The sequence below is a fragment of the Neofelis nebulosa genome, chromosome 4 (assembly GCF_028018385.1).
Source record: "Neofelis nebulosa isolate mNeoNeb1 chromosome 4, mNeoNeb1.pri, whole genome shotgun sequence".
Taxonomy (NCBI): domain Eukaryota; kingdom Metazoa; phylum Chordata; class Mammalia; order Carnivora; family Felidae; genus Neofelis; species Neofelis nebulosa.
In genome coordinates this window covers 18,939,931-19,226,616 of record NC_080785.1, presented here as the reverse complement: position 1 = coordinate 19,226,616, position 286,686 = coordinate 18,939,931, and the positions used below count along the sequence as shown (strand labels likewise).

Sequence of the window (286,686 nt, the reverse complement as noted above, 5' to 3'; positions counted from 1 at the left end):
GATCTTCCCTCTCTCTTCCCCCACCGCACTGGATCATTCTGAAATAAACGCCAAACATCAAACAGGATAGATTTCGAAAAGAAAACAGCTTGAATAGTCTTTGAGCAGTTAAAATCGAAGCCATCAATCATCTGTTCTGAACTTTGTCTTTTGTTGGTACTAAAGAGAAACCAAACGTCAGCCATTGCTAAATCGTCAAATTTGAGTCAGGGCTTGTATACAGTCTGTACTGTCTCTGTTTGCTGTCTAGAGACCTGTTAATCTGTTATGTGTGACTTCTGCTGAAGGATGCAGGATGATTTGGTGACTGATGTTAAGAATGAAAATGTTCCTGAGACCCTTTTTAATAATTCTGAAACAATCTCATAAGTTTAAAAAATGAGCAAATCTGTTGATGTTCTTGTAAATCAGGGTGCTTACTACGGAAGAAGGGAGATAAAACATGGAGGCAGATAAAGAGGAATGCTATTTTATTGGTTTTGAACTGGAGATATTTATATGACCGTGTGTGTGTGTGTGTGTGTGTGTGTGTGTGTGTGTGTGTGTGTTTTCCTTTCCCTAACACCCTCCCCTCCCCACCTCTCACCCCCAACTCTGTCCCTGTCCTCTGAAAGGACCTAGAAGCAATAACCTAGTAATAATAAGCACGTCTACCCTTCTGAGTTTGCCTTCTAATTACTATTCCACAGAACCAGGGTGTTTGCAGAAATGGTCAATTCCAGGTTTGGGACAGACAAAATACAAAATGAGCTTCGAACATCTTAAATCAGAAAAGAAGAAATAGCCCGAAGACTACTGGGACACAAAAATTGGCTCCAAGGGCCACATTTGGGACAATCTGAAGTTAAAGGCAAGAGTAATGACAGTGGATTATAGAACATTTGTCTTAGTATACTCTAGCTGCTATAACAATACCACAGACCAGGTGGCTTCAACAACAAACATTTATCACTGTCTTGGAGACTGGGAAGTTGAAGATCAAGGAACTGGCAGATTTGGTGCCTGATGGGGCCCTCGTGGTTTTCAGACAGATGTCTTTTTGCTCTCCTCACATGGTGGAGAGAGGAAAGAGGGCGAGAACACTAATCTCATCACAAGGGATCTATCCTCATGACCTCATGTAAATCTAAGTACTTACCAAAGGCCCCACCTCCAAATACCATCACACTGTGGACTAGGGCTTCAACATTTGAACTTCAATTGGATATTTTTAAGTTAAAAGTCATAAAGGACATTTGGGGTCTGTAGCATTTAAGGGCGAAGTGTCGTGTCTGTAACCCCATTCAAATGATTAGGCCAACACAATTGTCCCTCTATATTTAGAGAGAGAATGCAAACATAGTAAATGTTATAATTGAAGGAAAGAATGTATAATACTGTACTATGGTATTATTCTTCTAGCTTTTCTGTAGGTCTGAAATTTTTCAAAATGAAACCAGGAAAAATAGAGTGACAGGAGGAAAAAAATACTGACAGAGCAGCAACTGAAACAACCTCTGTGTAGTGGCTGGATAAAGGCTACTGCTTTCTGTGCTTTTTTACTCTACTTGAAATCTCAGTCCTTTAGGTAAGTCGCACACTCATTTTATTTCGATTATGTTTGGCACTACAGTTAGGCGTTAGACCAACAATCAGCTTTTCTGTTGATACAGCAAATCAGGAACAGGATTATGGTTGCCATTACCTTGTAGCCGAACAAATAGTAAATGGAATTTCTTTCTCCTGTTGCAAAGCCTTCTTTGTAAATCTCCTTTACTGCCTTAGGGTGGCATCCCTTCTTCCTGTCACCAGTCTGGCTCCTAAACTGTATGTAATCTTTGGGCCTACATTCCCTTGAATTTGAGCTCTGTGCAGCAGCCACCTTGGAAGTATCCCATGGGTCACTCAGTGACATAGCCCAATTGAAAACATGATTCTGAAGCAGCCCGGGTTTCTACTGTTCCTCTATACATCCTTCTACTAAGACTGCTGAGGGTCAATGAATGGTTCTCATTGCCCCAAACTAAAGGTAAATGGGTTGTGTTGGTACCAAAGATATGCCTCTTATTTATGTTGTGATTGGCCACGTCAGCCTTAAGTTTATTCTCACTTAAAAAAGAAAACAAGGGTCATGAAAAAGACCCTGTTTTCATGAAGGAAGCTCTACCCATCAAGACAGCTTTATCACTCAACCTGTTCATTTCATTCTCTGCAAAGCCAAGTTTTTAAAAACTTCAGCATAGCCCAGAATGTGACATGAACATGTCTCCAAAGAGCCAGCACCTGGTTTCCAGTCTGCAGAAGATAGATGCTGACTGACAGTAACTGGAGGAACCATTGGCCAAAACGTCAAATGGTCATTTTCTCACTTTCTCGATAAGGCACCTGCAGCACCTGAAGGAGTTATTTTGCTGCAGAGAGTTTACTCAAGAATTTTTCATGAATTCACTCTAGCCACACGGCTATTGGAAAGGGAACGTTCGCCAACTGTACAGCCTTGCATCCACTTGAAGAGGAAACTTCATTTGACATGATGTTGACCTCGGTGGGGAATCAGAGGTAGAGTTTTTATTAGTGAAATTAGTTACATAAATTTGCCTTTTAGTGAGAAGAGTCTTTGGAGTAATTGAAACTGGACCTTGGAGCAGAGAGGGCAAAGTCCATGCATCCATTGGCCACTTGCATTGAGGCCACTTCATCCATTCTGGCACTTGTCCTGTAGAATATCCATTAGAATTCTCCAGGCAGTCATTAGCCATAGGTTAGCTAGTCGGCATTTTAATTTCTGAAGCACATTAGGATTCTGAATGGCATTGTAGGGAACGTTACTTGTTTTGTAGCTTGAATTCCAGGTCCTCTCTCAGAAGGCTTGGTATCTTATAATCTTTATTTTCTAATCCTTATTTAATGTTTATTTCTGCACCCAGACACTGGGGGTCAGTATTCATTCATAAATGCCTCTAGATTTGACTGCAAACCTAGTTCCATTTATAAAAGGTCATGCCCAAAGAGGCCTGGAATCGATTGTGGGATTTCTTTTTCCAATAATATAACTGGAGAGCTTGGCCTATGTAAACATAAAATGTAAGTATAAACATTATGGATCCCCATGGGATTGTAACCTGGGAAAGAGGCAGACCTAAATAAATATACATTTATAATTTCAATCTAAAATATAAACTAATACTGAGTCCTTGCTGGTTTCTGGAGATTGGTAACACCGGTCCTACCAATGCCCTCTGATGCTTAGCCAGCATCCTGGCTGCCATCCTTGGCTTTCCTTCTGAGCAGTTACAGAGTCCTGGTAATTCTCTTTCCTCATTCCTTTCAAATTCATCTCCCCTCTATCCCCACTACTCAGGCCTTGGGTCACATCCTCAGCTTTTCTCTCTTTAAACGTTTCAAAAACTTATCTCCCTGCTCCTAATTTTACTCTTCTCCAGTCCTCTCCAAAAATCTGTCAGGTGACTGTTCAAAAGCTCTGCCACACAGAGCTTGATGCAGACTTTCAGGGACACCTGCACTTTTTAAAGGCTCTGCCTTTGCCCTCATTCATTGTCTCTGTTCTATCACCCACCCACCTTACCTTCTTTCATTGCCTGCATAGTATCGGCTCATCCTTCAGGATGCTTAGGCTCCCTTAGAGTCCCTGACTTACCTATGCTGGACCTCATGTGTCCCCTTGTCCCTTCTCTTCCCTGGCAAGAGAACTGAATGAATCCTAAATCCTCCACCTCATGAAGTTGGTGCCAGACAAAGTCATGCAAACTTATTCTCCAAAATTCCAAAAATGTATTCCCCTTGAGTCCTGAACTATCCATTTTTATAGATTCTTTAGATTAGGATCAAATATCTGCTAGACAAGAAATAATCTGTACAGCCCTCTGTGGCTGTCTTCCCACTATATCCACAAGAGCAAAAGTAGAAACCCTGCTGCTGGCAGACAGAAAGCCAAGGGAGGCCAAGTGGCCTCACAGCTCAAAGCATTTCTCCATTGGCAGCAGTCATAATAGTGTGGGAACGGGTTAACAATCTGTGTTCTTGCTTTTTATTCAAATTATAGAGCTAAGTGTAGCAGTATAAATAGTTTGAAAATAAGTAGAGAAGATTCCTTAGTCCTACCATCCTGAGAACTATTTCATTTATTTCTTTGCGTATGCATTTTTCATATAGCCTTAATTTACATTCCATTGTGCTTTTTTAATCATAAACATTCCTCCATGGTTCATAGGCTTCAAGCAATCTTATTATATGGATAAATATTGTTCCATCATTTGGATAGAACTTAAATGTCCCACAGGGAAAAGAATTAGGTGCTTTCAACATTCTGCTATAATAAATAATTCTGTTTATATAACTTCCCTACAGGCCCATCTTGAATATGTGTGAGGTTTGATACAAGAGCATAATGGTGGCCCACATGCTACTTGTCTATTTTAAAATACCAATCAAGCTAGCAAACTTACATAAAATATTTTGTATGTTTTATATAACTTGATAAATATACCTTCAAAACAAAAATAAAAAAATAAAAATATGTAAAGCCATTTTACATGATTGAAAGCCACCAAACATCAAGAATGGTTATGGAGGGGCACCTGGGTGGCTCAGTCAGTTGAGCATCCCGACTCTTGATTTTGGCTCAGGTCATGATCCCAGGGTCATGGGATTGAGCCCCACATCAGGTTCCATGCTGAGCTTGGAGCCTGCTTAAGATTTTCTCTCCCTCTCCCTCTCTCCCTCTCCCCTTCTCCCCAATTTGCTCACTCTCCCTTTCTCTAAAATAAAAATAAATCAATAAATAAAAGAATGGTTATGGAAGTCTTCTCTGAAAAGATTTCATATATACTATACCTTGAATGATGCAGTGTGTATATCTATCTGTGTGTGTGTGTGGTGTGTGTGTGTGTGCATGTACACATATGCATGTGTCAGTGCTAAAGCAGAAAAGGTTTTCAAAAAATAATAGCTGAGGTCAGGGTAGCTTTGCACAGTAATGAGTAGTGAAGTCTCATGGGATGGGATTAGAGAGGTAGACAAAAGTCACCTTGGGCCATGGTGAGAGGTATGGGAGATAGAGAAAGTTTTCTAAGCAAAAGAGTGGTCAATGGCCCAAGCTATTCTTGCCATAAAGAGCTTCAGCCAGGGGCATCTGGATGGCTCAGTTGGTTAAGCCTCTGACTCTTGATTTCAGCTTAGGTCTCTTTCTCTCAAAATAAATAAACATTAAAAAAAAAAAAAAGAGCTTCACTCATTTGAGCATATAGTCTCCACAAGGCAGCATTTACATTCCACTCTTGTGAAATATGATCCCTTTGAGAACTGTAAATCCTATCACATTTAAAGAGAGATTAAGGCTTCCAAATATATAATTGTTGAGGAACTGAAGGGAGAAATGGACAGCAATACCACAACAGTAGGAGAATTTAATACCTCCTCTTAAGTTATGATAGAACAACTAGACAGATCAACAAGGAAAAACAGAAGATTTGAACAGCACAATTAAACCAGTTGGATCTAACAGACATATACAAAACACCGCACCCCAAAACAGCAGAATACGCATTCTTCTCAGGTACACATAGAATATTCTTCAAGAAAGACCACATGTTAAGCCACAAAACAAGCCTTAACAAAGTTAAGAATATCGAAATCATATAAAGATCTCCTTTGACCACATGAAATGAAACTAGGAATCAATAGCAGAAAGAAAACAGGAAAATCATCTAAAATATGGAAATAAATAATTCACTTTAAACAATTAGTGATTCAAAGAAGAAATCACAAGGGGATTTAGTAGAAATGAAATCTGGATATAAAATGAAAAAACAACATACCAAAACAGATGGAATATAGTAAAACGCAATACTAAGAAGAAAGTTTATAGTGGCAAACACTTACATTAAAAAGAGGAAGGATCTCAAATCAACATCCTAATTTTGCATCTCAAGGAACTACAAAAGGAAGAAAAATTTAAACCAAGAGTTAGCAGAAAGAAGGAGATAATAAATATTGGAGCACAGATACATGGACTAGAGAATAGAAGCAATAGAAAAATTAACAAAACCAAGATTTTTTTTAATATCAACAAAATTGACAAGTCCTTACCTAGACAAAGAGAAAAAGAGTTGAGACTCAAAAGACAAAATTAATGAAAGAAGGGACATTATAACTGATGTCACAGAAATCAAAAAGATTCTAACAGACCACCATGAACAATTATATGCCAACAAATTGGATAACCTGTAAGAAATGGATACATTCCTAGAAACATACAACCTACCAACACTGAATCATAAGAAATTAAAAGATCAGAATAGACTTATAACTAGTAAGGAAATTGAAGCAGTAATCAAAAGCCTCCCAACAAAAGAAAGTCTAGGACCAGAGGCTTCACTGGAGAATTCTGCCAAACATTTAAATAAGAATTAATACCAATCCTTCTTAAGCTTTTCCAAAGAATTGAAGATGAGGGAATATTTTCAAACTCATTCTATGAGGCCAGCATTACTCTGATGCCAAAAAACAAAACAAAAAACAAACAAACAAAAAAAAAACCCAACAAATTGGAAAGGAAAAAGTAAAATTATATCTTTTTCACAAATGACATAATTTTGTATGTCAAAAACCCTAAAGATTTCACAAAAAAAAATTATTTTAACAAAGTTACAGGATAGAAAATCAGCAAACAAAACTCAGTTGTGGTTCTGTGTACTAACAATGACCAATCTGAAAAGACAAGAAAACAAGCTCATTTAGTGTAACATCAAAAAGAATAAAATACTTAGAAATAAATTTAACCAATGAGATGAAAATCCTGTACACTGAATACTCCAAAACATTGCTAAAAGAAATGAAGAAGATACAAACAGATGGAAAGACATTCTGTGCTCATGGATTAGAAGACTTAATATTGTTAAAATGTTCATACTACCCAAAGTTATCTACAGATTCAGTGCAATCCTTATCAAAATCCCAATGGCATTCTTTTCAGGGATAGAATAAAATATCCTAGAAATGAATCTCAAGAGACTCTGAATAGCCAAAGCAATCTCGAAAAAGAAGAGTGAAGTTGGAGGCCTCACACTGCTTGATTTCAAAACATACTACAAACCAACAGTAATCAAGACTGTGTAGGAGTGGCATAAAAACATGTAGAGACCAATGGAACAGACTAGAGAGTCCATAAATAAACCTTTGCATAATATGGTCAAATGATTTTTGATAAAGATGCCAAGACTACACAATAAGGAAGGGACAGTCTCTTCAAATGGTACTGGGAAAACTGGATATCCATGTACAAATGAATTAAGTTGGATCTTACCTTACACCACATAAAAATTAGCTCAAAATGGATTAAAAACCTAACCATAAAACCAAAACTATAAAACTCTTAAAAGAAAACATAGGGGGAAAGATTTAGGACATTGGACTTGGCAATGATTTCTTTGGTATGATACTAAAGGCACAGGCAACAAAAGCAAAAATAGGCATATGGAGCTATATCGAATATATGCTAAACTTCTATGCATCAAAGGAAACACTCAACAGAGTGAAAAGGCAACCTACAGAATGGGAGAAAATATTTGCAAATCATAGATATAAGAGGTTATATGCAGAATATGCAAGGAACTTCTACAACTCAACAACAAAAAACAACCCAATTTAAAAATGGGCAAAGGTCTTGAATAAACAATTCTCCAAAGATAATATACAAATGCCCAACACATATATGAAAAGATACTCAACATCACGAGTTATAAGAGAAATGAAAATCAAAGCAATCAAAACTACATATCCATTAGAATGGCCACTATCAAAACAGAAAATAACAAGTGTTGGCAAGGATGCACAGAAATTGGAACTCTTAGGCACTGTTGGTGGGGATGTAAAATGGTGCAGCCATTATGAAAAACTAGAAGTTCCTCAAAAAATTAAAAATAGCATTACCATATGATCCAGAAATCCCACTTCTAGATATATATCTCAAAGAATTCAAACCAGGATATTGAAGAGATATTTACACACCTGTCCACTGCAACATTATTCAAAATAGCCAAGAGATGGAAGCAAACCAAATGTCCATTGACAAATGAATGGATAAAGAAAATGTGAAATATACATACAATGGAATATTATGTAGCCTTAAAAAAGAAGAAAGTTCTGTCACATGCTGCAACATAGATGAACCTCAAGGACATTATGCTAAGAGAAATAAGCCAGTCACAAAAAGACAAATATTGGTGATTCCATCATATGAAGTATCTAGTCAAAATCATACAAGCAAGAAATAGAAAAGTCATTGCCAAAGGCAAGGGGGAATTAGTATTTAATGCTTATAGAGTTCCAGGTTTGCAAGTTGAAAAAGTTTTAGGGATCTGCACACCAATGTGAATATACTTCACTGTACACTTAAAAATGGTTACACTGGTAAATTTAATGTCATATTTTTTATCGCAATATAAGAAAGCTTAAGAGGAAGACTTCTATACTTCCAAATGTACCACTTCTGGAAATGATGTCATGACAAGCATCACAATGAAATGAAAATGATGATGACTATTTTTATGACTGTCAAAGTCATGCAAAAGTAGCAAAAGTACCATATTTAAAATCTCAATTTTAAATTTTATCACACAAGTATTCCCAAAGATGATTCTCCAATGCAAATTGAGCCTGGTCATAGATCTTCTTAAGATCTTACAGAGAGGAGCCTGAGAAAAGCTGAGTAACGGGCCCAAAGTCACAAAGCTGGTATATAGCTGCAGCAGGATTCAAATCCAGAACTCTCTATAGCCCATGCTCTTGGTCACTATTCCATATGGTTTGTAGTTTGAAAGAAATTTTAAATTGAGGTGTCCATCTAAAAGTGGCCAAAGAATAAGATCATCCAATGAAGCCACAATGAGCAAATTTTATTTTCATTCTCTTACAAAATACTATGGTGCCGCATAAGTACAACAGAACACTGAGTGGAGCTAGAGAGCTTTGATTTTTTTACACAAAATTTAAGTGTTTGCTTTTCTCAGCGAGAGAAATAGAGTTTTCTTTCCTTCTTTCCTCAGACCATCTGTTCTGATATTTGAGGACTCCAGAGCTTGTGTATCAAAGCCTAACTGGATTATTTGAATACGTACACAGAAATAGGTAAACTAAACATTATATTTGCCAAAAAAATAAAGCAAAATTGTGCCTTCTTCAGTATGGGATATTTAAAGCCACAGCCCTCCAACCTCAGAAAACTATATTGTGTCAGGATCCTCAATCAGAAACAGTAGAAACCACTCTAGCTAGTCTAAACAAAACAGGAATTTGTTAAAGGATATCAAGTGCCCCACAGACTTTTGGGCAAGGCCAGAGAGCTAAGTTTGGAAGTCCACCCAGCTGAGAGTAACACCCCCAAAGCACAGTGTGGGATGGCTCTAGCAAGGTCTCCAATGACCCTGCTATTGGGCACAGACGCTGTAGTTCCCAGCGATGTTGTTGGGCACTGAGTGCTAGAACATCTGCTGCTGTTTACCCCAATTGGCAATAGTCTTATAGATTGTAAAAATGGCCATAAATTCTTCTTGTCTCCTGTATCCATCCATCCATGCTCCTTTACCATGAAACGTTGAATGACCCCCCACCTGATTCTGGGCTCAGCCATTGGGATCCCGGGAAAGTGAAACAAGCAGACACTTGAGAAGCCTGGGCACTATGGAGCTTGTCTTCATTCAGAACCCTGAAGCTGTCACGTGAAGAAACCCAAGCTGACCTCCAGGATGATGAGATATACATGACACAGTCACTTCTGTTACCCAAACCTTCAGCTTGACAACCACTGGACACGTGATTGGAGGTCAGCCTAGGTCTCCCATCTATTAGGCAACTTGCCAGTTCACCACGACACGTGAGTGAGCCCAGCAATGATCAACGAAGCTGACACAGACCACACAGTCTGGCCAACCCACAAAATCACACACTAAATAAATGGCCACTATTATAAGTCACTGTGTTTGGAGTATCAGCAGCGGAAAGGTACCTGATACTAGTTTTCTAAATTCTTTCACATACCTTTTCTCACAACTTACCCTGCTCACAACTTTGTAAGGCAGGAGGAGCAGGTATATTATCCACATGTTTCAAGGAGGAGGAAATTGAGCCCCACAGAAGCTTAATGACTTGCCAAATGTCAAACCACTAATAAATAAAAAAGGTGGATTTAGAATGGAGGTTACCTTGACCCCCTAGTCAAAATATATACGTCACCCATATTGTTTAATTTGGGGCAAAGAAATAGCGCAGTATGACTTCAGCTTAGCCAATGGTTCTGGTAACATCATCTCCTCTGATTATCATCTAAACTCCTAAAATTCAAAAATCTCTTCCATCATTTAGAGGCAACTATCAAGTAGCCAGACTTGGCTGGAGTTTCAGGTGATTGCAGGGAATAAACAGGCAAATATGTCCTGTGAAGAGCGTACTTTGGAAGAAGTCAATATTTCTTAATCTCTGTGCATCTCTGTTATGGTCTCCCACTTGCTGATAAACTCTTACAGGCACCAGTGTCGGCAAAAGGACTCAGCATATTACAGGCAAAGATCTTAGGATGGAGTTTTGTGTCAGTACTAATATGAAGGCAAGCTCTTGGTTCTATGAAGGAGCTTAACTCAAGTTTGTCATTAGTATGGTTCCAGGAGGAATGTGCATAGCGTTATGAAGTGGGAATAATAAAATACTGTTGGTGCTCATTAGCAGGGTTCACAAAAGCTTTCATGAGGGAGGTCGCATCGGAGCTGAGCTCTAGGGATTGCCAACAGAAGGATGGGAGGAAGGGTGGGGGGAAATGAATCTGGCAGGAGGCTGGCTAGAAGGGATCTGAGAAAATGGGAAGATCCAAATAGACTAAGGTAGATTTGAAGCAGGAATGACCTGAATAGCCTTCATTACAGTACAGAAGTGATTCATAAAGGCACCAATTCTAGGATTTGCTAGCGATAAGAAATCAATGAAATAGGTGCTAGCCTATAGTCTAAAGAAGAAAGAAAGGGGCTGGTTTAGGGAAACAGATCATGAGTTTCATTTTGAATATGTCAGGCTTGAGGTATCAGTCGATTGTCTTTATGGGCATGTCTGTGACCAGTTGAAAACATAGCCCCAGACCACAAAAGAGAAGTCGACAGGCTCAGCTCAGCTCAGCTGTGATTCCTACCTTGTAGAGTTTTGTGAGAATAAGTAGGATAATATATCTGCATGTCTAGCAGAGCACTTGGCCACTGAAGAAAGTTTAAATTACCATTCAGTTCCTAGAGTAAACAGTTTCCTTTACTCCACGTTTTTCTTCTCCCTTGGAAATGGGGAAGCCTGACTTTGAATGTTTCCTGGGACCCGCCGAGACTACCTGGAAGACCTTTACCAAGCACCCATTACCAAGAATGGTTTGGGAACCCCATTCTAGAGAAAACAGTATGGTGGTTTTAAAACAATTAAAAACAGGATTGCAATATGATTCTGCAATTCTGCTGAGCACGTGCACAAAATAATTGAAAGTGTGTTCCTGAAAAGGTATTTGCACACCATGTTCTTAGTAGCGTTATTCAAAACACCTAAATCATGGAAACACCCAAATGTCCATTGACACTTGAATGGATAAACCAAATGTCTTATATACATACATTACAATATTATTCAGCTTTAAAAAGGAAGGAAATTTTGACACATGCTACAACACGGATAAACTTTGAAGCTACTCTGCTAAGTGAAATAAGTTACTCACAAAAAGACAAATACTATATGTTTCCACTTAGAATTTGGAGTGGTCAAAATCATTGAGAGAGATGATAGAATAGTGTTTGCCAGGAGTGGGAGGGTGGGGAGGCAGAATGGGGAGTTAATGTTTAATGGGTACAGAGTTTCAGTTTTGCAAGATAAAAAAGAGTTCTGGAGATGGATGGTGGGAGTGGCTGCACAACACCGTGATCTGTACACTTTAAAATGGTTAAAATAATAAATTTGTGTTATATATATCTTACCACTATAGATATATACATTATATATATGTATATAAATACATACATATATATACATATATATGTGTGTGTGTATATATATATACATATATGTATATACATATATATATATACATATGTGTGTGTGTGTATATATATATATATACATTTTTTTTTTTTTTTAAAGAAATCACATCACCTGGAGAGTTTGGTAAGATACAGATTCCTGGGCTTCACCACCAGAGGCACTGGTTCAATAAGCTCTGAAGTGGGGTCTAAAATTTGAAATTTCTACCAAGCTCTCAGGTGATGCTTAAGCTGACCAGCCCCAGACCGCACTTTAAAGAGCACTGCCCTAGGGGAAAGCAGATGAACAACAGGAAAGGAATTGGGGTCACTAAATGATCTTATGTAACAGGGAAGACAGAAATAAACTTTCTTCCTTTCTTTTTTCTCTCTAATGTTTATTTTTGAGAGAGCGCAAGCCTGGGGAGGGGCAGAGGGAAAGGAAGATAGAAGACCCCAAGAGGCCTCTGCGCTGACAGCCGTGAGCCGACCAGCGGGGCTTGAACTCGAGAACGGTGAGATCAGGACCCGAGAGGAAGTCGCACGCTCAACCAACTGAGCCCCCCAGGCCCTCCCGGAAATGAACTTTCTTGAGCCAGTGTCAGTATAGCGCATGCCTCCTTGTGGTAGATTAGCTCCCATCCTAATTCAGTTGGTACTCAATAATTGCCTGTTGGATGACTGAGTAAGTGGACTCTTGTGTTTAGAGGGAAAACAACAACAACAAAGCCTGGGCTGCTTGGTTCTTCTGGGTCTTTTGCTACTTGTGAGAGGCAGACTGATCCTGACTCCTGAAGGAGACTAAGATGGAGACTGGGGCGTGGCCAAGGGCTTCAGGGCTTCTGGGCAGTGAGAAGTTCCTACTGCTCCCCAGCGCCAGGCGTTCAGCTCCGGCTCCAGGAGCTGCTGTGGCTGCTGCCTGCCTGTGTGCAGGTTGGGCCGCTCCCATTCCCCTGGGCCTCCAGCTACCAGCCATTCAGGCCCAGAGAGAGTTAAAGCACCCGTTACTTCGCAGGGCATGATGGGCGCGCAGGCTTGCTGAGAGAGCTTGATTCCAAGTCCATGAGACGAAGAGACTAATAATGGGCAGCGTCAGACCAGGGAGGCGCTGCTGTGGGGGGAAAGAATGCTGGGCTCGACCACTTCCTTCTCTTTATTCTGCAGAGCAGTTAAATGCTGGCCTTGCCCGAATGTCACGCTGAGACCTGGACCTCAGGAACTCCAAAACACACACCCTTTCCAGAAATTTGTAATTTCATCATTTCTTGACCAAATGACTCCAACCGCAGAAAGGCACAGATTTTTCCATTGGGATTTCTTCTGCTGCTCCCTTTTGGTGGGCATACTCTTTCCATCTTGCTTTTGAAACCCCTATTCATTATATGAAGTATAGGTTTTTCAAAACTCATTTTAAAGTAAGCTTGTTATTAAATATACATATCTTGTCTCTGTCTTTCTTGTTCCACTTTATGGGTTTGAGAATGGAGACACAGAGCAGCCTATGGCTTAGAGAAGCTAAATTCGCTTTTCATTTGGACCATGCACCATAATCTGGGCTTTGAAGTCGAACAATCTAGGATTACCGGCCCTCTTCCCTGCCCTCGGTATGGCCAGACCCTGGTGCAAAAAGCCAGGAACCTCATTCCCCAAGTAAAAGCAATCCAAGACTTCCAGTTTCTGGTTGCAATCGAAGGCTAGTAAATTTGGAGAACAGAATGGAACTGTTTCTTGTACAGGCAAACAATTTGTAATCGTTAAGAAGTATGAACCTAATGAAAAGCAATTAGTCCAACGGCAAGCCTCGCCATAAATTTTATTCCCGAGAACACATGATACAGGCATGATTCTTGATTTCAGATAAAGTAGAAAATGTGGAGCTATTATTAAATCCAAAGCAAAACGACATGAAAAAATGCCAGGAGATAGAAGGAATGTAAGCGGGAGCCCTGGGGCAGAGGGAGGGAAGAGCTTGCGAAGGCGGATGCGTGGGGAAGGCGAGGGGTGAGGGGCACTGTGCTGTGGAGCTGTGCCAAGTTGAGTCAGTCTCCAAGTTGGCGATGAGGGGCCAGCGACAGAGCCAGCTCCCTTCCCCCCCACCCCAGCCCAAGGAGTTCTGAGCCTGGATCTCTGCAGCTCTGTCTGAACAACTCAGCCCTCCCCATTCCGCTGCCCCTTCCACAGAGAGTCACATGGTGCCCTCCCCTTATGGAGCAAGAAATAAAGAATGACTCCTCATTTTCCTGGAACACTCCAGACCACAGGGGAGTTGGCAGAGGCAGGGGAAAGTTAAGATGTTTGGTGGAGCAGGGGCAGGGGGAGAGGGCACTAAAGCTACCTATGTATCTCTCCCTCCCAGATGGAATGCTGGCCAAATGCATGTGATGGCTTTTGAGGTGGCCTGTGGTTGAAGAATCAACCAGGATGAGCATAGAGCCAAAATGCCAGGTAGGGATCTCTGCCTTTTAAAGATTAAAATAGAATTTGCTCTTAGGCCACCTTAAGGGTACCTTGAATGAATACCTAATATGATCACAAGATCTTCCTAACCACAAGAAAAAGTGTCTTCCCCTGTTTCCATCCCAGATGCCTGAAATTCCTCCGATACAGGACAAAAAAAAAAAAAAAATCTTTATGAAATCATTCAAGATAACATTCTCAAAGCAAATACCACAGAGGAACAGAGCATACCGAAGACACTCATTTATGATAAAAGGCAGTAAATTAGGCAGTAAATTGAACAATAGGTGACATTTTGGGCAGCAGATTTCCCTGTTTTGATAGAAAGAAGGGGTGCTAAAGAAGAGGAGGGGCTCATATGGAAGAAAGACCTGGAAAGCAAAGTTACTGACTAGCTGACTGTACTAAAGGTTGGCCTTATTTATCTTCAGTTGGGGTGGAGGAGAGACACCAGTGCACTTTCAAGCTGGGCATGAAGATATCTTTGTCTCATGGGGCTGTTGACAATAGATAATCTCATGCACACTTTATGGAGATTTGGCACTTGCTTTCTTAAAGCTTCCTAAAAAGCATTATTTGAGCATTCCACAGCATCATTATTTGAGATCTACATGTCCGAGAGACAGGTGGCGGCCCAGCATTGTGAGATGCTAAGGGCCTGGTATTAGAAGCCCCAGATTTGTGATCTGCCCCGGGCTCTTGCCACCCACTAACTAAATGACCTGTGGCCAGTCATTTCAGTGCTGATGCTCGATTTTCTCAGCGCCGTTGGTCAGGCTTTCCTTCTTTCCAAATTGGGATGCTTTATTTGAAAGCAGGGCTGTCCGTGTGGGAGTAGAGAAGGTCCCAGAACCCTGCCCACCCAGCTCCCTGCTTCCTCCCCCCCCCAGCCTGTGAGGCACTTCATCAGATACCCCGGACAGTTTGAACTGCACTGCCTGAGATGGTGGCTAACGTCTCCAGGAGTTTATTAAAGAGGAACTTCTGCTGGAGAAATGTTACAGACACGCTCTGGAAGTGTAGCAATCCTGTTCATTCCCTGAGCCTTTTGTGCTCAGGGGCTGTGCACGGGTGTCAGAAGAAGCTGCTTGTTCGTGGGCGGTGGGATTCTCCCAAAAGGTAGATCATCTCTTTGTTAGCTGCGTGGGATGCCAGAATATATGGAGGGCGTAGAAGTTTTTATTAATAATTCTTTTGTTGAGAAAAGCTCTGCCCATGACATCTTCTCTTAACAATTATTTACTCTGCCCGCCAGTTCAACTCCTTCTTGTTAGCCTAGGCTTCTTCTTGTCCCTTTTCATCTCTGTCATCCTGTTGGAGCCTGATGATAAATGTTCTACCATGTGTCAAGATGGCTTTCATGGTTAGAATGACTACTTCCTGTCTTACCTGATGAAGTTATCATCCACCTGCCCACCACTCCCACCAGATACAGAGAAAACAGATAGGAGATCTGTGCTCTTGTCCTAAAAATTATTAAGCCCGGGAAGAAAGAAGAAGTGACTTAAAAAATGAGAAGTGAGGGAACTGGCTCTTTAAGTGTCCGTGAAAATCAAAGGCATGTCCAAAGCCACATCACACACAGGACAGAAGCCCTGCAGATTCTTAAAAATTGGAGTGCGGGGAGAGAAAATTGTATTTGGAAAAAAACTACTCTGGCAAAGAGATGGTAAGGGGATCCGAGCAGGGAAAACTCAAAACAGGGAGACCGATGGTTGTATGATTCCAGACTCTGGGTGTGGTGGATGGATCTGTGCTGGGAATGACAGCTCTCCTCTATGAGAGCAGCACCAGGCAGTGGGGAGACCTAGGTCTGGGATGGGAGACTGGGAGACCCAGGGGCTGTCAACTTGTCAGTGAGAGGCTTTGAGAATGAGGGGTGGGTCCCCATAATCTACGAGGACCTCCCTGACCCATATGGCCTATGGCTGTCTCCTTCCTCAGCCTCTGTGATCCAGAAAGGCCACAGTCACTAGGCATGTTTCCCTGTATTCCCTGCCTGTATTCTAGCTTGTCCCTAGAGCCTTCTAGACACCCTCCTCGTTGATGGGTAAAAGTCAATAGAGCAGTCCCCGATGGCTGAAAGTCCTGTCTAGAAACATTATATAATAGTAACTAGGACCTGTGTGGAAGCAAGCCTTGCTTAGTTGCTTAATATATTAGTGTATGAAGCACACACTATTATTCCAATTTTATAGGTAAGGAAATCAAGGAACAGAGCAGTTAAGTACGTTGCTCAAGGTCACACAGCTACAAGCTGGGCTTTAAACCTAGGCAGTTTGGTTCTGGAGCCCATGTGTTAAACAACCACTTTCACCGCCTCCCCATTATAAAACATACAGTAATAGCAGTGATACGATAACATACGTGCGAACTGCTCGACCATTCTGAACAAGGAGAGTTTTGAGCCCTCAGGAGAGAGCCAGTGCAGCAAGGAGTGGGGGCATGGCGGGGGGCGGGGGTCAGGGTATCTCAGGGTGTGCTAAGGGGCTTTGGAGGATGTCACAGCTACTGTATACATCCATTGCTGCCACTGTACCCACTTCTTTCTGAAAATTAACAGCAACAAAGGAACACGATCATTTGCAACTTTAAAAAGGAGCTAGCAGCTATAGGAATCTGGAAATAATATCCCCTTAACTCAGAGGACTGATGCATTGGTTTAAAAGGGGTTGACTTTAAAGCTGGTATGTGAGTTTACTGGGGCCATTGGCAGGGATGCTAACAATTTATGGAACGCATTTTTGGAAAGGATTAGGGGAAAAAACATGTTGTGTCTTACAAACCCAGAGTTAGGAATACAGCTCTAAGGGGTGAGCATTAAATATCAAGCTTTCAGTATGCATAGTTTCTAAGGGAATAGGTTTGCCTTCTTTCTTCTCCTTCTTTTCTTTTTCAGATCTTACCCAAAGGATCAGATTCAGGCCATACCGGATGTGCCCAAATCATTTCCATCTGACGCCCAGGACAGCCTGGGAGGCCTGGTCTTAGGGAGCAACTCCCAGCTAGTGCTATTCATGCAGGGACCCAAATAGAACCACGTCAGTTGTGTCTGTCCAGCCTGGGCCCAGGCTCTGTTTACATTGTCTTGCTAGTTCTCTTCTGTCAGCTGAGTTTTAGAAATGTGTTGCTGTTTGCATTCTGGCCGTGGACTAAAGTAGGGAGGGGTGGGAAGCCTTCATTCCTGGTTTACCTGCCTCCCAACTTCTCCCTCCCCACCATATAAACAACATGCTTCTTATAAAGCAGAGTTTATTTACAAAGGTGGGTAAACTGAGGCACCAAGTGGTAAACTGATGTGCCCCCGGCTCTGCTTCATAATTGTTTAACAAAGAAAGGGACATCTCCCTGTCCAGAACAAAACCTTTGGAAGCTAAGAGATTGTTAAATCAAAAGGAAAACACCAGACTTTGTAAAGAATCCCTTTGTTGCTGTTTCTGGGAATTCTGCTTGGAGCCCACCTGCCTGGCCCCCAGATCTTCACTGCTCCCCAAGACACAGAGAGCCTTTTAGTTCTGTGTTCACCTCTGCATTGTGCAGGCATAATCAGACAAAATACACCTGGCAGAAAGGATTTCCAGCTGCTGCTGAAGGCAGCAGTGTTTGCGTGAAGGATGGAGGTCGAACATGCTAGCATTTAACAGGGAGGTGGTGTCTAACGTGAAATGAGACAGGAAGATGTGACTGACGGCCCAAGGCACTGGGCCAGGTCTGCTCAGGACCTCTGCCTCTGCTGGCTTGTTCCAGCACAGACAGTGGTCCTACCTCAGGAAGGCCCCTTACACATCCTTGCGTTCAGCCCTCTGTTATTTTTCAAAAAGACTTTTTTTAGGGCAGTTTTAGGTTCATAACAAAACTGGGAGGAAGGTACAGAGATTTCCCATACACACCCTGTCCCCACGCACACGCCCCCCCGTTATTTATGTCGCTCGCCAGAGACATACATTTGTTACCAAGGAGGGACCAACATTGACACATCCTGATCACCCAGAGTCCGAGACCTAAATTAGCCTTAGGTTTCACTCTTGGTATGGCGCACTCTGTAGATTGGAACAATGTATAAAGACATGTATCCGTCAGTATAATATCATATGGAGTATTTTCACTGCCCTAAAAATCCTCTGCGCTCTGCCTAATCATCCCTCCTCTCCCCCTCCACCCCAGCCCCTGGCAACCTATTACTATCCTATTACTATCTCCACAGTTTTGCCTTTTCCAAAACGTCATATAGGTGGAATCATATCACGTAGCCTTTTGAAGTTGGCTTCTTTCACTTAGTATGATGTTCCACCATGTCTTTTCTTGGCTTGATAGCTCATTTCTTTTTCGTGCTGAATAATATTCCATAGTCTGGATGTACCACAGTTTATTTATCCATTCACATACTGAAGGATATCTTGGTTGCTACCCAGTCTTGGCAATTATAAGTAGAGCTACTATTAAACATGTGCACAGGGTTTTGTGTGGACGTGTTTGCAACTCCTTTTGGTAAATACCAAGAAGATTGCTTGCTGGCCCATGGAGTAGGAATATATTGAGTTTTATGAGAAACCACCAAACTGTCTTTCAAAGTGGCTGTCCCATTTTGCCTTCCCACCGACAACGAATGGGACTTCCTGGTGCCCCACATTCTCACAAGCGTCTGGTGGCGTGAGTGTTCTGGATTTTGGCCAATCTAATAGGTGTGCAGTGGTATCTCATTTGCATTTCCCTGATGCATATGGTGTGGAGCATCTTTCCATATGCTTATTGTCCATCTGTATATCTCCTTTGGTGAGGTGTCTGTTAAGGTCTTTGGCCCATTTTTGAACTGGGTTGTTTGTTTTCTTGTTTCTGGTTTTTGAGAGTTCTTTGTATATTTTGGATAACAGTCCTTTATCAGATGTGTCTTTTGCAAATATTCCTACCCCCTGCCCCTATCTGTGGCTTGTCTTCTAATTCTCTTGACAGTGTCCTTCCCAGAGTGGTAGTTTTTAATTTTGATGAAATCCAACATATCGTTTATTTCTTTTATGGACTGTGACTTTGATGTTGTGTCTAAAAATGCATCACCATTCCCAAGGTCATCTGGGTTTTCTCCTCTGTTATCTTCTAGGAGTTTTATAGCTTTGCCTTTTACCTGTACTTATATGATCCATTTTGAGTGTAATGAATTTTTGTGAAGGGTGTAAGGTCTGTGTTTAGATTCTTTTTTTTCTTTCTTTCTTTCTTTCTTTCTTTCTTTCTTTCTTTCTTTCTTTCTTTCTTTCTTTCTTTCTTTCTTTCTTTCTTTCTTTCTTTCTTTCTTTCTTTTTTGCATGTGGATGTGTAGTTGTTCCAGGACAATTTGCCAAAGAGACTATCTTTGCTCCATTGTATTGCCTTTGCTCCTCTGTCAAAGATCAGTTGATTATATTCGTGGGGGTCTATTTCTAGACTCTCTATTTGTTCCATTGGTCTATTTGTTTATCCTTTGGCCATTACCACACTTTGGTGGTGACCACTGCAGCTTTACAATAGTCTAGACGATAGGTAGCTTTGGTCCTCCAGCTTTGTTCATCTCCTTCAATATTGTGTTGGCTATTCTGGGTCTTTTACCTCACTATACAAACTTTAAAATCATTAATCATCCTTGCCTTGTATCTGACCTTAGTGGGAAAGCATCAAGTTTTTCACCATTGTGTGTGATGTTAGTCATAGGATTTTTGTAGCTGGTATTTATCAAGTTGAGAAAGTTCCTAGTTTATTGACAGTTTTTATCAGGAATGGGTGTTGAATTTTGTCAAGTATATTTTCTATTGCCAAGTATATTTTGGGAATTTTTTTCTGCACTTATTGATGTGATCACATGATTTTTCTTTTGGAGTCTGTTGAGGTGATAAGGTATTTTTAATATAAAATTTTAATACTATGAAAAATGTTATTTTAAAGATTAAAATATTTGAATCATCTCATTTGAGATGATTCTTTGTTTTAATTAACAAAATTCTTTGTTTTAATTTGAGAGACTTTATACAGAGATGTCTGTTTTTCATGCTATACAGAACAATGTGCTCAGTACTGGTCACATTTAATTTTCTAAAAATAAAAGAAGTCATCTCAAAAAAAAGTTTTGAGCATCACTTATGTGCAAAAGTGATGCTCAAAAATGTTTTGTGCTTGACATCAAGTAGCAAATCCTTATGGTAGTATTTAAACTTCCTGCTTTAATATCATTTTAGAAGTTTTAGAGGAGTTGCAGAATTAGTCCAGAGAGATGCTGTGTATACTTTATCCTGCTTTCTTCAATGATAACATCATACACAACCAGAGTATGTTATTGAAACCATAGTATGTTATGGGTGAGAAAAAATGGAAGCTTGGGAAGGCCGACTTGCCCAAAGATACATAGTGAGTGAGGTGATTTGGTGTCCCCCCAGCAAGCACATTCCACTGGGGCAGGCCAAGGGCAGATGACCATATCAAGGTCCTGTTTGAATCCAGCGTCTGCCACTTGTGAGCTGAATGACTTCAGACAAATTCCTTAAACTCTATAAGCATCAGCTTTCTTATCTGTGCAACTGAGATAATACTCGTACCTAACTTAAGGGATTTTTCTAGGGACTGGGTAAAGGCATATGCAAAATGCTTGGGACAATGTCTGACTTATAATAAGAATCCACTTTCATTGAAGGCCTCTCTGTCCCTGGTACTGTTCTAGTGCTTTCCATGCTAAATTATTTGTTCCTTATAACAACTCTAGAACACCTCATCATCATTATCTTACAAATGAAGAAACTGAGGCACAAAGAGGTCACAGACCTAATAATTGGGACTCCAAATTAGGCAATCTGGGCTGAGATGTCTTGCTTTCAACCTCCTATAGCCAAGACTTAAGGAGCAATTGCTGTTCCAGCACATTGCCGCCCACCTGGGCTCTCTGGCTTGCTGTGCTGGCTTCTCTGAGCCATTCACTGGTGCCACCTGTGTGTGAATTTGAGGACAGGCACAGAAGCATTCCCAATGCACTTATCATTTGGCCATCAGAAACCTAGTGGTTAATGAGCTACTGGACTGACTTCACTAAGTTCATGGGCTTCAAAGGAGCTCAGCAATCATGCAATCCAAGGATCCCTAGATTCCCATTACCAGAAACTCCTTCATTACCTCCTTCCTTTTCTGCACCTCTTGGGCTCCCTTTGTCTCAAAAGATTTTGCCATCAAAATCTTATATTTGTTAATTAGTTTAGCTATTTTTCATTTTTAAGAAATGAATCAAAGATATGTGCAATCACCAAACAGATACTGAGCAGCAAAGGACAACCGATGTCATCATACCAGGCTAATAAAATTCTGTCCCAAAGAAAACAAAATTTGACAATTTAATGAGCCTGTGCAAGCTTAGCAGACAGGGGTAGGACTTCAATGAGATTTTTAAAAATACCGAAAATAGTTTGAGGGCTCCTAAGGGTTTAAGAATACCAGGGACTTAATCCAGTCCCAAAAACTCCTAAAGATTTCAGAAAATCCCCTATAAAACGTAAGTACACTTTGTTATGTGTGCTTTACATTGGCCTCAGTCCCTTTTTCAATACCTTAATCCCATTCTACCTTAAATTTTGATATTTACATGGGAATCTCTAAAATTTAAGGGTATCCAATTGCATTAAAATATTTCTAAGCACATATGGTACCCAGGTGCATAATAAATGTAGAAATAATTATTTCTAAAACAGTGGCATATAATTTTTTTCCCTGGTCATTCAATTTCTGTCTACCTACCCACACATTTTCAGCCATTTCCCTTTTCCCAGACAGCCTTTGGCCCCATCGCCATACTCTTCTCTTTGCTTTTAAGTTGTAGTCCAATAAGCTCTTAAATAAACATGTACTGTATTAGTCAGGGTTGTCCAGAACAACAGAGCCAATAGTGTGTGTACATATATACAGAAACAGAAACAGAGAGAAATAGATTTAAGAAACGAGTTTAGGGGTACATTGGTTAAGCCTCTGACTCTTGATTTCAGCTCAGGTCATGATCTCACAGTTCATGGGATCGAGCTCCACGTTGGACTCTGGGCTGACAGCATGGAGCCTGCTTGGAATTCTCTTTCTCCCTCTCTCTCTGCTCCTTCCCAGCTCTCTCCTCTTTCTCTCTCAAAATAAGTAAACAGAAAGGAAGGAAGGAAGGAAGGAAGGAAGGAAGGAAGGAAGGAAGGAAGGAAGGAAGGAAGGAAGGAAGGAAGGGAAATGAGTTTACATGATTGTGGGGGTGGGCAAGTCCAAATTTGCAGGACAGCCCGGCAGGCTGGAAGTTCCAAGAGCCAATGTTGCAGCCTAAGTGTGAGGGCATTCTGGAGGCAGAATTCCTTTCTCTTCCAGGGACTTTAGCCTTTTCTCTTAAGACCCTCAACTGACTGTATGAGGCCCACCCTCATGTGGAAAAAAAAACTAAAATAAAAACAAGCCAGACACAAAGTATCCCTTCTTCTCCCAAGGTATTAGAAGTGGTGGCTCCTTCATCATGAACTAAAGTTGCTTCCTTCACATCAACGTCAAGTAGGAAGCAATGACATCAAATGAATGGTCGACTACCACAATGAAGGTTTTCAGTCCTGGATAGGGAAATTGACATTTGGGTAAAAATAACAAATATGGTAAATTTTGAAAAAAAAATTTTTTCAGAAAATAATTGAAACATTAGAAAAGCAGAAAAATAGAGATACCCTATCCCAAAAGGTAAGCTTCATAAATAAACAGGGAGAGAAACGTACAGGATCAGAGAGCTGGGAGGACATGAGCAATTATCCAGCCTACAGATGAGGATCCTGGCTCAGAGAGGCTATTTTTTCCCTAAGGTCACCCAGCTAACAGGTAAATTGAAGAGAAAAACTTATTCTCTTGACAAGTGCTTGTTCCTCTACATAATGTTGCCTTTTATTATTATTTTTTAAAGATTTTATTTTTATGTACTCTCTACACCCAGCGTGGGGCTTGATCCTATAATTCTGAGATCAAGAGTTGCACCCTCTACCGACTAGCCAGCCAGGCACCCCCGTAATGTTGCCATTTAGATTTCTGGACACTGTTTATCCATTTGGAAGCTTAATCAACAACATAATGGAATTTTCCAGAATGCTTACAGCAAAAAAAATGAGCCAACTTTATTCAATTTTTTTTTCTTGTTTTGGTGGAATGTACAACCAATTCACCACCAGACCTCATTGCACAGTCTGAATGGAGTGGGGAATGAAAGAGATTTCATGCTCAATCTCTCAGGAAAGGAGGAAAGTACTGTGACACATACACATGGGTGTGGCTGAATTACTTGGGGGTTTATGTGTGTTAGTGGGATTTGGGGCAAGAAAAGTGATAAAGGAGTAATTAAAGGGAATGGATGCCTTCTGGAGACAAGAGCTCTGAGGTCAGGCATACTGCCCTGGACTCTGATCTACTTCTCGTCTTGTAAGGTAAATACTATCAGTTGGTTACTTTCATGAGAAAGAAAAGTTTTCTAGCTAAAAGAGGAACATAATTAGTTTGTTGATCTAAATGACTCTTGCTATAGACTGAGATGTTTGCGTCCCCACCAACTTCACATATTAAATCCTAATCTTCAGTGTGATGGTGTTGGGAGGTAGGACCTTTGGAAGGTGATTAGGTCACGAGGGTGGAGCCTTCAAGAATGGGATCAGTGCCCTTATAAAAGAGGCCTCAGAGACCTTCTCACCCCTTCTGTCATGGGAGGACACAGCAAAAAGACAGCCATCTATGAACAGGAAGTGGGCTCTCACCCGATACTGAATTTGCTGGCACCTTGATCATGGACTTTCCAGCCTCCAGAACTGTGAGGAATAAATTTCTGTTGTTTCCTAGCCACCTCGTCTCTGGCATTTTGTAATTGCAGCCTGAACAGACCAAGACAACTCTTTGGGAAAGCATGTCGCAACAGGTCGACAGAGAACTGCTACACAGGAGATATGAAAACAGCTGGGGTATGCAGAAAGCTTGTGTATTTACAGTGCATTCTACTTCCAACCCTGCCTCCCTTTGCAATTTGAGCACTCAAATTTTATGCATTTTTTATAAAGTGTTGAAACAGAATTTTACCTGGACATGAGCATAATGAAAGCACAGAAGTAGGAACCGTGCTTTCCTTTGGAGCAAATGAGTTAAGGGGTTCCATACGGACTAAGCTTTTGTCACTGACCTTCCTAACTCTTCCCTCACCCATTTCTTTACTGAATCAATATTAGCATTTCAAATTGCATTGGGGTAGTACAATAGCTTGCGAGAGGTTAAGGCACAAACTCTCTTTTTGGTTTTCCTTTTGAATAATTACACTGAAATTCACTGTGTGTTGGAGCCAGTGGCAGGGTTTGGGCCACTGAATTAAACCACGCTCGCTGGCCCATCCAGACATCAAAGCATTTAGCCCACATTCTCACCACGGAATTAGACACCAGAGATCCAAAGTTCTGAGACTGGCTTAGAACAGCCCTGTGCCTCAGCACAGCTTCCAGAACATTCCAGGAGGATGGGTGTTTCACTTTCACAAGGCTGAATATTATGCCATCCACCCAGGAAGATGAAATGTCTGACCACAGTCTCTCCTATGTGGCAATTCGTGCCCATCTGCTCTCACATAGTCATTGCTGAACATCATGGTGGAGACTCTTTGGCAGCTTTATGAAACCAGGATGGAAAAATATGGAAGATGGGAAATATGGACATTAGAGAAGAGATGGAATTGACTACTGTTGGTGCTGAAGGCATTGTTTGTCACCCGTAGGGACAGGGGTGGGGCAGGTACTTTCAAGAAATTGAACACTTTTTGTTTTATCGAGGAAACCCTGAAGTGCCTCAGACAACCCAAGCAAGAAGCAAAATGACCGATACTTTGCCTGCGGCCAGATATCTGTGTGAGCCAGGAGGAGCTGCCTCCCAAGAGTCAGCGAGATAGACTGTCTTCTTGTCTCATCACCGTGAGATGACAGGGTCACAGGGTCACTCAGAACTATTGTTGAATCCTTGAGCCCCCTAACTCTCAGGTGGCTTCCTGGATAGGAGGAGAGAGGGATGAGCTCTGCAGACAGGCAGGCTTATCATGCATCTGGGGGTCCCCAGCTGACTCTGGCCCTGCACACAGCCACTCAGCAATATTTACTAGATACCCGGCATTGGCAAAATGCTGTTCCAGAACCTGAGGAGTCACAAGGGCTGTAAAGGGTCTCCCCATTCATAAGGGTGAAGGTATGAATCAACACAAAACCAGTCAATAGAAATGCCAAGTGACAAAGACATTTACCATCAACCTCAACTGCACAGAGATCTGCACAAATACCCCTACCAGCCCATGAGCAGGACACACATCGAATCTTGGCACTGGGAAGTAGTCTCGGAAACATCTTGAGCAATTCTCTCCCCAATTTACAGGTGAAGGAATGGTGCCCGGAGAAGGGAAGGTCTATGCTCCGCACCCAATACGGTGTTAGGAGGAGACAGACCTCGAAGTGGAACCACGCTGCTGATGCCGCTGGGGCTCCCTGTCCCGCCCATGCTGCCCGCCTCTTCTTGAGAGTAACAGGAAAGAATGAAGGGACAGAAGCCAAATAACCAACAATTTGGGTTTTAATCCCCTCGCCCGTGTAATCGGTGTTCCAAAATTGCCAAGGCAGAAGGTGGCAGGGCCCACAAACTGACAGACGAACAAAACCCCAAGAACGGCAGGAGGATAGCCTCGCCCCCAGACTCTGTGTGGATCTTTCTCAACATAGCTCTACCAACCTGTCTTGCACTCTTAGTACAGTTTCTTATTAAGTCTACGTATTGTAGAACACGCTGGTTTCAGGCACAGGTGCTGGAACCAGACTGCGTGGGTTCACATCCCACTGTTGCCCCTGCTGGCTCTATGACCTTGGGCAAGACCGTTAAACTGTTCGTTACTTTCCTTACCTGGGAAGTAAGGACGTAGAAAATAGGTGCTGCTTAGCCCTCATATGCTTGTGCTTCTATTTATTTAAAAACCTAAGAAATGGCAAATGAGGGGCCCCTGGGTGGCTCAGTCGGTTAAGCGTCCTGCTATTGATTTCAGCTCAGGTCATGATCTCATGGTTGGTGATTTTGAGCCCCACCCCTTGTCGGGCTTTTCTCTGACAGTGCAGAGCCTGCTTAGGGTCTTCTCTCTCTCTCTCTCTCTCTCTCTCTCTCTCTCTCTCTCTCTCTCTGCCCCTCGCCCAGGTGTGCATGTGCTCTCTCTCTCTCAAAAATAATAAATAAATAAACTTTAAAAAAAAAAAAGAAATGGCAAACATGCCAATTGGAGGAGGGGATGGTCATGGGGTGGGGGGAGAGGCATTGGTGGGAGACAGATGGTTCAAAGAGCCTTTTCACTCAGCTGAAAATCAGCTTTTCTTCTTTCTCTTTGCCTTGCCGTTGGGGTGCCCTGGCTGCAGAGGAAGAAACTTTGAGCTGTTGTTACTGAAGAAGACTGTGGTCGGGAACTTGGCCAGGAAGCCGAGGTTACATCTGACAGCAGTGAGGCAGTGATTGGCTAAGGGTTTGATGAACACTGGACGTTTGGCCCCTCGCTGGGAGTAGAGGGCATTGGTGCAGTGTAAGACCTAGCATGTATCGTCTGGGGTGGACAAGGTGATCACCACGGTTACCCCAGTCACCAGTCTGGAAGTCATCCCCAGGGGAATTGGAGCTAATGAACCAGAATCGCTGGGAGTGGGGCCCAGGAGTCTACAGTTTAACCAGCTCTTCAGGCGAGTTTTAACTTAGGTTTTAGAACCGTGGGTGTGGTCCACCCCCTTGCTTACAAGCGAGGATCAGTGATTTCTTTTTGCTATGCTTCCTTCCTTCCTTCCTTCCCTGTTCAATGCAGGGAAGCAGTTGGGTGCCCGCATTGCTTCCTCTGTTAGGTCACTGTGCTCAGGGAGCTAGCGAGGAAGCATGAGGAAGAATGTGGGTGAGAAAGAGCCAGACAGTTCTCAAAGCTTCAGGAAAAGTAGATTTGACTCCCTTTCGCCTACTTCCCCCAGAATGCAGAAACCCTGGGGGACGCGTGGCCTCAGGTGTTACCAGGAAGAGGGGAAAGTCTTCCTGAGAAAGGAGACCCTTACTCTTCTTCTACAGGTACCTTGGATGGGCTTGTTCCAGAAGCAGCTGCCCCTTCACCCCACCCACCTCCCCTTCAGCCTCGGCAGAGCCCTAACCTCTCGCAAAAGCAGTTTCCCTGAGGTCAAGGACTGAGAACAAACTGCACATAAAAATATCAGTCTTCTTTACAGCTGACTCACTCCAGGTCACCCCAGGGAGCAGGCAAACCACTGTATAAGGCAGGAACAGCTCGATTTGGGCCATGTATAAATTAGGAAATGTGAAGTACTGAATGGAAAAATAATAGGTAGTTTTGTTTGCCGAGCCGACAGACAAATTTGGCATTCTGTGTGCTTGGACTTTTAAATATTTACAACCAAGAACCTACCAGAGTAGTGTTTCTGCAGAGACCTTTGTGATGCAGTGTTGCAGACTTCAAGGAGCCATTTGACTTTTTCTGCAAACCCATTCAGCAGCATTTTGTAAATAACAGGTACCTTTTCCTTGGTCACCTCAGTAAATAATGTCTGGTGTTTCTTTGAATGTGGCCAGGGATCTAAGGGCCTTGGGATATACCTGAACTGCAGGGGTAACTACCTAGCAAAGAGGTGCCTGGGTGGCTCAGTCAGTTGAGCGTCCGACTTGGGCTCAGGTCATGATCTCATGGTTTATGGGTTCAGGCCCTGCATCAAGCTCTGTGCTGACACCTTGGAGCCTGGAGCTTGCTTCCCATTCTGTGCCTCCCTCTCTCTTTGCCCCTCCCCCACTCAACGCTCTGTCTCTTTCTCTTTCAAAAATAAACATTAAAAAAATTAAAGAGAAAAGAGATCCTACTGCTAATAAGCAGGCAGAGGTGCTGAACCTATGGCAATTTAACACGGAGGACCCATAGAACCTCCTCTCCAGTGCATTTCAATAGAGGCGGACCCTGGAGACCCATTCCAGAAATGAGTCTTACTACACTGCAGTATATGATCAGTGCCATGGGGACATGTTCAAGTAATTATGAAAGTAATGTCATGCTTTTATTTGTTGAGGAGTGCTTTGTCAAGCATCAGATTTCTTATCTGTGAATCTGGGCAGATAACACCCATTCAGAGAGTTGTAGTGAGTACTGAATGATATAACACGTGTGTGTCGCACACCCAATATTTTTTCTTGAACATGGAAACCTCATAAAATGGGAGAGCTATTTGTTTTTATTGTGTTTGGGGGAGTAGAAACAAGTGAGTTAGTTGAAGCGTGCACATCACTTTCTATGACCCAACACAGAGACCCATCAGTGACCTTTGGGAACTGAAGTGTTGTAAAGTCCAATATGGACTTGGCAAGTCTTTAAACCAACCAATCAATAAAAAAGAGTGATTTTTAGGATGGTTGCAAGAGATTAGATGGGCATGTAGTCAGGAAGTAGATGTTGTGAGGTGGAAAGAACACTTTATGTGAAGCCAGAAGTTCTCCTTTCTTATTGGCCAGCTGTACGTTCTTGGCAAGTAATTTACAGTTCAGGGCCCTGGTTTCTTCATGCCGTGGAAGAAATGTAAAGTACCGAGGATGTTGGGAGGATGAATGGGATAATGTATAAATAGCATGATACGTGGTATAATTACTTAGTATTGTCATGTAAAGGGATATCCACAGTCTATGGAAGTGAGGATTTCCAAAGGTTTCCAAAAATGTTTGGATTCACAGAAATCAGTTGGAATAAGTTTTTGTCTTCCCAAAGTAGACAGTTCTCATTTGCCGCATTAGTCCTGGACTGTTAGTTAAAAATCTAGTCACACTATTATAATTGGAGGGATTAATAAAACGGGTTACAATCTGACAAAGACTTTCACAATCCTGGCTTTTTCTTTGCCATTTGCAAAGCACAGGAATGTTATTGAACCTAAAATGAGAGGGAGGTAGGGATCTAAATGGAAAGTACCATGATGGGCATCCGAAGTTCCTTTTGGATTAGGCTCTGATTAAAGAATGGAAAATACCTTTGCAATGAAAATTCTTGTCATTAGGCCAAACACCTTTCTTGGATTAGGTTCCTCTTGGGAGAGCTGAAGCTCCCTCCTGCGAAAAGCACCTTATCTCTTTAGGGGCTGACACCTTATCTGTAACCAATAATCTCAATATGGATCTGAGCCCAATATTTGTAGGATTTAGTCTTTTAAAAATAGATTTGCAAACGATTAAATTGCCCAGAAAGAGTTAAATATCTAAACGTCTTCATAGTTGCCCTGGTTTTTAATCATAAAAGTATAAGATTTTGTACATCTCTATAAAGTAGGTTTATGTGTAGAAAATTTAGAAAATGCAAGAGAGCCTAAAAGATAAAATAAAAAATCACCAATAATCATCCTTCACTGTCAGCTTATCTTTTTAGTCTTTCTTCTATATATCTACATGCATATATTCACCTACATTTATATATCACATAAGGATAACGTGTGATAAACACTCTGAAGGAGCTCATATTTACAAAATGCTAGGAAGTGGCTTTTCGATTTAGTTTATCATGAACGTTTGCCCATGTCATTTAACATTCTCCTACTGAATGATTGTAAGTGGTTGGAGAATAGCCCATTGCATTGGGCTGGGTATGGTCTGGCCACAGGGTTCAGCGAGCCCTTCGTGGGTCTGGTGAGGGCATCCCATGGAGACACCAGCTGGCATCCTCTGCTCTGCCCACAATCATGCTCCCTGTGCTTTCCATGGGGTTCAGCAGAATAGGCAGCACCAGCCTCTAATTCCTGAGGACCTTGACAATCTGGAAATGCCCCTGGGAGGGTCGGAAGAGGAAAGGTTGCCTTTGGTTGTGGCCATCTTGCATATTAAGAGAGGCAGCCTAGCCAGGAGTTAATGCCATATGCTCTGGTGTCAGGCTGACTGGACTTGAATCCCTGCTTCACAATGCACCAGCCGTAGGACCTTGGGTAAGGTGTCTAGCCTCTGTGGATAAGAGGATTGTTGTGAGAACTAAGTAAGCATTTACGCAAAGCTTGGCACAGTGTGTGTCAAATGGTAAACGCTCAGTAGATGTTAGCCATTCTCATTATTGCCCCAGTGTTCCATGTAGGTGGGGGAACATTTGATGGGAGAACAAGGTGGGATAAGATACAGAGAAGGATCACAAGAAGAAAGAATCTAGGGAGGATCTTGGCGATGGTGGTAGAAAGTGGTATTTGATGGTAAATTTTATGTGTCAAGTAGGTTAGGCCAAAGTAATCAGATACTTGGTCAAACACCAGTCTAGATGGCACTGTGAAGGTATTTTTCAGACGTGATTAGCGTTTGAATCAGTAGACTTTGAGTGGTGGGGTGGGCCTCATCCAATCGGTTGAAGGCCTTAAGAGAAAAAAGACTGACCTCCCCTGAGGAAGGGGGAATTCTGCCTCCAGACAGGAGCTTCAACATTGATTCTTTCCTGGGTCCCCAGTTTGCCTTGCAGATTTTGGACTTAGCAGCCCCTAATCACATGACCCAATTCCTAAAAATCTCACTCTCTCAAAAGGGGGGGGATATATATATATATATATATATATATATATATATATGTATATATATATATATATATACACATATATATATATGTATGTATATGTATGTATGTGTATATATATATATATATATACACATATATATATGTATGTATATGTATGTATGTGTATATACATGCATACACACTTATGTATATATGTGTATATATATTATTGGTTTATTGATAATATATACATGCACATGCACACACATATGTATGCATATGTGTGTGCGTATCCTATTGGTTCTCTGAGGAACCTTAATTAATACAAGCTATTATATAAAGTATACAAAACATAGAGAAAGGTAAAATGGAGGTGGGTGTTCAGGTAAAGTCAGTGAAGGAGGGCAGAGAGAGAGGATTGTCAGACACATTCAGAGCAGGAACCATGGGCTCTTTATCTTTGTATCCTTAACACAGCTCTGGGGTATTACCAGATTCAAAAGGAGAAAGAAGGGAGGGAGGGAGGAAAGAAAGAGGAAGGGAGGAGAGAAAGGAGGGTAGGCAGGAAAAAAAGAGGGAAAATGCAATCTGCAAGGAAGTCTCAAGGCAGGACTGCTCTAATTTCCCTTTCTCTTTTTAATCCTTGACCCACTGCCCAAAGCATTCCTTTCCCGCAGGCTTTAAAATCAAGCAACAAGCACAAATCTCTCACCATTTTCCCCCAAACCTTTTGCTACATCAAACGCCTCTTTCATCTCTGTCACTTGGAGGTCTAGCCAGCAATACCTTCTTTTTAGAATACTGAGTCTGCGATCTGTCTTGGTACAACCGTAACGCTCTTTGGAAGTTCTACTTAATGTCTGCCCAGGACCTACACCGAATTGTCAGTTTCCATTCTAATCCAAACTTACCTGACCTAGGTCTTACTCATTCTCACCTGGAAAACAGCAATAGTAGACAATCCTCCTTTTGGCCGACAATGTGATTGGCATCCCAACATCCAGTTCCCCCGGGACTGTGGAGAGGACTGTGAATGATATACTGTACACGTGCCTGAGAGCAGAGGCCTCCAGGGGATGTGATATTTCTCTGACCGTATTTTGTGGAACAAGAGTTTTGGGAGATATTTGCAGGTCCTCTAGGAAGAATTGTTTCTTTTAATAGAATGAGTGTGGGGAACATGACTTATTTTATCCTCCCTTCGAAATTCTCAAGCAACATTAGCATTGTAAAGGCTTGATATCCTGCAGGAAAGAAACCCCCTGAATTTAGTGTAACTTAATCATAACCCCAGGTGGAATTTTTTTCCACCTACGGAATGATGGTCCACAGAACACTAGTTTGGGAAACACGCACCCAAGCTAATAAAGTGAAGAAAGGAAGTGGGAACAGAGAGATTTCAGATGAGTCCAAAGAGCAGAGAGAAGAAATGTGTTGAACCGGAGAGGGCTGGTTTGGCAGAAGTTCCAGCCCAATTACATGGTACCACACAACCATGGAGATGTGTGGATAGTCAACGTCTTCCTTCCTCTCTCAGCCGACTTTCCCTCCTCTGGCAGGGCCTTTCCAGCCCCTCCTCTTCCAGTCTCTGTCCACTTCTCACTCAGAGAAGATTCTCCAGAGATCTCACTCCGTCCTAGCTGCCCCTTTTCTCAGACCATCTCCTCTTTGCATCTCCACATGCTGGTACCAGCTGTGGTCCCATGCTTGCCTAGTGAGGGGAGGGGGCTGCATTTTTCTGATTGTCTGGCTCAGTTCCATCCTTGCATTGTCACATGTTATATGCCTTGCTGCAAAGATTCCGTAAGTATAGAACTCTAGCTTTGTTCCCGAATATATATACTTCAGCTATTTAAAAAAGAAACTATGATAATAAACACATACTCTAATTTGACATGCACCAGATTTTAACATATTAGAGACCACCACTACAGTGACTTGAACTGCTGGGTGAGCTTGGTTTAGTTTAGAACTGGAAATAGCATTTCTCTTGACATCTCTGTGTGTATATTTGAATGTCTTATAGATGTGCCTTTGAACAGAGTCCGTGGCTCTGCCCTGATCTGTTCCTGAATTCAGGCCTGTGCATGTCCCGTAGGGTAAATTATTGCAAGTGTATACCCCCCCCCATTTACATGGGGGGGATCACGCTCCATTAAATGCTGGGCAAAGTGTGGGTGCATATGCTCAGCACGTGCTCTCCCCATGGGGTAGAAATCAGTTGTGCATTACGATGGTACCATGTTGTGGTAATTTTAGTGAATTAGGCTTTCTGTGCTTCTGACCTTCACATTAATACATGTTATACACATGTATATGTGTGTGAGAAATAATTTATGTTTATATTTACATTTATCTCCTCCCTTCATGGGATGAAATAATATATAAGCACCATACTTATAATAAGAAAAGAATCAAGATGATAAAGACAAGGCTGACCAGATAAGCCACCTGCCCAGAAAACAAAGGCCATGTGTGGAAAACTCTCTCGTAAAGTCTTGCAGGCAAGAAGAATGGTAATAATTATTTGTCACTGGGGTTCACCTTTTATGGTGCTAAAAGTTACTGGACGTACTTCATGCGGTAAAAATTTGCAAAATAGTTCTTTGACTCCTGCCAAGCTACAATGGCATCTTGAAACAGAATATAGTGAGAATAAAAATAAGGCTATTGACATCTTACCTCTTACAGTCTTGAGATTACTGTTCCTAGAAAACTGAATAGGAACTAAAATTAAATCTGACAATGAAAATTCATAGGCGGCATCATTCAAAGAAGATGTGCTCTATGAGAGAGAATGGAATGTTCCACCAGGGAAAACATTGTTAAATGTTCTGTTATTAACAATGCAACTGGCTACTATAAAAATTCAACCACACACACTCCAAAATTTCAACCACTACCATTGTCTGACAAGTGTATGTAGTGTGGAATACAAGAATTATCACCCAGTGTGCTTGACGAAGTGATTCAGAGGCTGAGATTTTATGAAATCTTTATAGATCTGGTGAACGAGAATCTGTTTGTTCGCTTTTGTATTAGAAGTTCATGTAGACAAATATGAAAAAGATTTATTACTTTCTAAAATTTTTGACATGTGCACAGCAGAAGAAATTTTTAGGTGTTTAGATCAGTTTTTAACACACCATCAAATAAATTGGCAAAAATATAAGCTGGTTGTAGGAGCAGTATGAAAACAATGGCAGGGGAAAGAGTCAGAAGGAATAGTTCATTTCAAAACCATGGCCAAAGTTAATTTATGTGTTCATGGTACCCTGAGTGGATGTGCACTAGCTATTGATAAATGCACCAACTATTGAATAGCCCCATGCAAATTGTCGATTTTATTCGTAAATGCTATTTACATTGTGAACTTTCATGTTTTATATGAACCAGATTAATAATAAGTTCTAGAACTTACTTTTTTATACCAAAGACCCATGCCAAAAATCGCTGCTGTTTATTTGTGATTATTGTTGTTGGTTAAGAAACTCTGTTACCATGCTCTCTCTCAAATATGACAAGGTTAGACCACTATAGTTTTTAAAAATATGTACGTATAATAAATTCTATTTTTAAAAGCAACTTTAGGTTCACGGAAAAACTGAGCAGGACTACAGAGTTCCTATATACTCTTTCCTCCACCCTTCAACAATGTCCCCTAATATTAACACATTGCTTTAGTGCGGTGCACATGTTAGAACTGATCAACGGACATCAATACACTACTAGTAAGTAAGGTCCATGGTCTATGTCAGGGGTCACTCCTTGTGTTGTACCTTCTGTGGGTTTTGACAAACATATAACATCATGTATCTACCATTACGGTGTCAAACAGAATAGTTCCACCGCCGTAAGGTCACGGTGGTTTTAATAAGCTGAAAGAGAGCCCAATGGGGAAATGAGAGTAATGCCGTTAACCCCGCTCAAATCTGCAGACAAAGCACTAGCAATTAAAATGAAACTCTTTTCATTTCCGCTCAACGCATCTCATTCAACACACGTCACGCAATACCAACTAAATGTACCTGTTTTGGTCCAAGAATGAAGAAAGAGGAAGTGGATGGAAAGCGGTGAAGCAAAAGGAAAGGTCTGACTGGGAGCATCAGACAGCCCTGGAACCCAGCTTCTAACTTGGCCACTCACTGACTGGAGGATTCTCCTGCCTCAGCTGGCTCGGTTTCTTGGTCCGCAAGGCAAGCGGTTTGATGCCCTGATTGCAAAGGCCCTTCCAGCTCCAAGGGAAAGAGGGCACAGATAATTACAACCAGGGATAGTATGTGTTTAGTGGATTGAAAAACATTTTCTTTGAGCCTCAGGATTTCTTCTGCTGATTGCCTTTGGAGAATTCGAGAATTTTTTTTTTTAAAAAACTAAAAAAAAACAGAGAGAGATTTCTATTTGGGATTCTACCAATTTAGTCATTAAATGGCCTGTTTGGGTGACAGCTAAAACAAAAAGAAAATAAGAACTCAGATTATTTCTAGATAAGAATCTATACGTGTAATTCTCTTCATCTACTCTTTAGTACATGCACAAAGTTAATACAGGAACATTTTTCTTGGAATAAGAAAAAAAAAACCTTGATACTAACTGTATGAATTCTCAGAGAAGGGGGACATTTTATTTGGTGCCAATTTATCTTTCTTCTTATTTACACAGAACCATACTAGAGTTGGTTAGTGGTAAGAAGTAGAAAAGTGGGAGAGTAGTTTTGCTTATAAGTTACTGTGGCTTTATTATGAAATCCTGGGTTCAAGACTGGATACATTGTTAAAAGTCTTCCACTTAGGGAAGAACACTATATCCAAAGGATTAGTGTGAATATTCACCATTAAAAATAGTTAACACTTATTTTAAGCCTGACACTATTCTAAGCACCTTACATGGATTATAGCATTTTATCCACCCATCAGTCTTATGAAGTAAACACTGTTACTATCTCCATTTTGCTGAAGCAGAAATAAAGCACAAAGAAGTTAAATAATTTGCCCAAGGTGACTTTATGGTTATGTTGAGATTTGTACCTTAGGTGGGCTGACTCCTGAGCCTGAGTTCATAAGTCCTATACTGTACTGCTATAAATTATACACTTATATATTATGGGAAAGGAAGGACAATTTAATATAACAATATATTTAAAATAAGAGCTAAGTGGCCAAATACAGTCTGTAACACTTGTCTTGTACTTAAGAAGGTATAAATCTTAAACCATAGTAAATTGCTATTCGAATTTATGTTGCAATTAGACTAATCTTATCCTTTAATATCGATTCTGTTACAATGCAGATGGACCTAACAGACTTAAACTTGCATTCAGATTTCAAGCATTCTGATCATTTGTTGCCAGGATTATGCTAATGCTTGACAAACAATATGGTCTTGTTGGGAGACAATTCTCCAGGTCTCTTGCATTTGTGGATGTCCTGCAAGAGGAGGCACAGGGTTTCTTCTAGACTATCTTTTCAAGGATGTTCATATAGTAAATAGCCTTGGAAGATACTGTATCTTCTCCTGGAGCAAAGAGCAGGCATGCTCTACTTACCACTGTACAATGTCCAGGTGCCCTAAGCTCAGGGCTCTCCTCCTCTAACAACTGATTGTGGGTGCAGGTGTCACCTGGCCCTCTTCATGTTGCTGTGTGGGGACTGTGGTGCAGGAAACTGGTACAAGAAAAATGCCAAAACATTTTGACGACTAATATTGCTGTGAATAACGAAGTCCTTTGTCTCTGACCCAGGAGTCTTATGTCTTCTGCCAGCATTCATGCACCTGCAGCATGTTAACTTGCTAGTTTGCAGGAAGGGTAAAACCTCAGACCTTTCATCGTTCTTGACACCTGTAGCTAGATTTTTTTATGTTATGAAAACATCATCACCATTACATAAATCAATAACACTTACCAAATGAATCTTTAAGTTGAACAAATGAATCACCTTTTAGTGAGAACCTATCAGGAGTTTTCACCCATGCTAGCCTCACAACAGCTCTTAAAGTATAGACTGTTATCCTCATTTTTCAAATGAGGAAACTGAGGTTTCGGGACATTAAGTATTTTCTCCAATATCTTACAACTCGTAAATGTTAGAACTGAAGCTTAAGACTAGTCCAATGTTCTTTCTGCCACTATTGCCTCTTGAAACATTTTAGTTATAGAAATGTTAATTTTGGGGGCGCCTGGGTGGCTCAGTGGGTTAAACATCCGACTTCGGCTCAGGTCATGATCTCACAGTCTGTAAGTTCGAGCCCCGCGTCGGGCTGTGTGCTGACAACTCAGAGCCTGCAGCCTGCTTTGGATTCTGTGTCTCCCTCTCTCTCTGCCCCTCCCCTGCTCATGCTCTGTCTCTCTCTGTCTCAAAAATAAATAAAAACATTAACAAAATTTAAAAAAAGAAATGTTAATTTTAATTTTTTTTTTTTTTCAACATTTTTTATTTATTTTTGGGACAGAGAGAGACAGAGCATGAACGGGGAAGGGGCAGAGAGAGAGGGAGACACAGAATCGGAAACAGGCTCCAGGCTCCGAGCCATCAGCCCAGAGCCTGACGCGGGGCTCGAACTCACGGACCGCGAGATCGTGACCTGGCTGAAGTCGGACGCCTAACCGACTGCGCCACCCAGGCGCCCCAAGAAATGTTAATTTTAAAACTAAATTATAAAGGCCACTGGGAAAGGAAAAATGATTGTTTAAAGAGAAAATGTGAGCTTTAAACTAGAAGGAAGGGGAGAGGTGAAGAAAGAGTGAATATGCAAGAAAATAGAAAGAGAAGTGACAGAAAGGATGAAAAATGTCCAAATACCTTTTAGTGCAAATGTTGGGGTAAGGTCCCTACAACTAGGGTTCAGGTTAGCAGGGGATTATGATTATTCCCCTTCATCAATGAAGGGGAATTGTGAAGATCCACAGAGAATCTCAAAGATAGTACCCAGAGTAAGGCCTGGAAGGAGGCAATAGTCAAGTAAGCATGCAAATGGGGCATTCATCAGAGTCCCCTGAAAAAAGTGAGATGAAGAAGGATATCAAGGCCTTTGTGCTTGCAGAGAGCAGATAGGAGAGATTTCTCAAAGCACTGGATTATTGTGATGTGGGCAGTCTTTTGTCACCATTGGGTGTTTGTCTGCTTAGTTTTGTTTTGGCACCAATGGCCTTCCCGTGTGCAGAAGGAAACTGTTAAGGGCCCCAGTCTGGTTTGGACAGAGCAACAGCAACCACCTGTTACCTTGGCCGGCCTTTAGGGGGGTGAACTCCATAAGGTACTTGTTCAAAGTCCAAGTCATCAAAGATACCTGCAGTGAGTTTTTGTGCCCTTGTTTTTATCTCTTCTCAATTCAGTTGTGCTTTGAGCCACAAACAGCCTTGGAAATAATAAAGGCTGCTGTTTCTTTTAACCCCCACTTTGGGTAGTAGCCAAACAATATGGTTTTAGCATGTGGCCTCATAAGCATTGTCCGCCATATTTTGTTTTGTTCAGACTCACACTTTGCTCACTGATATTCTGCAAACATTTGTCAGTGATGATGGCGGCATGCTGGTGAGCCCCCTGGTTCTTTGTTTCCTTGCAGAGCATGGATAAAATAATTTGGGAAAGTTTCTCTTCTTCAGGGGGCTGGGAAAAAATGATGAATGACTCCCTTGTTCTGATGCATCATTCTGTTTCCTACAAGGGGAAGAACTGACAGCTGCTAATCTCTATATATATTTTCATGAGCCCCACCTTGCTCTCTTATGAGATCACTTACTGTTGTAGAAAACATGTGCCATGGAGGTGAAGCAGAGTTTCATATTATTCATTAGGCTTGAGTTCTCATTAGTAACTCTTTTATAAAATAAACACTAGGCTCTGCAGAAATAGGGACCAAGAGCCCACTTCATACAAAGTACAATGATAAATGTCTCCTGTGGCCCTGGATTCCAACTCTTAACATCTGTGATCTCCCCGTCTCCATGGCAACATAAAGTAAATAATAAAAATAGCCCAAATCCAGGAAAAGCACAGCAGGGAATGTCTGTCCTGAAAGAAAACAAGTGCTTAACGTGCACTCACATACCAGCAAGAGGACCCATGTGAAACCTAACAGTTGATCGATAGGAAAACAACAGTTAGTGGATGTTGCAGAGCATGAAAGCAAGCAGACAAAAAAATGTCACATTGTTTGAAGAAGTGTTGTCTGCTTTCGATAGGAGGCCTGAAGGGAACATTGCTTCTTACATTCATGGGCTTGTACAGTAAGGATTTTACATTTTGTACAAATGTGTTTTGAATTATAAGCCTGTTATGTTACACTGTATTTAAAGGGAGCCATAGATTATAAAAGTAATAGCATCAAGCAAAGAGTTGGGAAGTGCCGATTTAGTTTTTGCCACATAGCTTCTTAGCAAAGTCGTGGTCTGCCAAACAGGCCTCCTGGGTCTCCTCCCTACCTGCACTTCAACAGGGTGCTGTTCCTCCTGCGCCCCCACCACTGGAGGGAGGCAAAATGGCATGCTGGGGAGGCTCTATAGGCCCCACAGTTGGTGTGTGAGCAACAAAGCAGCCCTCTGGGGGAGAAGAACGTGCCCTCAGGGGCACAAGGAAACCCACAGGAATAGGGCATTTTCAAGAATGAAGATTGGGGGTTGATTTAATTTTCTAGTTAACTGTAGCAACTAACGCTGTGACTTAGGACCTTTCAATTCACTGAGCCTGGTGAAGTTCATCTGCAAAAAAAAAAAAAAAGAGGGGGACTTTATGACCCTGGTGTCCCTGCCTGGGATTCTATAATTCTATCAACTGAGCACAAAGCATGATTTTGTTTCAGCTTTTGTGGATAAAAAACTAAAAATTTCTGGGTTTACTGGTCTACTGTAGCAAAAAGTGTGCATTGAATACAACCAGATGGCAGTGCATGACTGTGTGTGTGTGTGTGTGTGTGTGTGTGTGTGTGTGATGAGGTATAGGTGTGGCTTGGGGGAATGACTGAGAGGTCTCCAGCCAATCCCATTGACTAGCTGTGTGAGCTTGGACAAGTTACTCGACCCTCTTGGCCATAATGTCTCTATCCCTAATGGGGTTAATGGTTCTCACCTTACAGCATTGCTGTAGGAACAATTATAAATGATTAATACATGGTAGCTATTATATTTTTATGGATTTTGGATCAATTGTTTAAAGAATTTTTTTGATCATGTAGGTGAGATTTTATAGCTGTGAGGCCACTTGTCTAGTATGATTTATGGAAGGCAGTCTCAGGACCTTGTGATGGGAATCCCATTCGGCACCGAGTACGTGAATCTATACTGAAGATCTACCACGTGGGTTTTTCTTTTGACTTCTTAAAAGCAGCTTTTTATTCTGATTATTTCCATTTTTCTCCCCAAAATAGAGTATAGCTAAACCATTTTGGCTAATGTAATAGTCTAGAATGGTTGCGTTCTGATAGGTAGAAGTTTTTACTGAGTCGTGCACATTTTGCCATTTATTCCAAGGTGGCGTTCAGATTAAAAGCTAACCAGAAGTCAACAGTCACGGAGATGGCCTTGGAGCAGGTTCTATTTATTGTTCCTTTCTTCCAGTTAAGTTTCTCTTTATCTCTTTCTCATCTTTTTGACCTTTTTCTTTCTCTTTGTTTTCTTTCTCCTGATCTTCTGATTTCAGCAGTCTCTTCTTTCCTACTCTGCACTGTGTATTCTGCAGTATTTTTGCTTTTCCTACTCATTTACCACTCTTTATTCCATCTCTGCCCTCTTTTCCTTTTTATTTTCCATACTTTTATTTCCATGGATCCACAGGGCCTGTTGGGTGGCTTTTTCTGTAAGACAAATAATGGAAGGACAGGTGGACTTTTCCTTGAATGTAGGAAATGGGACTCGCAGTTACCTGCTGGGGCTGAATTTCCAGAGAAAGGTTGATGCCAAAGAATCCAGCTGTTGTGGATTTAGAGATAACAGGCTGAGAACTAGCAACTGCCTGGGGTCATAGTGACTTCAGGGGCACCGGGATTCTATCTAACCAAGGGAGGAGGGAATCAGTGACCACGATTGGAGAGGAAGGTGTTGTATTTAATCCAAAAGACTAATCCTGTGTTTGAGCTGCCTGACCTAAAAGGACTGGGAAAATGGCTATACAAAAAAGGCGACATTGATCTCTGTCCCAATTTTGCCATCTACAACCCAAATAATATGTTAAGATAGTTGTATTCAAATCCTTGGTCAAACACGAGCACTGGTTGATCTCTAATATTATCACCCCCTCCCCTGCGAAGTATTGCAGACCTGAGTATTAAGACCATCTCTCCCAGTTATCGGCTGACTGACCTTAGATAATTACTTAACCTGCTCAAGGTTTGGTTCCAGCTGTAAAAAGGAATGACATCCTTACCTTGTCTAGTTGTGCCAGGGGTTAATTAAATGAGATCACATGTGAAGTGCATTTGGGGTACCTTGAGGTTTCTATGCAATTTCTGCATTTTGGCCTGGGACTTTAATATTTTAGAAAAGGTTTGTTCATCTTATGGGTTGTTTAGTGTCAGTTTAGTTCAGCACCCTACCCACGTCATCTTGTCTTGACATTGAGTCAGAAATAAGACGGTGAGCCTCTCAGTATTGGGCTGTACACAACTGTTCGCGGCAGCCTTTAATCTACCCATACTTGGTACCCCCAATATTCCCATTAGATTTACTAATGACTTGAGTTGTCCAGAATGGCAGAAGAAGTTAAGAATTGCAGGCTCAAAATCCATTTGAAATCTCATACTAGATCTGTTTAGAGCGGTAGTTCTCCAGTGGGAGTGATTTTTGTCTCCCAGGGGACGTTTAATAATGTCTGGAGGTATTTTGGATTGTCACAAGTTGGGGAGCGGTGTGGGGCCTGCTACTGGTGTGTAATAGGTGGAGACCAGGGAGGCTGCTGAACATTCCACAATGCAAAGGATTGCCCTATCCAAAATTTCAATAATGCTTAGGTTGAAAAACCCTAGATTGGAGGTAGCCAGTTACACAAAATCGTTTTGCAAATAACGGGATCCTTTTGGCTTTAGCATCTTACTATTCATTAAGTCCGAGAAAAAATCTAGATAGAGGAGGCATTCAATGGGATTTGAAAACCTTTAAACTGAGCTGCTGTTATGAACCAGAGAGGCATGTTTGCCTTTCGGACAAAAAGATCTGTAGCCTTTTGCATGCCAAAAAATTTGCTCAGGGTTTGCTATGCAGCGGCAGGAGAATCTGTCCATAAAAGGGATGGACTTTGCTGCCCAGAGGGATTCCCTTCAAGGGTTTCCCTTGTGAGCCTGAAAAATCACTGGGAAAGGGCAAGACTGGCCAGCCTTCTAGTTCCAGCCCTCCCTGAGGGGTGTTTATACTCCCCAGGAGGTGAGAGTGAAGAAGCTGTGGGGAAGGCATGGGACTCTAGCCCTAAAAAGGGGTTGTTTGGGAACCATCTTCTGCTTCTAAGATATGAAGATCAACCAGCTTAACTGCGAAAAGCCTCCAAAGTGGGAAACTGGGTTTTATGCTCAGGGGAAGCTGAGAGGAAGCCTTCACTGAGGAGAGAGCACTAGGCTTCGAACTTCACCTCCTCCTGCTGCCTACTGACCCTGTGATCTTGAACAAAGAAAGGATAATAACTAAAATTACCACACACCTACCATATGCCAGACTTATGCTAGTCTTGCATATGCAGTAGGATTCCACTGTATTTTTACATTAACATTTTGGAGTCACTTAGCTAAATCAGATAGTCAGTGGCTGGCTAAGTCTCCCCAGATTTGACTCCAAAGTCCATGTTTTTTCCACTGCATCACACTGTTTCCTCAAATCCTTAGCCTCTTTAAGCCTCTGTTTCCTTGCTTGTTAAATGGATGCAGTCAGACCACCTCGAAGGAATGGAAGAATCTTTGATGTCTCTGGCACGTGTTTGGCCCTGGCCTCTAGGGGGAGCTCAACACTCCTCCCCCTCCTCTGCAGTGGTTGGTGTTTTAAGGACATTTATCAGCCATTACACCTGTTGGGGGCATCAGTGTGCTGAGATAAAGGCCCTGTGCCCAACGCGGGGGTGGGGGTGGGGATGGGGGCGGCTTCTGCTTCCTCCTCTTTCACTCTCTGAAACCACAGTCAACTCCCTTTGCCCAGGGGTCGCAGAGGTGGGTGCACTCAACTCCCTCTCCCGGTTTCCCTTCCGCTTCTGGGAAAGATGAGTTAGGTGGCATAGGGTTTGCTCCTCGGAACTGGGAAGACCTGTCGCCTCTTTCTCACCCTTCAGCCTGGCCCGAGTGCTTGTGTAGAAAGCCCAGGCTAGCTCATTTTGTAGGTGTCAAAGCAAAGGCCTCTTTTCTTCTGCTGGATGGAGCCTTTCCTTAATCCAACACTTTTGGACCTCGATGCAGAAACTGACAGAGACAGACCTTCTCAGGCTTCTCTTCTGTGGAATAAAAGGAGGCTTCCATGGATTCATCCTAGTTCCTTGGATTCTACATTGCATATGGAACCCAAACCCAAATACTGTCTCTCTTGGGGAGGCTTTCAAAAGTGGGTGATTTAGGGCAGGATTTAGCTTTTCTTCAGATTCCAGACCACATATGGCATTAACATCACCTCTTAATTCTGGGGTACCCCAGTTGCTAAAAGTTGGTGCTTGAACAAATGTTACCCCTCCCTTAGATGTGAACAGAGCCTGAGAGATCATACAGTTGAGGGATTTTTAACTTAGGGTCCTACTGGAATTGGTACTACAGTGAACAGTTCCTCATTAGTTCACAGCTTTCCAAAAGTTTTGGCCAACGGAATAAAGCATGAGACATAAAAGGAGGTAATTCTCCATGTGAAAGAGAGGGACACATTTATCATTACAGTATGGTTGCATGGTCAATTTGAATTTTGAGGATTTGAAATACTCCAAGGCATTACTTATAAATGAAAAAAAATTTTTAATATAAAGCCCCTCTTTTTTTATGGAGGTAGAGATGAAGGGAAACCTCAAGAATAGTCTAATTCCAAATCTGTTTGGCTGAGTGAGTACAAAACCTTGGTTAGGCTGTGTGCTCCATGGTGATTTGAAATTCCTCATGGTAGGAATAGCCACGCCCACCAGCTGTTGACTGCACTGTGTGAACACTCTGTTGTTTACATGCTCCAGAACTGTAAGCGAGCATGGTGCCTACAGCCCTGTTTTTTTGTTTTGTTTTGTTTTTGTTGTTTGTTTTGTTTTAATCATTTGCCGGCGCTCCAAGTGAAGATTGTCTTTATGTCACATGACAATGGCATCCAAATGCCTATTAAGTGGTAGATCTAGAGTTTTGGGCTAAAATAGGGGTTGTCATACTTTTTCTGCAAGGGTCTGGTAGTAAATGGGTTGGACTTTGCATGTCATACAGTCTCTGTCACAACCATTCATCTCTGCCATTAAAGCATGGAAGCAGCCATAGATAATACATAAATGAATGAGTGTGGCTGTGTTCTAATAAAACTTTACATATGGACACTAAAATATGAACTCTGTAAAATTTTCACTTGTCAAAGAAATTCTTTTGATTTTTTTTTCTACTGTATAAAAATGTAAAGATCAATTTTAGCTGTGGGCTCTACAAAACCAGGGGACGGGCCAGATTTAGCCCACAGGTCATAGTTTTATGGTCCCTGAATTAGATGTCGGTGTCATAAAATGCTACTAAGTAAGTTATTTATTGTGCTTTTATATATATATATAAATATATATATATAATTAAATATAAAATTATTATTAAATATATATAATTATTAAATATATATATTTGAATATGTTTATTACTTAATATATATGCATGTATACTCACTTATTCCCATGGGAAATTAGTTTTGAGGAAGTGACATCAGACTGCTGTTGAGGCCCACTGGCACCATTCAATGAAGAACTGTATCAATTTTCAAATCACTATACCAGAAAGGGCAAAACTAGATGACACTATGATATCTCATAAATGATAGTTGTATTCAATAGGTACCAAACTACAGAACCAAAGGGATCTAAAACTATGATGGCTTGAACAAGATAGAAATGCACATCTCTTTATGTAAGCGTCTGGGTGGGCAGCGAGAGGCTGGCACACACGTCCCTTCTATCTCATGTTTCTGTCACTCTCAGCTCTTACTTCATAGTTCCTGATGGCTGCTCCGCCTCCCACCACCCACATTCTAGTCAGCAAGATGAGAGAAAGGGGAAGGGAAGGTACAGTTGGTTGTAATTTTTAGTTTTAAAAAACATGGCTTTCTACTTCCAGCCAAGATGGAACAACAAACTAGATTTGTAGTCTCTACCCCAAAACAACAAAAACTGACAAAGCACATTAAACAATCATTTTCAAGACATTGGACATCAGGTGACAAAGGACAGGGATCCCTGAGAGACAGGAAACAAATGAGGGGAACCCTAGAGTTGCCCCAGGCCATGGTGCCGGTAGGGGATATCCAGAGTTGAGGATTGGGGTGGGAGTCCCAGAAGCCCAAGTAGTTAGAATCCACAAGGCAGAGTATGGGAGAGGAGGAAGGTGCACAGAGAGACCACTCCGGAGATCCGTGGAGGGTTCTCCTCTCCCTGGGTCTCACCTGAGCATTGATGACTGCATGTATGTGAGGAAAACAGCCAAGGCCTGTGAAAGAATCACCTGAGTGTATTAGCAGGACAACTCTTGAGAGCTCACAGAGTCAGGAATCGCTCCTCTTCCCACTAGCCAGAGTAGAAAACCTTATAATTTGTGGGCCATCAGGTGGAATTCTCATGGGTTTTTGCCTCAGTGGTGAAGCAAACTGAACCCTAGATTAAACACTGCTCTGGTCCTACCAAAGCTTAAAATAAGGCCTAAAAGGCTCAGATTGTTTCCAAATGTAATGGGATGAATTTACATTACATTAAATATCTTTGGGTGGCCTAAAGATATCAAGTCCTGATCCCTGGACTTGTCATTGTTACCTTATTTGGAAAAAGTATCTTTACAGATGTGATAGCATTAAGAATCTTCAGATGAAGAGATCAACCTGGATTCTCCAGGTGGGCTCTAAATGCCATCTCAGTGTCCTTATAAGAAGAAGGCAAAGAGAGACTAGATTTATACAGAGAAGAAAGCAATGGGAGGACAGAGTCTGATTGGAATGGTGACGACAGAGGAATGTTGGGTACCACCAGAAGCTGGAAAGGCAAGAAAAGGATTCTCTCTTAGATCCTCTGGAGATACTCTCCTGACACTTTGTATTCAGACTTTGGGCCCTCACAACTGTGAAAGAATATATGCCTACATATTTAAGCCAGTAAGTTTGAGGTAATTTGTTACAGTGGCATCAGGAGACTAATATACCAAGTAGCTTAACCAAACCCCATAACAAAACTCAAGAATGTTTATAGGAATACAAAGTTATTCAGCATCTGACAACATAAAATTCACAGTATTTAACATCCAATCAAAAATTCCCAGGCATGCACAAAAAAATGGAAAAAGATTCCATGCTCCTGGATAGAAAGAACAAATATTGTTAAAATGTCGATACTACCCAAAGCAATCTACATATTCAATGCAATCCCTATCAAAATAACACCAGCATTCTTCACAGAGCTAGAGCAAATAATCCTAAAATTTGTATGCAACCAGAAAAGACCCCGAATAGCCAAAGCAATCTTGAAAAAGAAAACCAAAGCAGGAGGCATCACAATCCCGGACTTCAAGCTATATTACAAAGCTGTAATCATCAAGACAGTATGGTACTGGCACAAGAACAGACACTCAGATCAATGGAACAGAATAGAGAACCCAGAAATGGACCCACAAACATATGGCCAACTAACGTAAGACAGGAAGCCATCAAAATCCTCGAGAAAGCAGGCAAAAACGGTTTTGATCTTGGCCGCAGCAACTTCTTACTCAACACGTCTCTGGAGGCAAGGGAAACAAAAGCAAAAATGAACTACTGTGACCTCATCAAAATAAAAAGCTTCTGCACAGCGAAGGAAACAATCAGTAAAACTAAAAGACAACAGCCAGAATGGGAGAAGATATTTGCAAAGGACATATCAGATAAAGGGTAAGTATCCAAAATCTATAAAGAACTTATCAAACTCAACGCCCAAAAAACAAATAATCCAGTGAAGAAATGGGCAAAAGACATGAATAGACACTTATCCAAAGAAGACATCCAGATGGCCAACTGACACAGGAAAAAATGCTCAACTTCACTCTCATCAGGGAAATACAAATCAAAACCACAATGAGATACCACCTCACCCCTGTCAGAATGGCTAACATTAACAACTCAGGCAACAACAGATGTTGGCAAGGATGAGAAAGAGGATCTCTTTTGCATTGTTGGTGGGAATGCAAGCTGGTGCAGCCACTCTGGAAAACAGTGTGGAGGTTCCTCAAAAAACTAAAAATAGAACTACCCTACGACCCAGCAATTACACCACTAGGCATTTATCCAAGGGATACAGGTGTGCTGTTTCAAAGGGACACATGCACCCCCATGTTTATAGCAGCACTATCAACAATAGCCAAAGTATGGAAAGAGCCCAAATGTCCATCGATGGATGAATGGATACAGAAGATGTGGTATACACACACACACACACACACACACACACACACACACACACAATGAAGTATTACTCGGCAATCAAAAAGAATGACATCTTCCCATCTGCAACTACGTGGATGGAACTGGAGGGTATTTGTAAAATTAGTCAGAGAAAGAAAAACATCATATGACTTCACTCATATGAGGACTTTAAGAGACAAAACAGATGAACATAAGGGAAGGGAAACAAAAATAATATAAAAACAGGGAGGGGGACAAAACAGAAGAGACTCATAAATATGGAGAACAAACTGAGGGTTGCTGGAGGGGTTGTGGGAGGGGGGATGGGCTAAATGGGGAAGGGGCACTAAGGAATCTACTCCTGAAATCACTGTTGCACTATTTGCTAACTAATTTGGATGTAAATTTAAAAAAAAATTAAATTAAAAAAATAGAAAAAAAAAGAAAAAGAAATTACCAGGCATGCAAAAAAGCTGAAAAACAACAACAATACATAATGAAAAGAAAAATCAATCAACTGACCCAGAAAAGATACAAACAAAAGAATTAACGTCCACCCTTTCTTTTTAAGATCAGGACCTGATGCTGCTGAGGGTACAGCTAAAATCCAAGTTCTATTACCAAAAGCTGAAATGGAGAACACCGGCACACAGCTGGCAGTCCCAGCCATGAGAGTGAAAAACTTGTCTCACCAGTTGTCTTCGTCAGGGTTTTATAGTTGCAAACAACTGAAACAGATGTGGTTGATTTAAGCAGAAAAAAAGCATTTAATAAAAGGATATTGTGTATTTCACAGACCACAGAGCCAGTCTTAGGAACTGAGCAGGAACAAATGGGGCCTGGCAGCAGCCAGGACGGCAGCCAAACTCTTGCGCCGGAGCCCATCTAGCGAGGATAACTCTGGACGCCACAGCCTGCCCTCTGAAGTCACCAGTCATACGTGCCGCTGCTGCTCCTAAACAGCACTGTTGACCCTGCCGCTGCCAACCACCAGCCAGGATACTCCTCTTCCCTTCTTCGTACCATGAGCTGAAGGCTGCAATGCATGCGTCTGACGGACAGAGTCTCAGTCGGAGCTTGAGCCCCAAGTGCAAGGGCCACTGGGAGAGTATCTTCAGCTCCTGCAAAGCGAGGCAAGTTTTGCCTGGGATCAAGATGTACAGGAAAAGAAGTCTGCTCAAAACTGCGAGGGTGCAGGATGTGAACAGCCTAATTACTACCACGACTACTATGACTAATAGTAATTGACAAGGGTCCATTCCATGACTTCAGATCTACCAACATTAGTGAGCCACGAGGGCAGGATGGAGGGGAGACGTTAGCAGTAGTAACCCATCTTCTGCCCTTCAGGACCTAGTTTTGTCACTCATCTAAGCTCTTCTTTGCTTTTCATTCCTAAGGAATACGCTGTAGTCAGACATATTTGAGAATTATGAGATCATTAGGAAGTAAATCATCTACGTCTGTGCTATTAACTTCCTATATTTGGTGATTTGCTTTACTAACCTTTGTTCCTTTATGGACATCCTATTGGCTACAAACTTTTGTAGCCAGGACGAGGAAAAATAAAATCTAAAAGGAGAGTGGCAGGTAGTTAAATGTACTACTCTTTCCTTTGCACTGTGGTATTTAGCGTCGGGAATGACTTTGACCCTGTTTTAGCCCTGACCAATTTGCTTCCCAGATTAATTAAGTCTTTGATCTGTGATAATTCTTAAGCAGCCACCCTCATTCTTGTTGATTGAAAGGAAGTATTAGATTAAAAAATATCTGTCGGGAAAGGCCAGTATTTTTGACAGCTGCAATAGCATGATTTAAGAGTAATAGAAGGTCTCTACATTTTCTCCATAGTTCTGTCCTTTGAAGTTAATTCCTTGGACCCTTTCCACAAGGCCCTCATTAAAATACAAAAATCATGTAAGTGACAACACATAAAACGGTTATCACTTTTAACACCTTGAAGGAGTGAGTTTTTCAAGTAGTAGCTAACACTTATTTGGTACTACAGAGTGCTTCATGCACAGTTTAACTCATCAATCTTCACAAAAGCCCTGTCATAGGGTATTATTATTATTCTTTTTCTACAGATGAACAAAGTGAGGGATAGAGAGTCAAATAACTTGCCCAAGGTTGCACAGCTATTAAGTAGCATAGCTGGGATTCAAATCCCCAGGGTCGGTCTCCAACGCCCACCTGTTTAGCCTGTGTCCTTTGCTGCCTATCACCTAGGAGAGAGGTGACAGGCATAGGACACAGGGCAGGTAAATGCTGACACAAGGGAGGAGGGAGCCCTGGTCCAGTGCCCACGGAGGGCAGGCCTGAGTCCAGGTAGGAACTCTTCCAAGAGGACACATAGGAAACATCTGGAGGGCTGACGCAGCATAAATCACCCCTTGGCCAAGGTTCCTCCCTTCTTCCTGGCTGGTGGACCTTAGCCCTTTTATGCAGGCTGGCTCTGACTTCAGGGCTCTGCCTTCTGAAGGACTTATCAATTACTTTCATACCTAGTGAAACTGGCAGACTCTGTCTGCCCCCTTGTCCAAGGACAAAGAGGGAAGGGCAGTATTAAGGGGAAATGTGAGTGATCCTTAAGAAAATATGAATGACCTATTGGAAGCAAGGTCAGCAACATGCATAACAGTGGGGCAAGCTCCTGAAGAGAGAGAATACCTGTTGGTGCCATTGCTAAATCTAGATGTCTGGATGGAGAATCCAGCAGTGGGATTTATGCCTCTGGATGGCAGGCTCCATGGACTATAAGCCCCAGAGCCCTTTCACTGGAGAGAGGCAGTCACAAGCACCACATAAGCCCAAATATTCACAGATGTGAAGCCACAACGTTACCACTGCTGCTTCTGCTGGGGAATTTACTAGTCCCAAAGTAAATAATGAGTTTTAGTTCTGGGGAACTGTCTTTTCATAGAAAAGACCAGAATCCAAGCCAGGATTCAAATCTCATCCTGATTGTCTGCCTCTGTCTCTGTCCTTTCCTCCCTCCTTCTGTCCCTCTCTCTTTCTCACAGCATCCATGGTGTCTGATTCTAAATATAGCTCAAACAACCAGAAACATTAGAAGATAAATAAAGAGAACTAAAATGAAAGAGCATCGGGCAATTCTTTCGTTTTCCTAACCAGACCAGACAATGGAGAAATACAGAAAAGCTTCTGCCAAATCCATCATGCTATGACTACAACTTCCCAATTCTTTCATCATCAAAAGAGAGTCAGTAGTCAGGTACTATCAGCAGAAATAGGCTTTATAAGTAGTAATGCAAGCACTGTGATTTAAGCCTCTTAAAAAACCCAGACTTACAGCACTTAGACTGATAACAGATTATATCTCAGAAATGTCTTCTATCGGGCATCCTGTGTCTTGAAGAAACACAGAAACTAGTAATATGGATTAGTTTATTTATACATTTTTGGCCTTATTCATCTTCTAGAATTAGAAAAAAATTAAAACATTGACTGGTTAATACCATAATTAGGAACAACACAAGTTACAAAATAGCAATGTAGAAGGTAATTTTAGGATTAAAATAGATTTTTGGCTTTCATGATTCATAAGATTTTATTTGTCAGACAGGCTGGCATTTGTGTGGGGGTGGGTGGGAAGGGAGCAAGTGCTGGGGGGTAGGGAGACTCCCAGATTTAGAGAGCATAGACCCAAATGAAAACTGCTTTTTTTTTTTCATGTCGGTGGAATTTGCATGATCATAATTCTTATTTTACTAATGTTTTACAGTAAGCGTGGGGAGTATAGACAAGGATGGAGTAAGGGAAAGAAGAAAAATATCTCTCCAGTTCCTTGAATTACTGAAGCGTGTACTAGAATAAGAAAGTTCAGTAAAAGTATAATGTTCCTGTTACCACAGAGTTCCTGTTACCACAGAGCTCTTAGTGGAGATGTGTGACAGAGACAGGGCAACTCTTTAGGTCTGATAGAAGTGACTGTGGATAGAGAATTAATCCTACATCAGACTTGGCACATGTGGAAGACTGTGCAATGTAGCTGCTATACAACTGAGCAGATGAAAAGCTGACTCTCCAGAATGTACTTCCTAGCACGGAGTAGGAGCATGTATGCCCCTTCTCTGGTCTCAGTGTCTCTTCCTCCTCAGCGGAGAAGGGACACCCTGCAAACCATGCAGCAGTGGCAAAACTATTGGGCAAGACTTTTTTAGAAAAAAGAAAGATTTTTTTTTTTTTTCTGGTGGTGTTCATTGACCAGAAGTGACTTCTTTGACTTTAGGGCAGTAGCATTGTGTCCTGGAGATAACATAATCTACACTCAACACTCTTAAGAGGCGTAGGAGAGTGAGGACCTAGACTAGTAGGAAGGGTAATAAGTGGGTTCCATCTAAGGATAAGGGCACAAAACAGCTAATTCTGTATCACCACAAAAGAACTGCCACAGATAAACGAGACCTTCGTTCTTTCCATTCACACAAAAACTCACCTTTTCCAGCTTATGCTGCTAAATCTAAGGTCAGCTGAATCACAGCTCGGGATACTATTCCTGTGTTTCCACAGTTATGGTGAAAAGCTACATTCCTAATAGTTTTTTTTTTTCCCCCCTAATTAAATGGATTTGAATAAGCTGAAAGCCTAAAATCTAGGGACTCTTCATTATTTTATTTATGGGGGGAAATCCTTAAAAGTTGTACTGCCATTTTTCTTTTACTTACAAAATCGGAAGGATATGAAATGCATAGTTACAATTTATTATACAAATCATAGAAATGTTCAACGTGAATCTAATTTTATCCATTGGGCAAAGAAACAAAAGGGGGTAAGTTCTTTTAAGAAGAATCCCAATGCGGGGCGCCTGGGTGGCGCAGTCGGTTAAGCGTCCGACTTCAGCCAGGTCACGATCTCGCGGTCCGTGGGTTCGAGCCCCGCGTCAGGCTCTGGGCTGATGGCTCAGAGCCTGGAGCCTGTTTCCGATTCTGTGTCTCCCTCTCTCTCTGCCCCTCCCCCGTTCATGCTATGTCTCTCTCTGTCCCAAAAATAAATAAAAAACGTTGAAAAAAAATTAAAAAAAAAAAAAAGAAGAATCCCAATGCATTTAAGGTGAAGAATACTACACTAGCTTCCCCCCCCTTAGTTGGGGGGGGGGGAAGGATATGTGGAATTGAACATGATAGGAAGCAAAGTGTCCATTAAACAAACACCTATAATTTGTGAAACAGTTCTGTCAGAGTGGTGTGAGGCATGGATCATTGGTTTATCTTTGCAAGTGATCTCATGTTTTAGGTAATTAGAATGAGATTATATAGCTGGGCAATGGCTGGCATAGTGAGTGGATATAGATTTTAACTTCAATTCACAGCAAATGATGATCACAGATTTAGCACCTTAGTTTGTACCTCCTCTGTACCTGAATCATCTATTGCTGTGAACCTTGAGCTTTAGGTGAGAAGGCTGGGTTCTTCGATAACTCCTCTGTGATTACTCAAGGACTGTAGTTCACTCCAACTCAAGGGGTGGTTTTCTTGTTAGAGAAAGTATTCGAGGCTCAATAGGAGACTGAAGTCTTGAAGACGTTTTACAGTGGTGACAGGTGTTTTGATTCAGGAGTAGGATCTTTAACAAGTCAAGTGCTATTATCCCCCCCCCCTTTTTTTAAATTGTTTTTAACATTTATTTATTATTGAGAGACGAGAGAGACAGACCATTAGCAGGGGAGGGGCAGAGAGAGAGGGAGACACAGAATCTGAAACAGGCTCCAGGCTCCAAGCTGTCAGCACAGAGCCCGATGCAGGGCTTAAACTCACGGACTGTGAGATCATGACCTGAGCCGAAGTTGGCTGCTTAACCAACTGAGCCACCCAGGCGCCCCATTATCCCCCCTTTTAAAGATTTCATTTTTTAAATTAATCTCTACACCCAACGTGGGCTTGAACCCACAACCGTGAGATCAAGAGTCACAGCTCTACCGACTAAGCCAGCCAGACGCCCTTACATATTATCTCCTTTTAAACATTAAGTTTTTTTAAGCACCAGAATTATATTTTTTGTCTTGAGATAGTGCTTTCTTCTATATTTGATTTCTTGGTTTCCTTGGTAGATACTATGGTCTCTTCCAATATTTCTTCAAAATTTCCCCCTATCTGGAAGTTTTTCTTAGAGGCTATCTTAGAAACCTTCTCTTAAGAGACAGACCAGTGGATGAGTCTTTGGAGGTCGTAAAACAGGATTCTAGGTGGAAACAGATAACCTGGATCGGAAGGTGGATTCAGTCCTAAAATGCTTAATCCACTGGCGCTAAAACGTGGGACTTCACTTTACAGTAAAGCTCCCCATAAAGCTGCTATCTCAATACCAAGAGCCATTTTGACGCTGTGCAAGTCCTGGTATTCCTGAAGGTGGCAAGCCATGTCACACTCTTGGTGAGATCACTCTGCAGCGGCCCAACACTATCCCGGCAGCTGGCCGTGTCTGCACTGTGCCGCTCTCCAGCTCCAGCCTCTCCAACACCCGTTGGCCCCACGCAGCCCCTCAGTCTGGACCGTGCATGCCTGCAGTTCCGCACCGGTACTCGTGAATCTCCTCGCGGCCGGCCCTGCTGGCCTCCGTGCTTCGCGCTGCCTGCTAGCTCAGGCTGGCAAACCTGGACTTGCACATTCCTCCACTGACCTGGCGGCCAGGGAACCTCAACGCCGAACTGAGGTGTGGTGTGGCCACAGCCACGCTCACGTCGGCCGAGGCCTGCGACGACACCTACAGTGTGGCCAGCGGCTCGGCCACCTCCTCATCCTGCACCTGGTGCACGAAGGCCAGGTCGTCTAGCAGCGACTCCAGCCTCTTCTCCAGGTCCAGGCGGGCCAGCGAGGTGCCATCCACATCGCGCTGCCACGCCTCCGGGCACCCTTGGCGCCCCTCCTCGTAGCCTGACGGCAACCGCCGCGCCTCGTCCGCCCAGCCGACGCGCTCCAGCGGAGTCCGCGCCTGCGCCGAGCCTGCCTCCTACAGCTGCGCGCGCAGCTCGCGCCGGAAGAGCTCACCAGGCGCGTCGGGCCGACGTGGCGCTGCCCCAGCGCGGTCGCCTCGGCTTGGATCGGTCTTCTACTTCCTGCGTTGGTGCGCCTCCTCCGTGAATACGGCAAAAGCGGTCGTCGAGGCCTTGAAGCTGCTCCATCTCCTGGGTGCGCGCAGCTGCCGGACTCGGGTCCGGCCCGTCGGATGCCGCAGGGCCACGGGCGGTGGGCCGGGCGCAGGCCGAGCGAGGAGGCCCCGGAGGCCTCATTGCCGCGGGACAGCGACTGCGAGATACCTGTGCCACCGGCACTGGAGAGTCACGAGGACAGCCGAGGGCCATCTTCCAACACCTTGTGGTAGCAGGACGAGGCGCACAGGTAGTGCTCCGAGTTGAACGAAGCTTAAGGGCCGGGAGAGCAGCTGCGGCGGAAGCTGCAGAGGAGTCTGCTTTCACGAGGCGCGTGAGACAGACCCAGGAAGGCTGCCCTTACCCAGTCCCACCCGCACGCCTACTCCACCCATCCATACCACACCGCTCGACCACTGTCACCTCCAGCATCTGGTGTGCCTCCCTCGTCTCCCCCTCGTCCCATCTGTCCATCCTACACGTGTCTGCTTCTGGTACTCCCTCTCCGGCTTGTCCTGGCCCCTTATACAGCCTCCACCTCCTCCAGGGCTAAACTGCCATTCTGGTATCTTGATTGGAGCTTCTCCGGCCTGCCCTGAAGCTTTGCTCAATTTGACATAATCGCCCTCTCTTTCTCTCTTTGGCGTCACCGCTGGCTCTTGCTCTCTGACTGTAATCATACTCAGGTTTATCGTATCCAAAACTAGCCAAACAAACAAGAAAACCGAACCCACAAACATACACATGAACAAAGCCACTTTCCCGCCGCTCTGCTGCCCCCCTAAGCAAGGGCCTTCCTTCGTTCTCTTCATCACAAAACTTCTGTAAAAAGTCATCTTTGCCAACTGCTTCCGTGCGGATATCACCCACTCCCTTCATCTTTGTAATCTGGCTTTAGCTCTTCTCCATAATAATTTTTTGAAGGTCGATAGCTGCTTACCAAATGCAGTGTTTTGTTTTTTATGCTTATTTTCCCTAATCACTTTATATGATTTTCCCTGTTCTCTCATGCCTTATTGCTCCCCACACCTGTAAAATTCTCCCCACCTTTGGCTCCCCCAATAATGTTTTCTTATATCTCTTTTTATCCCTATGCCTCCTCATCTTGTTTTCCAACTTGAAATATAGGTTTCCCTTAAGAATTTGCCCTTGGCCCTCCACTCCATCCTCACTTCTATATGGTCTCTTGGTGAACTCATTCAGTCTCATGGCTTTAATTCTTCCTTGTTTGTGACTTATTTCTGAAACCCCATTTCTAGCCCTGACAACTCCTCATTGGAAGTTTCCACCCAAACATTCTACCAGTGTGTTGATGTTAACAGATTCAAATCTAAATCATTATTTTTTTTCCTGAACATTTATTCCTGTTTCTGTTAATTAAGATCTTTCTCATTGCACCAACTCAAAACTTTTTTTTTTAATGTTTATTTATTTTTGAGAGAGAGAGAGAGACAGATTGATCGCAAACAGGGGAAGGGCAGAAAGAGAGGGAGACACAGAATCCAAAGCAGGCTCCAGGCTCCAGGCTCTGAGCTGTGAGCATAGAGCCCGACGTGGGGCTCGAAGCCACGAACTATGAGATCATGACTTGAGACTAAGTCTCAAGTCTTAACCGACTGAGCCACCCAGGTGCTCCTCAAAACTTTGATACAATCTTTAATTCTCCCCTTTTGTCCCACATCTGTTACGTGGTCAAGTTCTAGTAATTTTGTTTTGAAACATACATATTTTGTGTTCCTTCTTTCCTCTTTATTCCTGCTAGTACCTTCTAGTACAATACCTGGCTTCCTCCTACCTTGGTTAATGCTATAATCACCTAGTAGGTCTCCCTGCTTTCAGCCTTACCCTACTGAGCTGTACCTTATAGTCTGACACGCCACTACCATGTTAATTCCTAAAGCACACATCTAGGCTGGTTATTTTCCTGTTCAAACACTTTCACAGGCTGCCCAGTGCGTAAAGCATAAAGAACCAAATGCACACATTTAGGACCCTCTAGCTCTAGCTCTAAACTACCTCTCCAGTTTTATTTCCCATGAGGTGTCTTTTCCCACCAGCTCTTTACTTTGACCAGCAACAATCACATGCTACAGTTTCACATCCAATAGCAAGAAGCAAATGCTCTAACTCAAGAATCACTATATTTATGATTAGGTTGACAATTAAGTTTCTTTATTAAGTTATATACTGAATATAAAAAATTATAACAAGAAGTTCTGATGTAGAATGAGCCCTGGGCATAAAGGTCTACAGTGTGATTCTGTTACTTTGTAATTCTCTTGACAAAAATGTGTTCTCCTTTGCTAATGATCTCCTCTAATTTGGAACTCACACTACACTGATCACAGTGTGCTTTGTATTATAATTACCTGTTACCTATCTTATCCCTGCTAGGATTGGTGGGGCCCCAATAAATTACACCCTTCTCCCTACCTGAGAGGGAGGAGTGGCAGATAAGATCAAAACAATACTTTGTTATTGATAAAACTGGTTCTGAAGAAAGGTGCCTTGTTGTGCTGCAACAATAGGCTTCCTAATACATGAAACACCAGAATTTGACAGACTCCTCTGCAGTCCCAGGGTAGGGTTAGAGGTATAGGACTCCTGGAGTGGGCAGGACAGAAGTGTGCACATCCCAGTCAGTTCTTTCCCTTTTTTTTTTTTTTTTAAGTTTATTTATTTATTTTGAGAGAGAGAGAGAGCCAGAGAGGGGCAGAGAGAGAGAGAGGGAGCACCAGCAGCGCGGAACCCAACAAGGGGCTCGAAGTCATGACCTGTGAGATCATGACCTTCGACGAAACTAAGAGTTGGCCTCTTTACCCACTGAGCCACCCCGGTGCCCTCCCCCCCCCCCCCCCCCAATCAGTTCTTCGACAGTTCATCCAGGGAACTCACTCCTCCGCAGGCAGGGATTAGTGATGGGATAAAAGCATGCAGGCATTTAGGAAAAGACATCTCACCTAGACACCATAGAAGTTATCAAAATCCTCTGATAAAATTGTGGACTTCTTGAAGTCGAAGACAATATTTTGTGTACATCTTTTAGATGACATATCAAGTGCTTGATGTCTAATAATTATGTTAAATTATATACATACCATAATTATTACATATGAGTTATACAATTATTATATGCCATTTAATTCATACATTGTATAATAAATTTGCTATGTTATACCATATATAGAAATATTCAGTTATTTATATTAACAAATTATTAAATTGAAAAGACTGCTAATATGCAACAGTGACATTACCAGAGACTCACAGAGGAGAAGCTGGTTATTAGACAGGAAAACAAATTATTTTTGAGCCTGCAGAGCATGAGGAGAGGCTCATAGGGAAAATGAACACATTTTAGTTCATTTGCATGTCTAATGGTAATTTCAAAACAATCCTTCCTATAAAGAATTATCTTTTTTTTTAAGAACTATTTCTTAAAATCATATCAAAATTGCTAGATTTTTATTGCTTTTCAAAGTCATGAGAAACTTACTCATTTTATTTTTCAAGAATGAATCATTTTGTACCACCCAGACAATTTATATAATCCACCTCTCTGGATATGTAGAAAATTAGTGTTAGAGATTCCCTGTTTTCAATTTTCATTAAGATAGTTAGTGTCAAGTAGATGCAGCAGAAGTGTTTCTCTTTGAAGTGCCTTAGTGTTGACGCATCACCTCCTCATAGCACATAATTCCAAATTTATACACATTAGTTTGTTTGGAGGGGTCTTGATGGAAAAATACACTAACAAATACCATTCAGGATATTTGAATAACAGTTTGGGTGGGTGAAATACTGACATAAACTTTAGAACTTAAACTTGGGTAGTAATACCATATACGCATATAATCTGGTGAGTGTGTGTGTATTATGCAAGACACTTATTTGGATAATAGTCAAACACTCTTAAAGGAATGGGGTGTGTGTGTGTGTGTGTGTGTGTGTGTGTAGGTCCAGGTGGAACTTCGTGCTTCTAGGGGAAATACACGTGTACACTTACTCTAAGTATTTTGGGGTCCCTGGGATTGCTCGTGGGACTTAATACATTATCCTGTCATCATAAGGTACTTGAAAGTTGAATTTGAAACTTTCTGTAAAATTTTACGGCTGCCTGCAACAGTTCTGGGAGGTAGAGATACAGAACAAGCCCCTGAGAGGAAACCACTGAATAGTAAGGGACTGTCAGCTGAGACAAGGCAGTGCTTGCGGGCATTTGCTGCTTCCCTTGTCTGGCAGTGTGGCACCTGGGGGAGGATGAGCTTTTAGCTGGGGGAGTGCCGCGTGCCAACCTGGAAGCTCTCTGCCGTCTTCTGCAAGAGCTCTAGACACTGGTGGCTCCCGGGGTCACAGCTGGGGTCCGTGTTATAAGGGGGTTGATAGAGTCCTGGAGCAGTAACCTATGGAGAAATATCTTGAGGACACTGATGAGTGCCCTCTGGGAAACTGATGATACAATTACTAACAAGAAAATCTGGTCACCACAAAGATGCCGACCAGAAATCTAGAAAAGCTACTCATACCCCAAATCCCAGAAAGGAGAGGAATGACCAGATACAGTGTCCTATTTTTTTTTAAAGTCCTTTGTGTGGGCTTTTGGCTTCTTGCCTATAGTGTCTTCCATGGGAAATGTAATGTAAGTCCTTCTCCTTTATGTGCCCTAGGAAAAGGAACGAAGGCAGAGATCATTTTCTGCTTTAAGAACCATCTCCACCAACGTAAAAAACCCAAACCAAACACCTCCCTTAAATGGAGAGAATAATAACTGAATTATATCTGAGCAGATAGATGAAGTCCCAAAATCTCTTAACAGAGGTAGAAAATCAGTGAAAACCTATGAAGAGAATCTCAAATTCCAGTTTAGAATGTGACCCTGTGAAAGAAGACAGTACATTTATGTATTTAAAACTCATTGTACATATGCATGTGTACGTGAGGATGTAGCTATAGAAAAATTCACATGCAGAGCTGCACGCCGCAGCTCCCTCCAGTGCCCTCGTGCTGCTCCACGTTCTACCCACTCCCAGACGGATCCCTGCAGAGCGGAGCTTCCAAGAAGCAGAATCCCTCCCTTTCCTTTCATTCATCAGACACTTCAAAGAGAAATTTCTATCTTATAGGTAGACAAAATGAGTGCCACTCACCGTCCCTTTAAGAACAAAGCTAAACAACACATTGGCCTATGGCAACTGATTTGGCTAATGGCCACTATGTCAAGATGGCCTTAAATCCTTGGAGAACTAACACTAATAGTGCTTGATGGTAACATACCACCATGAAAAAAGATGGTCCTTGACAAATTTTTATCGATGTTGCCCAGGATTCATATATATGCACATATATATATGTATATATATATATACATATATATATGTACACACACACATATACATATATATGTATTTATATATAAGTATGTTTTTATATATTTATACTTACATATATGTATATATTGCATTGTGAGGATTTATGTGTTTCACCAAATTACAATAATTATATACTATATTATAAATAACATATTTATGTAAGTTTATATGTGTGTGTATATATAGGTACCACTTCACTGTGAGGATTTATGTTTTTCATCAAATTAGAAAATTCTCATGATTATCTTTTCTAATCTTGCCTCGGCTCCATTCTCTCCCCTTCATTTCTAGAAGTTCTTTTAGACTTAATGGAACCTACTCATGCTACCTTTTCTATCGCAACTTCCCGATCAGTTTTCCATCTTGTTATTTCTCTGGGATCTATTCTGGTATGTTGCTTTAGCTTGGGTTCCTTATTCATGAATTTTTCTTCAGACATGTCTATCTACTGTTTAGTTTAACCATTGAATTTTCTATTTCAATAACTTTTATTTCTAGAATTCCTATTTGGTTCTTTAAAAAAAAAAAATCTCTTTTTTTTTTTCGGTCATGACACCCTGTGTTTTTCTTGTGGATGTCTTTCTTTTTGTAATGTTTCTTTTCTAAACATGCTTCTTTTATATTCTGTTTCAGATTGTTGTTGTAGTAGCTCTGTTCTTTGAGAGGTGGAAGGTGGTAGTGGTGAATTCCTATTGCATCTTGCCTGTGATGGATTTGTCCCTTCAGTGTTTTGCCATTTCTTTTATTGTGAGCTCATCTCGTGTGGGGCTTGCTTATTTTTGTGAAACTAACTGTATTCTGGGTTGTGGAATGTTTCTCTAGAGTGTTTTTGTAACTGCTTCTGCCAGGCACTCCCAAAATATTACTAGCCAGGGACCAGTTTTTACATTAATTTCTTGGCTTAGACGTTTCTGGGCCATTCCAATAGGGAAATTTTAAAAACCAAATTCATGGTTAGACCAGGTCCAGGGTTTCACATCCTCAGGAAAGACTTTTTTCCCTAAAGAGAGACAAATAAGTTTCTGTGTCATCTCACTGTCCTGGTTAGGGATTTTTTTTGGTGGTGGGGGGGAAGGGGTCAGTATTTTCCCTGATGGGTTCGGGCTTGCAAGAGTCTCAGCTTCATGTCGTAGTCTCATTTCCACCCCTGTTTTGTGCAGGCTGAAAGCCGTATCTCCTGTGGTCATTAGAACCAAGTTCTAAGGGTTATGAAGATCTATGGCTTACTCCAATTCTGAGGGCAAATGAAGTATCAGTTTACATGCTGACTTTTTTGGTTTCATCTTTCTCCTTCTTTGGTTTCCCTTGCTTTCCTATGATCTTAATTTTGCTTTAAATTTTTTTTTTTTTCTGTATTTTATCCTGCAATTGTAGACATACTTGAAGGGAGAGTTTTCAAGTTATGTTAGCCTGCTATATTGTCAGAATTCGAAGTCCTTTTGGGGCGCCTGAGTGGCTCAGTCTGTTAAGTGTTTGACTTCGGCTCAGTTTGTGATCTTGCGGTTTGTGGGTTCGAGCCCCACGTCAGGCTCTGTGCTGACAGTGTGGAGCCTGGAGCCTGCTTCAGATTATGTGTCTCCTCTCTCTGCCCCTGCCCCACTCGTTCTCTCTCTCTCTCTCTCTCTCTGTCAAAAATAAATAAACATTAAAAAAAAGGAACTAGAAGTCCTTTCATCTATGCTTTATGTTTTCCCCACTTTAGATCAAGACCCATAGGACTTATGCTAAGACTTCTACATTAGCCCTCTAGTGAATTTTCCTCCAAGTTGTCTAAGATACCATCTCTCAGATACATCTTTCTAAAATACCACTTTGACCATGTGATTTTCTGGCTTAACAACTGTTCATGGCCCCACATTGACTGTGGAATAAAGTCTAAAGTTCCCTATCCTTGCATTTAAGGTCATCTATAATCCAGTCTCCAATTAAATCTATTTTCTTTTGGTTTTAGTGATATTTTTTATTTTTCTCTGTTGGACATTCTTAATTAAAAATGAGGTAAGTATTGTCTGGTATATAAAATTGTCAGATGGATCCTCAACTATAGGACAAGTATTTTTATCTATTTTGGTATGGGTTGGATTAGTCCTAATATCATCCCAAATCTTAGCACATGCCCTGATCTCAATAGGAACCCATGCCCGCTTCTTAAATTTTTTTTTAATGTTTATTTATTTTTGAGAGAGAGACAGAGCATGAATGGAGGAGGGACATAGAGAAAAGGAGACACAGAATCCAAAGCAAGCTCCAGACTCCGAGCTGACAGCATAGAGCCTGATGCGGGGCTCAAACGAACCATGAGATCATGACCTGAGCCAAATTCAGATGCTTAACCAACTGAGCCACATAGTCCTGTTTCTTAAATTCAACTAGAGAGGAGACATTAGTAATTGCTTCAAGCCATAGAAGAAAAGTAAGTGGGGCAGAGCTTTACCTTGAATGTTTTTGGAGATTGTCTATTTTCTATTGTGTGCAGTAAGAGAAAACTGTGCAGAGGAGGTCAAACCATAGAACGTGACACAAATGGCAGTCAATACGAGTAAAATGTATACTCTCTGTTTTTTACAATGACTTTTAATTTTCAAACCATGGTCCATTTGGTCTTTACAACAACTTGTATGGTAGGTAGAGAAAATTTAGAAATAAGTAAACAAGTCCGGAAAGGTTATTCATATATTCACTCAACTAATGAACAAATATTTATTGTACCAACTGTGTGCCAGGCACTGGGCTAGGGCTGGGGATTCAGCAATGGATGAAATGTGCTAAGACGGTATTTTATGGATCTAGAAATCTTACAGTTTTCTTATCTAAGGACTTATCCGAGGCTGTGTTTATGCATTAAATGGTGGACTTGGAATTAGAACCCAACTCTTACAGGTCCTGATCCATCAACCCCCTCTTCTGGCAGGTTTAGCCCCATACTTGACCTGGAATAGAGCGTGCATCCCATCTAAATTATATTTGCTATCTGTTTTAGAGCTAGGTTTACTGTTCGTCACACTCATTTCTCGTTTTGCTGGACACATAATTAGACTGCATTTCTCAGCCTCCCGTGGAGGTGGAGGTGGTCATGTGACTGAATTCTAACCAGTGAAATACGAGAGGTGATGTACAGTAAGTACTTTCAGGCCTGGACCACAGAAACACTTCACATGTAATAGTCTCTCCTTTTTGTCCTTCAGCTGCTGAATGCAGAGAATTCCAAGGACCAAGAAAAGGGTGGGGATAGAAGAAACTATATTTCTGGAATGACACACAGTAGGCAGCCTGTACATCAGGAGCACTTCATATGACTTCATGTGAGTGAGAAGTAAACTTCTATTTCCCTAAGCCACTGGGATTTGGGAGGGTTTTTTTGTTTGTTTGTTTGTTTTTTGTTTTTTTTGAAGCAGCAGATAGCATACCCTAAGAAATACACCCTTCAAATTAAAGCCTAAATTGGGACTACAAGAGTGGTAATCAAATGGCATAACTTTTAAGTGATCTATTAAACTGTACCCTCTACATTCTTTATTGATGAATGTGGATATCTATATTCTCATCAAATTTAAAGGAGATAGCACTGCAGGACATTTACAAATTTTAAGTGATACTCAACAATGTCATAGATCCAGTGTATCTTGGTATCAGCAAGGCATTTTGGACAAAATAATGAAACAGGGGTACTCCTCAATGAATTCAAAGCTGTTTAAACATACCGCAAATGATTGGTGGATGCATTTAAGTTCTTCAGCTGAAATATTGAGCTTTTCTCTTACACTTGTTTTGGTCAACATTTTGTCAGTGTCTTGCATGAGGATGTGGTAGGTATGCTGATCAAATACGCTAGTGACACAGGTCTGGAGGGAACAGAAATAAGATAGTTGACAGAATCAAGATTCAAAATTATCTTGACATGCTGCAGTGCTTGGCCAAAACTAACAACATGAAATGTAATAAGGATGAATGCAAAGTCTTGTTTTTAGGTCCAAAAAAGAATTATAGGCATACACGATGGAGAACATGTAACTTGGCAGCAGTTGATGTAAAAAGACCCTGGGGGTCTTATTGGACCAAAAGCTTGATTTGAGCCAACAGTGATGTGGCTCCACAAACTGAGCTGCGTTAATGGAAGCATTGTGTGATCATCATGAGACACATTAGGTTCTGCCCTCCTCAGATGAAATCTGGGGTCTTATTTTTAAATCTGTGTATGTTGGCAGCGTGACAAACTAGAGACTACACAGAGGAGGTGATGAGGATGGTGACTAAAGATGTCTCCTGCCTCTGCATCCATAGCATGCTGCTGGTGACCTTCCTAGTGCTTGTGTTGTTCCTCCAGCTCTGTACTCCAGTGTGTCTCATCTACTAGTCTGTAAGCTCCATTAAAAAAGGAATGATGATGATGATGATGATGATGATGATACCAACAGTGGTTACAGGTAATACTGATTGAGTTCTTCCCATGTGCAAAGCACGTCTCTAAAATGCTCGCATGTATTATCTTATTCAACCTTCAGGGCAGCCCTATGAAATGGAGTCTACTAGTGTCCCCATTTTATAGATGAACTAGATATAGTGGGGTTAAATTCCTTAGTAAATGGTGGAGTCAGGGCACAAAGTCAGGCAATTTGACAACAGGACTGGTGCTCTTAACCATATGCTATATGTCTGATAAAGCTCTGCAACTCCCCAACCTCAAACATTCATGTTCAGTCATCTTAATGGGAGAGACAAGAGTGGCACCTAAAAACCAAGTTATAGAAAAAAAAACAAAGAGGGGCAGGGCTCCTCCTTGCTGAGTAGTGGGAATTTGTCTAGTGCCCACTGCATATGAGAAGAGAAATATGCTCATAAGGTTTTGATATACCTGGGTACCCATACTAGTACTCACGTAATTAATAATCATACATTTTTTATGGTCAGGTTTTAGTTTCCAAAAGCATTTTATTTATTTTTGTGTTATTGAAGCATAATTGACATATAATATTATGTTAGTTTCAGGTGTCAAAAGCATTTTTAAAAACCTTGATGTTAGGGATGCCTGGGTGGCTCAGTCCGTTGAGTGTCTGACTCTTGATTTGGTCTCAGGTCGTGATCCCAGGATAATGGGATTGAGCCCCACAGTGGGCTCCATGCTGAGTGTGGAGTCTACTTAAGATTCTCTCTCTCTCCCTCTGCCCTTCTCCGCCACTCTCTTTTTAAAAGTAAAGAAAGAAAAGAAAAGAAAAAAAAAAGAAAAACTTAAAAACAAACAGACAAACCGTGATGTTCTTTAATCTCCCGAATGCCTTGTGAAGCAAGGCAAGTTTAGAATGAGGAAAGAAACTCAGAAAGGTTACATTTGTCCATCCATCCACGTATTTATTCCCCAGACATTTATCAAGTGCCCATTATGTTCTAGCCACCACAGCAAGATCACAAGAAGTTTGTAAAGTAGGTGTTATCTTTCTTTTATAAATACGGAAGTGTAGTCCTGAAGACTACATTAGCATTGGCACTATGACACACATGCACATACACACACTCTCACACACATGCACACATGCACGCCTGTGTACTATACATGCATGGTATATGTCTGGGCCCCACATCATCTATATTATCTATTTTTCTTTCAAAGGGTGGAATTGAAACAGTCATTTCCTTGCTGTCTCATGGTTAAATTTCATAGGCCTGCGTGCTAGAAAGGAGTTACCCATGAAATCCAGTTAGGAATTAACTAGTAGTTGAGTTCTTGGTTCCCATTATGATATCCTTACCAAGATACAGGTTATGTGAAAAAAATCAGAGTGACACTCATGCAAAAGGAGTCATTACCAACAATAGGAATGAAAATAGAAATAAATACCTATTAGAAAATGAGATCATCCTTGGAGAGTGCTTTGAGATCTTTGGGGAAATGTGGTTGGGGTGGGGGAGCATGCTGGGGCACCTTCCCTCTGTGGGTTCCAGACATTCCGTGCTCCCAGCCTCACAGCTATGGAATGTCCTGGAATGTGCTCGAATCAGTATGGGCTGTGGAGCCTGGGAACAGTAGGGCTCTGCTAGCAGGGGCTGGTCTGGCCTACCTGGGATCTCTGGTGTGGTTCAGTAGCCCCCAGGCCTGGAGGGGAAGAAGCTACTAGGATATACAGATCTTGTCATTGCACGCCTCCGAGAGAGCAAAGGTCAGCCTGGAGCAGAAAGAAGATAGTGGTTGCTCTGTCCCACCTTAGCATAATATCCAACAGAAGCTATCCAAATGCTTCCCTCACCCCTGTGCTTACTGAGAGTTAAAAACAATGTCTTATCTTCTTTCTTGTCAGTGGGCATCTTCTCTCTAAGCAGTCTTCTATTTCTTTAAGATTACGAATGAAGAGAAATTGTGGGACCCTGGTAGTGAAAGGTAAGGGGTGCTGGTAGTGGGAAGAGAGGCAAAGTATTTGGTCCTCTGTCTCTGACGTTCTTGGGACTCTCCTACCTACCTCTCTGCCCCAGTTTTGCAGACACGAAGGCCAGCCTCTCTGCAGCAGCCTTTTAAAGTGAGTCAATAAGAGAGGAGAATTGGTATACTTATCAGGGCAAAGATTTCTCTTTCTTTCCCAGGGAGGCCTTAGAGACTTCTACGTTTCCCAGCACTTCCCAGAAGCAAGCATGGGGGAAGGAAAATTACTGCTTGGAGTGCAATTGGCAGTGGCTTGGGATCAGCCCCCTTGGGCCTGGCTTGGTGCCTCTACGGAGAAGCATCTTTAACTTTCATTGCCAGAGGGTGTTTTGCTTCTAGCGAGGGGGAGGAGGAGATAGAGGAAATAAAAGCACAAAAATGAAAAACAAAGAATTCCTGAAGGTCCGATAAGCAGTTCAGCTATGCACCAAAACATAAATATTTGGCCAAATTAGTTACTCCAAATGCTTCATATTTCTAAAATTGAACCACAGTTCTGTGATACTTTGAAGTTTTTCAGCTCTTGACAATCCTGTGCAAATCTAAGGGGCATGGGGATTGGAGTTCATTTCCTTCCCTGAGATCCCATCAAATACTTAGCTTTTTTTTTTTTTTTTTTGATGCCTGGTAAAATAATTTTGCTGTTTTCTTGGTCCTCTCTTTTCAAATGGAGATGTTCTCTGTGTGGTCACTCAAGTCAGCATTTTATCAATGAACAAGCAACAAGCAGCATGTGCTGGAACATATTAGGTTGGAATGGGTTAGAAAAGCTCTAATGGTTATTAAAATGTCTTCATCCTTATATCTGCAATAGTGCTGCTATCTAATTTCTGTTCGCCTTTTGTTGAATTCACCTTTGGAGATTTGCATGATGTTAGTCATAGAGCTTCTCACAAATACAGGACTCAAATCTAATTTATTTATGCATGGCAAAAATCATTTGTTCCCTTGGGCAAAAGAATTAGCATCTATAAAATTGAGTATTTTATACTCAGCTGAGTTGGTTAATTTCCTCAGTACTTTCCCCTAATAAGTTCAGTGAAAAACAGCCAATCAGATCAGCTGTTTGCTATCACTTAAAAAATAAGTGGAATGCATTAATGTCCAGAAAACAGTGGACCCTCTTTTCCTTTAGCATCCATGTTTGAGGGTATTAAATTAATTAAACAAGGAGGCCATTAGACTGAAGTTACTTTAATGCCTTAGCAAGCAGTGTAAGCAAGCCCAAACCTAAGCTTGCAGCACTTCAAGGTTAAGCAATCAAAACCTAAGGGCAATCCATCACAAATGAGGCTTTCCCAGATAAAGCAAATGTGTAAGCTATAGACAACCTGGTAATTTCCGTGCTCTGTTTCTGCTTCTGTAAAGTCTCTGCCGGCGCTCTTGTAGGTGGTGGAGACTCCTAACTACTTCTGGTTTGACACAGACTAATATGAATCGATTTTTGCTCAAATAAACTCTTAGAAATTTAATATACCGCAGTTTATCTTTTTTTTTTTTTAATTTTTTTTTTTTAACATTTATTTATTTTTGAGACAGAGAGAGACAGAGCATGAACGGGGGAGGGTCAGAGAGAGAGGGAGACACAGAATCCGAAACAAGCTCCAGGCTCTGAGTGGTCAGCACAGAGCCCGACGCGGGGCTCGAACTCACGGACCGCGAGATCATGACCTGAGCCGAAGTCGGACGCTCAACCGACTGAGCCACCCAGGCGCCCCTCGCAGTTTATCTTTTAACAAGGGGAGACTCAAGGACCTTAGCCAATAGGAAACTTTTATTCTAGCAGCAGTTCATTGTACTTCAAAGTAATGAGAACTGTTTTCATTAAAGCAGACAATGGGTGGTGTTAGAACTGTTACTTTCTAGACAGAGTGGCTGAGGAGATATTCAAGCTTGCTCTTCAACCTGAAATCTTTTTACATCATTTCTAGGAAACAAGATGAGAGACTGCTTCCAGATGTTTCTGACAGGAGTCAGTATAGCTTAGGGTTCAGGTTAGTTATTTAATGGAGAAAAATCAGAGGCCCTGCCTCTTTATAGAGTTGGCTTTAATTATTAATTCTCGTCTATGAGGAACTACTGTTGGGGTGAGGGGAGAAAAAATGAGGGAGAGAGACCAAGATTGATTGCATAATTTTATATAAGAAACATTGGACCATATTGAAAGCACAGGAGGTTCACCTATGTATGGAGGCATTACCTGAATTATTCTGAAACTAGCCGAAATCAAAGTACGCCAAGTGAGCTCACAGGAACAAAATTCTTCAGGAAATACTGTTAGTCTTCGTGGACACTATAACTTCTTTTCCCCAAAGGAGATTCTCTCTTCCCTTTCTAAGCCTATGAAGGCCCTTCTGTCTTTGCTCTTCAAAGGGTGGTGGAAATGCCTCTTCCTCCCGGAAGCCTTTCTTGGAGAAGGGAAGTGGCACTCCTCCCCTTCTCTGGACTCTCACAGATCCTTACTTGGACCTTTTTATGGCACTTACTTAGTTGTACCACGTATCATAGCAATTCATGTTCATGTCTCATCCTTCTACATATCTCATGTGATCTTTAAGCTTCTAGAAGAGAAGATCTGTGATATATTTTACTTTGTACCTCCACATTATTTAGCACAGTACTTTGTGCCTTAAAGGGCACACAGTAAGTGTATGTTTATTAATAAAACGAATGCATCCAAAGCCAGGCCTGCTGCACAGCAGTAACCTGCAACCTAATGTTCTTACGAGTAAGGGTAACAGAAAGTTAAAACTTCACTTTTTAAGTTAGTTAAATAAACACTTCCTTTATATTCTCTTATCAAAGCTCAGTATCAAGCATCTTAAATTTGGTCAGAATTGACTGAGAAGTTTAGAATGTAATAGTTTAAGTAAACATTTTTCTTTTTCTTTTTGTCTTTCTTGGGAACAGATGACACTTTACTGGACAAAAGGGAAAATATCTGGGTGGGAGAAATAGGGTGGGGCCGGTGAGGCCTGAATTCTGTTACTAGAATTAGTTAAAAATACCAAGCTGTGCTCAAGAACTCTGGATTGAACTCACTCTGTCACACAGTACTTAGGGGCGCCTTCCTGGAAAACCAAAATTAGAAAGATTCGGGAGCTGACAGTTAAGCTGAACAAAAGGTACCTATTTTATCAAAACATACACGAGAGGGTTAGCTTAACCTAAATTCTTTTTTTTTTAATTTTTTTTATTAAAAAAACATTGTTTTTAATGTTTATTTATTTTTGAGACAGAGAGAAACAGAGCATGAATGGGGGGAGGGTCAGAGAGAGAGGGAGACACAGAATCGGAAGCAGGCTCCAGGCTCCAAGCTGTCAGCACAGAGCCCGACGCGGGGCTCGAACTCGTGAACCACAAGATTGTGACCTGAGCCGAAGTCGGACTCTTAACCGACTGAGCCACCCAGGCGCCCCTTAACCTAAATTCTTAGGGGCAATTGCAGCTCTCCTAAGACGTGTCTTCTCTGATAAATTTTCCCTGGTTACATTAAACATGGGGTGGGGGGGACAATTTTGCCATCCCAGAAATAGCAATTTAAAATATACTTTGTCTCTGGGGCGCTGGGGTGGCGCAGTCAGTTAAGCATCTGACTTCGGCTCAGGTCATGATTTTGTGGTTCATGAGTTCGGGCCCGCATCAGGCTCTGTGCTAACAGCTCAGAGCTTAGAGCCTGCTTCAAATTCTGTGTCTCCCTCTCTGCCCTGCCCCCCGCCCCCCCCCCCCCGGCTTCTCTTTCTCTCTCTCTCTCTCGCTCTCCATTAACTTTTTTTTTTTTTTTAATTTTTTTTTTTCAACATTTTTTAATTTATTTTTGGGACAGAGAGAGACAGAGCATGAACGGGGGAGGGGCAGAGAGAGAGGGAGACACAGAATCGGAAACAGGCTCCAGGCTCCGAGCCATCAGCCCAGAGCCTGACGCAGGGCTCGAACTCACGGACCGCGAGATCGTGACCTGGCTGAAGTCGGACGCTTAACCGACTGCGCCACCCAGGCGCCCCAACTTTTTTTTTTTTTTTTTTTTTTTAATATACTTTCCTTGCGGTGCCTGGGTGGCTCAGTCAGTTAAGCTTTCGATTCTTGGTCTCAGCTTAGGTCATGATCTCACAGTTTGTGGGATCAAGCCCTTCATCAGGCTCTCTCCCCACCCCCACCCCCCCACTTCTCTCTCAAAATAAACAAACATTAAAAACAATATATGTATATGTACTTTTTCTCCTTTTAGTATTCTAGAAGTTATGCCTTTCATCTTCAGATTGTTCTTTATAATACCTGGTGTGAGGTGGTCTTAGTATGTGAGTAATAAGGAGATGGAGAACTAGTTGTAGAAGAATTAGAAGGAGAAAAGAGAAACTTGGAAAGAATTCCTGTCCTTTTTTTTTGTTGCTCCGTGTCCAAGAGTTTTGCAAGACTTTGGGAGACTTTTTGTTGTGGTGATGGTAGAATTTATTTTTCAGTTTGTGATATATTGTGTTATCTGTCATGGTTGTGTGGGTTTGATGAAGCAACTGCCGCTAGTTCGGAATGACTAGAGAGAACCTCTGGGCAGTCCATAGAAAGAGTCTAATTGGGCTAAAATCTCCAGCAATGATGCCTTCAGGGCTCAGAGCTTGGATTCTGTCATTTGAATATTACTGCAGTTTGGACTTTTTGGGAAGGAGGAAGCTAGTGAGAAATAATATCTGAATAACTAGAGATTAGTCTAATGAGGCTAGAGAAATGTAACGAGAAAAAAGACTTCTTTTTCTTCACAAATACAAAGAAATACCTATCAGCCTGGAACCAACGACGGAAATGGTACGAGGGTGCAGAGCAAAGAATGGCACTTTTAAGGGACAAATGTAGAAGGGCAAGCTAAAGGGCAGTTGTGGAATGGATCTAGCCTCAGAGGATTTCTGGAAGCAGAGGGTCAAGATACACCTACAGCCAGCAACTCAGGTGGCCACTATGACACTGTGAAGGAATTTTGTTTAGCCAACCCTTGGGGGGGGGGGGTGTTTTTCAAAGTTCCAGAAGACGGCAGGAAGGTTCAGGGTACTGTGTACAGATTTCGGAGGTGCTAAGGTGCAAAGGTAGACTACATTTCTATAATTTAATTTAGAGAACAGCCCCAGGTTTCTAGAGGTCAGGATTAGACAAAAAATGTTGTTGATCTCACAGAAAGCGCCTTCTCAGACCTCTTTAGGGAATGCAGTTCACAGTAAAGTGACGCAGTTCCATAAGGGGACCAGTAGGCCCAGGTGTCTGGAACCACAGGAGTCTGAGAAAGACTCACACTTCAGAAACCCAGAATCAAGTGTTCTGTGATGTGAGTGCTGGGAACCCTTGGGTCATGGTGGGTACTGTCTCTCAGAGTCCTGAGATCTAATAGTCACCTGTGTGGACACCTCTCCAGTCTATGACTTCCTTTGCCATGTTTCTACCCATTGATGATCCAGCCTCGGCTCTAAATCCTCCAGTAAAATGACACTTAGCACCTTACCTTCCTCTCCAAATACCTGGCCTTCCCTTGATCTTCTTCTTGACCAGAAAATTCCTTTTATTTTTTATTTTTTTTTCAACATTTTTTATTTATTTTGGGACAGAGAGAGACAGAGCATGAACGGGGGAGGGGCAGAGAGAGAGGGAGACACAGAATCGGAAACAGGCTCCAGGCTCCGAGCCATCAGCGCAGAGCCTGACGCGGGGCTCGAACTCACGGACCGCGAGATCGTGACCTGGCTGAAGTCGGACGCTTAACCAACGGCGCCACCCAGGCGCCCCGACCAGAAAATTCCTTTTAAAAACCCCACTGGTTTCCCTGTACACTTTTTTCTATTTTCTGCTCATTTAAGGATTTAGCGTTCCTAATGTTTTCTCTATCAGTTAGTGTCCATTTAAGAGACAAAAAACCCTAACTAGTTATTTGAACAGAGAGAATTTAATAGATTTTTAAAAAACCATTAATGAGACACAGAGCTGTCAACAAGGTAAATGAAAGGGTAGAAGGAGAATGCTACGATATGGAGGAGACAACAACGGGAAGCAGCTACCACACGTAGGGTTGAAAAAACAAAGGGAAGAGGCTGGGAGTGCTAATTTTAGAACTTAAGGTAGGGCTCCCACAGAGCTGAAATTCACATTTCTGAGGAGAAGGGGCTGCTTGGCTGGTGTTGGAGACTCTGAGCTTTGGAGGAGTGGTCTCAGGAGACCTGGGTTTTTGAAGAAGGAGCCCAGATAGGTGTTTGGGGGCCTTGGGGGGAGGTTTGATATGGCATCTATTGGAAAAACCACAAACCGTATTCACCTGCTGCTTCAGGAAGGAACTGCTATTGCTGGAGTGAACTCAAGACATGATGGTGGACAGGAAAAAGCAAGCCTCTTCTCTTTCTTCATTCAGCCTCATGGTCACCCTCTGGCGCCCCCGATTGTAAGTCGAACCAGGAGCCTGTGGTCCAAGCAGAATCACATCACAGCCTCAGCATCACAAAGAAGAGGGAAGGGTGGATCTGGAGTTGAGAGGTAAAACCTTAACCTGCACACTCTCCTTCTAGCTTGTTGGGGAAGCACCTAGTTCTTTCCTGTTAGAGCCATGTATTATTGATTACAACTAGAACTGTGTTTGAGGCCTTTCCAGGTACCTTTTCTTGGGAGGGAGAACCATGCCTTTCCTTCCTGGACTTTAAAAACTTCTGCCTTCCTTGGGGCGCCTGGGTGGCGCAGTCGGTTAAGCGTCTGACTTCAGCCAGGTCACGATCTCACGGTCCGTGGGTTCGAGCCCCGCGTCAGGCTCTGGGCTGATGGCTCAGAGCCTGGAGCCTGTTTCCGATTCTGTGTCTCCCTCTCTCTGTCCCTCCCCCGTTCATGCTCTGTCTCTCTCTGTCCCAAAAATAAATAAACGTTGAAAAAAAAAAAATTAAAAAAAAAAAAAAAACAAAAAAAACTTCTGCCTTCCTGAAGTCTAAGGCATATGCTTGATTTTGCTTATCCCCTTCATATCTAGCTATTCAAAGAAAAAATGTTGACTTCCACTTTCTTTTGAAAGGTGAAGACAAGTCAAGAACATGCCTACCCCTCCATATAATATCTGTATCCAATTATCAATTCTAGATCTTATTCCTATATTAGTTTTATCTGTCAGAAATGTGTAATTGTCTCCTTCTGACTAGGTGGCCCATAGCAAAATTCCAAAACAAGTCATTTGTCTTCTCTAACTCACCCATTCTGTCCTGTGTTGCCATTCAAAGGTTACTCACGTGAGTGGCTTCTTGACCTACAGTATTACTCAGTCTCACCCTATTTCAAGACTGCTGTTTAAGAATAGGATATACTCTTGTTTCCGATTCTGTGTCTCCCTCTCTCTCTGCCCCTGCCCCGTTCATGCTTTGTCTCTCTCTGTCCCAAAAATAAATAAAAAACGTTGAAAAAAAAAAAAATTTAAAAAAAAAAAAAAAAAAAAAAAAAGGGGCGCCTGGGTGGCGCAGTCGGTTAAGCGTCCGACTTCAGCCAGGTCACGATCTCGCGGTCAGTGAGTTCGAGCCCTGCGTCAGGCTCTGGGCTGATGGCTCGGAGCCTGGAGCCTGTTTCCGATTCTGTGTCTCCCTCTCTCTCTGCCCCTGCCCCGTTCATGCTTTGTCTCTCTCTGTCCCAAAAATAAATAAAAAACGTTGAAAAAAAAAAATTAAAAAAAAAAAGAATAGGATATACTCTTCCGTTGTTGTATTTCAATCTGGATTCCCTCCCCACCATGTCTCAAAGATCACGTTAGGGTGTAATCTCAAGCTTACTTTGTTTATAACACATAACTTGGCAGGTTAGGGAGACAGTATGGTATCGTGGGGGCTGTGGACCAGATTGCTTTTATCTAAAACCTTGTTTTCCTACTTATCAGCTCTATGTGTCTTTGTACAAGTTACTTAGCTTCTATAAGCCTCATTTTATTCATTTGTAAAATAGAAGTAATAATAGTACCTACTTTATAGGACTGTTTTTCAGTCTAAAAGCAATACACAGATAGTCAGTTCTCAATCAATGACAGCTATTATTCGTATAAAGATCCTGAGGCTGTAAGTATTATTTCCATCTCTCATCTCCCAATATTTTTGCAGTGTAAAACACTAGGCACTTCACATACTTTTATTCATTTTCTCATCTTGTTGTCCTCTAAAGGTACCATTTTTTCATAGGTTTATCAAGGCAGTTGTCTCTTTTTCTTTCTTTATTTAAAGTCTTTCAATGAGGTCGTTTAGACTCTGGTCAGATATCCTTCCCAGCCAAGAATCCATCATTCATCCCAGTACCAAACACCGTGGTTTTGTTTTTTTAATCTCATTTCTCATGATGATCTCTCTATTGGGACATTCAACTCTCAGATCTTCCTTTCTAGGCCAAAGCCCTGACTGTTGGTAGAGAAAAGCATAAGTTCATCATCTGTGCTTATTGAGTCCTTTGATTCCTTGCCCAAGGCCTCATAATTTCTATTCAGATAATGTCATTCATGAAGCATTTTAAACTTAGTTCCTGCTAGGAGGAGATTTCCAGGAGCAAGTTAATAGGGATCATCAAGTGGCAGAGGAATCAGAGAAGCAGACCTGAGAGCTTAAGGGAATAGCCTTCAAGAGCTTGGTGATTCATCTTGGATATGTGACTTGGACAGGATGCTTTTTCATACAGGTTGAGTAGGGCATCTTGAGCCTGTCAGAAGATGAAGCTATCTTCAGAATGCCAAAGAAATATGCTATTTTGTCAAAATAACCACTCAAATAATTTCCAAGTTAATTTATTTTTCATTTGGTGTTGGCATTCACACATCCAGCCCAAGACTCTCAAAGGAATAAATTATTATTTCAGCATGTAAAGGTTTAGTTTTTTCTCTTGGGAGAAGAAAGCCATCCAAATTATAAAAGTAAAAGTATATATTGTATAGTGAGACCTTCATAAATCTACTTCCATGGGCCAGAGAAGAGGCATCAGGAATGCCTCTTCTAGGGGAATTTCATATGTGTCCATGCATGTAGAGTTCAGGCTTTAGAAGATAAATGTGTCAAGAATGTATAACTGCTGCTGAGTAATTATGCAACTTATATTTCTGCCAATAAATTTCGGGCCTGATTTATGTCAGATCAGACTGTAAATCCAATGTTTGCACCAATTATCAAAAAGGCATTTTATAATCTTGAATGTATTATTTTCAAAGAGAAAATAAACAGGGGAATGTTATTTGGGTCTGTGCTGCAAACTCTGTTGGAGGTTGGAATGGGCTGGGGTGGGGAGTCTGTCTGGAGAAGACTGAGCTCTGAAAAGAGAATTTTTAATCTAAGGGTCCAGAAATTATGATGACTTTATGAACCTTGGGCCTGAGCTCTCATGTGAAAAAATAATGAGAGGAGCCATCTTAATTCTTCTAGAAAAAAATGAGTATATCCTCTCATTTACTAAAGTAATGAGATAAAATTGTTCTGTAGGGAATGAATTCTCAGGAATCTCCACCTTGTATACCCCTCAACTGTGCCAGGTGCCAATTACCCAGTCTAAATTTGTAAGACCTGGACAGTGCATCTCAGTGCTGGGAGCTTTGGAAACTACTGATACCTAGCTGTACCCAAGAAATCTTAATTTAATTGAACTGGGGTGCAGCCTGGGTATTGCTAGTTTTTTGTTTTATTTTTAATTTTAGTTAACTTACAGTGCAATATTGTTTTTAGGAGTAGAATTCAGTAATTCATCACTTGCATACAACACCCAGTGCTTATCACAAGTGCCCTCGTAATACTCATCACCCATCTAGCCCATCCCCCCACCCATCTCCCTCCATCAGCCCTTCATTTGCTGTCTATCATTGTATGTATATATATATACGTATATATATATATGTGTGTGTGTGTGTGTATACACACACACACACACCGTATCTTTCTCCGTTCATCAGTAAATGGACATTTGGGCTCTCTCCATAGTTTGGCTATTGTTGATGATGATAACACTTCTATAAATATTGGGGTGCGTGTATCCCTTTGAATCTGTATTTTTGTATCCTTTGGGTAAAGACCGAATAGTGCAATTGCTGCATCATAGGGTAGTTCTACTTTTAGTTTCTTGAGGAACCTCCATACTATTTTCCAGAGTGGCTGCACCAGTTTGGATTCCCATCAACTGTGCAAGAAAGTTCCCCCTTCTCTGCATTGCCAATACCTGTTGTTTCCACAGTTGTTAATTTTAGCCATTCTGACAGGTGTGAGGTGGTATCTCATCATGGTTTTGATTTGTATTTCCCTGATGATGAGTGATGTTGAGCATTTTTTCATGTGCCTGTTGGCCATCTGGATGTCTTCTTTGGAAAAGTGCCTATTCGTGTCTTCTGCCCATTTCTTCACTAGGTTGTTTGTTTTTTGGGTGTTGAGTTTGATAAGTTCTTGATAAATTTTGGATACTATCCCTTTATCCGATATGTCATTTGCAAATATCTTTTCCCATTCTGTAGAAGGCAAGGGAAACAAAGGCAAACATGAACTATTGGTACTTCATCAAAATAAAAAAGCTTCTGCACAGCAAAGGAAACAATCAACAAAACTAAAAGACAGCCTATGGAATGAGAGACGATATCTGCTTGTTTTTTTAAAGCACACTGGAAGAGAAGCAGTGGTCGAGTTTGACTGCCTGGAAGTGGCATCTACCTTGTGATAACTGTAGCAGAGTCCATTAGCAGGAATGTGAAACAGGGCTACAGTGGAGCTCTTCCTCGTTGCTGTCCTGTTTCCTCGGTGCTCCTCATTCTCCTACCTTGTAGCATTGGCCCTTGACTTTAGATGATCTTGTATCTGTTGCCTATAATTTCATACATCTGATTCCCAGGTGCCTGCTAGTCCTTCCCCTGCCTGCTTTGACTCCAGAAATTTGTATTTTCCTTCCGAGTGTTTGTCTACTCTATTGCAAACTCTGGCCTCCTGATTTCCTAGCTGCCTTTGCAAGCCCCTCCAGCCGCACTGACTTGAGGCAGGTGTCTGACTCAGTTCTCTTCAGTTGGTGCAGGAGGCTGGGACCTCTCCATAGGTAGCTGCTGAATATATTTGTTCAGCTTGTGACTTCTGTGGGTTGGGATAAGGTCCAGGCCTATCCATCTAGATAGTAGTCTTCTTCTTTTAGGAGACAACAAATAGTGTGATTCTGGATCAGAACAGCCTGGGTTTGAATCCTGGGCAGGGAGGTCACAACAGGAAGAGAGAAAAAGCCTAGATGGCCAGGAGCCAGGTTCCCAAGCCAGGGGCCTGAGATGTGGAAAGGAGGAACATTACAAAGGGAAGCAGGGAAAGAAATGAATAACAAGTAACATAATCTTTAGGTAAACCTAAGTATGTATGATAAATGTTAGTGTTGGTTACTGTAGCTCATTCAACTGCCATTGTCATTTAAAAAATTCTGCAGTGTGTCTTCTTTGTGACTTTTAAATAATATCCTTGTCTCAAGCCACAAGCAGAATGGAAGTGTAAATTTTTTTAAATGTCAAAAAACTAATACATATATATTTTTAACAATTCAAACATTAAGAGTAAACTATCTCTCTTACTTTCTCTAAAATAAAAAAAAAAAATTTCAGTGGGGTGGCCTGGATGACTCAGTTGGTTGAGTGTCTGACTCTTGATTTCAGCTCGGGTTGTGATTCCAGCATCATGGGATTGAGCCTCGCACTGAACTCTGCACTAAGCATGGAGCCTGCTTAAGATTCTCCCTCTCTCTTTCTCTCTGTCTCCCCCTCCCTCTCTCTCATTCTCTCACTCTCTCGCTGTCCCTCCCTCCCTCCCTCTGCCCCTCTTCCCTGTTCATGCTCTTTTTCTCTATAATTAAAAAAAAACAAAACGTTTTAAAAGTAAACTAAAACCCACTATTGATTTCTATGCCCAATTCCAGTCGACTCCCAGAGGTACCTCTGTTAACAGAGATGAAGTCCTTCTAGTGCTTTTACATACTATATATATGTATATTTATATAATATTCCTATATAAGAATAAAATATGCATTTTTAATTTACATAGGTGTTATCATATTCACAGTTCACCTAGGAATGCAAGAGAATACCATTTCACCATACCCTAACCAATGCTCCTATCACACCGATATGGTTTATTATTGTTCCAATATGCATTTCTTTGATTACAGGGGACATTGAACATCTTTGTATATGCTGTTACTTGGATTTCCTCCTCTGTGAATCCACTTTTCATATCTTTTGCCCACTTGACCATTGGGGGTCTTATTGACCTTTTTATTGCTGTAGGAGTGCTTTATATATTACGGATTCTGACTAAGGCAACTTTAGGGACGCTCCGTGTTGTAGTCTACTTGAATAGCTCCTCCTGGTGGTGTGCAGTACACAGCCTGTGCAGCCATTCCTGGTTGTTTTGAATCTTTTGTTTGTGATGAATTATATAAATATTTTATCCTTAACCTGTCTCTGTCTTTTAACTTTGCTTGTGTTATTTTTCACAGTAACAAAATCATTTATTTTTTTTAGTTGTATCTGTTAGTCTTTAACTTTGTGTTGTTTGCCTTCTTGGTTGTACTCAAAAATGGGCTTTCCTACAACATTTTCCCGTATTTCCTCTGATTGCTTTCATAGTTTTTGTGTGCTATATCTTTAATGTACCTGAAAATTATTAGTGAATGATGTGAAACAGGGATTTTTTTTCTAATGGATAACCAAGAGTCCCCACAAATTATTGGATAGCTATCCTTTCCCCCCTGTCTAAAAATACTACCATTATTATATATTATTTCCCCTTACATTCATGAGTCAATTTTAGGGCTCTGAATTCTGGCGTTTTTTTTTTTTTTTAATTCTGTTCTTATGATTAAAGTAATATTAAAGGCACCTGGGTGGCTCAGTCGGTTGAGCATCCGACTTCAGCTCAGGTCACGATCTCACGGTTTGTGAGTTCGAGCCCCACGTCAGGCTCTGGGCTGATGGCTCAGAGCCTGGAGCCTGCTTCCGATTCTGTGTCTCCCTCTCTCTCTGCCCCTTCCCCCGTTCATGCTCTGTCTCTCTCTGTCTCAAAAATAAATAAACGTTAAAAAAAAAATTAAAGTAATATTTGAAGGTAGTATTTAGCTACACCAGTCAAGTGTAATCACTGTTAATAAGTGAGAGGTTGATATTGAAATTAAAAAAATCCACTCTACATTGATTTTAATCCATAGGGTAGAACACAATGTTGTAGTAAATTATGTATAAATTATATGGAGTTCTCACTTCTGAAAGGAGACTCCTCTATCTCAATAACTTGTTTGCCATCTTTATAAAGCCCCATATTGAAGAACCCCATCTAGAAAGTCTTATATAGTTAGAACTGGTAGATCTTATGTGATTCTTAGACACAAGACACAGGCGCCCAGTTTAGCAGCTAACTTGTTTTGTTTCTTCCTGAATATTGTGCTTGACTTGAAAGCTCTTAACTGAATTTAACCACATACGTAGTGAACTAATAATACAAGTTAATTAGTATATCCTTTGACTTTAAATGAATTGGTCACTGCAACAAAAGTGCAAAGATATTACAAATACATGAGCTTTTACACGGGGCCATGAGAACCTTAAACACGGGCTACATCTGATAGCAGTGTGACAAGTAGGAGGCACTGAATAAATATTTGGAGTATGAATGAAGCTAACATCCAGCTTAACTTTGAAGCAACATTTATGCTTTCTTTTTTCTCGGCACTTTACTGATTTGCTTCATTCAGAGTAGCTCTTTTGTTCTCACTGCTTTATGACATATGATACTAGAACTTGGCATGAATCTGGCTTTCTTAGCCAGAAAACTTGGAGTCAATTTAATTCTTTTCTTTGGGATTTATTTAAACCCAAGATTTAATTATTTGGTTATTGGTTAAATAAGAAGCAACCTGAAGTATAGCCCTTATTATCTATATTAACTTTCCATATGGACCAAAGAATGAAAACTACACTTACTTTACTCTCCCTTCTCTCCAGGCAGCACTGTCTACGTAGAATAGAATGTGAATGGCTCTCTGGAGTTGCTCAGTACACAGTATTGTCCTCCTTCCATCCCAACCCCCATGCTCTGCCTGTATTTTTCCAATCCAAAAGAGTCGCTTGGCCCTGACTAGCCTGCTGTCTGCTGGCTTGTAGACAGATAGACTCTGTAGTTCCATGTCACTTGAAGACCTCATTCCATATACTACAAAGATTATTCGTGAAAATAGCCCAGAGACTTTCAGCAGTTTCCAGCTCTGAGTTCTTATTGGAGCTTTTCTTAAGAGTTCAAACTGTCTCCTTTGTGACTATTTTAAAGATATGGGGTATAGTAAGACTCTTTTCAAATGGTTATATAGGATAATAGCTTGCCTACTCACATGAGGCTTAGTACCACTGACGATGCATGAGTGTTTGATGGCAGCAGAAGGTGTGCTTCTGGAGTCAAACGTAAAGTACAGAGATTCTGTTCAGTGTAGCAAGCATAGTCTACATTTACACACCAAGAAGCTTCCCATGAGTATATTCTGCATGCTGGTGTTTTTAAGTAATACTGACGTAATCAGACTGTTGTGTGCAACTCTGTTCTTTCTTAAAGCATGTGTGAGATAATGCAAAGTCAAAGTCAAAACTCCTACTAGACTCATAGATTCTTAGGAGTGAAAATGCCTTAGAGATCTTTTGGTCTAACCATCTGAATTTAGAATTGGAATGACTTCATTGTTGACTTGATTATATAAACATAACTATATTAAGCATACTAATAATGATAGTGAATAAATGAAAATTAATGTACATATAAACTTTAAATGAAGTGATCATTTGGGATATATGTATAAACACATGAAGTTTGCTCTCTTAAAAAAAAAAACAACAAACCCATAGCACCTATTGGGTGTGTGAGAGTGTATGTTTGCATTTGTGCAGTGAGAAAAATGTGAGGTGGAGAGGTTACTGATTACCACCCATTCGACCGATACAGGAGTGGTTAAAATGTGGAACAGTTTCCAGCTACACGTGGAATTCTGGCTGGCTGCTTTTCTACTTCAAAGTCTGTTTTATTTTGTGAAACACTTTCTTATCACATTTATTTATTATTCCTCAAAGGGATGCTGGGAAGGAGACTGCCTTTATTGCCATTCTCATGTTGACATGTGAGAAAACCGAGTTCACACAGAGCTTACATTCTCTTCCTGGAAATATATACTTAAAATAACCCACAAGATCCAGCCTCTCTCTGTCACTCAGCTTGGCACCCTCTTTTCTTTCCTTTTCTTCCAGTCCTAGGGCCTTTCACACACATGAAACTGATGTCACATGGAAATCCCCCATATCAAAGGTTGTGTAGAAATCCCCATGGGACACCGGATTAGGCATTTCCCCTGTGTGCCTGGAAATATATGCACACGGGATGACACCTCTAACCTTGGGAAGAATACCTACGATACAAAAAATGTACAATTAACAGAACAGAATTGGTTGCCTACAATGGGGAGGAGTGAAAAAGAGGATGTTCTGAAAATAACAAGAAGTTCTGTTTTTGCTTCTCCCCACCCGCACCCCTTGCCCCAACCCAGTTTTCCAACAGATATCTTATTCCAACATTTAAGAAAAACTTTAGTGTTTTCCTCTCTGCACACAGTGGAATTTCACCAATTTCTTTGGAATGACAAGTATCAGAAAAAGTTTTGTGGTTGCTGAAATCACTGTTCCATAATCTATGAAGAGTCAAGATCTCATAGAAAGAAAATTCGCAGTAGAGTAACTTAAAGTTAAAAAAATGAAACTGGTAGTCAGGAGGCCACTTGGGTTTTAATCTTAGTTCTGTACTGATAATGATAATCACTCATAGCTAAGTACCTCTTAACAGTTGATAAAGCATACTTACATTTATTAATCTATTTGATCTTCGCATCAACTCTTCAAAGCAACTGTTTTACAAATAAGAAAACTAAAACTCAGAGAACTTAAATGACTTATCAAGATTGTTTTACCTATAATCTGTGCTCTTTCTGTGTTCTGAAGGCAGGTGCTTAACCTATCTTGCTCCCCATAAGTGAATATTTGCCAGCTATATGAGGGTGTGTAAGAAAAGTGGTGATAATATGGGTGGCATGGTTATTTGGAGTAAAAGTGCTAAATATATAAATAAATACATAATAATGAATAAAATTATTAATTAACACATTAAGTAATGACTTTATAATTATTTAAAATATTATTTAATATTATTTAAAAGCATTAAATACGTTAACATAAATAGGTGTATTAATATATGACTATGAAATAATACAAAAATTATATATATAGAGATACCATTATTTGTATGTTTAGTTTATTATTTATTATTACTTCTGAAATATTTGCAACCAGGTCTTTGCAGTTTGTAAACTGTCTTAAGTGGATGGTATTTAGCAGGGCCTGACCATTAGACACCCTTCTCTGTGAGTTTCCCAAGGAAAATAATATGTACAGAATTCAGGGTCAGACAAAGGATCATTTCACTTATTAGCTGGAGCCTTGACCCCAATCCAGGGTATGTGCCAAGTGAGCTCGGCTGCATTGTAATTGAATCTACAATTGAATCTTGAATCTTATCATTCCATTGAGGAAGGCTAGTCCAAAGCTCACCAGCCAGAAAAATGAAAAGGAAGTAGAAGAAAGGCGTGGCTACGTGCTCTCCTGAGCATAACCCCGGCTCTCCTTAATACTCGAGCCTGGTAAAGGTAGAACATCTGACCCCAAATACATATGCCCTAAAGCTTTAGCCTCTAACATCTGGAAGATGTAGCCCATTTCCAAAGCAAGAAGAATCCCAAAATTTGAGAATGCTATCAGGAAGTCGAAATTCTCTAAAATTCATTCATTCGTCCCATAACATTCTATGTTAGGCATTATACCAGGTGCTGGGATATAGAGATGAGTATTTGCTTAATATGCAGAGAGAGACAGATAGACAGACATACTGTGAATGATCAATTTAAATGAAAATTTCCCAGAAATTAGCCATTTGGCAGAGTGATTAAGAGATGCAGAGGTGGTCTTTCTGAGGGCATGGATTCATATAGAATACCAGGAGATAATGCAGTTAAAAATAATACATGAGCAAGGTCTATAACGTGAAAGAAGGCAATGTAGATGTCCCGGCAGGCAAAGAGAAGCCTGATGTTTTAGAGCTTCAAAAAGAAGAATATGGCAGGATTCCTCTAGTACTATTTTAGGAGCAGTTCTCCTAGCAATAGGGTCTAATTCTTCAGACAGAAATATTCCTAAGGAAAGGCAGTTTATTAGCCATCGCTGGAATCACCCTCCAAGTTGGCCAGGTTCTTGGTCAAAACTTTTCCCTAACACCTCCTTTCTTTGTCCTGAAGGGAGATGCCTATTGGTCAGGAGCCTGGGTTCAAATGGCCACTTTAGTTTTTTGCCTTAGGATATGTATCCCACTTGAAGTTAATAAGTTGGCACTCTAGTTTCTAAATCAACTCTGGCCATACTCATTTGTTTGTTATTTTTATTATGATTATTCCTTCCCCACCTTCTAGAAGAATCATATGAACTAAGTGTCCCCAAAAGTCCATACATGGGTAGTTCTGTTCGAGGTATGCCTGGTATTCATGAGCATGTGGGAGGGCTGTAGTCCTTGGTTCCCTTCCCCCGGCCACCTGCACCTCTTAATTAGGGTAGCAGCAATAAGATTCCAGGGTTCCTGGCCTAGACCCAAACTGGCAGTCACCATTCCCTGAGCACTGACTTGAATTCTCAGTTTTAGTACCAGGTTTGTATACAGTTGAACGTAAATAATTTTTGTCAAGACATCTTAATTGTATTTTTAAATTCTGGTCTCAAAAGGCAGCGTTGAGAGAAAGAGATTAAATGGGTATAATATATAGCCCATAATTTTAAGATATGGCCTCTGTTTCTAAAAGTTCTGTATGTCTTATTTACCACTGTGTCACTAGGACCTAATAGAGCTGACAACACATAGCAGGCACTCCAGAACTATCTGTTAATTATTAATTAACTATTAACTAATTGATCACCCAGTCACTAATCAATCTAGGAGATATATATATATACATATATATATATATATATATATATATATATATATGTATATATATATATAAAATCAAGTAATTCAAGTCTGTAATTGATAAATAGAAAATGCACAGGTCTGGGGCGCCTGGGTGGCGCAGTCGGTTAAGCGTCCGACTTCAGCCAGGTCACGATCTCGCGGTCTGTGAGTTCGAGCCCCGCATCAGGCTCTGGGCCGATGGCTCGGAGCCTGGAGCCTGTTTCCGATTCTGTGTCTCCCTCTCTCTCTGCCCCTCCCCCGTTCATGCTCTGTCTCTCTCTGTCCCAAAAATAAATAAAAAACGTTGGAAAAAAAAAAAAATTTAAAAAAAAAAAAAAAAAAGAAAATGCACAGGTCTGACAGCAGGTTCTATAGGTGGTCCAAGAATGGTTACTGACTGAAGGCTGAGATTTCAAGGACAGCATTGAGGTGCGCCCGGAGCTGGTGCCAAACGACAGCTAAGTGTAAAGGGGAGAGGCCCATGACTGAGGTCACAGGCAGAAGGTATGCCCCTTGACAAGAGTGGGGGCGGGGTTTGCATTGATAATCTAGAAGAGGCAAGAAGAGGGGCCTCTTCTAGATCTTGGTAAGATTGTAGATCTTGGTAAGATGCTAAGCCAAGTTTTGACTTCATCCTTTTGGTAGTAAGATGATATTGAAGATTTTCAAGCAAGGGAATTCATGATGAGAGCAAGAGATCGGGGCCAAATACATTTTTTTTTTTTAATTTTTCATATCAGAAGAGGTAATTGTTGTAGACATGAGAAAAAATGAGTTTTTTTTTTTTTAACCCACTAAGAAAAAAAATGACCCCTCCCTCCTTGGTGACCTTCACTGGACAGGATTTTTATGACAGCACCTGCTCCACTTCACTGCACTTATGTGAGCACCTGTGTCTGCAGCAAAAGGCAAGACCCTTTTAAGGGAAGAGGAGCCAACAGTGTCTTCTACAGTGTCCCCGTATTCCCAAGACTGAGAAAAGCTTCGCTGTGGGAAAGGTGCTTCATAAAAGTTTGTCCCATCAGTAAACAAGCATTTAGTTCAGAAAGCAACTCCACCAACACTTGATCTCCTTTAATTCTTATATCTGCCCTGTGAATTCTCTAAGAGAGAGATCAGGCCGGGGCACTGGGAGATGTCCTCACTGAGGAAAAAGAACAGGAGGAAAAATCTAAGAGGCCAGAGAAGTAAGACAACAGACCAGCCATCAGTGGCAAGAGCTACCAGAGATAAAGACAGAACCCAGGGGGCTCAGGGGATGCCGGGGAGGACTGCAAAAGGGTCCAGCTGCTCAGGGGTCACAGACACCACCTCTCAGAAGAGGTCAGGGGCTGAAGTCAAAATGTTCAGGGACCAAGAAGTGAGGTCATGAAAGAAGTGGGGGTGGTGGGGCTGCATCATACATTAATCATTTGGAGAAATCTGACAGTAAAAGAAAAGACAGGTGTGAAGCTAGAGGAAGCTAGAGTCATCAGAGGTAAAACCGGGATGTGTGTATAGACACAGGAGGGCGGGGAGCAACATGAAGACAGTACGAGGGTGCGTGCGGTGGCACAGGTGAAAGCTCGGAAGGAGGGGACGTGGTGCGGTGGCACAGGCGTCTCAGACACACCCTCTCTATGATGTAAAGGGAGCACACGTCCAGCAGAGCTTGATGAGCGCTCAGATGCTTCTATGCTGCCGTTAGTTTGCATGTTCCAAACAGCCATCATTCCCTGTGTATTTAGCAGACTCCGCTATCTCTTTGAAAATGTTTTCTTTTCTTTTTTTGATCTTAAAAATATCTGCCCCCCAAGAGAAATCACTGCTTCTCAGATGACATTCTGCTAGGCCAAAGCTACAAAACCTCACCCAAAATAGATCAAATATTTTAAATGTTTTCTTATTTGCACCCTTCACAAGTATGTCTGCAATGCAAAGCCAATTATGAGATTGGCTTTTTTTTCCCCCCTGAAATGAGAGAAGGATATGCTTTCTGGTTGGGAGGGACACCAGGTCTCACCACACGGTCTTGGTTGGATTAGACAGCCTTCGTTAAGCATGAGACAGGAAAAGGAAACACACACAGCTGGGTAAACACATGTGGTGCAAAAGGGTCTCTCTTAGCACTTGCCATTTGAGAGTCCATCTTGTGCACATGTCTGAGCTTCTCCTTTAGACCAGCAGTTCTTTAAAGGTAGGTGTGGTGTTTTTACAAGATAATAAAAGGCCTAGAGCCTAACACTAAGCCTTGTAGGTAATACATGTTAAGAGGTTGGTTGCATGAATGAATGAATGAATGAATGCAACTGTCTGAGAGAAATCTGGCTATGGCTCTGAGTGACTCAGATACCCATCAGAGACCAAGAGGGATTTCTCATGGATGGAAACATTTTACTTTCCCTGAGGGTAGAGCAAATCCAGTAGAAATGAATGTGGGAAGAGTGGAAATCATGGAGACATCCCGTTATCCTCCCTAGATCAAGACATAGGGAGACAGAGATTTCTGATAGGGAGACTGAAGGAATTGGCCACTCAGTGAGAGTGGGAAAAGGTAACATTTGTCTCATAAGCTCCTTCATACTGGGGCTTCTTGGATTATGCCCTCTTTCCATCTCAGGTCATCACCCTTATCCCAGACAACCAAAGCCCTTCTTCTTCCACTTGATGCTCTGAGAGACCAGCCTGTCTTTAATCCTTCTGTGCCCATCAAAGTGGATCAGAGCTGGCCCTCACTTTATCTGTACCCTATTCCTAAAACAGTTGGCATTAAGGCACTAAGTTAGACTATGGCTTAAGGTGTTAGCCTTAAAGAGTAACTGTTGATCCTATCATGTCAGACCTTTAATACAAAGGTGTGATTAAGTTGAGGACTTCATATTCAGGGCAGGTCCTCTCTCCCTGCTAGTCTGATTGGTCCTGAGTGAGCTCTACTGATGCCCTGAGAACAAAGAAGGGCAGTGACCTTTCCCTGTATCACATAGGTGACCAGATACTAGTGCCTTGGGGAGAGAAATCTCATTTGTATAGCAGTTTCTTAAAAGGAAAAAAAAAGTCTAAGGATAATGTACAATCTGTATATATACTCTGCAGAATTAACAAATGTAATTGTTTTGTCATCATTACTTGAGGTCTTCGTTTATACATTTCAGATAAATTTCAAGTTTCTTGATTTTGTGACTAGCATCATTTCTTTCTACCTTGTTACGGGTAACCACTATGTTGAATTTGGAGTGGTTCTGGCCTACTGTTGCCTGGAGCCGTAAATAATTCATATGAATGGAATCATTCCAGCTGCAACTTGCTTTTTTTTTTTTCACATAATATGTTTTTGAGACCCAGGTGCATCTAATTCATTCATTTCAGCTACTATATAGTATTCCATCCTATACCATAGTTTATGTAGCGTTTCCCCTGGTGATTGCTGTAGGAATTTTGTGATATTGCTGTGACAGATAATACTCTGACGAGCTGCCCTTTACATGCCTCCTTGCTAAAGAACATGAGTTTCCTAAGAGGATATACCTAAAAGTGGGATTGCTGGACAAAGAAGGCATATACTAAATATCACTGCCAAGTAACTCTACAAAGTGTCCCAATTTACTTTCTTATCAAAAACGCATAGGATTCTGCACATTACCAACATCATTTAGTTTTACAAGATTAAATGTTTTTTTCTTTACCAGTTTGTTGGCTGTGAGCTGGTGTCAGTGTTTTCACTTTCATTTTCCTGATTACTCATAAGGTTGAACATCATTTCAAGGACTTTGACCTTTGCATTTTCTCTTCTGTGGATGTTACATCCTATTCCCATTTTGTAATAGTGTTGCCCCTCTCGCTCTCTACCTCAATTGATTTTTAGGCAGTCTTGGATATTCTAGATTCTAATCCTTTATACATTGCACATTTTCTCTTGGCTCATCTTTTCACATTGTGTATGGTGACTCTCATTTAACAGAAGTTTTTCTGTCTTAACCAAACTTTCTTGAGTTTAACTAAATTTCTTTAGTTTACTTCTTAATATATACAAATATTAGTTAGCTTTTTCTTGGTAAACAATGCTACAAAACCTCAGTGGCTTACAACAACAAACATTATTTCTTATGCCTTTTGCATAAGGCCTGGGTCAGTAGCAACTCTGATGGTCCTGGCTGGGCTCACTGGGAACTCAAGCTGAAAAGTGGACACGATCTGGGGTATATTGTTTTCCTGTGCTTCTGTAACAAATTACCACAGACTGGGTGGCTTAAAACAACAGAAATGTATTCTGCCACAGTTCTGGAGGCCAGGAGTCCAAAATCAATGTGTTGACAGGGTTGTTGGCTTTTTCTGGAGGCTCTGAGGGATAATCTGTTCTATGCCTCTCTCCTAGCTTCTAGTGGTGACTGGCAAACCTTAACATTCCTTGGTTTGTGGATATATTGCCCCCATCTCTTCCTCTGTCTTCACATCTCCATGTCCTGTGTGTCTCCAATCTCCATGTCCTGTGTGTCTCAAATCTCTCTCTGCCTTTTTCTTATAAAGACACTTGCCATTGGATTTAGGGCCCAGCTAGATAAGCCAGTATGATCTCATCTTGAGATTCTTAACTGAATTACATCTTCAAAGACCCCCATTTCCAAATAAGGTCACATTTGCAGGTTCTCGATGAATGTGTATGTTCAGGGAGTGGGATGAGCCATTCAACCCACTCTGTGGTGCTTGTTGTCATGGCAAAGGGCAGACGCTCAGGGGTAAGAACAAAATGTAATGCTCTTAAACCTTCCACCCTGAACAGGCACACCATCACCTCAAAGCATTCAAAGCAAATCACAGGCCAAGAAGTCCTTCTGAGAGCCCTACAAAGACACATGGCAAAGACTGAGTGTTTAATCCCATTAAAAGAGTAACTGATTAGTTGGCTACAATTATCCAATCTATCACAAATTACCCTACTTTTAAAGTCCAATAATGCTCTCTGGCTTTTAACAAAAAGCAGTAACCATCCTCCCTACCCATTCTCATACCTGACCACCCACCAGGCAGTAGCTATCATCTTTTTCACAGTCTCCTTTTCTGGGCTTTAAATGTTGGGGTGTCATTTTGTGTAGCCTTCTCTTCACTGTTTGCTTTCTTCCAGGTAACTTAGTCCTAGTTTAAAACACTATCTAGAAATAGATGACTCTCAAGCCTCATCTCTCCCTAAAACATCAGATTTGTATATCACACTACCCATCTGCACCTCCACTTGAATGCCTTTGGTCATCTCAATATGCCTAAATTATGTCTAATGTGATTCCCACACCTCCTTGCAAATCGACACTTCCCTCAGTGGTCCCTGCTTATTAAATTACACCACTGACTCAGCTCTTCAGCCCATAAAAGGAGATATCTCTGATTCCTCTCTGTTTCTTATATTCCTCATCCAAACCAGCAATGAGTCCTGCTGTGTCCAAAATTCAATACTTTCTCTGTCCCCTGACCACAACTGCCCTAGTCCTGGCCAACACCTCCTGCCTGTAAGGAGGCAATAATTTCCCCTGCTTCTACACTGGTAAGCTCCCAGCTCGTTCTACAGGACGACGACCAGAGTGATTTTTTTCTCTCCCCACTCAACACCTCCCAGTGACTTTCCATCTTATTTAAAATAAAACTCAAAGTCTTTACCATGATGATAAGTCTCTAGATGATCCTATCTGCCGTTGGTGATCACTCCTCCCCAATTACTCTGCAATCTTTCTTGTTCTTTAATATGCACCTGCTATATTCTTGCTGTCAGGAATGTTATTGCTTTGTATGGTCCCAGTGCTTGCCCCTTCATTTTATTCATGTCCATGGAAAACTTCTTCATAGAGGACTTCCCTGATTTTCTCTATTCCATTACAATTTCTTTATAGCATTTCCCACTGCCTGACATTAATACATTTATTAGTTAGTGTATTTATCTGTCTCCCTCCATCAAAATGTATTTGGCTTGCAACGCCTAGAACAGGCCCTGGCATGTGGTAGACACTCAATAAATATTTTTTCAGTGAATGAATGAACTATTTTTTGTGGGGGATCGGGGGAGGGTGGTATTTGTTTTCATATCCTTAAATAAATTGCTAACTCTACTATTTATTAAAATTTCAGTACTAGATATTAACTATTGATTTCCTGCTAAACAAAATGAAGGTTTAGCTCTCTTATCCACCATCATCCTACAAACATGTTCTTGCTTGTTATCCTTGGAATCTAATTACATCATTGTTTTGGTGAAATCAAAATATAGTATTTACATTATTATGACTGTGTCAATTTTTCTCACAGTTGAACTATATGGTATACAATGATCCCTTTTCCTTTCTCATATAAACATTTTGTTTTTCCTGAAATTATAATGACTTCAATCTTACATTTACTCATTTCCATGTACCTATCACAGATGCTTTCCCCAAGAAAAAATCAGGTAATCTGTCTACCTGATTTTCCTGAAAACGTCCTCTCTGGATCCCTCTGCTTCAGTCTTTACTTGTTGCTCTCTTGACCAGCTGTTATCCTGGAATTTTCTTTCACTGTCATCATGGGACTACCCTTCACTTCTGTCATAGTTTTGTACTCTCTATTTTCTGATCCTTATCTTCTGTCTCAGTTTCTGGTTTCAACCCCAACTCCTCCCCCACCTTTGGATGGAACATAAAACCCAAGAACTTGATAACTTCAGAATTAAATATGTTTTCATTCATTGTACTAGATGCCCAGTGGGCCCTTTGAATCTGGAAACTTGTGTCCTTTAGGTGTGGGAAATTTTAATGTTTTATTTCTTTGATAATTTCTTTCCCACAATTTTCTCTTTCCTCTTTTTCTGGAACACTCAGATGTTGGGTTTTTTATTGATTCTTTAATGTTATTTTCTTTTTTCCATCCTTTTTCTTCTAATTATCTGGCAGGTTTTTTTTTTTTAAACTTTATCTTAACATTTCTTGAATTGAATTTTTATAACTTTCTGCCACAGTATTCTTCATTTACAAGAGCTTTTTCCTCTTCTCTGAAAGTGCCTTCTTAAAGCATCTTTCTCCTTTGGTGGCAACAGTATCGACTCTTATCTCTCTGTGAATAGTAATTATAATTTTCTTGAACTGTTCTTCTGTTTCTCACCTTGCCTCTTTTTCCTCTGAATTCCTTTTTCTTTTGTTCGAGTCTCTCAGATCCTCTCCTTAACTTGATGTTCATATTTTTAAGTGTGAGGTGCTAAACAGCAGATTGGGAGTTCCTGTGCACAAGTTCACTAAAGGGCCTTGGGCAATGAGCCAGAAATTTCAGGGGTCCCTCAGTGTCTATGTCTTTAGTTCTTTTTTCCATGGGCATGCCACTTTCCCTACAGTGAAATCCTCCAATTTCCTTTCTGCTGAGTACAAACCTGACTGTTGGTGTCCTGGTAACCTGCAGAGTGAGGAGACCGGGGGTTTTCCAGTGTTCACTGAGTATACTTACATTTCAATTTTGTTTTCAGTATGAAGCCTCTTCCCTGTCCACTGTTTTGCCATTCTGAGGGCAGCACTTGCCTTCAGAGAATAAACTTGGAACTTCTGTCTGATTGAAAGAGGGGTGTTCACCTACGTGTGTTGGGGGTTCCTAGATCTGGGCTTTTAACTATTCCTTAGATTTTCTAAAAAAAAATTTTTCTAATGTTTATTTTTGAGAGAGAGAGGGAGTATGAGTGGTGGAGGGGCAGAGAGAAAGGGAGAGGGAGACACAGCAGCTGAAGCAGGCTCCACGCTCTGAGCTGAGCGGTCAGTCTGCGCAGAGCCCGGTGCGTGGCTCGAACCCATGAACCATATCATGACCTCAGCCCAATCAAACCTGTTTTCTGCTCCATCCCTCACCTCAGATTCCTGGGGCTTCCAAATCCTATTTTTCCTGGTTTTGAGGCTTGAATTGGCTTCTTTCTCATCCACCGGCCCTTCTACTCCACAGGGCCAGAGTTCAGTTTCTTAGTTCTGTTAAGTCAATTACCAGCCATGTGTCCATTTTCCATATTCCAAAATTTGGCTGACATCTAGACTCTGTGTTGACTCCCTTCCAGTATTCTTTGCCTTGTAGGATTTACTGATGATTTTTTATTTCTGTGCTATCATTTTGGTGAGGTTTGGGAAGGAGCAGAAATAAATGCATATTGTGCATTTACTCTATTAAATCTAGCCAGCTCCTCAAAGTTTTCAGTGTTTCCATCTGAACTTCTGTTTTTTATGTTGAAGAATCCTTCCATACTCCATTATAAAATTATTCACCTACAGTTTTTCCTAATCATCTTAAAGTTGTTTTTTTTCCCCATGTAATCTAGTTTCTTTTAGTATGGGGTGGGAATTTTGAATCTAACTTTATTGATTCTACATAATCAATGGTAACCTTACCATTAATAGAATAGCCCACCCTTTTCTTCCTCATTGGTTGTGTCTTTGCTATTATTTTAGAAGTTTCCATATATGCTTGGGGCTGTTTCTAGGTTTTCCACTTTATTCTAATAATCTATTTGTCTATTCCCAGGGCAATAATACTCATCTTAACTAGAATTGCTCTATAAAAATCTCAGTCCTTATTTTTAGATCTTTACTTTTCCATCTGAATTTTAGGATTGTTTTGTTAAGTTCTACAAAATATATCATTTAGGGATTTTATTTGGAATAATAAATGCTACATAGGTTAATTCAAGGAAAATTTACATCCTTATAATTTTGAGGTCTGTCATTTGTAAAAGTGATATATTTCACCATTTATATGGGCCTTTTATTTCCTTAAATCCAGCTCTTCAATTTTCTTGCACTATTTTGTTACGTTTATTCCCAAGTAATGCACACTTTTGTTATTAATATGAATCATCTATTTTCCATTATATTTTAAAATTAGAGACAGCTGGTTACAGGAACTCTGGAGTTTTGCATACTGAACTTGCTTCCAATAATTTTGCTAAACTCTTTTATTAATTCTAATATATTTGTTGATTCACTTGAACTTTTTACCCACACGATCCTATCATAGCAAATAAAGACATTTGTTTTCTTCCTAATTCCTATAGTTCTTCTTTCTTTTTTTCTTTGTCTTTGTCTTGGTTAGGACCTCCACCCCATTTTTTAATTGTAGAGAGATGATAGTCACCCTTGCCTTTTCATTGATTATAGTGAGAATACTTTACCATTTCGTCATTAAGCATAGTATTCGCTGTAGCATTCTGGTAAAGGTCTCATTACATGTTTAGAAAGATTCTGTTGCTGGTTTTTCAAGAACTTTTGTTTTTTCTGTGTAAGATTGCTAATTTTACCAAGTATTATTTTTTTATCTGTTGAGATGATCTTTCTATTTTCTTTCGTCAACTTTTTTTTTTTTTTTTTTTTTTAACTTTTTAACTGCTTACATTGTATCATACTAATTTACTACTGAATCACTAGATTTTCAGATTCGGACTGTCTCCACATTGGCCTTACCTTGTTTTTACACTGTTGGATTCAGGGTGCTAATTGTTTTCATCTAGGCTCAGAAATATACTTAGGATAGTTTTCCTCTTTTTGTGCTATCTTTGTTGTCCAGTTTTGGCATCAACATTTTACCAGTCTGATTTTATTGTTTTCTAAACTTGAGTTTCTGGGAATACTTCATTTGAGTAAAAGAAGATGTGTGTGTGTGTGGTGGGGGGGGGGCGGTATTTTGCTGCCTTTTAAAATGTTCAAAATATCTGTTTTATTCAATTACGTAAATATTTTGAACTGGAAAATGTATTTTTTTATGGAACTAAGTGAAGCGATTTTAAGTTTGAATGAAAAAGGTGTGGCCTGCTTTTACTTTTCCCAAACTGACTTGCAAGTGAAATGTAATTGCTCACTACTTATATACATGATTCCAAATACTCAGTTGGAACTGAAAAAATACAATGAACCATCCAGATGTTTCCAAATGTCTCTTTAGATTTGTTATGGTTTGATTAGGTAGATATAGCCTTTGCTAGACAAGCTGTTCTTTATCTGGGATGGTCTGAGTGGGAATTATATTCCACAAAAATTTTCTGTATAAGTCCTGTGTATTTTTAGTGTTGTTTACAAATGACTTCTGGAAAAAGTAAATACTATGAAAGTGAAGTTTCCCATGGTAGAGATTGGCAACATCTATCTTTTTCTTTCTTTTTTCTAATGAAATTTGTTAAATTATTCTTCCAACCATGTGGTTCTTGCACAGTGTCTACTTTCAAATACACAAAAAAGGCTGAATGATTGGTCATCCACTATGCCCTGAAAATGAGGTATTCAGAATTTATCTAGGGAAACATACTTCTCTTTTCTAAAGACAGAACCCAAAAATATTTAGCCATTTATCTTCTAAAAACCATGCAAAACGCATGTCCTTTCCATGTTTCCTGCTGATAATATTTTCCCCATTTGTAGTGCAACTTTTCTTTCCTCTGGAAAGCTGGTACTTATTTTATTCATAGATTGCAAATTATGCCCTGATGCTGTTTAACCAAAAGGCATTACTCACACAAGCGGGAAGAATGCGGCTTAGGATTGAATCAGCAGTGGCCGTGGAAAACAGTGCATTAAAACAGGCCTCACTGAGTCACAGACCATATGGCCTGGAGAGCATGGGCCTCAAGCATCTCTGGACACAGGTCATATCTTCACACAGGCATCACCAACTGAGTTGTTTTCAGAGGTCATTGATGCCTGTGCCACGACATCTCCAAGCTCAGCAGTTTACCAGACTATGAACTGTTATTCTGTCTTTACAGGTTTGTCCACATACGGGACATCCCCAGTAGTGAAACTGGTTATGTTCCCAAAGTTTATTTCCAAATTATTCACTTGGGATCAGAAAACGTTTTACCATAGGAACAAGTTTATAAACGGTGGTGCTCCACAAATGCCTGGTTGAGCCATAGTGTCCTTGAAATGCTGCATTGACTGTACTGTTCCCACCAGCCATTATTTATTCTGTTTCCCTGGGAAAGTGCATTCCGAGTTCTAACTTGGGATGCTTGAAGCTCACCTCTCCCTCTGCCTGGCAGCCTGCTCTGTAGCTTTTTCAGGCTGTGCTGCAGTAGCAGTTGGGAAGATGGGACAGACAGCCTTCCCAGGAAAGAGATGAGCATAGGCTTGATATTGATGCCTGTGGGTAACTGGCTAATGCTGGAGGACTGAAGAAGGAAACCATCCAGGTGGATCAGTTACTTCCCAAGTCTTCAGTATAAGGCACAAAGGGCAGGCACTTGTTCCTAAGTAGAGATTATTTTCAGGTCAGATCTTCATAAATAGGCTTATATGGTAAAACCTAAGGTTTTTGGAGACCAAGCTTGTGGACTTGTAGTTAGCCAGGGAAAATATGTTAAGTCTTCTTGGTCAGTGATGAGACAGTTTCTAAACACACAGCAATAGGGGCGCCTGGGTGGTGCAGTCGGTTAAGCGTCCGACTTCAGCCAGGTCACGATCTCGCGGTCCGTGAGTTCGAGCCCTGCGTCAGGCTCTGGGCTGATGGCTCGGAGCCTGGAGCCTGTTTCCGATTCTGTGTCTCCCTCTCTCTCTGCCCCTCCCCCGTTCATGCTCTGTCTCTCTCTGTCCCAAAAATAAATAAAAAATGTTGAAAAAAAAATTTTTTTAAATAAAAAAATAAAAAAAAATAAACACACAGCGATAAGGAGACAGAAATCTAGCACCGAGCTCCTGGCCTGACAAGTAGTAAGTGCTCCTAATTTTTTGTTATTGTGACTACTGAATTAAGTACTGATTGATGAATTGAGTGAATTCTTTATTGAAAAGTACAAAACCACAGGTTGTGTGCACACGTGGGCCAGTTAACTTCATCCTGATTCAGCATTGCCTAATTCTGACCCTCTCATAGCCCACGTCCTACCAAGGAAGACTTGGTTGGAGTACTTTCCAGAAGTCGCTAAAACAGCAGTCTCATCTCAGTGGGCATACGCATTGTCTCTAGCAGTCGCAGAGGAAGTGCTGGGTCTCTTCACGCCCTCTCTGTTGTGCAGAGTTGCCAGCAATGTCTCCCTGTTGCCAAATCTGAGGAGACAAAGGGGAGGTGGAGAGGGGGGTGATATGGAAAACTAGTGAGGATCGCCAAGGCTGTAGGACCCTGCCTAGCTGAGTTTCTGGCACTACACTTATTCTGGAAAACATTACCTACTAAAAAAGACCTAAGTTTTTTTTTTTTGTCAGTTGTTTTTATAACACATGTAGACATATTTTTAGGGGGCTGTGCCTCGTTCAGGTTAGAATGTAGTCTGTACATACAGACCTGGGTCCTGGCCATTGCAGACTTTAAAATTGTAGAACAATTTAATTTCATTTTGTATACATGGCTACTTTTAAGAGAAATATGCTATTAAGGCTTCCTCAATTTAAAAGCCTTCCCCACCCCCACCCCACTAAACATATGGACTGTTAACTTCTTGTTTCATAGATTGCTTTCTTTTTAAAGTTGAGTTTGTGTTCTACAAGACAGCCTCTTTCTCCAAGATTAACATTTCTTATGATTGTTCCTGACAATGGATTCACTTCCAGAGGCCCTGCTAAGGATAACCAAAAAAGGGCATGTAGCTGGCTGGTTTTGGCAGCCTGCGCGCAGTTTCAGAGCTTTTTAGGTCTCGGTTTTTCTGATGAGTGATTTCCTGAGCATGCCTAGGGAATGACAGGCATCTCCACAGGCAGGCTGCATCCACCTCGGCCAGGGTGTCGTCATTGGCTGCCTATTAGAAAAACTACAGGACAATGCATACCACCGACTGCCGACTGTAAACATAGGGGATATGTGTTCACTTAGCATGGACTTCTGGGAGGGGCTAAGGAAGGGCGGTCTGGAGTTTTATTGAATAGAGCAGTGTGTATTAGGCTGCCTGCCTGCCTGCCCTCTTGCTGTGCTCCTGCTAGAGAAATCAGTCCTTCCTTTCCGACTTAGTCCCCAGGAAGAAGTTGCAGCCTGCGAGGTAAGCCATGGAGGGCTTTCTTTTAATCTCTTCCAGAGAGTCTGGGGGCTTTCTCCGGGTTTCAGTCAACATTCCTGCCTAAGGTAGCTGGAGATGCAAGATTGTGAAAGCCAATAAACCATGCAAATTCTCAGAGCCAGACTGGGCTTTGCCGCCCTGCAGATGTTCCCGGAAGACAAACAGGATGAGATTTCAAGTTCTGTTCTTGGAGTTGGGACAGGACGGAGACTTATGCTCGGGGACCACCGGCAACCTTGAGAAGGAAAGCCTTTTGTTTAGGAGTGCAGTGGGGATTCTACCTGATAGCCACAGGGCCAGGGTCAGCAGGCGTGCCGTGCCAGTCTGCCCACACCGGTGGTCTCGCCTGCATCTTTTATTACCAGAGATTTAAAGAGGTTTTGCTTTAGAAACAACAACTTTTTAGGTTAATGAGAAGCCAAAAAGTAAAGGTTCTTAACCAAAGGCATTTACATACTATTCTGCTACCTGTATTTAATTAAGACTGGACTTCTCGAGCTGCAAGGAAATAAGGTCAGAGTTCGTGGCAAGAGCATTTAGCACCAGTTGGGTTAATGTAACTGATCTGATATTTGCCAAGACAGGAAGATGCCTACCAAGGTCTGTTTCCTATAAAACCTAATAATGAGAGAATGCGTGTGCTGGTGGGTGTGTTTTTAGAAATCACATTTAACATCCTACCAAACCATTTCTTAACAAATCTTATTTTTCTGTTTAAAAGTGTGCCCCTGACTAGAGAATTTGAAAAGATGCAGTTTACAAGTGCGTTCCAGAAAGGGAGAAGCAGGCTTTCATTTCAAGATAGTCAGACATATTTGGGCATCTTAAACAGTAGTACAAGGCAGCCAGTTGGTAGTAGTCTGGAATTCCTTTTAGAAAGAGCTGATTGTAAAGGGTGGGGGAATTTTCGTGCTATGGTAATGCATGGTCAAAAAAAGTGGATGAGAACAAAGTACTTGGTATTCATAGATCCCTTCTGTTAACAGGGCTATGCAGATGGACTTGTAAACTGGAATAGTAAAATCTTTCTCATGTGTTTGGCAAAACCAGGCATGTGTGGCTAGAGCTTGGGGGAGGACTAGGCAGTATGTGGCAAGAAGGGCAAGTCTGATAATTTTTAAATAAAGCTGGATATTAAAGGTTTCTAACTCCAAACAACTGACTCAGTTTGCTTTTATTCTGTCAAGTGAGGTGGCTTTGTGTTGAGATTCATTAATCTTTTCTCTTTGTATTTAGAAGTTTGGGGATAATTTTCTTGAGAATGCCTCTCTCCTCCTAGAAGTGATATATGAGAACAGAGTTCCCTGTGAATTTTCCTGGAACAGTTCTGAGTAAGTGTGGGAGAAAGGGCTGCAAGTGAAAGCTATAGTTTGATTATTGTCCTTCCCTCAAAGAGCTCAAGTTCCAAACTATTTTCACAGCGTTTTTAATGTCAATCAAAATATGGAGAGCAATTTCTTTTTCAACTGTTCTCTAAACCATGTAGGGAATGCAGTTTGGAAGGAAATCTATAATCTTGGGATTTGAGGATAAATTCCATTTTGAAACCAACATTTCCAAATCCCTGAAAGTTCAAACTTTGCTGCCACCACTCTTTCCTCTCTGCCTTGTGTGCTCCCCATCCCCCAACAACCACAAGAAGGCATTTTTTTTTTTTAAATAAGTGTTCTACTTTCTATAGTGATGTGATGGAGCAAGGGGATTTGATATTTTACTTTGTATTGAACTTTAGGCGGCTCTTCGTGCTACTTTCCTCCAATTGAATATTAGCTAGAACACATCTCCCCAGATGGGGAGGTCAACAGAGTACAATGGAACTGCAAAAAAAATCATTTTAATAAAGAGAAATACAATGGCAGAGGTCTGGAACAAAAAGTCACGAATAAAAAATTGATCTCAGTACAAGGAATGTGCAAGGATTGATCCGTAGATAACATGCTGGGTTGTTTCCATTGTTCAAAGCCAATGGAATAAATAGAATAAATTAAATAATTCAGATTGAAAAATTTCTTTAAATAAATACACAATTCTTGCATTAAAGAGAAGAACCAGGTTTAAACTGAGCATGAAGGATTGGAATGAGATACATTACAGCATGTCCTGATGGTGAGGCTATGAACAATTCTGATTGGCTTTTGTGACTAGCCTGAGGATTTCTTGCTCTGTGGTAGATAGTATAGGCTGGTCCTGAGTCCAGCATGGGTAGTCTCTAGTCTGATAAGCCTAAAATGCACCTCAATTGGCCTTTTCTTTTGTTTTTTAAGTTTATTTATTTGAGAGAGAGAGAGAGAGAGAGAGAGAGCACGAGCAGGGAAGGGGCAGAGAGAGAGAATCCCAAGCAGTCTCTGTGGTGTCAGCACAGGGCCTGACATGGGCCTCGATTGCTGGAGCCATAAGATCGTGACCTGAGCCAAAAGCAAGAGGCAGACACTTAACTGACTGAGCCACCCAGGGGTCCTTCAGTAGGCCTTTTCTTAAAAACACATACAATTGTCATGGAGACAACCTCATGATATCTTCCTGATACCATAAGTAGCATGGCTGCTCCTCAGTGATTCTTTAGCAAGACAGAAAAGTGACGTAGAGGCAGGCATGTAAAGGAATTAGCTCAATCCCCATCTGCCTGCAGTCTATCACACGTCTTGGAAATGTGGTGGGGTGAGGCCATGGTGGGGGGACAGGGGAAAATGCTGACCAAGTGGTATGCAAATAGCATGGTAGGCCTGAGGCGGAGGTTAGATGTTGCCAAAGAATTTTCTGACTTTAAAAGAGATATCTGGGTAAATTTTCTCAGAGCCTAAAAATAGAACTATTAGATACTTACCGAAAGGCCTTCATCTATGAAGCTAATCCAAGTTTGTCTTTAGAGAGATGCCCATAAGTTCTGAGTCCTTGGGTAATTTAAGAAGATACTTGCAACTCAGGCTTAACTTGGAAGCACTACCTTGAGAGCTCAGCCTAGCACTAGTTCCCCTCTCAGATAGCCCAGACCTTTGAGGAAGCCATCAACACTTGACCTCGTGTGTGGAATGGGCATTCTGATGCTTCTCCTACCTCCTATAGTAGTGAAGATGTCCAAATGAGATGAGGCTGTTTACCCCTCTTTTCTGTAGGCTGTCTGCTTCAAACTGTGTGCAATCTGAGGCCTCTAGACATTATGTTCATCTTGACTGGTACTCTCCACTTCTTACCTAGTATCCCTGATTGTCTGTTCCTTCCTCAGTACCTTGACTAGTACCTTCTGAATTCTAATTATTTCTAGAACACTGAGCCCAGAGTCCAGGAAATACTGGTGCACTCCAGTGTAGTCTAAATTTTGGCCTTGGTGATCAGTGACCAGGAGAACACAAGTATCAGGAGGCAGAATGAGATGGGTCGTCAGTGATGCGAGGCCCTGTCCAGGAACCGAGAAATCTGAAGATCTACTTGAGTAGAAGACCAGTGACAAGGTGCTGACAACAGAAAGGCCTTAGTAAATGAGGCAGTTTCTCTGCCTCCAGCCAAAAGCATGGAACTAATCCCAGCATGTCAAGCCTGGGCCTCGTAGAGAGGGTGAGGTAATCAGGAGCACCTGGCTGTGGTTCCTGTTGGTATTGAGACCAGACTGCTCCATGGATCTAGCCTCTACTCCTCTGTTTCCCTCAGTCTTTAGTATCCCCAGCTGGCTCTCCGGTGACTGACCCCTGGTGGCCTCCCTAACTTCCCTACCCCCAGTCTTCTATTTCTCCCAACTTCCCTAACTCCTCCCACTCCAGTTCACACAAGTGCTTTTCTGATCCAACACTGACAATTTGTAATGCCCCAGCTTTAGAATGAAGCCCAGAAAACAGCAGAAGGGTCATGATAGGGGAAGACCTCTTCAGTTTTTTTTTTGGCAGAGCAGGGAAGAGTTAGAGCAGACAGAGTAGATGTTGGAGCAGTCTCTGTGGAAAAGAGTCACTCTGCTTTTCACCCCCAGACTCACCTTTGGCTGGCAGTGAGTGAGTGTGGGAGGTGGGCAGGAAGGAAAGGATGGCTGTGGGCGCGCAAGAGAGGTGAGGGGGTAGGCCTATCATTGTTCTTCCCCGTGTTGTTGCCATGGATACCTTTGAAACTTGATAAAACTCTAAACCCTCAGGTCCTTTGTGAACCCATCTTTTGTGATTGGCAGGTGAGAAGCCATGAGCCTGGGGTGGTTGGGCTGGGGAGTGAGGTAAGGTCTTGATTTCCATTGGAGACAAGGGTGGATGGGAACGGAGCATGAGTGGAGGTGTCCCTTCCTGTTTCCGAGATTTTTTTGAAGGAAGAAAGGATGGTGTAAATACACAGATACATAGAAGTAGATGACTTCATATGGCCTCCATTTCAAAGAAAGGAGATCATCTCTAGAGAAGCAGTTTTACGTGGGGAGCTTGTAGGGGCTGGAGAGGCTGGGAGTACCTCCAGTGAAGTGGGTGCTGAGAGAGCACCAAGAACTTAATAAAAGGAGTGCTAAGCAGCGGTCAAGGAGTAGTTGAAGGAAAATAAATATTTGGGAGGGGGAGGTATTTTAAATGAATTGAGTGTTCTTAGTAAGCATTCATTTTAGTACGTGGCTTTTCTTTATATATATTTCAGTGATGGATAACTTGAAGATAAATTGCTTTTTTTAATTTTTTTTTTTTTCAACGTTTTTTATTTATTTTTGGGACAGAGAGAGACAGAGCATGAACGGGGGAGGGGCAGAGAGAGAGGGAGACACAGAATCGGAAACAGGCTCCAGGCTCCGAGCCATCAGCCCAGAGCCTGACGCGGGGCTCGAACTCACGGACTGCGAGATCGTGACCTGGCTGAAGTCGGACGCTTAACCGACTGCGCCACCCAGGCGCCCCGAAGATAAATTGCTTTTTAATCATTTATTGAAGTTTCTGGCATTGTTTTGGGAATATACGGATGAAAACATTGGCTGTAAGGGACTCATCTTACTTGGAGAGGGGCATATTAAGTATGAATATATAATTAGTTCCTTTCACACCCACCTGTAACATTCCCTCTCTCTTGTCTCAACCTGGGGAACTAGGCAGACATCACCTGTGTGCTAAAGATGGGCAGGACCAGGGCAAAGTGCCCAAGAGGTCCCGGGACCAGAAGCATCAAGGACATTAGTTCCATGGGGGTGAGGAGGGTCTAAGCCAGAATGGAAATAACGTATAACAGGGGCCTAACGTGTGAATCACAGCCCGCTAAGTAAAAGAAAAACAGCAAAAATCAGAAGGCAGGCAGAGGCTTAGAAACAAAGAGCCAGCTTATTAGCAAGGCAGTGTGCAGACCAGTACAGTAACATGGGCGAGAACACCTGGCACTGTGCTCAGAACAAACAGAATCTATGTTAACAGGCTTCGGTAGCTCAAGGGAAGGGACAAGACCGTAAGATGCATATGGCATAATAAAGGGATGGGATCGCAAGGAAATCCAAGAACAGAAGCCAACGTAGGACCGGGGTTCAAAGATGGGGTTTAAATCAAGGTGGGTCAAAGTATCTCAGCAGAGGTCTCTGTGCTTCTATTAATGTCACTCAGCTGCAGCACACGTGGCTGCTTCTTCCTGTTGTTCTACAGGCTAGAAGATTCCTTCTGTGCTTCCTGATCAGATTCTGAGAGAGAAGTCCTGAGTGGTTCAGCTGATAACTATTGTCTTCGGCAAATCCCTTAGCAGGAGGAGGTGTCAGAGGTTCCTGGCATGCTTATGGATGAATTCCCAGTGGGTCTGGAGCAGTAGTCACTGCCACCCCTGGGGAAAATAAAAAGATCAGTGGGCAGTTTTACTTAGAAGAGAAAGTTAGGCATGGAAGGCAAATTAGCTTGAATGTCCAACAGCTACCAGTGAAGGTCATTCTAATTTTTATGTGACTGAATTCCTGGAGAGGCAAACACTCAGTGTCAGGGTCATGCAGTATTTGATGACCACTTTGGCATTGTCCAATGAACCATTCTTAAGGGAGGTTAGCTTGGAAGCTTGCACCGCTAATAATTGAAAAAATAAGAATTACCCATTTGAGAAAGATTCTAAAGAAAAACACTTGAGTGTTTTTGTTGGCATGAAACTTCGTATGAGTCATAGGTGTGCTATGGCTCCCCCCCCAACTAAGGCAATCTTTAAAATTCAATAAATAATGACTTAATAATTGTCATAAATAAAAAACTACCTCTCAATGTAAATGACAGTATTTCATAAGCTTAATGCATAAAAGCGTACTCAATCAGTGGAAGTTTCAGTTCTAAGCAGTGTTTATAGTGTAATCTTTCATTCACCGAACACCTGTCTTGATGGCTGTCACAGGAAGTAAAACAAAACAAAACAAAACAAAACAAAACAAAACAAAACAATGTGCTCTACTCTTGGCTTGTTCCTCAGAGAAGCATTCCCAAATATGTATCCTGGAATGAGTGTCAGAGGCGGTCCAGGAGGGTCAGGAGAACAGAATATGAGGAACAGATAAGGGATCTGGAACTGTTAATCCCAAAGGAAGGAAAATTAGGGGCCACATGGATGTCTTCAAATATTTGGAGTACTTTCATATGGAGAGGGGAGAAGGCATTTGTGATTATCAAGACAGCAGAACTGAATACATGTACCTTGTATTTTTAAAGCTGGGCAGGGTCTTAGGAGGCATTTAGCCAGGGGGTGCAGATAATTTTTCATCTGTTTGCCAGCTCGAAGCAATTGGTAGGGATCATCTGGGTCAGTGTATTGAGACAGGCTCTGAGGCTGAGTCCTAGGCTTACTGGAGGCCACAGATGCTGTCATTGACAGTGATGTCTGTTGTGGAAGAAAAGGGACATTACTACTCAGGTACCGTGTATTTCACATCATTGATGTGGCCTGTAGGTTCCTAACCTCCGCACTTTAGATCCCTCGGAGGCCACAAAATTATTGCAAGAGGTTAACAAATCCACATATGCAGCAAATGTTTTTGACAAACTGAGTAAATAATACATCTTACACAGTATGTGTTACTATTTTTCTAATTACATTGATGCATTATGAAGATAAAATGTTAATTTACTTAAAATATTTACTGAATTCATAGTAGCTGTAGGTATTTGTATTTTCTCACTCAGCTAGTGAACTTAAAACATACATTATGTGGAAGTTGGGACAAGAAATTTATGGTTTTAAGAAGAATTGCTTGGAAAAAAAAAGAGCCAGTGACTTTTCATTTTGCAGATGAGGAACTAAAGCCTAACCATACCAAGTAAAATTATACATGTATTTGTAAGTTTCTTTGATTAATGTCAGTAAGATTTATAGGGTCAGGAACATCTTTTTATTATTATTATTAATATATACCCAGTTCCTGGCACATCACAGAGGCCCAGTATCTGTTGAATGAAAGAACAAACCAAATGACTTGACCAAGATCTCCCAGTTAATTAGTGGCAAACACTCAGCTTCTAAGTCCCAGGCTGTTAACAATTTCAGTCTAATGGATTGCTTCCCCTGAAAGAAGCAAGAGAGAATGTCCCGTTATAAACAGTCCATGGATTTGGATTATATATTACAGCCCGTTTTGCCTATAATCAATAGTCCAGTAGATCTTAACCAGTGTCTTAATCAGGATCAACTGTAGGGCTTTTCGAAAACATATATCCCTGAGTACCATCCCCTGGAGATTGTGATTCAGTAGGTCTAGAGCAAGGTCCAGCATCTGTAGTTTGTAAAAACTCTCTGGTGATTCTGCTAAAATCCCTGGCTCAGAAACAGTTCTGTACATCTATGCTTAAAATAATTTATAGTAGATGTATGGAGTAACTTATTCCTCAGAAGCCTAGTTGTTTAGTTTTGTGTAATTTCTTTCTGAAAGTTACAGCGTTATATTCCAAATAATCAGTTTTCCCAAAGAGTCTCTTCGGAAGAGCTAGAATATTTGTCTGAAAATTCCTCCAGCTTCCCATATTCTTGGTTTGGGCACAAAGCTATCAACCCTGTAAGGTCAAGTTTTCTGATGAGATTTCCAGTGTTTGCTTTTGTAAAGCATTGGAAATGTGGCAAGAATAAAATTTCTCATGGTATTTCCACTTCCTATTCCAGCCACCATTACTAAGTGAAATTTAGGATTTGGGGGAGGGGTGAATTGAGAAAAAATTTTCTCTTTACGTATTTCTGTCCTTAAGATGTTTGTTTAGATTACTTTAGATATTTAACTTACCAGGAAAAACAGAAGATGTTTTTCTCTGTCCTCAGCCTTGTGGTGAGGAATGTACAAATCCTGAGCGGAAGGGGGAAGAAGCTTCCTCCACCCTCCCCCTGCATCTCCTCTGAGGCCAGGGCCATCATAGTCTCTGGTTTAGGCGCTTCTGTGGATGGGCCTTTCAGAAGCATCTAAGCCCTAAGAGACAAGAGGCCTCAGGCAAATGCTTTTGCAGAACTGAAAATCCATCTCTAGGGTCAATAGGCAGGAATTACATCCTGAAGGTGTAACTTGTGCAGAAGAATCTACCGTATTCAGAGCACCAAGGACATAAATTATATTCACTGAGGATTATAGAGCTAAAAGTATCTCTGCGTGAGTAACCTGGTCCAATAAGAATGCCAGAATTGCTACTGTGTTTGTACCGATGCAGTTAGGTTTATAGAGCAGTGCTTCCACTGTGTACATGAAGGCAGGGCTTGCTGGAGAAGAGCAAGGAATTTGATTAGGATCCACACGCATAATGACACCACACTGACTCAGTCTCATTTCCCTCTGACACTGTTCCCCCTCTCCATGCTCCCTAAACAGTAGTATGGGAAACCAGCTCATACTAGTTCCCAAAAGCCAATTGTTAAATTTTCAAGATTTTGAGACCCAGCTGTTAAACATAGTCATTATTAAAAATTAAATTCGATAAACTTATAATTAAATTATATTAAAAACCAAGGTAATAAATACTCAAAACTCATTCCTCCCTAATTATTTTCTTATGTTTTATTATTATCTGTGATCTGGAAGTTAGTTACATTTATTGTATCTGTATGATGGAAAAACACCACTGAAATTAGCAAATGCTACAAATCAGACTCCCCTGCTCTCCCTTAACCTCCCAGAGTTTGTTGCGAAACATTTACTACTAATTCACCTAAGGTATCAAGTTGATAAAATTAGCCTCTGCACAGGAGAGCCAGTCAGAATACCTCTTTTACTTTGTTGCATGCAGATTCATAATGTATGCTTATGATTGCATATTTATTTGTTTGTTGATCATTTCTTATGCTCTAGAACATACGCACCATGAATCAGGACTTTGGGTTTTTCAGTGCTGTGACTTGAAACTAAAAAAGTGCCTCACCCCACACACAGAAGAGAGTTAATGAGTGAAGGAATAAATGTCTATAATTTCTTCTTGATAAAGCAAGCTGAAGCCAGTATTCACATTTGAACTCATTGATTCCTTTCTAATTATGTTATTACTGAATGCCTAGAACAGTGCCTGGCACATGCTAGGTAGCATATAGATGTTTGTTAGATAAAAATCAAACAATTAATCTCCATACAACAACCAAATTTACAGGTAAGGAACCTAAGTTACAATTAGGTTAAGTAACATGTCCAAGCACACGGCTAGTAAGTGACAGAGCCAGGATTCAAACCTGGATAATCTGGCTCCATAGTCCACAATGCTGTGCTGCCTGTTGCTAATTACTCCAACAATGGAGACCCCTGGTTTGTGTATGGCCCCAAAGGTGTGACCTATTTGAGAACAAACTTTGGAATCCAGATGACTTAAGTTTATAGCTCAAATTTACTGTTTTCTAGCCTGTTTCTTCACCTATAGGAAGGGGATAATTATTCCTCCAATTATAAGGATTAGAAATTATATCTCTAAACTGCTTTGCACATGTGGCCACTAAATTAAAAATCATCAGCTATCGGCTCTGACTTCCTGTGAGTCTATCTATAGGGATGGACTCCCACTGGTTCCCATACCCCAAGCCACACACTCCCAGGTTGGCTACTCCATGGCCATTGTGTCAGTGGAGCAGAAGGAGCCAACTTCTTTCATGTCAGGTTCTCCACTGGGTAGGACCAGGACCAGTAGATATCAGTTGTAGGAAACCCTGTTTCCGGTCAGCATAAGCACTTTCTAACCAGTTCTGTCTGTCTTTGGAGCTTGCACAGCCCTACTCTGCAGAAGCAGACAACGTCCACCACTCCTTTCAGCCACAAAGTTTTCTTCCCTACCCTTATCATTGGATGTGTGTTGCTTTTAATATCCTAAATCATATTTATCTAGTCTGGCTAATGGGGTTTATTATTCCTGAGGCTGGATGGGGTAGTGGGTTCTAGTTAAGTTTGTTTTGTTTAATTTTTTTAATGTTTATTTATTTTTGACAGAGAAGGAGAGACAGAGTGCAAATGGGGGAGGGCAGAGAGAGAGGGAGACACAGAATCCAAAGCAGGCTCCAGGCTCTGATCTGTAAGCACAGAGCCCAAGACAGGGCCCAAACCCACGAGCCATGAGATCATGACTTAAGCCGGAGACTGACACTTAACTGACTGAGCCACCCAGGCGCCCCTAGTTAAGTTTTTGACCTGGAATGAGAGAGGGAGGAAAGAGGAGAGAATGGGAGAGACAGAGAGAAGAGACAATTAAGACTTATCCGGAGAAAAATACTGAATTTGGGAGGGACAGTGAATAAACATGGATGATGGATAGTTATCACTAGCCCTTATAGGTTAGAGATGGTTAAGAAGATAAGCTAGTTCATTCAAATATCTTGCTGGCACACTTAGTACGTGACAGGCACTTCTAGTTGAAGATAACCACCTCAGGGCAGTAAAATAAAGAACTTGCCCAAAGTCACACAGCTGGCAAATGGCAGAGCCAGATTCAGTGCCACTCCCTGAGGCCAACCCTTTCTATTTCCTTACAGCTGTCTGTTTTGTGTCTTTCCTCAGGAATACGATGGAAACCAGAGCAGGAGGTTTCCATAACCAATCATTATAATTTGTCAGAGAGCCACACTGCTGTTCAAATAGACAAGCACATTGTCATTCCCTGCCATATAAGGAAGCAGGGCTAAACACCATTTCTTTCACTACTGACTCAAGAGATAATTCAAGTGAGAGACAGGATGAGAATCTAGGCCGATTACAGTTTAAAAAAAAAAAAAAAGCCTGCAGGAATACTTTTGTATTTTTCTTTCCTGGTAGCAGAGATAGTTTGACAAGCAGTTACACCCTTTTCCCCGATTCAGGGGAAATATTCTGGAATTATGTACTGAAAGATGAAACTCTTTATTCAAATACATGAGTCATTTTAGTCTTTTATTATGTCAAAGTTAGATATTCAAAAGGCCAAGACCGAGCTGGTTCTGTGAGGATCAGGTGGGAAGTCAGGGACTGTACCTCTCTGCACAGGTTAACTCAGGAAGTTAGAGTCCACTCACTTGGCCAGCCGTTTCAGATGTAGTATTTATTAATAAGTCCCCACATGTAAGTTTTATCTTCCTGCCTCAAACTCAGAATATCAGTGTGACCACTCTTTGCCTTAACAATCAGTCATAATGGGGATTTCAGAACACAAGCTCTATAACCAACTTCATGGAGGGAGAAACTGAGGCATGAGCAATTGAAATTATTTCCTAAGGACCAACCAGTCCAGTCTTGCCACAGGGAGTGCCCTTTCTTTTAGATAACTCAGAGAAACACTGCTTAGTCTTCTCAGGGAAAGGAAGGCCCTATAAAAAGTCTGGTCAACTTTTCCTCGCTCCCATCTTTGACCAGACTGCCTCTGAGGCATTAGTTCCCTGGGGCTGCTGTAACAAAGCACCACAAACCAGATGGTTTCAACAACAAAACTTTCTTGTCTCGCAGTTGCAGAGGGCTGAATTCCAATCTCAAGGTGTCAGCAGCATCAGTCCTTCTCAGAGCTCTGAGGGGAGGATGTGTTCCAGGCTTCTCTCCTTGGCTTATAGATTGCCATCTTCATGTTCATACAGCATTCTTGCTGCACATGTATCTGTGCCAAAATTTCCTCTTCTCAAAAGACACCAGTTGGGGCGCCTGGGCGGCTCAGTCGGTTAAGTGGCCGACTTCAGCTCAGGTCACGATCTCACGGTCTGTGAGTCCATGAGTTCGAGCCCCGCGTCGGGCTCTGGGCTGATGGCTCGGAGCCTGGAGCCTGCTTCCGATCCTGTGTCTCCCTCTCTCTCTGCCCCTCCCCCGTTCGTGCTCTGTCTCTCTCTGTCCCAAAAATAAATGTTAAAAAAAAAAAAAAAAATTAATTAAAAAAAAAAAAAAAGACACCAGCCATGTTGGATTAGGGCCTCTTCTAATGACCTCATTTTAAATCGATTACCTCTGTGAAGACCCTATCTCCACATAAGGTCACAATCTGAGGGTTAGGGCTTCAACATGAGAATTTTGAGAGTGGCACAGTTTAACCCATAATATGCTCCAGTTCAAAATGGTGGTAGAAATCCATACAATGTATTTTCTGAACCTCTAAATGTCAAAGGCCCTATTGCTGGTGGTATTCCATCTTCCCTCTGGGTCTAGGAGTTGCTTAACTAGAAATCACTTGGCCTTTTGAACTTGCTCTTGACATTTACTTACTGGCTTTTGCAGTACAAAATTCTGATGCAGTAAAAAGTCAAAAGAGGTCTCTGAAATGACGCACTGAAATGCTGCTTCACATACTGTGGCCTATCTGTGGAAGCCTGTGAAACCACGGTGGCGGACAGTCTGGTATGCAACCATCAGAAGTCGGGGAGGGGGCTTGGTGGTGGGAAAGCTTGACCAAGGCAGCCTGTGAGTCTGAGAGGCAGAGCCCTAGCTGGATGTCAGCAGCTTTGGAGCAGCCGACTGGGAGGCAGCAACAGACAGACTTTGTGCCTGCGCAGGGTGGAAAGCAAGGATGGCCATTTTCAGTCATTTTTATACATGCTGCTCGTAACCACGAATCTCCATATACGAGAGAAAATATTAGTAGCCTGCACATATTTATGCTCTGAATCATTTGTCTTTTGTCTTTGTTTTCTTTTATCTCTTCTGCATTTATCCTGAAGTTTTTATATACTTTTCCTCTCAACATTCTCCCTAACTTTATCTGTGTTTGGCATGGTTGATTACAAATTGCCAATGCATTATACCTTGTCTCCTAATGCCTTTTTTCTTTAGCCATTGTTTCTCTTCACCCCTTTTTAAAAGCTCTTCGTGGTTCCATTTCCTAGTTTCAGTCTTACTTATGGCTACGCCCTGTCTTAGGCCAGAGGTGGCGGATAAGAGGGTGACGGTGCCATTTATTATCCAATCCAGACCAGGACATTTCCTATAGGGAAAGGAGGAGCTATTAATAATTTCCTTACAATAACAGTCTGAAGTGGAGACTCCCAGGCAAACTCAGATGGACAGTTATCCTATCTATGGTGTAGTTTTCTGACTCTACAGACCTCATTTCACCTAGCAACCACTCCTTCTGTTTCTGTACCCCCCAAAAAAAAAAATTGTGTTCCGATTCTCATTTTTATTTCCCCCCAAAAAAACTCAATGTGTGGTTCTATTTTTCCTTATCACCTCTTCTCTTCCCTCTGGGTCAGAGTTCTTCTTCTCCCTCTATCTCTTTTGTTTTGGTACAATCTTGACTGCCTCTCAGGGAGGCCACTCTGTCTGCCATTATACATACAGGACAGATTTCCTGCATGTCTGAACACGTACACAAGCAACCACCACCACCATCAAATGTTACAATCTGCTTTGGGTCTCAGATGAGCCCTTATTGGACTGTCCACCACTTCAGCACCTTTGCCCAGAGACTAGCACAATCTCTACACCATGTAAGCAGCTGGGTCTAGAATTGTTATGTAGATATGTTATGTGTACATGTCTGGAATCTTACAGGATATGTTTTTGATATGTGTGCATGTATACAATTAGAGTTACAAAATTTATGGCCTGAAAAATGAAGAGAAAATGAGAATCAAAGCTGTTTGTTTCCTCCATTATGCCTTCAGTAATTTGGGGTATTTTCATTTCTAAAATATTACGTACCAAAGGCCTAGCAATGCTGCTGTAGGTTTAACATCTGTAGAAATAAACTTCAAGGCAAAAAGATAGAATAAACATTGACTTAAGTCCCTTTCAAGTGTAGTTCTTTTTATGTTTCAATCACGTGCAGCTTATGGTTCATTCTGAAAGATCACTTCAATTATCAATTTAGGTCATGCGAGGAAGGCCTGAACCTCCTCAATTCTAAAATGAGAAAGGCAGAACATTCGCCTCTTGCAAATTACTGGAAACCAATCCATAGATAACCTGAAAAACTTGCCAGTTGTAGCACCATGTCAGCTGGAAAAAGCTATTCTCCTTTTAATCTACTTACTTTCTTTTAATCTTCTTTCTTTCTTCTTACTTTCTATTTGACCATAATTTTCTTTCCCTCTTAAAAATTAATGAATGAGGGGAAAAAACAGTGAAAGAAGATACTTTATGGAAGGAAGTGAGGGTTTTATTAAAGCTTTCTCCTTCCTTCCTTCTGACCCTCCTCCCCTGTCCCTCCCCTCCTTTGTCATCCTTCTCTTTTCTTCTTCTCCTTCCCCTCTTCCTCCTTCTCCTTCTTCTTCTATTTTTTGTTTCTTCTCCTGTTGGGATTTATACATTTGGAAATGTTCTGCTGTTGGCAGCCATATGCTTTAGCCATGATGGCCTCATGCCTCTGTTGCTTAGATAGATCCTTTTAAAAAGGCTTGAAAAGATAAGACAAGGAAAAATCAGAATGCTTCAGCCACATTCTGCAGGGTAGGTATATAGTTACAGTAGTGGTGGAATGGAAATATATACCCAAGGAGCTCCCTATCGCCCTAAAACTGGACAGATGGTTATAGCAGCCAAGAGCTCTCTATCGCCCTAAAACTGGACAGAGTGATTATATCAGCCAGCCTGGAACTGCAGACCCACCTGTGTTTGAGGAAATGAGGAGTGTGGGAGGTTAAGACTTTGTTTTAACTTTCATGCTTTTCCATATTTCTGTTCTTAGATATGCTGTTAAAATAAAACAATCACTCTTTCTACTGGGAGTAGTTTTTAGCTCGCTGGTTCTTTTTCCTGAGAGTATTCACAATAAGGTTTAAGTTTTTGAATCTTGGCTCTTATATTTTGTGGGGCCTCAGATTCCAGGTGGTGGTCTGATAGAAAAGTGGCCCCAGTTTCTGGCTCATGTCCACAGCTGATAGCCTGCATGACTTTGAACAGATTCCTTGTGCCTCCAGCTTCCCAATTATAAACTGACAATGGCCTTTTCCCTTCTCTCTAACACCCAGCTAGGGAGCAATGAAACCTTTAATGTAAAGGCATTTTAGGTAGCCAGAGATCTTTAATGCATGGTTTTCTTTTATTTTTCCTTTGAAATATGAAGGCTTTTGCTAGTTGGGATTTTTTGGAAGATGTAAGTCATCTATTCATACAGGAAACTCTCTAGATTCAAAGTTTAGAATTTGAGATTTCCAAAAATTACTCTTTCTGGGGCTGCCCCGTCCCTAATTTCAGCCTTTCCTTCTTTCCTTGTTTTTAGCTCTGGGGGCAAGCATATTCCTTCCCATCCTCACCTTTACAAGCTGTATTGACAATTACCTTGTTTGAGACAGTCTGAAACCCCAAGGTGGTAAAAAAGATCTTTAAGACAGGTTACCATTCAATTTGAGCTTTTTCTCCAGTATAGTCAGAAAAGTTTTTTTACAAGCTTTATCTAAAACCTAAGGATCTTGTCACTCTCAGATTTATTAAAATTGTCTTTCATCAGCATTTATATTTCTAACACGAGATCACTTATATGAAAGTGCTGTGCTTTGTAACGTCTATGATTATAATATCTATAGCCATATACATTAAAGTTTAAAAATGCTCTAGGAAACTAAAAGGAAGAGTAGAAGAAAAGCGTATTTGATCCTAGCAAGTGTGCTTGGGACCAAGCTTGCACAAGCAATCATACGGGTGGGTCAAATTGTATATTTTTATTATTTTTACAATAAAATTTTATTTTAGAATAGATTTTGGATTTACGGAAGAGTTGCAAGAATATTAGAGTTCTGGTATGCCCACACCCAGTTTCCTAAATTGTTAATGTTACTCTGCACATTTGTCACAACTAATGAAACAATATCGATGGCATTATTAACACAACTCCATACTTTATTTGGATTGCCTTAAGCTTTCCCTGATGTGCTCTACTTTTTTAAGTCCCTTAAAGCAGAATAATGTTTAATAGGTAAAAATGTAATACGTACTTTATGAAGATCTTGGTGGAACTCATAATACTTCAGTGAAAATTGCATAAACAAGCTCTTTTCTTGAACATATGCCATCCGGACCAGCAATCTGCTGAGGACTTTCCACCTGAAATACCCTGGGCCTCTTCTGGTCTCTGGTTTGTTTCCCTTGAGACCATTAGCAGATTCCTCAGCCTGCTCCACACTGATGCCAGATGTTGGAACCCTGTTGCTTCTGTCACTGAAGCTGGCCATCCCAAACAGATGGTAATATCTAGCAGCCCCTACAACTGCCACTCCATGCTTCTGTTTTAGACAGAAGCATTAACGTGAAAGGGTTTGCCTGGCTGTTGAATTGCTGAAACTCTGCTCTTAAGTTGCACCATACCACAGTTACTTGTAAGAGCTTAGACACTAACGAAGGAAAAAAAGAGACCTTATCCATGTTCCCCCAAATCTTGAAGTCTATACATTTTGGCAATTTAAAAATATCACACAGTTTATGAAAAATATCTATTACTAAAATATAAATTATGGAGGGGCTTGCTTTATAGAAATCATCTCAATAATAAACAGCCTCCCGTATTCTAAGCTTCCAAACTTTCTTTGAAATATGAGTTAGCAGCAGATAATAGCAGAAAGAATCCGTTAAATTCAGTTTATGCCTTTGAGCAACTTGATAACGTCAGGCAGGTGACTCAGCCTTCTGAGACATCAGTTCTTATAATAAAGCGGTTGAACTAAATATGGTTTCTTCTAGCTCTATTGTTGTTTGGATTTGTGGCTTTATAACTTTCTCTTATTAGGGTCATTATTGTCTTTTCTATCACGGTTACTTCCTTAATGTCGTCCTTTACTAGCAAACCACTTGTTGGAGTGGGAAGCTAAATTTAGTTCAAATAGTAATTACAAATGAGTTGCCTTCAAAGAAACCAGTTTTTTGATTCATTATAGTTATTTTGTTTTTAAAGTTCCTTTGTGTAGAGATATAACACATACAATGAAATAAATAAAAATGAAAATATATAATGATGAGGAAATGTTGGTACCTTTCTTGGTATCTTCATATAAAAATAATTGGAGGAATTTATTTATCAATGAATGAAACTAATATTGTTGACTCAAAGGTAGTTCTTAACAGCTTCTAAAAGCACAACAATATCAGCACTTTGAGTTGATTACCTAAGAATAAATAAAACTTCTAAGACACACTTTAATAAAATGAGTGATTGGATTAACTCTCAAATAGGAAGACATCAAAGTCAAGAAAGAGAGTAAGAGCTCAAGACTTGGGGTGGAAATGGTTACTAGATTTAGCCATCTGCTTTGGTCTTTCCTGTTCCACATGTAGCTATATAGTTTACATAAAAATATCTCTCCAGAGGATCAGAAAGAACAGATTTATGGAACCAGATGTGAGTTAGCATTTCTACAGGTGTGGCTTGGCAGCTGAAAGAACATGTTGTACCAGGGATGGAGTTTCTTACTATGTAATCAATATAAATTACCGCTAGACTTTTATAGAGGTTGATAAAGCAAATATGTGTCATTTGGATAGGCCTTCTGGTATATAAAGAGAACCTGCTTCACTTGGTACACAACGTGAAAAAATGCACCATTTAGTATTTATAAAGGACTTGGTAGCAAATACCATCACAGTGATCAGACAAAGTCATTCCAGTTTGCACACAGAGGAAATAGCTGGTGAATAATGAAAATGGTGTTTATGTTTTTCTTCATCAAGAAAGACAAGGAACAGTTCATAAATATTTATAAAAGCTCTCAGCATCTGATAGGAAAGGGCCAAAAGATGAAAATGAATAGAAGACTGGGGAAAAAACAGAATGCAAGAGAAAAGATGAAAAAAAGTGGAATTAGTTAAACTAAAGAGGTGAATATCCTGTTTAAATGGTACAGAAAGTCAGGGCCATAAAAAGATTAATTTGGTAAAATGTTGATAATTTTTAAAAGTTTCTGAGTCTATTAATTTCCAAGGACGTTATGTCAGTATCTCCTGTAAACATTGTGAAATGTAAGCATTTCTCCTTAGAAAATTTGTCATTATCGCTGTTAAAATTAGTCATATGTTTCAAGGCTATGTTGTTTGATACATATAAGTTCATGATTTTTTTAATCTTCCTGGTGAAGTATTCTTTTCATCAATTCACCTTAAATTCTATTTTGTCTTCTATTAATATACATTGCTTGCTACTACATCTTTCTATGTTACTTATTAAACTTTATAAATTTTAAAACTTTCATTTTCAATATTTCTGTGTAATTATTATAAAGGATATATTTCATAAATAGCATATATACAATTATAAATATAATTCTCAGACATTTTTATCATTTGCTATATGAGATAAATCCATTATATTTATTATGATTAATGATATATAGGCTGTCCAAAAAGTCTGAAAACATAGCATAAACCTAACTTTAAACAATGTTAGTTACATTTTCAAATAATTTGCTCAGTATATTTTTATTCAAGCTTCAGACAGCAAGTTTCAAGCAGTTGTTCCAATTATTAATTTTTAAAAACACAATGAAAATACTATTGTCCCTGGCTTTCCAGAATTTTTAGCTCCTATGCAGTGTATTTATTATACAAGACAAATTGAACATATTATTTGAAAATGTAAATAACCTGCAGCATAAAAGTGATAAATCTTTTTTTTTAAGTGATAAATCTTTATCTCCAGTTGTAGGAGGTTAACAAGTAATGTCTACCATTAATAAAGCCACTGTAATCAAGACAGTTTGACATCGGTATAAGAATAGACAAATAGATCTGCGAGACAGAAGGGAAACTACAGAAATAGACACCATATTCCTCACCCTTCCAACATTGTTATGACTGTGTAAATATTGCTTCTACCTGACCAAATAGTATACTATAATTACATTTAATTTCTCAGACTACTCTCTTTCCCCTCCTCCTGTCGTGATATAATAATTACTCTATTTCTTTTACCTGCTTAGGTTTCTATCACTAGTGTGAATGTCAAGGCCTTTTCTATACAATCAGATACATCAGATGTTTGTCATTTTTTTTTTTTTTTTTTTTATTGAAAGATACCCTTCCTGGGGCGCCTGGGTGGCTCAGTCGGTTAAGCGTCGGACTTCGGCTCAGGTCACGATCTTGCGGTCCGCGAGTTCGAGCCCCGCGTCGGGCTCTGGGCTGATGGCTCAGAGCCTGGAGCTTGCTTCCGATTCTGTGTCTCCCTCTCTCTCTGCCCCTCCCCCGTTCATGCTGTGTCTCTCTCTGTCTCAAAAATAAATAAACGTTAAAAAAAAAAAAAAGAAAAGAAAGATACCCTTCCCGAAAACATCTTGGAATTTTCTAGATTTGTTGCACAGCTAGTTGTTCTCAATCTTTATTTCACAGTCATCTTAAGAATTTCCTTCCTAGGATTGAAAGGAATTTCCTTTGCATGTGGGCTGAAATTTGAATCCTCTGCTTCCTAGATCCCATACTTCCTCTTTCTTTATTTCCTTGTTTTGATGAAGAAAAGCATCTGGGAGCTTCCTGCACGTGGGTGCAGAGGAGACACAGTTTTGTAAGCATCTTCAGTTTATCTTATACTTGACTGATTATTAGGTTGAGCATAGAATTCTAGGCTGGAAATCATTTTCCCTAAAACTTCTGAAAGTATGCCTGGATTGTCTTCTGAATCATCAGTGTTCATCTTAGCAAGTCTGATGCCATTTTGATTCCCAAATATTTATATGCTGGCAGATTTTTTTTTCTCTGTGGAAGTATTTAGGATCTTCTTTTTATTTTCAGTATTCTGAATTTTCATGACATGGGCCCTAGTGTCATTCAGATTTGTATTCATTCTCATGAACACTTAGTGGGCCCATTCAATCTAGAAAAATACATCTTTTAATTATGGGAAGTTTTCTTATGTCATTTTGGTGATAATTCCGTCTCACCATTTTCCATGTTTCTCTTTCTCTTCTGGGTCGCCTAAATTGATCCTCTGGTTTCATATTTTCTCAAATATTTTCTACTTTTCTATATCTTCATTTAATAACTGGGAAATTTCCTTAATTTTGGCTTTATATTCACTGCATTAAGCCACAATAATTTGAATTCCCAAGAGTTCTTTTGTTGTCATTTTAAATGTTTCTTTTATGATATTCTGATCCTTTTTTAGAAATACAGTAGCTCTTGGGGCGCCTGGGTGGCTCAGTTAGTTGAGCATCCGACTTTGGCTCAGGTCATGATCTCACAGCCCATGAGTTGGAGCCCTGTGTGGGGCTCTGTGCTGACAGCTCAGAGCCTGGAGCCTGCTTCGGATTCTGTCTCCCTCTCTCTGCCCTTCCCCTGCTCATGCTCTCTCTCAAAAATAAATAAACATTAAAAAATTTAAAAAAAAAGAAATACAATATCTCTCTTATTTCTCTTTTTAAAAATGTTTATTTATATATTTTGAGAGAGAGTGCCAAGGAGGGGCAGAGAGAGAGAGAGAGAGAGAGAGAGAGAGAGAGAGAGAAAGCCCATCCAAGCAGGCTCCATGCTGTCAGTGCAGAGCTTGACTTGGGACTTGAACTTACAACCCATGAGGTCATTGACCTGAGCTGAAATCAAGAGTCAGATGCTTAACCAACTGAGCAAACCCAGCTGCCCTACTTATTTCTCTTATCTCCTTCCCTTATCTCTTATTTCCTTGCAAACATCACTTATACTTTGTTTCCTCTCTGTTCCTATTTTCTGTTGTTCCGTCTTTCCTTCTTGTCCCAGATCCGTATCTGGCTTTCCTTCTTTTCTGTGATTCCTGGCTGTCTGTCTGTATATGGGACAGAGGCAATAAAAAAATTGACTGGATCCCATTCCCTCACACAGAAAGGGACTATCCCCCCTTCAGCTCAGAGTTTACCCCTTGCTGATAGATTGCTTCCCCATTAGTAATTTACCATGGGTAGAATATTTCTATTCCTGTTTATAAATGGAACACCACCTGCCTAGCTCTTGGCTTTATGCAGGAGCCCAGTTAGTTTTGTGCGATGTTACTAACGAATGCTTCCACATGTTTAACTCAGACTAACTTCTCTGTCTTTGAATTTCCTTGGTATTTTGTAACCTGAAGATGTTTCTGTCTTGTTTTCAAGCTCATCTAAGTATTTCTAAATGGTTTTCCTATTTTTTCCTGCAACATATATATCTTTGAAGCAAAGTAAGAACACTTCTTGCATCTGCTTGGTTTAGCATGTTAAACAAAAATCTAAAGCAATTGACTTAAAATTCTTATCTCTTAGAGCACAGAGTACATTATAACATTATAATGACTGTTTGCTTGTGTATTTGTTATCAATTCTTAGCCATCAGTTTTATCCATAAAAATCATTCCCATTAGAATTTTTATAGTATTTATTTTTCTCTGTATGTCAATTTGGTTTATTCACTAGACAAATTGGTAATTTTGGGATGTTAGCCAAAGGGGAAATTTTTTTCTGGTAGTTTTAGTCTTGTTTGTTGATTTTTAAATTTTTTTTCAACGTTTTTTATTTATTTTTGAGACAGAGAGAGACAGAGCATGAACGGGGGAGGGGCAGAGAGAGAGGGAGACACAGAATCGGAAACAGCCTCCAGGCTCCGAGCCATCAGCCCAGAGCCCGACGTGGGGCTCGAACTCACGGACTGCGAGATCATGACCTGGCTGAAGTCGGACGCTTAACCGACTGCGCCACCCAGGCGCCCCATTGTTTGTTGATTTTTAAACCACAATCTGGCTTCTGACCTGATGAAACCAAATGATTTAGAATATCTCAATATCTTTTTTTTTTCAACTTTCAAATTTTCACCTATTTCTTCATTCAGTCTGCACTATTAGAGGAAAATTAAATTGGCCAAGTGGAGATTTAGCCTTGAAAAAAAAAAAAAAAAAAAAAAAAAATATATATATATATATATATATATATATTTAAATAAATATTTATTTAGTTTTGAGAGAGAGAGCACAAGTGGGGAAGGGGCAGAGAGCTGGGGGACAGAAGATTCAAAGCAGGCTCCGTGCTGACAGCAGCAAGCCCAATGAGAGGCTCAACCTCACGAGGCATGAGATCATGACCTGAGCCAAAGTCGGACGCTCAACCAACTGAACCAACCAGGTACCCCCTAGGCTTGAATATTTTTGAAAGGTAACTTGTTGCCTCTCTCTGAGACAATAGCTATGGTGGGAGGCAGACACTCAGAAAGGTGATATTCTGTGTATATGTACAAGTGGAGAACACTCATCATGGCCACAAGAGCTAGCCACTGGTTCTTATTTCTGTTTTTCCATGCTCAACACCTTAAAATAGAAATCATTCTGCTACACTAGGAGAAATGAACATCCTGCTCTTGGAGGGTTAGGAGGAATATGAGATCTGGAGACCTCAGACTGTATATACCTTATAGCATTAGCCCAACCATACAAAATTCTTTTCATGGTAGCATGGCTGGTTTATTGAGGAGTCTCAATTCATTGAGGATCTAGAGACAAAGTGATTTGGTTTTTATCTATCAGTACCTCTAGCTGTTCTGTGTCAAACTTCCTTTTATCACTGAGAACAGGAATTTCTTAATTACATCTTTGCCCAGCTCCTAAATTTGAGGAAGGTAAATGTTTATTTTAAAGTTGAAATGTCATCTCATATCTGATTCAAACCTCTGCTCCCACCTGTACCCCACTGACCCCAAGCTAGAGTCCAGTGACTTAAGAGTTATAGGGCTGTGTCTTTTGAACAACTTCCCCTCCTTCCCAGTGAATAACTCTGGAATGTTGGGGAATGGGAGAGAGGAGGAAGAAAAGGTCTCTCCTGGGCTTCCCGAAGTAATTGGTTATTATAAAATGACCTAAGCTGATTTGTCTGGCTCTTTGTGGTGAATGTCAATAGTCTCCAGTCATTAGATGTAGGCACTGCTTCCTTTCAGATAACCTCAATACCATGTGGTATGTTATAATGGAAGCCAGTCTCGGAGACTAAATTCTTCACATGTGCAAACATTTATTAGTAGGCACAGAAACAATTACAAACCCCATTCTGTACACTTGGGGAAGCGCTCTCTTTATGCTTTTGGTTGCCCTGGCAAGCACCTTATGCAAAAGGTTCACTCTGTGGCAATTGTAACAGTATTCTGACTGCAGAATCAGCTTCCCTTCTAGCCAGGCTCAAATCTTTCATTAAGTAGGCACAGGCCTGAATAGAATTCTGGATTTATGGCACTCCTCTGAATGCAGGGCTTGCCAGATTCTTAATCCCTGTACACACAATGATGGAGATGCCTATGCAAACCCTTCTAATCAACCCAATCACATATATTGAATACCTGCACATGTGCCAACTAAAAAATGATTTCTGTGTCTTTTATGCTAATTTATAGAACTTCAGGTATGAATTTAGATAGTGGTATGTAAATACTAGTCTTCTGCTTTCTGGAGTGTATACTCTTCACCTGGGATCCTTCATGTTGACCACAATTCCTAGGGTACAGATTATTTTACACACGTATAGATTACACTGTCTACACTAGAGTATTTACAAATAAGTTTCCAACAGTATAATGTTGATCATAATGCTGAACTAACTCTTTGAATATTGGTGGTGAGGGACTCATTCCCAAAGGATAAAAAGTAGTTAAAGATTTTAGGATGAAAATAAAATAATGGTAAGAAAATAGTCTAACCAGGGGAAAGGCTAGCTCATAGAAAATCTGTATTTACTAAGAGAATAATATTAAGGCTAGAATCCATGAGGATTTTATATTCCTTCCAGCTCCCTACTTTTAGCTAAAATTACCAATAAAGCTTCATGTATTATATAGGGGACAAATAATATATTTGCAAATTGTATACCCGCTGCCAATGTTGCTCTTGGCCTTGGAGTGGCTTGCTCATTAAACATATGATTCTTTCTCATGGCTTCGGAATTTTTTTTCAACACAGTATTCCAGGCAGCTGAGGCTGATAGGTTAGATTGACAGACTAGGGAGAACCTGGTGTAGTACAAAAGGCAAGAGGTCTATACTAGCTCTAAGACAGAGGTAGAAATTTGAACCCTTTTGTGCTTCTACTTCCTCATCTGTAAAATGGCATGGCTGGGGGTTATAAAAACTAAATGAAATAATATAAATAACTTAGCACAGGGCCTGAAGAGATTCAATAAATATCATTTCCCTCCTGTTATAACCAAAAAATTTTTACCAAGCTGATAGACATTACTTTCAGCTCTTGTCTTTTCCAGGAGAACACCATTTCATCTAGAACAAAATGTGCATTCAACAGGGCACAGTTGTCTATATTTTGACTGTCAGTTTTAGCCATGTCTGTCATTTTTTATTTTCCAACATGAAAAGAGAGGTTTAGAGTAGTCACTTTGGAAAACAAATAAAATAAGATTAAAATTCCCTCAAATCAACTTTGGAGCAACTAAAATATTAATGCCTTGACAGCTTATTCACAACTGCAGAAGGCTGTGAGCCAAAATTTTGCTTTGTATTGTAGAGGTGATGAGAACATATTTTCATTGCTAGAAAAAAATTAAGCTATACAGACAGAAATGGGATGTAGGAGCCAAATTCCACAAGAACACCCTTGAGTTTAAGGGTTCCCCCCCCCATCTTTTGACAATATTTAGAAAACCAAAGACTATAAACTTTGAGAAGGAATCTTGGATGGCTTACAGATACAGTAAGGTCACAAAAACACTTAGTAGATACTGAATTTTTATAAAAGTATTTAAATTGATGAATATTACCCTCAGAAGTAGCATAAGCTTAAGGATCATAAATGCTAACTAAAAGTGAACATATTATGACTAGTTGCCAATTGCTGTCTAATCAACTGAATTGGCCTGATCCTGCATTGTCAATAAGCAGACTTAAATCATACCCATATGCGATAAATCAAATGGTTGGAGATGACAAATCTTCTTATGGGTTACTCTCAGCTGTCTTAATCAGTGTTTTCTAAATTCTCTCAGTTTCTGCCTCACCTTTGAACTGCCAGATTATGCCTGTTGAGGGATCTATTCTCCCTTTCTCCAGTTGGTTATAATTATACCATGATTTATTTACAAGAATATATACTATGGATTCACTATCAGTAAGATATATGCATGTTGTTTTTCCAGTAGTCAATATACTCTTGCCCAGTGCCCTAGGACAAAATGGCGCCCTCTGAGATGGCTCCATGAGGAGAGAGCTAATCTGCGGCCATTGAACTGGCCATTGAGAGACTCAAACCATTGACTTCTTCATTAATGCTCCCCCTTGTGATGGCAGGAGGCCTTCTCCTTTCCTGCACCCAGTTTTTGAAATGGTTAGCAAACAAAGCACCAGGTTTTACCTTTGAGATCCGTTCAGGCCTTCATTCTCTTCTTCTCTGCCTTTGTATTCTTAGTCTGAGAATGCTTCCCCATCCATTTTTAGGTGATAGCAGTGTGGCTAGGTGTGTGTGGGCAAGCCTCCTCGTAGCTTCTGGGCCTAGCAGGAATGACTAACCACCCAGGTTGCATACAGATTTGCCCAAGAACATATCTATCAACATGAGCTGTCAGCTAAGAAGATGGTTTCCTTCCTTGGTCTTGAGTGGTTTTTTTAATTCACTCCCTACTGATTGAAAGTCAGTCCATAATTCAAGGTTCAAGTCATACTACCTCCTTATTGCCCCAGTCAGAATTAATAGTTCTCCTTCTGGGTTTCAATAGCTTAAACCTCTGTGTATTGTAACTGACCAGTATGGTTTACTACTCTCTTTTCTCTACCTCACCATCAGGAAGGAATAATTTTCATTGATCTTTGTATATCCTGCCCTCAGTTCTACTGCCAAGCACAGTTTCAAGCACAGAGTAGAAGGTTAACAGATTTTGAATTGAATTCAATTAATTGAAGACAGGAATGTTCACTAACACTGTATTAATACGTCTAATATTATCCTGCCTCCCTGGGGAATCTTAACTGGGGAGAGGGATTGCCAAGTATAATCAGAATCACCTGGAGAGTTTTTTCAAACTACATAGGCTGATAGAATGGATTGTTTTGCTACTCAGGACACTCTGAAATTATCTCTACTCACTCCTCACCAATCCTTATCCTTTAAGAGACATCATTTGGAACCTTCTATTTACTCCTATTCACTTTAATGAAAACCTCATAAAACTAGCCATGATGTGTTTTCATTACATTTGAAGTTTAATTGACTGATAGCTCTAGCATGATGGAAATACTAGATTATCTTAAATTACATTTAAACACAACTATTTACAAGTGGTCTAGTAAAAACCAGCTACTTAGATGGGCTATTTTTAATATTTCCTAAAGAAGTTATTGTAGATGGGCCAACTTTAGAAGCCCATTTGGACATGTTCTATCCCTGATCTAGTTCTCTCGCCACACTGGCTACAGGGTAGTGCATTTTTGTTTGAAAGGGTCAAAACATTCAGATTCTGACATCCAAAATATGTGCTTGGGTTTTTTTTCTAGAGTCAAAACCCCTGAAGTATAAATCCTTTTTAAATGAAGAAAGCAGTGCCAAAAGGAATGAAACATTTTTGGTCCCTCTCCAAAACAGAGAGATAGCACTGGAACAGGAAGTGGATGATTTAAATATCCACTCGGCATCTTGGCAACATATTTATGTTTAAGGGACTTAAGGTTAAAAGGTTTTAGTCTGGCCTGGGAACGCTCTATCTTCCCCTAGGGTTTGGAGCTTTGGGGAAAACTTTTAAGCATTTATCAAATATTTGCAATTAGCCATTTTTCTGAAGCCAGATTGTTACTGGGAATGTCATAGGACAGTGTTTCTGGTATGGAACATACCACCATGACTCTCCTGCTTTTTATGATTATCTCTAGCAATCTAGCTTGGTATGGTGGAAAGTTGCTTTATTTTCTAAAAAGAGAGAAGAAAAATGAAGTTCCCAGTTCTTCTATATACTTCTCCCAAAGCTAGAACTACACAGAATTAACGAAGAAGCAGAATGCAAAATTGGGATTCAGTGGATTGTGTATCCTGCACCTGTTCGTATCACTGTAACTTCTTTTCTTTCTTCCTTTCTTTTCCTTCTGCTTTTATTCCATTTATCTTCTTCTCCCCGACTCCCAACTTTTTTTTTTCCATTCTTTTAGGAATTCGATGTGTTGACTTTGTATGTCATTTGTTGAACTTTGGATTTTATTCTGTATGAATCAGGAAGCAGTTAGAAAGTTGTGATCAAAATAATGATATGAATTGAATCCCTGTGTTGTACACTTGAAACTGATGTAACATTGTGTGTCAACTATACTTTAAAAAAAAAAAAGAGCGATACAAACTGATTTAGAGTTTACATCTGGCTCCTGTGTTGAGAACAGAATAGCAGGGGAAGGCAGAAGGGACAGTGGGGGAGCTGATGTAACTGAAAGATAATGGTGGCACAAACCAGGGTAGCAGTGGTGGAGATACTGAAGGCAGGCAAATTTTAGATAATGTATTTTGAATGTAGGGTGTCAGGATTTGCTAATAAATTGGAGAGTTAAAGAGAAAGGGGCAGTGGTGTGCCGGTCATTAGGGCTCCTGAGAACCTACATTTAAATTTTTAGGAATTTTGTGAGCCAGCTGTCAAATATAAGCTATATTAGAAATTATATAAACTTCTAGTGAAATGAATTATATTAAAACAAAGGTAAAAATACTAAAAATTAGAAGACATACAGATGACCAGCAGGCACATGAGAAGATGTTTATCATCAATAATCTTCATGGAAATGCAAATCAAAACCACAATGAGATATCACTTCACACAAATCAGAATGGTATCAAGAAGACAAGAAATAACAAGTGTTGGTGAAAAATATATGGAGAAAAGTGAACCCTGGTACACTGTAGGAATGTAACTCAGTGTAATCACTGAGGAAAAACAGTATGGAGGTTCATCTCAAAATTGAAACTAGACATACCATATTATATACTAATTCCACTACTGGATGTCTATCCAAAGAAAATGAAAACACTAATTCAAAGATACACATGCACCCTTATGTATTATTTATAGTAACCAAGATATGGAAGCATCCCATCGATAGATGAATGATTGATAGATAGATAGATAGATAGATAGATAGATAGATAGATAGATATTTCTTGGAATATCACTCAGTATTAAAAAAGAATGAGATCTTGCCATTTTCAACAACACAGATGGACCTAAGGGTATTGCACTAAATGAAATAAGTCAGATAGAGAAAGACAAATACCATATGATTTCACTTCTGTGTGGAATCTAAAAACAAAACAAAACAAATGAAATAACAAAAACAAATAAGTACTAAAAATGTATCACTTCCTAATTATTTTGCTGCATTTTTTATGATTATCCATGCTCTTTAAGTTATTTGTATCTTTTGTATCTGTATGGTGGAACTGCTATGTAATGGCGTGGCACTGTACATCTCTTCCCAACTCAGTGTCTAACGCTGTGACGTTCGTAGCTACAAATGGATGATGGTGGTAGTATTCACACAGAAAAGTTAGGCCTTCCCCTACCGCCTACCCTTCAGAGCTGAGAACCTGCTGTTACACATTTATCAGCACACCACTGGAAAGAGGAGTAAAAACTGAGCTCAAGATTTTTTGTCTAAGAAACTGGAAGAATGGAGTTTCCATTACCAGGAAAAATGTAGAAAGGGGAGTTGTAGGGAGGAACTCAGTAGTTTGGTTTTGAACACTTTAAATTTGGCATGAACATTTTGTACCTGATTGGAAGTGTTAAGTGGGCAATTGGATATACAGTCTCAGGTTCGGGGAAGAGGTCATGGGTGAAAATAAATATTTGAGAGTCATCAGTATTTGCATGATAGTTAGTGCCAAGAGGCAAGATGAGATCAAGGCCGTGAGTTAGAGGGAGGAACACAGTCCCAGGACAATACGTGGGGCCTTCAACATTTAAAGATCAGAGTGAAGACCAACAACCAGCAGAGGAGACCAAGAACAATGGCCAATGGGAGTAGGAGAGAACCAGGAGGGTGTGATGGGCTAGAAGCCAAGTAAAGAAAGGACTTCTAAAAGGAGAAAGTGATCAACTCTGTCAAATGCTAATAGGTTAAATAAGACAGTGACTGAGAATTGGTCATTGGATTTGGCCATGTAGAACTATTGATGATCTTGAAAAGAGTCAAGAGGATGGTGGAGAAACAGCCTGATTGGCATGCATTCAAGGAAACGATGGGAGGGAAAAAGTTAGGAACAGTAAGTAGAGACAACTCTTTTCAGAATGTTGTTGAAAGAGAAGCAGAGGATTGAGATAGTTGCTGGAGAGGCCTGTGGATGCATGTGAGTGAAGGTTCCTTTTTCTTTTTTTTTAAAATTTTTTTTTTTTTAACGTTTATTTATTTTTGAGACAGAGAGAGACACAGCATGAACGGGGGAGGGGCAGAGAGAGAGGGAGACACAGAATCGGAAGCAAGCTCCAGGCTCTGAGCCATCAGCCCAGAGCCCGACGCGGGGCTCGAACTCGCGGACCGCGAGATCGTGACCTGAGCTGAAGTCGGACGCTCAACCGACTGAGCCACCCAGGCGCCCCGAAGGTTCCTTTTTCTTAAGATGAGGTATATTTAGGCACACTTGTGTATGAGGGGAATAATCCAATGCAGACAGATAAATTGATGATGCAGAAGAGAAGTGACAATTGCTAGAACAATGCCCTTGGGTGGTTGAGAGAAGATGGAACCCAAAGCATAACTGGAAATGTTGACTTTAGGTAGGAGCATGGACAAATAAGGCATCGTTGCATGAAGAAAGGTTATCTGGAGTCAGCTGTAGGTAGATTGGAAAATATGGTGATGGGAGTCTGTGAAATTTTCATCTAATTGCCTTCATTTTCTCCGTGAAATAGGAAGCAAGTTTATCAGCTGAGCTTAAGAGGGAAAGAGGAGGATTGGGAGGTTTTAAGAGAAGAGAGGATGTTTGAACTTGGGAAACAGAATTACCAGGTAGCACTAAGGATCCACTTGACATTAGTGATAATGAATTTTAAGTAAAACCAGTCAGCTTAGCTGTGAGTTTTCCTCCAGCTGGGTTCAGCTGCCTGCCTGCACATGGAAAGTGCTGTTAAGAGTGATGAATCATGGGATGTCATCTGGGAAAGGAGGTGGGTGGCTGAGGTATGTTGGATGACAAGATCAGGAGAGGAGTGTAAGGAACTAAGAGGCTAGGGTATTAGAAGGATCACATACATGAATATTTGAAATTACTGAGAATTAAGGCAGACATCGTATTGAAAAGAGTTACAACCAGGAGCTAAAACCTTCTAGAAATGAAGGGGAGTAATGCAGAGATCAGTAAATGACTGCAGTAAGGAGGGGTAGAGGGTGATATTTTTAGAGAGAAATGAGGGATGAAAAATGGCAAAGAGGAGCAAGGAAGACAACTCCTCCACCTCCACAAAGAAAGCTCTTTTTCCAGGATTAGCTATTAGTTGAAGTTAATACTCTGGCCCTCGACTGGATAAATGACAGTCATTTATCAGCCATCCTGAGATGACCACATCCTGACCTGGTTCATGGCCCTGACCCCTCATCAAGAGGCACCAAGCAGTTGGACTAGAGTGTATGCCAGAAGTCAGATAGGCAAGAGGTTAAATGTCATGAGAGTCAGTTCAAGCCATGTATTTAATCTCTCATTGCCTGATTCCTCCCAGCCTCTAAGGGAGGAGTGGATCATACAACCTCAATCCTTTGGCCAAAGTCAATGGAGCTAGGGGTGGATGCTCAGCCCAGAGTCAACCAACTCATTAGGCCAACAGACGTGGCTTGTGTGAAGAGCTCTCTACCAAAACATGGATAAGTTGAGCCTACCAGATTCTGTCTCTTGAGACTTTGAACTGAGAGCAATAGTTGGTAGTCAGTGGTGGGCACTGGAGCTGGGAGGTTGTGAAGTAGAGTTGAGATAAACAACAATACAAGGACATATGTAAGAGGCATAAGCCAAAGCTTGAGCATGAGGGGAAAAAAAGACTCACCGATGACAGGCAACATGTGGCCTGGGAGGACAGAGTAGCCTCAGTTCCTGATTTTCTCAGTTCCTCTCCCTGCACTCATTGAAATCTTTGCATCTTACAAAAACCACCACTGTCTTTATATTGTACCTTCAGTTGAAAGACCCTTGACTTGAAGGTGATATGAATCAAGCAGAATCTCTTATCCAGATATTCAGAGAAGGGGATGAGAGAGTGTGACTAGTTCATAAATGTTTGCTGTACTCAGAAGAAGGTCAGAGGACAGTGCAAAATCATACCCCTTTGGAACAAGTGAGCAGATCTGGGATCTTGGGATTTTTTACAGTGTCTCTGTGACTTTTGTTTCAGTCCAACTGTTGCACTGTTGGCTCCTGGAAGAAACACTAGCCAAAGAATCTAAAAACCTGAGTAGTGGTCTTGCCTGCACTGCTAACCGTGTGGCCTTACCCAATTTGAATCTGGATATCTTCAAGTATAAAATAGAGAGCTGATCATATGACATCTAGGTTCCCTTCAAGCCTTAAATTAAGGTGTCTGTAACTGCGTGTGCTCATTTTTGGGATTTTGAGACACTTGGTGCCCAGACCTTGGCTTTCATTCTCAGTTTTGCCTTGGTCTGGCTTTTCATTTCTTCTCCCACTGGTAGGCACGGGTCAAGACAAGTGTCAGGAGCATGGACCAGCTGTAGTACTTTTGATCAAGTTGCTGTCCAGTAGGTGAATGTGTCAACATCATGTCTAGATAAGTGATACCATGAATTCTGGACCCTCTTGGTTTCCATGCTTGCCGGCCTCTGTGAGTTAAGTGGGATATACACAGAAACGGTTGGATTTCAGCTGTACGTGTTATCTGAAAACTATTAATTTTTTCTGTGTGAGAGAGAATGAGAAGGAGTGGGAAAGGAACATCTACTATAGAAACATATTTGTCTCTATCGTTAGTCATCCTCACAGTACAGAGCTGCTGCCTCTTTTCTCCCAGTGCTAGTGGGGCCTACAAGGGAGTTTCTCCATCATTGTTTCTGAGACTGTTTTTAAGAAAACAAGAAAAACGCTGTTTCGGATTTTGGTACACATCACTCTTGCTTTGTGAATAAAATTTACTAAACACGTTGTTAGAGGTATATAGATCTAATGTACCATAACATTACTTACCTACCCGAGATCTCTCTGTGGGGCATTTGCCATTATCTTAGGTCCATGATCACCAGCATCGTCGCTCAAATAAGCTGTTGTATTTCATCAGCTCCTGCTGAATCATGAATATTCTTTTAATTGCTTTAGAAGGGTGTCTCTTACCATTTCTTATGGTTTATAAGAATGAGGGAATGTTTAAGCCTATGTGACCCTAGTCCAGGGTTGTACTTCAGCTTCTAGAAGCTAGGAGGGTCTAGAGTTTTGACTAAATTGAGCAAATCTAGTGAACTGGTTGAACTGAAAGATCTGGTGTTTGAAACAAATGCTTAGAAAGAATTAGAGACAGAATACTTCCCACAACTTATAAATATATAATATTCTCCGAAGAAAATCTTTCCTCCCAATAATATTTTAAAAATATATCCTCTATTTGGCATATATTCCTTTTGCGAAATATCGATTTCTTAAGAATCTTACTTTTAATTGGCAATTGTGTTAACCAGGGTCATTCATCTGTTCTCTTCTTGACTAGATCTAGAAGATTAGTTTTTCTCAGTGCTGTTATTTCTTCTCAGCCTAGCTAAGGGTTTTGCTAATTTAATCCAGTTAGATCATTTTTTTTCCAGGGGCAGTCATCCTTCAGCCCTAATATTAGATTTTTTTTTTTTTTTGGAAAAGTGCAAGAGTTTATATGCGTAAATATGGACTATACAGTTTTAAAATAAAACTAAATTTCACATTAAATTGGAGTTTGTCTCTGTCTGGCCATATGTGTAATATTTCAAACCAGCAGATATATTCTTAGCACTGTACTAAGTAAGGTTGAAGAATGCAGCAGACTGCCATGAACTTCAGCCCAAGAATCTCACAGTTTATCAATTAACAACCATTTACTGATGGAAATTATTGGAGTTTTACATTTTCTACTTATTAACTTTCACATGTTGGAGAAGGTGGAGCTTGACTAACTATATTTAGTTTGCAATTTAAAAGCTACTCCAAAATATTTGAAAGAGCTTATGATGTCATTCTTAGATCATGTGTACATTCTTAAAACCAAAACCATTCCTGAACAGCCTCTTTCCGTTCAGCCAATTTAAGCGAGCAGTTGGCTGTTTGGTATATGTAGTATCAATTAGTTTGGAAGATTTGTGTTCATGTTTCTGCTTTGACTTAACTGGCTAGAGGATTTTTGGTCTCTAGATGAATGGGTAAAATGTAGAGAGTAAGGGCATTTTGAAGTGAACTGTACAGCCTTATGATCAGTGTCTTCCACCAAGTACTAACGAAGGCAATACCAGTGGTTCCAAAGCTAGTTACATTTCATTGACAATCCCATGGCTTCAGTATGTGAGGTTTCACTGAGTCAGAAGGTAGAACAATGAACTTAACTTTTTTTGAGTGTCTCTGGTGGTGTCTGTTTTCTTCCTCGCTTTATAGTCATTTGCCTTTTGTTTTGTAAGACCATGTTAGAGAGGTAAAGACAGAATTCATTGAATTGGATGAACTGTTGTAGAGAATATTAGTGTTATAACCCAAGTAATAAAGTGCTGTTTACATTTGCTAAAAAATTATGATTGCTTAAATTTTAGTTTTATTTATTTTTGTCTCTAGTCTTCTTATGTGGGGTAAAATTGTCAAGAGTGTGCCTCTGGAGGAGTACAAGGTAGACAAGCTTGCTGGTAGGGTTTTATATGTCAAAGAAGACTATGTCAAAAAAGATTCTGTTTAGGGCGACTGGGTGGCTTAGTTGGTTGAGCATCCAACTCCTGATTTCAGCTCAGGTCATGATCCCAGGGTCATGGGATCAAGCCCTGAGTTGGGCTCTGCACTGAGTGTGGAGCCTGTTTAGGAGTCTCTCTCCCCCTCTGCCCCTCTCCCCAACTCGCACATTCACTGCCTCTCTCTCCTTCTCTCAAATTAAAAAAAAAAAAAAAAGGTTCTGTTTAACAAATAGGTAATAGTCTTTACAGATAGACATGTACCTTCTTGAACTGGTTAGAAAGGACTTTTTTCTTTATTTGCTCTTTTTGACCACTGACATTTCTTTATTTTTTTTTTCATTTTTTAACTTTCTATTTTGAAATAATTATAGATTAGCAGGAAGTTGTAAAAATAGCACAGAGAGATCCAAGAGCCCTTCACCCACTTTCCCCCCAAGATAACATCTTATGTAACTACAGTATAGTATCAAAACCCAAGAAATTGAGATTGGTACAATCCACAGAACTTATTCAGGTAGGAAGGACTTTTTAAGACAAAAAGTAATTCGGAACAACCAAAGCCTTCCTCTAGAACCTGTCCCTTTTACAGAAAAGTACTTAACTATTTGTTATTTACTGAGGTCTTCATACTTTGTAGAGGCAAACTCACTTAAATTCACTCAAACTTACAGAAGCAAACTCACTTAAAAAAGAGTTGACCTCCTTTTAAAAATTACATTTCTCCTAAGAGATTATCTTCATAAAGCTCTACCTGTTAAGGACAGAGTAAAGTTATTGTTTTCATTTTATGAGGTATACAAAAGCTGAATGGTAAAACCATACGGGAAGGCAGAAATCAGTTGGCACAAAGTATTTAGAAAGTGAAACAGGAATTCTCTTACTCATTCCATTATGTAAGGGGCTTTTCAAGATAGAAGACATTGTCTTTTATTTCCCCATATAGGAATTGCCTGAAAAGTCACAGGTATGTTGGCAACAAGATTGGAATTTTCAAACAATAGTTTTCCTCATGGTAAACTTCAGCCTATTTAGCTATAACCTAATCTGTAATGAAGCCATAGGTGTTTACCCTTGTTTCTTGGTTAACTGTTTCTGAGTTGTATATACATAGGTCACATTCCTTGTAGCAGGAGGCAACATCACAGAGTTAAGCTGTTTTGTTTTGCTTTTACTCACAGTATACTTACACTCTTCTGAGAATAAAGACCAAAATATTCTGAGAAGAACACATGATTTTACTTTTCAAGATTTGTATTTTATTTGAAATGAATTTAGTTTTGAGGGATAAGGATGGAACACCATAAATGTGGAGATACTTTCCCCTAAGGTCACTAGTAAAACTGATACTATCTAGAATAGACTGAAGACGGACTTGAAGTTTCAATAGAATTTCATCCAGCATACTTTTTGTTTTTTAGATTTTAATACTGGTTGGTAAATGAAAAAGTAAACTTCTTTCTGATAACTAATTATTGCAGAAGACTTCTACTTAAAACATAGATACATTTTATTCATATGCTTCCCTGTTTTTGAAGGGTTCCGTGTTTATTTGAGGGAGGTTCATGTCAATTTTCTAATCAGAAGCAGACCCGAGACTCTGCCAGAGATATTTTGGAATGTATAGTCTACTTCAAAGGAAGGTTCCATGTCTCCTTACCCAGATGAACCCAATTTTTCAAAGTGAAGAGCAAGGTAATTAGATTTTCTTTTTTCAAGAGCAAAAATTATTTTTAGACTGAATTTAATGGGTCATATTTCTCTTCTCAGTAAATCTTAACAATTATCACCCTACTCTGGAAAATGTAACTCAATGACCCACCACTGTGCCAAAGCCTCTGTGGGTCACCACAGAAACAGGTCAAATGGCAGCCATACTCCAAGAGGCCACTGGACACAATATGAAGTTGATGTCTGTGACTGACTCCAAGATTTAAACCAAGCAGTCAACTGGTGGCAGTAGTCCACATGCCAATATGCTTGTTTTTTGTAACAGAAAACTTCAGGAGGAAAAAACAAGAGATTGGGTGCCAGGGTTATGTGGTAGAGATTTCGATCATCTTCAGTTACTGAGGAAAATCCAAACTGGCCACCCTACAGAGTGTCTTTCCTTAGAAGGAAAGACAGTAAATCCAGATCCAAAATCCCAAACCAAACCAATTCTCCTCCTCTCCTCTGTGAGCTCTTCTGATTTTGCACAAGAGCAAGAGGGAACCGAGGACAAGGAATCTGACCAGATGGAGTAGTAACCCCAGGTGAGGCCCAAGAGAAAGAACCAAAGGCCTAGAGTAAAGAAGAAACTTGAACGATTCTCTCTGGGAAATTTAGAAGGACTCTCCACTCCATTCCACCCTCTCCTACTCAGCCACCTGAAGTCTCAGTGTAGATATCACTTCCTCAGGAAAGCTGAACAGACTCAAGTTGGGCTAATTACCCTTCTCTATGTTCTGACAATCCCCGATACTTTCTCTAGAGCAAAGTTATCATACCACATTGTGATATTTAATTTTTATGTTTCTACTAGACCGTAAACTTAGTAGGACTGGGGCAGTGTCTCTTATGTTTATAATTTTATCCTCTTTGCATAGCACTATGTCTAGCACATAGTAAATACTTTCCATAAATGTGTTGTGTTGAGTTGATGTCATGAGGCCAAAATGACATCCATATCCTTTAGTGTTTGGGATACTCCAGATTGCTCCATAAAAGTGTTTAAATCCCTTCACAACCTTAACCAGGTCCAGTAGTATTGAAATAATCTCTACCAAGTTTTGGAAAATTTAGTCAACATCTAAGAAGCCATCGTAAAGATCACTGTAGTACCCTGTGATGACTACACATAAAACACATGGTTTTAAAGGAGGGATTCAGATAGCCATGAAAATACACACTAGCCTATAAACTCACACCCTAAAAGAGAACAGAAACTGAATAATGGATCTAATGAAAATCAGACATGGTCTTAAATTTTTGTTCATGTGCTTTCCCCGCAACCCCAACACTCACTTCATTTTGATATACATGAGAATTTGGATCTAAGAGGGAATTTTTAGTTCATGTATATGCATATGGTAACCAGAGGCTTCTAAGACATACTCTAAATGTAATTACTGTTGAGGGTGGTCTGTCTACACTGTAATAAGATTAAACTAATTCATCTGATGGTCTTGACACTGTGTAGATAGACAATGACCTGAAAGTTATGAATAGAACTGCCCCTTATGCTATTTTATTCCCAAGTCTGTTGGTTTCTATGGGAAAATATTAGGTTCTGTGTTGTTGAAAATGGAAGCAATGAGATCTAGGAGAAATCTGGCACAGGTAGAAGTGGGTAGGGCACATTTAATCTTCCAGATAAAAATGCTTCTGGGCTTAAAGACTGCTGAAAGATATCTAAATGTTGGGTGATCTTACCCAGATGCCATTATGGGACATAAAAATATTAGAAGAAAGATTGTAGTGCAGGGAGAAAAATCACTGCTACTCCAGGAACACTTGACCACATTATCCACTAGAAAGGTTTAGATGATTCGCAGGTCTACCTTGAACCCTTAGTAATTAGTAGAATTTAAAATGAGATTCTCTGTAGACACTAGATGTCTCAGTTGCCCAATTAAAAAAATATATCTGTATGTTATTCTGCAATATCGGCTAAATATTTTTTCCTGGGAGGTAGGGTAGGAGAAAGCTGGGGTTAATGGAGAATTGTAAAAGTTTTGAATTTAAAATATGTATTAGCATTTCTATTATTTTAAAAATCTATAAAAAAGACTAATAGTGTAACATGTGAATAAGGGGATACATTCCTTAGAAAATTTAAATGGTGACATGAAACCACAATGACCAGTAGAAGGGAGGGAAAGAGGAAAGCAGTGCAAACTATTTTCTTGCCTTTAGTCACTAGAATGTAGTTGTTTTCTATTAATCTTAGACTATACTTTAATCAATTTAAATACAAAACTAAGGCTAAGCAATTGTTAGCATTATGATTACAAAGTGTAAATGTTGTATACGTTAACAATGTGAAAAAACAATAGTGATATTTTAAAATAGAGAAGGGAAGAACTGCAAGAAAAAAATCTAAGTGTGCAAATTTCCCTGTGTTTTATAATAGTAGAGAGTCAGGTCATGTCTAACAATGACATCTGTAGTTTAAACAACAAAAATTTCAACCCCTGTCTGTTTTTCTATTCATCCATCCACCCATCCATCCATCCACCATCATTTCCATGTTTCCTTCAAAGATTTAGCAATTAATTCCTAAAAAAAAAAAAAAAAAAATAGGTAGACTGTGGCACACTGAGCTCTCCTATTGACCAGACACATATTATAGGGAAAGTTCTAAGCCATTACTGAAACTGTTGAGACTAAAGTCACAAAATAACTGCCACCTTTGTGACTTTTTACCAAGTTCTTGCTCAAGATGGTGCCAGTTGTTGGGCAGCTTTCATTTATTTTTGCACAGAAATGCTTGTTGAAATTATGTATTGAAGGGAAGTCAGAATCATTCATTGTTAGAATTTTCTGTTTAATGAGGTGCCATTAGCTATCTTTACTTTGTCAATGTCTGGGCCCAAAGTAATGTTTTCTAGGTATGTGGTAATATATCTTCTAGCTTTGTACTGACAATTAATTTATTTGGTGAATAATGAGCAATTGAAATGAAGAGAGACTTTCTAGAATTTCTAGAATCATGTGTCTGAACAAGACATCAGTTTGATCAGTTCACTTGTCAAGCTTACTGCGCAGCATGGTATAAGAAGACATTTAGTAGATTGGCCAGGGTTTTATTCTTCAGTTGAATGTCATAATATAATGGCTTTCATAAGAAACTTGACAAAATTTAACATTACAAATTTTTAAATTTGTATTGGCATGCTGTACGTGTTCAGTAATTTTTATATGAATGAATGTTAACACCCACTATAAATATTTTCTGACGTTGATACATCGTTATATAAAAGTATTTCAAATTTCTAAAACATCTCCTCTTACCATCTCCTTTTCAAACTTCCTCTCCAAATCCTAAAACAAATCGTTCTACTTCATTTGAAGAGAAATAGGTATGGCATTATACTCAACTTTCTGTTTTGCGATATAGTTAGTTGTGTCCGTCTCCCTGACTATACCTGTATGTTCTTTTGAAAGCAAAGACTATGCCTTAATTAACCTTTGTTTTCCTCCCTGACCAGTGACTAACTAGTACAGTACTTTACACATGATAACTCTATACCCAACTCAATAATTGTAGAGTGGCCTTGAGGTGAAATTGGTGGGTAGGTCTATAAAAAACTACATATGTTAATAGGCCTTTGGTGAGGATCAAAAATGATCATGAAGGTGAAAGAAATTTTGACACTGTCACACTCTAAACCACTGTTCGTGGCTGTTAGCACACCCATCCGGAAGTTGGAAAGGTACCGACTTTGGAGCCCCCTTAAGCAACAATTCTAGAGAGCCTCCATTCATCCTATTTGCCCATTATCATTCGCCAAATAAATTGATCTCCCCTGGAATAGTACCTCCACTGTGGGTCATCCTGCTTACCCCACCTGTCCCCTCCTTAAAATTCCAGAGACCTTCCTTAAAATTCCAGAGTTGCTGAAGCCTTGGGGGAATATTTATTTTTACTATTCCTCTCCTGTATATACATAGACATCATCTCAGAAGTCAAATCTGTGTAGTTTTTTGTTGAAAAGTTGTTTATGAGAACAAAATGAAACAAGTAGCTAAGGCCTTAACCCTTCAGTAGAGTGAATACAATATCTAGATATTTGCATGTTTCACTGTTTCTTTTTGACCATAATAACCAAAGGGCAGCAAACATCTGCATGAAAAGCAAAAAATTCAGCCCCTTAGATGACTGATTCCAAATAGTCAAACACTGAGTATCGTGTCATCCACATCTGGTTGATAGAATGTGGATTTACCCCTTTTTATCCAGATGGCTTCAGCCATATAGATAAAGCATGGAGACTTTCCCACATTTTACATGGTACTTGGTGTTGTAGAATTCAGCTTTTGTGCTGATCTTTTCCTCTCTTCTTGCTTTTGCCTGGATCTCATTAGAAACCATTAGTGATGTAATACTAAACCTATGGAATCTTAAACATGCTTTTAAAATCCGTGGAATAAAGATGTCTCCTACCAAACCAAAAATGCAGTGGGAATAGACAAAGTTACATTTCTTTAAGAAAAAAATGACTCATTTCATAGTTTCCAAACTGTTTTGACTGAAGCTTCTCAAAATAAACGTTCTGCAATATGCAGCCTTTGATGTCTGACTTTGAAAAAAAAATCATTTCTCAAAGATACAATTCAATCCTTTTTGGGTGTTCATGTATTTTTGCAGATTAACCTACTTTTATTTCAACCAGTGAATGACACAATATTAAATAGCCATCAGACTAAGAAAGAAAAGTATGTTTGAAGTGGTCTTAACTCCTACATAAACCAAATATAAAGAACATGCTGTATGATTTGTTAAATTACCACAAAAATAGAATTTCCAGAACATTACCAGAAGGGGGATTTGGTCCATTAAGAATAACAAAACAGTTTAGATGTCATGCAAGTGGAAGATTAGGAGTGCAGTTAAACTTAGTAATGATATTTTTGATTCACAGGTTATTTCCTAGGCTAGGCAACATTTTTAATTTTTCACAGTCTTGAACCTTAATCCTCAAAGGGTAATTCAACTTTTAGAGCTTACATACTGCAATTTGTTTGGGGTGGCAATTTGCCATTGACTTGCCTCCAGGTTCTTTTGTACTCTTCCAGCTGGGGGAGTTAAAGGTGGTCATTTCTTAACTCTAGGTCTATGTATGGCCACTGAAACAACTGGTTTCCAATCAAATCTTTTAAAAATCTAAACAACCAGTTTTTGTGCAGTTGGTCAGATTGATTTAAGGTATCAGTTGTTTCTGTTCAAACAACAGTGAATGAAATAATTGAGTAACTGAACAACCTTTTCTCTCTTCCTTCCCTTTCTCCCTTCTCTTCCCTTTCCTTCCTTCCTTCCTTCCTTCCTTCCTTCCTTCCTTCCTTCCTTCCTTCCTTCATTTCTCTCTCCCTCCCTCCTCCTCGCTTCCTCTCTCTCTGCCTCCCTTCTTTCCTCTCTCTCTCTCTCCCTCTTTCTGAGAGTTTCCCTTTGGAGCAGTGGAAAGAGAATAGATTAAGAATAGAGTAGTACCAACTCTCCCACCTCTATCTAATGCTTGACTGATTTTTTAACTTCTCAGGCCTCCGTGTTCTCATCTATAAATGGAGAAAAAACACCTCATGGATTTGTTTGGAACATTAAATAAAAGATGTGTGGCATTGTATATACATGTATTGTATACACATTTAGTGTACAATAAATGTAAATTTCTTCCCTGTACCTTCTCAATTGTACACATGAAGACTTCTGCTTTTTCTGTTTTCCTTGTGATGGCAGCTTCTCAACAAAAAGAAGAGAATATTTGGACTGCCTGACTGGCTCAGTTGGTGGAACATGTGACTCTTGATCTCAGGGTTGTGAGTTTGAACCCCATGCTGAGTGTAGAGATTACTTAAAAATAAAATTTTTTTCATTTTGTTTTGTTTTTGTTGAGAGAGAGAGAGAGGGAACATGAGTTGGGGAAAGGGGCAGAGGAAGAGAGAGAAAATCTTAAGCAGCTCCATGCTGAGCATGGAGCCCGGCAGGGACTTGATCCCATGATGGTGGGATCATGACCTGAGCCAAAATCAAGAGTTGGTTGCTCAAACGACTGAGCCACCCAGGTGCACCACCACCACCACCCCCCCCCCCCCATAAAATCTCAAAGAGAGAGAGAGAGAGAGAGAGAGAGAGAATATTTGACATTCACTCCATTAGACTACTATAAATGTTAGAATCTAAAATATATCTCATTTGGTCAAATCCAAATTCTAGAACCTGAGGTCTCTGATGATGGAAGAAGTGACCATTGTTGGAATCTGCGTTATTCCAGGTGTTTTTTAAAACTTCCAGAACTTAATATTATCTTGCAACCTTCCTTTTCTTTCCTTCAGAGGCCCTTTTGTTTTTTATTTATTTTTTATTTTTTCAAGTTTTTATTTAAATTCCAGTTAACATACAGTCTAATATTAGTTTCAGGCGTAGAATTTAGTGATTCATCACTTACATACGACACTCACTGCTCATCACAAGTGCCCTCCTTAATCCCCATCACCCATTTAACCCATCCCCCCAACCACCTCCCCTCTAGTAACCCTTCAGAGGCCCTTTTATTTATTTTTTTATTAAAAAAAAATTTTTTTTACATTTATTTATTTTTGAGAAACAGAGTAAGACAAAGCGTGAACGGGGTGGGGGGGGGGGAAGGGGTGGGCAGAGAGAGTAGGAGACACAGAATCTGAAGCAGCCTCCAGGCTCTGAGCAAGTGGTCAGCACAGAGCCTGATGTGGGGCTCGAACCCACGAACTGTGAGATCATGACCTGAGCCGGTCAGATGCTCAACCGGCTGAGCCACCCAGGCGCCCCTCAGAGACCCTTTTAAATCTATTAACCAATAATGTCTCTAAACTCCTCTTGAACTAATATGCATTTTTAGCTTGGTACTAGCACTTAAAGTAATGAATTCCAAATGTTCACCATAATGTGACAAGGGTCTATAATGTGGCCTGAAACTAGCATTTAAACACATTAAGATTGAGATATAGTAGGGAATAGGGGATGGGGAAGGGACAAGGCAACTGACATTTGTAAGATGGCAGTGAAGTTCAATAGAAAAGAAATGGGCTCTTAAGCTCACGTAGACTTGGACTTGGACTCCAGCTCTGTCTCTTTCTAATGCATAAAGTTGTTGAGAGGGCATTATACACCCAGTCAAAGCAAATTTGCTTTGCTAAATAACTTTGTTAACACTACTAGTAAGTTAACGTTGGATTTCCTTTATTCAAAGCATCGATTTTAATGAATAATTATGGTAGTTCATGGTCTTTAAATTGCTATAAAACATAAAGAAGGAGAGAAATGAGTGTATTTTCTCTCTGTGTAAGGATAATTCCACAGTCTGTCAGATTTGTAGAAGTTTTATAATATGTATATTCTTTCAGGATAATGTGGAGATTTCTGCTTTAATGAAGTCATTTGTGGTTGATTGTTGACTTGTACAATTTACAAAATTATGTTCAATTATGCACTTAATGTAAAGACCTCTAATCACAAAATAACCCAAAGTCATTTTATACTTACAGCAAAAAATGATCTTGGCTCTTCCTGTAGCTTAGTCTCCCAAATGATATATTAGTCATTAACAGCACAGTTCTTAGACCTAAGGGTCAGAGTTGAGTGTTGCATCTGGGCAGGGATCCCTCTACAGACCAACCAGAAGAGACTGGGATATGTTGAGGAGAAATAAATGCACATTTCTAGATCCTTCACTGACTTTCTTTTCCTTCACAGCTTCATTGTCACTATCTTATGTCAGGTTTCAAGAAGCCCTAAACTTATCCCCATACCTCTCTCCTCTTTAGTTTAGTCTCCAGCTTTGTCCTTCTCATTCTGTATTTTGAGTTTGATTTTCAATCTTTGCCAACTACCATTTACATAAAGAATCCTAGTACTTACAATCTATTCCAAACAATAAAGTGCAAAATTGACATCCATGGACATAATCAATATAACTCACTTCCCAAAACCCTCCCACCTGGGCTTTTGAACATGTTCACCCATGAATACAACTTGGATGTTTCTGCTCAAATGACTTTGCTCTCTTCCTGAGCATGAGTGAGATATCCTCACTCTTCTTTCTACTTATCTGAATCTCAATTCTTCTCTAAGAGCCAATCTTCTTTTTGAAGCTTTTCCTGAGTACCTCAGCCCATCTAATCAACAAGTAGCAGAGCTTTTCCAATCCATTCTTCATCCTTTTATAGAGACTGAGGCCTACAGAGTTTGTGTCTTGCCCGAGGTCACACAGCTAGTTAGGAGTATCAGCAGAACTAAAAATCGAGGTCTTTTAACACCTCGCCAGTATTTTTCACCACACAGAAACCGTTGTCTGAGTTACTTACACCAGTCAGGATGACCAACATTTTACTTATAATATTATTTTTGTATTGTTGGTTAATTGTTCCTAAGTATGTAACCCGGAATGACCCAGTTCTTCCTGGGCTGCTCTTTGCTTTCATAACTGAATAAAATTATTGGGGCCTCCATCTCAGTATTTCTGGGAATCCCCAAGGAACAGACAAAGTGGTGGGAATGCCTGTGTTTTACTGTCACCTCCTGTTCCAGATCCCTTCCAGTCTCTCTCAGATTGACCCTGAGCACAGCAAAGTTCCTTTTTCACCCCCTCATTCCCACAAAGCTGCTGTGTTTAACAGACTTTGATGAATGGTTTGAAGTGATAGAGAGGCATTACGGTACAGCTGAGACCAGATCACAGTTTAAAATTAGTATTAGACGTGGTGATCAGTGGGTCTTATGGAGAAAGAGGGCTAGTAAGTTACCTGAGACTGGTACTGCTGAGGAGAAGGTCAGTTTTTTAGCTCTTTGCCTTAATTCTCTCCCAAGTGATTGCTGGGGCCCGGGGAGTCTTCACCATTTTTGAACACGCAGGAAGGTCAAGATGTTTACATAAACATAATAGTCATCCACCCCGAGCTTATGCCCTTGGTAACTCTAGGAAACTTGTTGACATTAGTTTTTCTTTAACTTGGGCCAGACTGAATATTTAGGTAGCGCTCCCTTATTCACTGAAAGGGCAAATTTCAGGGGTCGATGGGTACATTTTCCCCTTTCCATTTCTACATACTTGGTTGGGGAAAAGACTCTAGCAGTATTGTGCAGAATGTATTGAGGACAGAAGCAGAACATGGGAGCTTGCTGACACCCAGCACTTTTCCTTCATGTCTGGTACCGTACCTACTGCACTCCCTCAGTGCCCACATCAGCGCAAGGTAGGTCATTTCCACCTTCACAGAGAAAGTTAACACTTGGCAAAAGTCACCCAGCACATAAGTGGCATATCTGGACTTCAAACCCAGATTTGTCTGACTTGAAAGCATTTATTCATGCCTCAGAACGACTAAAGAAACTGCAGTGTCTGGCCAGAGGACAGTCATATGGTCTGAGCACAAGAGTGTGTGAGTGACGGGAACAGGGGCGGCGAGAGGAAGCAAGAAAGCCCTCATGACCAGAACAGCCCAAATGGAATTCTGGATTCAATGCCCATTAATTGTATTTCTGGTAGGAGAAAGAGCGACATTTAAGATGACACTGATATTTCCAATCTATATATCCAATCTATACTGGGAGTAAGAAGAAATAAGAATGTTAGAGATGCTATTTGAGGAAGACGATGGTAAATCCATGGTGGGTTGAGATGGGAGACGGAGGAGGTGAATTTCCTTCCAACCTTTCTTCTGTTGAAAGCTATTTGATTTTCCACAAACTCAAAGGACCTCCTGCAGAATCTGAATTGGGTCTCCCCACTCAGCTTTTATGACCCAAGAAGGGCAACATGTTCAATAGACTGCCACCAAGAGCCTTTTTGGGCAGCTTTTATTTATTCACCTCGCCTGTGAGTGGGCAAAGGGGGCAGGTATCTGGTTTTCGTTACTGCATAGAAGTATAATTATGGTGTCGTTGATGTGAACGTATAAGCACTGCATCTGAACTGAAATTACACTGTATCTAAACAGAGGACTCTGTGGCACTTTTCTTACTAAAAGTCAAGTTTGGCAATCCTCACTCTGTTCCAGTCAAACATTTTCTTGGCCATATTAGGTTATATGGCAATAAGCCAAATCACAGCTGGTGTATGAGTAGGTCCTCGGCACTGATGCAATTTCTTGAGAGCGTTTTCTCACTGGTTTAAAAGGAATAGAGACAAATGTGGCTCAGAATATATTTTGAAACATGGCTGGAAAGAAGAATAAAATCTTACCAATCCCAAAAGTATTAGTAATAGCAATTGAGACCAAAGTCAGTTTCTGAAGCTGGAAAACTTGGAAGGATTTGGGTATTTGTTTGTTTCTTATTGAAAGGCTGAATCAATTTATTAAAAGCCCAACCAACCTTATCACAGATGCAGGGGAAGAAATCAGAACAAAGTCACATCAGCTATCCCATGATTTTCTCCTCTTGCTGTTATTACTTACTCTCTTGGGTTAGAAGGCTAGCATCTGAGTTCTGGATCCATTACATTCTGAAGTAATCATGGACACTGGCTTAATTTCATTATTTGTCAAATGGAGATGATATACTGTCTATCTCACAGGGTTCCTATAAGAATCAAATGAGATAATGCATGATCCAACTATTAGAATGGAAAGCATATTTATGTGTTTTCTATACTTTCTCTTTTAAACTACAACGTTTGGTCAACTGTTGTAGCAGCAGAGGAAAGAACTTTTAGGTTATTTAGATGGTTGCTTTGGTAGAGTTGTTTGCTTTTCATTCAGAACTAACCATATTCTGTCACAGCAGCTCATAAATGTTCATCCATGTATTCACTGATTTGTTCAGTATGTTGAGTACTTACTAAGTGCCAAGCTGTTAATGAATATCCTCCCAGCAAATAGATGATAAACCTGTAACACTTCCCTGTCTTATCATTAGACACTCTTTTCAAATATTTTGACTGCTGGCCACTCACTCCACTCATATTTGTTGAGTGACTAATATATTACAGGTGACTGTAGAGTGCTAAGGAACCAGTGATTCAATAACAACAACAACCACAACCACAACCACAACCACAACAACAACAGCCAGACACACCCTCATGGAGCTCTCAATGGAGCTCAACGGCCAGATGCACCCTCATGGAGCTCTTTTTACAGAGAGCTGTAAAGAAAAGTGACATGAAAGTAAAAATCTTAAAAATCTGTATATCCAACACAGCAATTTTTAATTTAGCATACCTTGACAAAAAAATGATACTTTAGGATACTTGAAGTCTTCAACATTCATCCTATGCTTGAGCTAGAACACAAAAATCAGTGTTTCGTGAGTATTACAAATACTTTTCCAGCTTTGAGTTTATCTGTTTAGGGAAAACTAAGAATGGCCAAATGAGAAATGTGCTAGTGTGGGAGCTAGGGGTGGGGAAGTCATTTTAGTGTTAGAGAACAGCATGTCCCAAGACTCGGTGGCCTTCAAGAGTTGGAGCCACACAAGAAATTTTTAAAAAGTTAGTGTGGCTCAAGAAGAAGCTGGGGAGGCAGTCAGGGCCAAATCACATACAGTGTGATCTGTAAACAGCCTGTCTCTACAATCTTGATAGCACTTAAACTCTGGCTAAATTTTCTTCAATCGTCTAGTATATTCCATGTAATGTATTTATAGTTCTGTTCAATTGGGGATGGCATTTCTATGTCATGGTAAATAATTGAACCTATGTTCTAAATGTGCTATCAAGCTATAGAAGTGGGTTTTTTTTTAAGTTAATTTATTTATTTTGAGATGGAGAGAGCACATGCATACAAGCGGGGAGGAGCAGAGAGAGAAGAGAAAGAGCATCCCAAGCAGGGTCCATACTGTCAGCACAGAGCCTGATGTGGGGCTCGATCTCATGAACCATGAGATCATGACCTGAGCTGAAATTCAAAGTAAGACGCTTACCTGAATGAGCCACCCAGGTGACCCAAGCTATAGAAGTGTTTTAAGCAGGGCAGTGACATGATCAGATCAGTATTTTCTGAAATGTCTTCATTTGCAGAAGGCCAGAAGATTTGAACAGGGAAATGAATAAGGAGGTTCCTGGAATGATCCAGATGAGATATGGTGGCTTGGATTCAGGTGGTAGCAACAATGATGAAGATAAATGGACCATTTCAAGAAAATATTCTGAAGGGAGAATCACCTGGATTTAGTAATTTATGGCACAGGGAGTCATGTGGATGGATGGTAAAGAAGAAGTGTCTGGGGGCGCCTGGGTGGCTCAGTCGGTTAAGTGTCCGACTTCAGCTCAGGTCACGATCTCACGGTCAGTGAGTTCGAGCCCCGCGCCAGGCTCTGGGCTGATGGCTCGGAGCCTGGAGCCTGCTTCGGATTCTGTGTCTCCCTCTCTCTCTGCCCCTCCCCCATTCATGCTCTGTCTCTCTCTGTCTCAAAAATAAATAAAAACGTTAAAAAAAAATTAAAAAAAAAAAAAGAAGAAGAAGAAGAAGTGTCTGGAGTGACCCCCAGGGCCAGGGCTCAAGCAACTAGGTGAAGGCTGGTGCCATTTACTAAGATGGGAAAAGCTCAGGGAAGATGGATTATGTTCAATTACATTCTTTTTGCTGAAAGAAAAAGTAGCAGTGCTTGAATGTTCTGTAAGTTGTGGAGAGGAAACAAAAGTATGATATATAATCCCCATCTTTAGAGTGTTTGTGCCCCAACCGTTAAACCCACTGTTGGCACTTCCTTAACAGACCCTTTCAGTCCATCAGAGACTGTCCTGTGATGCTATGGATTACCACTACTGGGACTTTTTTTCTCTACTGCCTTCTACTGTGTGTGTCTACATACAATGTGCTTGATTTTAATGTTTTAGTTTGCTACACCTTTGAAGTACCTCATTTCTGAAGACTCACTTTGGTCAATCTTAAAAATCAGGTTTTTAAATACAACTTTTTGGGGGGATCCTTCTATAATCTTGACAGTGAATGGATGATACTCTCTGGTTGTTATTTGCTGTCTCTCAACTCCACATATTTTTGTGGCATTATGAATACTGTTCCAACTTTTCCATTTGGTTATTTGGAAACAACAATTCCCAGAAAGAAAATATGATCAGTCCCATCCCCCAAGAGTCACTGAGCCCTCTATATTACTTAGCAATTTGCAACATAGCAATCAATATCATGGGATAAAGATTTATGTACAAGAATGTCCATCACAGCATTATTTGAAACTTGAAATACTTTACATGCCCAGTGATAGGGGAATGTTTGTATAAACTATGATGTTATTAGTCCTGTTATAGGAATGATGTAGGAAAACATGTGTAAGTGAAAAAATTAAATCCATGACATTAAATTTGCTTTTAAAAGAGAATCATTTGTGTTGCTAAAAAAACAACTAGAAGGAAATATATTGAAACTTTAAAGTAATTTCAAGGTGGGAGCGATTGAAAGAGACTTTATGATTGTTTTTCTACATATGTCTCTGTAGTTTCTAAATTTTCTGTGATGAAATGTACACTTGTATATTCTCCATAATAAGATGTATATCTAGAAAGCATTCAGAGGTGGGTCTGATTTTACAGATTTGATGATTTGGGACATTTTACAATAGAGCAAAATAGAAACAAAAGTAGTCTTGAAAACAATCAGTATTTCATTCTGTCAGTAAGTAATTGTCGAGGACTGTGTGCGTTACTCTGAGGGCACAGAGCAGTATAAAGATGCAAGATCCCTGCTCACTCAGGGAGCTTACGACCAAGTGCCAGCACTCCTGGATTTCCCTCCTTTGGATTCAAACATCCTAAAAATATGATGACAGTTTTGGTTTTCATTTCTGAGTTGTTTCTTTTGAGCCAAATCAGGAAATGAAAGAGCACAGAGAAAAGAAAAAAACACTCCCTAAACAGTCAATCTCTGCCGTCTCGATAGCATTTAAATTCTGGCTAAATTTTCCTCTTTCAGTCTTCTAGTATATTCCATATAATGTATTTGTAGTTCTGTTCAAGGTTATGGGATGGCATTTGTCCGTAGGCTTCATTCTGTTATTCGCAGTCATTGGTTTTTCATTCTGGCACAATAACTTGTCACAATCACATTTTTGTGTTCCAAACTTGTAAGATTTGTTGTCTCTGGAAAGCATATTTTAGAACTTTTCCTTTTGAGGCTGCAAGACATGTTTTACAGTTACATATTTTAGCTCTATTCATGCTATGCTTGTGCCCAGATATTGACAGGATTACCATTTCAAAGGAGACACAGCTGCCCAATAGTTATCTGCTGGCAATTGCCCAAAAGGTTTTATTGAATAATTTATCTTTTTCATTTAATTCAATCAACTCCACTATTAATGTTAAAACTGGGGAGGTTTCTGTTGGTATTTTTGTTGGCTTATAAATAGAGCCATCACTATATTTAAACAGTGCTATCCTTTGGAGATAAATTTATTATGGGCTATTTAATTTGAAATATTGTATTAATGTAGAAATGGGTTTCATTTGACCTATCTGTATCTTTATTCTCCATTTGGCTAATAACACACATCTGTTTTAAAAGCAGCTCGGGTTTAAGTTTGTGGTTATACCAAATTGAAGCTGGGATATTGTCCATCAACCAGCTAATCTAATTGCCAGTAAAAATGTCAGTATCAGACTAGTGTCATTCAGATTATCCTCCTTGCATTGGCTTTCAGTCTGGTCCTGGGAAGAAGGACACTGAATAATGAATCAAGATTTAGAAATGAAAAGGTTTGAACATCTGGGAACCTCATTCACTTATTCACTTATATTTATAGAGAGATTAATATGTGCTCAGAACTATGCTAAGCACTAGGGATACAAAAGTGAGACGTGAGGAGGGTAGATTTCATGTTTAGTGTTCTTACCACAATAATATTTAAAAAAATTTTTTTAATGTTCATTTATTTTTGAGAGAGAGAGAAAGAGCACGAGCAGGGAAGGTGCAGAGAGAGAGGGAGACACAGAATCTGAAATAGGCTCCAGGCTCTGAGCTGTCAGCGTAGAGCCTGACGTGGGGCTCAAACTCACAAACCACGAGATCATGACCTGAGCCAAAGCCGGAAGCTTAACTGACTGAGCCACCCAGGTGCCCCACAATAATATTTTTTTTTAAAAAGAACTCAGTCCAAAGGAAGAAGTGAATACGATGTAAATGCTTTAATACTTATTTATGGGTTTTATTAGTAGGTTAATACTAACCCCCTAAAGAGTTAGCTCTGTGAGGACAGAGATCCTGCCTCTCTTCATCCATTTAGTAACTGGAAAGAGAATCCCAAACTGGGTCTGACTTAACTGTCTCATGAAATGGGAAAAGTAGAAGAGCAAATGACAAAAATTATTTTCTCCACATGACATGCAAGGGAGTGAGATTCATAGGAACACACATAGGTGAGCCTTTTTCTTCCACTCAAGTGGGAGTGAGAAGTCAAGTTTATAGGGATAACCTTGAGTACTTCCTAATGTTTTAAAAGGTAAATCATGTGAAAACTCAAATTTCTGGTGACACATGTCACCAGTAGTCATGCTGTGATTGAGACTCCGTATGGAAATCTGCTGCGGTGTACCACCGTGCCTGGATAGACTTGTTTCAACATTCTATTAATGTGAGGTAAGGACAGTTGCTTGTAGGGTTTGTCACTTTTTACATTCTCCCCACTAGGTGATTACTGCCAAGTCAGGTCAAATTGAAAGGCCCACAGAGAATCAATTCCTGAGATTGTTATTTTAAAAATTTTAGCCAATGGTACTGGTTGGGAATTAAACAGTGGGTTGATATGATTTCTAAAAACAAATGTAATGATTGATTTGTCCTAAAATGAAAAATAACCAGTTCCTGCAAAATGAACTTTGTTGTTAGTGGCCAAATAGAAGAAGAATGGAGTTTTTGCAAAAAGAACAGATTAGAGGATCTTGATCTACCCACCGCTATCTAAAAGGGTTTAGGTAAAGTAAACCTTTTACACTCTCTAGGCCTAAGTCCCATTTTTAAAGTGTTGCAAATGGCACTTGTCTTACTGACCTCTGGATTTGCCATGAAAATCATTGAGAAAAGTGATATGAAAGCTCTGTTTACTATAAAAGTGCTGTGTATGTGTATTCTTAACCCATTTGTGATGTCACTAGTTGCTTGGAAATTAGTCCACAAACAGCTGATCTCAGTGATGATAGAAGCGTAATTGCCCTATGATCAACCCACTTCGTCCCTACCAAGCATTCCAGACATTTCAGTGCAGGAACAAGGTCTATGGGAAAAAGTCAAAAGGAGACTGATCAGAGGAATTCCACTGCCCCTTCCCAGGGCCCTGTGCACAAAATGGTCCCCCATGCACTGTTTTTTTGCTGCGTTTGCCGATGTCTGCAGTTTCCAAGACAAAAACAGACTGATAACTGGGTGATGATAAACAGTAAGTGTGATGTTATACCAGTTTTCTAGTGCAGAGGGCTTGGCATCTTGTCCACTGGATTGCAGCCTCCACGGGCTACTCTTTCAGCTGGATGCGCAGATGGATAATGCAGAGGCTGATTTTCCTTAAATGCTGAGGAATGACACCAACCAATGATTTTTTTTAAAGTTTATTTATTTATTTTGAGAGAGAGAAGGAGAAAGGATGTGCGGAAGAGTCAGGGAGGGGCAGAGAGAGAGACTCCCAAGCAGGCTCCTTGCTATCAGCACAGTGTCAGAGGGGAGGCTCAACCCCAGGAACCTGAGATCATGACCTGAGCTGAAATCAAGAGTCGTACGCTTAACTGAGACACCCAGGTGCCCCAACCAGTGGTTTTTTTCAGAGCCACACACACTGATGGTTTTGCCTTTTGTTACATGAGTTGGATGATTCTAGGTTCCGGCATAAGGCCTGAGCTCTACTGCTGCACAGATTCCTTATGTCAGTGTTTTGTGCTTCACATTGACTGAGCTCAAGGTTCTGGATTAGGTCTCAGCGCATACCTCTGGGGTGGAGGAGAGTGATAGGCAGTGCTGACTGGTTAAAAGTGCAGAAGAGGAACAGGATCATTCCACTTTGGGTGTTATTTTGCTTTGTTTTTGCTCATTGTAAGCAACTGGCCAAAACAGAAATATAGTATGTAGCCCTGTCCTTAGGTACTTAAATTTCAAGCAGCAATCAAATGAACACTAGAAAAAGTTTTAAGAATACTTTAAACAAGTACATATTATTACAATAGGAAAACAAAACTCAATTCACTGAATCAATAAAGTATAATGGGTTGACTGAACTGAATGAATAATCCAATCACTTGGAATGCCTGTGGTCTCAACCAGAAAGTACTGAATTAGGGTACTGCTTCTTTGTGAATATCCATAATTGCTGAGGACCAACTTCATGGATGAGACCGTCAATAACTTGAGAGTCTCCTGGAATTAAGGGATTCATTCATGAGCATTCTAATCTTTGTAGTTGTTTCTCTTTATGTGTGAGTTCTCTTTTAAGAAGCTAGACAGTTTCCTTTTGTGTATGTGTGAATGTGGTGAGAACATTTAACATGAGATGTACCCTTTAGCACATTTTTAGATGCACAATGCTGTATTGTTAGCTGTAGGCACTGTGCCATACAGCAGCTCTCCACAGCCTGTCCATCTTGCTGGCAAGGGTGTAGAAAAATCAGAGCCCTCATACACTGCTGGTAAAAAGATAAAAATGGTGCAGCTACTTTGAAAAAATGTCCTCCAGTCCCTCACACAATAGAATTACCATATGACCCTGCATTGCCATTCCTAGGTATATATATCCAAGAGAGATGAAAAAATATGTCCACACAAAAACTTGTACACAAGTGTTAATAGCAGCATTATTCATAAAAGCCAAAAGATGGAAACAACCCAAATGTCCATCGAGGGATGAACTGATAAGCAAAATGTGATATATCCATACAGTGGAATATTATTTGGTCATAAAGTTAATGAAGTACTAATACCTGCCACCATATGGATGAACTTTGAAAACATTGTGCTAAGTAAAAGAATTTAGTCACTAAAGACCACATATTATATGATTCCATTCATATGAAATGTTCAGAATGGAGAGCTCTATTAGAGACACAGTATAGATTAGTAGGTGCTTAGGCCTGGGGAGATAGGGGAGACTGAGAGGAGGGTGATGGCTACAGGGTATAGGGTTTCTTTTTGGGTGATGAAAATGTTCTATATTGATCTTGGTGTTGGTTGCTCAACTCTGAATACACTAAAAACAAATTGTACACTCAAAATGGGTGAATTGTACAGTATGCATACTCTACCTTAAAAACATTACTATTTTTAAATTTTTTTTAATGTTTATTTATTTTTGAGACAGAGAGAGACAAAGCATGAACGGGGGAGGGTCAGAGAGAGGGAGACACAGAATCTGAAACAGGCTCCAGGCTCTGAACTGTCAGCACAGAGCCCGACGCGGGGCTCGAACTCACGGACCGCGAGATCATGACCTGAGCCGAAGTCGGCCGCCCAACCGACTGAGCCACCCAGGCGCCCCAAAACATTACTATTTTTAAAGTAAAATAAAATGGTGCTTGATAAATATTAGATTCTCAATTTAAAAAGCAAAGGAGCTATACATGGACACATGGACAAAATAGGGCCAGGAAGGCTGCCTTTGTTGGAAAATTAAATATCCATAAAAGTTAGGTGCACTGTTTCTTACCATTCACTGGAGCCCAAACATTTAACATAGTGCATTGCAAATACAATACACATCAGTGCTTGTTGATAATGATAATGATAATAGTGATGATGGTGTTGGTGTTGGTGATGCTGATGGTGATGGTGACAACAACAGAAACACTCCTGCCAGCCACTATCTCTCCACAGTATTTGGAATTTTTAATATCTGCATCAGGTCTCTCTTAATGTATGATAGTTCTACCAAATTCCAGCTGCAGGCACACCATGATTCTGTAAAGAAAAAGATTTACATTTTTCTCAAGAGTCAATGTCTCATATGTTTGTGGCCACAGGAAGCTTATCAAACACTGACGTCAGCTACTTTCCCATGAGAAGTCCAGAACTTTCTTCATACTGCCATAAATGACTTTCTCTTTCCGATTTGCTTCAGACAAGTAGAGAATTATTCATAAAGCTTAAAAATAAACATCTGACCTTCACCCTGCCATGGATACATTCTTATAGCTTCTCCAATCAGGAATTCTCTTGCCTGTAAAAATCCACTCTCATTCTTTTATTAGCAATTGAAAGACTTTGGCCAGTAGAAATAGCATCATGGATTATTCTTCATTCATTAATTGTTCAAAAAAAAAATAGGAAAGACTGCAGCAAACAGACACTGTTTAAAGACATCAAGGCCCTCCCTTCATACTATTTTGTAATCTTGTTCCGTTCCATTAAGAAATATTTTTTCTTCTTCATAGTTGTACAAAATTGGCTCCTCTGAGAACATATATCTAAGCTGTATCCTTTGTGTTCCTTGAAATTTTAAGAGAAATTCAACAAAATTTCCCTGCTACCTTTGTTAGTCCTGGCCCCCTGATAATATAGAAATAAACTGAGGGTTTATTTGATTCATTCTGGCTAAATAAACAAAGGAGGAGAAGAAAGGAGGTAAGTTCACTTGGGGCCTGTAGCATTCTAAGTTCAATAATAGGCTCATTATATGCTAGTTCATTTATTCACTCACCCACCCAGGAAACTTTTACAGAGCATATGATATGTGCCATGGAATATGCAAAATGATTGGGATAGAATTAGCAATAAGACTGTGTCCTTGCCACCAAGAAGCCCATCCGTATACAATGACAGTCCATCATTGTGGCATTAGCAAAACCCTCCTTTTCTTTCCTTTCTTTGCATATAGGTGACACACACTGTTAAATTAGTTTCAGGTGTACAACTTAGTGATTTGAAAAGTTTATACATTATCTATGTTCACCACAAGTGTAGCTATCATCTGTCTCATTACATCCCTACTACAAGATCATTGACTACATTCCTTATGCTGTGCCTTTTATTCCCATGAGTTGCTTATTCCATAACTAGAAGCCTGTATATCCCTTTCCCCTTCACCCATTTTGCTCAACCTCCCATCTCTTTCCCTCTGGCAACCATCAGTTTGTCTCTGAATTTATAAGTCTGACTCAGCTTTTTGTTTGTCTATTCATTTGTTTGTTTGTTCTTTAGATTCCACTTATGAGCAGAAGCATATGGTATTTGTCTTTCTCAGTCTATCTTATTTCACTTAGCATCTGACCCTCTAGATTCATCCATTTTGTCTCAAATGGCATGATCTCATCCTTTTTTATGGCTGCATAATATTTCAGTGTGTGTGTGTGTGTGTGTGTGTGTGTGTGTGTGTGTTTGCACACCAAATTTCCTCATCTATTGATGGACACTTAGATTGCTTTCATATCTTGGCTGTCTTAAGCAGTGCTGTAATGAATATAGGGCAGAGGAGTGCATATATCTTTTCAAATTAGTGTTTTTGTTTTCTTTGGGTAAATACCCAATAGTGGAATTATTGGATTATATGGTATTTCTATTTTTAACTTTTTGAGGAACCTCCATACTGTTTTCCATAGTGGCGGTACCAATTTATATTCCCACCAACAATGTGCAGGGATTCCTTTTTCTCTACATCCTTGCGAACACTTATTATTTCTAATCATTTTTATTTTAAAGTAAGTAACTGATATCCAACAAAGAATTTCCTTAAGGTCGTACCTCTATTATGACCCCACAGCCTGTCTTCTCTCACAATTCCATGCTGCTTTCAAGGGAACAACCAATGTCCAACCCAACTGAATAGTTTAAAGTTTTGTCAACAATGCAGTGAACCCATTGCAGAATGCCAAGGGAACTCTTACTTTCATTGAATAATTGACTTTTTCTTGAATTATAAGAGTAATTTCCTTAGTTTTCTTGCTTGATTTAACCTGCTTGGCTAAATAAATTTCTAACATGATACCCTACTAATGCATCTTGTCTCTCTTATCCACTAATTTATACAAGTATATAGATACATCCATATGCACAATTGCACAGTAACATGAAAAATGTATCTCATTAAAACCAAGAGATATGGTTTTATGTCTCCTACAGACATAAAAATTTACACTGAAATACAAGCATACTATGGACAAATATGCAATATACACAGGCAAAAACTTAAATGAAAACATACAATTTAAACAAGTAAAGAGGAAACCTTGTGCAAGAGCCTGATGCACATGTGCACCATTGGCTATAGATTTGGGAAGGTGGGTAGTTGAAAGTGAAGAGAAGAAACAGTGTGGTTAGTGAGCAAGGGGCTGAATGGACATGAAGTTTCACCACATCTTAAGATGATAAATAGTCCCTGTATTTGAATTGCTTTGGTATGGGCCACTTGCAAAAACATTCAAACTTTCCCTTCTAAGATATAGTAAGCCAAAATATATCTTATGGAAAGTTCACTAAGTCATTGGTAAATAATCCAGTGTTGACTTTTAATTTAGAAATAACTGGCCAAATTGATCCCAGCCTTCCCAAATACAGTTTTCCCCCTGCAGAGTACATTGATTTGTATTGCCTTCTTGTTTTCTCTTATTGTTTGTCTTTCTTTTTATTATTTTATTTCCCTACTGGTATAATATATGGCCAGAAATACCAAACTTTCATGATTTTATATATTTTGAGCTCATAAATCCCCATTAGTTGTCGTCTTTTCCGGCTGAGGCTTCATCTTTTTCTCTCCACATGTTGTAAAAATAATCTTTATTTGAGGTATAACATACAGAAAAGTGTACAAATCATAATTGTACAGCATGATGAATTTTCACAAAATGAACATAATGGTGTAGTCCCCTCCAAGATCAAGAAACAGAACATTACTAGCACCCCAGAAGCCCCCCCTTGTGCTTCCTTTTACAGTCAGCCTCCTCCCCTTACCCCCACTGCCCCAGGGTAACCATTATTGTGATTGCTAACACTAAGTATTAGTTTTGTTGGTTTTTTAATTTTATATGAATGGAATCTTTCTGTGTGTGTGTGTGTGTGTGTGTGTGTGTGTGTGTCACTTCTGTTGTTTAACATTATGTTTCTGAGATTCATTGCCTGAGCAATACTTAGATCATTCTAACTGTTGCACAGTATTTCACTGCTTGCCTGCCACAACTTATCCACTTTACTATTGGTAGGCATTGAGGTGATTTCCTGTTTGTAGCTATTATGAAAGTGCTGCTATGAGCATTCTGTTCTAATTCATGTCTTCTGATGAATATTTGCACGGATATTTGTTGTGTACATACCTAGGAGTAAGATATCTGGGTCACAGGATATACAAATATTCCATTTCAGCAGCTGAAACTGTCAAATAATTTTCCTAAGTGACGGCCAGTTTACATTCCCACAGCTGTGCGTGAGAGTTCAGTTGCTCATTAACACTTTGAATTGCCAGTCTTTTAAGTTTTAGCCCTTCTAATGGTGTGTGGTTTTAATTGGAATCTTTCTAATGGGTAATAAGATTGAGCACTTTTTCATATGCTTATTGGCCATTTTAGTATCCTCTTTTGTGAAGTGCCTATCAAAGTCTTTACCCATTTTACTAATGGGTCATCTATCTTTTTCTTCTTGGTTTATGGGAATTCTTTATATATTCTGGATACAAGTCCTTTGTCAGATATATGTAATGCTAATTTTTTCACTCTCTTTATGGTTCTTAATTTCAATGTGAAATTTATCAATTTTATTTCTTTATGGTTAGTGATTTACAAAAGCTTTACCTGTCTCAAGAACATGATGTATCTTCTACTTTTTTTCTGAAAGCTTATACATGTCAGCTTTTACATTGAGATCCACACTCAACCTGGAACTTTTTGGGGTGGAGGATATGGTGTTAAACAGAAGTCAAGACTTAGTTTTCGTTTTTTCCATATGCATATCCAGTTGAAGTCCTGGATGATACTGCTTTCCTCCAGAGAGGGTTACCCATGTTCTGGTAGTTTGATAGATTGGGAAGTTCACTTTAGTGTAATTAGGGCTGAGATGAGTTTGTATCACTCCATGGACCTTCAGTCTGCCCCCTCTTCATGGATGAATTCTCCAAGGGTCCTACTGAGATTATATCCCCAGATGCTTTTCTCAAAAGAGTAGAAGAAATGTCATTGTTGGCGACTATGACTCCTCCAAGTTTTTGGTCATGGGAAGAGCTTTGGAGTCCACCAAATCTGGGTTGTAATTCCAACTCTGCTACTTACTGACTACATGATAGTGATTCTGGATCTGTTTCCTTGCTTTCAAATGGGGATAATAAAAACAGCCAGTTTCACAGTTTACTTTTGAAGATCACATGAGATAACAGATATCAAGTACCTTGCACGTAGTAGACCTTCAATAAATGATAGATATTATTTTACAACATATTATGATTTCTCTTGGAGCTATAAAATACACTCATCTCCTAGAAATGTTGGGGAAGTGGTAGGAGGGTCTGTGGTCTCTGCAAAGCAATACGCTTCTTGGAGCAGCCTGTTTGATGCTGAAAAGGGTGAGCTCAGTTGAGCTTGTTTTATTCACAATCATAACAATGTCATTCACAGATACTGAGACATACACAAGACATTTTTTCCCCTTGGAAGATCATAGAAGTACATACAAACCATCTGAATTGGGGGGAACTTAAAACTCCATTCCTGAAAATTCATGTTGCAGATGAAGGAATTGAGGGGGCCTAACGTGGTTAAATGACTTGGTCAAGGTCAGTTCACTCATTAGTATTTATTTAAGTGACTAAATTCCCTAAGATCACATATCTCTTCCCTTCTAAAATACTCCTAGCTCCCATATTCAACTATAAATGAAAAAGAGAGACAATTCACAAGAGACAATTAGTGATGTTTTATTGTTACTGGCTCATTCTGACTAAAACCCATAGATCTATTTTTAAATATTTTATTTTAATTTCCATCCCCACAAATTATGTGACTTCCTGCCAACTAAGACTGAAATAGCTACTTACCATTCCTTTCCCATTCCAAGGATTATGTCCCATAGCTTTTCATTCTTTTATTATTAAGAAATATTCGGCCTTCTCCTCCAATGCACAAGACTGAAAGGAGCTCACATAAACCCACAGAAAGAAACTCTCTTCAAGCTTACCAAGTGAAAGGGGGTACAAGGGTACCTCTGTCACTCTGGGCACTGAATGCAAAGGGGACCATGTGCACCCCTGGCACTCTTCTCTGGGTAGGGACAGATCACCAGCACCACTGCCACCGTCATGATTTCCAACAAAGGCAGCGCTTAGAGGATCATTTTTGGTAAGTCCTCATTCAGCACATCTTTCAACATTGTATACTCTGCCAACAGACAGATAAAGCCTGAGTCCCATAGGGGGCAAATAACTTGAAAGAGTTTCATGATCACAGAGCACACAGAACTTACAAAAGCCTCCATCTCATGCTGGGATTCTCAAGGGATCCTCCTGGAACACTCTTTCCCTAGATCTTCCCATGGGCTGTTCCCTCCTAGAAATGTATTTTCAGCCTAGATGTCTTCTTTTTGGAGAGACCATCTCTCACTATCCGGCCTCCAGTGACCTTCTGGTGGCCCTCTGTCACAACATGCTGTTTTCTTTACTCATTATCAGAAACACCTGTGTTGTTCCTACTACACAAGAACACCAGCTCTGTGAAAGCAGCCCTTGTTCATCTCTGTGTGGCTCAGAGTACCCACTCAGTGAATAAGTGAATGTGGGCATGTATCCTTCCAATACACCCATCAGGCTGGGTCAGCCCTTGAGTTTGAATACTTGCTTCACTTCTTACTAGCTGAGTGAACGGAGGCAAATGACCTAAATAAAACGAACTTCTCACTGCTTACCCTAAGATAAGAATACATACCTCACTAGGGTGCTATAGCAATCAGATGAGATAGATGTGTACCATGTGCTTGGCACAAGGCCTGGCACTAAGAGTCCTTAATATGTAGTATTTATGAGGCGCCTGGGTGACTCAGTCGGTTAAGCATCCAACTCTTGATTTCGGTTCAGGTCGTGATCTCACGGATCATGAGTTCAATCCCCACATCGGGCTCTGCCCTGACAATGCAGAAAATCCCTGCTTGGGATTTTCTCTCTCTCTCTCTCTCTCTCTCTCTCTCTCTGCCCTTCCCCTGCTTGCACACATGTGTTCTCTCTCTCTCAAAATAAACTTTAAAACAAAAAGAGGGAAAAAAAACATAGTATTTATATGTCCATAATGAAAGCAGAGCATATTATAAAAGTCATGGGAGGGGCGCCTGGGTGGCACAGTCGGTTAAGCTTCCGACTTCAGCCAGGTCACGATCTCGCGGTCCGTGAGTTCGAGCCCCGCGTCAGGCTCTGGGCTGATGGCTCGGAGCCTGGAGCCTGTTTCCGATTCTGTGTCTCCCTCTCTCTTTGACCCTCCCCCGTTCATGCTCTGTCTCTCTCTGTCCCAAAAATAAATAAAAAAAAAAAAAGTTGAAAAAGAAAAAAAAAAAATAAAAGTCATGGGAGATTTTTAAATATAAATATTAATATTAATGTTAATGTTAAAATCGGGGTACTAATTCAACCACATTTTAAAGGTAAAATTTTAAATTAATTAAAACCTGGTTCTTAATGGCTATACAAAATTATTCATTTTTTATAAAAGATCCCTAATTTAACCTTTGCAATAACTACTGTTATGATAAATTAACATTTTAGACCCTCCCTTTTGGTATCCTTTTGGAAAATGGCATCTTTCTGTGAATACCTGTGGTAGGAATTTTAAGGTAGAATTGTAATCACTTTTTGCAAATATGTACTGGCGATGCTTTTTCATTTGTGTAACCTAGGAAGGTGCTAGTTTCTGTTTCTCATGCTACTGAATGGCTTTAGCTAGTTTTTGAAGTTTTTAAGAAGATCACTACTCTTGGAGGACTACAAGTCTGATTGAGAGATAAATTTCTCCTTTCTTTTTGTTACACCTTGATTCTCCTATAGCACATGCGTTCATATAAAACCCTAATGTCCCCACATGCCTCAGCAGACTGTTCAATCAAAAGAGCAGTAAATAGGACCTGACCGTTCACCACTGACTAGAAAAGGGGTTGTGGAAGGAAGACAGGCTCACTTGCTTAACACAACCCTGTTCTCTCTTCCTTCCCCTCTTCCTTCATCTCAGGTCTTTTCCTTCTTTACCGTCCAGTCTAGAATCAGATTTGCCTGCAGAGAATTTTGGCAACTGCCTCTGAGCCAGGCCAGCCAGCATACATGTGTTAGGCACTGAATTAAAAGCTTAAAGAGATCCAGTGAGTTCTCGTTCACCCAGGAATCTATTTGAAGTTGCAAAGTAACTGAAGGTAGAAAAAGATCTTAAAATAGAGAGTAAGAGCTTCATCAGTTTTGCGGCCCTTGGATTCTAAATTGGAAAATAGAAAGCAAAGTATATCTGAAGACAGACTCTACTTTCATTCACTTTGCCATTCTCTTTATGGTTCCTCTTGAAAGCCTTTCTTTTCTCTTTGTCTCGTTAACAAGATAGTTCATGAACATAGACCCAGATACTATAAACCAAAAAAAAAAAAAAAAAAAAAATCCCACTGATAGCATTTTCTTCCTCTATTTTTCCTATATTCATTCCTAAATTCAAAAATAAAAAGAGAAGAAAGGAAAACAAACCACAAGAGACTCTTAATGATAGAGAGCAAACTGAGGGTTGATGGAGGAATGTGGGTAGGGGATAGGTTAGAAGGGTGATGGGTACAAAGGAGGGCACTTGTGATGAGCACTGGGTGTAGCATGTAAGTGATGAATCACTGGATTCTTCTTCTGAAACGAATATTGTGCTGTATATTAACTAACTAACATTTAAATTAAAAATTAATTAATTAAACAAATAGAAATACTGACAGAATTGAAAGGGCAGAAAGGAAAACTGGGCAAATAAATACTGACCCTGCAAGAGGGTTTGGGGAAGATACTGTGAATTATTTTCTCTACCAATTTAAATACCTCTCAGTATGTTCAGTTATAATCCTGGCAAGTAACTCTTGCCTTTTTCTAGTCTCTGATGTCTTTGTTGAAGCCTGAGGGTCAAGGATGGGAGGCCTCTGTGGGGAGGGTACTATAATCTACGTCACATTCCAAGTGTAGGCTTTTTTAAGGTGCGGATTCCTGGACACCTCTCTGGAGTGTCCCATATATATTTTAAAAGCCTCCATGCCTGAAAATTTTGACGTGCAATCAGTCTGAGAAACCTCTTCTAGGGATTCACTACATGATAAGCACCATAAGGCCAAGTACCACAGCTGTTTGTTCTTTTTCATATCCCCGATATGTTCCTGGCACATAGAGGTTCTCCAGCCACATTTGCGTATAAATTTACTTATAGGAGCACTCTTTGTAATTGATTCTCATCTAAATTCCATCCTCAAAGACTCTGCTAATTATCTGGCAACTGGTTCTCATTCTGGGGGGAAGAAAAATGGAGACTGCCTTAAAAGGTAATGAAAGTTAATATGCACAAAATTTGGCCTATAGTTTCAGGAAACTCACCCATGGATTCCATTCATTCATTCAACAGTCATTTCTTGATATCCTACTGCATGCTGGGAGGGGACCAGGAGCTGTGAGGAACCAGATTATGAAGCAGGCTTAGGCAATCTTTCCAGCTAGGAAATGCCTCACCATTTTATCATCCCCTTCTCTTCAGATATATAGAAAAGACCTCCAAACTTGGACCCACAATAGAAGAAAAGGAATTTAAATGGGATTGGGAGCTCTTGTCATTTTCTGGCTTTGTAACCCAGAAATGTAATTATATATTTTAGTCCCAACTGGATTTTATCCTCTAACTGGATTTTAGTCTCCTTAAGATGAGGGCCCACATCCCAGAATGCTGAGCAAGGTACTTTAAATGTATGGCAATACAAAGTAGATGTTTGCACTCAGGACCTGGGACCCCTAGGAAGAGGTGGTAGAGGTTGAAGGAGAGGAGCTACAGATGGCCTGAGTGGCTGCTCAAGGTTAAGGAAATGGGTGATGGGCAGGAAGGATGACACTTGTTGGGGTGAGCCCTGGGTGTTATATGTAAGGATTAAATCACTAACTTCTACTCCTGGAACCAGTACTACATTATATGTTAACTAACTTGAATTAAAAAAAAAGAAGGAGAAGGAGGAGGAGAGGAGGAAGAGGGAGAGGAAGAAGAAGGAAAGAAGAAGGGGTGGGGGGAAGGAATGGCTCCTGGGTTTGCTGATGAATTTGTGAGCCCTCAAGGTTCCCTGACTCCTAGTTTGCAAAACAGCCTTCCTCAGACACAAGCTTTAAGTAACACACTAAGCAGGTTTTTGTTTTGTTTTTTACTTGTGAAAGCTGAAATGAGAATCTAGTAATCCAAGCCTAGTTTCTAGCAGTGAGATTCCAAGCCCGTCCCTTAACCTCTGTGAGCTTCTGTTTTCTTCCAATGCCAAGTGGCAGAGGGTGGGGTTGGAGGAAGGCAAAGCTGTATTCTTAAGGTCCACTTGAGACCCATTACTCTGCTCCATTAAAGGCAAACATTAAAAGCCCAAAGTTGCATTTCATACTCATTAGAAGCCCTTGTTGCATCATGTTGGGGGCAGGCTTAGGGGTGTGACGGTGATTTACTGTCACAGTTGTCATTTCTGTGGTCTTTCTAATGTTTACTATTTACTAATGTGTTTCAAGTGCGGGTTAACTCTAGATTATCTACTAGTACATTTCTATAATTATCTGTAATCCTCCAGACCTTCTTCTTCTACTGATTAGTCAAGTTCCTGACCATCACCAGCAGAAGACTGTGGAGAAAGGTTCTTGAGAGTCTGAAGCTTAGAAGGATTGAGGGTCGGGTTTGGAGAAGGGGTGTCCTTGGCTGTGTTCTAAAGCCTTTGTCTCTGATTATTGGCATTTGTAGTATTCCCTGTTTTGTATTTATTATACCACCTTATCTACCCCATTATCTAGAATAAGTTAGGGGTTGACTCTGGAATAATTGTATTCATATTCTTTAACATACAAGTGCACAGTACCCATTTCTGTCTATGCTTTATTTCCCCTTTAAGGTCCTAACTCATAATAGTACCAGAGGAAGAAATGATATTTTAAATATGTGGTCTACATTAACTAAAATTCATTCTACTTCATCTTGCTTTTATACCAGGTGTCATTAAAATATTTGGAGATCCTTCAACCAAATTCTGCAGGGACTGGTGATCAACCAGAAGGCTCAGAAGTAGACAGTTGATCGTTTACCTGTGAGTAGCATTTATGTGATTGACGGGGATGGGGAGGCTCTGCTCCTAGCCTCTCTGCCTCATTTTCTAAATTCTGGCACCTAAAGATGCATTGTGAGAAGCCAGTCTTTCTGCTATAGTCCTCATGGTTTATATACCAATTCATCTGTCAGATTTGGAAAGAATTGTTTTTCTGCTTTATAATTTGATTTTTTTGCGGGACACCTGGGTGGCTCAGTTGGTTGGGTGGCTGACTTCAGCTCAGGTCATGGTCTCACGGCTCGAAGGCTTGTGAGATTGAGCCCCACGTCGGGCTCTATGCTGACAGCTCAGAGCCTGGAGTCTGCTTCCGATTCTGTGTCTTCCTCTCTCTCTGCCTCTCCCCGCTTGTGCTTGCTCTCTCTCTCTCTCTCTCTCTCTCTCAAAAATAAATAAATGTTAAAAAAATTATAATTTGATTTTTTGCTTTATTTTTTTCCTGCATATGTATCTTAAGCAAAACAGTCCCAGATCAGTAATGAAGTCCTCACTTCCTGCAAAGAATGCTGTTGACTTGAGGGGACAGAGAGGTCATGAGTCAGTCTTCCCCAGTGAATAAGCTCACCTTTGCACAGACACTGGTGATTTCAGGGGCAGTAAGTGCCAGTCACTTCCCATGAACCCTCCTCAGCTGGGAGGAGAAGTTCCACAGGCAGAAGGGTTACTGGGGGGCAGAAAGAGGGGATTGCAGAAGGTAGAGGCTGGAGAAAGTAAGGGAAACTTCACTTGTTCACAGTTTTGCCCAGGGTGGCACCAGTAGGAGGGAAACTTTTTTGGGAATTCAGTGTGGTTCTCAGGCAATTGTTTTCCGATTCTATCTGTTGCAGCCTGTATTAGTTTGCTTGGGTTGCGATAACAAGCCATCACAGACCAGGTGGCCTAAACAACAGAAATTTCCTCACAGTTCTGGTGAGATGTCCGCAGGTTTGGTTTCTTCTGAAGCCTCTCTACTTGGCTTGCCGATAGCAGTCTTCTCCCCGTGTCTTCACATGCCAGCCTGCAGTGTGCACATGTGTTTGGTGTCTCTCTCCATGTGTCCAACATCTCCTTCTCTGACAGGGACACCAGTCCTGTCAGATTAGGGCCCACCTAATCACCTCACCTGAAGTTAATCACCTCTTTAAAAACTTGATCCTCAAATACGGTTACGTTCTGAAGGATTGGGGGTTAGGACTTGACCATATAAATTTGGGGAAACACAATTCAATCCATACCAGCCCATCATCATGTGTTTCTAGCATGCTGATTTTTAGTTTGTTGCAGATGCGCTTCCCTCAGATTCCTCTCTCCTGAACTTCCTCTGCATTGACATCACTTTCAGAACACTGGTTATTCTGTGATGTGTTAGAGCCCTTTATTGTGCGGCTCTCATTGTCCGATGGCATTGTGTAATTTTTGAAATTGAAGAGTGTGGCTTTTACATCTCTCACAGCAGTAGGAGAAGTTGTGTATATAAGAGACATTTAATAATATTGAATGAATGAATGAGTGAGTGAATAGATGATTAGATGTAACTTCTGAACCTATAATTTATTTGCTTTAAGACTATCTCCCAGTGATGATTATTGGTGCCCTTTACCACATTTGCTGCCCTTTACCACAACAGGTAGAAATAAGTCAAGACAGGAGAGGGGCTGAAAGAAAAATATGATTAGCTGACATCAGGAGAATTACCTCTCTCCTCAAAAAGGTAGGAGACAATAAATAGCATGAGCCTGCCCCAGATCCCATCACTCTTCCATGAGAACGTTGTTCCAGGAGACAAGAGGAAAGGCTGATGAGCTTCGATGGGGATATACTGAGTGTGAGGACTTAAGGGACATCGGGGTATAGTCCACCTGAAGCTCAGGTGAGAGCTGGAGACAGAGATGTTTTCAGTCATAATCTTTACTTAGGAATTAGAACCATGGCAGTGGATGAGGTCATCCAGAGAGATTGTGTGGAGAGAGAGGAGCAGTGTTTCCAAAATGCCACCAGAAATTGGTGTGTAGGAGGTTTTCCTGGTAAATAACAGAGGAATCATCCCATGATAAAGAAATCTACATGCTACTCTTAATGAGGGTTTGTAAGAACAGGTATATTGGGGCGCCTGGGTGGCTTGGTTGGTTAAGCATCCGACTTCGGCTCAGGTCACGATCTCACGGTCCGTGAGTTCGAGCCCCGCGTCGGGCTCTGTGCTGACAGCTCAGAGCCTGGAGCCTGTTTCAGATTCTGTGTCTCCCTCTCTCTCTGCCCCTCCCCTGTTCATTCTTTGTCTCTCTCTGTCTCAAAAATAAATAAATGTTAAAAAAATTTTTTTAAACCAAAGAACAGGTATATTAACTCATGTGTATGTCTTTCTTTTTCTCTCTCATTTATTTGGCCCTATTTTATTTCTTCTTCTGTCCTTTCCTTTGGGGATATGCCTCCAAACCATTCCCGTGGGGCTTGTCCCATCTAATAAACTGCACCCATGAGCATAGGTTTGACTCCCTAAGTTTCTGCCAAGGGGGCCTCATACATCAACACCTTCCTTTGGAGCCATTTTCTTCATCAGCCAATCAGAGCTCATCAGACTGGACAGTAGGGGAGCCTGGGAATAGACTGCTCAATGTCCAAAGAGACAGAAGGTAGATCTTTCTCAAAGACTGGTGCCATTGAACATTATCTTGTCTACACAGTCAGTAAAGGGCTCAGTAGAGGGGAATGTACATCCTTTGCACTGAACTCCTTCTTTAGTATGTTGATCCCTACTGGTTTCCCCACTCTACCTATGCCCTCCAGGAGGCTTTGGCAATATTTTAGGGTTTCATAGTCAGGCCAGAATGGAAGCTGGTAGAGTATGGAGGGGCCATAGGGGCCATGCTATGACGGCCATAGCAATCTTCTCTCTGGGTCCCACCAGAAATGTCATTTCTAATGAGGCCATGTTTATCCCAGCACTAGTTTCCTTAGTTTTTCCTGCTTTCTGTGACAAATAAAAGAAGGAAAAATATTTATCCATTTATTTTGTTTTCTGAAGTATTACTTTTCTTCCTTTAGATTCTCTTTTTGCATTTTTTTTTTCTTTTTCTCTCCTTCTCTCTTGGTTCTCTTTCTTTAGCAGAACCTTGATCTTTCCTTGGATTGTCTGGTGACAGTGGAAGAGACCATCTGAGTTCTGGAAACTTCCTCCTTCTTCTCTACAAACCCCACCCATTTTCTCTAGTTAACTGTGAGATGCCAGCTTTCTTCATCTACCCACTTCCACACTTCTGTCTTGGTGTTCTTTGAGTAGTGGAAAAGATGCCAATTTTTATGCAGCTGCCTAAAGTATCAGTGACACCTGACAGTGATTTTTTTAATAATATAATTTATTGTCAAATTGGTTTGCATACAACACCCAGTGCTTACCCCAACAAGTGCCCTCCTCAATGCCCATCACTCACTTTCCCCTCTCCCCAACCCCTATCAACCCTCAGTTTGTTTTCAGTATCCAAGAGTCTCTTATGGTTTGCCCCAGTGATTTTTACTCAAATTGCTATTTACCTAAGATGAGAAAGGAGAAATTCTGTAGTCAAGAGAAAATGGCTCTACAATCCATGAATGGCCTAGATGGGGTGTTCCAAATGAATGGTGGCCAGTGGCCAGCATAGGTGCCTCTCAACTGTGTTTCATTAATTTCAGTCAGCTACAAGGTTTGGAGAGAAAGATGATTTTCCTATGAGCATGTAAAAGAAGTGCTTTGAGTTGTAAGTCTTTGCCCTTGTTTAAGAAAAGCGTAAATGGGAGATTTTATAACCACAGTGGGCCAATATTTTTGGAGTCAGTTGAAGCTCCAGATGGAGTGGAAAGAGAAGTTTTTTTCTTCCTCTTTTCTTGAGTTTTACAGAACAAGTCTCCCTGGACACCTTTAATAAAGTGCTCAGTCTCTTTTTTAGTTCAAGTGTGCCCAAACTTGCTATCACAGGATCTGAAGGAGTCTTTCTTACACTAAGAATCCTCTCTCTAGATTTCTGGTAGGGGTTGTAGAACCAGCCTCATATGTGAAAATGTCTTGAATCCACTCCTTCCTCAAGAGTCTCGCCTTCAAGAGCCCACACTCAAGTCCTTGTCATATGGTATAGGGTGAAAATATGCAGTGAGCCCAAGTTTGGTTAGGGATTGAGGGAACAGGAGGAAGACAGATTCCCATAGTCTCATCAACGTTCTGGAAACCTTCATGTTAGGAAGGGTAAGAGGACACTCCAGCATCACCATATGCGGATTTTGTAACTTTGGCCAAATGATGGAGTTTTCCTGGTCAGAGAATTGCACCCGGCTTTAAGAGGTGCCTCTGTGGAAACACATATTCCTGCCTAGCACAGCTATTGACAGAGGAGCTTGGGCCAGGGTGGACAAGCCAAGATGAGGGCCACAGAGGGCAAGGGAGAAAAATAGACAGTGGTGCCAGGAGTACTTTCTAGAAGAAAGGTTCTTCTAGAACTCCTCTCCAGACTATTGTCTAATAGTCATGAATAAAGAGATAAAGAATGATTGTGCTATTTAATAGTTTTCAACGGAAATAATCAAAAGTCCTGAGGCTTACCTGAGGCTCCAAGAATGATTGGATTTCTACAGTCCAAGGACACAGATTCAGCTGCTTCTGAACTCTACTTTGGGATGTTTAACAACACGAAGTAGTGAACGTCTTGCACTCTGTGCAGCCATACTCCAATAGGATTTAAGTAGAACAAGCATGCGGTCTGAGGGGGGGAAATCTGAAACAAGTTTCCTTCCTACCATTCTCTGTATCCCAGGTCCAATTTAATGCCAAATTAAATCGAGATTGTTTTAAAATCGACTTTCACTAAGGAAAGGGCAGAGCTGCATTCCCTGAAACAGATATTTTAGGCCAAAATTATTACTTGGGCCTTTTTTCCTCCTCCTTTCTGCTAATTCAAAACAAAATGTCTGTCATTCACTCTAACACCAGCTTTTAAGAGCTGGAGACAAATGGAGTCTGAATATTCACGCCAATGTGGTACAAATGAGCTGTGATTTCAGGATGCTGGCTGTTTCTCTGACAGGAGAAAAGAGCGGTTGACTAGTTTAATATCTTTGGCTGAAAACACTTTGTTTTAAAGGGATGGAGAAGGCCAACATTAATACTGAGTCCTGTTATTTAATGACCGAATAGGATATATCATGGAATGAGGCATCCTGTGTCTGGGGAAAGCGTGTTTATCATACCCAGAGGGAGTGATTACAAATGTAGGGTGGGACTGAAGGAAGGAGTTCTTCTAAAAGCATTTTCTCCAAGTTCTTAAGAATTCCTCCCATAAGTAGATATGCCTATAATTGTGAATCTGATTCCCTCTAGACTTAGACAATTTATAAACATAAAGACATTTGTTATAATGAGACAATCTAATTACCTCCCTCAGAATGCTGGCTAATGGTTTAGAAATAAAAGATGCAGTTGCAAATTGAGGTTTAAGGTTGGGGGGGAGGGAGCTTGTGATGACCATTAGCACCATCTGTCCTTTTTCTCGTTCCTCGAACATACATCTTCAGTCACTCATGAATTTACTGTTTCTATAGTATATTGAATTGAACACTCTCCATCTCAGGTGCTAGAATAGGGCTACATTAGCAATTCTAGCATTCCTTCATTCTCTCCTATAAATTGGACTATTTTTTTTTATTCAATGCAATAGACAATTTGGTGAGTCCAATAATACGTTCATTGACGTACATTAGGATTTCCAATACTTTTATCTGTTTTTCGTTGGCCTCATCTTGGCAAAGAGTCATAACATTTTAAATTTCTCTGCCCTTTCATCCACCCATCATACTTAATTATGCAGTTTATAGGCAAAACATAGCAACGTGCTGGCTATATCTGTAATTCTACTTTATTGCAAACTGCTTCGAAGAATAATTGTATAACTGCTCCTGGTATTCTTTGTTTCTTAAATTCTGGTTTTCAGGAAGCATTTTTTTTAAGGGGGACATACTTGTAGTTTCAAAGCAATTGAAAATTAAGAATAAAATTAAGGTGCTGTGACATTTTGATGGAATGCTCAGAAGAACCCGAGGTGAGAAACCCAAAGTGGATTTGCCATGAAGCCAGTAGAGCTGAAGTGGCAGGGCCCCTCCCGGGGATCATGTCTCTGCCACGACCCCTGCTGAACTTTTTACATTTAATATTCTCTTCCTTTTTTAAATGTTTATTTCTTTTTTTTGAGAGAGAGAGAGAGAGAGAGAGAGAGGCAGAGAGGCAGAGAGAGAGAGAGAGGCAGAGAGAGAGGGAGACAGAGAATCCCAAGCAGGCTCCATGCTGTCAGTGCAGAGCCCGACATGGGGCTCGAACCTATGAACCACGAGATCATGACCTGAACTGAAATCCAGGGTCAGATGCTTAACCAACTGAGCCACCCAGGCGCCCCAGTACTAAAGAAGGCCTCCCAAATAATCTTCAGATCCCACAAACTTGGCTCTGCCCTGAGACCGATGCAAACTGATAAAGTTAGATGACTGACCTTCATGTCTAATTAAATTTTAAAAAGCAAAGAAGTAGTCAAAGTGTGAAGTACTATGTTTTAGTTTTTAAGACTTTAGAATGAATTCAACTTATTTCCTGAAGCAAACCCCACTTAAATGAAGTAATAAATCAGTTTGCCAAAACACAAATGAACATAAACAGGAGATTCATTTTTACTTCATTAATAAACATCAAATGTGAGCCTGCCTAATGTGGAGCAGGCCAAATCCTCTGGACAGGAAACCTCTCCTACTGAGGGGCATTTGTACAGTCAATCACGTGATCATTTCATCTTCAAGGTTGTTGCCACGGTCTACCTTGTATTATCCATTTACAGGTCTTTTGAGATGGAGCATTGTTCTGTGATTAGAAGCACAGACTCTGGGGCCAGGCTAGCTCTACCATTTACTAGCTCTGTGACCTTGGACACATGACTCAGCTTCTCTGGGCCTATCTTTTTATCTATAAAATGGAGACAATATGGATTGTTAGAAAGATTTAAATTGATATTTATAAAGTTCTGAGAACGGTGCTTGGTACATAGTACATGCTATATAACCACGGGCTAAGTAAATAAACTTCTCCATGTGGACTGTAATTTTGTGTGCGTTCACTCTTGACCCTAATGAATGACTCTATAAATCAGGGGTCACAAAGTGCCAAACCGAAACCCATATAGACCTGCAAATGTGCTTCCCTTGCCCAGCATGGATTTTGTTTTTAACTTGATTTTGAATGCTCTTAATGTATGCATTCTCCATTTTCCCATGGGCCACCATCCCCCAAATATTCACCTCTTTGGTTCTTCAAAGCGTTTGAGTTTGTCATCCCTGGTATAAATGAGTGAACACATCATAGGTGAAGACTCCTGCTGTTAGTGGCAGTTTTATGGCTTATGGGGCCAATGAGCCACTTCTACTCCCTGGGGCCCTACCTGCAAACAGGGTTCTGATTAACCTACCTATCCCTATTGCTATATTAGAAGTCACAGAAGGAAAATAAGATATATAAGTTGAGTAAGCCCCTGCGTGAAACATAGATATGTACTACCTAATGTCAGAAGATCACTTTCATTATGGACTGTGTTGACCAAGGCTACAGCAGTCATGACAAGCTAGGGTATGCTGGGGTCAGGACTCAGAATCTCCACGACTTAAACAAGGGTTTGATACTCATGCTTTCTGTCTAACCCTGGATAGGCAGAGGTTTCCAGTCCACCATTTTGTCATCCTTACTTGGGGCCCCCAGCTGGCAAGCTACTCTCTAGAAACATTGTTGGTTACTATGGTAGAGAGAAAAAGAGGTCCCTAAAGGGTCTCACATCAAAAATTAAATGGTCTACCTTAGAAGTGACATGACACTTGTGCTCACAACTCAATGGCCAAAACTAGTCACTTAGCCTCATCTGACCACAAGGAAGCCAGAAAGTACAGTTCTATAAAACAGAAACATCAGGCAAACATCACTTATGGCCGTAGCCTGTGGCATTATTTGGAGCTTGGATTTTCAGGCCAGAAGTCTTTCAATAAACTTAATTCAGCAAATACTCCCTTCCATCTACAAAGGCATAGCAAGCTACCCAGAACTGTGAGCAGATTTCAAAGGAGATGTAGACACAACATTGAGCAGCTTTAGACTTGCTCAAGAGAAAGAGAGTTATAAGAAATCTGAACAACAAAGCCATATAAGATTGATCACCAAAAAGAACAGTACCAACAATATTGCAAAAGTTGAACGCGAAGATGTTTCTGGAATAAAGATAGGACTGAGCTAGACTCTAGAAAAATACATGGATTTGTAGAAGTGGAAGGCACTACAGGTAATGAGAGAGAGGAAGCAGAGACAAAGGCCCAGAGGCAGAAACAAGGGCTACATTTTTGCAGAACTGAGGCCTGTGGCCCAGCTGTGAGTTGTGTTTACATGTCAGCAATCATTTGATGGATTCAGTGAAGCCACTTCATGCAGGGCCCCTGAAAGGTACAGAGACTCAGGATGGTGTCGTGTGGGAGGAAGATCATTGTTCCTCACTAACCCCCTCCAAAACCAAGGCATTTACGCCTCCCCGTCATTAGCCCTCAGCTGCTTATTCCCCAAACCAGTAGTCCTACAGGCCCAACAGCTTCCTAGACCCACAGGCCATCGCTGATTGGAGACAGTAGTACACCTTGGGTTGCTCCTGTTTCCAATTGAAGGCATCTTTGATTGCTTCTCCTAACAAAGAATATTCCAAGTTCAAGTGAAATAGCCTCTCATTGCTGGGGTCAGTTCAGCCTTTCTGCTGTGTAACATCTGTTTTTGAAATTCGGCTGAGACCCTGACTTAAATCCATTTAACTTAAAAAGCAGCAATAGAACATCCTGTTTTCATGAATGTCCAGGGGCTGTATGTCAACAAATAAAAGGTCTGTTTGGGGGTATTCAAAGGGGAAAAGCTGGTTGTGAGACGTTCTGCCACTGGGGTAAATTTATTATGGACTGTTCGTTTCTTGGAATCATGAACCAAAGTTTGAAAAAACAAAGTGGACCAGCTTCATTTCAGTCAACAAATTTTGGCTTAATAGTGGGTGGGAAACATGCTTTTCTTGTCAGAAGTTCACTGAGCTGGATGGTTTCCAGAAAGATGCCCTCATTCATGCCTCCTACTTTAGCCATGTGAAGTTAATATCTTAAGTGGATTCTGTTTGTCTGTATAAATTGTGGTAGACAGCAGCTGATGTGTCCTTAGTTTTCTATTACTTACACAGGACCTGAGGTGTGAAAGAAGGGGTAAGAATGATTCACCATCCCTCAAACATGACTACCTACTTTACTCCTCACCCACTTCTTTAAGAGAGACAAGTAGAGAAAAGTTTGATTTATCAGCAACTGGAAGAGTGAGTGTCTGGAACAAAACAGATGTCTATATATATATATGTATTTGTTTAATGAATATAAACTCTGGTCTTATAAACTCATGTTCTCTTTATGAATGCATGTCTCTATGTGTATTAATATCATTCCTGTTTGAAAAAGCTGTTACTGCCTATATCCTATTCTAGCCCAAAGAAAAGCATTAGGTCACTTCTGTAGTTCTCTCTTGGAACCTTTCTAACCTTTATCCCAATTTGTATTTTCTTTATTTATTGCCTGTCTCCACTCTCAGATTATAAGCCCAGAGAGGGCAGAATAGTTGCATTGGCAGCTTACATGCCATACCAAGCAAAGTGGTTAGTATGTGAATATTACTTCGCAATATTTGTTGAATGTTTTTACTGAAGTTTTCATTGTAATGATGATTGTAGAGCCTTAACCCCTCTTGATGATGTGTGAATTTATTCACAGTGAAGAAGACAACAGGGCTTATAATGCAATTGAATATTCAGAGACCTTTTTGTATGATGCTACACTCACACTCATTTGACCCTACACTCTATTGAGGGTCATGGTGGAGTGGGTTTAGTCTAACTATCTCTATTTTCTCAACTTAAACTTGTCAAGCCACATCTGCCATTATAGCTGGCCAAGATTAATGTCATAGCACATGGCAATAGTTTAAGGTTTTTTTTTTTATCTTAAACAGTTAACTCATTCCTGGTGGTATTGAATCCATGACTTTAGTTTTATTAGCAATAAATTGTGGCCCACCAAGCTACCTGGCAAAGGCAGTACAAGGATCAGTGGTCAGAAAGATATTTTCAGGGCCCAGTGGGCATAGGATTTAATGTGCACATTCATTTGTCTAGTGGTCACTGTAGACCTTTCTTATGGTCAAGCAAAATGAACACTTCAGCTTGAGTGGGAACAAAGTAGATTCACTTGCTCCATTTTGCTTTGGCTGCCTGTGTAGACAGGGGTTGAAATGGGAATGATTTGTGTGCTCCAAAGGATCTCAAGAGAAAAGCTCATTCGTTTACAGGAGGTGCAATTCCGCAACAGTTTCTTGCTTTGTATACTTGAAAACAATCCCAAAGAAACAAAGTTGGATGCAGAAAAAATAATGGGAGAAAAGAAAAATAATACTCTGAATTCTGAACAATTCTACTTTAATAGGTTGATCTGCCTGCCAGCTGGCCACAGTGTTGACTACTTGTAATATATACTTTTGGTAGGCTGCATGCAGTTCTTGGAACTGTTTATATTAGACGGCAGAAACTTAATTATTCTAAAATTGGCAGGACTTGCTTTGGTTACTTAATACAAAATTGCTTAGTCATCTTTATACAGAGTGGGGACAGCACTGTTTGAGTGTGAAAAACCGGGAAATGCAAATATGCTCCAAAGAGACTAGATCAGGTAGAAAAACAAGAAGGTATCTTTTTTTCTTTAAGATGCTTAGCAGGTGGCCGCCACATGTTTTCATTTGACAAGCTAGGTGCCTGTTGAGTTGAAGTCCTTGATTACAAGCATTTTTCTGTTTTCCTTGTGGATTTTGTCCAAGGTAAAAAGCTGCTGCTGCTGCTTTTGCTTCTTAGATGGTGTTCTGCTCCTACATTCTGCAAAATACAGGTTTTTGAGCAAGAGCGCGAGGAACTGTAGGATCAGCTGTCAGAGCAGCTTTCTTGTTCTCAGAAACAAACGAGGATGTCCTTTCAAGTTGGTTGTCACAAAGATCCTCCCTATGACTCTTTTGGTTTGAAAACCTGTCTTCCCATACCTGAACTACTGCCTTCCCAATGCAGTATAGATTTATAGAGCTCCAGCTAGGAAGTAGGCTGCCAAAATGAGTTTCTTCGTGTGCTTTAGAGTTTGAGGTGGCGCCGGAGGTCTCCAGGTTTTCTCAGGAATGCCCGTGGCAACCGCACGCTCTTCCTGTGACCTGGGCTGAGGCTCCTGAGAGATGGTGAGAAAAGATAAAAGTCCGATAGCCAATGGATAATGACACCAGGCTTGGGAGGGGCGGGTTCTCAAGCAAGCATCCCGTACAGTGCCTTATGTTTCTAATTACTGAGCGTGGTTAGAGAGCAAAACCAGGCAACACTTTTTTTTAGACTGATGGAAGCATTTAAATCAACTCTGAATGTCAGTATTTTCTAATTATGATGGAGGAGTGGCACGGAACCTCCAAAGGCCTTGGCAATTTGGAGTGTTTCAGCCCAACCCTGATTCTCTTCTTTTCTTATTCATCATATGTCTTCTTTGTCCCTCCTTCTCTTTGAACATCCCAGAACTATTCCCTCAGTTACAAATGCCTAATACCCATCTTCTAAGACAAGGTTCTTTTCCACTAGAGGAAAACAACCATAGCTACAAATCACAATATAAAATAGAGCTCCATAGTGAACCACTGCCACCCTCAAGGTAGTACTAAAAGCTCAGCTGGAGACATGGCCTTTTGATAATGTCTTAGCCAAGTTCCTCTGTTTGCCAACTAAGTCTAATGAAAGAAATGCCCTAGAAGCCATTCCAATTCAACAAGTAGTCAGCCTTGCGGACTATAAAAAAAAAATTAGTTAAGGGACTGTTTGAGGGACCCCTCAAATACTACTTTGGAGGATCACAAAAATGAGTAATAACCTCAAGGAGGTTACAGTCTTCAGGAAGGACAGATATGTACTTAGCAATTAAAATGCAAGCTACAGACTAAATGCTCCAATAGAAATATAATATGGGTGTCCATACAAACACATTAGCGGTTCAGAGACCCTATTGTCTTATGCTAGTCTTAAGCCTATACTGTGAGTCATTTCTTACTTGAAGAAAAGTCCAGAAATCTCCAAACTAACAACTAGGGTGAAGTGCCATCTAAATGATGAGAGGAAAGAAGAAGCAGTCTAAGCCCTTTTCAATTTATTATTTAACTTCTGTGTAGATTTCTATGTTTAAGTTGTGCATCTATAGTGTCCGAGGGGTATAATGGATAATGTCCCTTGGTTTGGTTTCAAAGCTTTTCATCTTAAACTATAAACTCTTAGAAGATAGCCTCTAACTTGTTACATAATTCTAGAACACAATAAATGCATTTGAGGATCATGATGAATAAAAGTTGAAAAAGTCACTAGGGAATAATTAGTCTCCATTAATACTAGCGTGTCCTTCATGCACAAGACTATTACCACTGGCAAAGCACATACCTTTGAATTGTCTCCAGCAGTGTAACTGGATTTATATCCTGCCATCTAAACTCTCTCACCTTGCTAATACCTTGTATCAACAAAGATAGCTGGCTAAGGCTCTGGATCTGGGTTTTGATCACTAAATTGGAAATGTTAGTTGGAAAACCAATCACAAAGAGCAGACTCGTGGGTTGCCAATATTTTTATAGCTGAGTAGACCAGAAAGTCCAAAGGGTCATGCATAAGTAAAACTACTGTTGTGTAAAATATGATGATCTCCGTACCATGTTTACCATTGGTGAAGACCCATGAGCTCTGATCTTCTGTTCCAAATAAACCACTCACGGTCCTTGTTATGCAATTTGAGGTGTGATCTGTCTTCAGACGGTGTCTCAGCTTCTTTTGCCTGTGCTGAGCATTTAACTTACTCAATAGCAAGTGCTTAGTCACAGTGAGATTGTCTGATCCAAAGGCCTTCTGCAGGAGAACAGAGAGGTTATTCTAAGAGGATTAAAAGAATACATCCAGGCTTCCAAAAGCTGACCTGTGCCACACCCCGCATACCATTCCATCTTCTCTATGAAATTATAAGATCTCTCAAGTCCGAGATCGTGTCTGACACACTGTAAGTGGGGCTCTCCAATAGAACTTTCTGTGGTGGTGAAGATGCTCTCTGCATTGTCTTATATGGTAGCCACTGGACACATGCAGCCACAGAACACTGGAAACAGGGCTGGTGGAACTGAGAAATGGAATTCCTAATTTTCTTTAATTTTTTTAACAATCACAGAAATTCTTATGTTTATTTTATTTTTTTTTAAGTTTATTTATTTAGTCAAGGGGGGGAGGGGCAGAGAGAGAGGGAGAGAGAATCCCAAGCAGGCTCCAGGCATGAACCTGTGAGATCGTGACCTGAGCCTAAGTTAAGAGCCAGACTCTTTTTTTTTTCTTAATTTTTTTTTTTTTAGCATTTATTTATTTTTGAGACAGAGAGAAACAGAGCATGAACGGGGGAGGGTCAGAGAGAGAGAGAGGGAGACACAGAATCCGAAACAGGCTCCAGGCTCTGAGCTGTCAGCACAGAGCCCGACGCGGGGCTCGAACCCACAGACCTCGAGATCATGACCTGAGCCGAAGTCGGATGCTTAACCGACTGAGCCACCCAGGCTCCCCAAGAGCCAGACTCTTAACCAACTGAGCCACCCAGGTGCCCCTGAATTTTATTTAATTTTAATTAATTTACATTTAAATTGCCTCATGTGACTAGTGGCTACTGTATTGGACAGCATAGCTTTAGAATCTTAAAGACTATCTTTTCCTACAGTCCTAAATAGATGGCCATTTCACCTCTACCGGACTGTTTTCAGTAATAGGGGTTCACGCTTTCTCAGCAGCCCTACCTCTTGCTGGAGAGTTCTGTTGGGGCAAGGACCCCACCCTTATACATCAGAATTAGCTTAGGTTATCACATTTATACATTCCTTGCAGCAAAGCTACGCAATTTTTGTTCTCACACAGACACAGTTTGGTGGAGAATTTCCATCTTTGCCATAGCATTCACACCTATGCCTTTTACTTCTCTCTAGGGACCAAGAGCAGAAGTGGCCACATACCTGTTCTGATTTGGTATTAGCCTGTGTCTTTCAGTGTAATTCTCCTTGAGTTTGCCAAGGAAAAGTATTTTAAACCCTAAGTAAGAAAAAAGGGCACAGAAGTAATTGGGTTTCAAATTTTGTCTTCTCCTCACTTTTCTCAGACTTCTCAGAATGGTGTAGAGATTATTCTAAACCCCAGTGCTGGTTCTCCACCGATTGGCTGCTATTCAGGAGCTAGTGCCGAAGTTCTATACATCTCAGTCTTCTTTCTTTATATGGAGATGAACCTAGTTTTCTTACCTAAGAATCAAACAATGATTGCCACAGGGTTTGAACAATCTGAAGTGCTCCAAATAAAGTGGCAGTGTTTGTGATAACACTTTAAGATGCAACCTAGAATCCCTAAATGTGTTGTCTTCCCAAGCGTTAGAGTCAGTGTATATAAACACCAGCACTTGGTCAGTCTGAAATGCCCAAGCTGCCCATTCCTGCTAAGGTGAAAAGAGGCCACTCTCTTTCACCAAAGACATTGATTTTAGTTATGTGAAGCCTGTCAGGGTTTTGCAAATGAAGAAATACAAATAGAGGGAACGTAATGATAAAAGATGGAGCAGGAATGAAGAGAAAAAACAAGTCATAACCTGTTAGCCTGCTCATAGTACAGCTTCGTGTTCTGGATTCCATTGATCAGAGAAAAGAAACAGCTTGAGAGGGCAGAGCTCCTCAGGTTGATCCCATTCATTCTTATTTCTGTATTGCTGATCTTGACAAATGTGCCTTGGTGATTGCATGTGTTTTTTGTTTTTTTTTGTTTTTTTTTTAAGTAGCACAGATTTTTGGAACAAGATGGTGAAGGTTGAGCTAAAGTTAAGTCCAAACTGTATGTTACAATCCATGTGTTTATTTGGTTTTTGAGTCCCAAATGAACCATTCTGTTCAGAAAAGAGCAAAGCAGGTTGATAAATTGAACTTTTTTAAAAAGGACAAAAGTTCATTTTCTACAGTCAGAAAGAAAACACTGCCAGATTTACTGTGTAACTACTGCAAATGTGGGTTTATATAACTTTTGAGATTCATATATAGTCTATTACAAAAGTCTTTAATTCACTTTGTAAACACTGATCAGTCAATAAAATACAGAGATGAATCAGCTTGAGTTACATTTTACATACTCAGAATGGTAAAATCTAGAATAAAAATCCGATGGTTCAAATCAGCTACAATTCCTGAGTGCCTACCATGCCCAATAGGAAAGAGACTTTTTTGTACAGTGGTTATCTTTTCATTATTGGCCTTAAGAATGAAAATATATAGAAAATAAAATATCAATAAAATATTTAAATAGTAGTTAGAACAGGGGCACCTGGTTGGTTCAGTCGGTTTAGCGTCCGACTTCAGCTCAGATCATGATCTCGTGGTTCGTGAGTTCAAGCCTCAGGTTGGGCTGCCTGCTGACAGTGCAGAGCCTACTTCAGATCCTCTGCACCCTCCCCCCCCACTCCATGTCCCTTTCCCAGTCTCTATCTCTCAAAAATAAATAAACACTAAAAAAATTTAAATACTAGGGGCGCCTGGGTGGCGCAGTCGGTTAAGCGTCCGACTTCAGCCAGGTCACGATCTCGCGGTCCGTGAGTTCGAGCCCCGCGTCAGGCTCTGCGCTGATGGCTCGGAGCCTGGAGCCTGTTTCCCATTCTGTGTCTCCCTCTCTCTCTGCCCCTCCCACGTTCATGCTCTGTCTCTCTCTGTCCCAAAAATAAATTAAAAACGTTGAAAAAAAAATTTTTTTTAATTTAAATACTAGTTAGAACAATTGAGCTGTGGCAAGGCAGTACATTAATTCCCAAAATCAATGATAGGTGTTCAAGGAGGGAGATGTCACTTCCAAGCTAGAGTCCTCAAGAAAACCATCATGAAGAAGTGAAATTTGGGTCTGACTCAATAGAGTCAGACTTCATGACTGAAGGATCCAGTCTGAACTGAAGACTCCAGAATTCATGACTGAATAGAATATGGACAATGAAAAGGATAGAGGAACTCATTCCAGATGGATGTGATGTATGAATTAAAAGTGCAGAAGTGGAAAATTCAATGACATGTTTGAGAAGCAATACAATATTTTTATCGAGGATGTCATGGGATGATGTGCTTGAAAGGAAGGTTAATGCTTTCTAAATTAGAAGACTAGAAGAGAATTAGAAGACTAGATATCATTTAGGCCTAGAAAGGAGGAATCATGGACATATCATGTTTGATATATCCATCTTTGCTGGATTGGAGAGCAGGTATGGAACCATAGTATTATATAGAGTAGGATTAAACCTTGGACATCATCTAGTCCAAGCACCTCACTTCACAGAAAGGATTAGTCCAGGTTCCTGAGTCCAGATCACTGTTTGCCAAGGGTTTGTAGAGAAGGGCAATTGAAGCATTGAGGTTAGTGAAGATAATTTGAAGAGCAGAGGTGAGGAATCTGCTGGAATATATTACACCCAGAAATCACCCCAGTACATGTAGGATGAAGAGAAGTATCACTGAGCCACAGTAGTCACCCAGCTGAGATTAACACAAACCCTCACAGACAAAACATGGCTCCTGACTTTCTCCCACAAAGCCCTGAATCTTGAGAACAAAAGACAGAAAACACATGATAGTTGTGATTCAAAGTTGAAAATGGGTATGATACACCTGGTAGAAGTTTAAAGAAGCAAGGAAGTCTAAAATACAAGTTCCAGGAGGACAGGGACCTTTTCAGTCTTGTTCATTGTATCCCTAGTGTGTATAATAGAACACCATAGTAAATGCTCAGTAAGTGTATATTGCATCTTGATGGTGTAAATGTGTTTCTTGTTTTTTGTTTTTGTTTTTGTGGGGCTTCGCTGAATTCATTTCACCATGATATTTATAGTGGGTAAATAATGATGACTAATCAGAAAGAATCTGCCTAATAATTGTTATGAGTGTTGAAACACTAGGGTTCCTTGAAATAAAAGAGAAAGTGTTATGTTGAGAATGAGGGTATAGTGGTCAGAAGAGGAAGGTTATGTAATAAGGAAGGTGCAATGCAAGAAAGAAATGCTAACATCACAGAAGTATGCAGTGATGCTGTCCAGAATCTGAGCATCCTGGTATATGAATCTTACAAAGAAGTAACAATAAATTAATAGAGGCTTAATTACTATTTGCAAGGTTTAATTTAATTGGTATCTTTGAGACATGACAATTCTATCATTTAAGCCAAATGAACATACAATTGAAGAGGTATGGGTAACTTTTTTTTTTTAATGCTTATTTATTTTTGAGAGAGAGAGAGAGACAGAATGTGAGTGGGGGAGGGGCAGAGAGAGAGGGAGACCCAGAATCTGAAGCAGGCTCCAGGCTCTGAGCTGTCAGCATAGAGCCCAACGTGGGGCTCAAACCCACAAACTGTGAGAACATGACCTGAGCCGAAGTCGGATGCTTAAATGTCTGAGCCATCTATCCAGGCACCCCAGCATGGGTAACTTTTAAGATCACTTCTTATCTCAGTTTAATTTGATCCAATGAATTCAACCAGAGATCTTGACAATAGTCTTCTCAGAACTTTCCTGGAGCACTCTTGCTTATTTCCTGAAAGGGAAAACAATTCCTAGAGACAAATAGTGGATTAGTCCAAGAATATTATAGTGCTTAAGAGCGGGCACTTTGAAATTCTGTAAAATGGGGATTTTAATAGCTACTTCACAGGTTTATTGTGTAGATAAAATAATTTAACATATTTTTAAATAGCCCAGCAGAGCTATCAAGCCACAAAAAGACAAGGAGGAAACTTAAATGCACGTTGCTAAGTGAAAAACACCAGTGTAAAAAGGCTACATACTGTATGATTTCAACTGTATGACATTCTGGAAAAGGCAAAGCTATTATAAAAACAGTAAAAGGATCAGTGGTTGCCAAGGGTTGGGGTAGAGGTGGGAGTGAGGGAAGTGTGAAAAGATGGAGAATAGGGGTTGTTCAGGGCAGGGAAACTATTCTGCTACTATAATGGTTAATACATGATATCATGCACCTGGCAAAGCTCAGCGTGCGTAACACCAAGTGTGAAACCTAATGTAATCTATGGACCGTAGCTAATAATGTATTGGTTCATCAGTTGTAACAAATGTGCCCCACGACCGCATGATGTTAATTAGGCTATATTGGTTTTCTAGGGCTGCCATAACAAAGTACCACAACCTGAGGGACTTAGAACAACAGAAACATTGTCTTACAGTTCTGGAAGCTAGAAGTCCAAAATGGAGGTGTCAGGAGGGCTTTCTCTGAGGACACTTAAAGAAGGATCTGTTTGGTCTCTCTCTCCCAGCTCTGGTAGCCTCAGGTACTCCTTGCCCTCCACCTTCTCATGGCATTCTCCTTGTGTCTCCACATTATCTTCTTGTGTATGTCTGTTCCTGTGTCCAGATTTCCCCTTTGTATAGGAACACCAGCCATCTTAGAATAGGGCCCTCTTTAATAGCCTCGTCTTGACTACATATACAAAGGCGCTATTTCTGAATAAGGTCACGTTCTGAGGGGTTAGGTCTTCAATACAGTTTCTGCAGCGTGAGCACATGATTCAGTGCAACATAGAAGAAACTGGGCAGGGGTGGAGGAAAGGGAGTATCTAGGAGCTCTGTCCTTTCTGTTCCTTTTAGTCTTTAAACTTGAAACTACTCTGAGAAATAACACCCATGAATTTCAAACAGAAACAGTAAGAGAAAAATAACCCAACACACAATACACGTTCAATAAGTGTTAGTTACTTTTGGAAGCTGCATTAACTTATCCAGTGTCCCTGACACAATAGATTTTGTTCTTGATGCATTCCAAGACCAGTAGCAGCATTACCAGAAGATGCCAAGGACTTTCCCCACACCCATTCACTATTCAGTCTGTGCTGATTTTAAGGTAGGTAGGACTTAGCTTTCTCTGTGGCTTCTCCCTCTAATAACTGAGGGTGGACTAGAAGCTATCCGTTCATAATGCTCATATCTCCTGCCCCTAACTGGATTTCGTGGTGTCATTACCAAAAGGAAGGGCTACATGCTAACCGATTAGGAATCTGTAACGCTGACTTACTACTTAATTACACCAGCATAGATGCGCCCTGTTTTAAGAAAATCTTGTATTGGGGAGTCCATGTTGAAAAGACAGATGTGTCAGTCAGTAATGATTCATCTGCCTTTGTAAAGTGCTTTCCCCCTTTACGCAGAAGTCATGTCAAAGTTCTTTCAATAGCATGACCATGACCTCCCCCCACCCCTGCACAGTTCCAAAGTTTAGATTTTTCATAAAGCTTTCAAGAATCCATCTGTCACATTCACAGGTACATACCTCCCTTAGCCTACATTTCTTTTTCAGGCTAAGCTCCATTTGGGACCCTCTAGAGCTCCGTGGTTTCTAGAATCTCTTTGCCTTGACATTTCGTCACTACATTGATTGAGAGTTTGTTTCCTAACCAATGTTGCTGGAAGGGATTCAGCATGGACTGGGGGAAGGGGAGGAAATGAGAGATTAGGAGCTGAGAAGATGGAAGCTGCTGCTCCCAAAAACGGGGAAACACCCCTTACAGTTCCACCCAGACATGGCTCCCCTTAATGGGACAGGGGCGGAGAAGTTCAGAGGAGCACTGTGGTACAAGAGTGTGACGACTGAGGAGGACCTCCAGCCCCATCCTGGTGGGAGACCACCTGAGGACCATTTCCAGAAACATGCACACCTTCCTTCCCCCGCACAGCCTCATACACCCCCAAGAGAGAGTCATACCACACCATACGCAGATGTGCGTTCTCCTCTCCCTCAGATACACTCTCCACATGTCCACAAAACACAACCCGGAAAGGCACTTGTCTATGTAGACGCATCATAGAGCGACCCCCTCACCCACGTCTAGTGCCCCAGATGCATACTCCCCAGGATCCAGATGAGTAAATAAGGGGATAGATGGACTTTTTCTGTGGTTGGGAAAGAAAAAAAGGGCCCAAGTAAGTAATAAAAGGTGAGGAGTAGGTGGAGAGAATGGGTAGCAGAAAAAGAATTTGCGTGGGGAGAGAGCCAGTGAGGATGGTCAGCCAAAGCGACCGCATGCTCTCAGTCCGTTCCACTTGCCTGTGAGTGTTTGTTCCAAGACCTTTCAGGCTCTGCCCACCATGTACATCTCCAGCCTGCTTGGGGATATTTACATCACTGCTTATTAGCACCTCCACCAGAGGTATAGGCTAAGAAACTCAGCCCGTTGTTACTGAAAAGCAGCCAGCATTACAACTTAGCTTGGATGAGGGAGGAGCTCAGGCTTTAGAGGATGCCTTTCAAGCTGCTTGGATAAATTAAGGAAAGTGAAATTGTTTACTTAGAGACAGACCCCCCTCTCCCATTTCTGTTTGCTGTTGCTGTAGTTATTTGCAGAGTGGTTCATACACAACAAAAGCCTGTATTGAAGAAAGGGATGCGAAGAGTTTACTCTCTCACTGCACCTAGCATCCGGGTAACCAAAGTTTGGTCCCACTGGCCACGGGGCTGTTCTCACCCTGTACTGTCCTCAGAACGGGAGCCCACCCCCAGGTGAAAGACCCCCAGATGACCTCTCAGGGGGTGTTCAAATCACTTTTTTTTTCATTCTGATAACTATGGAGAGATCAAGCCAGAAAATGTAGAGAAACTTGTGGTTGATGAAATAGTAAAGGAAAACTGATTCTTTTCTTCATAACTAGCAAAGTACTTAGAAAGTACTTTTGGTAAGAGTAAGATAGAAAAACACCTTAAAATTTTAAAACTCCCAATAAATACCAAAATTAGAGTTTCTAAAAGATTTATATGCAGTATAAGTAATACCCTAAGGGATAAGAAAGGGGGAAAATGCAAACATTGTATAGTTTTATTTTTGTTGGCAGAGACTTTATTTTTGTTTTTGTGTGCTTTTTTAAGGGGAAAATGCTTGAAAATAAAAGAATCTGACAATTTATTTGAGAAGGTTTCTGAACTTGGCTTCAAAATCTAAGTTTTGCTTTTTGCCCCCACAAACAGAGATGCCATTAGGTGATGGCTTTAGGCTTTGCACAGCTCCTGATTTTCCTGCACAGGGCAAACTTCTTGTCTCATAAGCACAGAAAGGGCTGGAAAATATTTTTTGTGATCTGAGTGCAGCGGAGAGTCTAGGATTGCAGAGGAAGTGGAGGCCTCCCGCTCCACACAGGAAACAATCTTCAAGCAGGCCTTAAATGCCAGATTCCAGGCCGAGTTTAACTAACCACTGACAGCTCTGTAAACAAAGCAAGGACAAAAAGAGCCCGCTTCCCCTTTTCTGGTAGTCATTTTGGGTTTGGGGGCTGCAGGGGAATTCTGGAATACTTGGCTTCATGGCACAGAAGTGCAAGGGAAGTAGGCTTCGCAGTTGAAGAGCTGGAAAGGGAAGATTTTTCTGGGATCAAAAGCATCACGGAGGAGGTAGGAAAGGATAAAATGGTTGGGTTACAAAGAGCCGGGACTTTGGAGCTCTGAAAACGGCTTGATCATATGTAACTGCTTTTAAAAATGCTGCCGACTTCTGCTTATTCATGGTATTATTGCTGTGTTTTTTTTATCATTCTGATATTAATATTCTTTCAGATTGTGCAGATTATGCCTTGATGCTTATATTATTTTATTTCTTTTATCTCTCTTACTTTTCTCTCATTCCTGCATATTCCTTTTTGAGCCACTTTTCTTTTTTTTCACTCTTTTTCTCTTTTCCTCTCTCTTTGTTCACTTTTTCGTAACTTTCATCTGTGGCTCAGCAAGTTACAAAGAACAAAATCATTTGGTAGCTGTGAAGTGATCCCACCAATATTTCAAATCTTCAAAATCCCTCTGTCTCCTGAGGTTTTTATTTTCATTTTTTAACTGTAATCCTGGGATCTTATTTATTTGTCTCTAATGGTTTCATGAATGAGACTGAATTTGTTTAGTGCATGAAAGGCTCAGCTTGGGAGTCAGAAATTGGTCACTGGCTACCTTGCCAGCCTTAAGGTGTTTTTCTTAAGAGTAAAGAAGAAAGGACAGTATGAAAAAATGGTGGGGGACCAAAGGCTAAAGTGCTTCATGGGAAATGATACTTTGATTCATCTGTGATCTCGATCTACCTCCTCTCTGTTAGGTCCAGATTCTCTGGTCTCCCTAGACCTGAAGCCACACCATGGATGATTTTGAACGTCGCAGAGAACTCAGGAGGCAAAAGCGGGAAGAGATGCGGCTTGAAGCAGAAAGGTAAGGTCCTAGGTTGAACACTATTTGTATTCTGTTATTAACAGTGCTGGTTTCAGGCTTCAAAGGTCATCCCCCTGAAGGGCCAAATATATTGCACACTAAACCTTTTGCAGAAGTTGTAATGGAAAATTTTCCTGTTATGACTCTAAATTATGCGTAAAAAAAGAACACCAACATCAAGGAAAAAAGATTCTAGAGGAATCAAACAGTCGCATTAAATCAGAGCCTTTCATAGTGGAATTTTTAAGTGACAAAAGCAATGTGTGGATAAAAGTTTAAAAAGCAGTATAATATTGAAAGGACAGGAAAAATGACAAATGCTGACAGTTGAAACCAACAAAGAAATGGGAGCCTTAGGTCTAAAAATACAAAGGCAGGGGCGCCTGGGTGGCTCAGTCGGTTAAGCATCTGACTTCGGCCCAGGTCATGATTTCACGGTTCGTGAGTTTGAGCCCCGCATCAGGCTCTGTGCTGACAGCTCGGAGCCTGGAGCCTGCTTCCGATTCTGTGTCTCCCTCTCTCTGACCCTCCCCCCATTCATGCTCTGTCTCTCTCTGTCTCAAAAATAAATAAACTTTTAAAAAATTTAAAAAATACAAAGGCAATAAGTCCTAGATGGATCTTGTGACCAATTTTTATTCTGATTAGAAAAGTAGCCAAGTCCAGTAATCCATGTATTAGAGGTTAATAGTTAATGGAGTTTGTTACTGTGGATATTCTGAGTCTAGTTGGAAGCTGTCATGTTGTATGTCGTGGTGACTTCAAGGGCAGGTTGGGGAAATAAAGCAATGACATAGGAAGCATGGGGCATAAATGCATATCGTAAAATTTTAGGCCTTAGAGCGAAGGACAGTGGCGTTTAATGTGGCTTACATCAGACAGAGCAGGCATTCACCGGAAGAAAAGTGTTAAATAATGTTCTTATAATTAAATCGATGTTGCCTCACACAAATTCCGATGCACAGATGAAGAGATGGTAGTAAGGTGATCCCTTAGTGATCCTGCAGTAGAAAATGGGAAACTTGGGGCTCCTGGGTGGCTCAGTCGGTTGAGCATCTGACTTCGGCTCAGGTCACGATCTTGCGGTCCGTGAGTTCGAGCCCCGCGTCAGGCTCTGGGCTGACGGCCCAGAGCCTGGAGCCTGCTTCCGATTCTGTGTCTCCCTCTCTCTCTGCCCCTCCCCCGTTCATGCTCTGTCTCTCTCTGTCTCAAAAATAAATAAACATTAAAAAGAAAAAAAAAGAAAATGGGAAACTTAACACCTATAACAAAAGTATTTGGTGCTGTAGGCTCTGTGTATGTGTATGGAGAACCCAAAAGAAGAAAGTAAAATTACTGCTTTGGATCAGCTTGGCCAGAGAAGGCTGCCATTCATGGAATGTCTATGTCCATAAATATGACACCATGAATGATACCTGGGCTGTGTGGGTTCAAGTCCCTGCTCTTAGCCATTAATGAGCTGTGTGGCCATGAGTAAGTGACTTCTCTCTAAGCCACAGTTGCCATATTTGTAAAGTAGGCATAATGTCTGCAGAACTTGTGTGGTTGTTGTGGAGATTATTGAACTTCATAAATGGCCTAGCTGGTACCTGACACATAGCAGACTTCCATAAATGGTAGTAGTCGTTGTTGTTTTTATTTTTTAACCATTATCATTGGCTAAGCAAGTAAGGAACAGCAATGTAGCCATATAGATAGCCAGAACTAAACATCAATGCCAAGGAAGGGCAGTCATCATCCTGTGGTGAAACTAGTCCGAAAAAGCTCCTTGGATGTGGTAGTCCGTGGAGGATGCCGTAATAGTGATGAAGAGTAAAAGGAGAGCCATCTTGGTGAGAAAATGACACCAGGAAAAGCAGAGAGGTGGAAATAAGAATCCTGGTATAAGAGACCTATTGATTGCTTAACGAGGAATGAGCTGGACTCACACATCTTGGGTGTTTCTATTTCCCATGCAGGGCAATAGAGACTTAACAGGGGGTGCTGTGTGTGATGAGATACGTTGTGCACTAGAGTGATCTACAGTGCACTAGAGTGTGGGAAGAGTTAGTACTGAACATATAGTAATAAGGCCCTGAATTGGGGCAGCAAATATGGAAATGAGGGCCAAATATGGGAGTCTTTATGGAGGGAGAATTAGCAGACCTTTCAGGAGAGGGAGAAACTCAAAGGCAATTCCAGAGAATTTAATTAGGTCTGTGGAGCTGGGAATCTCCCACAGTGTTCTAGATGGAGAAACTTGTTCCATTCTTGGGTGTACATGGTGGGGGGGGGCTGTTTAATTTCAGGTAGAAACCACATCCAAATGGAGATTCCCTGTAGGCATTTGGAGATAGAAATGTTCTATCTTTTTTCAGAAAGGGAAAGAAATTATTATCAGAGACTAAGTTTGGGCTCACCCAGTATGGTAGTACAAAAGCTCAAGGTGGATGGTTGTGATAGTGTCAAGAAAGCAAGTGTAGGGGCGCCTGGGTGGCGCAGTCGGTTAAGCGTCCGACTTCAGCCAGGTCACGATCTCGCGGTCCGTGAGTTCGAGCCCCGCGTCAGGCTCTGGGCTGATGGCTCGGAGCCTGGAGCCTGTTTCCAATTCTGTGTCTCCCTCTCTCTCTGCCCCTCCCCCGTTCATGCTCTGTCTCTCTCTGTCCCAAAAATAAATAAATAAAAAACGTTGAAAAAAAAAATTTTTAAAAAAAATAAAAAAAAATAAAAAAAAAAAAAGAAAGCAAGTGTAAGATCATAAAAATGTAATAGAAACCATCAGAGGAGACAAAAATGTCAAGGAAATGGGGAGAACCAGGGAGAGCATCCGTGTGGAGTGGACATCACAACCTTCTAGGCAGTGTCCAGGCCCAGTAGGACGTACCTCTTACTCTTTCTAGTGATGTGTTATATGGCCTCAGATTCAACTGCAAGCTGATGAGATATCTTTACATGACAAATATTTATTAAGCACTAACCAAATTTCAGTGTCTGTGCTAGGGACAGAACAAGCAATGGTGAGATACAAATAGCCATGGCTTCTGCCTTTATGTCCCTCACGTCATGCTAGGAAACCAAAGTATAGCAAGGTCAAAACACAGACCAGGCTCAGAGTATGGGGCTAGAAGGACTCAGGAAGGAGAACAGGAAATTGAGCATCAGGCTAAATCAGTACCTTCAGTGTCTTTGCTTTCCAGGTGAACAGGAAGATGGGGAATCAATGTGAAGGGAGCAGTACTACTGTATTGCTGTGGCTAGAGCCATACTGTAATTACAGTGAAGAAACTCTTTCTTTAGAACCAGAATTTTGCTTAAGAACTTTCCACGCACCTCCATGGTTTATTCCTTCCAGTTTTCTGTTTTGTGTGGAAGAACATGTCTTCCTTTAAAGTCAATCATAAAAGGAATGTACTCGGTGAAGCTTAGTTAGGTACCCTTAATACTCTACAATAAATTTACACAAATTTATCCTACTCTGTTAAATTTACATTTCTCTCTGTTAATTCTTTTAGAATACTATGTTTCAACTAATTCCCTTTCTTTCTTCCTTTCAATTTTTTTTTTTTTGAAAGGAGTGTTTAAGGACCTCCTTACATTCGGGCTGTTACCTTTTCACGTTTCAAGATGAACCTTATAGTTCTGTTATTCTGGGGCGTGTTAAGTAAGTCCGTGTTCACTCTTTCGGATTTTGTAAAATCTGATCATTTATGGGAAAGGGAAGGTCAGGTTTTATGGTCCAGCCAACTTTGATGGTAAAGTTCAGGGTGTGTACAGGAAACAGATGGCCAGAACCAGAAATCAAGGGCCATCCAAAATCATGGTTTGATCTGAAGATAAAGGATGTCGAAGAGCCTGAGCAAATCCCTCTTCCTTTATCTTCAGACCTTCGCTTCCTCATCTGTAGCTGGAGTCAGTGTTTTCTCTGGGGACTTGGTGGTCATTTTTACTTTCCTTTGCCTTTGGTTTGTCTAACTTTTTAATAATAATCATATATTTACATAAAACAATAAGGCACTTTCCATTTTGGAAAATGTGACTCTATGGCCCCGGCCATAATATCCGGGGCCAGACTGGAGAAGACCTAACTTTCCTTTGGATTCAGGGAACTAAAAGAAAGAACTCAACCCAAATCAGGAGTGCCAGTGAAGTCAGTTAGCAAGAATTGAGTGGCCCCAAGGCTCAGAGCTGCAGATTCATTCATTCACACCTTCAACAAATTTTAATTGGGCATCTACTCTGTTCCAAGCCCTATTTTGGGCCCTGAGGATAGACCAACAGAATGACAGAACTGGGAAGAGTATGTCTACTGCTTTTCAACCTGTACAAAACCAAGTGATGATCAAGAAACTATGTATTTATATCCTCAAATATAATTTGTACCCTGATATTCATTGATACTTACTAAAGATGGCTTATGCCCTTTGTATGCTATACCCCTGCAGCCCATGTGGGAGAAGGGACAACAGAGACAAGAGAAAGTTTTGTTGATTTCCACTTCTTACACACAGAGGCTTTCCAGATAAAATACCCTGTTATTTCAATTAGTTGTTATTGAGCTTGACTAGCAGGTGCAGTTCTACTTTGCAATGACAAATAATTTAAAACTCGTACTCTCACCAGATGTTATAACCACAAATTAAAACAAGCCAGATTCTTCTACATTTCATTCGTCAGAATACATTTAAAAGATTATTTAAAAAGCTAACCCTTGTGCCATGCTGGCTCTCAAGGGTTTGGGGCTGGCGTGTACTCATTGTATCACAGCTGCCCTGAGAATGTCATACACCTCCCTCATTCTGCGGGTTCTAATCTCATCCATTTCAAATCATCTGGCTTCCCATAACCTAGACTGTGAGCCTAGTTAATCAAAAACCTCCTTCCCTTCTTTTCCTGCCCTTAACGTGTGCATTTTTTTTGTTATTCACCTTGTCCATGTCCTCCATTTCGCTGCCACTCTAGACTCCTTAAAATGAGGTCTTTAGATTTGGTGAAAGGAGGCACTTCATTTGGTCATCAAAAAAAATGTATTGACTATCTATAAAGTGCAAGAGACTATACTGAATCATAGGGATGAGTGGTCACCAGTCCAGGCAGTGCCCCAACAGTCACAAAGCTCATATCCTAGGTGGATTAGTAACTTTAGAGCAATCTTGACCAAAAAGGAGAGGAAATAATTTCAATAGAATAAATTAAGCAAGTAACCATTGAAAACTCTAAATGCATGGTTTCTAAGTGTAAGATACTATTTGTACACATCTCAAATTAAACTGTATTTTTAAATCAATTACATATTTGAACAAATAATTAGTTTTGCTCTTTATTATTCTTCACCTGTATTATGAGAATAAAATATTAATGGGTATATTCTGTCCCCTTTCTTTATCTGTCTTTTATTTCACTACCTCTCTGCCTTTATCTATTTCTCAGTGCTTCGTAATGCATTTTCCCCTGGTCTATATGTATCTTTATTAACACTTGATTCCTTTGCCTCCATTTCTCCTCCCATCTGTGTACTAATCCATCTTACGCTGGATTATTTATGCAGGTGCTTTTGTATCATCAGGGAATACGTACATTTCAAGGGAGAAAATGTAGGGGAAGAGGAAATATTTTCAAAGGGGTCAAATCCAGCTCTCTTCTATTCAAGTAGAAAGCAGAAGTGGAAAAGAATGCTAAGCCTTTTGTATGTATCTGGCAAAGATGGACTGATCACAGCACCAGCAGTAGGGGTGTCTGTCTGAATAGAACATGTGTATTGTACATGCATGAAGAAGCATAAGAAGGTGTCAACAGTGAGAGACAGTAGAGCTTAGCAGTCAAGGGTGTGGGCTGTGCTGTCAGATCCCAGGTCTGCCACTTATTAGCTACATGACCTTACAAATTATTCGATATTTCTAACCTTGTTTTCTCCTCTATTAAATGCGGGAAATAATAATATTCACCTCATAGGGTTTTTATGGGGAAACAAAGGGATAATACATGAAAGCATTAACATAGTACTAATCATCTGGTGTTTATTATATAATCATTTATTGAATTATTATTTTCATCTATTGAGTGTTATTCAATAAACATCACTATATAGTTTTCTAATCCGATTCTTTATAACACACAAAGAAATGAAGACATACTTTACATTTACCATAAAGCAAAATAAAAAATATGAAGATTTTCTTTCCATACTTCTGAGGCTACAAGAACCTTAGGCAAGATAAAGAGCAGGAATGTTACTTAGTGAAGAGTTTTGAGTGAATGTGATTGGTAACAAAGTCTGAGGGAAGACTGTGCTGTCTCAGCCAGAAGAATCAACACTGATTCAGGTTGAGCTCTTCTTTTACATGTGGCCAAAAGGATTTTGAGCTTGGGTGTATCTGCTAAGAAACCTACAGTGATGTTCTCTCCATGAGATCTTCAGTCAGACACGCTTCCCAGTGCTGGGCTCGTTCTCACAACAAGCTGCTCCCCCACTTTTCAAGACATGAACTCATTACATTCCTGGCTCATGCTTTCCACATCCGACGTGAGCTTCTCTTTCAGATCAGAAGAAAAGCCCTTATTGTGGAGTGGCGTTATCAGATTCAGAGGCTCATAGACATAAATAAAAGGAATGAAAACACTCCTGCTGTTGTCATCGTTCATACATTTTTATGAGCCTCTGAAATATACTGATGATTAGACATTTGAAAGTAAATATTTTCACTACAGTAGAAAAACAAACAATTTTTAGAAATCCACCGAGTCTAAGTAGCTCCCTTCCAAAACTCTGTCACTAGAACATTTCTATGGGAGTTAATAGTGTGGCCAATCAATGGTTGTACAACATACATACACAAAGACACTTTCATTTACAACGCGTGGCATTGTGGCCTTGAAATTTTAAATCAAATCTTTCAAATGTAATTTTTTGTTATTCTGTAATCGGAAAATTTTTCCTCATTAGGAAGTTAAGTAAAATATTCCTTTCAAAATGTCTAAATTATTAGAGTAGCTAAATTTGCTCAAAAGTATCACTCAGAAAATCTCAGTTCTCTCAGAAAATCTATCACTCCAAGGAGCAAAACAAGTGTTAGGACCTGTATCTACATTTCTCCTTTAAGTTAAAAGGCTTTTTTCAAGTAATTTGTTTGGAAGAGATTTTAAACTCCTTGTGTAAGGTTTTTGTATTTAACTTGATATTGTTTGAGATCAGCCCATCTTGAATGTAGAACCTGGACAAAATAAGATAGATATTTTTCACCTAAGAGATCTTTCCTTACTTATTTGTGTCCAGCAACATGAAGAATCAAAATATATATACATATTCATATCGTCCCTCTCTTGTTCTCTCATTCTAAATAGACATGATTTATTCCTCTATTAAGTTGTAAGTGATTAAATTATAAAAGGTGAATTATAAAAGGCATCCTGGGACCAGTTTCCACTAACCGAACAGTTCTTCTGCTGCTAAAATGTATCCCACTTTAAGGTGGCCCGTGGAGCATCAAGAGTCTAGGATCTACCCAACATGACAGTCATTCAATAGAAATTGAAAATCTAGGAGCACCTGGGTGGCTTAGTTGGTTAAGTGTCCAACTCTTGATTTTAGTTCATGAGTTCAAGCCCCGTGTCAGGCTCTTCACTGACAGTGCAAAGTCTGCTTGGGATTCTCTCTCTCTCTCTCTCTCTCTCTCTCTCTCTCTCTCTCTCTCTCTCTCTCTCTCTCCTTCTCTCTCTCTCTCTCTGCCCCTCCCTTGCTCACATGTTTTCTCCCTCTCTCTCTCTCTCTCAAAAATAAATAAATAAAATAAAAACTTTAAAAATCACCTACTGTAGCCACATGGTTAATTTTCCAAATCATCAATGATGTCTTTTATTTAAGACATGACATATGTAAAACATAACTCAGAATTTTACCTGAAGGGTTCAGTTCAGCAAAAATAGTTCTCAAGTGGGAAAGAGTACCAGCCAAATTTCTCATCTAGTGTTAGAAAGAAGGAACCATCATTTGTTTAGCATCAACCAAGGGCCAGATTAGGTGGTATACTTCATAGACCTTATGTAATTTAATTATCAAAACAACGCTGTGTCCTTATTTAGTCTGTTCAGGCTGCTATACCAGAATACCATAGATTGGGTGGCTTTTAAACAACAGGAGCATTTCTAGAGGCTGGGAAGTCCAAGATCAAGGTGCCATCAGAATCCATACCTGTGAGGTTCTGCTTCCTGGTTCATTGACAACTGCCTTCTTGCTGGGTCCTAACATGGACCCTTGGCTGGGTCCTTGCATGGTCCTAACAGGGGCAGCTGTGTTCTCTGGAGTCTCTTTTATAAAGGGCACTTATCCCGTTCATCAGGGTGCCATCCTCATGACCTAATCACCTCTGCAAATCCCCAACTCCAAATTCCATCACAATGGGTGTTAGGTTGCAACATCTGAGTGCAGAGGAGGGCAGCAAACATTCAGTCTATAGCAGACCTGGATATTGTTACCCCTGTTTTATAGCTGAGGAATCTATAGGACTGAAAGGTTAAGTAACATATCCAACTTCACATAGCTAGGGAGTGCAGTCCAGTTCTGCCTGTCCCAAATCTCAAAACCTTTCTATTGCAACAGATTGATCAATGGAATTTTTCATGTTTCAACTGGTTGTCTTGGCTAAAATTCCATCATCTCCACAATGCCAAAATAACTCCCTAAGATGGGGAAAAATCATTCAAAGAAACAGACTGAATAAGGCTATTGGGCCTAATTGGACTGTTCTTTATGCTTATTCAGGTAAATTGCTTACATGTGTAGACACAGTCATTGTTTTGTTTGCCTTCTAAAACTCTCCTGTGTTATTCCCATTTCACAGAAAAATAGAAACAGAGAAGATCAAGTTATCCCCCGCAAGCCAAAAAAGGATGTTGGCATAACTGCTCTTGACTTTTTTTTGGATTTTTCTCAATAAGACTATATTCACCATTAGGACAGGGACTTAGTCACATCATCACTCATAAAAGCTTACGGCTGTCACTGACCTAATAGATAATCTTCTTCAGTGGAATGTTACTTTTTCACTTTTGGACCACACACTACTTTGAGTCTCTGATGAAAGCTATAGACCCTCCTCCAAGAAAAATGCACATATGCACCCTCAAAACTTGGCACTATTTTCAGTGGCGTCATGGACCTCCATCCACAGACCTCTGGGGAGCCCATGAAACTTGGGCCAAGAATCCCTCATCTAATGAATTTTAAAAGCTTCATTTTACATATGAAGAAACTTAAGTCTTGGGATGCTGACCTCCTCAGGATCACCCAGCTAAGCTGAGGTAGAGCCTTCTTGCACTGTGTATTTATTCATCTCCCTGAATAAATGGAGCTGTCAGTAACAAATGTCCCAGCTATTGATTAGGACAATTGAGATTACTTCTGGGGAAATATATATACTAGAATGTATTGCGCGTAGAGTGTGGTTTTTTTTTTATTTGAAAACAATTTATTGATAATATTTCTAAAGGAGATTATTTCAGATTATTTCATGGGAAGTAAAAGGAAAAGCAAAGAAAGATAAGTGGATAGGCAGAATGAAAATGACTAATTGTTAGGAACTGGGAATCCAATTTTGCCAAGTCAAGAAGGAAAAAAAAAAACTGGTGATTTTGCAAATAGAACCCTATCTGCCATCAATTTTCAAAGTCTTTTATTTGGCATATGTTATCTTGGGAGCATTTCTTTAAACAAAGCTTAATTATGATACTGAGTTATTATGTAGGATTTCTTTATCCTTACTGGTTTCATTTAGCAGTGCAAACTCATCAAAGGATTTTTCTCACTAAGTATGTGAAAGAACTGATTTGATTCCTTAAAGATTTTGTGTTTCATCTTTATCACTACTATTTGTTGAGAGGATAGGACACACTGGAGGGGGACACAGATATAATGCCTTTCAGAGTGCAGGATCCTTCAGACTTGGGTTTGAATTCCAGCAGGGTTACCAAGGATAACCCTTAGCCTCTCTAAGCCCATTTTCTCATCAGGAAAATGGCCATCATAAAAGCTCATAAGGTTTCATGTAGATTAGAAAGCACTAGATGGATAGATGACAGATAGATAGATGATATGTAGGTAGGTAGGTAGGTAGGTAGAAAGGAAAGAAGGAAGGAAAGGAGAAAGGAAAGGAAAGGAAAGGAAAGGAAAGGAAAGGAAAGGAAAGGAAAGGAAAGGAAAGGAAAGGAAAGGAAAGAAAGGAAAGGAAAGGAAAGGAAAGGAAAGGAAAGGAAAGGAAAGGAAAGGAAAGGAAAGAAAGAAGGAAGGAAGGAAGGTGGAAAGGGGAATGGAAGAAAGAAATGAAATGAATATTTGACTAGTGCTCAGTAAATGATATACTTGTTGTTACTGTATTTTGGGCTGGCTAGAAGACATGGTAAGGAAGAAGCTATCAGGAAAGCCCTTTCCGGGTCAGGTCCCCAAGAATCACTGAATATATGCACAGCTCCCATGTCTTCAGACAGTTTGGTCTAATCTCGACTATCTCCCAAGGCTGGGAACCTTGGAGGAGAATTACAAACCAAGAATTCTCTACAAACAAAGAATTTGCATCAAAATCATATAAAAATGTAACAAAGGCCATCAAATATGTATGTTGAATTTATAGATTCTGCCCATTGGTTTTTCTCACTGACCAGCCAGATGTAAGAGATCTGCATTTGTAGCCTTCATTTGGCCAGGTGGAGTGATAGACAGGAATCCTTACAGACTATTCCTGATTCTTAGTCAAGGGAAATCTATTGCTTTGAAGTCTTCAAGGGAAGTTCTTGACCTTTATTATCCCCAAAGTCCTTAGCAGTATTATAAGAAAGTACCACTGCAATGGAAACATGAGCATGTTGGAATGATGTCGTAGTGGCTGTATAAGTGGATTCTCATTCATCATGAATGACGTTAAAGAGGAATAATGAGCATGTTTTGTAAATAGAATCAGTTCTTTTCACTAGTGTGCTACCTAGTAAGCAGTGTTCATCAGCAGTTTTGTAAGAATGTAATTTTTTAAGAACTTTGGAAACATTCACTTACTTTTAAAAGCTTAATTTGCTAATTATAAATCACCTTTATGTTTACAATTGTTAAACAAGTTTCTGATGTTTTCTTAGCCTGGCAGAAGTGGCCAGTTTTGAACATACTTTCAAAACTAAATTTCTTTTAAAATATCCCATAATTTGGGGCGCCTGGGTGGCTCAGTTGTTTGGGCTTCTGACTTTGGCTCGGGTCATGATCTCATGGTCCGTGGGTTTGAGCCCCGCGTCGGGCTCTGTGCTGACAGCTCGGAGCCTGGAGCCTGTTTCGGATTCTGTGTCTCCCTCTCTCTGACCCTCCCCCATTCATGCTCTGTCTCTCTCTCTGTCTCAAAAATAAATAAACGTTAAAAAAAAATTAAAAAAAAATATCCCATAATTTGTATTGGCCTCTCTTCCAGTTAGTCTAGATTGGTGAGATCTGACATTGCATTTGAGACTAGTACCAATTGACCAAGTTAAAATGTGAGAGTTTATTTTCCATTTTAATAACTCCCTACATCGCATACAGTTCCTTTGCTGGAATAAAATCTTGGTAAAGTACACATCAACCACTATAAATAGCAGCCATAAGCCTGTACATTCAGGAGAGTCTCCAGAGAGTATATTTTAAACTGCACATTGTTTAGAATAGGAAATTCTTCCAATGTTCATATTTTCCATTGTGGGTGACATGGACTATCCCATATCACATCTTCACTAGCTTCCATTTTCCTGTACCATTTAGGAATCCAGCTGATAAGTTGCCAGAAGATTACTCAATATGTGCTTTTTATTTGCCTAAGGCTAACCTGGGTCTTATTGTCTGGTTGGAATTTTGCATAACGAGGGGCTCTGCAAATGAAAGCTTGATAACTCTCTGCACTGGCACCAGCAACTAGATAATGAAAGGGTCCTTTCTTTCTGGAGCTAGTCCCTGGACTCTACCTACTCAGAATAACAGCAGTCACCCATTTTTTATTCCCACGGAAAACCTTGCACTGTTGGCAGATCTTTCTGGGGAACTCAAGAGACTAGCAGGGAAAATAAATGGGCAGGAAGTGAATAGACGAGCGAGCAGGATGAGATGATGGGTTATTGTGCTGGTTCAAAGACATGAAGCCTCAGCAGGTACGATTACACTGCATCTTCCCCAAGGCACTGTTGGCAACTCTAGTAGATGTAGACCTCTGCCCACTCCTTCCTTGAACAGTCCTTCTGTTTCTCTAATCAACTGTTGTGTAAATCTTGATTTTTCAGTGGGGCCCATTTGAGGGACCTAATCTTCACCCACCATTTCTTCTCCCTTGATGAACAAGATGAGAAACTACCATCTGATGCCCTTCCTTCCTGCTACTCCCCTTTTAAGAGCCTATAACTCTTCCTACCCAACCATGAAAGCCAAAAATCTGTCTGTTTTCTGAGCCAGCATCCTCAGAGTATATCCTGGCTACCCAGGGAGTATCATTGCTACAGAAGTTCCGTGGGTTACAAACTGAACAGAATGAAATTTTGTAAAACTCGGGACTGAGGCAGGATGGAAATTCCTAATGCTTTCATCTCTAAGTGCGTCACATCACAGGAACATGATTATAAGTTCTGTCTCATTGTGGCATTTGTCAGAGCTGTGATAGAGCTGAACCAAGGCTCGGGGTGCGGTGGCGGGGTGGGGGGGGGGTAGTGTCCCCTGCAGAAAGGAGCTGGTTTTCCATGAGAACTCTGCCTGAGTGCAGAAGTACTGCTAAGAGACATATTCTGGTATCCCATTGGGTTATATGGTCAGAAATTAAGACTCTCTCTCCTACATTCTCTGAAAAGAGTTTGAAAATCCAAATCATTGAACCCAGACTTGCTAACATTTCCAGGAGCCCACAGTCCGTGGCTAGGTCAAATCTGGAAACTATGTCATTTATTACAATTCTGGTGCTTTTCCTTCTGCATTTTGCTGTGCCCAGCCCATATAACTGCCTCTGACTACAAAAATACCTTTTAGATCAAGGATAAAAGAGGACACACTGGATAAAAGTTGAGCGGATCTGGACCTCCTCATCTGTCAAATAGAACTAACACTCCTCAGGGTGGCTGAGAAAATTAAATGAGATATTATCAGATACCACATGCAAAGAAAGGGTGATTCACATGACATGTTTATTATGTAGAGGTGCCTGCATGATTAATTAAGTCAATTCACTTCTCTTTTACTTTATGTGGGGTTGCAAGTTTCATGCTGGTCACACACTGGGTTCCAAAGGAATTTTCATACTCTGTACACAGCTATCTTACGTGATCTGACAGGCCCTCAGGCGTTCTAGGCTTCCAAAAATCAGGCACAGAGAAAATGCTGTAAAAGGTTACCTGTCACTTTCCCTAGAGCCGTTCCCCCTTGGAGACGGCTTATGGCCTCAACTGCAGTTTAGAAAAAAAAAAAAAAAAAAAAAAAGCAAAGCCATTTTATCTTCCTTTCCCTGAGTATGTGAATTAAGGAGACAATTCCAAAGATTTAAAATGATGGCTTTATCCCAATCAAAATAAAACCGTGCTGTCAGTCACTTACTTGTGTGGTTTTGCATGTAAGTTAGCAAAGATCTTCAGACTCAGCGGGATTCTGTCATCTTCCACACCAGTATCCTCTCCCCAACCTCTCGTAACTGGTGAACTCTTACGCAGCTAGAAGGCCCAGCTCAACTCTCATCCTCTGGAAAACATCTTCCAAGAGGCCCCCTGTCAAAGTGACCTCCCACCTTGAGTTTCCCATGGCTCTTTCAATGTATGTGAATTATTATATTATTATTCATATTAATTAGTTGTATTATTACCATATTATATGCTATTTTATATTACTATTTGTATTAATTATTACCATTTTATGTTACTATTTTATTTTATTTGTTCATGTGTCTGTTTAACCCACCAAATTAAGAGCAACTCTAGATTAAAAACTACACCTTACCTACTTTTATTTCCCCAAAGACCAGTACACAATGTTGAATAAACGAATAATGAATAAGCAGCTACTTCAATTCATATGTATGTACCAAGGTAGATTTTGCTCAGTTCGCTAAGATATTTATAGGGAGGTGGAAATGTTAGTGACCTTCATGGTGTTCTCCAAATACTGACACCACCATATCTTCCTTGGGCCTCCCTCACTACCTTGCTGAGCCCCCGGACTTTTGACTCCCTATCTTTTTCCCTAGAGATACAAAAAACAAACAAACAAACAAACCTCATGTATTTCTCTAGTTATTAGGGATACTTATACTTCTATCTCCTATAATTTTGATCATTATGCTTAAGTTGTATCATGGAGCCAAATGACAATATGCTAAGAATCAAGTCCCTTTAGTTGGCGTGTTTAAGGCTCAAACTCCTAATAATGCTTGCAACTAACATTTGCATTGTAAGACCTGGTAATTGTCAAATTACCGGGTTTATACCAAACCCTAAAGAGTGCAGCAGTGAACAAACTATATGATCCAAAATTTCTCTTATGAAAGGCCAAGTCTGTTGTCCAGAGGAGTGAACTTCTTCAGTTAATCCAGGAGAATAGGCAGGAGTAGGTGAGGGGTAGAGCCAGCCTCAGGCTAGCATTTGTCAATACTCCTTTTGAAATAAAGAGTGTTTAACATACAAAGTGAGTCTCAGGTTTAGACTCTAAATAGTGGATTGTTTTCTAGTATTGGGAGGTAGTGATGAACCAAGAAAAAAAGAAGAAGACATATATTAGAATCCATTTAACCAAGATATGTGGGGTTAGTTTTATTTTCAGTGAAGTGGGGCCTTTTTTATGTTTTTATAAATACATACACCTTAAAAAGTATGATTTTAGAAGGAGGAGGAGGAGGACTTATAAATAACCATTAGTAAAAACTCTAGATTAAGATTCAGATTAATTCAGGAAACATTGACTATGATACAACACATTCTACAGTAGGCATCAAGTTTCTTGATTATAAAAGTAAGCCCTTTGGTTAATTCGTTCACATAAAATTTGTAATTAATAAAATCAATGAACTGGAATACCAGAAATACTGGAAGTACTGTAGAATAGCCTCAAAATTGTAACTTTTAATTTTTTTAATGTTTATTCATATTTGAGAGAGAGACAGAGACAGAGTGCGAGCTGGGGAGGGGCAGAGAGAGAGGGAGACACAGAATCCAAAGCAGGCTCCAGGCTCTGAGCTGTCAGCATAGAGCCTGACAGGGGGCTCCAACTCATGAACCATGAGATCATGACCTGAGCCAAAGTTGGATGCTTAACCGACTGAGCCACCCACGGACCCTGTGTATCTTTTAATTTTTAATTTAATTTCTAATACTTACATCCACTGAGAAAGAGTCAGAAGGCAAGTTGGCTTAAAGTTATCCTAAAAAGACACTGAATTCTAAAATATGTCGGAGAATCTCAGATTACATCAGCACTCTACCCTCCAATGTGTTTTAGAAAGCTGGATGCAGGGGCGCCTGAGTGGCTCAGTCAGTTAAGTGTCCCTTGATCTCAGCTCAGGTCATGATTTCACAGGTTTGTGAGATCGAGTCCTGCATCGGGCTCTGCACTGACAGCACGGAGCCTGCTTGGGATCCTCTCTCTCCCTCTCTCTCTGTCCCTCCTCCACTCATGAAGATGAGTGTACACACACTCCCTCTCAAAATAAATAAATGAAACATTTTTAAAAAGCTGGATGCATATTCCAGATCATTGGATCTCAAATTTAAAACATCCACTGTTTTTTGTATAACAGTATTATCTATTTTCTTTGTTGTCTTCATGAGGTCTTAAGATTAAAAACTTTCCATGGGGCGCCTGGGTGGCGCAGTCGGTTAAGCGTCCGACTTCAGCCAGGTCACGATCTCGCGGTCCGTGAGTTCGAGCCCCGCGTCAGGCTCTGGGCCGATGGCTCGGAGCCTGGAGCCTGTTTCCGATTCTGTGTCTCCCTCTCTCTCTGCCCCTCCCCCGTTCATGCTCTGTCTCTCTCTGTCCCAAAAATAAATAAAAAAAAAAAGTTGAAAAAAAAAAAAATTTAAAAAGCTTTCCAGACAGATCTTGGCTTTTAAATGAGAAAAATGGATATGATTTTTTTTAATTAAAGGTTTTCACTGAAACACTTGCCTGCTTCTAGTCTATAAATTAATGAATTTAAAAAAAGAGCTCTATTTGCTTTTCCTGCCTTGATCCTAATGATAGCTTGATTTCATTTTTTCAATAACTTCAAAGCAAAGTAACATGTTAAAGCTGAAAAGCTTGCACTTAGTCTATTTCTAATCTCCTGTGTCAAGCTGCCACCATAAAGGCATCCAAAAATTCTACAAAAGAACATTTATAATAAATTCAATGAATTCAACACGCGTAAGTGTTTAATTACGTTAGGTCTCCCAGGTGCAAGCAAGTGTAGCAACTGTAATCTATTGTCTTGGTCATTTGGGGCTGCTCTAACAGAACACCATAGACCAGATGGCTTAAACCAACAAACATTCATTTCTTGCAGTTCTGGAGGCTGGGAAGTCCAAATACCAAGGTGCTGGCAGATCCAGTATCTAGTGAGGGCCTGCTTCCTAATTTGCAGTTGGCCATTTTCTTGTTGTATCCTCACTTATTGAAGAGAGAGATAGAAAAAGCAATCTCTCTTGTGTCTCTTCTTATAAAGGCACTAATCCCACTCATGAAGACTTCACCTCCATGACCTTCAATTGCCTCCCCAGAGCCCCACCTCCTAATACCATCACATTGGGGGTTAGGATTTCAACAAACGAATTTTTCAGGGACACGAATATTCACTCCAACTCATCTATGTATCCAAATGAGGACTTTGAATCTCAGGGTTCATTCAGTCTTGTGACATGAAAAGCATTCCCTCCACTGAGGGAGGTGTTTCTCGGGTCCTCCCTTGGCTTGGGTAAAGTACTCCTCATGACGATTTCACCTCCCTTTGCTCTGACTTCGTTACCCATGAAGCAGTCTCTGGTGACTGGGAGGCTTGCTGACATCATGGCTTGGGGAATGGTGGGAATTTGAGAGCTCTCCAGGCACTGAAGAGGGAGGTCATCCGTTCTCTTAATTAACTGGCATTAATTAGCATTCTGATGTCCATGTGAGTGTCTTGTGAGTCTGGAAGCCCTCAGTCTTCCTGAGACCTGTCAACTTGAAGAACTCCCAAAACCCGGTTGCTGGTGCAGCAAAGCTTCTAGATCCTGTACTGCACTAAATATCTCAAAAAAAAGACCACTCTGGAGAAGCCTCTAGGAGGACCAGCCCACAGGACTTATTGATGTAGCATCTCTATTCCATTGTTGTCCCTCTCTAACCCAGAGAGAGAAAAGCAAGCACTTGTTGAGTATCTGCTGTATGTTTGAGGCTGTATCAGGTGCCAGCAAGGTAGTATGAAATATCCCTGCCCACAAAAAGATTATAATTTATTTGGTGAGAAAAGATCCTTGCCCACAAAAGATTATTTAGTGAACAGTGAATAAATAAGCCTCTGTGTGTACATCCATCTATTTCTATCTATAGATCGGTATCATAATCATGTACTGGTTCGTGTGATCTGTTAATTACAAAATAGGACAGTACCTAACAAAGTGTCCTTCATATAATGTACATAGTAAACACAATACCCAAAGTATCCAAAACACATGATGAACTATTTCTCTAGCAATAAGAACAAGTACATGCTTTACTCCAGGCCTAAACCACCACCCCCCGCCCCCGCAAAAAAATCTGGATTTGATTCCAGCTGTAAAAGCCACGTGTAAATTTAATATCCAGATGCAGAAAGTGGACACCAGCAAATAAATTTATGGTTGTGGAAATATTTGGATACTTTGAACAAGAGTGATACACACAGAATTATGTGGCTTATGAACTAACATGCTTCCTTTGAAGATTTGACCTTTTCTCTTAAACTAGAATCCTTAGAGTCCTCATGATAGTTTCTTAATTTCCTTCCAGTTCAGTTGTATCTATGGACAACAAATTCTACATTCTAAAGCATATCACTATGGCCTAGATTCAATTTCCTTTGGGTAGAAATCATATCCTTCCTGTACATACTTCTTTTCTAGAATTATAGGGGTATATGTAACTATTTTCACTGAGACCAGAACCAGGGTTTTATAGATGTGTACCAGCAACCATTCAGTCAAGCAATTGTTGTTAGAACCGTATTTCCAAGCACTATTTCATTGTTTTTAAAGATGTGTTTCAACTTAACAGAAACCCATGGGGGAGGGGAAGGAAAAAAAAAAAAAAAGGTTAGAGTGGGAGAGAGCCAAAACATAAGAGACTCTTAAAAACTGAGAACAAACTGAGGGTTGATGGGAGGTGGGAGGGAGGGGAGGGTGGGTGATGGGTATTGAGGAGGGCACCTTTTGGGATGAGCACTGGGTGTTGTATGGAAACCAATTTGACAGTAAATTTCATATATTGGAAAAAAAATAAAATAAAGATGTGTTTCAAGCTGGAGGGCAGAGGGGGAGTTGGAGGCATGATCCCCTTAAGATAGAAACTTTTCTCTCCAGGAAAAAAGAATAGTCTAGCTGGTTAAAAAACCCAGACTTTAAAAAAAAAAAAAAAAGAGCTTAGAGAGCAGACCTAAATAATTGTTGCAAAAGAGTTTAAACAGAAATAGGGAGCCTCACAACAAGTTAGCCAGAGCGGCTGACTCATACATGACAACATAATTCTCTCAAAGGCACGCAAACAAGAGTAGGCTCAAATAGTCTCCTCTTTCCTCCTGAGATGGCAAAGTACAAAGAAAGAAAGTCACGTGCAGGAAGACTTTATAGAGGTGAGGCTAGACACTGGTTCTTAAAGAATCACTAGAATTCAGGGAAGCAGAGGGAATTTTAAAAGACATTCTAGGCAAAAGAGAAGGAAGAGCCTTGTTGGGTAAAAGCAGAAAACTTCAGGAAATATCAGGCAAATGGTGGCAAATGCTAATCATCTTTTCACGGAACAAAAGTTCCCTTTATGATAAATGTTAGGGTGCATTGCACTGATTGGAGATGTATGTTAAGTTGCCAGTGGGGATACAACCAGGGGTCAGGATATGCTTAAGGGAGAGAGTCAGCAATGGAATGCTGGGACTCAAGGACTGGCCTTGGGAAGGAGAGAATGCCCTCCTTTTAACTGAGTCGTGGTTTAGACACAGATTCCAGAAAGTAGCTACTTCTAGGTGGAAAGGGACAGAATGCTATTCTCAAAAAGCACTCAGGGGTGCTAAGTTACTTTGAAGATTTTATTTCTAAGGGGGATGGTGAGTACATAGAATTTTCCTTATTCCTTTCAGTTTGTTGAAAAGATTTCAGAATAAAACATAATTTTAAAAAGGTACAGAGCGCTTATAGCTGTTACCCATGTACCCATACCCATAATCTGCCTATGGGTGTCAATAGGATCACATTACTAATGATAAAATTTTTTTAAAGTTTTTTGAAGTTTTTACTTATTTTGAGAGAGAGAGAGAGAGAGCATGAGCAGGGGAGGGGCAGAGAGGGAGAGAGAGAATCCCAAGCCGGCTCTGTGCCATCAGTGCAGAGCCCCATGTGGGGCTCGAACCCATGGATTGTGAGATCATGACCTGAGCCAAAATCAAGAGTCAGATGCTTAATCGACTGAGCCACCCAGGCACCCCACTAATGATATAATTCTTTTTTTTCAACGTTTTTTTTTTTTAATTTATTTTTGGGACAGAGAGAGACAGAGCATGAACGGGGGAGGGGCAGAGAGAGAGGGAGACACAGAATCGGAAACAGGCTCCAGGCTCCGAGCCATCAGCCCAGAGCCTGACGCGGGGCTCGAACTCACGGACCGGACCGCGAGATCGTGACCTGGCTGAAGTCGGACGCTTAACCGACTGCGCCACCCAGGCGCCCCTATAATTCTTAATGCTACCTGCTTGTGCAGGATGACCACTCCACCACCAATTAAAAAAAAAAAAAAAGTCCTCTCTGATTGTTTCTGGACATCTGTCTCACATAAGCTCACGAATGGTATACTCATCCACCCTGTGCAACCTCCCATGACTCCTTGCTGGCAGGCCCCTATCTCAGTGAGGCCCTGGCCCCCACTCTGCATGAAGGCATTTGCAGAACCCTCCACTGCCACTGCCCTGGGGCCTGCCCTGAGACCCTGGGCCTCTGTGTCAAAGGCACCGTCTGGTGTCCTTATGCTCCAAACTTCAAGGTACCAAAGTGGCCTTGTATTCCTTTCAGTCCTCCAGAATTCTAGAACCATGCTGTGCTCTGGACAGAAGTAGGGGTGCTGACCCTATCCTCTGCTCTGTTACCCTTTGTCACTCAGGCACCAAAGCTTGGCCTAGACTCAGCAAACACCTTGTGGAAACAGTTTCAGCTTCCCTGCAGTCCACCTTTCCTCGGGGCACAGACCTGGGGCAACAGGGTTGGGTTCAGGCATGTGATAGCAAACAACTCCCCAGACCTCCCTGCGATTCTCCCCCACCCAGACCCGCTTTACCACTCAGTCATACCCAGATGCATCTCAATTCCAACGGTGGGCACCATGAAACTTAAGGCCAGGTCACCATTCACATCACTTATCCTTCCATCTTGACTCAACTACAGAAAAAAATAAATCCACTTGGTCAAAGTAGTTCTTTGCTCATTATGAAGCCACGTGCACGAATTCATTTATGCGGCACATATTACAGAAGCCCTGCTCTCTGCCAAGCACTGTGATAACTGGAACAAGGGGAGAGTCAAAAAGATGGTTGGGCACAGTACTTCTCCTCAAGGAGCTCACGGCCTAGCAAGGGGAGAAAGAAATCTAGAAACCCACCGTTAGTGCAATCTAGAACCTTGAACTTCATGTTGCCTCAAATAGATAGACTTCCCAGGTACTGAAATTCAGGGAGGTGCTCTTTGAAAGATCTTTTTCTCCCTTCTTGAAATCAGGTTATGTGTTCCTCATTTACTAAGACCTTCAACAAGAAAAATACAATACAGAATGTCCTGAAAGAGTTGAAAAATGGGCCTCTGAAAACAGTATGAAGCTTTCTATGTTAAGGTCAAATAAATTTTTTTTTTTAACATTTATTTATTTTTTTTGAGACAGGGAGAGACAGAGCATGAACGGGGGAGGGGCAGAGAGAGAGGGAAACACAGAATCGGAAGCAGGCTCCAGGCTCTGAGCCATCAGCCCAGAGCCTGACGCGGGGCTCGAACTCACAAACCGCGAGATCGTGACCTGAGCTGAAGTCGGACGCTCAACCGACTGAGCCACCCAGGCGCCCCTATTAAGGTCAAATAATAACAACAAAACTAGCTTTACAATAAATGCTGGATATAGACTGACAAAGCAACAGATCTGGAGAGGAAGAAAAACAATCCTGGATTTAGCACAGAAATGAATGAATGATCTCTGTAAGCGATGCTATTATCAATGTGAAAACGATGTTCAAGACGTGTTAACAGGAACGTGGCAGGCAGCACTGGGCCTTCATCCAGGCACATTCAGACTTGGTCAAGCCTTTATTATGTCCAATTTTGGTTTCCCGCTTGAAGAGTTGTTATGTTTCAGGCTGATATTAAAAGAATGGAAAATAGGCATTGGCACGTAGCCTAGAAAAGATGAGGCTAAAGCATGATTTAGTACCTGTGGCCCTGATAGAGATAAGTGGGTTTCTATTTTGGCAACAGGAAGTACAGTTCAGTAACAGAATAAATTGAGCATAAGTGTGATTAAATACTGGGGCCTTGATCACAGGATGCCATCTTTGAAGCATAGTACTTTAGCCCCACTGCCTTCAGAGTGCCGTTCACTTTCTATCTTGTATCACAGTGTTTGTATACATACCTTACCTCCCTCTGAGTCTGACCTCCTCATCTTTGGATCCCCCACAGCATTTCCCTGGGTGACTGGCTTGTAGTAAAAATTGAAGTAGTGTTAAGTGAGAAGGGGCGAGGCAGGAACATGTTGGGACAAAACTACATGGCTGCCATTGTGAGAGATAAGAGAATGTAACACACACGATACTGTACAAGCCTACAGACAGATCACACCAAGAATAGTTCAGAGAATTGTGTCAGCAAAGGCCACAAGGATACTAGTTAAGGACAGTGAGTTGCACGGGAAGGGTAGGGTGAGGGTAAAGGATGACTTTCCAGAACAGTCCATTCATTCCTCCACCCCCACCCAGCCCACCATGGATCCCTAGAGGAAAACACAGCAGGAACTAGGAAGACATTAGCAAAGATGCAGTGAGGCAGGAGAATCAAGGAAAAGGCATTACTGGAAGGTAGAAAGAAGAATAAAGAGAGAAGAGGAGTCTGTAATTTCTGTGATGGGACATGGATAAAGGGAGGAGTATTTCATGGGAAGTTTTCTTAGGAGGACCCATTAAAATGCAAGATCACAGGACAATGCAAAGCAATATCGTTCAAGTGAACATGTTCGATGCCATGAGGGTAGTGAGATGCCATCAGCCGTGGAGGGAAGAATACAAGGGGCCCATGGAAAGAAGGAAATAGGATCTGCCTGCTGATATGTAGTTAACCCCTTCACTTCCATTCCTATCCAACATACCCCACCCCATTTTTCTTTTTTGAGACAGTGAGAGAGAGGGAAAGGGGCAGAGAGTGAGAATCTCAAGCAGCCTGTCAGCTGTCAGCACAGAGCCCAACACAGGCCTTGAACTCATGAACCCATGAGATCATGACCTGAGCCGAAATCAAGAGTTGGATGCTTAATCGACTGCACAACCCAGGAACCCCATTCCTATCAACCCCTTGATAAGCAGCCATCTAGGCAAGATATTTTGCCTCATTCTAAGAGTATGGAGTCTAGGAATTTCTTTATAAGAGAGTATTTTTCAAGAGGCTTTTTAAAAATCCCTTTTAAATTATTGAACTGTTGTCTCTCAAGGGAGTAGATTTCTTTGGGGTTTGAGTTTCTGTAGGAAATAAGTGGCTGTGTGTGTGTGTGTGTGTCTGTGTGTGTGCGTCTAAAGTGCATTAGGGCAGGACACAGGCACTTCCCACATACCTCACTTTTCCCTAGGGAATTGTTCCAAGGTAGAAGCTGTTCTCAAACAACCATTGCAGACTGTAAAGTCTGGAACAGATCATGTGGTCCAGTCTCCTACCTCCATGAAGTTAAGTTATTTTTTTAAATCATATTTTATTAATAAAGGACCACCCTGTGGTAGGAGCTATTCCTTTCTATTGCACTGACCTCCCTCAAACCTTTGATAAAAAATTAAATAAAGTATCCAGAAAAGGAGGATGCTATGAGTAACTTGAGACTAGCCCAGACTTCCATTTTCCTTAGTAAAATAGTCCTGAAATGTCACATGTGTGACACCCACTGTCTTGCTGACATATGCATGACTGCCTCCATCCTTTGTGGTGCCGGTGAATGATCATTAATCCAGTTCTCAAAGACCAGTTCTGGAAGCAGGGCTCTCAGTACCCATGTCTGTGCTACACAGTGAGTGCACATTAGCCTTTGGTGTGTTCTTCCTAATTCCTCTCATCTTGCCTCTGCAGCCCCAGCTAGCCAGACCCCCAGAGGGCTACCTGGAAATTGTTGTCTACTCCAGCCTTGCCCTCCGCTCACAATTCACTTCTCTCCCTGCCTGTCAAATGCATCCAGACTCCCTTTCGTTGGCCCCTGTGCTCTTCGTATTTCCCACCGGTATTTGATCCAGGTCCAAAACTCCCTTCTCTCTTCACTATTGCCGTGTTGGTGCACTACTTAAGTAGCACAAGTTGGGACACCTGCTAGTTGTACTATCACAGGCTAAAGACAGACAGCTACTCCCCAAATACATTTCATTAGTAACAAGGTGCCAGCAAAGAGTGTGAATGATTTACCTATTATCTTTAGGGCTAGGAAAAGAGCTTGGTGGATATCCTTTATACAGCTCACCACTAGCATACTTTTAGTACATGAATGTCAGCGTGTTAGTGGAAGATTACCAAATTCTTGCTCTCCCCCATGGAAGGTAAGGTGCGCGTGTGCGCGCCTGCGTGTGTGTGTGTGTGTGTGTGTGTGTGTGTGTGTGTGATGAAAGAGATAAAGAGAGAGAGATAAGACTGATCTGGAAAAATAACAGAATTTTTTCCAAGCTACTTCATTTTATGAGCTCGTTCCAAATACAGCCAAACTATGCTTGCCACCTTAAGATTGGAGTGTATTGGAAGGAAGGGGAAATCAGGAGCTGAAATGAATTCCCAAGGTCAAATGAGGCCCATAAGCAAATGCATTTATTAATTATCTATCACTGCTGTAACAAATAACGACAAGCTCAGTGACTTCAAATAGCACACGCTGATTATGTACCATGCTAAAGCTTCCAAGTCCCAACACACGTTCAAGGCGCCAAAATCGAGGTGCGGGCAGGGCATCATCCTTCTGAAGGCTCTAGGGGAGAACCCATTTCCTTGCCTTGCTGGCTTCTAGAGGCTGCCCTCAATCTTGGCCTCTTGGCCCCCTTCCTCCCATCCTCAGTGCCAGCAATGTCACATCTCTCTGGCCATTCCACTGTAGTCACCTCTCTCTCTGACCACAGCCAGAGAGGGCTCTCCAACTTTAAAGACCCATACAATTAGATTGAACACACATCTGGAGAATCCAGGATCATCTCCCTATATCAATGCCTGTAACTTAATTACAGCCACAAAGTTCCTTTTGCATATTGCACATATTCATAAATTATAGAGATTAGGACATGGATATCTTTGGGAGGAGTATCATTCTGCCCGCCACAGCAGAACACTGAGCTTGGTGAAGGGAAAAAAAATCAATGTGCAAAATTTGGTAGAAAGGAGCATAGCAAAATGCCCCGATACATGTTTCTATCTCAGCTCTGGAGCCATAAACTCAAGCCAGGTCAGTGAGAATTCTGTTGAGGCAGACATAGCTCTATTTTTATGAGTGTCTCATGAATTTTATATAGTCAGCATATGTTGAGTGACAATATACATAATCAGAGAGATGTTTAAATGTGTATATGTCATGATATATGGAGATAGTTAACTTTGAAATTCATTAAACTGCATTTACTCTATAAACTCTGACTTTGTTGACAGCATAGTATTTAAGCAGGAAAACAACCAAAATTTTCTAGTTGCTTGAAATGACAAGAGCATTTAACCTATCTGAATGAAACTTCTCTAAGTTGAGTACAAAGGTCAATGATGTGGCTCTGCTCCCTGACATTGGCGAACTGTTCAAACGCTCTGTGCTTCTGCGCCCTTGTTTGTGACACAAAGCTGTAGCTCTCAAAAGATGTTTTTCGTTCTGTGAAGGGGGCTCTCAGTGTGTGGAGTTGATGGCTTCTCCTGCTATTTACCAAAAGACTCATCTCAACCTTCTGTTGTGAGAACTGAGTTGTTCTACTCATTTGACAGAAAGTCCTATGCATCCGCGTTCCGCAGCACCAATCTGATCTTTGCCTGTTAGAGATGAAGAAACGTATTCATAACTCAAGCCCAGAGGGAATGTCGTCTCCAGATAGAATCAACAACCACCCCCTCCTCAGGGACTGGAATTTGGTTGCTTCCCAAGCTGTTGCTGACCAGGCTCCCTTGCCTGGTTTGGCTGATGAGATCACCACACCAGAGTGTGATGGGTGCAGACCAGGCAGACTGTTGCAACATGTTCCTAGGCAGGCTGTTGCCCTCATTTTCCCGAGGGGCGTGAGCGCCAAACACCCCGTATAACCCAGCAGATCACTGATAGAGCCGTCTCTCTTCCCTTTGCCTTTGGTTTGCATTTTTATATCATGCATCCATCTTTCCCTGGATAAAAGGGCTAAGAGGAGTTTCTCAGATTTGATTTCTCAGTGGGAACTGTTTGCTTTGGAAAGCACCTACACCAATGCTAATTGAGAACAGAGCTCAGAATGAGGGCCTGAGAACTGCACCCATGTGAACTTTTTGGTGGGCTGATTTCTGTTGATCTCTTCAGAGTGAGATTCGGCACGCAAGTGATCCCATGATCAACTGTTTTCCAAAAGGCTGAGCACATGGATCACTGTCTTTTCCTTTGACTAGTTCTCTACCTTGGAATAATTGTAATTAATCATATAAAGTCTTCATGAAAGCTACTGAGAATCCTGACCCCTAGTACCCACTAATAACAGTCTGGAAATCTCGAAGCAATCTTCACCCTTTACAGTCTAAACAGGATGGGCCTCTATTAGAGAGATTACAGTAAAAAATAACAATCAGCTCTCTGATGATCCTATGCGGAGGGAAAGGGTGGGGAGGAGTAGATTTGGCTGAGGACAAGCCCAGACTTTCGTCACAGGGACAGACCAAAGTGTTAACACAAAGGGAGAACACCGGAGCATCCTGCACACTGCATTTCAGCCACAGAAAACATGGCACCTCCGGGGGCCCGGCCCACGCCCTGACTGCCAGGAGAGTCTCAGCACCTCCAGCAACCCGCCACCCCTTCCAGCTACAGACATGCTCGGGGGATCCGGATTGCAGGGAAGACGCAGCCTGGCCGCGCTCTCCCAGTGAGTGCTCACTTTGCCTCTTCGCTTTAAATTTTTCTTTTTTCTTTCTTTTTACAAAGGAATTGTTGTTATAAAAGAGAGAAGAGAAAAGAAAAAAAATTAATTGTGGGAGAGGGAGGGGAGAGGAGAAATCAGGAGGCAAAGGGAGGCAGGCAGTGTGTAAATTTCAGACCTGTATGAAACTTTCTGGTCTAAACTTTGTGGTTGTTCGATTGGTTTTCCTCGTTTCCATTTCTATGGTGGTTTGTAGACCATTTCTAAGGGTTATACCTAGGCACAGGGTTTCTCTACTGCAAATACTGATCCACAAAGTATTGTGTTTCTGAAGATCTGCTGTTAATTTAGACCTGAGCCCTTTGCTCAGAATGATCCATTTGCAGGAATCAGAGATCTTGGCTAAAGCACACATTGCCCAATCCTTAAAGTCAACAGCCCAAAGCCCTTAATATACTGACCATCTGACTGTGACCGAACAAGATTGAGAGCACATGCAATTGATCAGGGAATTGTTCAGATAACAGGCTCCAAGGTTTAGAATCATGAAACTGTGGAATGTTAAAGCTAGAAGGGGCCTCTAGGATTGTTTGCTGCGATGTTCTCATTCTATAGACAAGGAGACGAAACCCAGAGGGGTAACTCAACTTACCCAAAGCCAGACAACAGTCAGTAACGAAGCCAGTGCCTTTGTACTGCAGGCAAGAGCTCTTTTCACGCTGGTGTTTATGAGGTTTGGAAAACTTATTGGGTCTTGGGAAAAGGTACCACACAAGAGTAAGAATACCAAATGGTCTTTCAGTAAATCTTTCCCATTTTTGAGAGTTTTGGCACCGATTCAGCATGACAATTGTTGTTCCAGTTGTTCCAGCGTTTGTGCAACAGTTAATCAAATAAACAGAGGAACTCAATGGGGTCCCGAAAATGAGACCTACCTCCAGTACATTAGCAGATATCTTGGATCACCCCTTTCAATAAGTGCGATCTCTCAAGTGTGAGAGCTCAAAGGGGTTTTAGAGGTTATCTCCACAGGCCAGTGGTTATCAAACGAGTTGTTTTAGGTTTTTGTTTTGTTTTTGTTTTTGTTTTAAGCAAATTTAACGCTACAAGGAATTCTGTTAAGTACAAGAGATGTTCTGGTTGAATAGGTAGTTTAGGACCTAGACCCCTCCCCTACTGCACTCCCAAATCACACCCCATTGCTTACCTCCACTCCACTCCCTATCTCTTCTCCACCCCACGCCACTCTGCCCACTCCACCAAAACTTCCTTGGAATTCTGGATCTCCATGGAACAGTTCAGAAGCCACTGGTCTTTTTTAATGCCGTTATTTCAGAGGAGGACACTGAGGCACATAATAGTGAAGGGTCTGCCCAGTGTTACACAGCTGGTCAACAGGGCCTGGAATGCTGGAAAAAAGCCCAATCTGTGTGCATGCACACACACCAGTGTCCTGTGTCTCTCTCTCTCAACTCTCAGTTCTGAGTTGTCCGAGTTTTCCTGCTCCATCATGCCTGTGGTTCTATCAATTTACTTCTCCATGTCTCTCTCACCCTTCACTCACTCTATCATTTCCTGAACTTCAACAGTTATTGCCTCTCACCTGGACAATTATAATTGCCTCCTATCTGGTCCTGGCCTCAGTCTCTCTCCCCTTTCTCATCCTGTCCCTCCCCCCACCACCTTTGAGAAGGGGACCCACTCTCCTTAATGTGGCATTCCAAATTCTCTATAATCTGCCTTCAGTATTCCTTTCCATTCCGACCTGTCCCTGCTGCAGCTGAATTGGATCACGTGCTATTCCCCAAATTCATCATGTGCAGGCCACCTCCATGCCTTGGCTCACTCTGTCCCCTACACAGGAACACCCGCATGTACCTCGGTCACCTCATCTGGAATAAAGGCATTAAACCAGATCAGTGGCTCCTGAACTATTCCGTGGAAACCTGGGATTCCAGAGACGTTTTGGAGTGGGTAGGCTGGGGTGGGGTGGAGTAGGGGGCGGCCTACCACATCTGCTTCTGGCTTCCCTCCCGTCCTTCAAGACCCCAGTCAAATTTCACCTTCCTCCGCGAACCTTCCTCAGTTCCTGTCTCTCTCTGCACTAATAAATTGTGTCCAGCCCTATGTTATTAGCCTCGTACTTTCAAGTTAGTAGTGGGCATGCCTGTGCTGTCTCCAAGAGATGGCAATTCACATGCAGGCCAGAACTATTTTGAATCTTTGAATCTTCAGTTTCCAGCTTGGTGCTGATGCCAAGAAAAAAAAAAAAAAAAGTTCTTTGAATTTCTTATTATTAGATAAACCAAATTCAGTTCATCCAGGTTCACACTTTTCATTGGAGTCATTTGAACATACGAAATTTCAGCACTTTTTGCTTTGGAAGAAGTATTAGGTTAAATGTCCAAACACATGCCCAACAAAATGATTTCTAAATTCCTCTGCATTTGCATCAGATAATTTATCTGAGTTTCATCGCCTATAAAGCAAGGTTGGCAGAATTTTTTTCTATGGGACACATTAAAATTCCTGAATGCCAGACCCTACACACAGCCATGTGATCTCCAGGCCAGGTGTGAATGGCCTTTCAGGTCTTTAGATTTCAAGGTGCTGTGTAATTTGTTTCTGGTAAGATTATTGAGAGATTCTGTCACTTGCAATCTGATATTTTCACCACTGCTTTTCTCATCTCCCCAAAGCCCTCACTCATGAAGTCTCTTCCTTTAGTCAAAATTTCATGTTTCTTGTAAATATTCATGCTTTTAGTCCATTAAGAGTCATGTTTTTGGGGTGCCTGGGTGGCGCAGTCGGTTAAGCGTCCGACTTCAGCCAGGTCACGATCTCGCGGTCCGGTCCGTGAGTTCGAGCCCCGCGTCAGGCTCTGGGCTGATGGCTCGGAGCCTGGAGCCTGTTTCCGATTCTGTGTCTCCCTCTCTCTCTGCCCCTCCCCCGTTCATGCTCTGTCTCTCTCTGTCCCAAAAATAAATACAAAAGTTGAAGAAAAAAAAAATTTTTTAAAAAAAGAGTCATGTTTCTCATAAAGAAGTATGCTTTTATGTATCCTGACGATGAGAAAGTTTTGTTCTTGTGCCACATTCTGTAACAAATGTGGAAGGGTACCCAAAGTTTAAAACGGTGGAATCAAAGAAACATAGGGCATTATATAGGAAATGAGCTTTCACACTGTGCTGCCTCTCGCCTCCCTCCCAGCCCACCAGAAATGGCTTCGCAGAGGCCAGTCCAGCTGCAGCAAGAGGAATGGGGTCAGGGGAGGTGCTTCTCTGCCATCTGGAGGCTAATTTGCTTCCTGGCATTCCTAACTGGAATGACGTGGATGCGTTTTTCCCATGGAAACGCAGCTTTGCTTCTCAGTATTAGCTTCAGATACATCTCAGGCTTAAAAAGGTGGTTGTGGGCTGGCCTGGGATCCCAACTGCCATGTATAATGATGTTTGAAGTTCCAAAAACCAATTTGCAAATTAAGGTTTTGGAAACAAGCTTTTCATAAATGTAGACTGCTTGGATTCATTTCCAAGCCTAATTGAATTTTTAAGAGGAGCCTTTAAAAATCTGTAAACCTTACTCATTTCCATGCATTCATTCAACAAATATTCATTCAGGGTTTCCTATGCCAGTTAGTGCTGCCGGACTAAGCACTAAGAACGTAAAAAAGGACCAAACACAGGTTCTGGCTTCAAGATTATCTCGTCTTTTAACCTCCCGCCCACTTCAGGACAGCAGGGATCTTTTTTCCAGCCCCCCTGCCCCTCACAACACCCACATTCCCAGGTCCATTCGGGGCTCTGGCTGCCAGCAGAGCAGTCCAGCCGCCTGATCAGCTTAGCTGCATTCATGTTTTCCCTCGTTCCTTTTTTCCTCTGATGGTCTGAAAGAAATACAAGTTTCTTTTAAGTTACCCTTAAAATAAGTATAATACACTTAAGTTTGTGACTCAGTGTCATACATTTATACCCACACATAAATGTATTTGAAACAAGTATTTTACAAAACAGTGCCCACTCTTACTATGTACAGTACCCTTGGATATTTCTCTTTTCTTTTCTTTTCTTTTTCTAATGTTTATTTTTGAGAGAGAGAGAGACAGAGTGTGAGCAGGGGAGGGGCAGAGAGAGAGGGAGACACGGAATCAGAAGCAGGATCCAGGCTCTGAGCTCAAACTCGGGAACTGTGAGATCATGACCTGAGCCTAAGTCGGACACTTAACCAACTGAGCCACCCAGGCGCCCCTAATATTTCTCTTTTTTTTAAGTTGTACTACAGACTTCTCTTTTTTTTCAGCTTTTTGAGGTATAATTGACAAATACAATTGTAATGTATTTAAAGTGCACAGTGTGATGATTTGATATACATATACATATACATATACATATACATATACATATACATATACATATACATTGTGAAAGAACCCCCCCACCATCAAGTGAATTAATATGTACATCACCTCCCATATTTATCTTTTTCTTTCTTTCTTTCTTTCTTTCTTTCTTTCTTTCTTTCTTTCTTTCTTTCTTTCTTTCTTTCTTTCTTTCTTTCTTTGTGAGGACAGTCAAGTTCTACTCTCTCAGCAAATTTCAGTTATATAATACAGTATTATTCACTACAGTCACCATGTTATACATTAGATCCTCAGACCTCATTCATCTTCTAACTGAAAGTTTGTACCCTTTTACCAGCCTCTCCCTGTTTTCTCCAGCCCCCAACCCCTGGCAACCACCATTTTATTTTGACCTTTTGTTTTTCTTTTTAATTCTACATATAAGTGATTCCATACCATATTTGTTTTCCCCTGTCTGGTTTATTTCACTTAGCATAATGCCTTCCAGGTTCATCCACGTTGTTGCAAAGGGCAGGATTTCCTTCCTTTTTAAGGCCAAATAATATTCATTCATCTATCTACCTATCTATCTCACACTTTTCTTTATCTGTTCATCCATTAACAGACACCTAGGTTGTTTCCATCCCTTGGCTATTGTGAATAATGCTTCAGTGAACAATGGGAGTGCAAATACCTTTTCTCTCTTTTTTTTTTAAATATGAAATTTATTGTCAAATTGGTTTCCATATAACACCCAGTGCTCATCCCAACAGCTGCCCTCCTCAATGCCCATCACCCACTTTCCCCTCCCTCCCACCCCCCATCAACCCTCAGTTTATTCTGTTTTTAAGAGTCTCTTATGGTTTGACTCCCTCCCTCTCTAACTTTTTTTCCCCTTCCCCTCCCCCATGGTCTTCTGTTAAGTTTCTCAGGACCCACATAAGAGTGAAAACACATGGTATCTGTCTTTCTCTGTAGGACTTATTTCACTTAGCATCACACTCTCCAGTTCCATCCACGTTGCTACAAAAGGCCATATTTCATTCTTTCTCATTGCCAAGTAGTATTCCATTGTGTATATAAACCACAATTTCTTTATCCATTCATCAGTCAATGGACATTGAGACTCTTTCCATAATTTGGCTATTGTTGAAAGTGCTTCTATAAACATTGGGGTACAAGTGTCCCTGTGCATCAGCACTCCTGTATCCCTTGGGTAAATTCCTAGCAGTGCTATTGCTGGGTCATTGAGTAGATCTATTTTTAATTTTTTGAGGAACCTCCACACTGTTTTCCAGAGTGGCTACACCAGTTTGCATTCCCACCAACAGTGCGAGAGTCCTTTTCAAGATAGTTGATTTAGATTTCTGCCCTCTAATAGTTTCTCTACTTTTTAATTTCATTTAAAAATGCTGGTCATGACCCACTAAGTAGATTTCAGAAGCTGCAAATTGAGTCCCAAACTGAAGCTCGAAACCCACCAAACATATCACATGATCTTGATTCAACTGGCTGCCTTCAGAGCAGCTTGGGAAGCTCGGCTAGCCTAGTGACTACACCAGCCGGCCGCTGCAGGAGTCAGCCTGGAGGCTCAAGGAAAGGCTTTTTCAGATGGGAATCAGAGGGTCTGGGTTCTGGTCTAGCTCCTTCAGTGATCAGCACCATGATCTCAAGGAAGCCACGTCAGCTTGCTGCCACACGGCCATAAAACGGAGATGGTCAGGCTTGCTCTGTGTAACTTGCAAGGCCATCCGGTATAATGATGTGCGTTAAAGTGTACGGAAACTATTGAGTACAAAACAAATGCCAGTTATTGTTGAATAGTCTTATTTTTCCCAATTAAAATTTAATATCAGAGGAACAACTTGGAGGGACCATTTGTTCTTTATAGAGTCGGAAAAAAGATCCTTGCATGGGCTATAATATTATGCAACTTCATAAGTGAAAATCTCAGAGTGGCATTTGTTTGTGATGTTGTAACCAGGTTTGTATTTGGGAGTTCAGCTGGGTCATCCTCGCTCCTCTGCCGTTAAATACTTTTTCTGGTTACAATAGCAAGGAAGCAGCTAGGTGGTCAGTAGGCTTTTAACTCGTGAGCTTGTTTGTGCAGGAGTATGCTTTGCCTGATAGTATCGGCTCTAGCCTGCTGGATTTATAAACACTAATTTCTGCTGTTTTAAAGACTTTTTATTAAAAACTGGGGCGCCTGGGTGGCTCAGTCGGTTAAGCGGCCGACTTCAGCTCAGGTCACGATCTCGCGGTCCGTGCGTTCGAGCCCCGCGTCGGGCTCTGGACTGATGGCTCAGAGCCTGGAGCCTGCTTCCGATTCTGTGTCTCCCTCTCTCTCTGCCCCTCCCCCGTTCATGCTCTGTCTCTCTCTGTCTCAAAAATAAATAAAACGTTAAAAAAAATAAATAAATAAATAAATAAATAAATAAATAAATAAATAAAATAAAAAATAAAAACAACAGACATTCAGGGCACCTGGGTGGCTCAGTCGGTTAAACTTCTGACTTCAGCTCAGGTCATGATCTCACAGTTCGTGAGTTCAAGCCCCACATCAGGCTCCGTGCTGACAGCTCAGAGCCTGGAGCCTGCTTCAAATTCTGTGTTTCCCTCTCTGTCTGCTCCTCCCCCACTCATGCTCTATCTCTCTCTTATCTCTCTCTCAAAAATAAATAAACATTAAAAGTTAAAAAAAATAAAAACAACAGACATTAAACAAATATTAACATGTTTAAAAATTATTAAGAAGGTTTAAAACAATAAACTTCTAAAGAAAATGTGGTATTTTTCTCATTGATCTTTCACTTTTTCTTTGTAACTTTCTTGTAAACTTCATCTCACACAGACATTGATTAGAATGCATCTGTTAAGTCCTGATTTCCTGTTTAGAGGCTGGTATTCTAGTCTGATATTTTCTATGCTGGTGTATTCCTATTGAGTGCCTACACATTTGCCTCTTACAGGCTAGCTTGGCCTGCTGCATTTGCTCTCCGTATCGTTTCTTTACCTTTCCATGACTACTTTCTGATCCCTACAAGGAATGTCTACACTCACCTTTTCTAGAATTCAGTTCTCCAAAATACCCTACCTTTCACTCTGTAACAGAAGGAAAATAAAATAGTAATATAATAAGGACTCCAAAGAAAAGGAAATAAATTTGACACTTTACTCTGTAAAGAGTGAAGACATTCTTTATACAGATCAGCAATACCCACACACCAACAGCCACTGCTCATAACTACTCTGTATTTTCCAAAGAAAAAATACATGAAGTGCACAAAATTTAAGCAACTTTTTAAAGCTAGCTTTAAGCTGGTATCATGACATTTGGAGCTTATGGGTAGATAATTTCCACAGCTATTTAATAAGTTTGAGTGATATGTTTAAGACTTGAATTGAAAAAGACTGTTCAGGGGCACCTGGGTGGCCCAGTCAGTTTAGTATCCTACTCTTGATTACAGCTCAAGTCATAATCCCAGGGTTGTGAGATCAAGCTCAGGCTTTGCACTGAGCAAGGAGTCTGCTTAAGATTCTCTCTCGGGGCGCCGGAGTGGCTCAGTCGTTTAAGTGTCCAACTTTGGCTCAGGTCATGATCTCATGCTTCGCGAATTTGAGCCCCATGTCAGGCTCTGTGCTGACAGCTGGGAGCCTAGAGACAGCTTCAGATTCTGTGTCTCCCTCTCTGTCTCTCTGCCCCTCCCCATTCACGTTCAGTCTGTCTCTCTCTCTCTCTTAAAAATTAAACATAAAAAAAAAATTCTCCCTCTCTCTCTCTCTTCGCCCCCCACCCTTCTCACCCACTCATGCTCTCTCTCTAAAAAAGAAATTAAAATTAAATTAACTTTAGAAAAAAAAGAAATAAGACTTTTTACACAGTATTCTAATGAATAAGTGAGGCCTGGGGGTGCTGAGACATACTGAGCCTTGGGAGAAGAAAGGATGGCTGTAAAGAGGAACCTGTTCTCACCTCTGCCCTCTCACTGATGACTTTTCTGGAGTGAAACAGCACCGCTAGTTCAGGAAAGGGTCTCAGTTCTCCTTCTATTGGCCAGACCCAGCTTTCACAAGCACAAAATGGGCACATTCTTGACAGATGAGAAGTTAGAGCCAGATATCCTGACTCCCACATCTGTGTTTAAAATTTTTTTAATGTTTATTTATTTTTGAGAGAGAGAGAGAGAGAGAGAGAGAACAAGCGGGGGTGGGGGGGGGGGGCGGGCGTGGGGCAGAGAGAGAGGGAGACACACAGTCTGAAGCAGGCTCCAGGCTCTGAGCTTTCAGCACAGAGCCCAACATGGGGCTCGAACCCATGAACCGTGAGATCATGACCTGAGCCGAAATCAGATGCTTAACCGACTGAGCCCCCCTGGCGCCCCCCACATCTGTGTTTAGACCTTACTTGTTATGAAATGTGTGACCTTGAGAAGGTCACTTAGTTTCACTAGTTCTAAATTTATTCACCTGTAAAAAAAAAAAATAGAAAGGAAGAAGAGAAGAGAAGAGAAGAGAAGAGAAGAGAAGAGAAGAGAAGAGAAGAGAAGAGAAGAGAAGAGAAGAAAGAAAATCTGCCCTGCAGGTTTAGTGAAGAGTGGAACTAGCTATGCAAACATGTAAACCACAGCGGGTGCTTAATCTGTATCACATTTCCTATCTTTCCCTTCCCTCTGAGCACCCCCTTTCCTAAAAACCCCAGAGGAGGGGTAGCTTGCTATCTTATGCCAACAGAAAGCAACTACTGCGAGGGCAAAAGGCAGCCGAACTTGGTTTGTGATTGACATGTCACATCCATCCATGAAACATCCATCTAACCCAGAAAAATCAGAGGAATGCTTCTTCTCAGTTTTGAGTTGTTCCATTTACTAACTACTTAAAAATGGTAACCCATACTGCTATACTTTAGATAACTCTGAAGTTAAAGGAAACTTGCTGAAAGTGGACTTTGGGGGCAAAATACAGAATTACTGCTTCTCCTACTTGGCCTAAACCAGACATGTCATAAAGGAGGACGTAGTAAGAAGAGGGGATTTGTTTGCCAGGGATTTGGAAGACACCAGCCCTTGAGTGATCTTCACAAGTGAGGAGAGTATGAATGAGGAACATTGACTTCACAATCCAGAAAACTTGGATTCAGCTTCTCGTTGCATCGTCTTATTAACTGTGTGCCCTTGAGCAAATTACTTAATCTTGCTGAGTTTTTCAGCTTACTCATGTATGAGAAGAGGAAACCACATGTGAAATGGTTAGCATGGTGCCTGGCACTTAGTAAGTGCTCAAAAAGTTGCGGGGAGGTGGGCAGGGAGGGTGGTTGACAGTGAAAATTATTGGCATGACTGGGTACCACAACGATGAATCTGAGGTAGCTTCTGGGTAATCACAAAAGCATGTGATGAGTTGTATTAGCTTCCTAAGGCTGCCATAACAAAGTGCCACAAACTGGGTGGCTTAGCACTACAGAAACTAATTGTCTCACAGTTCTAGAGGCTAGAAGTCTGAGGTTCAGGTGTCCGCAGGGCCTCTGAATCCTGTATGAGAAGAATCCTTCTTGCCTCTTCCAGATTCTGGTAGCCCCAGATGTTCCCTGTTTGGTAGCAGCATAGAACCGATGCTTCCATCACTGCATGTGACATTCTCCCTATTTCTCTTCACATCGTCTTCCCTCTGTGTCTGTCTCTGTGTCCAAATTCCTCCCTTTTTATAAGAATGCCAGACAGGGGCGCCTGGGTGGCTCAGTTGGTTAAGCGTCCGACTTTGGCTCAGGTCATGATCTCGCAGCTCATGGGGTCAGGCTCTGTGCTGACAGCTCAGAGTTTGGAACCTGCTGCAGATTCTGTGTCTCCCTCTCTTTCTGCCCCTGCCCTGCTCACGCTCTGTCTCTCTTTCAAAAATAAATAAACATTTAAAAAATTCTTTAATAAATACATAATGAAAAATAAAAGAATGCCAGACATATTAGATTAGGGCTCACCCTAATGATCTCACCTTAACTTGATATGTCTGTAAAAGTATTGTTTCCAAGTAAGATCATAGCCTGAGGGTGTACTGGGGGTTAGGACTTCAACATATTTTTGGAGGGGACACAATTCAACATATAGTATGAGTATACAGACTTCCCAAAAGTGAATGTAACAAACCTGACCATTACTTCTGCATTTTAAAGTTTGCTGTGGTCTCTAAAAGTTGGGCAAATTATGTGCATCCTAGAGAGGCCTGATAATAACCTATTCTGGTATTAGTTAGCTGAGTAGTGAACACTTCCTGCTCACAAAGGGCCCAAAGCGCCTCAGACTGAAGCCTAGTGGGGAGCCCTCATTTTAAACTCATTGGGTGAAGGGCAGCCAGGAAGCATGTACAACCTCTAGGTTTCACCCCAAGGGAAATAGCCTTGAAGTCATAGATTGAACCATGTGTTCCAGGCCCATAAGGAGTTAGTGTCATGGGAAAGATTTATTTTCCACTTTCTCTCCCTCCCCTGTATACATTTTTAAATTTCTGACCTTACTTCAGCATTAGTTTTGGGCCAGGGAAGTATTATGAGTCTGCCTCTCCTGGATCTGAAGATGTAGGGGCTGGGAGAGAATCCTGTAAAACATTCCCTCCATCCAGGGAGTGGAGGCTCAGCCATCCAGCTGCCCCTGGGAGCTCAGGAAGGCCAGAGTTTCATGATCCTACCTCAGAGCTGCAGGTAAATCCCTAACCAAGATCCCCAGGTATGAGAAGAGCAAAAGGAACACACCAAAAGTGAAAATTGAGCATATGAGAGGTTAGGTTTGTAAGTTACAATAAAAGGCATTTTAAGAAATCAGTTGGATGAACTGCTGGTCACATGTAATGAACCACTGACCTAAATAAACAGTAGAAAATGCTAGTTGTAGGGGGAAAAATTGTTAACAAATTATAACATTCAGGCCTTAAACTGAATACTGTATTAGTTTCTTACGGCTGCTGTAACAAAGTAATACCTACTGGGTGGCTGAAGATAACAGACAGGGTTTCCTTCTGAGGACTGCAATGGAGTTTGTATGCCAGGCCTCTCTCCTGGTGGTTCGCTGGTGCTCTTTGGCAGTTCTCAGGGTGTAGATTCATCAATCTAATCTCTGCCTTCACATGACATTCTCTCTTTCTGCACATAGTTTATACCCTCCATGAATATCCTTTTCTGTGTCCAAATTTCCCCCTTTTATAAGGACACCCATCATATTGGGTGAGGGCCACCCTAATGACCTCATCATAACTTGATTACCTCTTAAAGCCCCCATTTCTACATGAGATCACTTTGTGAGGTAGGGGGGAGTTAAGTCGTCAACGTATCATTTTTAAGCAACACAGTTCAATCCACAAGGACTGGAAGATTTTAAATAGTTTAACACAATATTCCTTAGTTTAATTCATTAGCGATATGTGGAATAATTTCCCAGTACAGTTAAAATGCCAGCTGGCCAGAGGATATTGGGGCAATCGGGACATCTGGGTCCTCCGCTGACAGGCTGTCTGTCTAAAGCCATTCCAGTGAAAGTCAGAACCAGCCTCCACACATAGAGCTCTGAACCATCCATTCTTCACTAAGGTTGGGTGTTAAGCCAGCCCCAAAGATGAATAGAGAAGGGGATTATTTTCTTCCAGTAGGACACGTGCGTTTTCTGGCATGGGAAGATAAAGCTGTCGGATGATAAATTTCCATCTACATTTTAATGAGAAGTGACATGGATTATGAGAGTGACGGAGAAAATGAGAGATAAAAGGCATTCCATTTATTGGACATTTTTCACCACAATCCTCCCCCTCCAGCCTCCTCTCCTGAAAATGGAAAGCCAGGGAAAAGGTGGTCAACAGAAGAGGAATAAGGGAATACCAACAGAAGATAAGAATCTTCCCCTGCAGTTGTTCTGCATTTCTGAGCTTTCTCTAGTGTTAATATTTGCAATGAGAAAGAGTTTGAGGCTCTTGAGATAGAAAAGCCTTTCTGCTCAATTCTCCCATTTGTGCTTGGAAACAGCAGCCTACTTTGGAAAACATATAGGTGCAGAACCTATTTCCCATATGATGAGGAGGACAGTGATAATAATAAGTTAATAGAAATGGTTAACACTCACGTAGTACTTACTATGTGCCAAACACTGCTCTAAGCACGTTAGAAATAGTAGTTCATTTAATCCTTCAACGGTACTATAAATTAAGTACCACTACGTCCATTTTACAGATGAAAATGAGGTCAGAGAGGTTGATTCACTGGCCCAGCCACCTCCTTCCTGCCTGGGTGTGTGTAATGACTGGCCCCTGGCTCCTCGCTCCAGGCTGAATGGCTTCTGGTGGTTCCCTCGCTCTCTCCAGCTTAACACTTAATGGATGTTACTCGCTGCCTGTGCTCTCACAGCTCCAACCTCTGGTCTGCGTGGGAGAATCTGGCAGCATTTGTAATATGACATCAGATTCTGCTTGATGAGCAACCTTCTCCTCCTGGCAGAGCAGGGCTGGAAAGGGTGAGAGGAGTGGTCGGCAGAGGGTCGTAGATCGTCCATGACTCTTGATCTTAAATATAACAGCACAGGAGACTAAATACCACTTTGAGTCCCACAAAGAGGCAGTGAGTGTGTCTCTTCCCCCAGTGGGAGATCTAGTCTTCCATAAAACTAGCAACTCCTCTCATCTCGTGGTGATTAATATCACATGACTTTCTTGTGCCAATTAAAAGCGAATACACTCTTCTAGTGACTTTGAACTTCTCCATATCTTAACTTCTAAATCCTATCTTGTCAAGAACTGAGACCTGGAAAGAAGTGGATGTGGTGTGGTATAGTGGTGCAAAGAGCCCAAATTTGGGGCTCAGGCAGAAGGTAGCTAAAATCCTACGTGTGTTCATCTTGGACAAGTGATTTGACTTCTCTGTGTCGGCTTTGCTCATCTAGACTGTAAGATGGGAGTAATCATGTCTACTCAATATTCTTGTAAGGATTGGATGAGACGTATCTTGTCCTTTGCCTCACGGCTAGTAAGTCTGGCACAGATGGGAGTTATCACCATTAAATAAGCTTCCTTGTCTTCTTAAACAATTTGTTTGCTTCACTCATTCAAAGTCAAGGTTGGCTGGTCTAGTATATCCCCCTCTTTTTTTTTTTTTTTAATCACCAGTGTTACTGTTTGTTTTTTGTTTTTTTTTTAATAGACAAAGGCCGTTGTGTTTGGCTTTTTAGCCTTAGAGATATTACCTATAACTTTAACAAGGATCATATTTACCAGAGTTAGTTGTTAGTGGCAGCCCAGCCCCAGGGGTGGGTGACATGATTCCTGGGGCCTCCTACAATCTCCCAGAGGCCTGAACACCCTTTGTGTAGAAGTCCCTGGGGGAACTTGAGGACTTAAATTCTCTCTGGCAAACTTCAGAGCAACTCATCTGAGCAGAACACGATAATACTGTGACATCTTTGAGACAGAAAAACGCAGCAGTCTTGTGGTGCCTGGGTGGCTCAGTTGGTTGAGCGTCCAACTTTGGCTCAGGTCATGATCTCACTGTTCCCAAGTTCGACTCCCACGTCGGGCTCTGTGCTGACAGCTCAGAGCCGGAGTCTGTTTCAGATTCTGTGTCTCCTTCCCTGTCTCTGCCCCTCCCCCATTTGTGCTCTGTCTCTCTCCCAAAAATAAATAAACGTTAAAAAAAAAATTTTTTTTAAAGCAGCAGTATGAAAAGCCCCAAATTATAGTGATGTCCTAGCTCCAAATACAAGTCACTTGGCTCCACCAAGCCTGTTTCCTCAACTGTGAGGTGGGAACGATAACAGTGTCTATCTCACCAGTATTCTAAAGATCCCATTAGAATATGTACATGGTGGAAGCGTTTTGTAAATTATAAAAAGTTAGAATTGTAATCCATTATTGCTTGGATGGATCTGAGTACGTGAGTTGGCTCTGAAAACAGCTTAGCCACTAAACAGGATGGATTAACAGGACAGCCCTGCTGACACAGATTATAACCGGGCAATGTCTCATTTTGACCGGAAGCCATTCCCAGTTGCACCAATATCATAGAAAGAGCCTGGTTTGAATGGTGGTGCGTTGTAAGAAAAGGAAGAGGGTGGTAAGCCAGGATGAGGACACCCCATGAGACAGGAGACAAGCAGAAAGACAGGAGGAACAGGGTTTTATTTTGCTCCCAGTAAAAAAAAAAAAAAAAAAAAAAAAAAAAGACAAATGACACTTCTAGGATCAGATTTATGCTCTAGACCTGGGACGGCCCTTCTCGAAGGTTAAGACCAGGTACTCACTGATCATACATATTCAACTCCCTGGAAGCGTTCAGCTTAAAATTTCCTTGACTGCACTTCTGAGTTTCAAAACCACCCTTCCAAAAAAAAAAAAAAAGCGTTAAAAAAAATAAATATTAGGATTGTGATTTTTGGTTTGGCCTTTAAAAAAAAATTTTTTTTTTAATCCAAAACCATAATTGTGGCCTACCAAGATAGACTCTCCTCCCATACAGCGAGGATTTAATTTTTCCAGTCCCCTCCCTCGGTGCCTCTTATCCTCTTTCTCGTTTTTTGATGAACTGCACATGTTGTAGAAGCCGCTCCTGGGCCTCAGACGTGAGCGGCCCGCTCGCCACTGCCAGTGTCCTAATAAGGGAATGAACATGCTCCCGTTGCTGAGGTAAAGAGGAGTCGGGCGGCGGAGGATATTTTTGCTGATTGAGGAGGATAAGGTGTGGTTTGGCAGGTACCTCGTTGGTTTGGCTGGTTCCCGACCGAGTTTTTTTTTTTCTCTCTCTCACTCTCTCTTTTTTTGTTCAGTTCGAATTCCGTAACAGGCTGTAAGAATTGTTTCCTCACGGATCCTTCGCCAAGTTTTAAGTACATCATCCTGACACAGGACGTCCGTGATAGAGAAGGAATAGGAATTTGGGGTTCTGTCATGTTTTCATCAGGGGAGGAGGTGAAATGCTCCCAGCTGCCAGGCCTGCTCCTCTAAGGGCTTGCCCACCAGCCAACGAAGATGGCATAAAACTTGATCGATTTTTTTTTTAATTTTTAAAATCTTTTATTTATTTTTGAGACAGAGAGAGAGAGAGAGCACAAGTCGGGGAGGGACAGAGAGATAGGGAGACACAGAATCTGAAGCAGAGCTCAGGCTCTGAGCTGTCAGCATAGAGCCCGATGCAGGGCTCGAACTCACGAACCGCAAGTTCATGACCTGAGCCAAAGTCAGACGCTTAACCGACTGAGCCACCCAGGCGCCCCCAGACTCAGTCAAATTTGGTCAATGGAAAGAGGAAAGAATATACCACTCAGGGTATTTAACCCATGTTTAATAAAGTTAAAAAATTTGTCTGCACGATATTAAGTTACGTAACACCTAGTCTCTGCTTATAAATATTGACATACCTCAATTTCAAACAAATAAAAGAAACAAAAAGAGCCTGGCGTCTAGGATCATAAGGACGAGTGTCCCCATCTGCTTCCTCTCTGATCTTGAAGTGCTTGTCCGTGGCTTCTCTCTCCACTCTTATTTGCTGAATGATTCTACACTGCCTTATAACTGCAACTGACCCAAATTGTTCCTAAGTCACTCATTATGAATCCGTGTTTCTCAACCTGGTTGTGGACTGGAATCCTTGGAGAGCTTTAATGCCTAGATCATACCCACAGTGGGTCTGATTTAATTGGTCTAGGGCACAGCCTGGGCAGAGGGATTTTTAAAAGCCTCCCCAGGTGATTCTAATGTGCAGCCAAGATTGAGAAGCACTACTCTGAATGCGTCCTCTATTGTGTCACACAGCCCCCAGATGGCAGGGCCAGGCTCTTCTTGCTGAGGTTTTGAAACCTTTAAAGAAAATACAATATATAAATGAAACCAGTTAGACAGGTTTCTTCTCCGATTGGTAGGTTCAGTTCAGTTGCTTGAAGCCTAACAGTAGGGGATTGTGCCTTCAACCAAAATCAACTTCGAGACACATGGGTGTTGTTTATACTTTATTTCTCATGCATGTAAGAAGTGAAATTCTCTGCCGAGTAGTCGAAAACCAGTGTATCCTTTTCAATGTCATAAATAATGAGGTCCTATTTGTAATGTTTTCTCTGTGTTTATGGAAGTTACCCACCCCTTGGTATTTAATTTAGTTAATAAATGCTTCTTTATTTGACTTTTCTTTTAATATTAAGTCAGTTGTACACCCTGAAGTTGTGTAATGGCTATCTGTAGCCAGGATAGGATGATATGACTGAGGAATTAAAAAAAAAATTTTTTAAACCATATGTCTTCAAAAATAGAATCTGGGAGTGCAGTACCAGCATGGGGAGAAGTTTTGAATTTTGGAAGAGTCACGAATAATGTAATTTCCAGAATAACTCCTTGCTCTCAATTTTTTTTTTTTTTTTTTACTGGAAATTTCATTACCAAGGAAGAACAGTGATTTAGAAATTCAGGAGAGCAGCCTGAGCAAGGAATATACATTAGAAAATCATCACCTTAAAATTGACTAACAAGTTATGAGCACCGATGAGATTACCCTGGACAAATATGGTGAATAAGAAAAGAATAAAGCTGAGGAGGAAAGCCAATGGAGGACACAAAAGAAACTACAAAATAAGTGGTAGGCAGAGAATTCGTTTCAAAATAGAACTCTAGAGAGCACAAGCCTGTGATACAATGTCATTTTAAGGTCATGGCTACTAATGTCTGAATCAAAAATAATCAAGGGGCACCTGGGTGGCTCAGTCATTGAGCATCTGACTCAGTTTTGTCTCAGGTCATGATCTCACAGTCACGAGATGAGCCCTGAGTCAGGCTTCATGCTGGGCATGGAACCTACTTAAAATTCTCACTCCCTCTCCCACTGCCCCTCCTCTGCTCACGTGCAGGCTCGCTCTCTCTCCCTCTCTCAAAAATTAATTAATTTTAAAAAATCAATATAGCATTCTGAGACATTTAATAACCGAACTGAACTGGCCTTTTGGATACTTTATCAAACTAATTTAAAAAGCCTAACTCTGATATTGAATTGTAAAAGTGACAAGACAGCCCCTGATACAGCGGGATCAGCTATTTTTTTTTTTTTTTTTTGGCTGTCTCAACAGTTTAGCCGATGAATTATAGAATCAGTGTTGACTAGAGCACTTGGAAATATTTCTAAAGGAATAGCTAAATCAGACTTGCTTTGTTCACCTACTTGTACTGAATTATTTTTGCTTTCCACAGACATTGCAAAAGACCAAAACCAATACTAGGCTTGGTAGTGAGAGGAGACAGAATATAGAGAGATATGAGCAATTTACAAGGGGAGATGATACAAGAGCAGCTATGGGGGGAAACGCATACCCTAGAGCAGGAGGAAAATCCAGAACATGAGCCAAGCCAAGGCCCGTCATCTGACAAGAACAGAGACAGGCTGATGGTAGTGTGCCTACGCACACACACTCGCGCACAAGCTCTTGAAGCGGGCCAGGGTCCCCAGTCAGACTGGAAAACACCAGTTCACTCAATTTGCCTTTAGCCCCTGATTATTGACTAGGTTCACAAGTCAAGTATCTTCCGTGTCCATGACCATTTGGTTCTTCTTAGCTAGGAAAACACATTTTTCAGCTCTATCTTAAGGGGATTTTCCATATGTAGTTGCAACATAATGCCACCTACAGAGAAAGTAGCATACGAATGAGAAACAGATTTATAATAAATGCATTAAAACGTTTGCATTTTGGACCAATGAGCAAAATTCTCTAGATACCTCCTCAGGCAGACATTGGTGAGAAGGCTTTGACTAGTGGTTGCTTACAACTTCTGGTAGAAAGGAATTGAGAGAAACGTGAAAGGTTGGTGTTCTACTTCCTATTTTTTTTGCTAACCCTTTTCTGTCTCCAAGCATGGCCTTGAGGCTACCACTATCACTCGTAGGTTGGTTTCATATGGCTCTGTTCCATCACTTCCTAGTATTGAAGTTTAAACCTGAAAGATTATTTCTTCCCTTGTTGAACAATCAGGCTTCAGCTTCTAGAACTCATGGCCGGAGAACAAGCCCCACGGCCCATGCAGCACGGCAGCAGGCATAGCCAGGTTTTCACAAGCCAGTATGGAGCATCTGCCTTCTTAGCAACCCACAAAGCTTATGAATATGCTTGTGGAGAATGGCCCCATGGTTTGTGCTTTCGTTGAAAAAACACGTGCACCTTTGAAACACAGTTTGGGGTAGCCTTCTCCCACTAATAAAGCTTTAATAACTTTAAACATCATTTTTTCAGTAAATACTCATGAGCCGGGTATAGAATTGTTGGTCTTTCCCTGTTCATGAAACTGAGTCACATTTCATTGACCTGTCCTTTTGGGCACCATTGTTGTTCTGTTTTTGACTCTAGAACTTTTATAAATGACACCGGGTTGGCCTAGTTGTCCTTTCCATGTCTGACTCAGATAAATCCATGTGAACTCAGGCAGTTCACCTCACATTCAAGGAACTGAATTAGCTTTCATCATTGTGAATTAGCCTTCACAATTGCCATTACTCAGTGTCTTATACCATATGCCTTTCTTGAATTCAATTACTAAAAAAAAATGCTTTATGCAAGGCACATTGGGGAGGAGGGCTAAAAATGTGTATAGAACCTAATCCTTGCTTTCAACATGCATGACATGAGAGAGAAAATGATACACAAGTGACAACAAGGCAATATATGACCAATATCTGAAATGACAACAAAGATTTCACAGGAGGGCAAGAGTTCCTTCCAGTTGACGTCCATCGTGTCTAGTAAGATATCTCAGAAAAGTGTAGCATTTGAGCTGGCCTTGAAAGGTAGAGAAGATTACTCTGGGTAAAAGTGGAGAGGACACAAAAGCATTGTAAATAGAAGCTTGACCAAAGGAAAGAAAGCAAGAGAGGATAAAATGAAGTTAAAAGAACAGGAAATGAAGCTTGACTAATAGTAATAACGCTTTCGGGCACTGGCACCTTCACTCGGTCCATCTTTCCAACCACATATGACTGGTCCTGGGGGAAGAGCAAGAGTTCCACCCCCAGAGGGAAGGACACCCCCTGCCTTTTCACATACTATGACTCCTTCCAGTTTACTTATAACTGGGGAAGTGGATTTACAGATGATCTAGCTTCCCTCATTTAAACTACCTTCACAAAATGGACTTGGATTTCTGAACTGAAAAGAATTTCTGCAGAGGCACCTGGCTCAGTCAGTAGAGCATGTGACTCTTGACCTCCAGGTTGTGAGTTAGAGTCCCACACTGGGCACAAAATTTGCTTAAAAAAAGAAAACAAAGAATTTCTGCAGAAGCTGCAGATTGAAGGTAATACTAATCCTGTGAGCCCAAGGAGACTACCAGAACGTGCTGGAGCTGTCACCAATGCTGCGAGCGTGTATGAGCGCTGGCTTCCTCAGCCACACACATCACTTGTTCCTTTCAGTGAAGGTGAATTTTCAACAGAGAGGGGGATGTAATTGCTTTTCAGAAGAAACTCATGTAGGGGAGAGGTCTTTTGGAATATGACCCCATTGTTTTGTGATTTTGTTGTTGAGAAGATGTGAACATATAACCTATCAGGAGTATGAGAGCTTCATACCTCACCTTGGAAACACTTTCTAATCTATTTTAAAATTTGAAGAATTTTTTAAATAATTTGAAGAAAATTTGAAAAATTAGATTTGAAGCTGTTTGTTAAAAATGTAAAACTAAAAACACCTTTGGATAACCTTGAATGAACAACTAACTGGTTGACATCAGGACAGACATAAATTTTCTAGGCAAATTTCATAAAAGCAAAACAAAACAAAACTTCACGGTTGGTGGGGGAGGTTGAATATATTCACATCATGCTTCAATATGCCAAGCCAATGATATGTTCTTTCCATGTGAATCTACATATCTTTTTTTTTAATGTTTATTTGTTTTTGAGAGAGAGAAAGAGAGAGACAGAGCATGAGCGGGGGAGGGGCAGAGAGAGAGAGAGGGAGACCCAGAATCTGAAGCAGGCTCCAGGCTCTGAACTGTCAGCACAGAGCCCGACGCAGGGCTCAAACTCACAAACCAAGAGATCATGATCTGAGCCGAAGTTGGACGCTTAACTGACTGAGCCACCCAGGTCCCCCAAATCTACATATCTTTTAAGGGCTCTTTAAAAAATGAAATTTTGACCGGCATTTAAAACCAAGTATCAAAATAAATTGAACTGAAAGCCAGACCTTCAAATTACTGATCACAATTTGTTAAACCAAGAGTTTTCAAAAAGGATTTTATGAACATTAAAAAATTAAACATTACTTATTGGGGTTTTTTTGTTTTGTTCTACCCTTTTAAAATTTCTGTTTGTGTTATATAAATCTATAAACACTTAGGACAGCACTATAAATAAATGAATGTGTGTGTGTGTGTGTGTGCGTGTGTGTGTGTGTGTGTGTGTGCTTAATTTTTTAACTGATAGGAGTACACGATAAAAATTTTTGAGACTGTTGGCTTAGATCTGGAATCAGTAAACTTTTTTTGTGAAGGGCTAGATAGTATGTTTTCAAATTTGTGGCAAATAAGCCCTCTGTCATAATTACTCAACTCTGGAATTGACGTGTGAAAGCAGCCATAGACAGTATGGGCATGGCTACATTCCAATAAAACTTTATTTACAAAAACAGAATGTGGGCTGATTGGTCCTTGGGCCATAGTTTGTCAGGCCCTGGCTTAGATGACTGAAGCTATTTGTTATCTACAGAAAGCTCATACAGTGTCTTTGGTTAGAAAGAAAACAGTGATGGGAACTAAAAGACCTGCATCTCATCTTGATTTTGTAATTACTTCCATGAATCAGTTCACCTCTTAGACCCTAGGTTTCCCCATATATAATGTGGATCTTGGATTGAAAATAACCTCCCAAATCCCTTCTCGTTTACTTACTTATGCTATGGTCCTAATATCTCACCACCTTGCCACAGTAGTGGATTTTACTTAGGCTCTGATTTACAAACAGAATAAGTGAAAATCTGACTTAACTCTGTGGGCAAAGTGAGTACAAGACAGTGGAGAAGGTGGCCAAAATAAGAAAGGACAAAAATGCCATTCTAAAAACCTGAAAGTTCATAGCTTATCACCTGAAGGATCCTTTATAGTGCTACTGTTGTAAATGATTGTCGGATTTGCTGAACAAAGTAGTCTCCTCCTGCAGCTAAGATTTATGGAGCCCTTGATATTGGGTTGCTGGCCCTTTATTTCTTGGGAAAGCTGCAGAGTGAATGAAATACCTGGAGTGGAGACTAAAGCTAGGAAATCCTCCCTGTGTGCTGCCTAGGGTCACTGCCATGGAGGGAGCCTCTCTCCTTAAGCTTTGTAAAATGTTTGGTTTACTCTTTCAGTTATTAGGAGCTGGCCTGTGTATGCCAAGCACAACTGGAGCTTCACTAATGCCCTTCATGCACTCCCAGCCCCAGCCAGACTGAATTGTTTGCTTTTCCATGTCCATATTTCCTGACTCTGCAACCTTGCCATTTGAGCTCTGTGTGCATGTGGAAAGGGCCTCTTCCATTGCCCCCATCCCCCAGTCCTAAAAGATACCACTTGCCCTGTGAAGCCTTCTCTGATCCCTCAGCTGGAGGTATCTTCTTCTTTCTCTAAACTTGAGATCATTGTACCAGTAAGTGTCCTCTGATATTTACCCCATTTTTCTGCTGTTACATTTCCGTACCAGATTAGAAACTCCTTGCAGGAGTTTAATTCACCTTGGTTTCTACTTTCAGTGGCTTGACCAGAGTAGGTGCTCAGTAAATTCGCTGTTGAATGGACATGCCAATTCTGGCCACCCCAGTGTCAGGTTGCAGTTTCCTACCACCCCCAGTTAAGACTCTACCTTCGTATCCAGCACAGCCCCACCATGTCACCCTCAGAATCTCGGCCCCTCATGCAGCCTCTTTTGCTTCCCAGACTTCCCTACCCTGATGTACCCCCCTGAATTTAACTGGCCTCCCCTCAAAGTTTAGGTTTCACATGGATTGCCACTTTGGGGAGAGGGATGTACATGAGATTTGAAACCTATGAGCCAATGCCGGTGCTATAACTTTGTAATTTCTTGTGAGAAAATCTGATATGTGTAGAGTGAAGTCAGTTATCTCCCCTACTGAAGCAGTGCTTCCTGTACCAGGGAACAGTTTTAAGGAACTAGTCAGAAGACAGCATAAGCCTTGTTGGTTGATAATCTATTGTTGGGATAGAAATCTGCTGGTATGCGACAGATCCCCTTGAGTAATTTAAGTGTTGTACGAGAATGCCTCCAGTGCCCACGTCTCCCTCTCGGAGCCCTTGGCTGTCCAATTCTTAAGCTGTTTGTGATTCTGACTCAGTTAACACACACAAATATAGGTGCTTCGTTATTTAATATTCCTCTATTAAAATATTCTCATTTGTATAGGGGTCTTCTGTGAACTCAAAGGGAGTCTTTAAGCTTGGAAGGTTTTTATTTGGTTTGGTTTGTTCAGGCTGGCTTTTAACCAAGTCAAAACAAATAGGTGTTTGCTTTTTTCCCTCTGCAGTGAGCAGGCCCGGTGTTAGGTAAGGTTTCTGTTGACTTAGGAAGATGATCCGCCAAGTGTAGGGCAAACTCCTTGACTTCTTTTCCCAACAGTAGGGAGGTTGGACCCATTAGCAATGGTTGGCTCCCAAGTCCCCCTGCAAGTATAAATGTTCTTTCCAAAGGGCCAAACATCCAGGATTTGGCCCGTCGTTTTCCATTTCCTGTCTCCACTCAAGGTTTGTCTTTCTATTTGCTACCACTTGTAAACAAAACTTTGCAGTTCTAGCACTTGGAGGGGAGCTATGAGCCAGCTGGATGTTAGGTGATTTTGTGCAATACCTCTGGAGTCAGGGAGGAAGTAATCACCCCCAAAATAGGCTTTCTTGTTAAAGTGACAGTCACATATTTCAGCAGAGGTGCTAGAAACAATGCTCCGGTGTCATATTTATCAGTATAGTGGAGCTTTCTCTGGACAAAAGCGGCGGGGGGCTGGGGGGGCAGGGGGTGGTGGTGGAGGAGATGGGAGGCTGTGCCACCGGAACGGAAAGAAATGGATCCAACAGAGAGTGCCGGGAAAGAGGAAATGAACAGTAAATCTTTTTCCAATTAAGAAAAATGAGTGTGGAAGCAGAAAAGCTCCAGAGGGTACTTTTGGGGGAGGAGAGGATCATAAAAGGCCTGTTATGAAAATCCATTACCCATAAATTTTCCTGCAGTAAGCACTGCCTGTCTAGCGAGGATGCTGAGAGTCCTCTCAGCTGACACAGGACATGTGACTCCAGTTAGCAGTATCCACGCGCCATGTCCCATTTCCGTCGGCAGGTCTGCAGTACCGCTTTCCCCTGACAGGGATTCCCTTTCATTAGTCACAGGTTCATAATCTCCACTTAAGGACATCTTGTCTTTGTTTTTCCGGTGACCTTACTCCTTTTGTCAAATGTTTACCAGTGTGATAGCAGCACCGTACTTTTGAAGCTCCAGCACGTGAAATGATGGACCTTTGTACCACGTCACACAACTGTTTCGAATTTGGGGGTGAGACTTGGAACTTCTAGATCACACTAAATTTAAGACTCCTCTAAAATGGGTTCCTAGTTTTACATTCACAGATGGAAAGGGGAGTTTCTGCTCCTGGGGTGTTAAGTCTTTGACTATGAAGAGAACCTGCTTGGATATGTGTCTGTGGTCAGATGCAGTTACTCCAAGTTGGCCAGTGGGAGTGTGGGGGCCTCCCTGCAGCCTGCTCTGAGGCAGCGGTTCAGAACGCCAGCTGTACATCCGGGTCCAGACCTATATGCCAAAGAAAGAACCGGCAAAATGTAGTGCTCCCAGTCATAGACACCCTCCGTCTGAATTGGTTTAACATGTCGTACTTGAAAAAAAATTAAGCGCAAGCTTGATTGTCCACATCTACTGTGCGCATGAAAGCAAGATTGTTCTTTAATAGGTACAGCGGTCAGGAAACAGCCCCAAATCAGATTTTACTTTTGATTGGCAGCATTTTAAAAAGCCTACATTTATTAATGACCATATTTATTTAAGGTTCTTATTTTGTAAGATTTCTTATTAGACAAAGAATGCTACGCTGACGATGAAGAAAAGGTCATATTTATGAAAACACAGTAAGTGGGTTTATCTCTGTTAGCCATGTTTTATACCACTTGAATAAGAGTTGAAAGAGAGGAAAGTTTGGTTATTTTAATTCTCTAACTGACCACTTAAACATTTCTTTTACTCCTTTTCATTCATTTTGACCAAGGTCTGACTTGAATAACCAAGTGAGGAGCAAAACAGATCTTCTCCATCATCAACCCACTTTCCATACCTACGCTTTCTAAACATTTATAAAGGAAACAGTTATCTGTTTGTATCTGACCGAGCTTATTGTTTTAACAGAGTGGGACAGCGGGAAGGGTGCAAATGCAGTCCTGTTTGTGACAAAATAAAGAGATTTTAGTTTAACCTCAGGAAGCTTTCATGGAATTATTCCTCCAAAATCTGTACTAAATAGGTTTGACAGATGCTTTCTTCCTTTCAAAATAAAAATAGCAATTCTATAAGAAAGTAAATCCAGATTCTATTCATTTATTTCTACTGCATATCACTAACCACTTATGGACTTTCAAAAAGAAAATGGTACCAACTGCATGAAGAATTAGATATTAACCCCAGTCTCAAGATATATTTTGGAAACACTGTGCCTCATCTATCATTATAAACTACAGCCATTCATAGAAGCCCAGATCAATCTCAGAAACACATAGTTTTATGAAAGAAACCAATCATAGAATGCATATAGGATGATTATGTAAAGTTGTAAGAAGGCAAAACTAAAAAATAAATTTCTTAGGGATGCATACCTTGGGAGTAAAACTACAAAGCAAAGTAAGAGAATAATTAAAATAATCCAAAATTTGGGTCAGAGGTTATTTGTAGGTATTTAAAAATAGATAGAAGTGTGCCTGGGTGGCTCAGTCAGCTGAGTGTCTGACTTTTGATTTCAGCTCAGGTCATGATCCCAGGGTGGTAGGATCGAGCCTCACCTCGGGCTCCGCACTGAGCGTGGAGTTTACTTCGAACTCACTCTCTCTCTCTCTCTCAAATAAAAAAATAGAGGTGCCTGGGTGGCTCACTTGGTTAAACGTCTGAGTTCGATCTCATGGTTCACGAGTTTGAGCCCTGTGTTGGGCTCTGTGCTGACAGCTCAGAGCCTGGAGCCTGCTTCAGATTCTGTGGCTCCCTCTCTCTCTCTGCTCCTCCCCCACTCACACTCTGTCTTTCTCACTCTCTCTCAAAAAAAATAGACATGAAAAAAAAAGAATAAAAAAATAAAGTAATCATGTATTATACATAGTAGACACTCATTTACAGGTACGAGATATGTTATGTTAAACATCTGCTTAATTTAAAATATTGATTCCAAACAATTAGAATCCATATTTTAAAAAATTCCTGTGACTACCTGCATCGATTTAGAAATGAGTCTCTAAACTTAGGGGTCTGCAGACCATAGGGCAGGACCATCCTGGGAACTGTGTTCCCATAAGCCCTAAGTTAGCCATACAACCCAAGTCAGAATCAGAACTTACAGCACTCCCAGGTCTCTTCTAACCATACATGATCAGTCAGACCTGATGTATTTATTCAATAGGACATTGCAATCATAATGATGCTAAGAATCAGCTAGCTGCAGCAGTGTGCACAGACAAGTGAAGAGGTTTTTCTTTCACTGTCTGAGGTTTTTTTCTCCTGTGCAGCACATGTTTCCCCATCATGGTCTGTGGTTATAAAATGCATGTGATTATGGAATGTCACCATTGTATAAAGCATATGGAAGGCAGGTGGTGATAGCTTGCATCGAGGACATACATAAGAACACTAAAGGCGGGGGGGGTCCTGGTTGGCTCAGTTGGTTAAGCATCAGATCCTGGTTTCGGTTCAGGTCATGACCTCACAGTTCCTGAGATCGAGCCCCGCATCAGGCTCTGTGCTGTCAGTGCTGAGCCTGCTTGGGATTCTCTCTCTCCCTCTCTTTCTACCCCTCCCCTGCTCGCACGTGCATGCTCTCTATCAAAATGAATAAATAAACTTAAAAAAAAAAACACTAAGTGATGTAGGCACACAATTTTACTATTGGGATCCAAAACTTCTGGTTGGTATGCAAACTTTAGTAATTCTCAAAAGCTAGGGGCGGGGGGGCGGGTAGAGATGGAGTGGGAGAAGGGAAATAGATGGAATAGAGCATACCTCTCTTCCTGGGTAAATTCCTTCAGAGTAATATACTATTCCCATATATGCCCTCACCCTAGCAAAAGGCACACCACTGATATAGCAATGAATTATACAATGAAATTCAGCTTATTTTTACCTTCTTTCCCTACCAAAAAAGAAATATATATACATATATGTGTAATATAAGTATATACATACATAAAGTAAATAATAAATTAAAATATATAATATATAAATGATAGGTTAAAATATTTGTAAATATATGTACTCTAAATCAAAGGAACTTTCTTTCATTCTATCATATATTAATTACTAACCGACCAATTGACTATTAGCTATTAATCCATTTCTAAACATATTCTGCCTTGAAAAAATATTTTTATTTTCTTGATTTTTCTTCTCCATTGTCATTTTTAATGCCTTTCTTTAAGGAATTCAAGGGAAAAACATTCAGAATCGGGCTTTATGTATATTAAGTGAAACCACAACATTTTTTCAGACACCACATACAAACAAAATCATATTTAAGAGCCTGGAATGTTGCTATAAACCTCTTAACTTTCAAACATACAGTAAATCTGCAGGGCAAATATGAGTCATTTCAGTAGCATGGTCTTTCCCTCCTGATCACAGCATTGCCTGAGATTTTGCTAAGAGCTTTTGAGCAGTTCACAGAGCTGACTGGATACATTTAAAGAATCTGCTTGCATTTCATATTCTGAAAGAAAATCACCAGGGTTTTTGGCACATGAAAAAGAATAATGAAAGTATGTATGAGTCATTTTGTCTCCTAATAGTTGATGAGTACATTTTCAACCCACATGAGGTTTTAACTCTTTAAGTTGGATCCCATATTAAGACCCAGGTTAAGACAATGACCTTAGCAGAACCAAGAACGAGGGAAATCAGAGAAAAGGAATTGACTAAGAAGTTGTTTTTCCTTGGGGTCTTCTCCTGGGTCTGGCCTATGTGGGGAGTGCAGAGCTACAGAAAGCTGGGGATAGGATCATGTTGGGGTTGAGTGTCTCAGTTACAACCTAGAATCGCCCTCTCAACCAAAGCCACCTTCTGTTGAACAGCTCTTTATATGAAAGTGAAAGTCGTGTGGGATGCAGGGAGGGGAGAGCAGATCTGAGGGTTCAGCCAACTATCTACTGGCCTACAAGTTATTGTGAATTTGCAAACAGCCAACTACTGGTAGGATTCCTTCTTTAAGGTGGTGAATTTATTCAGTCTGCTGGAACTTGAGATGCAGTATTCTCTTTTAAAATTTTTTTTTTTAACATTTATTCATTTTAGAGACAGAGAGACAGAGCATGAATGGGGGAAGGTCAGAGAGAGAGGGAGACACAGAATCCGAAACAGGCTCCAGGCTCTGAGCTGTCAGCACAGAGCCCGACGCGGGGCTCAAACTCACGGACCATGAGATCATGACCTGAGCCGAAGTCGGTGGCCCAACCGACTGAGCCACCCAGGCGCCCCCAGTATTCTCTTTTTAAAATATAGGAATGTGGCACAGACAGTTAAGGAAAACACAGAGGCTTGGAAACTGATCTGAATGGGAACCTCTCTAAATCTTTAATAAATAGTGCTCCCTTTTGCAGCACATATACTAAAACTACAATTATATAGAGAAGACTAGCATGGCCTCGTACAAGGAACATGAAGCGATCCATATTAAAAACAAGCAAAAAAAAAAAAAGTCTGAAATAAATAGGCCCCATCTTAGTGCCTTGAGCCTTTTATTTTCTCTTTAGTTTTCCTCACTTTACCTGTGGGTCTGTGTATGTATCTGCATGTGTGTTTATCAAGCATGAGGAATGTTGAAAAACAAAAAAGGGTTAGGGGTGCCTGGTGACTCAGTCGGTTGAGCGTCTGACTTCAACTCAGGTCATGATCTCACGGTTCATAGGTTCAAGCCCCGTGTTAGGCTCTGTGCTAACAGCTAGAAACCTGGAGCCTGCTTCAGATTTTGTGTCTCCATCTCTCTCCCTCCCTCCCCCACCTCTGAAAAATAAATAAACATTAAAAAAAATTTTTTTTTAAAGTTTGAAGGTGACAATTCAAAGTCTGCTCATTGGTGCTCTTGTGTAATCTCTTTCTGTACCCCAGTGGTTCTCTAGTGGTAAGTTATTGATAGAGATTCCCAGGGGCACCTGGGTGACTCAGTCAGTTGAACATCTGACTTCAACTCAATTTTGTGGTTCATGAGTTCTAGACCCACATTGGGCTTACTGCTGTCAGTGCAGAGCCCGCTTTGGATCCTCTGGTCCTCTGTTCCTCTTATGCTCTCCCAAGAATAAATAAACATGGAAGGAAGGAAGGAAGGAAGGAAGGAAGGAAGGAAGGAAGGAAGGAAGGAAGGAAGGAAGGAAAGGGAAATAAAGAGATTCCAAGATTCATATCCACACCAAGTATTTTCTGTAGTCTATTGTTTGATAAATAGCTACTTCAGGTATGAAAGACTGTTCTTCAGATATATATAAATGCAGTGGTTTATAAGATACAGATTACCTTTTATGTATTGAATTTATAGACACTTTATACAGCATTTTATTAGTAAATAACAAAAATATGAGCAATTGTCATAATATCTTAATGTTTCTTGATATTTTAAAAGGATCCACATTCTTAAAATGTTAGAAACCACTGCTATACAAGATAGAGAAGATTCAATATTTTCTCTGGCCCTATCAGTTAGCAGTGGACTGTCTTAATGTATGTTGATCTGACTTGGTCATTTGAGGGGAAAGAGCATGGGAACTGTCACTAGGAGCAACTTGGAACTACTGTGAAGACCGATCCCACAGAATCTTTTATTTAAAAAAAATTTTTTTAACGTTTATTTATTTTTGAGAGGGAGAAACAGAGCGCAGGCAGGGGAGCAGCAGAGAGAGAGGGAGACACAGAATCTGAAGCAGCTTCAGGCTCTGAGCTGTCAGCACAGAGCCCGATGCAGGGCTCAAACCCACGAACTGGTAGGTCATGACCTGAGCCACTCAGGCACCCCAGAATCTTAAATTTAAATGAACAATACTATTCCACTTCCCAGTATCTGCCCTATAAAAACACAGGGGTACAACAGTGCTGTATCCAATAGAGAAAAACTAGGAAAAATCCAAATGTAGGTCAATAGGAAATGGTTAAATAAACTGGGATCCTGTGTAGTAGACGACTGAGAATAAGTTATATCTTGGTGAACTGATTTAGAAAATCGTCAAATATATTATTAAATTTTTTTGAACTGCAAAATAATTATATCATATATACCACGTATGTAAAAAAAAAAAAAAAATAGAATAGCAAGATTGCACATCCAAACTTGATTAACTGTGTGGCTAACCAGAGTAGTATTGTGACTATCAACATAAAATAAGTAAATTTGTACTCATTATAGACTCACCCATGCTTCTTTTTCATTCTCTCCAGGTCTTTAATCCTAAACATGTAATAAAGTCAACTCCCTCCCCCTCCATAAAAAATGGTTATTGCTTTTTCTTATTTTATTTTTGAACATGATTTCCTGATAAGAGATCTTGTTTTGTTAATAAAATACATTGCCAGCATTTTTACTTGACAACTTTAAGGGATGTGCTGTGGTCTTAACTCAGAAAGTAGCAAAATGGAAGAAAAGACAAAATGAAAGGAGATAGGGGTAATGCTCTTCAAACTGTGGGGAACACAGGGTAAAAACAAAATGAAACAGCCTATACTGTAGGTGAAATTCTAAGAATTTTGTCAATGTTGTGCAAGTCTTGAGAAATATTTTATGGGGACGAGAGGGTGAGGGGAGCCCAGGGGCAAGATGAAAACTAGTGCCTCGTCCCAGTGTCTTACTGTGGAAGCTTCCCCACTTCCTTTCTCTCATCTAGTATACACTGAGACCCTGGCCTGTCCAAATGTAGACCCCGATTCTCAGTGATTTCCTTATGTGCCATTCTTCAGTACTTCTCTTTGTTTGCACTTTCTGTCCAAAAGGCACAGCATGTAACATGATTATCTTGTTACTTGGATATACTGAGGCTCTTGAGCTCTAGCGGTAAAAACTTAAAACGTCTTTGGTGCGAAAGCCACAGCATTCCAAGAAAGTTTTCCCACTTCAGAGTCCTGTTTTTTTCTTTTAACACCAGAGCCTTTAAGCTGGTGGTTCTGGGAATGAAAGAAAAACCAGCCCTCTCTACTTTTTTCATACCACTGACACAATCAAATAACATCATGTAATTTTTATGGACCTCTGAGATTTTTTAACACTTATTCACACACACACACACATACACACACACACACACACACACACACACACACACACACACTCCTTTCCAAATATTTGATGAGCCATTTTGCTACCAGCAGCGCTGGCCTTCCTGCAGCAGAGCCGATCATATTTTCACAAGGTGCTTTCCAAGAGATGAGCGAAGGTAGTTAGCAAGAAACAAAGCATAATACTCCAGAGTAAACCTGCTTCCACCCAGCGTGGAAATCATGTATGCTGGCCAATCAGAAATTTTTATTTAATAGAGGTGCCTTAGCTATCATTTGCGAATTACCAGTATTTTAGAAGAATAGATCGGGGTCGCCTGGGTGGCTCAGTTGGTTAAGCATCCGACTTCGGTTCAGGTCATGGTCTCACGGTCTGTGAGTTCGAGCCTCGTGTCAGGCTGTGTGCTGACAGCTCAGAGCCTGGAGCCTGCTTTGGATTCTGTCTCTCTCTCTCTCTCTCTCTCTCTCTCTCAAACACAAACATTAAAAAAAATTTTTTTTAAAGAAGAATGGATTTCAACAAAATGGTTAAATCTCCAGTAAACATAGTTTAATCGTTCTCAGATGATTCAGGGGAATCATGAGTCCCACATTCCCAAGACATCTGGGAACGGTGGTTGTCTCTGCAGAGTGCAGAACACCATGAGACTGGTCAGTGCCGGCATCTGGTGAGGTTTCACAGAAGGAACAAAGGGATTGGTACCCTTTTATTACAATCCAGTGGGCAGTTAGATATGATTTTTACTAGTCAGCAGCATTTCAAATATGTTTAAATCTGTTGTGTGGGAAATGAGAAATGTTAACATTTTGTTTTTATCTCAGTATATAAATCAGGATCCTCTTAAATTCTGAAATGCTAGCTTCTGAGAATTCTTCCTGGATAAATTGTTGAACAAGTGACAAAGTATATCTAGAATGATGTCCTTTGCGGCCTCATTAATAAGACCATAAAGTTGGAAAAATCTTAACTGTCCATCTGTAGATAATAGGTTATATTATAGTTACATCCGTGTAACTACTATGTACATCTATACATACTGTGTTGCTATTGAAAATTATATTTGGCTAATGTGTTGAAAACAGTCACAAATAAAGTAAAGAAACCATTTACGAAATGATAGGTATCACACAATCCCACTTCGTTAACAGTAAAGGTATCTGTGTGTGCATAACAAGATGTCTGGTAAAATACATCGGATATCATTAGTGCCCATGTCTGCTATGGACATATCAGGTAAGGTGTGATAAGGGAGCTGATTTTCACTTTCTCTTTTATACATCTGCTTTTGTCTGGTTGAAGCAAATAAGAAATGTATGTTACTTTTAGAATCCGAAAAAAATGAAACAAATTAAGTTGTCCATTTTGAAAGAAAAGCAATAAACCTGTGGTAGTAGTGTGAAGGGTAAGCTGCTATGAGAGAGGCCTAAAAGCTAAGAAACTACTGAGGCTCATGGAGGGAGTCTCAGAGTTGAGGAATTTCCACACATATCCAGTCATTGGCACACTTGACTTATAAAGTCAAGTGGTTAGGTGTGCCCGAAGGGCTCCATCAGTTAAGTGTCTGACTCTTGGTTTTGGCTCAGGTCGTGAACTCACGGCTTTACAGGTTCACACCCCGCATCAGGCTCTATGCTGGCAGCATGGAGCCTGCTTGGCATTCTCTCTCTCTCCCTCTCTCGCTGCCCCTCCCCTGCTCATGCTGTCTCTGTCTCTCTCGAAATAAATTAACAAACTTCAGTAAGTTTAATAAACTTTACTAACAATAGTAAATAATTAATAAACTTTACTGATAAAGTTTAGTAAATAGTCATATGGTCTGTGACTAAGCCAGCAACAGGGCATGTTGTGATTTAAAATGCCAGGAAAGCATTTTGGCTCCTTGTTTGTTTTTAACTTTGAAAACGACTTTAATATGTTTCTTTATTAGTGCTCATAACAGATCCTTAAAAATCTAGCCCTGGCAACTGTGGATGCTAGGCAAGGAGCTACCAAGGTGGGGTACCAAGAGTACCAAGCGAGAAGAGCTAGAAGAGACCTAGGGTGGTCCAGTTGTCAGGCCACTCCTCCGAGGAGAAATCCAAGCCGAAGAAGAAAGGTTGAGTGTGGCCTGGCCCAGATAGATGGCAAATGTAGTTCACACCAGAGGTGCAAGCCAGCAGCTTCCAGCCATGAAGCACGTTGGGTAGGCCGGAGGAGGAAGGCAGTAACATCTCAAATTGTTCAAGTAGAGTGGGAAGTTGAGGGCTTCACGCGAGGTTCCATTTAGGAGAAGTAGGGGTGAGGGGGCTTGTTTCCAGCACAGGATGTCTCAGATGGGGCTTATATGTCTCTTGCTTGTTTTGGAAAAGAAAGGCCCCAAGTAGTAGCCAAGACCTCATGGCTGATGGAGAAACGCAGAAGAGCAATTCAAGCCTTTCTGTTTGATTAGCTTGGGAAGCACTTATTAAGGACTCATTCTCCCTGCTGTGGTTCAAGCTGTCTACTGAGAAAGCCAAAGGAATATTAGGCCAAGAATCTGAAGACCGAAGCCAAACCACTGGGAAGGGCTTCTGACTGCAAACTACAATGTGATTGAATTAGAAAGGAACATTCGATTCATGTCATGCTGTCACCTCAAATTCAACAAGTCTAAAATTGAACTCATCTTTCCTCACAAAGCAGCTCCTCCGCTGAACTTCCCCAGTAACAACAAAATACTGCACTGTAGAACGCCTTACAGTGACATGTCCAGATTTCATCTGATTGTCACACACTCACAGGCGAGGGAGTTTAACTCAGGTTAAAGGGCCACAAGCTAGTAGGAGACCAGTTCTAGAAACCAGGTTTACTGAGTCCTACCCTAGTCATCTTTCAACTACATCCCATCACCCTTCGCTCCATATCTATAGAAATAAACCAGTCAGTTTCTTAGAATTACTGTGACATTTTATTTGTATTGGCATTTGAATATTGCACACCAGCAGGTTTTAGTAAGTATGAAGTCAGATTTTCTGCAGTAACAAAGGACAAACCAACCAAACTTTGGAATTGTTAATCTTGTTTTTTTAGGTGAAAAACATTCATAGCATTTGTGTTTTTTTAAGTTTACTTACTTATTTTGAGAGAGACAGAGACAGCATGAGCAGGGGAAGGGCAGAGAGAGAGAGAGAGAGAGAGAGAGGGAATCCCAAGCAGTTTCTGTTCTGTCAGTGCAGAGCCCAACGCATGGCTCGAACTCCCAAAACTGTGAGATCATGACCTGAGCTGAAACTGAGAGTTGGACGTTTAACCAACTGAACCACCCAGGCACCCCCATAGCATTCATATTATTGAAGTCAAAAGATAGAAACGATGAAATAAAGTGCTGGATCTAGGCCTTAAAATGTCTCATTTGTAGTCTTACGTAAGCAAACCATCATCAGTTATAGTAGGTTTGTATTGTTGGTACAAATCATATGGTTCTGCTGTTTTATTTTCTTCCATTTGTAAATTATTTTAGGTTTGTCATTGTATAAGAATTATAAGCATGAAATGTTTACATATCTGGATTTCTATGTGTAGAAATGTAAGTAACATTGTAATAAGAGCACTTTAACTCCCTAGTATAAAAAGTAGCCCACTGCTCAATGCAGCTCCATCCCAACCCAAGGACCCGTCAGGCCACCTTGGCCCTGGGCCAGACGGCCTACCCCTGCCTTCCCGGCACTCTGTATCTCAGTATGTGTTACTCCCTCACAAGTAGCCAAGGTAACCATACGGGTCATTTCCTCTTGAGTTTGGACATCTGTAGTTCCCCAGCTCTGGTTCTTTATTTGGGAAGAAAGAAGTATTAACAGAAATGGATGTAACACAGTGATAGTGATTGTATAATTTCCCTAACATCTATGTGTGCAAAGCTCTCCGTGCCTTTTCTGCCCACCTCAGCCCTTAGGTTTCTATGTGTACACCTGTGAGCTACCATGATATGCCCACCATATGGCTGGTAGAATTCTAATGCATGTTTTAGAGCAAAGGAGGAGGACTCTTAGGGAGCCACACTGACTTTGAAGCCATCCTGTCAGTTGTCAATAACGCCTTCCTTCTCCATTGAAAAGGAACTGAAAGGAAAAAATAAAATCCAAGCAAAGAGAGTACCCTACTCTGGATTTTAATTTGCAGTTTGGGCTTATTAATGCCAAAATATGGGTTTGATAACTTGACTCTTTTCTGTTCTTTGTGACAGTATCTACACAAATAATTCATACAACATCCTGAATCTTTTCAATAAGTGTTTTGATTATTTTTGGTTCAGTGCTTTGGATTTCTGCTCCTAAATCTTAAAAGGCTGGTAAGGAGCTTAATGAAGAAATCTAAATATGCTACCCCACAGTTCCCTGCACAACCCACTTTTGTGTAGATTTTTTTTAGTTTAAGCTGTCATTTGATCATTGCAAATTGTCCTCTAGCTAGCGGACTCCTGCTTTTCAGATACTTAAAAGTTTGAAAGCCATTCTGATCAAGTGTCTATGGAACGGAACGATCCATTTAGAGCTCTGTGGTTCAGTCAGTGGTCAAGCCCAGGAAAGGACTCAGGGCTGATCCTGCAAAGAAGCATTGAGATGGTCAGCAGCTGGCGCACTCAAGAGGTTGTCTTCACGATGTTGCAGGATCGCCTACCAGAGGAACGACGACGATGAGGAGGAGGCCGCCCGGGAGCGGCGCCGCCGTGCCCGGCAGGAGAGGCTGCGGCAGAAGCAAGAGGAAGAATCCTTGGGACAGGTGACCGACCAGGTGGAGGTTAATGCCCAGAACAGGTACTGTCCTCTTCGGAATGGAGAATGTCTAAGGTACTTCTTAGCCTGCCTGATGAATGGAACGTGTTGGGCAAAGCATTCCCTTCTCAGCCCAGCTCCACTCTTTTCCAGTCTAACTTGCTCAGTCATTTTTTGGTTATTGTAGGCACCTAATCAGATTGGACAGTCAAACTGATGTGGACATTCAGACACCACTGCTCCTTTCTCTTCCCCTATCCCATCCCCTAAACACACCCCAATTGAAGTGTTTTATTTTATTTTATAATTTAGCAATCTTTTTGTTTACTAAATACAATGGGCTACATCTTTAAATAAGGAAGACTATTTACATTTATTCTTTAGGGTATCGATACCTGTTTTGAACTGAAGATTTATTAGCTTTCTAGTCCTTTGTGCCTACCAGTAGCAAATAGAACTTGAATTTTTAAAGTAGACATGAATTGCAAATGTCTTATTTTTCCTGATGTACAGCCTGAATCAGTATTCTCTGATCACTACGATATTCAGCAAGGTGCAGAATCCTGCTTAATGTAATGTAATTATTCGAACAAGCTTATGAGTTTACTACCACGTTTTTTCCTATACAGGCCTTGGTAGTGACCAGAACAGTGGAGAACCGTTACTAGGTTCAACTTCTTCCAAATGGATCTTTACAGGTTTGCACATATAAGGTCACCTGGTTCATTACGCCACTTGTGAATATATGTAATTTATATGCCCCAAGGCAAAAAAAAAAAAAGATGAGAATATTTTGGGGTCGGGATAGAGAGAAAAATTAACTTTTATTTTAATAATACAGTTCCTTTAAGCCCATCTATATAGAAAATCTGAAGGAAAACAGGTCTGGCCTCTTTACCCTAAATATGAGCAGGTACATGGATTTCTGAAAGTCTTAAATTCTGTCAAGCAGAATGGATTCAATAAGGAAACCTACCGGTTAGGTGGAGAGCCAGAGACCTTGTTTCTTGGTAAGTAGCTCCTAATTAGGGAGGAAATACAGCAAAGGGGTTGTGGGTATGTTCGCTGCCTGGCTCTGAATTCCACCTTGGCCTTTCCCTGTTAAACAGAAATGAAAATCATACCTTTCTCTTAGGAATGTTGTTAAATTTAAGTGAGATTATAATACACATAAAATACACAGTGCCTTGCATACGATAAGCACCTAATTTTAACTATTATCAGGAAAATGGTATCAGAGCTTTACAGAGGAGGCCTATATAGTCATCGCTGCCTTTTCTATCCTCAAACTGAAGGGGAAGGGAGAGAAAAAGTTTTTAAATGGCATTTTGAGGCCCCTTCCTGATTCTGGTTATTAGTGAGTGATCAACAGTGGCTTAAAAGTTACTAGTTACTAGTCGTGTTCTTGCTTTTAAAATCTTGCTTCTACTTGGGCTTCTCTTCTTTTTTCATTTACTAGTAGTAGTTATTTCATGCTGTTGATCGGTTTACAAATCCTTCTTTTTCGTTAAAGTACATCCAGGTCTGAAAACCTATCATTTATCTCTGACATATTAATTATCCACAAGAAGAATTAGTGTTCTCCTTGGGGCTGAGCAACCCTGAGTGGTACTTAACTTCTACTGACGGTCGCTGTTGTGATTTCCAAATAGGCAAAGAAAGATCCAGTAGAATCTGTTCGTCTCTTAACTCAAGAGTACTTTCATCTAGCTGACACTTCGGAATTTGCAGTACCTTTTAAAAATCGTTTGAATTCAGTTGATCCAAAGTTCCTTACATGTAGATTTTCCCCTTAAATTCTAAACTGTTTGTATTTTTAGGGAAATTTAATGCATATATGTCTAATTCATGTAGACAGTGTCCTACAGCAGCGGTTAAAGCCAAGAAAGTTTAAAATCCAGCCTTTACTCTGCCATTTCTTACTGTTAAATGTGAAATGTGGTTTTTGTTTTTTTTTTTTTTCAAAATTAAGTGGACTTGAACTTCAGAAGGGCCCAGTTCAGTATGAACCATGAAATTTAATGGAGTTTCTAAACATGGCAAGACATACTCTTCCAACTCTGGTCACAATTTCTGATATCACATAACTGGCTGTTTCCTGCCAGTGGAGACCAACAGCCCTGGCTTGAACTGTAACAATGAGTGCGGTGATGGATATGGTACAGTCTGGTTTTTTGAGATTTTCTTTTCTTTTTTAACAAACATCAAATTTAACTATTTTTTATCAACTATAGAGAAGAAGGGCAAGAGACCCTTTGTTCGTGGAAATCTTGACAAAGAATTTAGATGGTGTATGTATTAGGGTAATATCAGCCACCATAACAATGAGCCCCAAATTTTAGTAATTTAATGCAGCAACATGAATGAGTCCAATGTGGGTTTTTCTGAATAGTAAATAGAACTGATCACCAACTAGCTTTCCTTTTGTGACTCTGTCTACTCCTGGGGTTTTGAGGTTTTCTGATCAAGTCATCAGACAGAGATGGGAGAGGATGTGCTTCTGCTGCTTAATAGTCTTGGTCTAGACATATCACTTATGCTCACACTCAATTGGAAATTATTGGTCACATGGTTCCACCTAGATGCAAGGAAGAGTGGAGGGCAAGAAATATAATCCTTGACTGGTATTAGTCACCTCCCTGTGACAATGGAAGGAGGAGCATGAATTGTGGTGGATGGTTAGATGTCCCTCCCACGGGGGTCACTGGCATTAGTATAGCATCCCCACACTGTAAGGTACACCTGCTTCCTTTCCAAATGCCTTATGCCCCACAGATCCAGCTCAAGAATTCTAGATGACTTGGTAATATGTGGAAATACTATGTGATACTACAAGAATTCCTTCATTTCTCAGTTTGGTCCTTGTCTTAGTTTGAGTTGTCCAGGAAGCAGATTCTGGAGCAAAAAGATTTAAACACAGGCAGTTCATTTGTGAAATGATCCCAGGAAACACTGGCAGCAGTGTGGGAAAGTGAAACAGGGAAGGAAAAGCAACCAAATAAAGGTTTCATTCATTGCCAAGCAAGTTAGCGCTGCTGGGATCTGGAGCTCAACTCCCCTGGGAGACTCAGAGATCCCGTGCAACAAGGCACCTCACAGTTATTCAACTCGAGAGGCGAGGGAGCCGAGGTATTTATACACTAATGCTCATCCATTTTCGCTTGATGGCTGGCATAGTAGAGTAGACTCCAGTGGCCAGAGAAGGACTAAGGGCAAAGGCACTCACGTGCTGTCTGCTGAAAGCCCGGCAGGCACGTACTGTTATGATACTATCCGAAGGGACATCCTGGGTGCACGCACGCCTGGTACCGCGAGCATCTGTTCCGGTGTGGGTCAGGCTACGAGAATCCAGCTCACCAGCTGACCCAAGCTGTCTTGTTTCTCTTGTCCAGTGTGGCCGATGAGGAGGTCAAGACAACCACCTCAAACACCCAGGTGGAGGGTGATGACGAGGCCGCGTTCCTGGAGCGCCTGGCTCGGCGGGAGGAAAGACGCCAAAAACGCCTTCAGGAAGCACTGGAACGGCAGAAGGAGTTCGACCCAACCATCACAGACGCAGGCTTGTCGCTACCGAGCAGAAGAACGCAGAACAACACCGCCGAAAACGAAGCTGCGGAGAAGGAAGAAAAAAGTGACCGTCGCCAAGAAAGATACGAGCTAGAGGAGACAGAAATAGTCACAAAGTCCTATCAGAAGAATGACTGGAGGGACACTGAGGAGAAAAAGAAGGAAGAAAAGGAAAAGGAGGAAGAGGAGGAAGAGAAGCCAAAGCAGGGGAGCCCTGAAGAAAATCAGGTAGAGGGGCCGGTAGAAGACAGAACAACAGAAACCGCGGCAATGCCGTTGACAACTGGGCAGACCAGTGCAGAAGAGCCTCAAACAGAGGGGGAGGGGGAGCAGGGGTCAGAAGAGGCCGCCCATCGTGAAAGGAGGGAGAGGGAAGAAAAGGAGAGAGCCGAGGCAGAGAGGGCCAGGCTGGAAGCAGAAGAAAGAGAAAGAATGAAAGCTGAGGAAGAACAAAGGGTAGCGGAGGAGAAAGCAAGAATTGAAGCAGAAGAAAGAGCAGCTGCCCAAGAGAGAGAAAGGAGGGAGGCGGCCGAGAGGGAGAGGGCTAAGGAGGAAGAGAGAAGAGCAGAGGAGGAGAGGCAGCGGGCAAAGGCGGAGGAAGAACGGAAAGCTAAGCTAGAAGAGCAAAAACGCCAGCAGCTAGAAGAGAACAGAAGAGAAATGCAAGAGAAAAAGCAGAAAGGGGAAAAGGTAGACGAGAAAATAGAAGGGAAACGGGTAAATGAAAAGAAAGTACAAGAAGATAAACTTCAGACAGCTGTCCAAAAGAAACAGGTACAGTAAACATTTTGCACCAAACGTGTGATGCCTGTGACTTACGAGAAATGTAATGCACATCAGACTTGGGACCGAGGCACGTTCCTGCAGCCCCGCGTGCTTGCCCGTTTGGCAAGCCGTTCATTTTTTTCGGCCATAGCAATAGGTAAGCACAAAGCAATTGATCGATGGTTAAATATTCAATCAACCAAATTTACCAGCCAGAGAGAAATGAATTGCTCTGTGCTTGCTAGTTGCAAATACCAGAAAAATGAACTAACCCAAAGATGATAAATGTGGCAGTGCTGCGTTGACTTCTAATTCTGCACCTGCATCTAAATTCATTCCTATTAACAACTTACCTCTCTCCATAGGTCTACATGAGGCAAGAGGACCGTAACTCCTCCCCACACCCACGTGTTTGGCATTTAATTAAAAATTATATTTTAAAAATTGGGGTGGGAAAGGGGACATAAAGAATCACGGTCAGAAATTTCATCTTGAGAAGGCAAAAATAACCCCCTTGAAATCAGCTGGCAGTGAAGGAGGGAAAGGAGCCAATTTGGAACTTTCATTAAAAATATGTCAAAACCATGATTTGCCATCATGTAGACCTGAACTTCATGTGGACTTGCAGAAAGCCATTCATCTGGGGTGGTATCAGTTTGTAACTGACTGGTAATTAAGGGCATACATTTTACTGCTTTTGCCATCTGGATGACGCAAATAAATTCATGTCGCCTGAGAAGGGTGGAAAGGGGGGCGAGGGGAATGTTTGCAAACCATGAAAGATGTTTTTCTGTCTGCAAGCCTGCATTGAAAGCACTGTACCTAACCACCACCTGCATCCCCGCCTACCCCTACCACACACGCACACAAAAGAAAGAAAGAAAAAAGAGATGCTTGCACATTCACCTCTGCAGAGAGAACTCCCCATCACTAAGTCTGCATGGTGCTGAAGTTGTCTTTCACTCCTGCTCATCACACGGGGCTCGCGACCACAGCTACATTTGAGACAATCAGAAACGAGATGCACCAAACCACACACGAGGTTTGTAAACACGCCTGAGGACCACCAGGTCACGCTAGAGTCCAGGGCGCACACTGGCAGGCACACGAGAAAAAACTTCGGTGGAAAGAAACCACCCCACGTTGCTGTTTAGAATCACTGACACCAAGGGTTATGTGAGCACTGAGTCAGCAAAATCGCAAGGCACGAGCAAAGTGACCTGAGCACCCTCTCACTCTTGTAAGCCAGAAAGGGCTTCTTTTAAACGAGTGACCTTGCCACTCTTGAACATAAAAAGGAAGAAGAAAAGGGGGCCAAAGCACAAGCTAAAAGAGAAAAGTCCCAAGAAGACAAGCCTACCTTCAAAAAAGAGGTAAATATTATTGACAAATGACCTAATCATGAAGCAACCGAGAGCAGTGTTGCATGACATTTCATGTCTGCTGATCTCAAAACTATAACCTGTGATCCAGTGTTTTTCAAGCTATGGCTTGACTTCATGATTCATTGAATGGTAACATCAACTTCGAACATCTCAAAAGTAATTGAATGTGTCAATGGGCGTTTTAAAAAAATGAAATCAAATAGAAGATATCAGAGGGCATTCTAAGCAGTATTACATCAGGATTTAAATTGTCTTTCTTCCTGCGAGTCACAGAAAGCTTGAAAAACACTGCTCTGATCAGTTTTTCCCACTTTCTCCACCTCTATGTGTACTGTTTTCTCCTTGAACCATCCTGCTTTCATTTCAATTATGGAATATTTCCAACTGGCTTCGATTAATGATTTAACTTTCCAAAGGAAAAACACCCCCCCCCCCCACATCTCAGTTAACACATTTGATGCACTGAAGGTGGTATTTGGTTTTCAAAAGAAAAGTCTGGCAAAATGTTCTGCATTGCATTTCTGAGGCACACACGGGAGCTGGTGCCAGGGTGTTTGGCTGTAGGTAAGTAAACGAGTCAGTGGAGCAGAGGCTGCCGCACGGAGGATGTCATTCCCCCCGACAGAATCAAAACGCCACATCAGAAAGCCTGACCTCGTCTTAACCATTGTGTTTATGTTAGCCCCAAGTAATCCTAAAAATTGTGACAGCATCTAGTAAGTTCAAAGTACTTAAACGTGGTAGAAGGAAATTATCGAGGGGAGGAAGATTTGAATTTCTTTGCCCATGGAACTGAGCTGTCACTCTAGAGGGCCAGCTCCAATGGACTCTTGCTGTACTTCTCTGCCCATTATGGCATCTATCAAGAAACAGAAAAATCCGTATTTAGAAAATTACATGAGAGGTGGTTATTTGCTTAAATTCTTTTCTTCATAAGACTCACAGAAAACATAAGAACCCCTAGATCATGTTATATTTATTTGGGTTAAGATGTGTGTACCTTCCTGTTTCTCATAGAACTTGTGGTGGCTTGGGAGTAAAAACTGAATGCATGAACCCGCCCATCTAAAGGAAGGTGGAAGCAGAAATGCTAAGAACTAGGAAGCTGAATTTGGCTCCAATGAGGCAGCTAAGGAAATGGTTGAATATGGTGGGAAGCGCTGTTCTCATTTTCTGGCAGAACAACACCTACAGATTCACCTAAAAACAAAAAAAGTGAAAGTTACTTGAAACTTAAAACAGAAATGGGCCACGTGGGCTCCTCTGTCGAGCTGGTGTTTTGTGGGGAATATCTTCACAGAAGGAAGAGGGCATAAAGTCAGAATTCAGCGATTAAGTCTGTGTGGGGGAGGAGAAGCTAAAGAGCACTGTGTGGATTCTGTATTTAAAATGTAATTCGCTTTACTAAGATGTGATTTGTTTTTAATCACCAGAACATTCTATGTCTGTATGTTGTGCCTGTGAGCAAGAAAGGATTCATGAGTGGCCACCCAAATCATCCCTCTGCCTCTGTCCAGAGAAAACCCCAGTCCAATAATGTCGGCGGTGTAACCATCTCAGACCTGCCCCTTTCTCAGTTTGTCCTACACCCCATTCTAGAGTCCCAAAACTTTTGGCCTCTTTTTTTACACAAGGCCAGATTAGCCACTCAACCCAGGCTCAAAAAAAAAAAAAAAAAAAAAAAAATCTGGCATTCCTGCTTTAACAATGCACACGTAAATCACTGGTTGAATGACTAGTTGCGTGGTTACTTTATGTAAACAACTTTGAATTCTATTTTACATGATTTAGCCATTTCAAACACCCTCCTCCTTTTTTTTTCTTTTTGTTAAAAAAAAAAAAAACAAAATAAAAAATGTCCTTTCAAGGAGAGCTATGTGGGTAAACACAAATATCACATGAGACTTCTTAGAGAAAACATTTCCAGAAGTCACTCCAGTACCTTAGAAAAAACTGTCTTTCTACCCCTGCAGCCCTGCAGTTTTAGCTGTTTGTGGTGACGGATCACAGAACATCACCAGCCTTGAAACGTTAACTTAGCTTTCTTTTTCTCCTCTCCAACTATAAAATGCCTCTTTTTAGTTCTTCACCCCGGAGCTCTTTTCTTTTTTTTCCTTTTTTTTTTTTCTTTTTCTTTTCCTGGCCTCTAACAGAAAACCAGTTTACAGCAGAGTTGTTCATATGATACTGAAATCGATATTCCTGTCATACACCAAAGTTCCCCAAACATAGGTGTGCATACAAATCCCTGGAATCTTATGAAATGCAGAATCTGACTCGGTAGGTCTGGGATGGAGTCCAAGCTTACTGGTAAGGTCTGTGTATGTCGTTCACAAACCAAACCCTCAGTAGCAAAGACATCCATGTGACAGACATTGGACCCAAAACAGGAATTGAGGCTTCTGAGTCTAACAAAAAATGTGCTGGACCTGATTTGAAATACTATAACTTGGATGAATTCTTGTCAGTCTTCTGAAATCAAATAATGCAAAGCACCATTCTACAGAGGCTGACAGCTCAGTCTTCTTGCCTTGATCACTTGACCTTTTGAGTGTCTCTCTGGCACGAGGGCATGTCAGTTGAATTCTCACCTCCACCCACCTACACCTGTGTGTTATCCCTTTGGATATCCCCAATATCCAGAATTTCATCCAAATGTCACATTTGACCAGAGCCTTTCTTATGCTAATATTATCTGAATGTGAAGCACATTAACTCTTCAGAGTACTCAGCTACCTATGAACCCATCCCCAGATTTTCTTCACGGTTACCTTCTGACCTAGAAGATCAAATGCTTTTCCCTCAGAATCTCATGAGTGTAGGTTGAATCTGCAGTTGAATCCAATCCACTATGCTCCTTAAATTTAAAGGCACTATGGAATGAATTTACTTATTTATTTGTTTATTTATTTATTTCCCAGAAAGAGAAAATAATTTGCAATCCCAAATCATTATTTCACTGGGAATTTTCCTAAGAAAGTCTTCCAAAGAGAATATAAGCATACCACCCTCTATAACCTTTGCCAATAAAGGCAGAGCTTGCAAAAGAGGCAGGGGGAGGTATTTTTCTTCTCTTAGACATGTATTGTTTTACAAAACTATTTTATACACATTTTTGGTCAACAAATCAGGTAATGCATTTGGGGAGAATGGAATTATCTCTTGACTCCAAAATAAGAGAAATGAGTTAAAGGGCATTTTGCCTTGCACAGTGCTCCACAAACCACTCAGAGTGTGTTTCGTGGGTCCCCTGAAATGGGACACCCTTTAGCTCCCAAATTTGTATCCCCACGTACTTCTTAACCAGGATACAAACTTCAGTCCCTGGTATCTAGGGCAATATCCAGCAATGGTGGCTCAAGATGAGAATAGGCATTGCCTATTCCTGCCTGTCAATGACATTGATTTCTTATTGGGTGAGAACAGCCACCAGAGAGCTGCAGTCAAGCTGCAGGACAGGTCAGAGCTTCCCTCTCTTCTCTGTAGCCTCTCACAACAAATCAGGAGCCAAGAGGGAAATGAGAGGGTGAAGGATCAGGAAGGAATCCTCTGATCCAACCTCTCTTATGTATATGGAGCCAACATCCCAGAGAAAATTAGGTGACTTAATTTTAGCTAGTCTGTTGATAGCACTGGAACAAAACTCATTTCCTGACTTCCGGACAGAGCTCTCAGAGAGAGTGGCAGAACAACAGCCTTCTTTTTCAGCATGTCCAAGGGATAGCCTAGGTATATCCCCCTTGGAGAAAGATTTAAGTCTTAACTAATTAGGGCAATATGGCAGTGAATAGTCTATCTGTGGTAATTTAATCATATAACATCCAAAGAAGGCAGTCAGGCAAAGGACTACGCAAGGCTCATCAGTAAACAGAAAAAAAAAAAAAAGTGCTATGCTTAGTAAAACATGTACTTTAGAAATAAGTGTTCAGAGAGTATCTGAGAAATAGCTGGAAAGAGGTGAGTGATCAGGAGGCCATACTGGACAGCACCTGAAGGCCTAAGTTCTTATGCCTATCCTTCCTCTGTTGCTTGCTCTAGAACGTTAGTGTTTTGTCATTGGTTGTCTTGAAAACAGCAATAATGAACCTCCCCTGTTTTCACACTCATCCTTTAAGAATGGATGAGCTGATACAAGTAATCTAAGCTCTCAGCAAACTATGTAAATTCATTTTACTTTGAAGTAATGTGTCTCTTTTACCGTGAGGAACTTATAACACAAAACTCACAAAAAATTAAAGTGAACACCTGCTGCCCATGTAACACCTTCCGCTGTCTCTGCAACAATCACAAAACCACTTCTGGAGACTAAACTATTACCTGCAATGGAAGTCAAGGTAAACCCTGAAGTTTTTCCTATTCCATTTGAACTGTGGTAGTTTAGATGACTACAGACATGGCCCATGGGTCTCTGAGCCATCCCACTAAAGGTAGGGTAATTTGTCTTCTATCCTCGGGACCCTACTTACTCATTTTATTACAAGGATGAGCTTCCTCGGCAATCTGCCAACATTGGCTTGGCAGATCTGGCTGACTTGGTAGGTTTCTTCTTTTTTCTTCTTCAACACATTTGTGTCTTTTTCAAAGGCACACTCTTCATCCAAGAAAAAAACCAGTTCAGCCAACCTAGACGTTCTCCCATCAATGCCACACTAATGATCACCCTTTTCAATGAGAACTACGAACAGCTACTCTTACACAGCATTCCCAGAACATAATTGTTTCCAAACAGCAACACCTCCACTGCTCCTGAAAACAAAACCCTAGTGAAATCAGGGATGATCTTGACTTCCTTAAATTGTGGTCAAGGTCTTTGCGCAGAGGCTGGAGGACCATAGCTCACACTCTAAGAATTTCCTCTGACCCTAGCTGTACCACATCATTCTCCAGTGGTTTGTTTTACTTCTGAGTTTTCTGGCTTCCTAGTAATTCTGGGTCTTATTTGGTGATACCCACCCAAACTAATACGGTTTTTATCACTGTGTTTCTTCCTGATATGTGCTGTTGGTTAGATCAAAGATGAGAAGATTAAAAAGGACAAAGAGCCCAAAGAAGTGAAGAGTTTCTTGGATGGAAAGAAGGGATTTACAGAAGTGAAGTCACAGAATGGAGAATTCATGACCCACAAACTGAAACACACCGAGAATACTTTCAGGTAAGAAACAGAGACTACTTAACAATGACTGTGTTCACATGTGAAGAAAAAATAGTAGTCTCCCTATCCTGTGCCTCCAGACAGAAACGTGCTAAACAGACAACATATTTCTGTTGTGAAGTCATTGGCCATTGTCTTAGAGATACTCAGTCAGCAGGTCAGGCTATCAATCACTAACAGAAGACCAGTAGCCATTGCTCAGACAAGGTTTAATCTGCTTTTCCCATTATTTAGCAGGACAGATCATGCTTAGTATCCATGTTTCTGTTCCCTCACTTAATATGCTATATAAGCTCAGCTTATTAGAAAACATTATGACTGGGGTTAATGTCATTGGTTCTTTCTATGGCCCAGCCAGTTTCATAAGAGACCCTTGTCAGTACCATTTTCAAGAATGCTTTTTTTTTTAAAGATTTTAAATAAATGTTGCTTAAAACTGAGGTTGTCCTTTGGCGAAATACTTGGGAAATGTTAGGTTAAACTAAATTAATCAGATCTCTTTACCGACTCTGAGAGCGTTTGATGTTCATTTGTATTGGGAATCTCAAAGAGGGAGGCATAGGGCACAGGACTCACGTTCCATTTAATACCCTTTGGAAAACCCTCTTGCATAACTTCACTTTCCCCTCCTTCCCCCCCCCCCATCATGTTGAATACCTGGACAATTTGTTTTAGGACAGACAGACAGGTATGTGCAGGTAAATCCTTACTTCTAGATACATCGAATACTGAGAGCTCCCTGCCAGTTTTGTAGATGGACCTATGTTATAGAAATCTGCCATGGACACCTTGGCTACATGATTCTCTGTGCCCCACTCCTACACCTACACCCCCTCGAACCGCTTGTGCCGAATTCCTACCTCTTTTAATGTCACTGGCTTCTGTTCCCTATGTTCTAGAAGAGTCTTGGGTCCCTGAAACGTGGATTCCCCTGGGATTGTTCTTTGGCAGCAGTCTTACCTGTAGACCCTGTTTTTCTGAACAATTCAAATAAGAAAGTCCCCAAGCAAGTATTGTGTAGAAGCTGGACATATTCCTTACACCAAGGCCTTTGTAGCATTCAGAAGCGAGCAGAGCTGGTAGGGCTTTGCCCCTCTGAGCAGGCTAAAATGGGGGAATATAACTGCCCCCAAATAACTTTTCTACATACAAATTTGAGCAGAAAGGTAGTCACTTTATCCAAGGGAGAGCCTACAGAAGAATATGTGTGCATAAACAGCCTAAGTAAACTGTGTAGGACTAGGATGTGTAGAACCTATAGATGTTACTTGAGATTGGCAAGAAAGTAGATTTCAGTAGAAAATTAGGAGTTTATTTAAAATTCATAGAAAATCTAGAATCAAGTTGATTCAGGCGAGTAAGCTGAGTCCAAAGCTTGCTGAAGCGTCAGTAGTTGAATATTTCAAAGCCCTATAGAAGAGTGTCAGGTTCGTGCAAAGTATCCCATGAATATTGTCTAACAATATTACTGTCTTATTATTTGATAGTTTAAAATCTGCTTTGTGGGCATGAGTATATTTTTTTAAAGAAAAGTAATGTTTTTTTAAAAAATCTGTCAGCAGAGAGAAGCTTGGTTAACAATTAGCAAACTTGCCAACCAGCTTTAGTCAGAGCTTAAATTAATAATTAACACGCCCATTGTGTGGAAATCCAGAGAGCTAGGAATTCAAAGAGAATAGGTGTAGTGTTGAGAATTCTTAAATGGGACTCTGGTCTTAAGTGTTCCATCTTTGGGCAGAAAACAATGACAGAAACAAGGTGGTACCGTATCATGCTTTTTTGTTCAGCTGCCAACATGGGTTCGTTTTAGTTTCAGTTCAAAGTTGATGCCAGTGGAAGCTTAGGTGTCAGGTTTTGCTGTATCTACTTATGAAGTGAGGAGCTTTCTAAGGAAGGAAGTAGGAGCCTCTATTTAGATTAGCCGAGTGCCCACTAGCCTAACTGAAAACAAGCTATGTTCATGGGGAAAGGTTTGATGTACATCTAGACCTACACCTAAAGGAACCGTGGAGAGGGCACCTGGGTGACTCAGTCGGTTAAGCGTCGGACTTCAGCTCAGATCATGATCTCGCTGTTTGTGAGTTCGAGCCCATGTCGGGCTCTGTGCTGACAGCTCAGAGCCTGGAGCCTACTTTGGATTCTGTGTCTCCCTCTCTCTGCCCTTCCCTGCTTGTGCTCTGTCTCTCTCTCTCTCTCTCTCTCTCTCTCTCTCAAAAATAAATAAATATTTAAAAAAAATTTTTTTTTATATATCTATAAAGGAACCAAGGAGAGAGGAGAGAACTTCTGGCAGAAATTTCCATGTTAGTGGCACCCTAGTGCTGAGGGCATGCTGGTACATCCAAGTAGAGGTGATATGGACAAAACTCTTGCTCCTGGTTCGAACATAGCTCATGTTTGATTTAATTACTGCCCCCTTTGATGTTCCTGTTTTCTTCACTAGATTGTTTTCTCTGAAACATGGCATTAACAAAAAAATCTCAACTCAATGAGCAATGTATAGAAATAGCAGATTACACCAAGGTTTTATAGAAAGTTCGAAATGAGCATTTGTTTTGTTTTCTATTTTTAACGTGGTAACTAAAGTTTTGTCTAATTATAGGAAAAAAGATCCTCGTTACGAAACATTCAGAAAATAGGGGCACCCAAGTGGCTCAGTCGCTTGAGCGTCCGACTTCGGCTCAGGTCATGATCTCACAGTTCGTGAGTTCAAGCCCCGTGTCAGCCTCTGTGCTAACAGCTCAGAGCCTGGAGCCTGCTTCAGATTCTATGTCTCCCTCTCTCTCTGCCCCACCCCCACTCATGCTCTGTCTCTCTCTCTGTCTTAAAAATAAATAAAACATTAAAAAAAAACTTAGAAACATTCAGAAAATAGAAGTACAAAAATAAGCACCAACCATCAGTAACATTTTTTCCATATATTTTCTATGTCTATATAGTCAAAATAGACAAATATGTATAGTGTGCATATATAACTCTATGTTTTTCCATTGATTCTTGCAATATACATAACAGTTTATCGTAGTTTCCTTTTCTGTACCAATGAATATGAGCTTACAATTAATAATGTTAGAGTATTCCACCAGACCAACGTGTCATGATTTATGGAACCAGTCCCTAATGATAGGCATTTTGATTGTCCAAAATGAAGACTGAGCGACACCTAGTGGAATCTGGAGAAGTTTTTAGAGGCTTGTGTTCTGCAGGTCCCAACTCCTGTGCACTAACTAACATGATGAACGCAGAGAGCAAACTCATTTCTGAAGATGGAAAGACCTGGAATTAACTCAGGGGGGAGATTTTCTCTGTAAGTCACAGACCTAGGAACTTATAAGACCCTGAAAGAGCAACATCAGGTTTTAAGGGACTCTCTAACCTTTGTTTGAGTTCAAAATAAAAGAGTACATCTCTAACTCTCAAGAACCTAGAACAGTATTTTAAAACTTTTTAACCTAAACTCTTAGTCAGAAATAAATTTGACATCATGACCCAATACAAAGCTACGTATATTCTTAAAACCGAAACGAGCATGTCAAGAAATGGTGCTTTCCCTTGCTCTATGCAATACACTTTGATGTTTTTGGTTTTGTTGTGTATTAATTTTAATGTTGATTATAATCTACAATATTGATTTTCCATCCTGCCACTTGCAAAGGTTGGAAAGGACAGAGTATACTCAGAACTACCTCAGGGTTCAAAAAACAGGAGTTATACACATAAGATCAGTATTGGCGATTATGTAGTCTTGAACTCATTTTCTGCTTTATTCTTTTTCTTGCTCCATAGCTAGAAACACCGAGCCCTTCTCTACATGGAATAAATTATATCAGACGGTGGTAATTCATCTGTTCCTTAGACAAAGTGTTAGGGATGGGCTTCCTGTGTTCGGAGCTAGTTAAGCATGACCTCACTGCCTGTTAATGACTTAAGTAGCTGGCAAGCTACGTCCTTGTCTCTTATGTAAGGATTCTCTGTAACTAGGCACACTTTTGAGCACAGCACTAAATTCTCCTAAATAAAGTGCTCGGAGAATCCAGCTTACATGAGTTTTGCATGAAACATGGTTTTCTGATGCAGTTCTTCTGTCACAACCAACATGTTTTGTAGACAATTATCAATGGCATAACTCTATTAGATAGCAAATTTATCAAAGGATCTCAGAGTCAGTAGGGGCTAATGATCTCTCTCCTTTTTATATGATTTGTGGGAGAACACTAGGAATACCAGTCCTGACATGCATTTTATTGTTTTTAATGTTTATTTTTGAGAAAGAGGTAGGAGTGGGGGAGGGGCAGAGAGAGAGAGAGAGGGAAAGAGAGAATCCCAAGCAGGTTCCTCCCTGACAGCAGAGAGCCCAATGCAGGGCTCGAACTCAAGACCCGTGAGATCATGACCTGAGCTGAAGTCAGAGGCTTAAGCAACTGAGCCACCCAGGCGCCCCCTGTAGTACAATTTTAACATAAGGACACTTGGGATAGTGTTCTGTCTCTGGTCTTTTTTTAATGTTTGTTTATTTATTTATTTAGAGGGGGGGGAGGGAGAGAGTGCAAGTGGGGGAGGGACAGAGAGAGAGGGGGACAGAGGATCAGAAGCAGGCTCTGAGCTGACAGCAGAGAATCCAGTGTGGGGTTCGAACCCGCAAACCGTAAGTTCATGACCTGAGCCTAAATCAGATGCTTAACCGACCGAGCCACCCAGGTGCCCCGTCTCTAGTCTTAACATGTTCCCAGTTCTACAATGAAACCTCTGTGGTTCTCCTTAATCCTAAAAGAAAACTTCAACTGACGTTCAATTTTATTTCTAACTCACAAAAAACGTACCCATTTTCTTGTTGTTTTATATGCTGTGCCATCTGATAAAGCATTGCTTCCACTCGAGCATGGAAGGTAGTTAGGCCTAGACTGCAGAAATTCTAGAGACTTAAATCCCTCACAGACCCTCTGGTCTTCAGGGTAGGAGGTGAAAGGTAGAGGCCAGCACATTCAATTCAGTTGATTTTTTATTTTCTAACAAACCCTATTTAACACCTGATATAATTATAGGACAGTGGAAAAAAGAGTATACTTGGGAGAGAAACACTACAATCTGGTCATGGCCCTACCACTTGCTACCGAAAATTGGGCAGACTGTTTTTCTGCCCTCACGTATCATTTCCTTACTTGTAAAGTGGGGGTATTAACCTAACCTGCCAACTGCCTGGTTACTGTGGCTATTAAATGAGATAATAAATATGAAAAGGGTCTACACAGCATAAGTAACAACCCTAACGACACGATATCAGAACTAATTTAGTAATGTTAAGTCCTGATTAGGAATAGTCATGGCATGTTAGACCACACAAACTGACGCCGTAGGTAATGCAGTTGTTCAGAGCTTTCTTGGGGGCACCTGTGTCGGAATAGACCTACAAGCCTGTGGTTAGCTCTCAGTCAAGAGGCAAAGGGGAATTCCATCTGCCAGAGATCAGCTGCTAGAGTTGAGTTCAAGACAGAGATGATAAAGCAGCTTTATTTCAGTGCCTCCCCTAGTTCCAGCCGTCTTTTCTTGTCTCCAGTGTAGATCCAGGATTCCAGACAGACCCAAATTAACCAGTTACTTATGGCAGAGGACTACTAGGGTCACACCTAGACTTTTAGAACTCAATCTAATAGCAATGTTTTGTGTTACATACCTCCCTTCCTAGTAACAACTAATTTTTATGATGATACATAAATCAACATTGATTTAATAGTTAATTTCATGGGATTCAAAGAATAGCCCACTGAGGTAAAGAGAACAAATGATATTTGCCCATTTTTTCCATGTTGTATCACGCATCATTAAAAAAATTATTTTTTAACTGTGGTAAAACACGTAACATAAAATTTACGATCTTAACCATTGTTTAAATGTTTTTGTTTATTTTGAGAGATTGGGAGAGAGAGAGAGAGTGTGCAAGTAGGGGCGGGGCAGAGAGGAAGAGAGAGAAAATCCCAAGCAAGCAGGCCCGCACATCAGCACAGAGCCCGATACCCAGCTTGAACTTACAAACTGTGACATCATGACCTGAGCAGAAATCAAGAGTCGATTAACTGAGCCACCCAGGCGCCCCACCATCTTAACCAGTCGGTAGTGTTAAGCACACTCACAGTGTTGTGAAACATCTCCAGAACTTTCTCATCTTGCAGACCTGAAACTCTATACCCATAAATAACTCCCCACAGCCACTGATAAGCACCAATCTACTTTCTGGTTCCCTGAATTGACAACTTTAGATAACTCATAAGTGGAATTATGTAACATTTGTCTTTTGGGGACTGGTTTATTCCGTGTAGTATAATATCCTTAAGGTTCATCCATGTTGTAGCATAGGACAGGATTCCCTTACTTTTTAAGGCTGAATAATAGTACACTGTATGTATGCACCACTTTCTGTTTGTTTTTTCATTTGTTGGTGGACATGTGGGTTGCTCCCCCTCTTGGCTGTTGTGAATAATACTGCTATGAACAAGGGTATGTGAGATCTTTTCAAGATCTTTTGGGTATATACTCAATGGGATTGTTGGACTATATGGTAGTTTTACTGTTAAGTTTTTAAGGAACCTCCCTACTGTTTTCCATAGTGGTTGCGTTGTTTTGCCCATTTTCCATTTGCCATTTTCCCACCATCAGCGTCTGTTTGCCCCTTTGTACAACAGGACACCAAGGATAAGTGGTAGAAAGGGATCAGATTCAGACCTTGAGACTTCAGGCGGACCCCAACCTACCCTTGGGGCGGGTGTGAACATCCACTGTCCAACGACTACCAACTACCGGCAGTGGAGATTTCTTTTGGTCTGGGGTGCAAAGCCTGCAGACGACATCCCTCCCGGGAGGCTGCCCAACTGACATTTATCAAACTCCTTTGCGTTTCCGGACAGCCGCCCGGGAGCAGGAGCGAAGGTGAGCGAGGCCAAGGAGGCCGAAGGCACTTCGCAGGTGGAAGCCGGCAAGCGCCTGGAGGAGCTTCGCCGCCGCCGCGGGGAAACCGAGAGCGAGGAGTTCGAGAAGCTCAAACAGAAACAGCAGGAGGCAGCCCTGGAGCTGGAGGAGCTGAAGAAAAAGCGGGAAGAGCGAAGAAAGGTCCTAGAGGAGGAAGAGCAGAGGCGGAAGCAGGAGGAAGCAGAGAGAAAAGTCCGAGAGGAGGTAAGGAGGGCTCAGCTTACCCAAGCCCGCAGTCCGCGGCTGGAGACCCTTGTAGCCCCGGGAATAATGTTTTCGCTGGTGCAGTGCTGCTGCATGGACTCTTACAAATACATTTTAAGAATAATAAACTCACCGTGCATTAGGCACAGTTCTAAACCCTTTACACATAGTAGTCTTTATCCAATTGTAAGAACTTTCTGACGTGAGTAGTCTTATTACCCCATTTTTCAGACAAGAAAAACGAGGCACAGAGCCGTTTTGTCATTTTCCCATGGTCCCATTTACCTTAACCCATTCCCCTCTACTGTCTCTCAATAAAGAACAGCAAGCAGAGGAGGATGAAAAGGTCTGCAGATTCATTATAAGATCTGAGAGTCACATGATAGTTGTTTTCTGATATTGGCAGGGTTTTTATAGAGAAGATTTTTTTTAAGTAGCTTTGCTTTTTTTTTTAATGGAAGAATAAGGAGACGAAGTGGTCAGAAGCAGGGACAGTATCTGCTTTACTCATTACTGTAAACCCAGGACCCAACACAGTGCCAGGCATAGAGCAGGAGCCCGGTAATTACGAACAGATGAATATGTTCCGTCTCTTAAGACAGAACTGAAAACAACAGATAAAGTTACAGAAGGCAAATTTTGAAAACTGAAAAAGTGCTTAACCAACTACAGCTTTACAAGGTGCATTCTTTCCTTTCATCCTGAGGTACATCATTATTCCCGTTTTATGGATAAACAAAAGGGAATCAAATTATTTGAGTGACTTGTGTGTTACTTGACTAATAAATGGTAGAATCAGGATTGAGACCTCGATTTTCCAAATGAGCTTAGAGCTTTGCCCTCTAATCTTAGAAGATAGTGACCTTCCGTCGATCCAACTATGCACAAAGACAGCAGATGGCTTTCTGACATGGATCCTTTGCAAAAATTCCCTAACCTGTGTGGAAAGTCTGGATGAATTATTCCAAGGTCTCTTTCAACTCCAGCTCTCAATGGGTCAGTTGCCTTTGGTTGGGAAGTAATTGGGATGATAGCTCTTTAGAATCAAGCATACCTGGGCTTGTATTTTCTGCCACTTGCAAGCTGGGACCTTGGCAGAGTTCCTGGACTGTGCTAAAACTTCTTTGCCTTATCTGGGAAATAATGTCCAGTTACAGGATTGATGCCACAATCAAACAGATAATTGTGTTCGTGGTGCCTGCTAGTTATAATTATTGTTAACATTGTTATTATTTGTTATTTAGAGGAGCAGAGTGTCAATGAAGGCAGAAGGGAAACACTTACTCTTAGAATTGGTTTGGACCTAGAAGATTATTTGGTCTAACCTCCTGCCAAACAGTGTCTTAGTCAGTGGAACCACAATCACAGATTGTGTGGCCTATGAACAACAGAGATTTATTTCTCACAGTTCTGGAGGTTGGGGAGTTCAAGATCAAGGCGTCAACAATTCTGTGTCTTACCATTTCATAGACCATGGTCTGTCCACTGTGTCCTCAATTGGCAGAAAGGGGAAGAGAGCTCTCTGGGGCCTCTCTTAGTGCCATTCACGAAGACTTCATTCTCAGGATCTAAACACCTCCCAAAGGCCCCACCTCCTAAACCGTCACTCTGGGGGTTAGGACGTTAATGTCTGAATGGCAGCGGAGGAGGGGGGACCCTCAAACATTCAGCCCATAACACAGAGGATCCTTCTGCCACATCCTCTGACAGACGAACCTCCAAACTCTGCTTGGGAACCTACGGTTTAAAAACTACGAAAGACTACACACATCTCTCAGTAAACCGTTCATAGAGGATGTGCAACTGGATTGGAGCTCTGAATGTTTTGCCTGAGAGAGGAGACAGGGGAGAGTATTGCAGACCAGGAATTAAGGCACAGAGGGGCCGGTAGGACACATAGGGTGAACATCTGTGACTGCTTTGGCGCAGTGTCTACGTATTTCAGGTTTGTCAAACCATCTACAATAATCTACTCCGTGGAGGTGGAGACAACCATAAAATTATCTCTTGTACAGTTTGAACATAATACTCTAGATTTAACATAAACTTTGCCCACCGGCTGTCTCATCCGTCTTCACAACTCTCCTCAGAAGGAGGTGGAAGGGACATTTATGTATCTTATATATACAGAAACAGAAGGTCAGTGGTAAATGCCCCGACAGGATGATAACGATAAGGACCAGCTTCACACTGATCCTAGGAATTTTACATGGGCTTTCTCATTTAGCCCTTGCTAAGGCTGTCATTATCCCCATCTTACAGATGAAAAACTGAGGCATTGAACAGATGAGTAACGCGGCCAAAGTCACACAGTTGGGAAGTGGCCGCGCCAGAGTGTCAGGCAGGTGGACTCACGGGCTCAGGCTTCATCTCTGGCGACCACCCTGGAGGAGGGGGTGGCATGCAGTCCAGAAGCCCACTCTTTCCCCTGCGGCACCAGTGCTCCTTCCCCTACATCCCTCTTTCCTTCTGGCTGGAAGCTGATATCGATGTCCGTGTTATTTGTTCTCCTGTCTCAGGAAGAGAAGAGGAGGCTAAGGGAAGAGATTGAAAAGCGGAGGGCGGAAGCTGCTGAGAAGCGTCAGAAGATGCCAGAAGACAGCTTATCGGATGACAAGAAGCCGTTCAAATGTTTCGCCCCCAAAGGTTCATCTCTCAAGGTATCTTTTTCTCCCAGAAAGATTTCTCATCACACCTCTGTCATAATGTGATGGAAACCTGACCTCAGCCCCTTACTTGGCTCTTCATCATGTGGAGCCTCTGCTTCACTGACCTTTCTGCTCCTTCTTTCAGCCTTTTCACAGCTTACCATTGTTGGCAACGTGAGGGAGGGAGAGAAGTGAGGTGGAGAAATTGGTGTCTGTTGTTTCTTAGATGCTTTGGTGTGTGTTAAAGTGACATTCAGCGATTATCTCTAGATTTCACTGACCTGTGCCCTCCGGAGGCCTCATTGCTTGTGAGCAATTGAAAATGGAAACATTTAAAGTTCACCAAGTGGGCAACTGTATTATAAAGGCTGCTTTTCATTTTTAATTTGTCATTGTTAAAAGTAGGGCAGCTGGAAGGGGTACTGGTCAAATTTGAAAGCCGTTATCACAGGAGGAAATGAAGTGTGCCTTGGATAGGGTCCTTTGCCAGGATGAGTCTGGTCCCATCGCTGCCTTCAAGGAGCACAGCTCCCACTTGCCGGAAGTGGGAGAAAAGAGAACAAGCAGAAGGGAGCCCAGTCAAGGACATGGTGGAAGGGTTGACATGCAGAGCAAAGAGAAGAGAAGCAAGAAAGTGCTATCTATTACTTACACTCAGTCTGCCATTATTTTCAAATATATGTCTGTTGTTTTGAGAGTTAACATGTACTGAGCACCTGGCACAGTGAAGATAGTCATTTGTTGAATGAAAAAATGAATGAATGAATCTTCAGAGATTGGAACTTTTAACGCTTTCGCTTCACCTTCATTTTCCATCAACGTAGCAAGGCTACAAAGCATTGACGATGGGCAAAACCAGGAGAGACTCATAGCCAGCCTCCAGCTGGTTAAGTATGTGCATGTGTGTGTCTATAATTGTGTGTGTGAGGTCACCTCATGTGGCCCACTAAAATGTCCAAAAGCCAGTTACTTACATTTTATACCTATTACCTGTTTCACAGGAAAATCAGCATGTTTGATCCCTAAGGAACTTCACCGAGTCTTTTTGATCATCTGGGCCCCAGTCATACCCTGCCACTTCCCTAATGAACTCCGTGTACTCAAACCCTCTGTTCTCAGGATCTGCTTCAGGGGGGAATCCAAACTAAGCCACTGGGGGATTTTATTGTTTAATACTTGCTATTTATAATGTACCCGATGCATACTAGGTACTATGAGGGAGAGAAGTACAAAGCAAGGCCGCTGCCCCTGTGGCATTAACACAGTCGACTGCTCTGGGGAATCCAAGGATTACTGGGTAACTAAGTGCAGACTACCAGCACAGTGAGATCTTAGAACTGAGCAAAGTCAGTAGAGGGAAGCTTTGTGGAATAGAGGAGCTTTATTCATGCACACTGAGATTTGGATTTCAGGGGTGCCTGGGTGGCTCAGTGGGTTAAGTGTGTGACTCTTGATTTCGGTTCAGGTCATGATCTCACTGTTTGTGAGTTTGGGTTCTGCATTGACAGCCTGGAGCCTGCTTGGGATTCTGTCTCCCTCTCTCTCTGCCCCTCCTTTGCTTGCTCTCTCTCTCTCTCTCTCTCTCTCTCTCAAAAATAAATAAATAAAAAGAAATTTGGATGTCATAAAATTTTTCTATGTCATAAAATATTCTTCTTTTGGATTTTAAAACCATTTAACAATATAAAACTCATTCTTAGCTTGAGTGCCATGTGAAAACCATGGCCTGCATAAGACCCATGGGCACATGGGCCGTAGTTTGCAGATCCCCACTATAGAGGAAAGAACAGAAAGGCAAAACAAAACACACACACACACACACACACACACACACACACACACACACAATCCACTCAGTTCAGGCTATCTCCATGCAATGACCAGAGTTTGTTGTGTTCCAAGTCTGGGTCCTTGTGTTCCTGCTTCATCAATAATCAAAGATCCTTCTATCTTCCTTGAAATCTCACCCAAGCTAAACTTTCCTTGAACAGTCTTGGTGACATGAAGAAAGTAGAGGAACATCTATACTTCTAATTTCTATTCTTCCTATTTGCAGGAGAAACTACAGTCCATCCTCCTTCAAATATCTCCTCTCGACTAAATTCTTCAACTTACTTAATTTCTCTGGTCTTTTCCTCAACCAGACTCCTGGCTTCCCATTTCATAGTCTCCCAGGAGGCCATTCATCTGCCCCCTCCGCTGGAGAAGCATGTGTGAGCAATCAAAGTATTTATGTTAAAAAGAAACAAAACATTTTTAAATTTCTGTATAACAGAGACACGCTTTCAGGAACAGACAATCTATTGCTTTTCTCCATAGTATGTGCCTTGAAGAATTTGCTGTGGCTCTGGTTTTAGAGCTCAATTTCATATGCTACCATTGAATTCCTACCATTGTTGCTACTCTTGGCCCTGCGACTTTTGCAAGTGGTTGTAAGCTAACATTGTAGCATGCCAATGCAAGGGAAAACATTTGCTATCTGACCTCAAAATATTATCAACTCATGTATTTTGTTAAGTTCTCATGACTCCTTCTATTCCTTTGTCTGGGAAACTGAACCTGGTTTCGCACAGTTAAATTTTGTTAGCAGTGAATTATTTTTCTTACATAATCCATGCACAGAACAAATTTTAAGTAAATTAAATATAAAATTCGGTTTTTATTGTTGTTGTTTCCATATTTTGGTGGTGAAAGGGGTGTAGAGGAAGGAGAGAGCCAATTTTAGAAAATGAATAGCATGCTTTTCTCCCGAGTTTCATCAGGACAACACCGCCACCTCTCGGTCTTCAGAAGAACCAACTCCTGTCGTTAAACTACAGAAATTTGTGTAGTGTAAATCCAGTGCACATTGTTACATTGTCTAGATTAACCAAGTTAAGGAATTTTCCAATAGGAATGCACCCATAAGTGCATGGTGAGCCCCGACAAAATGCGATAATGAAGTCAAGCTGTATTAAGTACCGTAGACACAAAAGGAGATGTTGGCATCCGAGAATCTCTGTAATTTGAATTAATGGGATAGCCGAGGTCAAAAGCTCATCCCGGAGTCGGAAGGACGCTAGAAGTGCTACAAAGAGCAAGTCTCACCTCTGCTTCCCCTTACTCATGCCTCCGGCCTTCACTATGTGTTTCATTCCTCCATCCCCCCTCCTCTGTGTGTGTTCCCCAAATCTTTGTGCATGGGTTTGCTCCGCAACAAATGTCCTATCCCCTGTACCTCACGCACCCTCACTTCTATAAGCTCACTGATAAAACTGTGTCAACTGTAAACTAAAAATCTCAGCTCCGAATCAAACCTACTGAATATCTTCTCCACCAACCCCAGAAACTCACTTCTCCTATGGCCCCAGCATTTTCTTCTTATCTTTACTTGGTACCTATCACTTGAATGTTCAGTATTTCATTCATATGTTCTGTTAGTCTTCCCTGCTGACTGTGTTCTCCTTAAAGAAAGGGATACTGTCTCATACATTGTCGAGTGTTCAATTTTATCCAGTGGGTACTCAGTATATAATTTATTGCTTAGTTACTTAGCTGGCAGACTGGTAGGGTTAAAAGATGGTTAGATGGATGGATGGAAAGATGGATGGATGGGTGAGTGGATGGATGAATGGATGGATGAATGATGGATGGATAGAGGATGGATGGATGGGTGGACGGATGGATGGATGGATGGACGGATGGATAATATTAAAAGTGCCAGTGCATTGCATGGTTTCAATGTATTTCACCTATTCAACTGGGAACTTTTTCTCCAGGGGTGCACTTCTAAGTTTATATTAAAATCAGGAAAATAAGATTTAAGACACTTCGCATCCCACAAACTCAGGGCTACTGATAGCACTTTTTTTGCAACAAGTTTTATTTTTAATGAGTTTGCTTTTGTCATTATAAGAAATCATTAGAAATGATGAGACTCCCCCCCCCCCCACTAACCTCTATAAAAATGTTACTCAACTGATATTAGAAGTGAAGCATGTTTTCCAAAAAGCCTAAGGGTGTTTATTAATAGTCAATAAGTCCCAGGACAGTCCAGGCCAGAAAGAGCCACAAACATCTCAGAAGACTCTAAGGCACACTCGACCACACCAGTCTAGGGTAACTGAAGTCTAGCAGATTCCTTGGCTGTCCTGCACAGGACAGAAAATGGACTCCTTCAGCACATGTGTGCTTTGGCATAGGCAGTCATAGACAAAGCTTTTACCATGTGCTGACTTTGATAGGTGGTAAATGACAGAGGATATTGCTACCCTGGAGTTGGGTATCATAAGGAGTCAACAGATAATTGCTGACTTACATAGAACATCTGATTTGATGATATAGTTTCAGTAAACCAAAATGTTTGACTTAGTGGCTTTAGTTTTAGCAAAAAGGAATTTCCTAGCTTTAAAGAAAAAAAGGAATTTGTTAAAGACCACCAAACTTACCATTTCATCAGTTTTTCCAGGCTTATTTCCATAATTCCCACTTGGGCTAACAGGGTTTCATGAGAGGCCTCAGCCCTGAGGAGCCGTGCCCCAGTCTCAATCCAGCCCCTTCCCCATCTTCTATATTCAAGACAAATTAGGCTCAGCAGTAGGCTGGACAGCTGTCAAGTTAAGAAACCAGGCTAAGCAGTAAGTGACTAGTTCGGAGTCCCTAGTTACCTTTCTTATTTGATCCTATTACACACGTAATATGTGTTAAAACATGGTGGGAGAATTTTGCTCATCAAATAACACGGTATATCTGTACTTATAAATACGTCCTAAAGGGTAACAGCAAGTGCTTTTGAAAGAAAAAAAAAGTTTTCGTCTTGAAACGTAATTACTTTGCCACTAATTTACATTGTTTCAGAGGCTTTGTTATTCCATTTCTGTCTGGTCTTTAATTTACCTCCAGAACTTTGTATTTCTCCACACTTTCTCTATCACCTGCCCAGTCCTATGTTTGTCCCCTCCAAATCTCACCTCAAATACCTCCTAAGTACTTTACCATGGAGCAGAGTTGCTGGGCACAGAATCCTATTACCCCTGCACACTCTCTGAAGCTTTTACTCGCCCAGTGGCATGGGCCGAGAAACATCGTTTATAAGCTGCAGATATTAACTAGGGTTTGTTTGTTTGTTTGTTTTTCAATTCCTAGATAGAAGAGCGAGCAGAATTTTTGAATAAGTCTGTGCAGAAAAGGTAAACGTGATTAATTGTTCAATGAGAATCATCAGCTGTTCTATATGTAAGGAAAGATTCTCTCTCGTATTTTTATGCATGTGTGTGTGTGTTTATTCACTTAGCAGTGGTGTCAAATCGACTCACCAAGCAGCAGTTGTGTCTAAGATTGACAGCAGACTGGAGCAGTATACCAGCGCAATTGAGGTGAGAGACTGTCTCAGTGCCACGGTCATGGGCAGACAGAAATAGATTCTGCTGATAGATGACCGTAGAAGCTTAGGACGGTAATCACAGCCAATAACCACATTACTATGTTAGAATATTAGTGGTGCTCTATTGTTCTTTGAACTAGCTATACAGAAGAACAGTAATAGAGATAAATCGTAAATAAATTGTTGTTTTCTACTTTCAGCCAGAGTATTCTTTAGTGAAGCTGTTACTCTTTTAATGAATGGGCTTATTGGTATTGAACTATATTACTTGTATGTTCATGAGTATATCTTTAAGATCCTTAGTTACTTACAAAATGTGTTCCCATATGTAATTTCAACAGTTACAACTTGGGTTCATCTTTTTTTTTTTTTTTTAATCTATCAAAACTTTTATTATCAAATAAAAGTAGTACTATAAGTTAATATAAAGGTGATAGCCAGACCAAGTTTCATCATCATCAATTTAAAAATGATTGTTTTGTGCTCTTAAGACCATAGTTTTATGCTTCTTTCTGTTTCAACTTTTTTCCACACCCCGCCCCCAAAGGGGGTTCTACACTATTTGGAAATAAAGTATATTTCCAAGTACCAAAGCACTTGGTATAGTGCCATTGATCAAGATGTGTTTTCTCTCTTTTTGTAGTTTTAGTCAATGGTTTTACCCTTCAGATGTGTATCACAACCTATAAAGTAATTGGATCAGTTTGGTTTGATTTTTCTCCTGTCCTTTGTACTGCAGAGTGGAGATCCCTGTAAAATTGTTCACAAACAAATGATAAGAGGGAATAAGAAAGAGAGAGGTCTGGATGATTTGTCAAATGAATAATCAAGTCCTAACACTCAAGAGGTGATTTTTCACAAGATTGAATGTCCAGTGAAATATAAGACAAATTGCAGATTGTTATTTTCTGTGGCTGAATTGATCGTAGCTCTAATAGGATTAAGGAAGCCAGGACTGGGGCCTCAGAGTTTACACAGTCCCGGGAGATACTTTTATGTGCAGGCCACTGATGGTACCACCTTGCTACCATCCGTGTGTGGCCAACCACCCACACAAGCCACAAGCCACAAAGCAGGACCACCAGAGAAACTGCACGATTCTGGGCATGCCCATCACTACGGCTGGAAACGTATCTTGAATGCACACCTTTCAATTTCTTCATCTGTTATCTCCTCCTTTCAGTATGTTCTCCACACAGAGGTCTCTCAATTGTTTAGTTTTTTAACATGCCCTGTCTTCAGCCCTTTGTGTGTGTCATTCCCTCTACGTGGAATGGCATTTGCTCCTTCTTCTCACCTAGCCACTTCCAAGCCTTGTGTCAGATCTCCATTTTAATGTCACTTCTTCAGAGCAGCCTTCTTTGCTTCCCTAAACTAAGTATTATTCCCCTAACACATGCTCTCTGGGCATGCTTTATGGCACTGCATTCCTTCTCATACCACTTTTCACAATGTGAAATAAATACTTGTGTAACTAGTTACCGTCTCTCTCCCCTATTAAAGTGTTAAGTCCACTGTAGCTTACAGCGCAGACTGTCTTGAGTAGCACAATATCCCCAGAGCCTAGCACAGTGCCCTGCTCACATAAAGCACTTAAAAAGAATCTGTTGAAGAAATGAAGTGAAATATCCCCTTCACAACTAGTGGTGTCCCAGTAAAAGGCATAGTTTCTTTTTTTTTTTAAGTTTATTTCTTTCTTTTTGAGAGAGAAGAAGAGAGAGAGCAAGCAGGGGAGGGGCAGGTGGGAGGGGGAGAGAATCCCAAGCAGGCTTCACATTGTCAGCGCAGAGCCCAACTTGGGGCTCGAACCCACGAGCGATGAGATCGTGACCTGAGCCGAAATCAAGAGTCGGATGCTTAACTGACTGAGCCACCCAGGTGCCCCAAGCATAATTTCATTTTTTAAAGATCCTCTGATATATATATTATGGTTTATTTGAGGTATATATGTCATCAGAATGTAGTTTTACGACAGAATTATTGTAACAGAATTGACAACAGAATTTGGGGGGGAGGTGATATTTTTAAATATCACAGTGAATTTTTTCAATGTTAACGTTGAGGGAGACAAGCTCACTGTAATTTCATGAGAACAGACTTATCAGCACCAACCCTAAAAATAGTTCACACATTTCAGGGAACAAAAACCGCAAAACCTATGAAGCCAGCAGCCTCAGATCTCCCTGTTCCTGCTGAGGGTGTACGCAATATCAAGAGCATGTGGGAGAAAGGGAATGTGTTTTCATCCCCCACTGTATCAGGCACACCAAACAAGGTAAGTATAGGATTTTGGTCTTTTAATTTTGGAAGTTGGATTTTTTTTCCTTTTTCCCCTGTTTGTTTGTTTCTGTCTGTCTGTCTCTCTCTTTTTTTTTTTAAGGAATCACACTAGTTAATAATAAAAGCAATGAAGACGATATAATTCTTTCAGAGGCAATGTGTTCATGAGGCTAGACTCTGTACTATGCTCTCTGGCCACAGTATTCTAAATGAAGAGCTTGAAAATAATCCTCAGCCCCTGGAAATAGGGAGGGGGGTGAGGTGCAGAGGAAAGAAAACCAGATAACATAGTCTTTAAAGAGCAAGTTTAAGGTTTCTTTTACTCAAAATACTAAATCTAAAGATCAATCATTGATCTGTGTCATGTGATGGTTATGTGAAGTAACACTTCATAGTCTTTTGAGGTTACTTTTAAGGGGTTTTTTCTCCAAGTAAAGTTTTTTTTCTCTCTCTCCCTCTCTCTCTGTCATGTTGGATTATTAACTTTGTAGGAGACTGCTGGCTTGAAGGTGGGGGTTTCCAGCCGCATCAATGAATGGCTAACTAAAACCCCAGATGGAAATAAGTCACCCGCTCCCAAACCTTCGGTGAGTAGCTTTGGGTTTTTCTGAAGTTTTTTGATCTCTTAGTTTTTAGCAGCAAAAGAAAACAGGCTGTGGGCCTATTTGCCTGGGAAAGACAGTGCTCCAGTTCAATAGCAAAAAGGAGGGGCTCAGATTTACAGAGGATGGTCCACCCTAGAGGGTAAAATGGAACCATAATCACCTCTACACCCTGAGAAGAGCAGCTAAGCCCGAGCTGGAGGCAGTTCACATTTACACTCTTAACTGGTCTGTTTGTTTAGCTTCCATTCTATAAATCACAGCTAGGAATTTGGAAGTGCAAATGTCAAATTATCTTGGCCACTTCTCTGTGGAGAGCACTCCTAGACTTATTCCCCAAAGAATGTGTATGTTGGCTATTTTGAACCCATATTTTCTAATTTGCCTAATTTCTGTAACTTAACACAAAAATATAGTAATTGGGTAGTTGTTGAAATAATTGCTGTAATTTTATTGTCAACACCTCCAAAGGAAAGCCATTAGAAAGAAAAAAAAACAGTAGAACTGGAAACTATAAAAACGGGTTATGAATGTTATTTTTGGAAATCTAACATTTTCTTATTAAGAGTGGCTATCTTACTATAAAAATGTTCCTTTAAATTTTTCATTGAATGTCTGATAATTGCTTTCCATTTATCATTATAATCAAAAACCTTACTAAGCTCCCTACCAAATATTAGTGGATTTTCTCTGTTAGATTGCTTTTATGCCTTTGTTGGTGCCCAACGGAGCAGAGACTGCCTTGTCACAACCACTCTAAGCCAGAGGTAGAAGAAAAGCATTCTAAATCATGGTCTCTGCATTGCTGACCATTTTATTTCATCCATTGGCTCCATGTTTAGTCTCCAAAGTCAGTAAAGTTTATCACTTTTCCAACTTAAAAAAGAAAAAATAGAAATATTTCCATATCTTTCATGGATGCAACTCCCTATAGTCATCTAATTAGTATTCAGCCCAAGATTTTTTGCATTAGGACTCACAGGAGGTATAAAACTTAATGTAAACCCAAGTTACAATTGGAAAGTCTTTATATATTGGAAAAAACTTCTCTTCCGCCTTCCCAGTAGATACAGGAAAGGGGGCCTATAATTGGAGACAGTTTAAGTGAGAGATCATACCCAAGAGGTATGTTCTCTTAAGTGTCTCAAATTTCCCCAGCACCCAAGGTGACATAAAGAGTAGAAATTACTTTTTGGGGGCGTCTGGGTGGCTCAGTTGGTTGAGCATCCAACTTCGGGTCAGGTCATGATCTCATGGTTCGTGGGTTGGAACCCCATGTCAGGCTCTGTGGTGACAGCTCAGAGCCTGGAGCCTACTTAGGATCCTGTGTCTTCCTCTCTCTCTGCTCCCCTCCCCCCACTCCTGTTCTTATCTCTCTCTGTCTCTCAAAAATAAATAAACACTAAAAAAAAAAAAAAGAGTAGAAATTCCTTTTTTAAATGGTAATTTATATAATTTATATAAGTTATATAAGTTCCAGACTAGTGATTATTAGCCTTTCTGAATTGGGGATCTCTTTGAAAACCTAATGAAATCTAAGGACCCTGTCCCCACAAACCTGCATTTGACACAAATTCAGAAAGTTCATGGACCCACTGAAGATCTCACAAGCAAGGATAAAGAGAGAAGGTGTATGTTTTCTTCTTTGATGAGTATGGCACGTTGCTAGAGGAGATGGTCACTTTTTCACATTTACAGTATTTGCAATCTATTTCATTTCTATATCCTATTATACTCCTATATTCAGCCCAGGACTTGACCCATACTCTTTTAGCAGTACCTTAACTGATAAATCTATCATCATCTGTATCATCCTAATGGGAGGGTTAAGAGATTTAACTTAGTTATTATTACAACAGATATAATAACTGTGTCAAGGTTTCCACCAAAAAAGCCCATTTTCTGGCAGGACCAAAAGGTATTACAGGGAAATTACAAAATCATTGCCTGCCTTACCTATGATTTAGTAAGCAATTTGCTAGACCATCTCCTAGAGGATGGAGAGGAAAAGGAAAGAAGAATGTGGCAATTAGTATAGCTCGTGGTGACCGCTTTTTTCCTATGTCCCATTGGATTTTGTAGACTAGTGTGGCTTCCTGAATGAAGGTCACATCGGAAGAAAACACATGTAAGTGATGTTATAAATAAAAGCCAGTTTGAGTATGCTTGATAAGCAATTTAAGCTTTGTGCACATCCCTGGCGTAGTAGACGCAGCGCTATGCCAAAATCTGAATAAGCAACAAGGCAGTCTCTGGGGAACGACATGACTTGGAGCCCAGCAAGGCAGGAAAGTAAGTCAGAGACACTATGGATCCAGGAGAAATGAAATTTCTGAAATGCGGAAAGTGCTGGAAGGATCCAGCAGATGCATAAAACTTGTCAGGAAAAGGTTAAGTCCAGGAAAGCAGCTTAGAAAGACAGATCAAGCAAGGATCTGATCCAGGCCTTGTCCAGGTGGTCTCATACTGGTGGCCTGCAGCTAAGATCTGTGTAGTTTGGGGCCGTCGTGTTTTATTCCCCTTTTTAAAATTGTAATTTGAACACGTTTCAGGTGTAGAGGCAGACAGTCTTGAATTTGTCGATTCTCTGTTGTTGTTGTTGTTGTTGTTGTTGTTGTCATCGTCGTCGTCGTCGTTGTTGTTGTTGTCGTTGTTCTGCACCAGGCCTCTGCAGGCATTTGTATTTCCAGCCTGGCCCTTCATGGCAGGCATCTGAGTTTGACACCCTTGGGACTCTGGTCAGCCTGACCCTGAACCCAGGATGTCAGAAGATTACCTAAGACAACAGCAAATAGGAGACCTTCAAAGGGGCCTTCTGATTTGCGATCAGAAGTGGTTTCTCTTCAGCCCCTTGTTTATGTTCCCCAGTATTCATGGGTGGAAGGGACAGCCTGGCTTTGTTTTGACAGATGTGTGGCATGTGGACAGTAAGGAAAAATCAGAGGGAAATTCTTTCACCAAAGCAGTCCTCACCCAGGGAAACCTCAAGAAGGAAGGGAGTAATCCAAGGATTAGTGTCTTGCTCAAGAATTCCCCAAAGGGAAACACCACTGGCTATGTAATAATATTCATATATGCTAAAAATTAAAAGTGTTCAAAATAGCTCATCAAATCAATATTACTTAGGGTCCCTGAAATTTAACTTATTCAAAATCAAACATTGATTTATACCTGATTCTTTACTGGGACATCTACTGCTGTTTGTGGGTAGAATTCCCAGGATTTCGGGGTAACTTTGTAAACGGAATCCAGTTCTGAGTATGTCTGTTTTATCTGGTTTGACTGTTCTTTGTGTCTAAACTACATGTTATGTATAGCAATTTAAGTGCTAATTTGTCTTTCTTTTTGTTTAAAAAAAACAACAACAACAATGTCTTTCTCAGCTGAATTCTCTTCTTCATTCTCTGATCTCTGGTTGATTGGAAACCTGCTTCTCCTGCTTCATTTCTCCCTCTTCTTCCGGAGTGGGTCTTTCTCTAAAATGTAGTCTGGTCAGGTAATTTCATTTATATTTCCCTTTTGATTTAAAATGCCAACTTACCACTTGGATGTTAATATTTTCTTAAAATGGACTCTTTAAACTCTTTAAGTGCTCTCAAAAGATTCATAGGCAGGATTTAAGGGAAATACACTTCACCGTCTTCTGTAGAAGAACATTCGTGTGAAAGAATAACAATTGTTTTATATGAATCAAATAAATAAAGTAATAACAGCCCCTTTCCAGAGCTTCCATTAGTATGTTCCTAATTATAGTTTCCCAAATTTTCAGTCTTCCAGACAATTTGGCAGCTCCTAGCTACATTGGCAAAGGTAGTGGAATTCTTCAAAAACAATCTGATTTGTTGCTTACTGGTTCCAAGTTAAATAGGTATAACTCTCTCCTAGAATATCAGGAATCCCAGCCACAACGGAAATCCAGAAACTCAGTAAGATTAAGGTAAATCTGAAATGCTTCACATGGTACCATTTAACCAGTGCATTTTTAGTGTCGAGATTTCAATAGTGTCTGTCAAAAATATGTCCATTTAGACCAGTGTCTGTGGATAAATGCAATTGCTATTAGCTTTGCCTTCCTAATGAGAAAAGGGCTTGCCAAAATAAACATTACTATTTTGGTAAAACACATTTCTTTTCTCCAAACTACCTTTGCCAAGTACTAGCATAAGCAAATGCTGGAAGAAAAGTAAATGGAAACAGAAATTTGGACCCTTATCCAAACCAAATTAATTATGAGGTAGTAAATAACGAGTCAAAGCTATGTAACTGTTATCAAGCGTATTTTAGTGTTTTCTTCCCAAGATTTCCACATGTTTTCACATATGTCATCAGCTCGATTTTCTCTTATGGGTACAATTTGTGGCAAATGTTTACTTTCATGGGGCTAGGTTCTACTGATACACTTCTGAATTACCCGCCTACTCCTCAGGAAACACGAAATGACTTGAGTCTGAGAAAAGTGCAATTAGAAAAGAATTTTAGTTTGAGCTGCCCAGAAGCAGACCCCAAGATAGTGCAGGTAGTTTGCTTGGGAGGTGAAGAAAACACTGCAGGAAGTGAGTCAGGGAAAAGCAGGTAACCAATAATGTTATTAAGCACATGGGCTATAAAAACTTAATCCCACTGGGCAACCCAACATAAAACACATGCTTCAGAGTTACTCCTACATGAGGCATGAGTGAGCCTGAAAAATATTCTTGCACCAAGTCTCATCGGTGAGTGATTGAGGACTGCTCCTGGGGTTGTTAACTCTCTGAACTTCCAGCCTCCCTCCTGGGTGGGCGATGTGGGCATCTGTAGCCAGAGAAGGTCCTCAGGCAAAGAAATGGAATATCGGCATCTAGAAGTTAGGCTGGAATGTACTAAAGTCCTAAGAGTTCAGGGATACAGGCAGAACACTGAAAGAAAAGGTAATCTGCAAGAGGTGAAACGCTTACACAACCTCAAAAGAATTATTTAAAGCTAACGTATGTTCTGTTCACTTCTAACAGTGTGAAAAGTTAAAAATAGGCTACATTATTTTAAATATGCTTTTATTCCAATTCTACTGACCCATTAACAGTAAGCCCTTGGTTGAGGATAGGAACTAAATGCTGGATAATTCTAGCCCATTCTCGTGTCATAACATAGATCAAGGTCTATGTAAAACCAGACTGTGGCTAATGATCCTTTTGATTCCATCCATTTCATATCACTAGGATAAAGTGTATTAAACAAGAACTTGATTCAAACAAATAACAGACGTGGTGACTTATTTAGACCTGGTCAGAAAATATAAATGGCCACCCTACCAATTTTCTCTGCTTTTCCTTCATTAGGATTTGAGGCCAGGAGACGTATCTGGCAAGCGGAACCTCTGGGAAAAGCAATCTGTGGATAAGGTCACTTCTCCCACTAAGGTAATTTTCTGGGAAGATTTGTTTTTCATAGGTTCTTTTCCTGCTGTGTGCTGCAGTATGATGTCCCAGGGTCAAATGAGACATATCACAGATCCACAGAGCCTTGTCTGGGTAACAATCACCTTCTAAAAATTTATATATGGTACAGTGAAAGGCAAAGTTCACAGAGCCTTCAGAATTGTAGGCTTGTCAGTCATCCAACATAAATAGTCCAAACTCGTAGGGTAGTTCCCAGCAAGACATTCTAGAAATGCCACAGTGTTAGGAGTGTTGACTACAGAGGTCGTGTCATATAAGCATGGTCTGTAACTTCCTTACACGGTCCAGGCTTGGAGCCACAGGCATTTGAAGATCACCTGGGGAAAAACGTCTTTCTCCGTGAATGGCTCCAAAGCTGCTTTCTGGAACTATTACCTTGCCAGCAGCCTACGACCTAAGGTTGCTATGGCAAAAAGTTAAAATAGTATTTAAAAGTTAGGCAAAACTTGCTACCCTATGAAAACTTATAGTTAAGAGTGCTTGGATTTGTCTTTTTTTGGGGGTAGGGAGGGTCTTCTGGTCAAAGGCTATGCTCATTCTTCACACAGGAGGCTCCGGACAATATCTAAATGATGCACAGCCTGAAAATAAGACCCCTTGTTGTCCAGCCAATTCAACTTCTAATCGTAGCCCTTCCCCAATTCAAGCAACAAGCCCAGGCTTCTCTTTTTAATAGAGGAAAAATTGAAAAGAGAGAAATCAGAGAGCCACTAATAAGCAGAATTAGAACAGTGTGCTTATGGGCCAATTTAGAAGCACTTTTCTAGCAAACCCAGAACGAGGAACACCTCAAAGGCAATCAGATTTCTGCAGTTTCTCAAGTGAGAGAATCCCTTCCCCTTCCCTACCTTCTACAGGCTCCTAAGTCTGGCACAGCTGCCTAAGTGTGTTGTTCCATCTCTTGATCAGTTATTGATTGCTCTTACGTTCCAATAAAATCCACTAGCCCAGTCTCTCTACTTATGGTGAGTTTTAAACAAGTTTTCTAAGTCATGGCTAAACATATTAGAAGTACCTGGTAATAATTATCACCACTACAAACCACTAACGCTTTCTGAGTGTCTGCTCTATGCAAGGGACTGTTCTACTTTCTTAAGCTACATTATCTCAACTACCCTGTGAAGTGGGTTTTATTATTACTTCCATTTAGAGCTGAGGAAAACAAAGCACAGAGAGATGAACTTTCCCAAAGCCACACAGCAAATAATCTAGCAAAGCCTGCATTGAAGCTGAGGCAATCTGGTCTGAGCCTACATTCTTAACCATTATGCATGCTGCTTGCTTTTGAAGATTGCATATTTAGCAGAAAATATAAAGTTTTAAAGTTCTTTGCTCAGTTTTCTCCTGGTGGAGGAGGGTAGGGGGATCATTTATTAGTTTCTTTTTTCAGGCAAAGAATGAACTTTTGTTGACTTAAGCCATTATGGCCCCTCTAGCATCTCAGAAGTGGCGGTCCAAATGTGTATGTAGTTGGATTTCTGAGTAGAGGGTACCAGCTGTCGGTAACCCATCAATACCGGTTTAATGGAGCCTCTCCAGAGGATAACATTCCTCTGAGCCAGGGTTCTGGAAAGTGGGATACAGATATAATCTGGAATGGTAAAACTCAAGAGAACTCCACTCATGTTCAATACAACATAAACAGCACTCCTTGGAATTATGCAACATGGTGGTACAGGTGGGAAGGTGACAGGGTGAGTGCCCCCTTCTCCTCAGTCTATAACACAAAAGTCTCTGTACAGTAGTAATGATGATAGTAATAATAATAATATGAATAAAACCATGAGGCCCAGAGATGGGTTTATGCAGTAGCAGAGTAGATGGCTTCTTTGCTCCAAAATGTCAAGCTCACTACATGTCATGCAATCATTCCTTTGAAATGGAAGTACTCATTTGAAAATGCAGATTCACAGCACTAATAGTTGTGGCTACATCAGTAAGGACTTTTAGTAAAGGGCCAGATAAGTTTCGAGGGTAGGGGTGTTAAGAACAGAAAGGAAGAGGGGTGCCTGGATGGCTCAGTCAGTTTAATGTCCAACTTCAGCTCAGATCATGATCTCATGGTTCATGAGTTCGAGCCCCGCATCAGGCTCTGTGCTGACAGCTCAGAGTCTGGAGCCTGCTTCAGAGTCTGTATCTCCCTCTCTCTGCCCTCACCTGCTCATGCTCTGTCTCGCTCTTTCTCTCTCTCTCCAAAATAAATAAACACTAAAAAAATATATTTAAAAAAAAGAATAGAAGGGAAGAAATAAAACATAACACATTCCACTTCTCCATTGTCCTTGACGTGGCCAAGACTGAGCCATTCAGTCACGTGTGCCTGTTCTGGAAAACACACTACAGATTCCTGGCCCTTCAAGTGGAGTTTAAAAAAAAAAAAACAAAAACTCCTTGACTATGAATGTCACAAACAAGGCTAAAAACCAAGATAGGGAAGGGGAAATATAAAGAAGAAAGAAAGAAGAAAGTAAAAAAACCAACAGAAGTGAGGGTAGACTAGAAGATGAGGAGCATATTTGAATAGAATACCAGCAATAGGGGCGCCTGGGTGGCGCAGTCGGTTGAGCGTCCGACTTCAGCCAGGTCACTATCTCGCGGTCCGTGAGTTCGAGCCCCGCGTCAGGCTCTGGGCTGATGGCTCGGAGCCTGGAGCCTGTTTCCGATTCTGTGTCTCCCTCTCTCTCTGCCCCTCCCCCGTTCATGCTCTGTCTCTCTCTGTCCCAAAAATAAATTTTAAAACGTTGGAAAAAAAAAAAAAAGAATACCAGCAATAATCCCCCCTTTCATAAATATTTATTCCTGCCATATTACAGTTATTTTTGTCTTCTTCTGACACAAAACGTCTCGCTGAAACACCACGGCTTCTGGATTTAAAGCTCTCTTCTCTTAGCAGGTTTGAGACAATTCAAGAAAGAACCCAAAGTAGCCGCTTCAAGATGCTGGACCAGCTCAGTTGAAGAGGGCTAGTTTGCTCTGTTTTATATTTATGTTGATTTACTAAATTGAGTTCATTTCCTTTTGTTTTATTTTTCATTATCCCAGTAAACCCATGTATATTATCACTATATTTAATAATCACAGTCTAGAGGTGTTCATGGTAAAAGTACTGCCTTTGCACAGGAGCCTGTTTCTAAAGAAACCCATGCTGTGAAATAGAGACTTTCCTACTGATCATCATAACTCTGTGTCTGAACAGTGATACCAACCACGTCAGAAGTCAACAAAAGGAGATTCAAGTTGAAAATTGCCTGAGGAATGTGTGCAGTGTCCAGAAAAACGAACCATAGTGGTTTCGTTTTGGTTTTTTTTTTTATTTTAAATACAGAAGTCATGTTATTTCTGCACTTTAGAATAAAGCATGGAAGAAATTATCTCAGTGGGCAATTGTAACACTTTCTGAAAGTAATCCGTTTCAGATTTGAGATACTACAATAATCTTTACAAAATGTCTTTAAAAAAAAAAAAAAGACGTACTGTTAAGGTATTCCTTTTTTCATGCTGATGAATATCTAAATTGGTTTATGATGTTAGCTGACATTGGTACTGATTCTTTAGGTTGGTTGCTTTGTGGATTTCTTTGGTAGTGATAGCGAACCACATTTTAGATGACCTGATCATGTATGTATGTGCATACACATATACAAACACACTAATGGTAGGAAGCTTTTTTACGTGCTAGACTATTATATTTAGCAGTATGTCCTTGTAACTAGCCAATATCACAGCTTTTTAAAAACTAAAGATCACAATATTATATTAATATTTCATATTTGCCAATAGAGACATGGCAGAACAGGTATTGATATGTTTCCAGTGCCCGCTAACCTGTAAGAAGAAAAGAGAGATTAGAAGTGTCAAAATGAGTTGGCATTTTCTATAAAACATAGTATTTAGTTTATAATTAAAAGCAATCTTGAAGTCCAGGCTGAATTGTACTAAATCTACCATCTGGGTCAAACTCCAAGCTTGCTCAGAACTGTATTCTATTCTTAATATCAAGTCCGCAGTAGGTTGGCTTAGATGACAAATGAGGTCTCTCCCTTCTCTAACATTGAAAGACAAGAATTTTAGTTGCAAATTGTACAGATTGGAATTCTACAGATGGATATACTATGACCAACACTGGCTAATGTCTGGAAGCAGAGAAGAAAAGCGAGCAAGAGCCAATATTTAGGAGTCATGACAGCACTTCCATTCTTAACGGACTGAAATGCCTTTTAAAGTAAACTTTTCTATTTTTTTTAGTCATTGGTACTTGTCATAAGTTGATAACGTGTTGAATTTTGAAAAACTCTATGTCCCTTTTATTAGTCTTACCTTTTACCCCCAAGTCTATTGACTTGTCATTTTTACATTTTACACACACAATCTAGATATCAGATCTTATTTTAGCTTATAAGTGTTCACCTATTCTTCACAATGGATGACAAAAGAGTACTCCAGTGTCTTGGCAATACGTTCTAGCGTAGAGATATACATACAGTGTAATTCTATAAACTTATACCTCATTTGACTTAACCAAAATTGTCTTAGTCTCAATTCCTGCCACAATGAGGGAGCCTCGCAAATGCCTCTTTCCTAATCTATGGTATTGCCCTGGAAGAACTTGCCAGGGCAAGGCTGGCATGAGAAGTGACCACTGCCTTTCAAAGTCTATTTTCCTCGTAAACCAGTAAAGAGCTGTTGAATCCTGTAGCTGTAGCACACCTGGGCCAAAGGAAGGAAAGCCACAAGGATTGCACAGGTCATGCCCCTATGACAGAGTAGACATGAGTCTATGATAAAACGAACTAGAATTCACATGCAGTGCCTAATTTAGCACCAACTCCCATAATTGGAGTGAAATGGATCAAAGTTTGAATTAAGGCCGATGGTGAGGTAACATTGCTTTGTTGTACTTTTGAATAAGAGCTTCTCTTGATCACTATTATATATTTTTTCTAGAAAGTCTAAAGTTGAGAAGAGAATATATCGATCCTGACTTTTATTCCAATACTGGATGGAATAAGTTTTAGGGTAGAACTTTGTTCAGTTTGGATTTAATCTTTTGAAAAATAAATTCCTTGTTTACTTGTTTGATTACAGTTCTCTTTGTTATCTTTAAGAAGTAAGACTGCAAGGTGACTAGCATGTTCTGTGAATCTGCCATTCCTAAAAATTTTATAAACACTTGATATTTTTCACTGATAATTGATCGCTGCAATAAATATATATTGTGAAAATGCATCCACAATAAATGGAATTCCTCCAAATGTCTTTGCCTTGTGTATTTTTATGTACTATATTGATTACAAATAAGAGTTGTATCTGTTTTAACAAAGATGGTGGTATAGCAAAATGTATATTTCAGATTGAGTCTTGGTTTCACTCTTTAAAAAAGAAAAGCCACTTCATATTTTTTAAGTAATTCTTATTACAGGCAATGTTATAATAAAATAGTGAAAATTGCTCTGATATGGACACGGATCAAATATGTATAGAAAAGGTTGAAAGAGGGATTAAAAAAATTCTCCTTCCAAAAAAATTATCAGATCTTCCCCCATCCTCCTTCATTCCCCATCTTGTCATACACCA

The 286,686-nt window shown here is 40.9% G+C and overlaps 1 protein-coding gene, 1 long non-coding RNA gene and 1 pseudogene across 10 annotated transcripts; 1 reads left to right on the top strand and 2 right to left on the bottom strand.

Annotated features, from left to right (window-relative positions):
* Nucleotides 1-53,242: 53,242 nt before the first annotated feature.
* LOC131508524 (alpha-internexin-like) lies at nucleotides 53,243-55,145 on the bottom strand (annotated as a pseudogene).
* Nucleotides 55,146-97,093: 41,948 nt separating this feature from the next.
* CALD1 (caldesmon 1) lies at nucleotides 97,094-286,364 on the top strand. 9 transcript variants are annotated; one of them, XM_058724224.1, is made up of 16 exons: nucleotides 97,095-97,409; nucleotides 98,664-98,758; nucleotides 162,258-162,351; nucleotides 184,626-184,735; nucleotides 246,648-246,794; nucleotides 250,145-251,093; nucleotides 252,383-252,457; nucleotides 257,479-257,621; nucleotides 264,521-264,785; nucleotides 267,305-267,445; nucleotides 272,558-272,601; nucleotides 272,706-272,787; nucleotides 274,933-275,070; nucleotides 275,567-275,662; nucleotides 280,993-281,073; nucleotides 284,003-286,364. In XM_058724224.1, the coding sequence occupies exons 4-16, from the start codon at nucleotides 184,665-184,667 to the stop codon at nucleotides 284,009-284,011; spliced, it is 2,241 nt and encodes a 746-aa protein (XP_058580207.1). In that variant the 5' UTR covers nucleotides 97,095-97,409; nucleotides 98,664-98,758; nucleotides 162,258-162,351; nucleotides 184,626-184,664; the 3' UTR covers nucleotides 284,012-286,364. The 9 variants fall into 9 exon arrangements, with proteins under 9 accessions (XP_058580209.1, XP_058580207.1, XP_058580210.1 ...); XM_058724226.1 differs by lacking the exon at nucleotides 98,664-98,758 and having other exon boundaries at nucleotides 97,094-97,409; nucleotides 272,709-272,787; XM_058724227.1 differs by lacking the exon at nucleotides 98,664-98,758 and having other exon boundaries at nucleotides 284,006-286,364.
* Nucleotides 151,948-163,626, bottom strand: LOC131508961 (uncharacterized). Its single transcript, XR_009260232.1, has 3 exons — nucleotides 163,272-163,626; nucleotides 160,634-160,704; nucleotides 151,948-152,037 (listed from the first exon to the last, which is right to left on the bottom strand). It is a non-coding gene; the product is annotated as an uncharacterized LOC131508961 (long non-coding RNA).
* Nucleotides 286,365-286,686: the final 322 nt, after the last annotated feature.

What these genes read in the sequence shown, in the direction of transcription:
- CALD1 (XM_058724223.1), top strand. Translation starts at nt 184,665, where the DNA reads ATGGATGATTTTGAACGTCGCAGAGAACTCAGGAGGCAAAAGCGGGAA. An exon ending in AGTATACCAGCGCAATTGAG is followed by an intron (nt 272,788 to 274,932) that starts GTGAGAGACTGT and finishes CACACATTTCAG; the next exon opens with GGAACAAAAACCGCAAAACC. An exon ending in TATCAGGCACACCAAACAAG is followed by an intron (nt 275,071 to 275,566) that starts GTAAGTATAGGA and finishes TTAACTTTGTAG; the next exon opens with GAGACTGCTGGCTTGAAGGT.